Below are 272,996 nucleotides of genomic sequence, written 5' to 3'. Positions count from 1 at the left end.
TCACAAACTGTTCAGAAATCACAGCTAAAGACAATCATCCAGGTCTGCTGGATGACAAATTTTGGAGTTTTGTACTTGTTCCCATAAATACTTCTCTTGTTTCTGAAAAGTAGGTGAGAATCACATAAAACAAAGATTTCTGGGGAGAAGATCAGTGAGCTATGTGCTGTTTTCCTTTTTCAGATCCTGAGAGTCAGACCTTAAAGGAACATTTAATTGATGAATTGGACTATGTTTTGGTCCCAGCAGAGGCCTGGAATAAGTTACTAAACTGGTATGGCTGCGTAGAAGGCCAGCAGCCCATTGTCAGAAAAGTGAGTACCCAAATTGTCCCACCTGCTGGTCAGTGTCTGTGCGTGCTCCCTGACACCGACTGCTTTTGCTTTCCTGGGGTACAGACGTTCCTAAGCTGTTGACTGGAGGCCTCCAAACATCACATCTGCCCAGTGGCTTGGGATGTGTCCCGCAGTACAGTGAGCTCGCATTCTGGAAGCTTCTGTGAGGGAAAGTTCACTTGGGGGCATATGGACACACAGTAATGTGCTGCTTCTTGCTTAACTTAACTTTTCTGATACCACTCTTCCCCCTGTAGTTAGGAATCTCTGATCACATTGTTGAGTACCTCGGAAAACAGGTGTTAATAGCCAAGATAAGAACAATCTCTAAGGGAAGGCAGGCCCTGGGAGAGAAACCCAGCTTGTCGACCCCTTTGGTGGCTAGAACTCACAAGTATCCCACCACCCTGACTCCCACAGTTGTTTGCTTGTCCCATTAGAGGGGGACGTCTCCTCTGGTGGGGGAGTGGGCACTGGGTACGCTTCTCACTCTGCATGGTGTGCAGTTTCCCTTCTCAGCAGGGCAGGGAAGGGCTACAGTGCTGACGTCAAGTTCCTGAGTATCACTCTCCAGGGCCGGAATACCTTCTTTCTCCAGCCTGAAACCTGGGACTCCAAGAGGGGTTAGGAATCAAATGGTGAGGGGCAGGCCGGTTTTCAAGGTGTCCCCTAACGCCTACAGTCCTGCTGTGTGGTGAGCATGCTGCCGAAGGATTTAACTGTGTTCTCCCGGCCTCTTGATTCCACAGACCCTGCAAGGGAAAGTATCACGATCTCCACTTAGAGATGAACAGTGACTTTCCTGTTGTGACCACTTGTTGCTAGTTCTGGTTCCGTTACGATGCTCTTGGTTGGTCCTAATGAGTGGAAATAAGATTTTTTTTTTCCTTTGAGAGTTTATGTTTTATTTGGTGGAAATTTTTAGGACTTCAAGCCCCCAAGAGACAGTATCTCAAGTGACCCTGAGAGACTTGCTCTGAGGAGGTGAGGCTGGGGGAGTCAGGTTATGGAGAAGTTTTGCAACAAAGGGCAGGTAGTCTGAACATCAAAAGATTATTGTTAAGTAAAGGAAAACCACATATCTCAAGTGAAGGAATTTAGTGCTTTCCTATATGGGAATATGCAAGAATCTGGGCTCACTGAAAATATTTCTTCTTATGCCCCTCATCTATCTGGGGCCAGTGGAAATAAGATTTTTAAACTCCTGAGACACATGCCGGTGACTTTAAAGCTCACACTCATTGTCATATAGACTCTGCCTTTTGTCACTGATGAGGCATGTTGCTTCCCAGACTGTCCCAGTGTGGGACCAGTGCTACTTCACCCGCTCTCTCCTTCACAGGTGGTAGAACATGGCCTGTTTGTCAAGCACTGCAAGGTGGAGGTGTATTTGCTGGAACTGAAGCTCTGTGAGAACAGTGACCCCACCAACATGCTGAGCTGCCATTTCAGCAAGGCAGACACCATCGGTGAGCCCCCTGGCTGGCATTCCAGGAAGCTAGTGAGAGTGCAGGGCACGGTGGCTGATGAGTGGGGAGGTGGGGCACCCTCTTCAGACTTGTTGCCCAGATAGTCTTGGATTGTGGTTACCTGTCCTGACCTGGGCGCCTGCTTTCCAGGGCATTCTTGTGGACAGCTAAGCCTGGCAATCATATTATGTGAAGCACTGCGCATGTTCTCTGCTTACTTAACATATGGTAATAAAAGTGAAGAAATCTCAGTGAGAATGGCAGACCTAGTATTTGAAATCAAATTTGTCTTAGTTCCAGAGGTTCATTTTCTACTATGCCATGTTGCTTTTGTGTTGTAAACGGGGACCCACATCATCAAAGAATGAGAAGCCTAGGGGCAGTCTTTGGGTATTTGAATATAAAAGGACGCCCCATGCAAGATGTTTGGCCTTAGGAGTCACCAGGGGGCTGAGGTCAGTCAGAGCTTTTGATCCTGAGCATCCCATGACCGTCTGAAAAGGACGGAAGATGAGCCTCAGCTTGCTGTGGCTGTTGTTGTCCTTGCACCGGGAGAAAGCCCAGAGTGATGTGTCTGCCTGTCCCCAGCAACCATCGAGAAGGAGATGAGGAAGCTCTTCAACATCCCTGCAGAGCGCGAGACACGGCTGTGGAACAAATACATGAGCAACACCTACGAGCAGCTGAGCAAGTTAGACAACACTGTGCAGGATGCTGGGCTGTACCAGGGTCAGGTAGGAGGGCCCCGGCCGTGCCCCCGCAGACAACTCCGCCAGGATGTGTGGACAGATACCTGTTTGGTTTTGAGCATGGCAGCAAGTGAGATGGTTTGCACGTTCCTAATATGGTTTCCTCTTTTACTCAGGTGCTAGTAATTGAGCCCCAAAATGAAGATGGCACATGGCCAAGGCAGACCCAGCAATCAAAGTAAGTGAACTTGTTCTCTCTTGTGGCTGGGCACACGGGTATAAGAGAGACGCCAGAGAAAAACATTCTTTAAACCAGATGGAAAACATTTGCTTTTGTATCCAAAGTCTGTAATCCTGGTCTTTGGTAAGCAGCATGCTGGGCAGCCATCCCAGGGAAAGCTGTCAGACGTGTCAACCAGGCAGTGAGCCTCTGCTTTTGAAGAGGAGATGGGGAAGAGGAGGGGCTGGGATCTGGGGATGCTGTCCTGCCAAGATGTGGCTTTGTTTCTGTCAAGGGCATTGATTTTTTCCACCTATAGGCAAGGGCTTTGATGGAGGAAGAGAGGGCTCAGACATAGGGTCTTACCTACTTAAAGGTAATAGTTCATTCCATCCCACTCTTTACCCCAGGGAGTGTTTCTGATTGTTGCCCTTGTCACTTCCTGGGGGAATTACTCTAGTACTAACTGGGACTCCAGGCACCTCTGTCTTCAGGAGAGGTTCATGTGTGGTGTGGAGTTAACGCGTGTTCTGAGAAGGGAACAGAAAGGAGTGGTGGATTTTTCATACAGTATAAGATAGGGGAATCGTGTCTGTGTTCCACTAGTTCTTGGGAGAGTGCTGGTCTTCGCTCTCTTCCTCAGTCAGATCTTGGACAGTGAATGTTTTGTGGTAATGGACTCATAGCTCTTCTATGAAATTTACAAAAGCTACGAGCTCTCTCTTGAGAAACACAGGAAGATGCAGCATTTTGCCAACAATCTCAGGGGTTTTATAGACTCCTCCCAAAGCTTAGCCATGGACTTCAGTGTAAGAAACTCTGATCTCCAATTCCTGAAAAGACGACAGAATAGCTGTGTTATGCAGAATAATGATTGTGTTCCCGCCCCCTGACAAAGTCCATGTCCTAATCCTCGGAACCTGTGAATGTGTTAGGTTCCTGGCGGGAGGGACTTTGCAGATGTGATTAAGGATCTTGAGATGGGAGATAATCCTGGATTATCTGGGTAGGCCCAGCATAATCACAAGGTCCTTATAAACAACAGAGGGAGATAGAAGAGTCAGATGTGAAGGTGGAAGCAGACTCAGAGCAATGAAACTTCAGACAGAGTCGACTGGCCGAGAGCCAGGGAAGCTGGTATGCCTCTGGAAGTCCCTGGAGCCTTCACCAGGGAACATAGCTCTGCCCGCACCTTGAGTTAGCTCGGTGACAGTCATTTTGACCTTCGGACCTCCAAAACCATAAGATAATAAACTTGTGTTGTTTAAGCTACTAAGTTTGTGGTGATTTGTGACAGCAGCCTAAAAAACAGATAACAGTAGCCTGGCAGCCTTCTCACTCCCTTCTTGGAACTGGAAATGCCACAGAACTAAGAGAAAATAACATAAAAACTGAGACAACTTCCTTAGGAGACAGAGGGTGCTTGGATTCTGATCTCTGAGGTAGGGCTGACAGCTTGGAGTGAAAGAGCCCAGGTGTACAGGCCAAGGCAGACTGTTGGCAGTTGTGCCTTTTTCTCTTCCTCCTGTTGCTTCTCCCTACTCCTTCCAGAGCCTCAGACCTAAGAGATTCCAGTGAAGGGAAACCACTTTTGGAAAAGAGCACTGCCTCAGTGAGACACCCCAAACGTTAGAGTCTCCTGGTAGAGGGTGTCCAGTGCTGAATGAGCTCAGAGCAGAATTCCTAAGGCACAGCTCACCTTACTGCTCCCCCAGTAGTGCCAGACACTGTTCTAGGTGCCGTTCTTGCAGCAATAAACAGAACAAAATTTCCGTCCTCAAGGAGCAGAAAATAAGTTTAAGAAAGACACATGTCTGTAGAATTACAAGTACTCTAGGAAAAAATCAAGGAAGAAAACTCAGCAAGTGCTAAGGCTTTGGGCATAAATGGGATGATAGGGAGGCCCCGCTGAGGTGCCGTTTGAACAAGGTCATGAAGGAGGCAAGGGAATCAGCTGGGAGTGGGGTGCTTCGTGAGCAGGACAGTTTTGTGAGGTGGAGATGACAGCAGTTGCAGAAGAGCTGGGGCCGAGCAGGCCTGGTTGAAGAGCGGCCGGAGTTAGTTGTGGCTGGACTCAGAGGAGTGACAGGAGGACTGAGGTGAGCCATGTGGGACTCTGGATTCCATCTCTGCCTCTGGGAGCTCCTTGGAGGGGTGTGGTGAGTGAGAATGGGTGTGATCTCACCTGGCGAAAGGCTCACAGGGAACCACAGTGAGAAACTGACAGAGTCAGAGTAGAAGGAAAGTGATAGATTGACAGGCAGTGCTAGTTGGAGCAGAATTCATATCCCCAGCTGCTTAGGAGGACGCAGTCAACACTGAAAATCCTACGAAAAAGAGGAAATGGGTATATGAAACAGAAACAAGAAGAGAAATAACATGGGAACAAAGAATTCAGGGCGGGGTTGAGTTACAGAAGTTACTGAAGACTGAAGGTAGAAGTTGAAAGCTCAGGTTGAAGAATTCTAGGGGATAAGGAGGCAGAAGATAATAGAAAAGTGCTAGCACTACATTGTAAATCAATTAAACGTAAATTTAAAAAAAAAGCATACTATGGAGGCAGGGAGTAGAAATGCCCATGTCCAGATAATAGGAATTTCAGGAGCAGAGAGGAAATGATGGGCAAGGGAAAGAAAATGCTGGAAGGAGTGACCGTGAGTTTTTCAGTAATCACGGAAGAGGAAACATCTTCAATGTAAAGAGTGCTAAACACGACAGATAAAAGAAAGCCCACACCAAGACAGGTTTGATTGAAATTTAACAACAGAGATGTAGCAAAAATGTCATATCTGTTTGAAAGGGAAAGTCATGAGTGAGAAGCAGATTAATATAAAATTTCCCAGTGGTATCTGTGGACCTAAGGCATACTTTTTCAGATCAAAGTTGTTGTGGTTCAGACGCTCAGTCATGTCCGAATCTGTGACCCCATGGACTGCAGCACGCTAGCTTCCCTGTCCTTCACCATCTCCTGGAGCTTGCTCAAACTCATGTTTAAGTAGGATAACTTTAAAACTAGAATTTATAAGCTACTACAGTGTTATCTAAATGTGAGGATAAAGTAAATTTTTTCTCCGTCTTAAGATGATCTTAGAAGGTTTTCTACACAGAGGTCCTCTTGAAAACCTCTTGGGAGAAGTGGTATTAGGGAGCATGCAGTAAAATCCAGCATATAGCTCTACTAGCATACAGGTAGTAAAGTGTTCTCTGGCAAAGCAAGGACTTTGGGAGAAACAAAGATTTCTTAAACAGGACACAGCACCACAAACTGTAGAGGAGGAAATAAGAGTTGGAAGACTTTTAAGTTAAGAACTGTTCATCGTGGAGTAAAAAGGCAAGCCGCAGAGTGAGACAGGTATTTGCAGTATGTCTGACAGATTGTTTATACCTAGAATTTCAGAGAAACCCCTTTAGGTCAGTAAGAAAAAGTCAGACACCCCTTTTAGAAAAAGGGACAAGAAAACCTGTAACAGTGACTTGAGGAAAGAAGTTACCCCTGTGGCTAATGAGCATACGGAGCGATGTTCAGCCTCGGCAAGCATCCAGAAATGGTGAATTCAAGCCATAATGCAGTGCGTCTGCACATCCCCAGCACGGTTAAATGAAAAGTGGTAGCAAGTGTGGTTGAGGTGTTGGACCCTGCTGATGGGGCGTATAAAGAGGTATAGCGAGTTTAGAAGATGGAGCCACAAGCACTAAATAAAGAATTGTGTGCCTCTTCTACAGCCCCGCGAGCCTCTTCTAGGCTTGCAGCCAACAGAAATGCATCTCACATTCACTTAAAGATACATTCAAAGATGTTCATGACAGCACAGCTTGTCATAGTCACAAACTGGAGCTAACCCACATGGCCACCCAAAATAGAATGAATTCTGGTGTGTGCATACGATAGAATTCTCTCCAGCCATGACAGCCTTGAGGCTTATCGGCGATGTTGAGTGAGAGAGGCCAGACCCAAAACATGGCCTACTGTATGAGTCCCTGATACAAAGCTTAAGAACAGGCAAAACTGATCTGTGCGTCTCAAGGTCACCGTGGAGATTAGCTTTGGAAAGAACTGTGACTGCGGGAAGCATGAGGAGGACGCGTGGGAGGTAGTGCTGTCCTGCTTCTTGGTCTGGGGGACAGTGCGGTAGTGATTATGTAGGTGCAGGGCTTCCCTGGCGCCTCAGACAGTAAAGAATCTGCCTGCAGTGCAGGAGACCTGGCTTCAATCCCTGCGTCAGGAAGATCCCCTGGAAGAGGGCATGGCCACCCACTCCACTACGCTTGCCTGGAAAATTCCATGGACAGAGGAGCCTGGCAGGCTGTACAGTCCATGGGGCTGCGAAGAGTTGGACATGACTGAGTAATTAACATTTTCACCATCACTTGATAAGAATGTCTTTTGAATTTTTTTTTTTGCCATACTGCATGGCTTGTGAGATTTTCATTCCCCAGTCAGGGATCAGACTGGGCCTTGGCAGTGAAAGCACTAAGTCCTCACCACTGGACCACCAGGGAATTCCCAAGAAAGTCTTCACTTTTGTACTCTCATGATTTATATATTTCTGTATGTAATACTTCAATAAAAAGTTTAGTAATAGTTAAGACTACAGGTTTAAGAAAGCAGCCTGCATCAGTAACAGTCCAGAGGTAAATACCGAGTAATCCTGAGATGGAAGACAGGTGAGGAGAGGAGGCAGTAAAGAGATGAAAATGTCCTCAACTACTTCTCTCGCTGGGATATGTAGTCAGTAAGTTGGAGTAATTGATGGGGAAAGAGAAAAATAGTTAACAGATCCTAATAAGTTAATGGAATAACTATCAGAAGTCTTTTATTTAACATGTTGTATTGATTAGGAAAGGTTTGCTAGCAGTGAAGAAAGACCTGAAAATCAGTCTGTTAAGTAGGGCGTCTTTCCAGAAAGAATTTCGAAGAAGGACTGCTGCTGTTAGAAACCTGGCTGCTCTGTCCCGTGACTGCTTTGTGTGGGTTCAGCTTCCAAGGTGGTCACCTCAGTGTCCAGGGTGACTGCTTTAGTTGAACCGATCATATGTGTTTTCAGGTAGCTGAGGAGCAATCAGGAGAAAGGGCATGCCCCTTCCTTGTAAGGAAATTTCCCAGAAATCATATAAAAGATGGCCCTTTATATCTCTCTGGCCAATTCTGTGACCACACCTGGCTTCCAAGGAGGCTGGGAAATGCCTTTCAGCAGTTGCAAGGGGTCTAGCTAAAACTCGGGATTTGGAAACTAAAGAAGAATGGAAGAATAGCTATTGGGAGGTGAAAAAAAACCAACTTTAATCTGCTAGTACTTGTAACCACCCAATATGTGAGGGTTTTCCCTCATGCTAATCAATTCTCTGAAACCAGCTGGGTGTCCTGCAATTTAACTCAGTTCTGCCACTGTTCATCGGAGATAGCATCAAACCCCACAGGTTCAGGGCTCAGTCCCACAAGGTTGCCCCCCCTACAGATGCCACTCCCAAAGCCAGGGTGTTAACCTGTGCTTCTGATGGCCCACTGCTGCTGCTGCTGCTGCTGCTGCTAAGTCACTTCAGTCGTGTCCGACTCTGTGTGACCCCATAGACGGCAGCCCACCAGGCTCCCCCGTCCCTGGGATTCTCCAGGCAAGAACACTGGAGTGGGTTGCCATTTCCTTCACTGGCTGTATGTAAATCCGAAGTTCCCACAACCCTCTTCTTGGGCTTGATACTTTGCTATAACAGTTTATAGAACTCAGTTCGCTTGCTATTTGACCACTTTATTATGGAAGGGTATAACTCTGGAACAGTGAAAGGGTAGAGATGGATAGCCAAGGTATAGGAGAAAAGTGAGGTGCTTCTGTGCCTTCTCCAGGCAGTCACCCTTTTAGCTCCTCCATGTGTTCTCCAACCTGGAAGCTCAGCAAAACCCATACTTCAGGGGTTTTTGTGGACGCTTCAGTAAGCAGGCAGAATTGATAATCCACTTGGCCATTGGTGACAGAACTCAATCTCCAGCCCCTCTCCCCTCTCCAGAGGCGTGTGTGTGGGGGTAAGGGCAAAAGATCCAACCTTCTCATCACAAGGTTGATTCCCCTGGCCAGCAGCATGCCACCCCCAACCCCCACCAATCCTTTGGAACTTTCCAAAAGTCTCATACATAAATTGAGATGTGGTTGAAAGATCTGTGTTGGGAGGAACAACAGACACTTTTCACTTATCACTTTGAAGCTATTTCAGGAACCAAAGATAGAAGACCAAAATATAACCAAAGATGTTTCCATTACTCTCACCACTTTAAGACATTGTAACAGTTTTAGAAGCTGTGTACCAAGAACCTTGCACCAAACCAAAGCATGTATTCCCTGTTATAAATCACAGTGCTGTAGGATGCAGCTAGGAAACTGTCATACCTAAAAGGCAAATTGAGATGGAAGGCAAGAATGAGGGGAAAAAACAACTGAAAAGTATGGTAATTAAAAAACACAGGAGGCTGAATTAAGTCCAGCTATAACAGTAATTAGAATAACTAGAGTCGGACACGACTGAGTGACTTCACTTTCACTTTTCACTTTCATGCTTTGGAGAAGGAAATGGCAACCCACTCCAGTGTTCTTGCCTGGAGAATCTCAGGGACGGGGAGCCTGGTGGGCTTCCATCTATGGGGTCGCACAGAGTCGGACGTGACTGAAGCGACTTAGCAGCAGCAGCAGCAGAGATGCGTTCAACTTATTCAAAAGACAAACTCAAATCGGATTTTTTTTGAACCAGCCATGTTCAGTCACATGTTGTCTGTCAAAGAAGATGCAGGATGAAGTTGAGGGAATGTAAACAGTATGTTCAGCGAATATGTCATCCAGGGGAAGCCAGTGATTGGCTTAAGCCTTTTGTTAAAAAGAACCCACTCATAAAATCAATTTTCCATGTATCCTGGCAAGAGGAAAGCATAATGAAATTGTTTCCATTCAGACTTTTTTTCACCAGTGAGAGCCACCTGGTTAATTGTGAGCATCTGCAATGATTTTTTTTTTCCCTTTTCTGTGGATTACTCCAACCTCTGTTAGTTCTGCCAAGGTTTTCGGTAGATCTGGTCTCAATTTTTTTGTCTCTCTCTTAATTCTAATTTTACTTGCCTGATATCTGTAAGGCCTGGCTAGCTCTGTATTGGAGAAGGCAATGGCACCCTACTCCAGTACTCTTGCTTGGAAAATCCCATGGATGGAGGAGCCTGGTAGGCTGCAGTCCATAGGGACACAAAGAGTTGGACATGACTGAGTGACTTCACTTTCACTTTTCACTTTCATGCATTGGAGAAGGAAATGGCAACCCACTCGAGTGTTCTTGCCTGGAGAATCCCAGGGACAGAGGAGCCTGGTGGGCTGCCGTCTACGGGGTCGCACAGAGTCGGACATGGCTAAAGCGACTTAACAGCAGCAGCTCTGTACCACCATCACCTTTATTTATTTATTTTCCATCATCTTTATTTTTTTAAAATATTTTATTTATTGGAGGCTAATTACAATATTATATTGGTTGGTTTTGCCATACATTGACATGAATCTGCGCCATGTGTACATGTGTTTCTCTTCTTGAACCCCCCTCCCACCTCCCCTTATCCTCCCTCTGGGTCATCCCTGTGCACCAGCCCCGAGCATCCTGTATCATGCGTCAAACCTGGACTGGTGATTCATTTGATAATATACATGTTTCAATGCCATTCTCCCAAATCATCCCACCTTCACCCATCATCTCCTTTAAAGGCTGCTTGTCCAGAGCTGGAAGAGGCCAGTGTTCCTAAAATGGAGATTTGAGTTGCACTCAGATGAGGGTTAACAGTGTTGGTGTGTGTGGGGAAGATCACAGGCTAGCATGTTGTGAAGGCAGTGAGGGTTGTGGCTACTAGTTGATTGTTGTCTTAAGGATAATGCCAGATGCTGGGTTCTGATGTCAGAGGGTGGACTTAAAGAGTAGACTCCTCCTCAGCATAGCATTCAGCCTGGAGAACGCCTGAGAGGCAGACAGAGAGCAACGGAGCAAGGAGGGCAGGCGTGAGTATGTTACAGAACCGTTGGTCAGTGCTTGTTTTTGTTGTGGTGGTAACGACCTGGCATGCCTGGGATCAAGAGATACCTTAGGAGAAAGGTACCAGAAGACCAGAGGCTTGACCAGAGTATGTTTTGGGAGCAGAGGGACCATTATTTGGAGATGTAGCCTCTGTTTTCAGAATGTTTGTGGCATGAGACTTGGTCACAGTTGATAGTGAGGTCTTACCCCACGTCAGTTCCTTCGTACTGTTGCCTACTTCCCAGCTCGCAGTGCCCTTGGGTTGCCTGACAAGTGACAAATGCCCAAGCGTTTCCCAGGTACAGGTCAAGTCATTCTATACAGAGGTCTTACTTTTTGATTTGTCTGTCAAAGGTAGAGTTTAAAAAACAACAAAATGCACTTTGTATTATGTAAGTTTTCAAGCATATAAAATATGTCCTTAGATAGTCATCATTAGGTTTCTTTTTTTTTTTTTTAGTTTATTTACCTGTGGCTGTGTTGGATCTCAGCTGGGTCATTGTTCATTGCAGCGTGTGACCGCAAGGCGTATGAGATTTTAGTTCCCTGATCAGGGATTGAACCCGCATCCCCTGAATTGGAAGGCAGATTCTTAACCACCAGACCACCAGGGAAGTCCCTGGATTTCTTTTTGACTGAGTTTACTCTGAAAACTCCTGGCACTATTTTCTGAAACATTGTATATGAATATCAAATAAAATTTTTCTCATTTTATTTCAACCAGAAGGGTTGTCTGTGTAAGAAGTTGACAGATCTTGGATACTTGTAACAGTCTTATATGGACTTTTGCCCTTTTAAGTTCAGAGAATAAAAAATAAGTTACCAGTGAATGATGACTAAAAAAGGGAGTGTTAAGCCATGTGCCTTGAGGTTTGTATGTCAGAAATCGAATTTCAGTGTCTTGTAGTATCTGCAGACCTGAGGTAACAGTCTGCTGTATCAGCCCAGCCTTGGGTAGCGACTTGTCTGCATAGGAGGCTGGACATTCTGGCAGCACCCAGGACAGGCCTTAGATGTTTGTTGAAGTCCCCTGTGTGCCATTAGAGTGTGTCCCTTGGCTCTGCCAAGCCTCACTTAAGGAGTTGCCGTAGTTCTTGGACTTCTCTGCAGCATGATGAGGCTCAGTGAATCAAATGCTCTTCAGGATTAGAGAAGATGCATTTCTGTGGGTGGTTGAGAGCCTGGGGAGCCCTCTTTTCCTTTCCCTTGCTGTGACTTCAGAGTGTGAGGCAGAACTCAGTTCCTGACACCCATTGAGGCCCCTGAATAGTCCCTGACATCTGCCTACGGTGTGGGTACAGGGTCGCTCATCTTTATTGCCACACCTCGCTTTCTTCTCACAGGGAGCCCTGGTTGACATCAGATCCCAGGAGGCTGGGCACTCTGCAGGGACACCACAGCTTAATTATTTTCTCTATTTTAAAAATAACTCCCAATCTGGAAGGAAAATCATCATTGTACGTATTTGAAACATTGCAGACAACTCATTTCCTTCTACTTGTCTTATGTGGATTTTGGTAGAAAACTTGATAAAATTGTCAATTTAAGATTTGGGGCAATTAGCCCTTGAGTTAATTAGTCCAAAATTAGGAATAAATCTAAAATAAGACTGTGAAAAATACTGAAACAAAAGTTTGAAACAGATTCACTTTGGTAAATTTCAGGAAACAAAAGCAGTTGCCTGGAATAGCACAGTGACACTGAATTGCCATTTTCGTGTTCTGGTGTACTTACAGCCATCTGTTTAATTTGGGTCTAGTGTTTTGAGATAATTCATCTCTTATCACCATTTTTCTTTGTCTTTCACTGGTAACTCTTAAAATTCAGGGAAGCTGATGATTTATCAATCAAACCAGGATGCCCTGAAGGTCAGCCTTATGGTTTATCTCACTGAAAGATTCAGTGTATGACCATGTGCATGAATGAGACAGGAAGACCAGTTAATTTCTTCACTCTCACGTCAGTAAAAATTTACGTTGAAGTAGTGTGAAAACGGGCTATTTGCAATTAATTTTACATAACTGAATGTGGAGAACATGTGTTTCTTGAGAAGACACCTTCTCAAGCAAGTCTTAAGGAAGGCTTGCTTCTGTGCACAGAGTCAGTAGCATTGTTTCTGCTTCTCTCTCCCAGATCAACCACTGCGCCTAGCAGAAATTTTACTACCTCTCCAAAATCATCAACAAGTCCCTATTCCTCAGTGTCTGCCTCTCCCATTGCAAATGGTGATGGCACTAACACCTCGGGGATGCACGGCTCCGGTGTCAGCAGGGGGTAAGAGCAGGTCCTTTACTTTCCTTCCTTTCCCGCCGAGTCCTTTCCTGGGCCCTCCCTGACAGCTCCTCTGCTGCTGCCCTGAGCACATGCAGGACTCGGATTCCCCATGAGAACCTGCTGCACGTGGCTTCTTGTTCCATTTCCTCCCCCCAGTAAAGAGTGCTTCCTAGTTCTGGTGTATGTTGCTTGTCTTCCTACCAGCTGGTGTTTTCGCATCACTGCATTTGTCTGTGAAGGGATGGGCTGGCCGCCTGGCAGAATGGCTATCAGGGTGACTCTCAGCTGCAAGGGGGTTGGGCATGGACTGCCTGCTTCTCTGTGTGGCTATGATCCTTTCTGCCAGGTGTGCCAGAGCACCTGCCATAGAGCGCAGATAGAGTGCTAGAGGAAGGTGAGGCGAGAGAGAGCGTGCACGCACACTCAGGCACAGCCAAGGCCAGGTGTGGCTGGGTGGGTGGTGGCAGGTGCAGGCTTCCATCTTGGTAACCACAGTGCTCTTCCCCGAAGTCACCTGGCAATTAGCCCTCTGGAGGGATATAGAGGTAGCATTTGCCGAAGCCTTTGTGACCCCATGGACTGTAGCCCACTGGGCTCCTCTGTCCATGGGATTTTCAAAGCAAGAATACTGGAGTGGGTTGGCATTTTTTTATCCATAATAAAGCTAGAGAGCAGAGGATTCAAACAGTATCTCTTCCCCTTAAGGATGTGCTTACCACCTATTATCATGTCAAGTCAAGGCGGGGGTTGGGAGAGCTGGAGGGCTTGGGAGGGGAGTAAAGAGAACTTATATCATGGGGTCATTATCAAGTGAGAATTCTAGAGGCTGAGGTGAAGCCCAAGATGCATCCTGAGGGCATGTGAGCAGCACCCACTTGATTGCTGGTATGGGTTGTGTTTTCCAGTGGATCTGGCTTCTCTGCTTCGTATAATTGTCAGGAGTCCCCATTGACTCATGTCCAACCTGGGCTCTGTGGACTCGGAAACCTGGGGAACACCTGCTTCATGAACTCCGCTTTGCAGGTAGGCGGGGAGAGCTGCCATCTCAGTTAACACCGTGTCTCCACAGTACTTGAGGCTGGAGTGGGAATGGCCTCTGCGGTGTCGGGAGGATCCTCTCCAGGGTCCCTAATCACCCATAGTTAGTACTTCAGGAATCTCTGCCAGTGCATAGCCACTGGGTAGTACAGAACGGCCTCATCAGTGTTCCTGGCTTCAAGATGTCTTCTCAGTTTGATTTGGTTTTATAGTGAAAATACTTTGAGTTTTGTTGACCCTTAGAGAATGATCTCAAAAGGTACTGGAATACATGCCTGGTTGGTCTCTAATGGGATGAGATCTCAGAGCAGCTGGTACCATGCCACCGTATTCTTGCCTGAGGCTGATCATCTTCACCAATGAGCTGTCTCAGGTCATGCCCACTGAAACCTCATTTATTCATCCACCAGTGTCAGACTTTATTTTGGGGGGCTCCAAAATCACTGTGGATGCTGATTGCAGCCACGAAATTAAAAGACGCTTACTCCTTGGAAGGAAAGTTACGACCAACCTAGATAGCATATTAAAAAGCAGAGAAATTACTTTGCAAACCAAGGTCCGTCTAGTCAAGGCTACGGTTTTTCCAGTGGGCATGTATGGATGTGAGAGTTGGGACTGTGAAGAAAGCTGATCGCCGAAGAATTGATGCTTTTGAACTGTGGCGCTGGAGAAGACTCTTGAGAGTCCCTTGGACTGCAAGGAGATCCAGCCAGTCCATTTTAAAGGAGATCAGTCCTGGGTGTTCATTGAAAGGACTGATGCTAAAGCTGAAACTCCAATACTTTGGCCACCTCACGCGAAGAGTTGACTCACTGGAAAAGACTCTGATGCTGGAAGGGATTGGGGGCAGGAGGAGAAGGGGATTTCAGAGAATGAGATGGCTGGATGGCATCACAGACTTGATGGACATGAGTTTGAGTGAACTCCGGGAGTTGGTGATGGACAGGGAGGCCTGGTGTGCAAACAGTCGTGGGGTCGCAAAGAGTCGGACACGACTGAGTGACTGAACTGAACTGAAAGACAACCCTCAGTTTGTTAATTTGCTCAAACTCAGAGACTTCACTTGAAAGTAATTCTTCTAGTATATCATAGCGAAAGGATACAGATTACTGTATCTCACAACTATAGATGCAAGTAATGTAGATAAAATTTTGGCAGATCAAAATCAATGAGGTCTAAGTAAAAGTAACACATAACAAGCGGGTGGCGTTTGTGCTGGGGAAACCAGACAGGTTTAAACACCTGAAGAATTAAGCAGTGTCTTTAAATATAGTGACAGAATGAAGGAGTAAGCTGTGTGATCAGGCACTTGGGATCAATGGCCTCTGCCCTTAGCTTGTCTCAGAGATGGTTCTTAGGCTGTGAACTTGTGTCAAGACAGTGTTCCTGGAAGGTTCATCACTATGTGGCCACCAGCCTTGGCCTTTGAGAGATCATATATTTTAAAATTGTGCCTTCCTGTTGCGAGCCCTCCAGAGAATCTGAAGGGAGTGACCTTCATTTTGTTGGAGTGGCCTTCACTGTTGTTTAGAACCGAGTTTTTCCTGTGTGTCTGCGTGCTTTCCAGAAGGTGTGTGAGCTGTAATCATTTCTCTTGCAGTGCTTAAGCAACACGGCACCGTTGACTGACTACTTTCTCAAAGATGAATACGAAGCCGAAATCAACAGGGACAACCCCCTGGGAATGAAAGGGGAAATTGCAGAGGCCTACGCAGAGCTCATTAAGCAGATGTGGTCCGGCAGGGATGCTCATGTGGCACCTCGTATGTTCAAAGTAGGTTGATATATATCTTTCCTTTTTCCTATTTTTGGGAGAGTGGTTTAATGTTGTAATAGTTCCTTACTTGCACTTTGGCGTTAAGATGGGCTCTGAGATTGCATGGTCAGATCCTTTTCTGTTCGGTCGTTTAGCACATACTTATCTTAAGTGATTTAACCCTCACCTCTGGGATGCGGGTTCTTCAGATATCATTTGTATCGTAAGCTGCTTGCTCAGAATGCCATATTCTACAGTGAAAAAAACGAAAGTGAAAGTCGCTTAGTAGTGTCCAACTCTTTGGGGCCCCATGGTCTGTACAGTCCATGGAATTCTCCAGGCCAGAATACTGGAGTGGGTAACTGTTCGCTTCTCCAGGGGATCTTCCCAACCCAGGGACTGAACCCAGGTCTCCCACATTGCAGACAGTCTCTTTACTAGCTGAGCCACTTTAAATGGCTGGTACCCTAAGCCAGACCATTAAAATTCAACCTAATATCCAGTATTATCTGAGAGGTTCTTCCAGGTTCTCTGAGACTGGAACTTACGCCAACTGTGGTTTCAGTTGAGCCCCTTAAGTCATAAATGGGGTTGACTGTCTTGGAAGGTGGTGTGAGGGGCAGTTCTCACTTGGATCCGTCAGTTAGGAAGATGGGGAGGTGGGTGAACTGCAGTGGGCACTTGAAACAGTTCTTCCTTCCTTTGCTCTGAGTGTTTGTTCCTGCCGAGGGAAAAGTGGCTTGCCTCCATGTGGTGAAATCTGGGAATCCTATTTGGTTCAAGGAGACTTAATGAAGCATATCATTCACAGAGGGAAAAAAATAGTACCTAAGCTCAAGGAGAAAATTAAAACCTTACATTGTTTATTAAAATTGAAAACAAATTCTTTCCATCCTCTTGGTCACATTATTTCCTGGGCAATACATGTAAATGACTATTCCCAGAGTTTCTGTTTGCATAGGGCTGGGCTGGGGCCTGAGAACGTGCATTTCTGTCAAGTGCTCAGGTGTTGCTGATGCCACGGGTTGTACTGCATTCTGAGGATCAGTGATGTAGAACAATACAGGGCAGACATTTATGGCTAGGAGGGCTCTCTTTTTCTTTTTTTTAAATTAATCTTTTTATTTTGTATTGGAGTATAGCCGATTAACAGTGTTGTGATAGTTTCAGGTGGACAGCAAAGGGACTCAGCCATACCTAGACACGTATCCATTCTCCCCCAAGCTCCCCTCCCATCTAGGCTGCCACATAACATGGAACATGGTATATGTGCTGTACAGTACATCCTTGTTTGTTTTCCATTATAAATAGAGCAGTGTGTACGTGTCCCTCCCAAACTCCCTATCCCTTAGAAGGGCTCTTATGTACAGGAGGATTCCTCTGGCTGATGCAGGTACCATTTGTGCAGTTCTTAGGGAGACTGAACCAAAGGAGGAGGTTGGAGAGGGATTCATGTCTGTACTGAGGCGATGTAGTTAGGGAGGCAGTGTTCACTCTGCTTGTGGGGTGGTGGCTCAGGTTCCCAATCTGTATTCATCCTGATTTCAGATCTTAGCCCTCTTCTCTCCGGTGAGGACTACCTGCCTTTAGGCCCTTGCGAAGTTAATGGGACTACTAGACCAAGGGTTTTCTTCATTCTGGTCCTAGGTGACTGCAAAGTTATTTCTGATGACAGTTTCCCATCTGACTTCCCTGGTTCTTTATAACTGAAAACCTTTTAATGTGGTTGCTTTCATTGTAGACTCAGGTGGGACGTTTTGCCCCTCAGTTTTCTGGCTACCAACAACAAGACTCTCAGGAGCTCTTAGCCTTTCTTCTAGATGGATTGCATGAAGATCTGAACCGTGTGAAGAAAAAACCCTACCTGGAGCTGAAGGATGCCAATGGGCGGCCAGATGCGGTATGATACAGGAGACTTTTGGACAAAAGTATTCCACAGACGCCACCTCCAGGGGCCTTCTTCTGGTCTTGGAGTATTGGTGGCGGGGCCGTGGTTTTCTCTCACTGTTGTTGGTGATGTGGACATGCGGTCTCATAGAGAAATGTGTTGCAGATTACAGAGGTGCTAACTCTGGTTCCTTTGATGCTCCTTATTGGTATACCAGACCATCTGAGCTACCAGGGAAGCCCCTGAAAACCGTCAAGTGCCTGTAGTGTGGGCATTTGGGATTATTACTCCTCTCATTAAAATCCATCTATGATTGTTAAAGTATTTTGTTATTAATATTTTTTAGGGCCCTTTTTTTTTGCCTTGATCTTCAGATCTTTAAAGAGGGAATTTAGTATTTAAGTTATCCTATCACATTGGGATGATCAATATGCTTTAAATTTTTATTTAATTAATTTATTTAATTTTTGGCTGCACTCTGTAGCCTGTGGGATCTTAGTTCCCCAACCAGGGCAGGGCTCAAGGCTGTAGCCCCCCTGCAGTGGAAGTGTGGAGTCTTAACCACTGGGCCACCAGGGAAGTCCCCTCAGTGTGAATATTTTACAGTAGCATTCACATTTTAAAGGAAAAACCATGAGCTAGCTCATGAAGCAGCTTTTTTTTTTTTATTCAAGTGGTGTTTTTTTAATGTGAACTATTTTTTAAAAGTTCTTTTGAATGTGTTGCTTCTGTTTTTGGTTTTTCTTTTTTTTGTCCAGGAGGCATGTGGCATCTTAGCTCCCTGACCAGGGATTGAACCCGCACTCGCCTGCTTTGGAAGGCCAAGTCTTAACTCCAGGACCACCAGGGAAGTCCCTGAAGGGACTTTGCATTATTGGAAGCTTTACAGGAGACAGTCGCATCCCCCCTGCCCTCTCCCCCGTCAGGTCCATGTGTCCACAGTGCTGTCAGCTCGTCTGTGTCCCATAGATCCTGCGCTCGCACTTCGTTAAATGTGGGCCTGGGCCGGCGTCTGGTCTGCTAAGAGCGTCCTGGCTCTCACTGGCCTGGACCCAGTACCTGGCTACACAGACTGCCTCACAGTCCATCTCAGATTTTGCTGTGAATCATTCCGGATGCAGAGGTTAAGAACTGGGAGATGCTGACAATGTTTTATTTATCCCCTTTCCTTTCTTCCAGGTGGTGGCAAAGGAAGCCTGGGAGAATCATAGGTTGAGAAATGACTCTGTGATCGTGGACACGTTTCATGGCCTCTTCAAATCCACGTTGGTTTGCCCAGAATGTGCTAAGGTTTCTGTGACCTTTGACCCATTTTGCTATCTAACTCTCCCACTGCCCTTGAAGAAAGACCGAGTTATGGAGATCTTCCTAGTTCCTGCCGACCCTCGCTGCAGGCCTACCCAGGTAAGAGAGTCGGCACCCTCACATATCCCGGCACCCTCACGTATCCCTTGTTGTGAGAGGCCCGCAGACCCAGAGTGGAGCTGCTTCCATCTGTTACGACAGGAGCTCCATCAGCTGCCTCTGAAACCCCTTGGTGCTTGCCTTGAGCATGTGCCTGTGTCCTCCATCAGACCTCTGTGTAATCCCATGGCATTCCAGCACATCTTGGGGACTTCCAGGTGGTGATCCAGTGGTTAAGAGTTCGCCTTCCAGTATGTGGTTCCCAGGTTCAATCCCTGGTTGGGGAACTGTGATCTCAGATACCACAGGACCACTAAGCTCATGCACCACAACTAGAGAGGCTGTGTGCCGCAGCTAAGGCCGGGGACAGCCAAATGAATGAAGAATTTTTTTTTTTAATGTGTATTACGGAGGTCCTCTGGGCTCTGCCGTCACCTTTCCCCCCCATGCTTCATTCATTTGTCTAAAGGAACCCGGCTGATCTGCTACAAGATACTTAAACCTGAACATTAGGAAACTAGAAACAGTACTTTCCTTGGTCACGTTCACCCCTGAATCAACTGGGAGAGCCTGGCCAGAGCAAAAGGCTAGATGGAAAGGTGTCCAGCCCAGCTGATGGTTCACTGCATGCTGCTTCTAGTTTTATTTTCTTTTGTCTCTAAAGAAAGGTGATAAGGGCTGGTTGGCAATTTGTAGAATTTTAACATTTTTTAGAAGGAAGTAGTGAGCATCTCCAAAAAGTTAAGGAAAAAACGAAGCCATGTGTAGGAGAGAAAGGGATGGTCCTGCTTCTATGTGGTGCTGCCTGAGTAGAGAGACAGACATTGAGGCCAAAGGCGTGCCCGTTGGCTCTGCTGGCAGCTCATCTGGCCCTGTCCTCACCACAGGCACCTCTGCCCTCCGTGGTGCCTGCTCCTCCCAGCTCACTTGCCGCCCGCTCCAGAGCACCCTCATCACCCCTCCTCTCTCTCCTCTGCAGTACCGCGTGGTTGTGCCACTGATGGGGGCCGTGTCCGACCTGTGCGAGGCTCTCTCTCGACTGGCTGGCGTTGCTGCAGAAAACGTAAGGCAGGGTGTTTTGTGGTTCTCTGCCTGTTGGGAACACCTCGTAGTCCTTTAGAGTTAGTTTTCAGCCTTTTAGTCGCTTTTGGGGGTGGTTCTTATGGGCCAGCACATGTGATTATATCTGGATGCCTCTGCCATCCTGCTCCCCATTCACTGCACTCAGTGTGGCTGAGACTGTCCCTTCTGGCCCTGGGAACAGTCTTTCCATCATGGAGGACACCTGGCTGTGGTCAGAGGGCCAGGAATGGGACTCTGCTGTCACCTCACCTCCCCTTCCTACCTGACCTTGGCCTCATCTGTAATGTGAGAAGCTTCACGTTCTTTCCTGTCCCAAACTCTGCAAGTCTGTGAAGCGACTTGCTAGAAATCTTTATTTAAAAACAGTTGCTCATGCTGGCCCTTCTGCTGAGCCTGGCCCCATGTGGAGGTGGGGAAAGTGAAGACCTCTCCATGCATGAGGACGACTCCTGGAGACCCCCCAACCCCTCCCCTGTCCCAGCCCTGGTCAGTGCCCTTCTCCCCGCTCCCCTTGCACCTCCTGCTGTCGTCAGGTTGTAGGTCTTGGTGGTTGGGGTTTGCTCTTTTCCCATATGTGTGAGGATGGCTTGGGGACCTCCAGCCCCAGGGAATGCCGCAGAGCGCTCTGGATGACGCTTGGTCTCTGGTCCGCACCCACTTCCCACCATTCCCACCACTGGAGGGCAGATCTGTTACAAACCTTGGGACAGATGTTACCGGCATGTTTTCTGCTGGCGACCGCCTTGCTGCTCTCCCTTAGACCTTGACCCCTGAGCTCTGGGCCTGGTCGCATTGTAATCTCTCTGGAAGCAGCACCCCAGCAGCACATTTTTTTTCATCTGCACCTGAATATTAAGTACCCTATTCCTGTTGATTCTTAGATGGTGGTCACAGATGTGTATAATCACCGGTTCCACAAGATTTTCCAAATGGATGAAGGTTTAAACCACATCATGCCTCGGGATGACATTTTTGTGTGAGTACCCAGGGGTTTCTGCTGTGAGCTCAGCGGAAACATTCCAGAGGCTTTGCCTCGTTGGTGAAGATATGGCCGCTGGTGGATTTGCCTTGACCCCTGGGCGCATGAGATGGACATTCAGGGAATTGTGGGCAGCCACCAGTGCTAAGTGCCTACGGGCACTTCAGAGCTAGGCATTCTAGATACCTCTTCTTGGCGTGGGCAAGGCTCTCGTCAACAATTGCTCCTTGTTAAGAAGACCTGTTCAGTGGTCCTGCAGATGATCCTGCTGTCAGAAATGCTTTTCTCGAGAAGAGTCACAGCTTTGTGAGGGGTCATGGGAAGACAGGAGAAGGGACACAGTACAGGAAGGGGGTTTTTCTGTCTCCAAGCTGTAGGCAGTGGTTCTTCACACTGGTGCCATCTCAGAATAACAGGGAAAGTCGATTTAAGTAGCCTTTTTCAGCTCTAGCATTTGCAAGCTCCCAGATGTGATTTTCTCATCCCTGTGGGGACAGTGCACTCCAGCTGCAGCCCATCTCCTCAGCCCCTCCCAAGTCCTCTTGCCTCAGGGCTGCTCAGTGTGACTGTGTGTGTGTGTGTGTGTGTGTCCCTCCTCCAGGTGGGACAGGGTGGAGTGTAATCTTGCCTGTGCCCCCAGCAGCCACTTGTCAAGGCAGTTTGCGTGTGGACCACACCCACGCTCCGTATTCCTCAGTCCCTCTCACTCAGAAATTTGTCTCTGCTGAGAGAGGTTTTTAAGGTTTGGTTTTGGTTTTTGGTTTTGGCTGAGCAATGCAGTCCACAAGGGAGGCATTTCCTTCCCTTTATGTTTTTGGGGCCTGTAACTTCTGGTCACTCTAAAAGGAAATGTTCTTAACCACACCCAAGATTCTAATTCCGTTCACACAGGAGCACAGGCTGCTGCCCTGCTCCCAGACACCTTCCCTTACTTTTCAGATGGAGGGTGCCAGTGCTTGGACTGGGCCACAGAGCTGGGACTGTCCACTTCTGACCCCAAGTCCTCAACACGGTCTCCCTCAACTCCCGAGACTAATGTTCGAACATAGCTAAACTGAGAAGAACTGGGGCATCACCTTGTGGAAAGATTGGCGAAGCACCCACAGAGGATTTTTCCAAGGGCTTGAGGGCCAGTCATTATGAAAACAAGTTGTTATGATAAGTTGATAATGGTCTTACGAGAACACAGTTGGAGCACTTAATACTTCATGAGCATGTGAGGTACTGTGAGACTGAGTTACTTAGTTACTACCTCCACACTGTATGGTAGGTGATAGATCCTGTCGACCCTGGATAAACAGACTTAGACGTTTAGGCACTTGGCCTGGTCCCAGCAGCCAGCGAGTGGCAAGGTGGACTGGAACCCGAGCCAACCTCCCAGTTCAAGGCTTCGTTCTTGACCTTTATGCAGGACCCCAGGGTTCTTACCTTAGAGAACATCTTAGCCGTTTTTGAGAGTTTTTCTTTGAACTCCTGCACATATTGCAGTCAGGACTGTTTGTCAGGCATCTGGGGAGGGTTGTATGTGTGTGTGTTTAGTTTTCGAGAATTGAATCAGTAAGTTTGTGTCTCCCCCTATAGGAAGAGGGAAAGACTACAGTCGGTTGCCAGCAATTTTGGTAACATCTGTTCCAGGATAAAACATCTATAAATCTCCCATGTATTCGCTAAGTAAGACACATTTTTCAAAATCATTGGTTTGTCTTTAGCAGTTTTGTTGGTTATCTTGATTTTTGAAAAAATTAAATCTGAGTCTTTTACTTGAGTGTTCTTTGAACAAAGATGGCAAACAGATTTATAAATTTGCTTTCTCATTTGAAATGAGTCTTTGGCTTTATGTTCTAGGTATATGTCCTTGTACAGTATTTGGTTTGATCAAAGGGCAGGGCGCTAAGAATGCCTTTTTCTAAAAGTTGACCTCCTTGGTGGGTGACAGAAGATGAACTTGGTGGCTGGGCCCCCCATGTGCCTTTGTGTCTGAAGTGATGGTCTGGATGCCAGCTGCAGTCTGTGTTGAGTCCCAGTTGAAGGAGCACAGACTTTCAGGCCATGGTTGGGGGAAGGAGGATCACGTAAGCCCTAGATCCTCGGTGGTATAGGTTCCCATTGTGTTGACAGACAGTGACCCTCTTTTGAAATTCCTGACCCAGCCTCTTGCATCCTCTTGAAAATGGCCTTATTCACCTTTTGTACTGAAGAACGCTCTGTTCTAGTAACCCTAGTCCTGGCCACCATGTAGCTGTAGCTCAGACTGTCATCACTCACCAGGACCTGCCACTAAAGGTGCTCTCTTGTGTGATTGACACAGGTACGAAGTCTGCAGCACCTCCCCGGATGGCTCCGAGTGTGTCACACTTCCCGTGTACTTCAGGGAGAGGAAATCTAGACCGTCGAGCACTTCCACTGGGGCAGTGCTGTACGGGCAGCCACTGCTGGTTTCTGTCCCCAAGCACAAGCTCACCCTCGAGTCTTTGTACCAGGCAGTTTGTGAGCGTATCAGGTTGGTGAGGGAAATGCCATTTGCTGGTTATCCAAAATAAGAGAGGCCCAGTAGCAGTAGCGACTGCTCCCTGCAGAGTGCCCGAATAGCCCCGCTGTGTTCCCTTCTCTCGGAAATACGGTCATGCCGACCCTTGGGAGGGCTGGGGCAGGTGCTGCTGGGACAGGCCATGGGCACGCCTGAAGCACCATGACACCAAGCACCTCAGCCTCCTCTGGTCCCTGGAATCATGTCTTCACACTTGTCAGTCACCTGCTTGAGGAAGGCTGGTGCTTTGATGGTATTTTGTATTTGAGCACAGTTTCTGAAGCACTCCACTATCATTCTGAAGCTGATTGTTAACATTACTGGGAAATATTTTTTTTTATATGAGGGTGCCATGCAACAGTCATCAAAGATTAGGAACAGACTTTCTAAGAGTCTTCAGTGACCTGGTAGTTAGATATCTTAACTTGGGTTCCTCTCAATTTGTTGAAGTGTTAAACCATCCCATGATTTTTAAGGCCCTTTTATTTACATAAATTGTTTTGTGAATAGTTGAATATATAATATATAGCAATATATGATTCCCAAATTATAGGAACAACTTCTAGCTGAGGAGAGAAGAAAAATAGTAAATGGTTGCAACTAACAAACAATTTCTTTCTTCTTTTCAAGCCGCTATATAAAACAGCCTTTGCCTGATGAGTCAGGCAGCTTGCACTTGGAGCTGGGGGCCTGCAATGGCTCCAGGAGCGGCTGTGAAGGTGAGCGCTCGCCTCGGTGTGGGGCTGTGACTGACCAAACCCCTCCTGACCTCCCTCTTCTGAAGGTGCTGTACACATGGGAGAGGGAGGTTCTGGGCAGGCGGAAGGAGGCGGTGTTGGGGGCCGAGTCTAGAGAGCAGACCTGAAAGCCGTGTCTGCACCATTTTGCTCTGCCAGAGCCCATCATCTACCTTTGACACCTCGGGGAATTTAGACATGGAGGCTGGATCTCACCTCAGGGAGACACAATAAGCATTAAAAGGACCGAGTGACTTGCCCACGGTCACGAAGCAGAGCCAGGATTTGCTTCCGCTCTGTTGGGATTGCTGAGTACACACTCGGCTGCCTCCACAGCCCAACTCTGTCTGCAGAGCTGTTATCTGGCCCTTCCCCGTCACCGTGCTGCAGCCGCTGCCCCAGGCATCCTGCCCAACCTGTCAGAAGGCAGAGACAGGCTCTCTTGGGTGTTTCTTTCTACCCAGGAAACCATTGGTGGTGGCCAGCTCTGGAAAGCTCCTGCTGTGGGAGTAAAGAGCCACAGCTGGATGAGCAGTGGGGTAACCATACTGTAGGAGACCTGGAGCCCTCACTGCCATCCTCCTGTGGCCTTGTGCTCACAAGCTCATCTGAACAGTAAGCTGTGTCTGACCTGCATTGTGGCTGTCATCCTGCTTTTGGGGGCCTAGGTGACTGATTCGGTGGCTTTATTCCTGTAAAACTGGAAATGTCCTCCAATTCCTATGCTTTGCGAAGAGCTGAATATATAAATTCTCAGTTGCAAATGCCCACATTTCTGCACGACATACACGGTCCCGAAAAGTGAGAAATTGACATTAAAAAAGTAACAACCATAGACTTGGTCCTGGCAGAATGTTCCATATTGTCCTGGTGATTTATGTGTTTATTATAATCGTACTCCTATTCTTGCCCAGAATATCATGTTCTCGTCCCACTAGAGACGAACAGGAGTGTATTTTGTGCAGAAGTCACAAGCAGAGATTTTGGAGGGTAGTGGTATTCTCTTAGCAGACCTCCAGTGACTTGCAGGTTCTTGGTGCTCTGGAAGTTGTAGCACTGTGACTCCCAGCTTGAGGTGTGGGGGTGGACTTTAAGAAGTCATTTTATCCCTTTGAATCTTGGTTTATCCATCTGCAAAATGGGATGATGACAACAGCTTCACAGAGTTAAAGTTACAATGTAATGAAGTCGTGTGGTTAGAGTATCTGGCACATACTAGATGCTCAGTTAATAATAGCACCATGTAAGTATTTGCTGTTGTTACACACTTAGCCTAGTTTCTTAGACATTCCATCTGTCATTCTCCTAATTAGGAAGAATTACTGCCTTCTTTCAAATCCCAGCAGTGAGTCTTGGTGCGTAGGCTTCAAACTCTTGTTTAATGTTGAAATAATTCTGACTTCTTTACTGTCATGGCTGCTTGTTAGGTCCATGGTGGCTGTCCCCTGCTGAGCCTCTGAGTGTCCCTGACAGGGCTGGGTGTAAATGGCACAGTGCCACTGCTCCAGGAGTGAAGTGAGCTGGTTAGGGAAGGAATCTCTGAGAGCTGGGACTGGCAGTCTTGTGCACACTGGTTATTTCAGAGCGCTGTTCATGGGGACCTATGTCACACCCTCATCCATGGCTCTGCTGTTCCTGGGGCCTGGCAGGGAACTGTGTTGTGTTATCCTGGGCCCGACTTTTCCTTCCTCATGAACACTCCCAAGACACACTGTCCTTGAAAGTGAATTTTTATGGACAGTGTACATCTGAGCTCCTTTTGTCAGTTTCCATTTCTACTGCTATTTCCCTGAGTATATAAACTTCTTGTTTTGAATCTTTTCTTCCCCTGTTACTTTTACATCACCTTTTGGAGTTGTCCCCATCTTTGTTGAAATGACATACCTGATACTTTAGTTTTCCCCTTTGGCTATCCAACAGCAAAAAATATGATCATGGATCTTTTTATTGCAGCCATGTGTACCAGCCAGTTCTCTGGGAAAAATACTCATCAGTATATGTCTGTACAATGCCTCTTAAAGCTCTGTCTCTCTCTCTCTTTTTTTAATTCTCTCTCTCATTTTTGGTGGGGGAGAGCTGTGCAGTGCCACTTGGCTTACAGGATCTTACTTCCCTGATGAGGAATTCAACAGCAGCAAAGACACTGGGTCCTAATCACTGAAGCGCCAGGGAATCCCCCCTCTTAAAACTCCTGAAACTTGGCAATTCCAAAGGAATAAAGAGAAAAAAGGAGGGGAGGATCCTGTATGCCCTGTTACTGGGACCTGTCATGGCACCTGCACCTGGAAGACATTCAGGAAATACTTGTTGAGAGAGTCAGCAGGTTCCTTGTGGAGGAAATGAAGATTTTGACTTAATATTTGTGTTATCATGTTTAAAAATTTGCATTTAAATTGTTTCTTATCAGCCTTTCTTCCTGACTATTGACTATGTGTTTAATTTTGGTCTTTTGGGGACTTCCTTGGTGGTCCAGTGGTTAAGACTCTGTGCTTCCACTTCACGGGGCGAAGATTTGATGATCCCTGGTCAGGGAACTAGTATCCCGCATGCTGTGTGGCCAAAAAAATAAATACTTGGTCCTTTTCTCTCTGTTGGCCTAATGATCAAGTTGAAGAGTCAGACTATGTCAGGTGAAGCCCAGTAAAGTAACCAAGTGGTAAGGGGCCCAAATTTAGGACTGGCAGGATTGCTGACTCAGATTTATACCTTCACCTGATCCCTTGAACCTCTCTGGGCCCCTGTGTCCTCCTCGTGGAATAGCAGTGCCTTCTTGCCTGCTGACCAGGTTGTGAAGAGGGTCATGTGTGAATTTAAGTGCCTTGTAAATGCAGAGAAGTGTGTATAGTTTCATATGCACAGTACAGAACCTGGAAGGAAGCACCACAGGCTTGAAGTAAAAATTCCAGCATTGAAATAGTGGCCAATTGCGTACATTTTTTGTTTTTCCTTCTCATTTGTGTGCTAGGTGAAGATGAAGAAGAAATGGAGCATCAGGAAGAAGGCAGAGAGCAGCTCTCAGAAACGGAGGGCAGTGGGGACGATGAGCCAGGAAGTGACCACGGCGAGGCCACCCAGAAGAAGAGCAAAGGCCGGCCTTGCCCCAGAAGGCTTTTTACCTTCAGCCTTGTGAACTCTTATGGCACAGCCGACATAAATTCCCTTGCCACTGATGGGAAACTACTGAAACTCAACTGTAAGCACCTTCTCTGACTTTGCAAACTCGGCCTTGGGGGCTTAGGGTCTATTGAAAACCCTTTGTACTCAGCACTCACCGCGTTGATAGTGCTGTAGTGTCATCATGGGACTCCAGGGACAGACACGTCAATGATCCTTGGCTGGCAGCTCCCCAGAGACTGTTTCAGAGACAGGACCTGAAGGTCCTGTCTAGCCCTTCCTGCCGCCACTTCCTGGGCCTTCTTGTCAGGCTTTTCTCTTCAGTCCTTGATGACTTCAGAATGAAGCGCGCTGTCCCTTCAGTCCCACCACCCTTCACGACCTTTGCTCTCAGTGATAACACTTCTCGTGACCCTCCTTAGGTGGCAGCATTTCCCCGGACATAGGAGAAAAATGCAGATTTCTTTTGTTCCCTGAGAATGCTCGTGAGATGTGGCCCATCTAGAGGATGCTCATGGATTTCACAGGCTGTTCCTGGACCCTGTGGTTGTGATCTATAGACAAGAAGGGACATCCACATGGAGTGTGTTGTGTGTTGAAAGTGCATGTGGATGATGAAGGTGCCTACCCAGGGTCAGGAAGGGAGCTGCAAAAGCATCTCGTGTCTTTAACTTTCTTCATTGGAGAAGAGATTTGCTACATGTCCTCCAGCTAGCTACCTTGCTTTCTTCCCTTAAAAAAAAACCAAAAACTTAAAAATACGGAGTTTTTGAAACAGCATTATTGAGATCGTTTTGTATTTCTATATCTGTCAGTCTTTCTGTAGCTCCATGGTATATGGGCAGCTTCTTCTCTTTAGTGTGAAGTGAAAGTCGCTCAATCGTGTCCCAACTCTGCACAGTCCATGGAATTTTCTAGGCCAGAATACTGGAGTGGGCAGCCGTTCCCGTCTCTCGGGAATCTTCCCAATCCAGGGATCGAACCCAGGTCTCCCACAATTCAGGCAGATTCTTTACCAGCTGAGCCACTAGGGCAACCCAAGAATACTGGAGTGGGTAGCCTATCCCTTCTCCGGAGGATCTTCTGAACCCAGGAATCAAATCTCCTTCCTCCTTTGCTATGCTATGGCCTGGGAAATGCCTCCAGGCAGTAAGCTTGGGCCATGTGGGCATCACCTTATTTTCTGCCTTCTCTCAGGGATCTCACTGTTGCTCTGCCTAATATTCAGTGTCTGGAAGCAGTTGTATCGTCTGTCTTGTCAGGTTTTCTTGTGGTTTAAGAAGAGAGGAGAAACCTAGTCACTTACTCCGTCTCAGCCTGCGTCCTTTCAGAATTCTGTGTCGTTCCATGAGTCTAGAGCGTATCCACAGCCTTTAGAGCGTATGCGGAGGAAATCTTTGCCAGAGGATCTGGGGCCCAGGGGTTCCAGGTTGGCTGGCCCCAGGCAGAACGCCGCTTTTGGTGGTGGCTGCTGGTGGGTGGGCAGGTGTTAGAACACAGCCTGAGCGTGCTCCTCCTCCTTCCCGTCGCCTGTGGAGCCTCTCCTGTTGCTGCCCTTTCTGTAGTGAGTGAAACTTTGGTCCTCTTCCACAGCTCGGTCCACACTGGCCATCGACTGGGACAGTGAGACCCGGAGCCGTTACTACAATGAGCAGGAATCTGAGGTAGGTCACTCGGGACTCTCGGTCAGGGGATGTGCTGGTTTCTGCTCTGGGGAGGTCTCTCGCGCCAGTTCCGCAGCTGGCTTCACAGCTTATCTTTTAGAATGCAAAGCACCGAAAGATTTTGTTATTGCTCAGCAGCTCCAGAAAGTACGTTATGTCCCAGGCACGAGAACTCATGAGGTGGTGGCTCAGCCGGGTGAGGTTTTGTTTCCTCAGCCAGCTTGGCACTCTGTTCCTCACAGACGTACGAGAAGCATGTCAGCATGTTGCAACCTCAGAAGAAAAAGAAGACGGCGGTGGCCCTGAGGGACTGCATCGAGCTCTTCACTACCATGGAGACCCTTGGGGAGCATGACCCCTGGTAGGCAGCTCCCCATTCTGAGCAGGGGCCCCCAGGCACCCTGGGGCTCCGAGATCTGCTGGGGCCATCTGTGTAACACAAACCTTTTGTATTTGGATTTGTCACTTTTGTACATGGCTGACAGAAAAACACAGATGTTTCTGTGTGAATTGTGCTTTCCAGCCTCAAAAGGCCATCACCCTCTGTGGGAAGGTGGCTTAGAGACCTCGCTGCGCTGAAGCAGTCTGATATTTGCAAGAAAGGGTGTTGTGGGGTTGTCTCCATGCTTGCGTGCCCAGGTGGCCCTGGCTCGCTGCCTCCCCACTCAGCAGAGGTGGTTTTTTCAGGTACTGTCCCAACTGTAAGAAGCACCAACAGGCCACAAAGAAGTTTGACCTGTGGTCCTTGCCGAAGATCCTGGTGGTCCACCTCAAACGTTTCTCCTACAATAGATACTGGAGGGATAAGCTTGATACAGTCGTGGAGTTCCCAATCAGGTGGGTCCCTGGGCTGCAGTGGTGTTTGGGGAAAATTAAAAACCAGGCAGACCGTCTGGGCACTGATCAGCAGAGTGTTTTGCCACCAAAGACTTCTTTGCGTAAGGTGTGTGTGTTGCTGTTTCTGGGCAGTTAGGCTTTTAGGCTCACTCCCCCTCCTTGTCTGGGGAAGTCTGTCCGATAGAACCCCGTCCCCTCTTGAGTTCCTGTGCAGCTTGACTAACCTGGTCTTCTTACCTGTCCTCGATTCCTGGGAGCCCACACTCAGCAGGACAGCACACGAACATGCTGCACCACATTGATGCAGGGGTGCAAGGAACCAGAGAGGCATCTGCTGGGGAGAATTGGATTGTTGGGGGCCGCCCTCGGTGGTGCAGATCCGCCGCAGTCCTGTCCTTGGGGCAGGGGCTGGGACTGGCTGTCTGCTTGGGTCCTCTCAGGTCCCAGGGTACAGAGTGTAAGTGACACAGTTGGTCAGCAAGGTAGGAGTTCCCCACAACACACAGATTTAAAAATGCTTTTTTCAGGGGCAGGTGTCCAGGTAGGTAAATAGATGCAGTGTAGACAAATCAGTGGGAGGACCTGGATGGCAGTAAGTCAACAAATAGAGGTATTTGTTGTCAAATTCTTTTTTTCTGTATATTTAAATTTTAGAAATAAAACATTAGGGGGAAAAATGCTTTGAGGGGCCTGTTTTGGTATTTAGCTTACATGTTTATGGCACTAACTGTGATTCTGACAGTAACAGCCATTTCTACAAAGTTGCAACAGCCCTCATGTTGCCCAGAGCCCTTCCTTGCCATCTTGTCAGGGGTCGGAGTTCCCCAGAAGGCTTCCCTTCTCCAGCGTGACATGTCAGTGGTCAGAGCAAGACCCCAGGGCGCCTTCTGTCTGGACTCTTCATCCGTTCCTTCTGCAGTTAGTCTCTGAGGGCCTCCTGTGTTCTAGCCTGTTGCATAAAAGGGGTGGCTAGATCGCTCCAACTTCTCACAGTTTAACGTATTGAAGGGTTCTTTTTGTTTTCTGTGCTTAGAGGTCTGAACATGTCGGAGTTTGTCTGTGACCCGTCAGCGAGGCCGTATGTGTATGACCTCATCGCCGTGTCCAATCACTATGGAGCCATGGGGGTTGGCCACTGTGAGTACTGGCATCTGCTCCCCTCTGAGATGTTGAAACGCCTTTGGCCACTCATCTGTCTCCAGCCTTTCCCTGTGTGCCAGCCACTGCCCTAAGGACTTAACTTACACAGCTCTGCAGGCCTCAAGTTGCAGAATGCCCCTCAGTTGTTTTGATAGGGTGGTGGTTCATATCCTTTAATAATCCACTTCCAGTAAATCTATCCTTCTGAAATTACTTGACTTTGGGGAAAAGCTTCATGTACAAAGATATTTACCTATTTATACTGGTGGCTCAGACAGTAAAGCATCTGCCTACAATGTGGGAGATCTGGATTCGGTCCCTGGGTTGGGAAGACCCTCTGGAGAAGGAAATGGCCACCCACTCCAGTACTCTTGCCTAGAAAATTCCATGAATGGAGGAGCCTGGTGGGCTACAGTCCATGGGCTTGCAGAGTTGGACACAGCTGAGCGACTTCACTTCACTTCACTCGTGGAAAATTAGTAGCAGCATTGGTGAGCAGCAGCTGGCACTATCATCTGCTTGATGGAAGAGCACACAGCCGTTGCACAATAAAATTATTAATACCATGCGGAAATGCCCATGATGTGTTCGGGGAAACAGCTACACAAAATTGCATCATTATGGAAAGTAGTGTCACAACTATGTACATTGAAACAAAAGGCAAACTGTGGTAGGAGAGGGGACTACCTAGAAAGAGAGAGACCAAAAAGGTTTACTTTTTTTTTACTTTGTTCTACTTTATTTTCTGGAATTTCTGTAATGTGTAGGTTTACTTTCACATTTATACCTTTACTAGTCTGTTTGGTTGCTTATTTACGGAAAGGTGTTAGTGATGTTGAAGCGAGGAGCTGGGTCTCCCCGTGTCTCCTCTGTCGCATCTGCCCCATGACAGCTGCCACCACACCCAGTGGCAGGACTCCAAGGGATGACACCATGGGAGTGTCGGTTCCATCTACCCTCACGGTGGGTTATGAACTGCCCCAAACCCCGGTCTTCTCTTCTGTACTGGTGAGCTTTTTCTGTTGGCCCAAGTCTGTTCTCCTGCCTCTCTGTTCTTACCATATCACCTCCTGCCTTTGGATGGCTGCTCATTCTCCAGCCCTCGGGTCTACATTCCAGGCCATCCGAAGAAGGGGAAAAAAGGGCGTGACCTTCCCTTTTAAGCAGACTTCCCAGAAATCCCCCTCAACTCCTCTACATACATCTCATTGGTTATAACTTGGTCACAGGACTACCAACTAGCTGTAGGAACGGGTGGGAAAGAAAAATCGTGCCTGTCTAAAAATTGGGACTCTTCTAGAGTGGCTGCTTGCAATACCTGTGATCATACCACATATAGCACTAACTCTTCTCTAACTTTTTTTCCTCTGCAAATTAACTTTGATATCTGTATTCATGCATACTGGACACATGTATTCATTTTTAATTCTTTTAGCATACAAATGTACTGCTTGGACAGGTTACTTAGCTTCCATATGCTTCAGTTTCCTTATCCAGGTTAGGCTGGTTGTGTGCAGACCCACATTGGGTCCACAGTTGGAACACCGTGATTGAGAGCCATCACTGTTACTGTTCTCCCGAGCAGGGACAGGCTCTTGGCACCTTCTCTGTCACTTTGTCCTGTGTCCTTCACCACCTCTTGGTCCAGTGAGCACTGCAGTGAAGAATGGTTAAACAGCTTGCCAGAGCCACACGGCAGGTCAAGACCAGAAACCAGATCTCCATCAGATTCAGTTGTTTCTGAGAGTCTGAATGGAGCAGGAATCGGGTGTCATTGCTGGGAGTGTTGTAAACACATCTTGCTCGGAAAGTGTAAAATCAAACCCAGAAATGTTCACTCTGGAAAATACTTGGACCGGTGTGAGGAATTGTTACTGAGCCACAGATTCTTGACTCAGGAGTTTCAAAGACAGATAAATTTAAGTTTTCTTGTTCACATCCCAATTCTGCCAACCCAAGCCCCCAGTGAGTCTCTCACTGCGATAGCCCCACAGGCTCCAGAGGCAGTGAGAGACAATAGTAGACAGCCATTCCTGGATACAGTGGGGGTGTTTGACTTGGCATGTTTTTTACAACTATTGTTTTGCTTAAATCTTTAAAAGTATCAGCTCCTTTTATGGGTCCCCCAACTCTGAATTAGTGCTCATAGCTGTTTTCCCCAAAATTGCAGTTTAAAGCTTTAGTCCCCAGCAGCTCCAGTTTTACCCTTTTAGTGCCTTTTTGAGAAGGGAAGATCTTATTTTTTTTAAGGATGAGTTCTCATTCAGTTGTTAGGACACAAGCTGTAAATTACCTTTAATTTCAGACTCTTGATATGTGTCATGTTTTGGAGTTGTTGAGTGCCAGCCTACTGAGCTAGCCAGATCACCTCTCTTGATGACCAACTAGCATATTCTCTCGCTTTGGCAGACACTGCATATGCGAAGAACAAACTCAACGGGAAGTGGTATTACTTTGATGATAGCAATGTGTCCCTGGCCTGTGAGGATCAGATAGTGGTGAGTAGGCCCTCATACTTGGTTCCCACTCTTACCTTTAGGGGTTAGAGCTGGGAAGTCTCCCAGGCTAGTTGATTATTGAGTTATCCTGCTGGGACAGCGGGAGCTAAGTGCGGTGGAGAAAGAATTGACTACCATTCCTTTCAGGACCCTTCCTAAATGAGACGTTTGACTCTCCTGAGTCTGTCACAGGGCTCCTACCTTTCCTGACTCCCTGGGCATGGTCAACGTGAGCCAGCCTTAGGTGGTACGGTTTTCACCATCACTTCAGTGTGTGGATGCACAGGGCAAGACGGCAGATCCCTGAGGGTGGTGTGTTTTGAACAGAGAGCAAAGCTTGGGGGGAATGGGTGATTGTTCCAACCTGTGAATAGACGTTGTGCCTCTTGTGTTTTAGACGAAAGCAGCTTACGTGCTGTTTTATCACCGTCGAGACGATGAGTTTCATAAGACGCCTTCACTCAGTTTTCCTGGATCTTCTGATGGAGGTGCAAGACCAAGCAGCTCACAGCAGGGCACGGGGGATGACGAGACTTACAGCATGGACACCAACTGATCTGCCCCAGTGACCCTGCACCACAGCTCCAGTGTCATCCCCCAGGAGAACACCTTTGACAATGAAGACTGCTAGTGTTCCGTCATAAAAACCAGATGAGGAAATTTCCTTCTTTTATGAGCAGAAGGAAAAAAAAAAAAGACCCTGTTTGCTCAGAAGGGTTATGTCAAGAGGCTGAATTATTTTTTTTTTATACAGGTGGTAAAAATTTTCTGTAAAACGGGTAGAGCTGCAGAGTTGGGGTTGGTGGTGGGGAGCACACAGTGGAGAATGACGGATTCCAAAGAGTGGAGAGGAACACGCTGTCATTGAGTTTAGGGCTGCCATGAAGACCTGCCACAGGCTGCCCTACCCTCCTGGATTTCGGATTCTGGTGCTGGTTACTGGTCCTCCCAGTAGTCTACCCACAGTAAATCAACCTCAAGTAAACTTGATGTCGTCCCCTTTTCCCTTGCTGTGCACTGAGATGGGTTTATAATACCCTAAAAAGTAGCCACTGATGCCCCTTTCTGTTTCCCTTTGAGTCATCTTGGAATTTCCAACTTCCTTCTCCCTAATGAAATTTGGTGTTGGGGTTTCCTGCCCTTCAGTCTCCCGTGGAAACCTAGCAGTTGTGTTATGTTCTCCAGCATCCTTGATGAATTGAGACAGTTGGATACCGTGTGGCACTTGTATTAGATCTCACTTAAATATCAGGACACGACACTGCTGGGTACCAGGTCTCCTGCAGCCGTTTCTCTCCGTGTTGGCTTCAGAATAGGAACTTTGCTGGGCTTGGAAGGGCTCCCGTTCTGCCCGGGACTTTGGTTAGAAGTGAGATCCCCGCCCCTCGGCCACGGCCATGGTGGTCTGATTTCCCCACCCTTTCCCCAGGCCGTACCCTCCCGGCCATTGTCGCTGTCCCTTCCGTGCGTGCGTGGGCCCTCTGCTTCCCCGTCACGCCGCGTGGGGTCAAAGAATGAGGCCATCCTCGCGTCCCTTGTCTGACCTTTAACCCGAGCCTTGGGGGTTGGTCTCGCCAGTCGCAGACACGCGCGATCTGCTGATGAGAGCGCGCGACGACCGTTGGCGGGGTCGGCGGTGCGGTTTCTTCGGTTGATGGGTGAGGACGCGGCCATGGGTCTCCGCCCTGGGCGGCCGCGGGGTGGGGCCTGAGAGCGGAGCGGGGGTGGCCGGGAGCCGGGGAGGAGGGCCGGCTCGATCGATCGCCGGTTCCTCTTTCCCCAGTGGAGCAGTGGGGGCGCAGCTGTTCCCACGAGGAGAAAACCTCCCCGAGAGTGGGTTTCTCGGCTCTCTGACCTGTGGCGTGGCTCAAACTCAAAGAAACTGACGAATACCCCTTCGTGGGCGGTTTACAACCTCATCTGTAGCGCTATTCTCATATTGTTCTGTGCATTTCCAGTGTATTACATAACAAAGACACGGTCGCTTGTAGGGAAGATGTCTGAGAAACTGAGGAGATGCAGAAAGGAGCTGACTGCAGCCATCGACCGGGCCTTTGAAGGAGTCAGCCGTTCCCAGGAGTGCTCTGGCCGCCCGCGGGTGGAGCTAGACGCCGCCCCGCTTTCCTTCCCCCTCCCCGTGCACCGGCTCCTCTGCCGGAGGCACGCGCTGGTAACCTGCTCCTCTGCGGCTCCATTCTCTCCCGTCCCTGGCGCTCCAGAGAACGAGAACGCGGCCTTTGCACCAAACAATGCCCCCGTGAATGCAAAGCCCCAGGCGCTCTGCCCCAAAAGAAAACCTCTGAGCAGCAAGGAAAACATCCTGATGCGTTCTTCCATTTTGGCACCCGAAAGACAGTTTTGGCGAGCAGCAGGAGATGGGGAGAACTGGAGAAAAGACAGTCTAAGGTGATTCCAATCTCATGGGTTTAACAGCTACAATTGGGATCTCCTATCTGGGGGTGGGGGGGAATTGTTGAAAATCCTAAGTTGGGTCCATAACACTGATTTTCCCTCCCCGTGGGGGCTCTACTGAAGAAGGAAATGGCAACCCACTTAGGTATTCTTGCCTGGAAATTCCTATGGACAGAGGACCCTGGTAGGGTACAGTCCATGGGGTCGCAAAGAGTCGGGCACCACTGAGCGACTTTACTCACTGGGGGCTCTTAAGTCTTCCCTAGACCTTGTCTTCTCCCAGGTGGTTGCAAACTGCCTAGTCTTAGGTACCTTTTAAAGGCTTAATTAAATTTTAAGTTTATTTTTGCATCATCTCTTAGCAAGGAGGACCGTGTGGGCTGAAATTTCCAAGTCCTGTCATCTTGGCTGCCCTGGAAGCAGAGACTGAAGAAGCCATTTAATTGTTTCAGTATTGCAAATATCTGTGCTCTTACTCACAGACATTAATGGGCATTAGGATGCTTTTAGTCAACTTCACTGATAGTGGTTCCCACTTTTCGAGTCACAGCCTAAATGACAATTTAAAGGACTAGTGTTTGTCTTTGAGATTATCTGAGTTCACCTCTGATACTTTCTTGAAAGAGGATCTAATCCTCTGCCTTTTTCTTTTCTCCCGGGGGCTGCAGGAATGATACAGAGAACGATTTGAAAGTTGACACAAGCATCCCACTCAGTGGTTCCAGCCAAGAGGTCACAAAGGATCTGCTTGATATGATTGGTGAGTTCAGAGGGCTGCTCCATCCTCTCCCTGAAAGGATAGATCCTTCACCCAGGCCCCCAAGTCAGCAAGAGTCTTATAAAAAACACTTATGTCTCTTCCATTGGCTTGGTAGATTTGTTTGGTTCACAGCAGGCTCCATGCAGAGAGCCTTCCTGGAGCTGATAGCCTGGAGGAGTCACATCCATCAAGTCGTTTCATAAATGTACAGTTAGAGTGAATCCCCGGAGGCCACAGACCACAGCCGCTGTTGGTGGATGCGTTTATTTGTGAAGGAAGCAGGACATCGGCAGAGATGAAGAGAGGGGGAGTAGTCCAGCTCGGGTGGGTGGTAGCAACACAAGATTAAAAGAAAAGTTAGAAGCCCAGAGCTCCCCTTTAATTCTGCCATCCACCACAAAGGCAACCACTGTTCACACAGTGCGGTATATCCTGGCGCAGACACTTTGCTACACACACATCTGTACATTCTGTGTGTGAACTTCATGCGCCCTATTTTCACGCAATGCACAGTGGCCAGACAGCTCCTAATTAAGAGATGCATAGCCTTGGGAGCAGCCCAAAACTGTTGGCTCTGAAGGGTCACCGGGTTATGGGGCAGGAAAGGAGGAGGTCTCGTGAGGGGTGGTACGTGCCCTGGGTCACAAAGCAAGATCCCTGCCATTGCTTTAGTGACCTGAGTCTCCTCCCATGGTCCCGGTAGGTGAACAGAAGTCATCACTGCCTCTGCTTACCTCCTTCCATGGCCGCTGCCATCTACAGGAAGCATTTTTCTCCTCTTTTGGCTGTGGTGCATGGCTGTCTGTGCTCTGTGCTGTGCTCAGTCGCTTTGGTCATGTCCACCTCTTTGCCACCCCATATATTCTAGCCCGCCAGGCTCCTCTCTCCATGGGTTTCTCCAGGCAAGGATACTGAAGTGGATTGCCATGCTCTCCTCCAGGAGATATTCCTGACCCAGGGATCCAATCCACATGTCTTATCTCTCCCACATTGGTAGGTGGGTTATTTATCACCAGTGCCATCTGAACAGGTTAGATCTTAGTTCTCTGACCAGGGATCGAACCCACACCCCGTGCAGTGGAGGTGATGAAGTCCTAACCACTGGACCATCAGGGAAATCCAGTAGGCAGCATTTTACTTATTCAAAAGACCCCACACAGTGTCTTGTATCCTCAGGTCAAGGAATAGTTCCCCAAGAGCCAGAATAAGCACATGCATCTCTGGATCCTCCCACTTACACCCTCCTTGGAGACCAGTGGATGTTTGGGACTCAGTAAATACCTGCACTAGAAAGGGGGACACCAAGCCCACATTACAATGCAACAGCCTGCCAGCCCCGGGTCAGGCACACTGGCTTTGCACGCTCCCAGGAGACTGCCATCCATTTGTGGTTTTTAACTTCTGCCCGAAATGTCTTCAGAATTCTCCCACTGGAATTCTAATGCTGAATGTTCTTATTTTTAAGACCATACAAGCATCCGAACTATTGAAGAATTGGCTGGTAAACTAGAATTTGAAAATGAGTTGAACCGTGTGTGTGGCCACTGCGAAGATTCGCCTTTCAAGGAGGAAGCCTGGGCCCTGCTGGTGGACAACAGCCCTCAGAAGGCCCCGGACGCAGACTCTGGTGGCCTCAAGCAGGCTTTCGATGACCACAATATCGTGGAGACTGTTCTGGACTTGGAAGAGGACTACAATTTGATGACCTCTTTTAAATACCAAATTGAGTAAGGACAGTTGACTTCAGCTTTGATTCTTTACAGTAGGAGACTGATGTTAGGATGTCTGTGCAGGTTAGTCACAATCATCAGGGGCCACTTCAAAGGCTTAGCAGAATCTGAATTACCATGACTTTTTTAACTTCTAGTGGTGTCCCTTTTTCAGCTGACAGCCCAGTTTTTTGGTGGTGGTTGTTTTGTTTTTTAATTCTGTTGCTTTAAAGTGTTTCTTTTTTCACTTTTTTTTTCTAACATCTTGACTGTTTTTTGGATTGCTGTTCAATATACACAGTACCCAAGGCAGGTGCAGGTCGTGGGCCTCTGCTGTGTCTCCTGATGTTCTTTTCCATGGGCCCCTGAAAACATACAGGTTCCACAAGCAGTGTGGGCTTTCTGATCCCCTGGGCCCAGCCCATCCCAGGCCAGCTCAGTGGAGGAACTGGCCTCAAGAGGGACCTTGGCCCCAGGCCCTCTGCCACATTTGCATACGCCACACACACGGCTGCCTGTCCCCTGCATGGGCATCATGCCCTCCTCATGGCCAGACCCTCAGTCCCTCCATCCTTGCCCCTTCCCAGATCAGAGGCCTCCTACTTGTATCCAGGGAGCTGGCAGCATCCCTGGTCCCCTTCTGGCAGGACATTCCCATGAGGCCAGCCCACCGTACACCCACATCAGCCATCTGGGCCCTCAGCTGAGGGGGGAAAGGAAGGGATGAGCACAGGTCCTGCTCATTCACTTCATACCTGAACCTCATCCATCCCATTCCAGGACTGGACCCCCAGGAGGCCACAGGCGGTTCCCATAACAGTGACTCTGCTGGGATAAGATGGATGGGGGCAGGGAGGGGCTGAGCCACTGCTCTCTGAGGTCAGCATGGCAGCAGAAGCTCAGCAGGGCTGGCTGCAGCCCCACCACTTGAGAGAAAGGACACCATCAAGGATTATTTGGACCCATCTCTCAAAACCATGATGTTCTTTCAGGAAACCTAATAAACTGTTGAGCAAGGTATGATATCTCCCAGAAGCTGAGTATCAGGGAACTGCCCGCCCCCTTGGCTCATAGGGGAGGATGGGGGCGACAAGGCTGGTGCAGAGCTGTTTGTTATGACATAAAACTCAAAGAGCTGGAAAGGAAGGCCCGGGGGCTGATGACGCCCCATGAGGCTGTATTTTAGGCTAGTGACCCAGCATAAGGCAGGGCTGGCAACACCCCATCACCACCACAGGTCCAGAGATTCATCTGGGCCCCACAGGTGGAGACATTGCACCTAGTGCCTAGTGGTGAAAAGCCAGGCACCTGCCTGACCCTGAGAACTAGCCTCCAGCCACTTCAAGGAACAGGCCTCTGCTGCTGGGTGAAGGGCAGAGTGGCTAACCAGAGGATCCTCCCATGTCACCTGACAGTCCCTGCAGTGGATAATAAACACTCGCAGTTCACTTTTTAGTCCTCGAGCCGGAGGGACAGAAGCAGGTGAGAAGAAATGCTTACAGCCTCTTGGCTGCCACACTCGGGAGAAGGGGCTGTCCGGATGGAGATATGTCAGGCTACTTGATATTCAGAACACCAGGTCTCCCAACAGTGGGTTCCAAATACTATATATTGATGTGGATCCTCTCCCACAGAGGAGGTGAGGCATAATCCCCATCCTCCCCAGTCTGTGCCCATCACTACCCCTGGAGAGTGAGCTGGACTTAGTAACTGACTTTCAAGGGAGAGAGCAGACACCACTTAACCAAGTGACGAAGGTGCCTCCCACCCATGCTGTCCTGTGCCCGTCACCACCCCTGACAGGATGCAACGAGATGGGGGCTTCATTTTCAACCCAGATTGGGGGGTATTCTCCAGGATGCCTGGCCAGTACCCCAGATTGTCAATGTCAGGAATACAAGGAAAAACTCAAAATCTGTCACACAGCAGCAGACACTGAGGAGACACAGGACTAAACGCAGTGTGGTGTCCTGGATTGCGTCCTGGAATGGAGAGGGGATGTTCATGGAAAAAGGGATCAAATACAAGCTCAAGCTTAGTTCTTAATATATTTATGTTAGTTTCTTAGTTTTGACACGTACACCACAGTTACGCAAGATGTTAACTTTAAGAAAAGCTAAGAGAAGGATATATTTGAACTTACTATCTTTGTACCTTTCCTGTAAATCTGAATTTATTCCAAAATTTACAAAAAAATTTTTTAATGCGGTTGATCCCAAGTTTATGACATTGTTACCGAGGAAGACAAGGAGGGTTTTAGTCTTTTTTATCTGTGCTTTTCAGTTTATCTGCAGTGGACCTGAATCACATCTGCAGAAAGAAGAAATTAGAGTTGTTTTTTAAAAGCCTCACCTCCGGCAGCCAGCTGTGGGCATCCCTCACCAGATGCCGGCCCAGAGGTGACCTTCACAGCCTCTGGGCACTGCAGCAGGCCCAGGGCCGGCGCGGGGGGCTCAGCAGGACCCTCACTGGCGGCTCACCCTTCCCCGATGGTGCTGGACCCTCAGGGCCAGAAGCTCTCGGTCTCACAGAGCTGTTTCTCAGCACTTCGTTCTCTCTGGAGAGGCTTTGCAGAGGAGGTGGCTGCTGGGAGCAGAGATCCGGTGCTAACCCTACAAGACTGAAATGAGAGGACTTTTTTTCTGCCTGCAACATGGACTGTGTCACTTGGGAATGAGGGCGGAGCCCGGGTTAGGGGTGGGGCAGAAGGGAGGCTTTAGATTCTCCTGGCTGGATAGACAAGTATACCTCTAGCTTAGCAAAGCCTTTGTGTGAAAATTCAGATTTACCAAAGAACTAATCCAGCCTGGACTCCTTAAAGGAGGAATTTTTCCTCACTGTAGAAACACAGCTGTTGGGTAAAGTAGGTGAGCTCTGAGCCTCTGGCATGCCACTCCCAGAGTAGCTGGGATGGCCACATGGTCATTTCCCTGGTGACACCTCTTGTCTCGGGCTCCCCAAGGTGCCCAAGGGACACCTTCCTGCCTCTGTCATGTGCCTCAGGGCAGCAGGCAGAAGCGTGCTCATCTGCACAGAGGAGAGGTTTGGGGAGCCAGTCTCTAGGGATTGAGTTGGAGGAATAACAGGAGCCTAGATTTTTTTTTTTTTAATTCGCCTAGAACATTTATTTTAATAAAACTTGGGACCAAAGACTTCTTGGGGAGACATTGATATCTGAGAAACTAAAAATGTTTTACGTCATTTGGTTTTCTCCCCCGCAGTTCATCTTGGCAAGCCAAACAATCACTGGATTGTTTCCGTGGAAACACCAAACTGCAGTTTGGATTAGCAGAATCAAAATAGAAACAAGGCAGCTTCAAGAATAAATAGGAGCTTTGGAACCGGCTAGTCATCAACTGCAAGTTCAACTTACAGCACAAGGCATGTGAGAAGCTGGGCCCATCCAGTTCTGTAAGGGGTTTCCAGGTCCTCTGGCTGCATCCTGCCTGCCAGGTCAAGGCCAAAATCACTAGAAACCAGCTCTGTCAGTGTATTGGTAAACTTTGTAGCAATACTTAGGGCAGGAGGTGGTCTGCAGAAGGAAGGAGAGACTGGGAACTGGAGGAAGAGATGGGAGAAGAAGGGACAGGAAAGAGGAGAGATGAGTAAATGCCAAGTGAAGGTCCAGCAAGGAGCAGAGGCCACAGCTGAGGCTTGAGAGTAGAGCAGCAGTTCTTTCAAGAGGACGATTCAAGGGTGGCCAAGGGCTAGAAACAGTGATCCCGCCCTTAGCCCCTTCCAGATTTCAGTGTTTCCCCAAATTCCTGGACCTGGCTGTCTAGCCACAGAGATCTAGACTAGAGCCTGAACTCTTGCCAGGTAAGCTCTGGGGGCACTGATGGTCAGTAAGCGTCCGCCTCAGTGTGGCTCCAGCCAGCATAATCAGGCACACAAGCCTACCTTCTCATCTCTGAGTCTCAGGGCTGCCCGCTCCCTGCTCCCCTCACCAGGGGAGTGGGGGAGCCAACTCTTGGCTCACCTGCCCTGCCTCCTTAACATTCTGCTGGACCCTGCATTTCCAAGCCCAGGGAAGACTCCAAGGGGGTCAGGAGACCAGGAGGATGGAGACAGACCACCTGGGGGACCTGTGCCCCTCACCTTGGCATCCAGGAATGTGCTGGTAAGGCAGCACCATCCTGCCACAGGAGAAGCCGTGAGCTGTTAATGATCAAAGAAATTGATGAAAAGCATTCCCTCCTCCTGAATGACGGGCCAGGGGCTCACCCGCTACCAGAGGGAGCCTCCACTTAACCAAGGCACAAGATGTTTGATATGGCAGAGAAGGCCGGTGAACCAGAAAGGGGAACCGGGGAGGCCACCAAACCTGCTTGTGGGTCGTTATTGAAAAGGCTGTCATCCGGAGACAATCTGAGGCTCTGGTAATTTGCTTTCTCCCTGGAGTACGTGGGAGAACATTAATATTTTAGGTTCCTGCTAAATATTTATAAAGGGAACAAAGTTTTACTCAGGAAATCTACTGACAATGGATTGCAGCCCTAGTGGGGAAGGACTTTCTGTGCTAGGCCAGCTGGAAAATGCCTGATTTGATGAAGAGTTTTGGCCTAAGGCCGGGCATGAAAAATAATTTTAAAACCTGCTCAGCTCTTGTAGGAATCAGCTCTCTCTTTTGAGGGCAAAAAGGCTGTGGTTTTCTGGTACTTTGGGTGGAAACTGGCCTAGGAGAGAGGCATGGGCATCTTATAGGAGACCTGTCGTCAGGAGCCCTTTGGAGCATCTGAGACAAAGAAGGGAAGTTGCAGAGGGCTACTGGAGAGACCGAACTTTCAGGACAGGCTGCCAGGAGCTGTTTGATAAGCACGCTGTCCCTGCCCTCAGTAAATATTTGTCAGGTGTCTCCTAGTGACACACCACTCCTGGGTGCTGAGAATACAGTAGGGATGAGGTGGATGCTGTTCTTCTATTTTTTACAGCTGCTGTTCTTGCTTCCGGAGTTTATATTCCACTATGCAAGGTGGGCAAAAATACAGATTTAAAGTATCATTTCAGATGGAACTATCTGAGAGAAATGAAAACAGGGTAAGGGAATGGGCAATGAGGAGGGCAAGTGCCTTCAGAGACCTCTCTGTAGGTGATGTTTAAATTGATATTTGACTGTCAAGACAATTAGGTGCTGCAAGTGGCTCCTTTTCCATCCTCAGACTGTAGCTGGGGTTGTATAGAGGGAGGAACCCCTAGGTGGGCCCTGGGACAATAGACCTCCCACCGCATCTGCCCCTGTGTAGCTACATACATCTCTGTTGCTGCGAAGTCACTTCAGTCGTGTCCGACTCTGTGTGACCCCATAGATGGAAGCCCACCAGGCTCCCCCGTCCCTGGGATTCTCCAGGCAAGAACACTGGAGTGGGTTGCCATTTCCTTCTCCAATGTGTGAAAGTGAAAGTGAAGTCGCTCAGTCGTGTCCGACCCTTAGCGACCCCATGGACTGCAGCCTACCAGGCTCCTCCATCCATGGGATTTTCTAGGCAAGAGTACTGGAGTGGCGTGCCATTGCCTTCTCCGTACATCTCTATCAGCATCCAAAGAACCAAAAATGTTGTGTGCTTTAGGGATGTGCTGGGCTGTGTCATGCTCACCAAATTTGGCAGGAACACAATAGTTTGGTTTTTTTTTAAACCCTTAGGAATAAAATAAGAAATATAATATCCTTTCCGGATGATTACTAGAGACAGGCAGTGTAATTTTAATTAGCCCAGCCTTGTTAGGAGTTAAATGTACTGCTTATTCTACAAAAACACCCAGCTCCTGTAACACTGAGTCACTATGGCCTTCTGACTTTAAACAAAATGCTTCTGAAGAAATACAGGATTTCATAACACAGCAGAATTAAGGAATAGAGGGTCCGGCCTTGGCATTCTAAAGTTGGAAGGAAACTTCAATGAGAAGGCCACAGTCATAAATGTTGATGGAGTTTTCTCAACAGGGTCTCAGGTTTGAAGTAAAATAATTAAACTTTTCAACTTAGAGCAAAAAACCATTTCCAAATGCAGACTTCTCTGCTCAACAAGCCTCAGAGGAACTGCTGCACAGCGGTCTGTAGCCTGTTTGGGAACGGCTGGGTTCCATTTTCCCTTGCCACCTTGGCATAAGCAAAGAAAACCAGGGAAGGCAGTGGAGGCTAGCAGAGGGGTGAACAGATAGCCCCGAGACCCACAGAGGGCGCAGAGTCCAGGGCAGCCTGAAGCAGGGCCCAAGTCTCACTTTCTTGCCCTTACAGAGGGCTGCTGCCATTGCTCATGGCCACAGAACACAGGAGGCCGTTGGTCTGGAGATGAGACTGAAAGTGGCTTAGGTTGCCTGGTAGCTCTGCCAAAGGTATCACAGGCAAATTAAACTCTACCAAATTTCTGTGGGATACATACCCCTGAAAATAAAAACTATAAAAGAAATCAGGAGCTATTATGGTCCACCTAGAAGCCCCATTTTCAGGAATTCCCTGGCAGTCCAGTGGTTAGGACTTAGTGCTTTCACTGCAGTGGCCCAGGTTCAATCCCTGGTTGGGGAACTAAGATCCCCAAAAGCCACCTGGCACAGCACCCCTCCCCACCCCCGCAAAAAAATAAAAGCCCTATTTCAACCCTGTGCAGTTCAGTTCAGTCGCTCAGTCGTGTCTGACTCTCCGTGACCCCATGAATCACAGCACGCCAGGCCTCCCTGTCCATCACCAACTCCCGGAGTTCACTCAAACTCATGTCCACAGAGTTGGTGATGCCATCCAGCCATCTCATTCTCTGTCCCCTTCTCCTCCCGCCCCCAACCTTTCCCAGCATCAGAGTCTTTTCCAGTGAGTCAACTCGTCGCATGAGGTGGCCAAAGTATTGCAGTTTCAGCTTTAGCATCAGTCCTTCCAGTGAACACCCAGAACTGATCTCCTCTAGAATGGACTGGTTGGATCTCCTTGCAGTACAAGGGACTCTCAAGAGTCTTCTCCAACACCACAGTTCAAAAGCATCAATTCTTCGGCAATCAGCTTTCTTCACAGTCCAACTCTCACATCCATACGTGACCACGGGAAAAACCATAGCCTTGACTAGACGGACCTTGGTTGGCAAAGTAATGTCTCTGCTTTTTAATATACCATCAAGGTTGGTCATAACTTTCCTTCCAAGGAGCAAGCGTCTTTTAATTTCATGGCTGCAGTCAGCATCTGCAGTGATTTTGGAGCCAAAAAAAAATAAAGTCTGACACTGTTTCCACTGTTTTTCCATCTATTTCCCATGAAGTGATGGGACCAGATGCCATGATCTTTGTTTTCTGAATGTTGAGCTTCAAGCCAACCTTTTCATTCTCTTCTTTCACTTTCATCAAGAGGCTTTTTATTTCCTCTTCACTTTCTGCCATAAGGGTAGTGTCATCTGCATATCTGAGGTTATTGATATTTCTCCCAGCAATCTTGATTCCAGCTTGTGCTTCTTCCAGCCCAGCGTTCCTCATGATGTACTTTGCATATAAGTTAAATAAGCAAGGTGACAATATACAGCCTTGACGTACTCCTTTTCCTATTGGAACCAGTCTGTTGTTCCATGTACAGTTCTGACTGTTGCTTCCTGACCTGCATACAGGTTTCTCAAGAGGCAGGTCAGGTGGTCTGGTATTCCCATGTCTTTCAGAATGTTCCACAGTTTATTGTGATCCACACAGTCAAAGGCTTTGGCATAGTCAATGAAGCAGAAATAGATGTTTTTCTGGAACTCTCTTGCTTTCTCCATGATCCAGCGGATGTTGGCAATTTGACCTCTGGTTCCTCTGCCTTTTCTAAAACCAGCTTGAACATCTGGAAGTTCACGGTTCACATATTGCTGAAGCCTGGCTTGGAGAATTTTGAGCATGACTTTACTAGCGTGTGAGATGAGTGCAATTGTGCAGTAGTTTGAGCATTCTTTGGCATTGCCTTTCTTTGGGATTGGAATGAAGACTGACCTCTTCCAGTCCTGTGGCCGCTGCTGAGTTTTCCAAATTTGCTGGCATATTGAGTGCAGCACTTTCACAGCATCATCTTTCAAGATTTGAAATAGCTCAACTGGAATTCCATCACCTCCACTAGCTTTGTTTGTAGTGATGCTTTCTAAGGCCCACTTGACTTCACATTCCAAGATGTCTGGCTCTAGGTCAGTGATCACGTTATCGTGACTATCTTGGTCGTGAAGATCTTTTTTGTACAGTTCTTCTGTGTATTCCTGCCACCTCAACCCTGTACTGGCTTGAAAATGGGCAAATTCTGGAAGCTGTCCATCCATGAGGATTTTTAGTTTCATAACAATCAGTTTGAGTAGGGTGTGGTTTATTAAAACTTATGAGAAAGAATAAAAAGGTGGTATGCATCTTAATCTCAATGATCTCCTTAAGTGGAGATCAATAAACTTAATGAAAGAAACATACTCTTTAAAGTTTTATCTTTACTTGATCATTTTGAATTACAAAAGAAATACATACATGTTGCAAAAATTCAAAAACTTTAACAAGATACAAATGGAAAGCCAAAGTCTCATATAAGCCCACTGCTCTCCAGAAATGATGCAGGGCCTACAGCCACTCTCATTAGCTTTAAAAAGGGGTGGAAAACAGGGCAGGGGAAAACAGCTGGGGAGAAGAGTGGGACTTTGTGGCTGTGAAAAGTGCAGCTCCCAGCATGTAGTGTGAGTCACCTGTCCTTCCTTTGTGGCTTTAACACTGTTATTTCTCTGTTCACAAGAAGTCTGACCTAGTGTGTGTCCTGGAATACATCCACTGACCCAAAAAATGCACATGTTCACAGCAAAAACAGATACAAATTTTTTAAAAATCCTAAGGCCCAGAAAGATATTGGTCATGTGAAGGAAATGTTTTGAAGACCAAAAAGATGTGTTTGGGAGTCCTGCTGCCATAGCAACAGTTTTGTGAGAGCCCTTCTCCTGCTGGATGTTCCATATGGAGGGCAGTTCTCCTTGTACCAGACCCAGTACCCTCCTGCTGATGCCCCACTCCCGGGCTGCTGCCCCAGCTCTCCTCACACCCTCTTCACACATTTCATTCCCATGAATAAGGATGCACTTATCCCTTATGCTCTGTCATGGGGAGTGCCCGGTACCCAGAATGCCAGATCTGCTCCCCAGCCCTCCACTGATGCCCACCACCACCCCATCCAAGTCAAGCCTCTGACCCTGAAGGTTCCAGGCAGGCTTTGAGAACTCTGCCATCAGCCACCCCAAATGTTCTGTGATTTGTCTTTCCAACGAAACCAAAAACCATTAGCCAAAGTCATTATGGGCTGGTCAGAAGCCATCATCGCTGCTATCAAAACCCAGGTCATAGAGTATATTCTTCCCTGACTCCTGGGACTGAGGGAACTCTGTCCTGGGATTGAGGTCATTGAGATCACTGAACCAGCTTATCTGGTGGTCCCCCTGGGAACTGGGAGAACGCAGGCTGTTGTCTTGGGAGGAATGCCTGCTGCGCTGCACGAGGTTCCCTTGCTCTGCCCTCATGGTCTTACTGGGCATGACTGTTCCTCCCTGAGCAGAGCAGACTAGATGTGTGGGGCTCCCAGGGCCACAAAGTTGAAGGGGCTGAGCAAGAGTTTCCTGCTGCCCGCAGGGGGACCTTTGTGGGCTGGAAACTGGAGGCTGAGAATATTTAGAATTAGAAACACAGGTTTTGCTAGGCATTTGTTCTTGCTTCCTGCGTAGGGACCTACTTGTGGGGGCTTTCCTGGGCTGCTGCTGCTTGCCTTTTTTCCCTCTTTCTACAGTTACGCCTTTCTGTTCAGTCACCAACCTTTGTTCACAACGGTCACATGAAAATATGCCTTTAGCTTGCCGTTTTTGGCTGGTGTTCTTAATGCTGGTTGCATAGTTGTTTAAGTCCTTATATCCTCGAGATATAAGCTGTGAGTCTACTTGGGAAACTGGGTCCCTATCTTCAGGAACCTTGTGACCCAGGATGGCAGAGCAACAGTTCTCCGAGCCTGTTTTAGTAACAGAGTTCTGGCAGTTAGTCTGCACTGCCCTGTCCTTGATTTGCCTGTTTCTTTTGCCAGTTCCAACTGCCGGCTGCACAGCCTCTTCTTGGAGAGCATCCCTCTTTGATCCCTCACCCCAGACAACAAACTCCCTGGGCCTCGGGGAGCCCACACTAAGATTGCATGCAGCAGGGAGGGCCTGGGCCTGCCACATAACTGGCTTCTCAGAGGTATATTTATCCTGCCTGGTGAAACTGAGACTCTGCGCTAGAGGTGGTGAGGTCTGAGAGGTACTGTCTTTCACGTGTTTGGGTGTCAGAGCGATGGAGGTCAATCGCTTTAACTCTGCTAGAACACTGGGCATATTCAGCTGGCCTAGATGCTCACACAACTGCTGAAAGTCCTTACCCTGCTGGGTAACCAAAACTTCAAGGTGCTTCAGGTTGGACTTCATTTCTATAAACTCTGCTTGTCTCTAAAGAAAGGCAGTGAAAAAGTAAGGAGTTATGGACAGTGCAACTCAGAAGGCACAATAAAATGTGTGAACAAAACAAAGGATGGGCCAGCAGAACCAAACCTTGTGCCCTGCTGGGTACTATAAGCGGAAGCAAGGCAACACTCTGGAGCAGGGTCCCTAGGGTCCACATGCCAGAGAACCTTGAGAAAGGAAGTTGGGCTCTCCCCTGGCCTATTACCAAGGGGCCTGTGGTGGCCTCTGTTCTTGGATGAAAATTAGCAAATTTTAAAGATGTCTCTCTAGGTCTTAGTAACAAAGCCAGAAACACACACCTGAGGAGAGGGATCAGGGTCTAACACTCACAGCTTCGAGTCTCCTTTGCAGCTCAAGGATGGCCTGCTCCACGCTGCCTTTGTCCTGCACTGTTTCCAACAGCAGACCACTCTGAGCTTTTGCAGCCTCCTGCCCTAAATACAGAACAATGACAAGTCACCACATGAAGACTATGGTATGCTCCACCCTGCCTAGGCTGCCATGGGGGAGGAGGAACTGGAAGCTGGCGTGGGCCACTGGAGCCTGTTCTGCCAGCACCTGTCTGGACCAACCTTGCTGAGGAGAGAAAGCAAGAGCAGGGTGGCTCCCCCACTGTCTCTTCTTCCCTCCCTCCCTGAGCACATCCTGGCTAAAGCAGACTCAACCTCAGCACCTGCTGGGACTCTGAAACCGACTCCCCCGGTGATGGCACCAACTCATCTTTGGCCTGCTTTCTTGGCCCCACCAGAGTGATCTTTCTGGAATGTAGTTATGATCATGGTAAATTCCATGTGTCGACCAATTAGAAAAAGACTGTTTACTTGTATTCCAAGCACTGGATCCCTGCTCCTAAACTCAGTTAATGAAATATTTTTCCAGACATCTATGTTGATATTTGTAGTAGAAAGCAAATGTAATTATCCTATCCTAGATGAGTTCATGAATAGCAATGTTTCTTAGGAACAGTGAACATTACCAGCCACAAAAGCAGAATGAAGAAGGCAAGCAAAGTGTTCAATTCTAGATTCAGTAATCAGTAAGCATCAGTCTGTGATCCCACATATTCTTTGTCCTTAGGAAACACATTCAGGGTCTTCTCTTTTAAAGAGCTTTTGTATTGAGCACATTACTTCCAAAATCTATCCAATTTTTTTGTTTTAATAACTATCATAGCATAGGGACTTCCCTGATGGTCCAGTGGTTAAGAATCTGCCCTGCAATGCAGGGGACATGGGTTCAATCCCTACTTGGGGAACTAAGATCCCACATGCCTCGGAGCAACTAACCTCAGGCACCACAACTAGAGAGTCCATTCCGTGGCAAGGAAAGATCCCAAGTGTTGGCAACTAAGACCTGACACAGCTAATAAACATATATTAAAAATTATTAACAGTATAAAAACGCTTCCAATGAAAAATGATCAAATCTCTCCTGTGTAGACCTTGTTATCGCTTCCTGGATTTAGCATTATGAGCATTTTCTAGAGTTTTCTATTAATATATGTGCATACCTACATATAGGTTATAGATCCTGTGTGTGTGTGTCTTCCGGAGAAGAGGACTCATTTCATTTCTGCTTTAAACATATTTTTTAGCTTTTTAGAAAAATATGCCATTTAAAGTCCACTTCCATACTCTGGACAATCTCTTTTTCTTCAAAAAGTTTTCCTGTTTACACTTGGTCCAAGGCTTGGGAGAGGGCTCCAGGGTGGTTAAAAAGCTGCCTGTGGCTGCAGAGAGGGGCTTCAGGTAGAAGCCCAGAAGCCAGAGGGGCTCCTCAAAGGCCACTGTGCTTGGGAGACTTGAGGGTGAGCCTTCCAAAGAGATACTCACCCAGCCCTGCCTGGGGACCAGCCAGCCCACAGAGGTTAATCAGGTGGTCGCCATCTTCTTGATGAGCTTCATCTGCCTCTCCAGGAAGCAGCTCTCCTGGGAGCCACAGGCGGGTTCTGCGCTGGCAGAGCCCAGGGCACGCAGGTCGACACAGGCCTGGTTCCGGTTCTTCTCCATGAACATAGCTGCCTCCGTAAGCGTCATGGGCCTTACCCACTTCTCTTGAGATGGCTTTGGTGCGTCCTGGAAGAGGGAGTGGCCACCACACTGGTTTTGCATTTTCCAGAGACGCTAATGCCCTGGTGCTTCTGCTCAGCCAATATGCGGAAAAAAGTGGCCCACACCCTCTAGAGAGAGGTAGGAGACGGGGTCTGCAGATGCCTGTTGACCAGGCAGTTGACAGCGGCCTCCACCTTGACGGCATAATTGTGACAAATCTGGGAGCTCACATGTTTGATGAGTAATACGGAATTAATCTCAAAAAATGGTCTTGGCTGGGCCTGGTGGCCAAGGATAGCTGAGTGGCTGACTCGAAATCTGTGAGTGGAAAAAAGGTTGGAGGGTGGTCAGAGGCGAGAGCAAAGGGCATCCCTGGGTCTGTTCCGTCCAAACACTTTTGAAGGAAGAGAGATCCGCAGGACCCCTGAGTGCACTGCCAGTATACTGCCAATATTTCTATTTCCTTTAAATCTAATTTTATTTATTATTTAATTATTTGGGGGCTGTGCTAGGTCTTCCTTGCCTTGGAGGCCTTCTCTGGTTGCGACGAGCTGGGGGCTGCCCTCTGTGCTTCTCTTGTTGCAGAGCACAGGCTCTCAGTACATGGTGCACTGGCTTCAGCAGTTGTGCTGCACAGGTTTAGTTGCCCCTTGGCATGTGGAGTCTTCCCAGACCAGGGATTGAACCTGTGTCCTTTGCATTGGCAGGCGGATTGTTAACCACTGGACCACCAGGGAAGCCCTCTGTTTTCTTGTAAAGGTGATTCTGTGGGGTCTGAGGCGTCCCAGCACTGGAGTTTTCAGGCTGTTGGTGGGGCTGGGTCTTGGTACCAGGGACCCAGAATGTCTGCCTCCAGCCAGAGTTTGTGCAGGACCCTGCTAAGTCCCCCACCACTACCCTCACCCTCACCTCTCCAGGAAACCCTCCAAGACCAGCAGGTAGTCGCTGCTATGGAGTCACTGCTTTTGCCCTCCAAGCTTGGAGTCTCTGTTTCTCCCAGTCCTGAGGGGCTCCTGCAGTCAAGCCCCACTGCCCTTCAAAGCCAAATGTTCTGGCGGCTCTTCCTCCCCATGCCAGACTCCCAGGCTGGGGAGCCTGGCAGGGGGCTCAGAGCTCTCCTATGGGAGAACTTCTGCAATATAATTATTCTCCAGATTGTGGGTCGCCCACCTGGGTGGGATGGGATTTGATTATATTGTGAGTGTGCCATCCTACCATGCATGGTTTCTTCTTTATGTCTTTGAATTTGATCCCCCTCCTTTTTTGGTAGATTCCAGTCTTTTTTATTGATGGTTGTTCAGCAGTTGGTTGTGATTTTGGCATGCTTGTAAAAGGAGGTGAACTCAAGGTCCTTCTACTCCCCATCACCTTGTTGCCATCCTCAAAAAAGATTTTATTTCTATTTTAGAGATTCAACAAGGGCTCCATTGAGATGAGGTTGTACACTGATGCTTTTCCACTGATGGCCAGTGATTTCCCTTTATAGTTTTGCTCTCCCTGCTGTGCTAATGAAAGCCACCTGAGTAAAGGTCTGGAAGGCTCCATGTACAAGAGGAGTTTGCTCAGTCCTCCCTTTTTTTAGGGTTACCTTCCCAATTTTCACTGACTGATCTCTCTCCACCATAAGATGTGTCCTGGAGCAAGCCATGTGAACATAAGCACCTTACTATCTTCATTTATCAATTAATAAATGTTTCCATTCCAACATGGTTCATACAGATGGCTTTCATTCTTCTTAACTAAATGTGCCTTGCTCAGAAAGGCATTTCTCACTCTAAAATTATAAAAATGTTGCTCATGCTTCTTATAGTTCTATTTATGATTTAACCACCACACAGTATGTTGATTCCTCTGGAATGAATTTTGTTGTATGGAGTTACCTATTTTCCAAAAGAGGTATTTTCTGATTTTGATAGTGGCCTCTCCTTTTTATTCTCCTAATGACCATACATTTCAATAGAATTTATACATCTTAGGTGAAAGTACGCCACCTAAACCCAAGGTAAAGTGGATTGTGGATGGCCTTGGCAATTCATTCTATTCGTCTGGTTCTTGGTGTCCTCAACTGAAGAAGAAGGGGAGTTAGATTAGATGGCTCTGAGTGATCCTTCTGGATGAACAGGCATAGTGTGACTGGGGAAAGATTTTATGACTTCATTCTGTGAAGGCATGAATTACATAATAAACCAAGAGAGTGCTTTCACATTGTATCTTCCCCCTTCCAAGCATAGTGAGTGCCTACTGAAAGCCTGCAGAATGCACTAACTGGCAGGCTCAGTGCTCTAGGCTAGCTGGACTGGGCCTAGCCATTTGACAGAAGATTTACCTGGTTCCTCTCAGTGACTACCTACCAAGAAAGGGAATGGTTCTGGACAGGCTACTTGCGTGCCTATTTTTAAGAATGACCTGGCTTTTAATTAATGTAATGCCACAGTGTTCTACTGTTTGCCTGGTCAGTCTTAAGCTCTGAAAGTTAAGGAACTGTCAGGGGTGAAGAATCAGGATCCTTGTGCCTACCGAGGCATCCCCATGTCCCCCTTTGCAGACTCAGCTCTCCTCTGTCTGCCTTGACCCTGTGCTGTGGCCTTGAGCACTTCCATTCCCTGCTCTGGGCCTTAAATGCCACACCTCTGCTGCAGTCCTCCTTTTTGTATCAGTATTTCACCCAGTTTTAAATGTAAGGAGTAAAAAGAGTGCCTTCCTTTCGGCATTTACAACGAGCTATTTTATCATGGTAAACACTGGAAGCCGCCTTTTTCCTTCTGCTCTTTGTCTTGCATCTTCTTGTGAGGGTGACAGTCCTGGGCTTCCAGAACTGGTTTCTAAGCAAATGCACAGTGGCCCTGTGTGTGGGATACTCAGGTTGGAAGCCAGCATACAGTACAGTGCTTCTTTGCAGACAGATGGGGATTAATTTCAAAGTTACACAAAGGCATTAATTTTTGTAAATCATGAGCAATCCATCCCTTGGCATTTGAATAAGTTGACTTCAATTTGTTTAAAGTAAAAAAAATAAACACAGAGACAAATGCAAACAAGTGCAGATGCAGTCATCAGCTTGCTGTTGAGCTGAAAAGCTGTTGGTTCCACAGGAACTGTTCATCTAAGGAGACCTGTGTCATGGCTCCCTTCTGATGAATAAGGGCCTGAACCATGGTTTCACCTAAGCGTAAATCACTAATTGACCGAACAGAGGACTTAACAGACCACAGGCTGTAACTGAAATTGAGAAAAATGCTGTGATTCACTACAAAACAGCTGTCATTGAATTGAAGGCAGCAAGCAGAACAGTAGGTGACTGGAATATTTCTGACTCCTGAGGGAGTGGTGTCTTTATTTCTAAGTCCTAAGGGAGCAGGGGAGCCTTTATAGACAACACAGCCAGCAGTTCATTTGAGACTCAGGGGTGCCACTGATTCACTTCAGGTGGTGAGATTAGAAATCTGACAGAACCATCTGCTTTGAAGCAGCTGGGTTACTGGTTGGGGGATTGGTGCTTCAAAAAAGGCATAGAGGGACCAGGCATTCCCATACAGGCGTGGGGCCTGCTTCCCAGTTCAGCTCCACACCTCTTCAGGGCTCATCTTATGTACCCATTCTCTCATCTGGAACACTCTGTGGAACCTCACCACTGGCAGAAACCTGACCAGGGTCAGCAAGTTCACATTCACTGCTCACCAGTGCCCCCTGCCGATAACCTCAAACACGAGACACTCACATGTCTTGGCCACAGTTTCCAAAGAATCCAAAATAGACTGACTTCTGGAACTGAGATGTTCCTCAGACTCTTCCACTGATGTCTGTAACTAAGAAACCCCAAATTAGGAAATACTTCACAGACCGTTGCCACATTTTGCTAACTTGGCAATCTGTCACTTAATGATAAAAAGGGTACTTAATACTGCCATTTTACATGGACAAAAACCAATACAATGTAATTATTAAACTTCTTAAAATGTAAGATGTTCTAACACCTTGAAATGTGGCATACTTACCTTGTGAATGCTTTCTCTGATATGGGAAATGAAGTTGTATAAAGTCTCACTAAAATAGGAGAGAAAAAAGAAAGTGAACCTTTGCAAAATATTTAAACAGTAGGTAACAAAATTGATTCCATGAACATAGCAGTATTCTACCAGTGCTGCATCAAAACAGTGGTTGATCAGAGCTGAAGACTTAACCCTGAGAAATCTTAGTGCCCAGATTAGAAAAGGAGAACACTGACTTTTTGTGATCATTTCCAAAGTGATACAAAACTTTGTTTTTTAAAATTTACTCTATATGGATCTTAAATGAGGTTGAATTTTAGCAATTCAAGTCGTTTCTATAGTAGAACATACCAGCTTTCATTTTTATGGCAACATGGCCTTAGCGGATAGTGACTTCCTATGGATAGTCAAAAATTCCTGGACACATATTAGTCTAATGACTATTATTTTGTCTGTAAGAATGGAGATAATTCTGGGAATGATATTGATTTTTAATGAAAAATAAATTATCATTTTTGATGAAAAATAAAATATTTTTAATGAAAAATAAATTATCATAATTATTCCCACTTTTGAAAAAAATCAGACAAGGCTCATCATTAAAAATTTTTACAGATTTTTGTTTCTTTATACAATGCATATATCAATTTTTGAACTCCAATAGGATAGCTCTTCATGCCACAGTCTTATGGATGCTCCACAAGACTGACTTTAAAAGAGGAATTTGATAGAACCATTTCAGAGTCTTACAAACCATACAGTTTTATGAATAAGATTAAGACATGACCTGAAAACAATAAAAATATTAAAATGAAAAATTTAGTGAACTAAGGATAAGACCAGAATGATATCAAATTATAAAAGCAGATAATAAGAATAAGAAAAGGTACTTATAAATTAAAATAGCAGAAATTAAACAAATAGAATTCACCAGAAGATACAGTATGGATATGTGATAGAAAACACAAAAAAGACAGATGAAAAACAATAGTAAAAAAAAAAAAATTAGAGAATCAATGCAGGAGATTCAATGCTTGACCAAAATTGGAGATCCAGACAGTAAGAAGAGTGAAAATAGGAGGTTTTCCAAGGTATAATAAAAGAAAACTTCCCAGAACCAAAAGACACAAGTTTATAGGGCAAAAGGAATTCCTCCATGCCAAGGGCTTATGATAAGCCACATAAAACCAAAAGTGCTGTAAAATTTCAGAACTCTAAGGATGAGAAGGTCCTAAAAATTTGCAGAAATAAAAAAAGCAAGTGACATATACAGGCTCAGGAATCTGCATGGCAGCAGACCTCTTAAAAGCACCCAGAAATCTATAAGGTAGTGGAACAATGCTTTAGAAATTTTGAACAAAAAGAACTCCTAGTCTTGTACAATGACATAGCTGTGCCAGTTGCTTGTAGTCATCATCTCTTCTGAGTGGTCAGTACTCAGTTTTTTAAATTAGTTCATTGAGGTATGATTAACACACAAAAAGCTGTACATATTTATCATATACAAGTTTGGAGATAGTATACAACCATGAAACCACCTCCACAATCTATGCCATAAATATACCTACCACCTCAGAAAGCTTCCTTCTACCCTCTTTATTATTATTAATGATAAGAACACTTAACAAAGATCCACCCTCTAAAGAAATTTTAAAGTATAGAGTATTAACTATAGACACTATGCTGTATAGTAGCTCTCTATAATTTATTCATCTTGTAAAAACTGAAGTTTTGTACCCTTTGAGTAATAATTCCTGTTTCCCCCACACCTCCCCCACCAACAACCACCATTCGACTCTGCTTCTATGAATTTGACTATTTCACACTCCTCGTATAGGTGGTAGCATATAATTAGTATTATTCCTTCTATGTCTGGCTTATTTCATTTATCATAATGTCTTCCAGGTTCATTCATGTTGTTACAAGTGACAGGATTTCCTTCTTTTTTAAGGCTAAAAAATATTTCACTGTATTTACATACCATTTTTTCTTTCCCATTCATCCATTAACAGATATTTAGGTTAGTTCCATTCTTGGCTATTTTAAATAATGCTGTGATGAACAAGAGAGTGAAGATATCTCTTCAAGATCCTGATTTCAATTCCTTTGGGTATACACTTAGAAGTGGAATTGCTGGATCATGTGGTAGTTCTGTTTTTAATGTTTTGTGAAGCCTCTATACTGTTTTCTAAAGTGGCTGCACTAGGGAATTCCCTGGAGGTCCAGTGGTTAAGACTCTGAGCTTTCACTGCCGAGGGCGCAGGTTTGACCTCAAGGAACTGAAATCCCCCAAACCTTACGATGTGGCAAAAAAATTAAATAAAGTGGCTGCACCCATCAACAGTGTACAAGGGTTCCCTTTTCTCTATATTCTTGCCAGCAGTTGTTATTCTTTAAGTGTGAGATTATATCTAATTGTGGTTTTGATTAGCATTCTCCTGATAATTAGTGAAGCTGAGCGTCTTTTCATATAACTGATGGCCATTTGAATGTCTTCTTTGGAGAACTGTCCATTCAGTTCCTTTTCTCATCTTTTAATCAGGATATTTCGGGGTTATTTTGTTTGTTTTTGCGACTGGGTTGTAGGTATTCCTTTAATGTTTTATATTAACCCTTTATCAGATATATGGTTTGCGAGTATTTTCTATCCCATAGGTTGCCTTTTCACTGTGTTGATGATTTCATTTTCTGTGCAGAAACTTTTTACAGTTGACCCTTATACAACATAGGTTTGAAATGCATAGGTCCACTTATATGCTGATTTTTTATTCAATAAATAGAGTTAGCCCTTTACGTTCCAGGGTTTCACATCTGCAGATTCAGTCAAACATGAACAGAAATTTCCATCTTCAATCGGTTAAATCTGTGCATCCAAAATTGAAGATATACAGGGCCAACTATGGGACTTGAGCATCACTGGATTTTGGTATATGCAGGGACTCCTGAAACCAGTCTTCTGTGGATACTGAAGGATGCCTGTACTTGGATGTCATTTCATTTGTCTATTCTTGCTTTTGTTACCTGTGTAATATCTAAGACATCATTGCCAAGGCCAATGTCAAGAATGTTTTTCCCTATGTTTTCTTCTAGGTGTTCTATGGTTTCAAGTCTCACATTTACATCTTCAATCCATTTTGAGTTGATATTTGTGAATGGTATAAGATAAAGATCCTTTTCCACTGTTTTGCATAGGGATTCAGTTTTCCCATCATCATTTGTTGAACATTGCCTCACTGTATATTCTTGGCTTTTCTCATATGTATTAAACATTTAAAACCTAACCCTCTAAATGACCCATATAAAAGAGCACAGTGCAGCCACCAAAATGATTTTATAGATGAAACAGAAATATAACCATTCAATATTATTAAATTTAAAAACAGATTGAAAATAATCCGTAGGAAATAATTCCATTTTTATTTTTGAAAGTATACAAAAATAGAGCAGAGTTATATAAAACAGTGTTAATGGTGGTTCACAGAGTAAGCTGATTCAGAGGCAGACTTGAGAATCTGACAGACCCAAGATTTCTGCCCAAAACTCCTACTCAGTTTAGATGTGCTCCCTTGGATGGAGTTTTTCCTCACGCCCCCAGTCAGAGCTGGAAGCCTGTCCTCAGGGCTCCCAAAGCATTTGGATGAAACCTCTACTACAGCATTTACAAATTTGTACTTAGAGTGAAAAGTCTAGATTCTTTATTTTAGGTTGTTCTCCATCTGATCCTCTTTGCTGTTTGAGGAGTTCCTCAGATTAGGGATCTTGGGAAGAAGCAGAGTCCCTTTCCTCCTCTTGAGGCTGAGAGTTCCAGGGGCTTGCTTTCTGAGCTTTTCCTGAACTTGGGCTCTCCCTTCACATACATCTTGTCAGATTGGGAGTCAGGGTAAAAATACTGTGACCTCTTTCTCTGGTGGCTGTGGCTATCATAGTAGAAAGATGGAGCTCCATGGGACTGATGAAAGTGGACTACACTGACAACAATGGAGGGAACGGTCCAGTGCACTCTGGGCAGAGGCTAGTGGGCAGCAGAATCTGCACGGGACTGACTTTGAGACTTTAGAAAGTTGTCCATGGTAGGTAGTTGTTGGCAATTGTATGACTGCAGCAGAAACTTAAATTGGCCTCATTTTCTTCTTTGCAAACCGGATTCCTAGTCTCCACCTGCCACGCCCTGCCACCTAGGTAGATGACATTCCATCCTAGGGAATTCCTTGGCAATCCAGTGGTTATGACTCCATGCCTTCATTGCCGTTGGCCCAAGTTCAATCCCTGGTTGAGGAACTAAGATCTTGCAAGCTACATGGCATGACCAAGAAAAACAAAATCCTAAAGGGAACAGAAAATACCCTTCTTCCTTCCTTCATCCATCAACTGTCTAGAAATCTGATATAAAAGCTCCAAGCACTGTGAGGACTGAGAAGGATCATACTTTAGGGATCTGCTAGATTCACATTGCTAGGAGCCATGAGGTCCACAGAGCTACCATTCTAGCCCTGGACCACACACTTCAGGATGATTTTTTGCATTAAAGAAAAATAAGCATCTTTTAAATACTTCTATTATTATTATGAGAATACATATGGGAGTACATATGTCAATGCAGTTGAACATAATCCTAAAAAAATGAACCACTTAATATCTTTCAATAATCTTTAACACTTTAAAAAATTTAAGTTAACATAGGAAATTTATATATGTACACAGTCCTGTGAGTTTTATCACAAATTTATGATTTATGTAACCACCACCATAACCAGGATATAAGACAGTATCCCCCAAACAAATCCTTCAGGCTTTCTTTTTGTGGTAAAGACCAGCCCACACCCCTAAATCCCTGGTAATCACTGACCTAATACTGCATCCCTATAGTTTTGCTTTTCTCAGAATGTCATATAAATTGAATCATATAGTATATAGTCTTTGGGCTGGTTTCTTTCAGCATAGTGCCTTTGAAAGACTCTTGAGAGCACCTTGGACTTCTAGGAGATCAAAGCAATCAATCCTCAAGGAAATCAGTCCTGAATATTCATTGGAAGGACCAATGCTGAAGCTGAAGCTCCAACACTTTGGCCATGTGATACGAAGAACTGACTCCTTAGAAAAGACCTTGATGCTGGGAAAGATTGAAGGCGGGAGAAGGGGATGACAAAGGATGAGATGGCTGGATGGCATCACCGACTCAATGGACATGAGTTTGAGCAAACTCCGGGAGTTGGTGATAGACAGGGAAGCCTGGTGTGCTGCAGTCCATGGGATTACAAAGAGTCGGACACTACTGAGCAACTGAGCTGAACTGAACTGAGTGCCTTTAAGGTTCATCTGTGTTGTTGTGTAGCAATAGTTTATTCCTTTTCATTGTTGAGTAGTGTTCCATTGTATGGACATACCATAGTTTATCCATTCATACACTGAAGGACATTTGGGTTGTGCCCAATTCTTGGTGATTATAACAAGGCTACAATAAACTTTATTGTATAGACTTTTATGAAAATCATAAGTTTTCATTTATCTAGGATGTATACCTAGGAGTAGAACTGCAGAGGCAGACAGTAAATTGTTTAATTTTATAAGAAACTGACAAACTTTTCCAAAGGGGCTGTATCATTTTGCATATCCATCAGCAAAATTTAAGTTTGGTCTATATGCTTGCCCAGCGTTGTCAATTTTTGTCTGTTTTATTTTTAGTCACATTAATAGGCGAGTAGTAATATCATCTGCTCATATTAATAATGTCATTGTGATTTTAATTTGTATTTCCAAAATAGCTAATGGTGTTGAGAAAGTTTTCATGTATTTATTTGCCATCCATATGTTTTCTTTGATGAAGTGTCTGCTAAAATTTTTTCCCATTTTTTAATTCAGCTGCTTGTTTCTTACTGTTGAGTTTTAAGAGTTCTTGATATATCCTGGATACAATTCCTTTGTTGAAAATGTGGTTTGCAAATATTTTTTCCAGTCTGTAGCTTGTCTTTTCATTTTCTTAACAGTGTCTGTCACAGAACAACCATCTTACATTTTGGTTAAAAACAAAACCCCAGAAATCTTAAGGCTAGGCTATCATATTTCAAATTCAAGTTCCCTTCCTCAATCTACCTGCTACATTTATTTTTCAGAGTCCTCAGATGCTACATGCACACCATCAGGGCTTGGTTGCATTCAGTGGAAGCAATAGGATGTTGTATGCTTATTCTGTCTTACTCAGAACCAGAAGCCATTCCAATACCCTCTTAATAAATTCATTTTTCATTTAAATAGTTATTTCTGTTACTCACAACTATTAACTCTGGTTCACTTGTTAATTTATCCATCACATACCTGTTTCCTTAACAAGACTGAGAACTTCAAAGACAGGTACCATTATTCTTCCCCTTGGGATCCTCAGTGTGCCCTATTGAGCCTAGCACAGAATTTATTGAGTGAGTAAATGAACAAATTTCACTGTGGTGACCCCCAATCTTGAAAGAATATGGCTCATTTTATAATCTCCTTGTGGTCCTTAGGTTATTCATTAGTTATGAGACTAATCTATTTTCTCAAACATGACTGATTAAAAAATAATAATATGGGTAATGAACATCCATTATCTGGTATTCCCAGCATCCACCTCTAATGGAGAATTTTTCTTTTTGCATCCAATAAGTGATTATGATGAGAACTTCAAGTCACACCCCCTTCTTCACTCACCCCTCAATAACCAAATAAACAAATCCATCAGAAGCTTTCACTAGGATTTTCAAATTGTAACTAAGGGGTGAGAGTCTCTTTCTCTGTGTTAGTAGGAAGCTGGTCTCTAGTAGGAGAGAATGAAGCACAGATGGGGAGGAAAGCACAGAAAAGAGACAGATTCTGATTTCATTTCACTCCCTGTCCTTCCCAGATTGGTTAAAAGGGCTAATATATCCTCCTTTTTATCCAGGCTAGTTTATTTGCTATTAAAAGAGTTATAACAAATGCAATGTGAATGACTAAGGCTTCGAGATTTTTTTAACCTCATACACTCTTTCTACTCATTTGGGAAAACATGTACTTTCAAAACACAATATGTAAATACATGTTTTATTGATTAGCAGCATCTCTTATTGGAGAAGGCAATGGCAAGCCATTCCAGCACTCTTGCCTAGAAAATCGCATGGACAGAGGAGACTGGTGGGCTGTGGTCCATGGGGTCACTACTAGTCGGACACGACTGAGCGACTTCACTTTCACTTTTCACTTTCACACATTGGAGAAGGAAACGGCAACCCACTCCAGTGTTCTTGCCTGGAGAATCTCAGGGACGGCGAAGCCTGGTCGGCTGCCGTCTATGGGGTTGCAGAGTCAGACACGACTGAAGCGACTTAGCAGCAGCAGCATCTCTTATGTTAACTCTGTACCATGCCTTATCACTTTGCTGCTTCCAAATTTACAATGGTATACTTCCTCTCTCTCATTTAAACATTTCTCACTCTTCATCACATTTCTGACAAGCACTTATTGACAGAAAACAGCAATCTAAAATGGGGTGTTTTTTTGCCAGAATTTATGAAAATTATGATTTTCTGCTTAGTATTTAAATCAGTATCATAAACTTGAAATGTTTTTAATGTAAAAGATAACCTTCAGTGTCATTATCATCTATTTTTTCTATATAAATACTATATTTTTTTGCCATCTTGTAAATAATTGTTAACAGAAACTCATTTCTGGGAATTCCCTGGTGGTCCAGTAGTTACGTCTCCATGCTCTAAATGCTGAGGGCCTTGATTCAATCCCTGGTCTGGAAATTAACATCCCACAAGCCATGCAACCAAAAAAAAGGAAAAGAAAATAAATAAACTCATTTCACTAAAAAAAAGCAAAGGAAATGAAAAATGAAATAAAGAAATGAAGGGAGGGAGGGAAAGAGAGAGGGAAGAAGGAAATGTCAAGAACTTAATGTTTCCAAAAGTTTTTTTAGTTACAGAAATTGTGATCAAACAAAATAATATAATTCAAAAGTCCAGAGAACAAAAAACTTAAGACTAATTTATTTGAAGCAGTAAGATGAGGGGAGCCTGCTCATGTGTAGTACTGTACCATCGTTATGAATCCTAGAGCCTAGATTCCTAGAGGAAAGAAATCTGTCAACATCTGGGACGTGTTTACTTACCAACAGAATCAGACACTTCAAATAGAGTATTTTGCTTTTCTCACTAAAGGAATATAGGTATACAGTGGAGGATATACCTAGTCTTTTAAAGAATTCCTAATCTAGAACTCTTTAAGAAATTCTGGCTCCTAATGCTGGAGACATGGAGATATGAGTTTGATCCCTGGATTGGGAAGATCCCCTGGAGAAGGAAATGGCAACCCACTCAGTAATCTTGCCTGGAAAATCCCATGGACAGAAGAACCTTGTGGGCTACAGTCTGTGGGAACACAAAGAGTCAGACAAGACTGAGCAACTGAACAACAACAAAAACAACATGAAAGTATTAGTGGTGATGCTAAATGACACATCTTTACTGTTACAGAAATAATAAAGTATATATCTGCTTGGGTGTTATAATATCTATGATAACTAAGGATGTCCTGATAATAACTCACTATAGAGAAATGAACAAGTTAATTTCCTCAGTGACTGCAACTTATTTATTTACAAATTAATGTAGTGGTCCTAAATTTGCTTTATATATATTATATATATAAAACAAATAAGAATATGTATAAAATTTAGGCTATATCTTTAAAAATACCAACATTTCAAAGTGAGAAAATCAGCCTGAACTATGATTTAAGAATTCATGTGTTATACTCTTGACCCTGAAACAAATGTTAACTTCCTAAGTCTGATGATCTGAAAAAAAAGGACAGAATTTTAGGCAGAATAAACCTAACATTACTTGAATATTGCATTTCTCTAAGAAGTCCTCTAGCTTAATATTCAGAGACACCAAAACTATGGCAGCCTAAAAAATCAAATAAAGAGTCACTACTAGGTGAGCGTAAAAGTAAGAATGCTATCGTGCTGAAACTGAATTATTCAACTACTGACATTCCATTTGCTGTTTCACTCAGAAAAGAGAAGCTGTCTCATCTACTTGAAAGGTTTTTGTATACCTGTCACATTTGTCTTTTGCACTTTTCTTTTTCTCCTCAAACTGTTCCAAGAGGCCTTTCGGTTTTCCAAGAGACAAAGGAAGAGGAAACAAGCCTCCATCTTTTGTATCTCCTCCAAGCAGCTGGGGTTTTGTTTGGTACTTTGTGAAAATACTAGGTTCACTCTGTTCAGTGGAAAAGAAAATCATCATAGCATTTCACACATAAAAATATTTATAGCATTCACTATTTTCTATACAAAGCAGAGTTACACGTAAGTGCAAACTATAATACTAAAATCCAATGCAGCATGTAGTATTTCCTTTTTATTTCATATGCACCAGAAAATTATATTAAAGAAAAGCAACTCTTTTTACTAATATAATTTCTGCCTTATCAGCCCAGAGATATTTAAAATGTCAGCTAAAATGGCTTAAAATCAATTGTATAAGTTTAAAGGGAACAACAGAAAATTATCTCAACACAGCTTACCTCAGAGCATACCTTACTAAGTTACAGTAGTGACCTAATCTTATTAAGTCTATCTGATGCAGTTAAGTCTGTGTATAAAGTTAAATCTGGTTCTAGACCAAAGTTAATAAATAAAAAAAAATATTTCTGACTCACAAAAGAAAACAAGCTGATCTCCAAAAAATCAAGAGATTCTGGCCCTCGGGCTTCCCTTGTGGCTCAGCAGATAAAGAATCCACCTGCAATGCAGGAGACCTGGGTTCGATCCCCAGGTTGGGAAGATCCCCTGGAGAAGGGGATGGCTACCCACTCCAGTATTCTGGCCTGGAGAATTCCATGTACTGTATAGTCCATGGGGTTGCAAAGAGTCGGACATGACTGAGTGACTTTCACTTTCACACTTTCTTGCCCTTATTCATCAATTTAGGCCTCAGTATCCTCATCTCCTTTTTCAAGGAATTAATGTGTATAACATACTAAAATCCACAAAGCATCTGATGTTTCTTAGGAAAAAAATGTCTACATAGAATAATATTTATATTACTTTGTCCCTATTTTTCTAAAGTTCTTTTTTCTTATTGAATATTCGCAAACAATAATATGACAAACCTTAGAAAAGGTCATGTAATATTTGGCACTCCCTAGGAGTGGTCAGTGGCAAGCCACTCCAGTACTCTTGCCTAGAAAATCGCATGGACAGAGGAGCCTGGTGGGCTGCAGTCCATGGGGTTGCTACTAGTCAGACATGACTGAGCAACTTCACTTTCACTTTTCACTTTCACACATTGGAGAAGGAAATGGCAACCCACTCCAGTGTTCTTGCCTGGAGAATCCCAGGGACGGCAGAGCCTGGTCAGCTGCTGTCTATGGGGTCGCACAGAGTCGGACATGACTGAAGCGACTTAGCAGCAGCAGCAGGAGTGATCAAAGTACTGAAAATGTTCTGTGTTGCTTTAGTAATAGAAGTTGCAAACATAAATGTTTTCCATTTCAGACTACCAAGTCAAATGAATCACCAATCAAACACAAATCTATTTAGGGCAGTGATCCTTAGAGGTGTACAGTTCTAAAATATAATCCAGCAGAATAAGTCATCTTTACAGTTTATCTCCATAATGACTGTGAAACATGTACAGAGAAATTCTAGAATTCAAACTCACATCCAGAGAATTCTGTTGTGACTGTTTTGGATGTCTCAAATGGACTTCAGAGTCCAAGGGTGTTGACAGGGTCTGTGAACTTTCTGGACAGAACTGGGATCCAAAAAGGAACTGGGAATCACTGAGACTAGAGTAATCAGTCTGATTGTTATTCCAGTTAGATGACTTAGTGGCCCTGAAATTAAGCAAGAAGATAAAAGTATATCAAGTAGACAAACATCCTGAACAAATGAAAACCATAATTCAAAATTATTTCAGAATATTCTGGGCAGAATGATAGCTTCTTTTGACCTCCCAGTCCCCAGCACACTGCCAGTACTACCTGTAAATAAAGAAGGAAATTATGAATGCCAGACATTTTGATTACAACAACCTGGGAACAATCAGATGGAAATTCAAACATTAAGGACTAACACCATTATTTCTTGTACAACAAGATTATGGGCTTTAACACCATTTTGGAGATCAAAGTTCATAAAATCTTTAGGGATTAAGAGAACATTTTAAAAGGTTGGATTTGTTTATCAGTAAGGGAACAGATTAAAAATAAAATACAGTTTATGCATATAACTGATTCAGTAGTCAGAATTAATAAACTAGATTTACATATAACTACATGGATAAGTCTCAAAAACATAATTTTGAGTGAAGAAAAATAAAAATGTAATGAACTCTCTCATGTATTAACGTAATTTATAACCCTACATCATACATCTCAAACAAGTATGTAATTGAGTATTAAGAAAATTAATGGGAAAGATTAACTCCCCTAGAATGTGTGTCTATAGGGAAGGAAAGGGGCAGGACTGGAGGGAGAGAAGACGCTATAACACACAATCACAATATAGACCTAGATATGGACTGAATGTGTGTGTCCTCCCAAAATTTATATGTTGAAACCCTAATCTCTATTTTGATGAGTTTTGGAAATAGGGCCTTTAGGAAGTAATTAGGGTTAGATGAAGGCTCAGAGGTTAAAGCGTCTGCCTCCAATGCGGGAGACCCGGGTTCGATTCCTGGGTCGGGAAGACCCCCTGGAGAAGGAAACGGTAACCCACTCCAGTATTCTTGCCTGGAGAATCCCATGGACGGAGAAACCTGGTAGGCTACAGTCCACGGGGTCGCAAAGAGTCGGACACGACTGAGCGACGGAACGGAATGGATGGAAGTAAGGAGGATGGGACTCTCCTGATGAGATTAGTGTCCTGATAAGAAAAGACACCAAAGAGCTTACCCTCATTCTTTCTTCATCATGTGAGGACACAGAAAAAGGCAACTGTCTGCAAGCCAAGAAGGGAGTCTTCACCAAAAATCAATCATGCTGGCATAGGACTTTCAATTCTAAGACTTTTCAATCTCCAGAACTGTGAGAAAATAACTTTCTGTTGTTTAAAGCCATCCAGTTTATTGTACTTTGTTGTGGCAACCCAAGCAGACTAATATAGGTCTCATACAGACTGAAGAATGTGATCAACTCAGATTTGCACACAGAAAGATCCATTAAGCACTGTATTATTCCCTTTTACGGGCTTCCCTGGTGGCTCAGAGGTTAAAGCGTCTGCCTCCAATGCGGGAGACCCGGGTTCGATCCCTGGGTTGGGAAGATCCCCTGGAGAATGAAATGGAAACCCACTCCAGTATTCTTGCCTGGAGAATCCCATGGATGGAGAAGCCTGGTAGGCTACAGTCCACGGGGTCACAGAGAGTCGGACATGACTGAGCGACAGGACGGGACAGAACGGAACGGATTCCCTTTTACACTTTAGTGTCTTATTCTTGCTTGTTTTAAATACTAGCTGTGGACCCCCAACTTGCTTCCCATGGATACCTATGTCAGTCTAAATCTCACATTTGAAGGGGATAAGGAAAAACAAGAGACCTCTTCAAGAAAATTAGAGATTCCAAAGGAACATTTCATGCAAAGATGGGCTCGATAAAGGACAGAAATGGTATGGACCTAACAGAAGCAGAAGATATTAAGAAGAGGTGGCAAGAATACACAGAAGAACTGTACAAAAAAGATCTTCACGACCAAGATAGTCACGATAATGTGATCACTGACCTAGAGCCAGACATCTTGGAATGTGAAGTCAAGTGGGCCTTAGAAAGCATCACTACAAACAAAGCTAGTGGAGGTGATGGAATTCCAGTTGAGCTATTTCAAATCTTGAAAGATGATGCTGTGAAAGTGCTGCACTCAATATGCCAGCAGATTTGGAAAACTCAGCAGTGGCCACAGGACTGGAAGAGGTCAGTCTTCATTCCAATCCCAAAGAAAGGCAATGCCAAAGAATGCTCAAACTACCGGACAATTGCACTCATCTCACACGCTAGTAAAGTCATGCTCAAAATTCTCCAAGCCAGGCTTCAGCAGTATGTAAACCGTGAACTCCCAGATGTTCAAGCAGGTTTTAGAAAAGGCAGAGGCACCAGAGATCAAATTGCCAACATCCGCTGGATCATGGAGAAAGCAAGAGAGTTTCAGAAAAACATCTATTTCTGCCTCACTGACTATGCCAAAGCCTTTGACTGTGTCGATCACAATAAACTGTGGAACATTCTGAAAGAGATGGGAATCCCAGACCACCTGACCTGCCTCTTGAGAAACCTGTATGCAGGTCAGGAAGTAACTGTTAGAACTGGACATGGAACAACAGACTGGTTCCAAATAGGAAAAGGTGTACGTCAAGGTTGTATATTGTCACCTTGCTTATTTAACTTATATGCAGAGTACATCATGAGGAACGCTGGGCTGGAAGAAGCACAAGCTGGAATCAAGATTGCTGGGAGAAATATCAATAACCTCAGATATGCAGATGACACCACCCTTATGGCAGAAAGTGAAGAGGAACTCAAAAGCCTCTTGATGAAAGTGAAAGAGGAGAGTGAAAAGGTTGGCTTGAAGCTCAACATTCAGAAAACAAAGATCATGGCCTCTGGTCCCATCACTTCATGGGAAATAGATGGAAAAACAGTGGAAACAGTGTCAGACTTTGTTTTTTTGGGCTCCAAAATCACTGCAGATGCTGATTGCAGACATGAAATTAAAAGACGCTTGCTCCTTGGAAGGAAATATACCTTGATAGTATATTAAAAAGCAGAGACATCACTTTGCCAACCAAGGTCCGTCTAGTCAAGGCAATGGTTTTTCCCGTGGTCATGTATGGATGTGAGAGTTGGACTGTGAAGAAGGCTGATCGCCGAAGAATTGATGCTTTTGAACTGTGGTGTTGGAGAAGACTCTTGAGAGTCCCTTATACTACAAGGAGGTCCAACCAGTCCATTCTAAAGGAGATCAATCCTGGATGTTCATTGGAGGGACTGATGCTAAAGCTGAAACTGCAATACTTTGGCCACCTCATGCGACGAGTTGACTCACTGGAAAAGACTCTGATGCTGGGAAAGGTTGGGGGCGGGAGGAGAAGGGGACGACGGAGAATGAGATGGCTGGATGGCATCACCGACTCAATGGACATGAGTTTGAGTATACTCCGGGAGTTGGTGATGGACAGGGAGGCCTGGCGTGCTGTGATTCATGGGGTCGCGGAGAGTCGGACATGACTGAGCGACTGAACTGAACTGAATGATATTGATAATGATACAATCACAGTTGAATACAGTGTATTGAGTCTACACAGAGATAGCACATAAGTGGATAGACAAAACATATAGTCTTCAAGTTTTTACTTGAAAGACATCTCAATAACAGTTTATGTTACTTAATGCTGTTGTATAACCCAAGAAAACATCCTTTTCATTAAAGCACACAGGCAGATCATTCCTTTTCCAAATGTTAAATTTAAAATAGATAGCACATAAGTACATATTCTAAGCCAAAGGAATCATTATATATTAATACAAGAAAAAAAGAAACCCTACTTGTTCAGAACAGAGAAGAGAAATTATTTTGACTCATAGAATCATTTTCTAAGATTAGCTAAGGTAATGGGCTACACACATATATTATAATATGGTTTGCATAATCATTGCTCGAAATAGCTAAATAGCTCTCTGTGACTCCCTTCTTAGGTCAAAGAGAATAATTAGCTGGGCTGGAAAAGAAACAGCTCTGTGAGCCTCCAGAAGTCATGTAGGATTTGTATCTTCAAGCTACGATCTGGAATTAAACATATATTTTTTCCCCCTACTCCGTATCAACTGTAAGCCTTTTTTTTCTTTTCAAGGAAAAAAAAAAGAACAATGTTTTAGGTTTTTTGCTGTCTTTAGGAAGGTGTTAGGAGGAAAAGAAACTATTCAAAGATTAAAGAATGCCAAAAACAATTGGAAATCCCTCCATATATACCACTTCTGGGGCACACCCACCAAGCTAGCAATAGCAGGCCCTTCTGCATGGCTGCTGCTGCTGCTGCTTAGTCACTTCAGTCGTGTCCGACTCTGTGTGACCCCATAGACGGAAGCCCACCAGGCTCCCCCGTCCCTGGGATTCTCCAGGCAAGAACACTGGAGTGGGTTGCCATTTCCTTCTCCGAGGACACCAATCTAAATATTTCAGCGGAGTGGTAGAGGGAGCAATATTTCAATGAGCCCTGTTAGCAGTTGGAGTGGTTCTTAATTTCATGGTACCTACAAATTGTACGACACAGCTGAATGAATACATTGTCTTGAGTTTGCTCCTTGTTGTTTCAATAGCAATCGCTCCAAATGAGGTAAGAGTTTCTAGATGTTGGACCATGTCTAACTCTCAAGGCCTCATAGTCCCTAGGTCTGGTGCTGGACAGTCATTGTTCAATTAACACACATAGCTGAATTGATATTAACTTTATAATCAGAAAATAGGCAAAGGGAGAAGACAGTATGAGAGGGTTACAGTGGTGACAAGCGAGGGGAAGAGAAGGGGAAGAAGCTATACGGGGTAACTCTATTACTATAAACCGATACGAAGGGGAGCCTGTTTCCATGAAATCAATCCTCTCAAGTAGAAGAATACATAACCAGAAAACTTACCCAGAGCCTGAGGGAATACTGAGCATATCTTTGATATTCCAGACATTAAAATTCATGTCTTACGATTACTCCTTTTAAAAAGAGAGGAACATTCATTTAAAAGGTTAATACAGTACTTTTCCAAAGATTACTTTACAGTGACTGTTATATGTAGATGAGGGCATTTCAGCAGTTATATTCTCATCCAGTTGGTGAAAATTCCCATTACATATCTGCCAGAAATAGGTTTTGTGGGTTTTTTAAGTTAAATTGCATGCAAATTCCCCTCAATACCAGAGCCCAAACCCAGTCACCTGTAAAAAAGTTAATTTGCCTTCCATCCTTTGCTTTCTCGTTTCTTGTTCTGCCACCTCTACTAATAATCTGCTTTTAGAAAAAGACCAATAAACCCCTCTTTCATTGCCTGATACAATGAATGACTTAATCTATAACCTTTCCCGAAAAGACTAGTTCTTTTCAGTCCATAGGATATTGGAATGCCAAGAAAGCTGTGGATTTTGGGCAGTAAGAAGCTGGTTGAAGAGTCAGTGCTTTGGGCAAAAGTGTCTTCCCACACCTCTTACAGCAGTTTCCTACTCTGCTCACTGCCAATCTAACATATTACATAATACAGTTCATATGATGATCATAGAGCCTGGATTTTATGAAACAAGCCCAATTTTCAATTTTGTCTCCTTGATCCCACAGCACATTCATATGTATCAGATTGTATATTACCACTGAGAGCATCCGAAAATGATACCCACACATATGAGATCCCCAATATAGATCTAGATAAGATGAAGCATAAGTTCGGAACAAATACAGGTATTTTGGTATACACTTAATATAATTTAACCTTGTTTAGAGAAATTTATTACACTGAAGTTTTCTAACTTTCTAAAAAATTACATGTATTTGTGTGTTTATAAGCATTTGTTTTGCAAGAAATTTAAGTCAATAGACCACAGAATCAAGGGGCTAAAGGTAGTACTACTTTCACAGTATCTACTATGTGCTAGGCACAGTGCTAGACACATTGCAGAATATAAGCTTAATGATTTTGTGAGGCAGATTTTGTTATCACCATTTAAAAGCTTGTGAAGATTCAGATAAGCTAAATAATTAGCTCAAATTCTCTCTAATAATTCTTGATAAATAGGAAGCTGCAATACTTTGGCCACCTCATGCGACGAGTTGACTCACTGGAAAAGACTCTGATGCTGGGAAAGGTTGGGGGCGGGAGAAGAAGGGGACGACGGAGAATGAGATGGCTGGATGGCATCACCGACTCTGTGGACATGAGTTTGAGTGTACTCCGGGAGTTGGTGATGGACAGGAAGGCCTGGCGTGCTGTGATTCATGGGGTCGCGGAGAGTCGGACACGACTGAGCGACTGAACTGAACTGAACTGAACTGATGCTAGATCACTGAGATGAAAACTGAAGAAAATTCATTTTAAAAACTGGCAATATTGTCCAGATGGGTTCACAGGTAAATTCTACCAATTCATTTATAGAAGAAACCATACTAATTCTGTATAGCCTCACCCAAGAGGTAGCATAAAGGACACTTTCTAGCTCATTCTATGAGGCCAGCATTACGCTAATAATATAACCAAAGACATTACAAAAAAAGAAAACTACAGACCAGTGTCTCTCATGAGCATAGATGCAAAGTCCTCATCAAATTATTAGCAAGTTGAATCCAACAATGTATAGAAAGAATTATACACAACAGGAGATGCAAGCAAGGCTAGTTCAGCATCTGAAAATCAATTAATATAATCCATTAGGATTATAGGACTGATGTTGAAGCTGAAACTCTAATACTTTGGCCACCTGATGCGAAGAACTGACTCATTTGAAAAGACCCTGATGCTGGGAAAGATTGAAAGCAGGAGGAGAAGGGGATGACAGAGGATGAGATGGTTGGATGGCATCACCGGCTCAATGAACATGAGTGTGAATAAACTCCAGAAGCTGGTGATGGACAGGGAGGCCTGGCGTACTGCAGTCCGTGGGGTTGCAGAGTCAGACACGACTGAGCTACTGAACTGAACTGCTAATTCATTACATCAACAGGCTAAAGAAGAAAAAGTATACAACCATATTAATAGATACAAAAAAGTGTTTGATAAAATCGAACACCAATTCATGATAAAAACTCTCAGCATAGTAAAAAAACAGAAATTTCCTCAACTTGATAGAAAACATGTATCCCCAAACCCAAAGTTAACATCATACTTTAAAAAAAATTTTTCATTGGAGCATAGTTGATTTACAATATTGTGCTAACATTACAGTTAATGGTCAGAAACTAAAAACATTCCCACTAAAATCAGGACCAAGGCAAGATGTTTCCTCACATCTCATCACATAAATTGGCACAGGATTAGATAGATAAACCAGTAGAATAGAACAGAGCAATAAATCTTTCTGAAAATGGAAATGTATGTTTATGATAAAGGTAGTATCTCAAATTTGTTGGGGAGAGATAAACATTTTAAAGTAGAGTTGGGATAACTGAATAGATATATGAAAAAAGAATCAGATCTAGTCCTTTCACCATATGTTATAAAATATTACAAATGAATCAGAAATAAAATAAATATAAAACCACACAAGGGCTGGGGTAAAACTGGTAAATTTCTCTATAGCCTGGAAGTGGGGAAAACTTTGACTCAAAAAGTCCAGAAGAAAAAAAACTGACAAATCTGACTACATAATATTTTTAAAAAGAAAATTTTGTATCACACTACAAATTTTACAGAAAATGGTCAGGACACCTGAGCCAATGGTTCACAGTAAAAGAAACACAAAAGCACTTATATGGGAATTCCCTGGTTGTCCAATGGTTAGGACTCAGCTCCCACTGCAGGGAGGGGAGCACAGGTTCCATCCCTGGTCAGGGAACTAGGATCCTGCATGCCAAGTGGTGAGGCCCAAACCATCATCATCATCATTACTATGTCTTTTCCCTGCTTTTTCTCTACCCTATCATCCTAATACATTATATTTTATTAATTTATCATATTTTGTGTCTCAGCATGCACACCCGTGCCTATCAGAATGTAGTTTTAAGCTCTTTGAAGATAGGAATTTTTGTCTGTTTTGTTCACTGCTATACCCTCAGAATCTACAAATTGTGCCTAGCAAATAATAAGTGCTGGCAAATAATACAAAATATTATTAAATGAGTAAATGGGAACTAAGTTAGGACAATGGAGCAAAACTTTCCAAATATCCATAAAAACACATTGTTTTCAATTATTACATTTAAGTCCCTGGATCATCACAGACTTTATTATATATTTTAATAAAGGAGATAAAGTAAATATGGGATTCCTGCTCCTCGCGTTTGGGGCTTCTCTAGTGGCTCAGATGGTAAAGAATCTGCCTGCAATGCAGGAGAGACCTGGGTTGGATTCCCGGGTCGGGAAGATCTCCTGGAGGAGGAAATGGTAACCCACTCCAGTATTTTTGCCTGGAGAATTCCATGGACAGAGCAGCCTTGCAGTCTATAGTCTATGGGGTCTGTATGTCTGAGTATTTTTGATAGTCCAAGTTTTTTTCTTCCATCCATGCTAGCAGAATTTCCTCCATCTAAAGTGTAGATTTAGAATCTAGACACTTTTATACATATCACTACAAGGTCATTATTTAAGGTCATTATAACTATATATAGATGATAAATCCTCTATTGTTTTTCACTTCTGTTTATGCTGATAGAGTAATTTATATATATATATATATATATATATATATCACCTGTTGTTTGGGGTTTAGAATATCTACTCCCCAGGGTCCAGACCTAACTTACTCTTAAGAGGTTTCTTAAATATGGTTGAAGAAATTCCATGGTTATACCAATTGTGCTTAACAGCCACCTGGTGCTTGATGTGCCAAGAATCTGTTTACCTGTCCTCTGTGCAGTCACCTGTCACCATGCTTTTATGTTCTCAGAAGCTAGAAATTCCATCTACAAAAATCCCTCTCCTCACAGATACTAGTATAACACTAGTAATAAAGAGGTAGTCATTCTTAGTTGGACCTTAGCTATTTTAAGGTAAATGAAAATTGAAATGCATATATTAACAACTTATAAGGGCTGAGTTCCCTCCCTCTCTCATCCTCCAATCCCATTAAAGGAAGCAGAAAAGGAAGGGAAAGGTTTCAGTGCAAGTGACTATTTCCACAAAAAGGGCCTTGGCACAGTTATGTGCAGGGAGGAATATATGGGGCTGAAGAGGGTGTGTCCTGAGGGGTTCCAAGCCCTCCCATCTGACCCCATCTTCAACTAAGAGAATCCTGAGATCGCAGTGCAGGGTCGTCCAAGTGCCCCTACTTGGCCACAGGGAAACCTAGTCTCCACCAGGCCTGCCTCAACCTCGGTACAGTCGCTCTTTCTCATTTTCAGTCTCTTCTACCAGGAGACATGCTCTGGGATCGTAGACTAAATAAGTCATTCCTTGTCCTTTCCAGACCCCTCCAAGGGATTTCCCGTCATAATAATCAATGACCAATCCCAGTGGGTTTCCCTGGTTTCCGGTTCACCCTGACATCGGGGGACGGACTCTCTTCCTGGTCTCTGAGGCAGGCCGGGAGGCCTTCGCCCCCAAAGAATCTGATGAAAACAGCTCCCCAAGGAAGCTGAAGTCAAGTCTCTCGAAGAGCCAGGGTGGTCTTTCCTCATAGAAAGGGCTAAACCTAATCCTAACACCACCACCCCCCACCCCGTTTCCCGACTCCCCATCCCCCACCCACCACGCTCCAGCCTGCCCTGCCCAACCCCCTCCTGCCCCCACCTCTGAGGGCCTGCACGCGCCGGATCAAGAAGCCGCTTGCTCCCGAGGAGGCTGCCTAAACTGTGTGGCCACGCCCCTAGGGCGCGCTCTGACCAATGAGAGTTACTTCCCTTCCCCCGGGCCCACCCCTGCCACAGCCAGCGGCTAACGGTTTTAACGGTCCTAAAAAGGAAATGGTAACCCACTCCAGTATTCTTGCCTGGAGAATCCCATGGACGGAGAAGCTTGGTAGGCTACAGTCCACGGGGTCGCAAAGAGTCGGACACGACTGAGCGACTGAACGGAACGGAATGGTTTGAACTGTGAAGCCTTTAATCGTGGGCCAGGTCTGCTGACTTACATTTCACCGCATACTGCTGTGCAGCACCCAGCCCACACACACCTGACAAGATGGACCCTCACACCTGCATACTCACACCCTGCTGTCCACCACACCCTGCCCTGAATCCCCTCGCTGATGCAGGCACTCTCAGATGCCCTCAACTTAATGCACAATAGTTAGAGATGGCTGTCTAAGCCGTGAAGTGGCTTGAGATCACCAGTGAAGGAGTATGGATGGAAAACAGATTGTATTGAGTCCTAAGACACGCAAAGGTTAGAGGCTTCAATGAGGAAAAAGCAGCAAAGGAGTCAGAGTAGGAGTGGTCAGGGATAGGGGAGGAACACCAGCAGTGACTGAGGAGTTTTGGAAGCCTCCGGGACCATATGTCAAATAGGAAGTTAAGTGTCAAATGCTGCTGATGAATCAAGGAAAATGAGAATTAACTATTGGTGACCTTGACAGGAGCAGTTTTAGTGATGTAGTGGGGACAAAAACCTGATTGGTATGTGGTTTCAAAAGACTTAGCTGATAAAAGACTGGTGTCTAAAATGTATTTCAAAATACTCAGCAATAGGAAAAAACTTTGAAGATCAGAATACCTCTCTGAAGAAGATACACCGATGGCAAATAAACTGGAAAAATGTTCAACAGTGTATGTCATTAGAGAAACACAAAATAAAACAGATACCACTGTGCAACAGTTGTTCAAGTGCTAAGTCATGTCTGACTCTTTGTGACCCCCATGGACTGTAGCACACCAGGTTTCCCTGTCCTTCACTATCTCCTGGAGTTTGCTCAAACTCAGGTCCATTGAGTTGGTGATACCATCCAACCATCTCGTCCTCTATCACCCCCTTCTCCTCCTGCCCTCAATCTTTCCCAGCAACAAAAAGAATTGCCAAAACCCAGAAGCTGGCAACACAAAATGCTGGTGAGGACGTGGAGCAACAGGAACTCTCATCCATTGCTGATGGAAATGCTAAATGTATAGCCACTTTGGAGTGTGTTTTGACAGTTTCTTATAAAACTAAACTTACTCTTACCAGTGATCCAGCAATCATGCTCTTTGGTATTTACCCAAAAAAGTTGAAAATGTATACATGCACAAAAACCTGCACATAGATATTTATAACAAATTTATTCATAATTTCCAAAACTTGGAAGCAACTGAGATTTCATCTTTAGTAGGTGAATGAATAAATAAACTGTGGTACATCCAGACAATGAAATATTATTCAGGACTAAGAAAGAGATTATCCATTAAGCTATGAGAAGACATGGAGGAAACTTAAATACATTTCACTTACTAAATGAAAGAGGCCAAACTTGAAAAGGCTACCTACTGCAGGATTCCAACTGTATGACATTCTGGAAAAGGCAAAACTATGAAGATAGTAAAAAGATCACTAGTTGCCAGGGGTTAGAAGGGGCAGGAGGGTTGAATAAGTTGAGCACAGAGGATTTTTAGGGCAGTGAAACTATTGTGTAAGATACTATTAGGTTGGTGCAAATGTAACTGCCATTTTGGACTGTGAACTTTAATCTTAGCTAGGCTCAGGCACATCTTTATTAATCAAAATAGGAACCATTACAATCAACATAAGTTTGCCAATGAGAAATGTTTGTTTATTCCTATAGCATAAAAATCCATGCTTCAGGAATTGAGGAACTCTTGGAAAGCATTTTCTGCCTCCTGCTGGTTATGGAAGCATTTTCCCTGCAAAAAGTTGTCAAGATACTTGAAGAAGTGATAATCAGGTGAGTATGGCCAGTGAGGCAGAACTTCATAGGCCAATTTGTTCAGCTTTTGAAGCATTGGTTTTGTGACGTGCAGTCAGCTGTTGTGGAGAACTGGGCCCTTTCTGTTGACCATTGCTGGCCACAGGCATTGTAGGTTTTGGTGCGTCTCGTTGATTTGTTGAGAATACTTTTCAAATGTCATGGTTTCACTGGCATTCAGAAATCTGTAGTGAATCAAACCATCAGCATATCACCAAACAGGGACCATGACCTTTCTTTTGGTGCAAGTTTGGCTTTGAAAAGTGCTTTGGAGCTTCTTCTCGGTCCAGTCACTGAGGAGGTTGTCACCAGTTGTATAAAATCCTACTTTTTGTCTCATGTCACAAGCTGATTGAGAAATGGTTCGTGGTTGTTGCATAGCATAAGAGAGGATGACCCTTGAAAACTTTTTTTTTTAATTTTCAGTCAACTCACGAGGTACCCACTTATTCAGCTTTTTCACCTTTCCAATTTGCCAAATGCCAAATTGCCAAATGCCGAACGACCATAGATTAGCTGATGTTGAGTTCTTGGGCAACTTCTCATGTAGTTGTGAGAAGATCAGCTTTGATGATTGCTCTCAATTAGTAGTTACCAACTTCTGATGGCCAACCAGTGTGCTCCTCATCTTCAAGGCTCTTGTCTCTTTTGCAAAACTTCTTGAACCACCACTGCACTGTACGTTCATTAACAGTTCCTGGGCCAAATGCGTCATTGATGTTGTGAGTTGTGTCTGCTGCTTTACAAACCATTTTGAACTCAGAAAATTTTTCGAATTTGCTTTTTGTCTGACATCATTTCCCTGGTCTAAAATAATTATAAAATAAATGACAAGTAATAAATCATTAGCAAAAACATAAAGGAAGAAATACACATTAAAATGATGTATAACAACCACATTTATTTAAAATTGTATTCCAGTATCAAATGGCAACTTTCAGCAATGCAAAACTTCAATTACTTTTGCACCAACCTAATATAATGATGCATACATGTCATTATATACATTTGTCCAAATCCATAGAAGGTACATCACCAGAAGTGAACTCTAAGGTAATCTATGGACTTTGGGTGATAACGATGTTTTGATCTTGGATCAGCATTGATAATAAATGTACACATGTATGGGAGCAGAAAGTATATGAGAAATCTGTCGACCTTCTGCTCCATTTTTCAGTGAGCCTAAAATTACTCTAAAAGAGTAAACCTATTTAAAAAATAAATTATTACAAAAAAGAGCAAGAGGAGAGATTTGGCATATCCACAGAATGGAAAACTACTAAGCAATAAAAAGGAGTAAACAGCTGACAGGTACAATGACATGGATAGTTCTCAAAATAATTGTACTGAGTGAGAAGACAAATTCACAAAAGAACACATACTGAATGATTCCATTTACATAAAGTTCTAGAAAATGCAAATTAATCTATCATAATAGAAAGACAGCCTCAGCAGTTGTCTGAGGCCAATGAATGCCCTAGAGAAGGAATTCAGAGAGAAGGAATACCAATGGGCAAAAAGAAACTTGAGGGTGATAGATATGTTTGCTATCTTGATTGTGGTTGTGTTTCATAGGTATATACAGAAATCAAATTGTGTCAAATTATACAATTTTTTGTTTGTTTTTTGGCCATATCTCACCTTTTGCGGGATCTTAGTTCCCCTATAAAGGATTGAACCTGGGCCCTTGGCAGTGAAAGTGCCAACTCCTAACCACTGTACTGACAGGGAATTCCCTCTACAACTACTTGACTTACCATTTTTAAGATTTATCTCTATGGATTCAAGTATCTGTAGCCGATTTATAGCAACTTCAATATTTCATTGTGTAATTATAGGCCAATTTTCTCATTGTGCTCTAGATGACCATTCAGCCTTTTTATAGTTCTTCCCCTATACAGATATAGCAATGAACTTCCTGTAGTTGTGAATACATGTGGGAGGGGATCTCCAGAGTAACTATACTAATAGGGTGGACTTCCTGGCTAGTAGGGCTTGTGCTAATGACACAAGCCCTACTGAGTGTTTCCTGTTGTTGAACTTTTCACTGGCACATTTTTAGAGGCTCATCACCAGCTTCTTCATGTTAGAAAAAGGAGTGAACTGTTCACATGCCTATGTTATAAATGAGAGAGACAATGATCTGCCTAAGCTAGCTTGGAATGGAACCATGGTGTCAGATATTCTCATGCTGCTGCTTTTGCTCCACTGTTACGCTCTCTCCTCCTTCACTTGGGACCTTGTAACATTCACCTGCCAACAGTTAGTGTTCTCAGTTACCACAAACTCCTGAGAACTTGACGAAGCCTTATTCTGAAGCAGAAATTTTATCCTAAGAGCCACCAGTCGCTTTAGCATTTCTTCTGACTCTATGAAATGCATTCTAAATTTATATCCCTGGCAGTATGGTTACAGTTTTAAAAATACAGGATTTGCCTCTAAAATGTTCTTTGGTATTTCATTGACTGTGAGTTCATCATACTCCACTGTGAAGCCTTATATGTTTCTATATATAAGAACTCTCCCAAGCTGAGAGGCAGGTTTTAGTGCTGAGGGGCAGGTTTCTCTCAAAGAGAAGAACAGAGCAGAAAGCACAAAGAGGGTAGCAGGCTGGGCACTGCCTCAACAATCAGGAGCATTGTGTAGTCACAACCTCCCTTTGTCACTAAGCAACAAGAAATTGACCTGCTGAGATGCTCATTCTCAAGAAGTAGCCTTAAAAAGACAAAAGGAAACTCTACCTTTTCTGCTCGTTTCCGGAAAGATGCAAAGTGCTTTAGTAGGCTCCTGGGTAAGAATGCACTTTACAATTAATCCTAGACCCTGGCCCTGGGGTAGTACCTGAAATTTGAATGACTCATGGGAGTAAAGTGAGAAGGGTTTTATCTAGCCTCCAGGATAGAGGAGGACCCCCCAACTGCCCATTCCTGCTCTGCTATTCTGTGGTCCCCCTAGAGCTGACCTATTCTTCCTGACACCATGCCCCCTTCCTTGTGTCCTCGTTTCATGCCTGGATTAGGTGATCCTCTTAGTCCTCTTGCCACCCCATTTATTCCCAGTCTTTTGTTTGATCTTCCCAAACTTCTGTAGTGTGACTGCTCTCTAGACTGGGAACATCTTGAGGGTAAAGACTTTTCTCTTCTAGCCCTATGTCCCATGCCTGGAATACAGTCAAGGCCCAGTAAATACTGCTGAAATAAATTGAATAGAGAGGAAGGTCTGACAGTAGTAGAAGGATGGACAGACAAGTTGGATGACCCAAGCCCTCAGTGGGATGAAAAGATAAGAAGCCTATTTTGATGGCCAGAGGCCAACTCGGGACAGGTTCTTTCTGCTCACGGCTGTGATTGTGGAGTGGGCTAGACACACTATCCTCTCCAGGGAGCATTGAGAACTATGAGGTCGGGCCACAGGACTTCCGTGGCAGGACATGGTCAACCATGTTGTCAGCCTCATGACATCAGTACAGTGCAGCTTCTTATACCCGATAAGTGCTCATTTCTGTCTTCTGCCAGTCCTTGGCTCTGAAATTCTCTCCAAAATTATCCACTTTTGGTGAAGTACTTCCTTCGGAAAGTTCATCCCTTGTTCCAGTTTCAGATGGTGCACTATTCACCCCAGAATAGCAAAGTGTGTGACAAACAAGTGTTCATGACTTTGTCAATAGGTGCAGAATATGGATCAATTTAATCTTTGCTCTTCAGGGACCTTTGACCTTTATTAATGCAGGGAGGACAAGGAAGGGAACTTCTCAGATCCCCCGGAAAGGACCTCACCACTAGATAGTGTCCCTGTTCTCAAAACTCTGCTCAGTGCTTCCTAAGTCACCCCAACTCAGAACCTATCTGATTCCCTCCATTACTGAAGTCTTCCCTTGCTCTTCGAATCCATATTCCTAATCCAATCCAGGCCCTGTCCCTCCCTGACCACCTCACTTCTCTTCTACTTGCTCACAGTCTTTTAGTCAATAAGGCCTTTTTTTGTTGTTGTTTTTCTCCCTCTCTCTCTTTTTATTTTTTGGTTCTTCCAACACAAGTCTCTCTCTGTCTTCTGAATCTTTGCACTTGCAGTTCTCACACATAGGATGCTCTTTGACTGCTCCTTATGTGGCTGATTCCTCCTCACATTCAGGTACCAACCCCATTGTCATGAGATGCTGTCCCCTGCTGCCTGCCACTCTCGATCCAGTCATCAGGTTCTTTCTTTCCTGACTCTAGTCAGTCTTACTTCTTCCCTAGAAGAAAGGTTCACAGGAGCCAGTGTCTTCCTGTCTTTTCACTGCTGCAGGTTGCCAGCCCCATATTAGGATGCTCTGAAAAAAGAGAGAGACAGAGGAAGGAAGCTAGGAAGGAGAGGAAGGAGGGAAGGGAGACAGAGAGAGGAGGAGAGAGGGAGGTGAGAAGAAGGAAGGAAGGAATCCTTTGCTTACACACACAACCCTCCTAGGTTGCCCAGCACGGCTGAGGCCAACTATTCTAATGAAGGATGGAGACTTTCCTCTGTTGGCTCCTCTCCAGGGTGTCCCTCCTCCTCTCATTCTTTTTATTCTGTCAGGAAAGCCCAGGAAAGGCTTCTGGCCTGGGAGGTCTAAGACTTGGGAGGGGGCTTTGGGTGGGATTCACCCTCAAGCCTGCCTTGTTACAGCACAACAGTGGCTTCTATGGGCACTACAGAGGCCAATTCAGGAGTGACAGTGCTCGAGCATACCGCTTTGCAGCCAAGCCCCAGCCTCCAGCAGTGTTCCTGCAGCGCTGTCAGGTAGGAAGCCGTCCTGCAGGCAGCTGGGCCACATTCTGCTGCTCTCAGGCTGTAAGCCCAACCACAGCTGAACTGACACCCGAGGCCAGCCTATCCCCAGGACTTGCATGAGGCCTGGGCCCTTGTCCCTGAAATGTCAGATCTCCCCCGACAGATAGGGTGCATAAGAGCCGGTACTGGGCTGGACAGTGCTGCTCAATGCTCCTTCTAAATGGAGGAAGGATCAGGGCCAAGGTGGGATGGGTGATCATGGAGTGAGAGCCTCCAGAACCCAAGAAGTAAGCCTTGAGTTTTGCAGACAACTGTCCTTCAGCATGAATTCCTTGATGCCCTAAAACTCAGTGGCCTAGCTCACAGTCAGCCTCATAGTCCAGGGGCTCAGGAGTGAGAAGGAAGCCTCCTCTGGTCAGGAGAACAGCAGTATCCACCCCTGTGGGCTTCCTTAGTGGCTCCGATGGTAAAGAATCTGCTTACAAGGTGGAAGACCTAGGTTTAATCCCTGGGTAGAGAAAATTCCCTGGAAAAGGGCAGGGCAACCCACTCCAATATTCTTTCCTGGAGACTCCCATGGACAGAGGAGCCTAGCAGGCTGCAGTCCATAGGGTCACACAGAGTCAGATACGACTGAAGCAACTTAGTTAGCACACTCGCATGTACACGTTCACCTCCACGTGTGACCAAGGAGGACTGGAAGGGAGTGATGGCAGAAGTGGCCTAGAGTGGCTGGAAGAGGCTTCCAGATAACAGGAGAGGGATGCCGGACTCCTATGCCCTCCATGCTTCCAGGCCTAGAGACAAGGAGAGAGCACTGAGCATCAGTCAGTGTCCCAACAGCAAAAAGCCCACTCTAAATGGGAGCACTCAGGAGCGTATACATATAAAAAGGGGTAGGTGTGGGGGCTTCAGGGAAAGGCAGTCTCACAGGGTGGTAACAACCAAGTGCTCAGTACTGCTGGGTCTGAAGGAACAAGGGGAAGGCATGGCTTCTAGAACCCAGGAGAGGGTGGTGTGGAGAGGGCCATCCTGAGAGAAGTGGTAAGACACAGGCAGGTGAGGGCTGGCCTGAAAGGGAGCCCGGAGAAAAAAGACCTCCTCCCTCTCCTCCATCTCCTTTCCGGCTTCCTTTCAGGTCCAAGGGAAGTCAGCCTGGTGAGAACTGAGTTCATATCAGACTCCTGGGAAAGAGCAGGGTGGAGGCAGGACCTGGAGGTGTGCCTGGAACCTGCTCCGCCCACTGCAGCTTCTTGCTTCCCGGCCTCCAGCCAGGTCCTACTCACTCATCCATCTGGATTCGCTACAAATTGCTTTCCCAGGCCAGGAGCAGGGTCTTGGAATCTGCCATGCTGCAGAGCCTGAGCTTCCTCGCCTGCTCAGTTGGAAGGGCTGTCTGTCACTGTGTACGGAGCCAGGCCCAAATGCAACTCCAGACTGCTCATCTGAGGCCACCTCCCAGAGAGAATGATGAGCTCTGGGTCCCGCAGGGACAGAGGCAACCTGGGCACGTCCTGCTTGGTGTCTGTAGTAGTCCTCAGTGGTAGCTCCCATCCCAAAGACCTGAATGTCCTCTCAACCTGTCCCCCCAGGAACAGAGTAGGGGACATATTTGGGGACCTGTTTTGCTTAAAGTCAAGACTTGTTATATGTTGGCATTTTCATCAACCCCAAATAACATGATCTATGTGTCTTGGGCTTTAGGTTGTACAAATGCCAGGTTTCCTGACTCTAGGTCTAAAGCTGTTTTAATTAGTGGAACTGCTCTGGGAAGGTGCACATTTTTTCCCCCTTATTTGCTGAGAGATACCAGGTGTCAGCTAGCTGACTGCAGCTATTCTCGTTGAAAACCTTTCCAATATGTGGCATCCATTTACCTTTAGTTTGGGGCAGGTATGAATTTTGTCATTCAGATGCAAGAAAATTCTTTTTTCTTTTTACTCTTTTTTTCTTCTAAACCAGATTAATTTATTTCTCGCCTTCACCTGCCTGACTCTTGGGAAATGTAATCCTGGGCTTATTTGTTCTCTGGGTCAGTCCAGAATGCCAGGGGCTCATGGTTGGAGGCAGGTCCTGTGGTACCGTGATTGCTGTGTGTCCCTGTCTCTGCCCCATCCCCACCACACCTCAGTCTGCTACAGAGCCCCCTCCCAACTCAGTACCCCCCTAATTGCACACTGTTCAGCCTCCACGGGGCTCTTAGCCCTCCCACAGGCAAATACTGGCCCATCCAGGAAACCTGCTTCTCTCCCAAGGGCTCTTCAGCTTGCATCCGAGCCCAAGCCTGGCCTGCTCAGAGCCCATGGGCTTTACTACCTGAATGGAAAAGGAGCCCTCGGTGGCCTAGAAGCAAAGATGCAGGTGAAATTCTCCTTGGGGACAAGAATACTCTGAACTGCCTGGGCGGAGAGGAAATGACTGCACTTTTCACCAGGCTCCCACAGTTGTGGGAATAAAACTCAAGTCAGTGGGAGTTGATAGATTATCCTGTCACTGTAAGAATAGTGAGTTTCCAAAGTCAGAGCTGCCTTCAACAGCCGAGGCATCCACATTCTAGGGCTGTGTACAGTCTCATGGCTAAGGATAGAGATGCAGGAAGAATTGGGGGAGCAGTTGGAATATACCCCAGATCCCCAGATCTTTTAATTGAAATTTTTATTGAGATTACTGTAGATTCATAGGCAGTTGGAAGAAGTTGTAAAGAGAGATCCCTTTTATGATTTGCCCAATTTCCCTCAGTGGTAACATTTTGCAAATCTATATTAGACTATAACCACCAGGACATTGACATGGATGTAATCCACCTCTCTCATTCAGATTTCCCATTTGTGTGTGTATTAAGATCTATAAAATCTTGGAATTCCCTCGTGATCCAGTGGTTAGGACTTCATGCTGTCACTGCTGAGGGCCCGGGGTTCAATCTCTGGTTGGGGAGCTAAGACCCCACAAGCCATGTGGTGCATCAAAAAAAATCTATAAAATCTTTTATAAAAATAATTTTATTGGAGTATAGTTGATTTACAATGTTGTGTTTCTGCTGTACAGCAAGGTGAATCAGTTACACATATACATATATCCACTGTTCTTTACATTCTATTCCCATATAGGTCATTACAGAGTATTACTTATAGTTCCCTGTGCTATACAGTAGGTTATTTTTTAAAATAATATTATTCTTTAAAACCATTTATTTATTGGACTGTGCTGTGTCTTAGTTACAGCATGAAAGATCTTATTTAAAAAAAAAATCTTTGATCTTCACTGAAGCATGTGAAAGTGCAAGTCACTCAGTCGTGTCCAGCTCTTTGCAACTATACAGTCCATGGAATTCTCCAGGCCAGAATACTGGAGTGGGTAGCTGTTCCCTTCTCCAGGGGATCTTCCCAACCAAGGGATCGAACTTGGGTCTCCCACATTGCAGGTGGGTTCTTTACCAGCTGAGCCACCAGGGAAGCCCATGAATACTGGAGTGGGTAGCCTATCCCTTCTCCAGCAGATATTCCTGACCCAGGAATTGAACCAGGGTCTCCTGTGTTGCAGATGGATTCTTTACCAGCTGAGCTACCAGGGAAGACCCTCACTGCGGCATGTGGGATCTTTAATTGTGGCATGGGAACTCTTAGTTCCCATGTGAGATTTCATTCCCTGACCAGGGATTGAACCCAGGCCCCCTGCCTTTGGAGCTCAGAGTCTTAGCCACTGGACCACCAGGGAAGTCCCTGTCCTTGTTCATTGATTTAACAGCAAACATGTGTTGAGCACAGTGCCAAGCTCAGTGCTGGAGTTACAGATGTGAGTAAGACAGACCTTACCCATGAGGCACTTGTGTTCTAGTCAAGGGCATCAGATGATGAATAGCAGCATATATAGTCAAACAATATGTTAGAAAGTAAAAAATGCAGGGTTGGGGTGATGGAACTCTAGTGGTCAAGGAAGGCCTCCAAAGTAAAGGGTGAGAGGGAGTCATGGCCAGCCAGGAGAAGAGTCCAGGCAGAAGTAAGAGGTAGTTCAAAGGTCTGAGGTGGAAGTAGCTAGTGTGTTTGAGGAGCAGTGAGGATACAGTGTGGCTGGAGGTAGTGAAGAAATCAATATCATATGGGTCTCATGGACCACTGTGATGACTTTGACTTTTATAAACATGAGGAGCTACTGATTTTTGGCAGCCAGGAGTGTGATCTGACTTACACATTAAGAGTTATTCTACCTGCTAAGAGGACGGTTGGCTGGAGGGGCAAGGCTGGAGGCAGGGGCAGCAAGTGGGAAGCTCTTGCAGTATTCAGGCATCAGAAGAATGTGGCTTAGACCAGAGAAGGCGGTGGCCATGATGAGAAGCAGTCTGATCTGGGTACGTATTGAAGGAAGTATCAATAGGATTTCCTGGCACACTGGATTCAGGGTGTGAAAGAAAAGAATCAGGGGGCCTCTGGGGTGTTTGGCAAGGTCTAACTAGGGTCGCGGAGAGTCGGACATGACTGAGCGACTGAACTGAACTGAACTGAACTGCCATGACCTGAGCTGGGGGAGGCTGTAGGTGGGGTGGTTTTACGAAATGACCCAGAACCAAGACATGTGTTTGGAGATGTCCGTTAGACATTTACATGGAAATATGGAGCAGGCAGTTGGCTAATTAGTCTGAAGTTCAGAAGAGAGCTCAAGCTATAAAGAGAAATGTCAGTTTCCAGGTAGTATAATATTAAGGGCCAAGAGCCTGGGTCACTGATGAGAGAGTAAGGGGAGAGAGCTGGAGCCTAGTCATGAATGATCTAGGGTTAAAGGCCCAGTGTGAGACTTAAAGCACTGCCCCACTGATGAAGGATGTCCAGTAAGATGCCTCAGTCCCTCTCTCAATCAGAGACCCCAAAGGCTTCTGCTTTGGGGGCAAGTGCTGGGATGAGATGTTCCAGGAATAAGCTGTTGCTTTAATTTATATCTGCCCTTTCAGTGTGTTGGCAGTTTAGGGGTGGTGGCTCCTGGCAACTTCTCTCCATTATGGGACCTTCAGGTAGCATCTTAGGGACAGCTAAGCATCATTTTCCCCCATTCACCCTCTTTCTTTCTGTCTTTGAAGGAGGCACCACAGCAACACTTCTTCTCCAAGCATGACAACCGCACTTCCTTCGACAAGGTGAGTGCTGAAAGGAGGAAGGAGAATGGGCAGCCCTCCAGCCTAGGTTGAAATTGAGGTAGGGTGGAAGGGATAAGACATGGTGGGCAGAGCAGGCTCCTTTATCCAGAGTGTCTGTCTGGCAAACAGCCATTCCCCAAACAGAGGTCCCTCTTCTTTGGCTTCCTCCTCAAGTTTGCCTGACAATGTGCAAATATCCTAGGGGCCACTGACTTTCTGGGGCTCCATTCGCTCTGGAATGGAAGGCATGGCTGGGATATAGCTCAAAGAGGCTGGGGTACAGGCCAAAGAGGCTAGGCATCACCAGGCCCACTGGGGTATAGAAGGGGCCCAAGGAATCACCTGGTGCCAAGACTGTGGGCCAAAGGGCCCATACCGTTGAGAAGGGCCCCTACTGCCTGCTGCAGGGAATCGGAAGGCGGAAAGACTTGGAGCGCTTGTGGCAGCAGCATACCTTCCTGCGCTGGGCATCCTGTGAACTAGATTTGCGCCAGCCGCGGCCCCTCGAATCCTCCTACCAGACCGAATTCCGGTCAGGGCCAGGACTCACTGACCTCCCCCAGCGCCTTGTCCACTTTGTGCAGATCCAGCCTCTCCATGTCAACACCACCTACCAGCAGAATTTCTGCCATCCATCCCAGGGTGGCCACTGTGGCAGCGACAATGTGGGCCCCCAGACCCCAGTCACCAACACACTGCCTAACCTCCCGGGGATCCCCAGACCCAAGCTGCTGCAGCATTATCTTCACGCTGGAGTGTCTGAGTGTCTAAACTGGTCCAGAACATTAAACAAGGATGGCTGACCCAGAGGCCTGTCTGTGCTTGCAGCCCAAGAGGTCTCAGAGGCTGGAGAAAGTAAGCTGGGCCCTCCGCCTGCCTCCTCTGTTGCTTGTGCCGTGGCGCCTTATACTCATGGCCCAGGCTAACAGTCCATGAGGGTTACCTTGGACACAGCAGGTGGGTTCCAGGACACCAAATCCATTCTAGCCACAAACCCAACCGTGAACCTTCTGCAATCAGTATGGTTGCAGGGAAAGCAGTCAGCAGACCCTACTGGTAGGCAGCAAAGACTGGAGGAGGAGACCAGGGCTGGCAGCTTTGCTTTTTCTGGGAGGCTACTGCCTCTAGGGAGTCTGGTGAGTGGCCACACTGCCATGCCTAAGAGACAGCTTCCCCACAGCTGGGACAGAGGGACCCAACCCCGACTGGACCCCCACCCCCACCCCCACCATGGAGGTGAGCAGAGGCCTGGAGGAGATGCTGTGTGACGTAGATCTGGAGGTCATCTTAATTCTATGGTATTTGTTTTGTGAGCTCTAACACCCAAGGCAGTGGGAGAGGGTGGTCATCCAAATCACAGAAGAGGAGCGGAGCCTTCGGTGGGGCTGAGACACACACCAGAACCCTTTGAGGGCTGAGGCCAGATCCTAAAGGCTCCTCTAGACCCTCATCCCTGGGAAAACTAAGGTCCCCAGAAGAGAGCCAGGGACAGAGGGGTAACACAGGAGTCCACAGCAGAGGCCACAAGCCAGAGTTAGCAGCACTTTTACTTCCACATCTGAAGCCCCTGGGTCCTCACAACAGCCCTGTGAGGTAGGCAGGGCAGGAAGGCCCCCGAGGTCCCCATTTACAGATGAGGGTGCTGAGGCACAGAGAGGTGAAGCGACTGGCCTGAGGCCACACAGCCAGCCGTGTGAAGGGCCCAAGTCAATGTTCTTTCGGCTCTCTGGAGGTCCCCACATTGACGCCTACACCCCTCTGTGTTCCCACCCTCTCTGAACTCTTCTGGGTCCATGGGGGCCTGCGAGGCAGGCTAACAGCGAGGAGTTTTCAGGAATAGCCACTGGGGTGGGCCTGATCAACTCCAGGTAGGCACCGAGCCGTGGGGCAGGAGGCCAACTCTGCCCTCTCCCACTTCCCAGTTGGTCAGAGGGCCCAGCAGTTTCCAGAGCAAGGTGGAGCTGGGCATCATGGTCCACGAATGGATGGGAGCAAAGGTGGGTAGAAGGGTCTGTGTGTCCTGCGCTAAAGATGAAGGCCACCCCCGCACCCCAGGGGCAGTGTCTCAAGTGCCCCGCCCTGTGCCCTCCTCATCCCACAGAGCCACAGTGAGCTTTCTCAGCAGCAAAAGGAACCACAGACACCTGCTCCTGTGGACAGGTCCTATCAGGCATTCAGACCCCATCACGCAGACACAGTGCCTCCACAGCCTGACTGGGACCCTGGGACACACCCCCGATGGCAAACAGTCGAGGCCCAGCCTTCAGACTAGAACAGGAGCAGCGGGCTGTGGGCATAGCTGGCAGTGCCTCCCAGCGGCGCCGGGCCAGGCTGAAGCCCTCTACAGAGCCCAGGGGACACGGCTGGTTTCCTGCCAGAAGGAGACAAGAGTGTGTAAAGGGCCCGGGCTGCAAGGGCTGCAGCTCGTTTGCTCCCTGAGCCCACAGCATGGCCCAGCATGCGTTGCCCCAGGATGGGACACCAAAGGCCTTGCTACCCTTCCCCCCGTTTCATTATTCATTCACATTCCTACTTCTCCATCCATTCAGGGGTCATGTGTCCTGTTTCTATCTTCTGGGCCCCTGCTGCTATAGAACCCACAGTTAGGTGCTGAGAGACACCCCAAAGGCTGAGCCAGGTAGACTACCCACTGACTGGTTGGGAAAGGAAAACTCATCAAGTCCTGACCCCGGAGTACCTAGAGAAGGACAGGAGGTGGTGCTCATGCGGAGGGCTACTGCTTCCTGTCTCGGGCTCCCCTCCTATCCCAAGCCCCACAGGGACTTACCAAGACCCCCAATGGCCACAATGTGGTCCCCAAGCGAGCCAACCACAAAGTCAGCTCTCTTGTCCCTCATGCGCAGGCTGCGGGGCAGCTTGGTCCAGGAGCCTGCAGGAGAGGCGAGGAGGTGAGGGCGAGCCCCCTCACACACTTGCACCCCTCCATCCCATGGAGAGTGGGAGGGTAGCCCACACCAGCCACTGCTCACCATGCTCCAGGTCGAACATCTCCACAGTGTTGACAAAGTGTGGGCGGGAGTAGAAATTGTGGGGCCCGGGCTGCTGCAGGCCGCCCAGGCTAAAGACGCTGCCTTCGGCCATGGCACAGCCGGCAAAGGCCCGGCGGCTGGGCAGGCTTGGGTGTCGGGTCCAGGCACGGGCCTCCAGATCAAAGGCCTCAAAAGCAGTCACTGGGAGCTTGCCCTGGCGGCCCCCTGCCAATGGAATTGGGGCACCTGGGAGGCAGCCCTAGTGGGGGTGGGCCTGGCAGGCCCTTCTTTTACCAGGTTTCTGAGCCTTTACCACTGCCCACCCCAGCTACCCATACCCAGCTGTGTGCACACAAGACCATGGATCAACCCCAAAGACCCTAAGGCGCTGGGGTTTGGTTTTCCAGCCTCAGCAGGACCATCAAAAGAGCCTCAGAGCAACCTGGACTCAACCCAACAAAGTTGCTCTTGTCCCACCATCCCAGACTAACCTATAGGGATAAATTTGAAGCTTCTGGACTTGAAACCACTTTGGCACATCCCCAGGTCCTTACCCAGGACATAGATCTTGTTTCCATGCAGGAAAGTGGAGGCCCCGTAGCAGGGTGTGGGCATCGAGGGCAGCGACAGCCAGCAGTCCCGGCGGGGTTCATACACCCGAACCTGGGCCTGGGGGGCCGTGTCAGGGCCCATTCCCCCCAGTGCGTACACCATACCATCTGCAGAGAAAAGGGTAACACAGACTATCCCTGGGCCTGGCCACAGTCCTCCACCCCGACAATTGCCCTGGTCAGGCCTGGGGGGGGCTTGGGACACACCTATTTACGGTACCCCTCTCTAGCAGCAGAAACCCTCCTGCCTGCGTGGTGCTGGGGCTGGGAGAGCTAGGATCCCCACTCTGGCCAGGCCCCCTTCAAGTGAAGAGCAGGAGGCAGTTGATCTAATTATAATCCGTCTCCGTCTCCCTGGAGACACTATGGCAACCAAGTCTGGCATCCAAGCAGGACCGGTGGTCAGACCTGGAGGCCACAAGGTGGGAATTATCATGGGGGAAGGAGGGTGGGGGGGGGGTGTTTAAGCCAGGGGTGGGGGCCATTTGGAGATCTGTTCAACAGGGAGCTCAAACTGGGGAGGGGGCTCTGGGGATCAGCTGGGGGACTGGCCTGCAGGATGAGGGTGCTGTCCACGAGCCTCCTGCAAGCACTTTTGTACCCTGTCCTCTCACTGGAGAAGGTTCTTGCCCTGTGACACCCTCCGAGTCAGCTGGGGGCATGTCTGAGGGCCTTGGGGAGATGGCCAGTCAGCTAAGGGCTTCCATGGCAACTGCCTCCAGGCCAGCTTGGCTTTTGTCCATCTCCGTCTCCCAGGTTTGTTTGTGTGGCGCGAGGAATTTAAGCACTCACTGGGCTCTGAGCCAAGGCCCTGCTCCCTTCCTCCCCTCCCCGACTATTTATAACTATGGGAGCTATTAGGCCACCCCTTCTGGTCTCTCAGAGAGGAGGAATGAGGCAGGGAGGTGGCCTGGCCCTCCCATCATGCTGGCGGCTAGCCAGGGCTCTGAGTCCCACCTCACAGCTGGAAAACGCAGTTAAGGCTGCTGCTGGCCCAGCTCAAAGCTAGGTAGGGAAGGCTACAGCAGGCAAATCCATGTCCAGGGCACCTAGGCAAAATGTACAGCTCCCACCCAACCTCTGAAGGTAAAGGGACCAAGTCAGGAAAGAATGGAGGCTGCCGGGGCACCTGACGGACCTTCCCTGGGAGGCCACTCACCTCTTTCCACAGTCGCAACCCCCATGGCGGCCTGCGGGAGAGTGGCCCGACGCTCCCAACGGCCCTCGTCAGCCAGGAAGGCCTCCACAGCAGCTACTGGACTCTGGCCCTCATCCACACCGCCCACCACTAGCACCTGCTTGCCCAGTACCACAGCAGCCGCACCAGCCCGGGCAGTGGGCAGGGGTGCCAGTGCCACCCACGTGTGCGAGGCCATATCCAACGTCTCAGCAGTGTCCAGAGGCAGTCCAGCCCGGCCACAGCCCCCCAACACAAGCAGGTGTCCATCCTGGTGCGCCACTGTGCCATACACCCGGCAGGTGGGCATGGGTGGGAACACCTGCCAAGCAAAGGCCCGGCCTCCTCCTGTAGCCATGGTGTTCACCTACACTGGCAGGCCATGCTATCTGCTCAGGCTGCAGGCCTCAGTGAAGGGCATGATGGGGCCTCATCTTGACTCTATGGGGGCTATAAGGGAGTGTGGGGCCAGTCCAGGGACTTGGTCTTCACCTACAGAAGAGACGGAAAATGAAGAGTCAGAGCCACTGACCAGCCCCTCGGGATACTGATGAGCACCCAGTTTTCCCGAACTGCTGGTGGGAAAAGCAGAGGGAGGACCCACCCCCACTGGCTAGCCCACTGATGTGGATTCCCTCCCGGAGTGGGGAGAACGGCAGTCTCCCAGTTACCCGGGCAACTTCCCCACTTCCTCTGGGGCTTGAGGAGCTCTCCTCCCATACCGTGCCCTCGCCTAACTGCTCCCCACTTGAATTTAGGTCCAGGCGGGAGGTAAAGAGACTAGGATAGGACTTTCCATACTAACCCCGTTCCCTTCCCCTCAACAGTCCCCTAGTGCTCTGCGTTGGTGGAGTGAGACTGGACCCTCCCCCTTACTGGCTTCCAGGGTGCTCTGGACAGCCATTGGGGTCTCCCACCTACTGCCAAAGATCAGACTCCAGGGTATCCTTACATCCCGTTTGGGAATCATCCCATGGAGTCCATCCACTCCTCAGCAAAAGACCAAGATCAAGGTGCTGGAACCGGGAGGGGAGGGGCTGGAGGCCAGAGTCCCACATTTCGCCTCAAGGTCTATCCTCAGGGGTCTGCCCATGCCAGGTCCCCAGAGACCTGATGTCCAGAAAGGGGAGGAGGGTGATTTGAGGAACCTAGGAGCACTGGACTCTAGGTTCCCAGAGTCCAGGGCGTTGCCAGCAGGAATGGATAGCTGGACTTTACAGCAGATCCCCAAGTTCCCAGGCTTCTCCTTTCCCAAGGGGGGGCCATATTCCTAGGACCTCTGGCGACAGGGCCTCCTGGCCCCAAACTTCCAGCTCGGGTAACAGGGGTGGGGGGGTGGGGGGCGGGTCCTGACGAGCGTGCTTGGGGCTCTACACCCCGCGCCCCAAACTTCCCCTGAGCGCGGCTCCCGCGGGACTCACCGGCCCGGGCTCCGGCGCCGCCGGGCGCAGGGTCCACGGCTCTGGCTCCGCTGGTGCCGGCTCTGGCTGGGGCTGAGGCCCGGCTCCGGCGGGGCTCAGGCTCTGCTCCGGCGCGGGGCGGGGCTGGACGGGGTCCGCCCCTCGTCCCCCCTCCCGACTCGGGAAACCCTTCCCCCTGCTTTAACCCTGCACCTGCCGTGGTCGGAGCAGAGCGCGCCGACCTATGGTCACCGGCACACGGGTGAACAGACAGACGGACACGTGGACACTGGGCCTGCCCAGGATTTGGGGTCCGACCTCGGGCGGCGGGGAGAAAGGAAGCGGCGATGGGCCTCACGACACGTGTAGGATGCGGACGGTTCTGAGCGGGACCCAGCCTGGGAGCACCCTCGAAGGGCCGGACCAGGAGAACCTGGGGAATTAGGGAGCGGGCGCCCGCCCACCGTTACTGCGCTCACAAGAGCCCACGACAGGCTTCGCGGCGGCGCCCCCTTGAGGCCTCTTAGGGAAAGGCCTGGGCCTTTGGCGGGGGCAATGGTTGGGTCTCCCTTCCCCAAGCTCGGACAGGGCACAGAAGAGGTTGTGTGAAGCACATCGAGGCTAGCCGTGGGTGGAGAAGCGGAAGGTGCCAGCCTCAGTACTTGACAGGCCCTTCCACAGGTCTGGGTGGGGACAGTTTGTGTGGAGGAGTGTAACTGAGCAAAGGATGAAGAGTCAGAGGCCACGGACCTCCCAGGCAGGTCACTCTGGGCTTATCCCGTGGGGCCTAAGGCCTGGGCTACTCTGGGACCCAAGGCACTTTGTAACTGTCCATCCTCACGGCCCTGTGCCTGCCTCTAGCCAACTCGGGGGTCAGGCGAAAGCAAGTTGGTGTGACAGAGGCCGACCTACCTTAGACCCAGACCCTGGCTCATCCTATCTTCTCAGCATTAAGAGTACTGGCTGAGTCTGTGAGCTGAGGCCCATTTGTACAGGTCAGCAGTCACCTAAGAGCAGAGGTTCTCATGGATGGATGTGCTTGCTACCGTCCTGTCCCTATTTTACAGACAGTCTGCCTCATTTTCCCCAGAAGCACACCTGGAGACTGACACACAAGTGCATAGTTAATGTGGGAAGCATCAGCAGAGAAGTGGCAAGAAGACAGGGAAACCAGTCAATTAAGGGTGTGTCAAACAAGTTCCCACTGTGGGCAACAGGGACCAAATCCTGCTGGGGACTCACGGAGCCAGCGTAGAACATCGGCCTCACATTACTGTTCCAATCAGAGCAAGGGTTGCTAAGGTACTGATTCTCAAACCTCCATCAGAAATGGGCTGAGAGGAGCTCTGGGGCATGAATACCTTAGCCTGCCTTCTCCATGACCAGAGAGTCTTCAGTCCCTTTCAGGGCCTGGCAGATGGAGTTAGAGGGCCGGCAGGGAAATGGTGCCAAGGCTGGTTGCAGATCCTGGCTAGAAGGCTTCCATCCTCCCACTCCATTCTCTCAACATGCTCCTCACTCAAACCACTGGTACCTCCCTCCTTAGAGTATTCACACTGTCCTGTACACCCTCTCACATTTCTCACTATTCCCTTTCCAGGCCTCTTCCCCCTCTCCTTTCCAGCAATTAAGCACATAAACGCATCCTACCTTTAGCTACCTCCCAGCACCCGAAGTCCCTCCAGTGTCCCCTTCCTTCCAATCAAACTCTTGAAGTCATCTTCTCTTACATGTTCCACTGCCCTAATATCAACCTTCTTATATCTGCTACCACTGCTCCTCAAAACTTGGTCTTGCCAAAGTCACCATGCTGCTGCTACTGCTGCTAAGTCACTTCAGTTGTGTTCGACTCTGTGCGACCACATAGACGGCAGCCCACCAGGCTCCCCCGTCCCTGGGGTTCTCCAGGCAAGAGTACTGGAGTGGGTTGCCATTGCCTTCTCCAAAGTCACCATGGGACACCATAAAACATAGGGGAGGGGCGCTGTGATCTTTTTATTAACTGAAATTTTGCTGGCATCTTCAACGCTTCACCCTCGTGACCTTGGCTTTCTCCTGTTGCTTGTCCTGCCTCTCGGAGTCTTTTACAGGCCCTGCTTCCTCTCCCACCCTAGGAAGAGGCTCCTCAAGACCCAGCCTTAGATGTCCTCCTTGGCACATAGACTCCCTCCAGGGGCGATCCCTTCAAGACCACTGGCCTCCTTCACATCTAGATCTTCACCAGATCTCTGCTTTGGTGGGTATGGGTCTAGGGTCCATCACTCAAGGCTAGAAAAGATGCCAAATGGAGGGACTTCCCTCGTGGTCCAGTGGTTAAGAATCTGCCTTGCAAAGCAAGGAATACAGGTTCAATCACTGCTCAGGGTACTAAGATCTCACACACCTCAGAGCAACTAAGCCCATGGGCCATAACTAGAGAGAGAGTCCATGCGCCACAACAAAAGCATGACGCAATGAAGATCCTGTGTGCCTGACACAGAGCCAAGACCTGACACAGCCAAATAAATATTTAAAAGATGCCAAGTGGAAAGCAAGAGCTGGATCCTGGGATGACCCTGTGGTCTCTTCAACCTCATCTCATCTTATCCCAGTCAGCATCCACCAGAGTCTAGGTCAAGTTAGACTTGGTCCTGATGAATGATTCCAGAGAGTTCCATCCCAGATATATTGGGTGCCAAGAGACAGAAGGATCAGTCTCCCCTCGGAGAACTAGGTACCCCAGACCACTTTCCCTCAGTCATACCATTCCCCTAGTTCTAATGTCTGGAAGGGATACAGACAGAGAATGGACCAACCCTTTTTTGTCCTCCATTTTGCACGGACTTCTAGACTGGACATCACCAGAGATGTATCATCTTTTCCGGACACATCTAAGTCCATGCCATCCCTGGAGGCTGGGCTCTGCTTCTTCATGGAAGTGGATTCTGTTTACACAGGCCTGGCCCCACTTGCATACAGAGGGCAACACTGCTGGCTTTGGAGAAGCTGTGGAAGAGAACTTGGGCAGAAGGTGAGGCTGAGTTGGTCCTAAGAATGAACAATTAATTCTCAACCATGGATGGGGCAGAAATGGGCTCACCCACAGCTGGGGACTGAGACTGCTAAGGTGGGACTTCCTGATTGCACCCTCTGAGACCCTGGCCTTTGAGAGCCCACAATTCCCTTCTCTACCAACATAAGCGGACTAGAAGCATTGACTCCAGAGGAGCAGGAGAGTTTGAATTTCCTGCTGCATATCTTGTCTATGCTTAAAGGCACAAAGGACCCCAACCATCAGGGCTAAGGCCCTGAGGTGCCTAGGGGCACAAGGTTAGGCCTAGGGTGGAGTGTTTTTCTCTTTAGGGGTGCCCAGACCCCTCTGTATAGGCAGAGAAACATAGAGTAGTCAGAGGATCCTGGGGTTTTATGGGGAATGAGGAGGGCTATTAACCAGTGCCCAGATGAAGCATCCAGACACCCTCTGTGACTGCCCATAGGCTTTTAAAAGCACCTCTGCCCCTCACACTCCTGCACATGCTCCCAAAGGTTTAGAGTGGTCCCTGCTGCCACCTCCTCCAGGAAGTCGTCTCTGGTTCCTACTCGTCCAGCCCCTAGACTTTGGGGGAAACGGGGTCTCGGGGGGGTCAAGGGTCATTAGGGCGGGCCAGGTCCCGGAAGCGGAAGCGCGGTGACTTCCGGTGCGCAGCAGGCGGCCATGTTGGATCAGCGAAGGCGGCGCAGATTCGCGTCCTGGGTCCCCGCGGCGTCGCCGGTAGGTTGGGGCCGTGGGCCTAGCCACGCCGCGGAGGGGCCGTCCGCGAGGCGGCGGGGCGGTGGGCCGGGCGGCCGGCTCTTTTGGGACCAGCGCCCTCCGGTGGCCGGGATGAGACCCCCCCCCCAGGCCCCCCACCCCGTGCCCAGAGACCCCACCCTGGGGCTGTGCGACCCGGTCGGGCTCCCACTGCTTGCCGGTACATTTCGCTGCCTGCAAGGTCCCCCGCGTCAACTCTCGGCTTGGGCACCAGGAGCGCGAACTCCCAACCTGAGGGCCCTGATCTTCCCTACCCTGGTTCTGCTTGGATGGGGCTGCTCTCGTCCCGCGTTTTTCATCAGTTTCCCCTGCCGGTCCCGGGGGTAGATGAGAAGTCAGGGGTTGGGCTGCAGCCTCTGTTTTCCGGAGCTTCTTGGAAAGCCCAGAAGACCCCTCCCAAGGGCCCTGGCCAACCTGGGCGGAACAGCCCCAATTTACCCCCAACATCTGTACACGGAGGTGACAGTTCTCTCCTTATTGTACAGTTCACAGTTCTGGGAACTACAGCCCTTGGCGGGGGCGGGGGGGGCGGGGGTAATAAATGAACCAAAGTCATGTGCAAGGACTGTACTTGGAGAATGGCCTCCGGAGAGGGGAAGTGCCTGAGACACCTGAGGATCCAAGAGTATTTCCAAACAAAGGGCCCCAGGGCACTTCCTCCAGGGAGTTCTGAAAACTTCTGCTCCATTAGGGTGGAGGAGGAAACTGCACAGACGCACCTCCTGGCTTCAGGCACCTGCCTGATCCCAGCTGATCTTTTAATGCTCCTGTGCAGCTGCGGAGCTGCCTCTGGGACCCCTCAGTGCTGGATTGGGCTAGATATTAGTCCTGATTGACGGCCTGCAGCTTCTTCAGAGAAGGCTGGGACAACTTGGTTCTTGCTAGAAGCTCCAAATGGGCGGTATCGAATTTTGTACTTCTGAGCCTTAATTAGGACCGCTCAGATCTCTTGGGCCCACTTTATTAAGCATCTTACTTGGAGTCTTTGGCTCCCACTGTCAGACATTGGGCTCTTGGTCTGGCTGCCTGGCCCCAGGCTGCCTGATTGTCTAGTTGGCATTCAGTCAGTTAGTCGTGTCCAACTCTTTGAGACCCCATGGACTGCAGCACACCAGGCTTCCCTGTCCATCACACCAGGCTTGCCTGTCATTCTCCATCTTCAGAAGCTTACTCAAACTCAGGTCCATTGATTGTCTAGAGATAAGTTATTAGTATCTGCTACTCCGTCTTTTTCCTTTCTGTTGAAGGAGAGGCTGGCTCTTTCTCTGGGGTTGCTCTTCATGGCTCTAGTGTTAGGAATTGTACCTCTAAGTGGCTTGGCTGGGAACTCTGAAAGCCAGAAATGGTCATGAATTTGGGGTATAAGTCTGGGCCCTTAGGCTGGCATTTAGGCAGCATTCAAAGCTTGTACTGCACAGCTGTTCACTGGTTTTTCCAGCTGACCCTCCCAGCCCTGACCACAGATTCCAGTCATACCAAGTTTGCCCTACTCTTTTTCATTTCGGAGCCATTGCATTAGCTGTTCCCCCATTTGTACCATTTCCACGTGGTCCTTTCATGTTCATCACTCACATGCCACATGGGTATTCCTCTCGGGAATCCTTCCATTGGCAAGCTGAGCTGTATGCCAGCGTTCATCCCAAGAACCTTAAGGTTATCTCTATCTTGCCTTCTGTACAGGGCTTCCGGCAGACAGAGGTATTTACCTGTATTCCCAGTGTTGAGTTTAGTACTAGGATTTTGGCCAAATTGAGATCTTTCCAGGGGCCCAGCAGTAGGTTGGATGGCTCTGATTGTGGGCATGTATCCTGAAGAAACTGTCCGACTCATGCATTCACCACCTACCTCCCAGCACACACTCCACCTTGGTAGGTGGAGAAGCTTGAGGTTTTGCTCCATGGAGTGCTTGTCTCACTCTGGCCAGGCCCCTGTGTGTCCATAGATGTTATAAGGAATGCTGGCCCTGATGGACCTGTCTGCCTGTCCTGGCCGCTATCGTGGTGCCCTTCTTGACTCTCTTCCTCTTGCCTTGGAGGTGCCAGGTGCTGGTTTGTGGATCCCCAGGCAGACCTGCAGTGCCTAATGCCATGAGCGTGGTGGCGCAGCATGTGGAGGAGAAAGCTGTGCACTCCTGGTCACGGATCTCCACAGCGGGGAAGAAGGCCCTGGAGGAGGCGCTGCTTGTCTTCAACCCCATGAGCCAGGATCTCAGTGCGACTGAGGCCCAGCTTGTGGCCTTCCTGCAGGGCCTGCGGGATGATGGCTTCCAGCCTACCATCTTGCGCAGCGGCGATGTCTATGGCTATAGTTCATGTACCGCCAACCCCCCAAGCCAGACAAAACTTCAGGCTCGTGCCCCCACCCCAGCTGCCACGTCACCTCCAGCCAGTGCTCCCCAAACTGCCATGCGGCTGCCTGCGGGCCAGGCCACGCTGCTCCCCATGCCACTGTCTGGCAGGCTGGCCAAAGCGTCCACCCCAGCCCTCGCCAAGCATGCTACCACCAACCTGCTGCTGAGCTCCCTGAAGCAATCAAGTGCCGGCCGTGCCCAGGGCGCGGCGGTGGGCTTTCCCGCCCACCTCTATCCAGGTGTGTACCCTGCCATGCGACTCTCCGTTGTCCTTGAGGCCCTAGTTCCCCTTAAAACTCCCGTGGCCTGCTTGGGTGCCAAACACAAGGCGCAGTCACTGCAGCTGTCACTTGCGGACTCCCCCCTGAAGGTGCGGAAAGGTCCAGGGAAGAGGCTGGGGAATGCCCAACTCAAAGCTCCCAGAAAAGCCACAAGCAAGGGCTCCAAGTGTCTGGCTCGAAGAGGCCCCAGGTCTGGACCCCGGCAAGGCAGTGGGCCCCAGAGCAAGACCTGCAAAGTCGCTGGGTCTCTCGGTGGCCCACGAATGAAAGATGGCGGTGCTCTGAGCACCAAAGCAGCTCAGGCCAAAAAAGCTGCCCGTGCCCAGGCCAAGGTGGCTCAAACACAGGCCACAGCCACCCAGGCCCGAGCCAAAGCCAAGGCCATGCGGGCCAGGGCCAAGGCTAAGGCAGCTAGGATCAAGGCCAGAGTAGTGCGGTCCAGGGCCAAGGCCAAAGCAGTCCAGGCCAAGGCCAAGGCCGTGCAAGCCAAGGCCAAGGTGGCTCGGACCCAGCCCAGGGGCAGGGGCAGGCCAAAAGGGTCTATTCAGGGCAGGACTGCAAGGAGGAGCCGGAAAAGCTGTCCTGAAACTGTGGGGCAGAAGAGGGAAAGAGCTGAGGAAGCAAAGGATCTTCCTCCCCGGAAGAGAACACGGTTTGGGCCCCGATCCCCTAAGGTGCAGCTCGGACCTGGAGTGACAAGGCTGCTGAAGTTCAGGGGCATCAAGGTGGACAGACTGGCCTCAGACGACGAGGTGCGGCAGCAGGCTCAGCGGATCTTCCGTGTGAACCTTTCCCCTGTAGTACGACTCCAGCCGTTGCTGCCACGCTCAGCACCGTGACTCCCTCACACAGCGACGTTTGGGGAAACCAAGCCCTGTTGTGTGTGTGGCCAGCGACACAGTGTGCAATGCGCATGGATTCCACAAGCCTGAGGACTCCGGGTGCCTCTCCAGGGCCCTGAGGGCCACTGACCTCCTTTCAGAGACTGGAGGAAGTGGGGTGGGGTGGGCGGGCGGAAGGGGTGGTCTCATGGCGCAATGCACTGTGACTTGTTATTCTTCAAGTTGTATGTCTACTGTTGCATCTATCACGTTTTATACCTTTCCACCTTCCAGTCTCCCTGCCTGCCCTTTGTGGTCTTTTTTGCGTATGTGACTGCTGGGAGCCCAGCTTAAGCGTATATGAAAGGTAGCCCCAGGAACAAGGATGCCAGAGAGGAGCCTGGTAGCCTGGGGAATTGCACAGGTGTGAGTGAAATGGGGGCGGCTGAGCCACTCAGAAGTGGGACACTTCCCCTTCGGGCTGCCCTGGTGTGTTACCCAGATGGGCCCCTTGGAGGAGGACAGCAGGTGGCTCCGTGGGGCAGCTTGCTGCCGCAGGTTTTTAGGCCAGGGAAGGGGCAGTGCAGACAGCTGGCCTAGTCTACTGTGGCTGAAACCTTGGGGCTTTGTTGGGGCTTGTTTGGGGCAGGGCCAGGCCTAAATTGGCTGAAGTACTTCTGCCTGTTCTCTGTTCTGCTCCCTCCAGGAGAGGGTCTAGCTTGAATTTCTGCAGTTGGTGGCAAGGGGTTGGGGGTTGAATCAGAGGTCAAGGTGGCTCTGGGTTGTAGGGCCACAGAGTCTCCTCACTGACCAGGACACTCTTGGGTGGGTGGGGTGCTGCAATTGCTGAGCCTGGAGAGTTTGCACACGGCCTCTCCGTGCACTCTGCCTGGGTTCCAAGTGCTCCATTTCCAGGTCCAGCTTCAGCATGTTTTCCAACAGGGGCTTGTGTGTTTCAGACGTTATCAGTTCTGTCTGCTTTGGAGCGGGGGCAGGGCCCTGGGTCCTGGAGAAAACTAGCTCCCTGCCCATCTGCCAGCCCTTCACTGACTGCCCAGCCTGAAAGGCAGCGTCTAGGGTTGGCGGGGAGGGGGACACATTCCCCAGAGGCTCCTGGAGAACAGCCTTTCAGGGAAGCCTCATTTGAATGAGAATCAGGTCTTTTCTGTCTGTGCTGGTTAGTCTGAACCGTGGCCCCGCTAGCGCCAGCTGCATTGGATGGCGGAGAAGCTCTGTGTGCCTCTCGGTGCCCTCCTCCCCACCTTCCGTCTGCATCTGGTGGCTGCTATTAATATTTCAAAGCAGGAGGTGCTGCTCAAGATTTACTTCTTGGAGACCGCCTTCTTGGCCTTTGTAGCCTTGGGTTTGGCAGCTTTAGGTTTGGCTGCCTTGGGCTTGAGGGCTTTGGTCTTAGTCGGCTTCTTCGGTTTGGCTGCCTTCACCTTCTTCGGGCTCTTGGCTACTTTCTTAGTCCCAGCAGCCGCTGCCGGTTTCTTGACTTTCTTAGGGGTCTTCTTGGCAGCCTTCTTTGGAGTGGCGGCACTCGTGGCTTTCTTGGGCTTCTTAGCCGCCTCAGCAGCCTTCTTGGGCCGTCCCCAGCCATGGCCTGCCTTGGTTTCTTCGGCTCTGGGGACCTCCCTGCTCCTAGCTGCACCGTGGCCCCACCGTGCAAGCTCCCTGCATTCAGCTACCATGTGAGTATGGGGATGGGACTGAGGGCTGCACTCAGACCCTCGGGACGGCCCAGCTGGGGGCCCACTCTGCGTCCTCTTTCTCAGGCCTGATGCTGGCTCCCACTGCCCAGGAGCCCCAGCTGGGCTAGTCTCCTTTCTTTTAGCCCTGCTGCTGCTGCTGCCACCCATGGGTGAGAGATGGTCTTTTTCCCTGAGAGCCTTTTGGAGGGGGAGGAGAAATCACCAGGCCTCCTTGGGGATGGGGGGCGGGTACCCCTAGGATCTCTACTGGCTCCCAGAGCAAGTGCCCAGGAGGTACCAGACATGATGCCTCCGCCTGGCTGCTCAGGTGGCAACTGCCACCCACCTACTGGCAATCTGGTTATTGGCCGTGGCCAGAACCTTCGAACCTCATCCACCTGTGGCCTCCATGGCCCTGAACTCTACTGTGTTGTCAGTAAAGTACAGGTAGGGAAAAGAGTTTGGCCTCTGGAGGTGGTATCTTCGGGTTTTCTTGGGCAAGTTCAGCTCCTGCGGGAGTTCAGGTCATTGCTGTGAAGTTTTGGAGGAGGGTGGGGGCCAACCATGCACTTCCTGCCAAGTAACTCCTCGGGCGCTTCTCCAGGACTCTCAAAATTGCTGCTTTTGTGACTCTCGGGACGGGAAAAGCCATGGTATTGAGAATGTGGTTTCCTGGAGTGACCCTGGTGGCAAGCAGAAAGTGGTGAGGGTCCTCGTGTGCCCCTGTGTACAGGTCTGGGCTCTGGGGTCAAGGCCTGGCCACTGAGCAGCCCTTGTGCTTACAGGTGTTGAGAATGTCACCATCCAGTTGGACCTAGAAGGTGCCTTTTTCTTTACCTACCTCGTCATGACTTTCAAGGTAACCCAGTGCCCCACCCTGAAGGCTTATTCCCTGCCTCCTGATCCTGCCCCGATGGCCACCACTGACAGGTGCCCCTGGTGACCCAAGGACCCCCTCTTGTCCCCAGACACTCCGCCCTGCAGCTCTGCTCCTTGAGCGCTCAGTGGACCGCGGCCACTCCTGGCAGGTGTACCGCTACTTTGCCCACAACTGCTCAGGCCTCTTTCCTGGGATCCTTCCTGCCCCCGGCCGCAGAGTCAGCGACCTCGTCTGTGACCAGCGTTACTCAGACATCGAGCCTGCCACTGAGGAAGAGGTCAGGCCCAGAGGAAGGAGGGTGGGGCCCTGGCATGAAGCCAGAGGCTCAGGCTTGCTTCTTCCCAGGTAATTTTCCAAGTTCTGGACCCAAGCTTTCTGGCGGAGAACACGAACAACATGGAGATTCAGGGTAACTATCCTGCAGTCAGTCCTGGATTCCTTGTGTGTCAGGAAAACCAGAAACCTACCTGTGGGAGGAGAGGTCCTGCCTGTGTGTGCACCAGTGGGCAGGGCGGCAGGCAAAGCAGCTCAGCCCCCCAGTGAGCTTCCCAGCCCTGCCGCGTCCTGGTCCTCTGCTGTGGTCCCCGTTACGGCTCCCCGTCCACGTCCCGTTACTGCTCCCCATGTCTCTGCCCAGTGCATAGGGACCAGCATGAGTAGCAGTTTCCATTTCCGCCCCATCACTGAAGTCCTTTGTGAAGAGGCCCTGCTGTGGTCCCCGTCACTGCTGGCCCTGCCAGCCCAACCTTTACCCCCACCTCTACCCGTGTCACACGGTACCCCATCAACTCTGTGCTTTGAGAGCCACTGTCCCTGTTCCCATCACAGCCGGTTCGTGGTCCACTGTCTGCCCCCGACTCCGCCTTAGTTTACAGCATTCCTGAGGCTGCCACCAGGTGGAGCCAGCGCGCCTCTGGGTGTGACCTCCCTGTAAAGCAAATCTTGTTAAAGGACAAGAGAGACATGACATAATCCAGCAGGGCAGCCCAGAACCAGGCCAGGAGAGGGCCAGAACAGGAGGACAACCCCCAAAGTAGATCTTTCTCTATGTTCTACGATCTCCACCCACCTTGACTGACTTAAGTTATTCCCAGCTACTGCGCATGCGTGTGCACACACACACACCTCTCGCCCTTCTAAGGCCTAAGTGTGTTCCTCTGATCAGAAGAAAAGGGGCCTCTGGCAAAGAGATACAGAAGGTGGCCTTGGCTTGGTAACTGAGTTAAGCTGTGTAGAGAAAGGGGGGCTGTGGACCCGTGGAGCCCCACTGTGGGCCAGGCATATTCTGGGCATTGCTCAGTGGAGCAGATCAACAGGGTAACTGCCTTGGAGCTGACATAACAAATGAGAGGGGCAGTCAATAAGTACACATAGCTCATGTGGTTTGGCTGGGTGATGAGCTGATCTCTGAGTCTGGCGACAGGCTGAGGAGTGGGGTCCTTTACTGCACTGGGGAAGCAGGTTTCCCATATCTAGAGATACCGAAAAGGGGTGTCCAGGGAGCAGTGGGGTGTGCATGTCTCAGCCCCGGGATGATAGCAGATCTGACACAGCGCAGAGGTGGGATAATCAACACTGGGCTGTGGTCATCCTAAAACAGCATACTCGAGGGTAGGGATGGGAGAATTGCACAGCGCAGGTGCTGGAGGAGGTGGCTTCAGTGATGTAGAGAGGGGAGAAAGAAAGAAAAAGGAAGTTGCTCAGTCGTGTCTGACTTTGCGACCCCATGGACTATAGCCTACCAGGCTCCTCCATCCATGGGATTTTCCAAACAAGAATACTGGAGTGGATTGCCATTTCCTTCTCCAGGAGATCTTCCCAACCCAGGGATTGAACCCGGGCCTCCCGCATTGTAGGCAGATGCTTTACTGTCTGAGCCACCAGGGAAGTCCTGGGGAAGGGAGGGGAGAAACCCCCTGCAATTCCTCCTCCATCTTGGGCATAGAGGGATCACAACCTCTGTGCACCTGAGGGCTCTCCCTGTGTCTCCAGAACTCCTGCGTGTGACTAACCTCCGTGTGAACTTCTCCAAACTGCACACACTGGGTGACAGGCCCCTGGGGGGCCTCAAGGGCCACCCCTTCTACTATTATGCTGTCTATGAGCTAGTGATTGGAGGCAGCTGCCTGTGCCATGGCCATGCCTCTGAGTGCAGGCCTGCACCTGGCTCCCCACCCAGCATGGAAGGCATGGTGAGTACTCCCGGAGGGGCATCAGTGGCTGGTGGGAGGGTAAGCCAGGGGACCAGGGCCAACTCGTCTTGCCCTCCTCCCTGTCAGGTGCATGGCCATTGTGTCTGCCGCCACCACACTGCTGGTACCCACTGTGAACGCTGCCAGGGCCTGTACCAGGACCGCCTGTGGCAGGCAGCAGAGCCTGGGCACCCCCACGCCTGCCAGGGTAGGTGCCATGCCCTGCTGTCTCTGGCCATACCTGCCATGGGTCAACCCACTCCATACCCACCTTCTTTGCCCGGCTCCAGAATGTGAGTGCCATGGGCACGCCCGCAGTTGTCACTTTGACATGGCCCTGTATCTCGCATCTGGCAACGTGAGTGGAGGTGTGTGCGATTCATGTCAACACAACACAGCCGGGCGCCACTGTGAGCTCTGCCAGCCCTTCTTGCACCGGGACCCCCGGGAGGACCCCCACTCCCTTCACTCCTGCAAACGTGAGCCCTCCAATCCCAGTTGTGACCCTGATCCTTAAACTTCACATGACCTCTGACTTGACTCTGTCCCCACTTCTGACCCCTGATCTAGCCTAGGTGACTGCGACCCTGTGGGTGCCCTGGAAGGGGGTTTGTGTGATGCCTACACAGACGCCACCCTGGGCCTCCTCTCTGGGCAGTGTTGCTGCAAAGTTCACGTCTGGGGCCAGCGCTGTGACTCCTGCCGGCCAGGTCACTATGGCCTGAGCCTCAGCCAGTCAGAAGGCTGCCAGCGTGAGTGACTGTCAGTGTGACCCCCCATCCGCAGATCCTCCTTGCTCCATCCCCACTTACTACCCTAATAGCACCCTGGCCCCCGCAGCAGCCTCGTAGCACCCTGACAGCTGTGTGCCCTAGCCTGCAGGTGTGACGCCCGGGGCCGGGTCCCCGGCACTCATGCCTGTGATCCATCCAGCGGTGCCTGTCACTGCAAACGCTCTGTCTCTGGACAGGATTGCAGCCGCTGTCTGGTGAGGCTTGACCCCCCCCACCCCCTCCAGCTTCTGATCTGACCTTGAATTGGGGTGCTGAGCTTCTAGAAGCTGACAAGTACCAGGCTGTAATAAGTGTGACGGCAGACTGAGCCTTGAAGGTAGGTCGGTGCCACTTCCTGACCTGGTCACCAGAGTCAGCGCTGCCTTGGCTAGCTGAGCCAACACGGGGGAGCTTTGGTAACCGAAGGAAAAGCAGTTAAAAGGAGTGGTGGAAATATGGTGCGCTGAGTTTAAAGGTGTTTCACGGTTAAGAGTGGTTGAAGGGGCTTTCGGGGCATCCCTTCTTGCCTCTCCTTGAACATTACAAGTCCCTTAACTTTTATTTGACTCCTGATTGTGTCCTCATCTTCTTACCTCTCACCTCCCCTCTGGGGAACCGTGAAGGAGTCCACCAGGGGCCCCTCTAGTCTGCCCAGATGGACACAGAAGAACATTCAAGCCCTGAGCTCCCCCCGCCCACTTCTTCCTACGATTGGTCCCCATGTACTTTCAGCCCCAGGCTCCTGATGGTCCTCTCCTTCCTCCAGCCACCTTCCTCTCTTACAGCCTGAGTTCTGGGGTCTGAGCGGTGACTCTCTAGGCTGTCGGCCCTGTGACTGTGACTTTGGGGGTGCCTACAGCAACAGGTACAGGGCAGGCCCTGGGGGTCTGGGTCCAGCGGGGAGAGCTGGGAGTCGACTGTGTCCCGTTGCCATCCCCGCTCTGGCCCAGGTGTTCCGCAGGGCAGGGCCTCTGCCTCTGCCAACCCCGCCTTCATGGCCGCCGCTGCCAGGAACTCCAGTCTGGGCACTTCTGCGCCACCCTCGACCAGGCCACTGCCGAAGCAGAGCATGGCCAGAGCCTCCAGCCTGCTGACCCCCGGCTGCCTAGTGTCCAGCAGGGGCAGGGGCAAATCAAGGCTTGCACCTTGAGGCTCAGGGCAGGGAGAGCATGTCCAGAGAGAGCTAGTTGGAAGAAGAGTCCGGACAGGGTTAGGAAGGTGAGGCAGGTCCAGGTAGGGGTGGAATCAGCATGGTTGGAAGGTTGGTGACTTGAACAGAGTCCATATTCCCATGACAGGTTTTCCCTGGTGGTCCAGTGGTTAGAACTTTGAGCTCTCACTGCTGAGGGTCGTGGGTTCAATTCCTGCTTGGGGAAGCAAGATTCCACAAGTTGCAAGCTGTGGCCAAAAAAAAGAATTCCCCAGCCAGGACAGTGTGGAAGGACACTGACACTTGACTCGTCCCCAGGGAGCCCCCTGGCCTGCTCCCCCATACTGTACACCAGCCCCAGGGACCTCCTATGTTTGGCTCGGGCCCCGACTTTGGAGACAGCGTGACCCTCGCTGTGCCCTCCAACATGCCAGGCAAGGCCGGTACAGCCACTAGCTGCCCAGGGTAAGGACTCCGAGGGGCAGGATTGGGTCACAGGTCACTAGGTCTTAGTAGGGAGAGGCTCAAGCCCTGGGGCTGTGGGTCGCGGGGATCTTAGCAGAGTGGGAACCTAAATCCTGAGCGTCCTCCATCCTGGAATGGTCTGGGCCTGGGAGTCTGTGTCTCACATCCAGACCCCAGGGAAGCCCCAGCCCCTGCATTGGGGAGCTGGCTCTGCACTGGGGAGGGGCTCAGACTTTGCACGTGTGGTGGACGGAGCTGGCCTCTCTCTGCTGGCACCCACAGTGCCTCGCGCCCTGGACTATGACATCGTCCTCCGCTATGAGACCCAGGTCGGTGGCATGGTTGCCAGGCAGATGGGTGGGTGGTGCCAGGGGGTGGGTTGGGGCAGCTCCTTGACGGCTGGCTCCTGATCATAGGCACCTGAAGTGTGGCAGGCGTTAGTCCAGGTCCATGCCCAGTCGCAGCCCCACAGTACCCGCTGTGCCCATCCACTGCCCTCAGAGCAGCTGTTCCAGGCGACCTTGAGCCATATGTACAGGTAGGCTGAACCCTGTGACCCCCAAACCAAGACCCTATTATGCAGTCAGCACATTTGAAGCAATACCCAAAGTGGGAAACGCCCAACATGTTACATGTTTAGTTGATAAATCGTGTCTGACTCTTTTGCGACCCCATAGACTATAGCCTGCCAGGTTCCTCTGTCCATGGAATTCTCCAGGCAAGAATACTGGAGTGGGTTGCCATGCCCTCCTCCAGGAGATCATCCCAACCCAGGGATCAAACCCGTGTCGCCTGCATTGGCAGGCGGGTTCTTTACCACTGAGCCACCAGGGAAGCTAACATGTCATAGAACATTCAAAACAGGGCAGGGTTTAGCACCTTGGTCTTTCTTCACTGCTCGTATGATGAAACACCAGACCCATGTCTGCACAGTGGAAATGGAGCAGTCCTGGACTGCACGATCATGACCTCCTCAGTCCACCCTTGCTCCTCTCCCCGGTCCCTGCAGAGCCGTGGTTCTTTCCAGACCTTTCTGCTTTGAACCCGGAACATGCTACTCCGTGACCCTGCGGCTGTGGCGGACCAAGGAGGGGCGGAGACCCGAGGGGGGCACGATCCTCCTGGATTCAGTGAGATCCTAGGGGCTCCCCGCCACATCTGGGGGAGACACAAAATATAGCAGGACGGTGTGGGTGCAGTGGGCCCAGGGACGGGGGTCATGGAGGCCTAGAGTTGTACCAGGAGGACTGAGGAAGGTGGAGAGAGGAAGGAGGAGGACCCATGTGCCGAGGGTGGAAGGTGAGCCAGACAGGCACCAGGCCGCACTGGACCTTGTGGGCCAGAGGAGGGGCTTGTCCTGGGAAGTGGGAGCCCTGGAAGGGATTGGAGCAGGGAAGACACTGTTAAAGGGTGGCTGCTGCGGTGATTCGGAGTGAGGGTGGCATTGCCTAGATTGGTTTGGGGCCACTGATGTGTGTGTGTGAGTCTCTCAGTCATATTCACCTCTGCGACCCCATGGAATTCTCCAGGCAAGAATACTGGAGTGGGTAGCCGTGCCCTACTCCAAGGGATCTTCTTGACCTAGGGATTGAACCCCGACCTCCTGCATTGTGGGCGGATTCTTTGCTGTCTCATACCAGGGAATACCTGGGGCCACCGGAGAGTTAGGAGAAATAGGCTCAAAAGAGAAACAGGAAGGCAGCAGGAAGGGGCTGTGAAGGCCAGCGTGTGTACAAACAAATTGCAGCGCAGGTGTGAGTGAGCGGGGCGGGGCTTACTGCCCCCTGCTGTCCACCCTCCATCCTCCTACTAGGTCGTGCTCCTGCCACGGGTTGGAGAGTTGCCTGGACTGAGGTCCGTGGACCCTGGGGCCCCAGGGCGCTTGCAGGAGCTCCATGAGGCGGGCTGCCTGGAGGCAGCGAGGGTGAGCCCACCCCGAAGCATGCCTGAGGCCTGCGCCTGGCTCGCCTGCAGCATCTCAGCCCTGCTCCATGGAGGTGGCCTCGGTGAGCGTGTGGCCACGGCTGGAGGGAGACTGGAGGTCGGGGGTTGCAGTGGGCCCCGCAGGTTTCATCTGATCTTGCCATACTTCCTGCCAGCATGTGAGTGCCACCTGCAGGGCTCACTGAGCACCGAGTGTGCCCTACTGAGGGGGTAGCACCCCTGCTGCCCTAACATCACGGGTCGTACCTATGACCGCTGCCTGTCTGGGACATTTGGCCTTGGGCCCACCGGGTGCCATGGTGAGCCTTCAGGGCCCGTGGGTGTGGGGTCTGGGACCAGCATGTTGTTTCTCTATGTAGCTTGATCGCCCTGTCACTTCCCAGAGTGCCACTGCCACCCCTAGAGAGCTGCCAGTGCTATCTGTAACCCCACGAGCGGGCAGTGCACATGTTGGGCAGGCCGCGCCGGTCGCCGCTGTGACCACTGCCTCTCTGGACGGTGGGGCTTCCCACGCTGCCAGCCCTGTACCTGCAATGGACACGCTGAGTCGTGCCACCCACTCACAGGCGTCTGCCAGGACTGCCGTGGAGCCACCACGGGCCGGGCCGGCGCTGTGAGAGGTGAGGCTGCACTGGAAGGGTTGGAGAGGGGTCAGGATGAGGGGCTAGGCCCTGCTCCATGTGCCACTGCCCCCAGGTGCTTGGACGGCTACTATGGAGACCCCACCCTGGGCTCAGGCCAGCGGTGCCAGCCCTGCCCCTGTCCTGGGCACCCTGGCTCGGGCCTCTATCATGGGACTGCCTGCCGTGTGGATAGCACCAGTGGACGTGTCCTGTGCCTCTGTGCCCCCGGCTATGCAGGTGAGGCATGGTTGGCAGTGACCAACCCACGGCCCTGCTCACTTGTTCGCAGTCCTGTTAGGTCCACAAAGCAAATCTCTGCCAGTGCCGCCTGGGTGTTTGAGCTGCGGGCTGCGCTCCTCTCTTCAAGGAGTCCCATTCTTTTTTTCTGGCTGTGCTGGATCTTTATCATGGTGCACAGGCTCAGTAGGTGCAGTGAGTAGGCTTTTCTCGCTGTGGCGCGTGGGCTTAAAGTCTTGGGGCATATAGAATCTTAGTTCCCTGACCAGGGATCGAACCCACGTCCCCTGCATTGGAAGGTGAGAATCCTTTACCATTGGACCACCTGGAAAGTCCTGGGAGTTCCCATTCTTAATGAATTAGAGGTGTGGAACTTGTAAGCCAAGAAGATGGGCCACAAAGTGGCTATCCTATCCTCTGCCCTCCTGGCTGGACGGCAGACTCTTTGGCTGGTTAAGTGGGACCCAGAGGCCCCAAAGGTATAGGAAGGCGGCTAAAATAACCCCCTCTCACTTGGATCCACTCCAGGCCCCTGCTGTGACCGCTGCTCCCCCCGGCTACTTCGGGCGCCCCTGGCCTGGAGATGACCCCAGAAGGAGTCCGTGCCGGCCCTGCCAGTGCAACAACAATATTGATCCCCGTGACCCAGCTGCCTGCAACCCCCACAATGGTTGTTGCCAGTGCTGTCTGCACCACAGCCATGGTGCTGGCTGTGCCCACTGCCGGCCTGGCTTCCACGGCAGTGCCCTGCACCCAGGGGGCTGCTGGTGTGAGTGTGTGGGTGGGGTGGGTGAGGGAATCCAGAGGTGGGGGAGGGGCGGATTCGGGTTCCTCAGCCCCTGTCAAGCCCTTCCTGTCCCCAGGCTGTAGCTGTGACCCCCGAGGCACCAGCCCTGTGAGGTGCCCACCTGAGGCTGAAGCCTGCTTCTGTGACCCCATCAGCTGGCAGTGCCCCTGCCACCCCCACACACTGGGGCGGGACTGTAACCGCTGTGCCCCCCTCTTCTGGAACCTCGGGGGGCCCCGGGGCTGTGAGCCCTGCAGCTGCCACGCCCGACACACTTTGCAGGCGGGCTGTCACCCAGTGAGTCAGCCCGTGTTGCGTGTATCACGTAGCTGTGGCTGGGTGTGAGTGCATGTCCGTGCCTGTGACACGGTGTGATTTAGGGCCAGTGCGAGTGTTAATGCGACTGCCAGCAGAGGTGTGCAGGGCTGTGTGTCTGTGCTCTCGTGCGACATGAGCTGTGAGCAGACCTGAGACCACACGGGTCCAACCCCATTCATTTGGTGACGGAAGGAGACGAGGTCTGAAGTGTGTTCTCAGGTCCCTGGTGAGGACAGGGTGGAAGTCAGGGAGTCAGAGGGCGTGGAGACAGTGGGGCGCTCGACTCAGGACACACAGGGACCTGTCAGGCGTTGAGAACCCAGAGGGCCCGTCTGGGGCCGGTGGGAAAGTGGGGGCCGGCCTGGGGCTCAGGCCAGAGGCAGAAGGCGGGGAGAAGCCTTCAGTCAAGCGCAAGTGTGGGTACTGCCGGGGTGGGAACAGGGCTGCGGGGGGCACCAGTGTGCTGCTCTGAGCCCTTTTGCCCTTCTCCCTCCCTTCTGTTTCACTGACCGGCCACACTCTTTTCCCTCAGGTCACGGGTCAGTGCCCCTGCCGGGCAGGATTTGGGGGCCGCACGTGCTCCTGGTGTCCGGATGGGTACTGGGGTGACCCGGAGCGGGAGTGCAGAGGTAAGTAGGGCGCACTGGTTCACACGCTCCACCAAAACCAGGGGTGAGGCAGTCCTGACAGGGCCCTTGGGGTAGGGTCGCAGGGGCAGGGGAACCTTGGGCTTAACCTGAGGGAGTGCACAACATGTTCATGGTGGTTTCCTCCAAAACTTAAATTAATAGTCGTGGAAACAGCTACAGGGAGAGAGTGTAGGCAAGGCCGTGTCAGGGGATCTGTCTGCCAGTCTTGACCTGAGCTGACCCCAGCCTGGGCTGCAGAGCCCCTGGAGCCCCAGTCTGTCTTCCTGCCCAAAGGCGGCCATTCAGGATGGCCCCTCTGGCCGGGGTAGATGCCAGTACCGCAGGCCGTCCGAGCAGTGGCTTAGGTGAGACCACCATGCTCACACAGGGCGATTTTCCTCTTCCAGGCTTGGTGGAGGCAGGGCTGGGGTGAGCGCCACCTGCTCCCTGCCCTGACCCTGTCTCTCCCCACAGCCTGTGCCTGTGACCCCCAGGGCTCCATCTCGCCCAGCTGTGACCTGCACACAGGCAGCTGCCGCTGCCGAGAGGGCATCTCAGGGCCGAGGTGCCAGGCGTGTGCCCGTAGCTCCACAGGCAGCTTCCCACACTGTACATCCTGCCCTCCCTGCTTTGCCTCCTGGGACCAAGGCCTGGCTCCCCTCCAGCTGCATCTGAACACTGTGGCCCATGAGGTGGATGCCCTGCTGGGGTGCCGGGCGCCAGGGAGGACAGCTGTGGCCCCTGGAGGGTAAACTCCAGCAGGCCCAGACACTCCTGGAATCGCCTTCCCCCACCGGAGGGCCCCTGCAACAACTTACAGAGTGGATCACTGGACTCAGGCAAGGGGTCTGGGGTCATTAGGGGGAGGTCTTCATCTGGCCTCCCAGGGTCAGGGACTCAGATGGTCTCTCGCTGGCTATCTGAGTACTGGGTTCAGGAGTGAGGTGAGTCCCCTGGAGTGAGGAGTCAGGGGGAAAAGGGCATCTCTGGCCAGGCTGATATTCCATCTTCCCACAGGACAGAAAGAACCACATTGGCCCAGACACTGTGGGTCACAGCACAGGTTGTGGCAGAGAGAGAGTCATGGGTTAGGGGACAGTGTGAACGTCTGGAAGAATTATCCCGGGAATTAGACTGTGTCAAGGGCCTGGCCTGGCCCAGGAAGGCCACAGGAGCCCAAGGTGAGGCCAAGGTGGATGGGCCGCAGGTGAGGGTGGGGGCAAGGCTGGGCCAGGAGGAAGGGAATAGGTGCCTTTGCTTATGTATCTGGGGGGCCCAGGAGGCTGATGGACCCCACCTAAGCCAGTGGAGCCCCAAGCCACCCCTCTGTCATTCCCGTCCCCTACAGATGCCAAAGCCCAGGTCTCCTCAGCTGCCCTGCTTTCTCAAGAGGCCCTGCGTACAGTCCAGGACGTGGCCACACTTGGAGGACCAGACAGCCTCCTGGGACAGGCTCAGAAGGCCTGGCGGTGGACAGAGCAGCTGCTATGGGCAACGGGCTGGCCCAGAGGGCCAGCTGTGTTGCGGCTGAAATTGAAGGGGCTGGTCGACAGGGTCCAGAGGCTGAGCCCTCGGCTTCTGCGACTGCTAGACAAAGCTGGAGTGGTGGGTGGAAATATCGGTCACTGGGGGATGTTTTGCCAAAGAGAGGACTCTTTCCTGGGGCTAAACTGAATGTAGGGCCGTCCATGATCCAGGACACAAATTCCTCACTGGGACTCCAATCTTGTTGGCAGGGATGCAGGGGTCGGGGACCTGGGCTGGCCCGTGTTCCTGTGCCCTCTGGTGTTCCCTCTTGCCCTGGGACCCTGCCTACCTCCCAGTGGGCTCTCATTGCCTCCCGTAACTCCTCCCATAGCCTGGACGTGGCAGTCATCACCTTGGAGCAGTGCCAGCATCTGGTACAGCATTGTGGGGTCTGTGGAGGGGGGCCTGGGGGAGTCACAGGGTACAATGGCTTGGCCATGGGCTCGCAAGAGACACGTTCCATATATGGCCCACCCCTCCCAGCTACAGCAGACCCAGGCCACTGCAAGCTCCATGGGAATCCAGGCCTGGGAGATGTGGCGTTGTGCAAGGGGGCCCTGGGGCGTGGCCATCATGGCTCATGTGCAAGCAATTGTGCAGACCATCCAGCATTTCCTCTTGGGTACATGTCTGCTTGTTATATGTCTGTTCACTGCTGAGGGCATGGGCAGGTGGGTCTCCAGGACCCTGCTAGGATACTCCTAGGATGAGGAAAACTTGTCAGGGATGACCAGGGGTCCAGTGGGAACATTAGCGTGCTAGCGAATGTTGAACAGGTTAGTCCTAGGGGTCAGGAGGACTTGATTTGTAACGTTTGTCAATTTCCGTGGTATGAGTAATTCCCATCATGACTAATATCACCCTACCTGTTATTTAACACCTGGAGGAGAAAATGGCAACCCACTCCAGTATTCTTGCCTGGGGAATCCCATGGACAGAGGAGCCTGGTGGGCTACAGTCCATAGGGATCGCAAAGAGTTGGACACGACTGAGTGACTGAACACACACAAACACACATTATTTAACCAGTGCTTAATATAATTCCTGAAAATGTAACAGTTGACTCTTGGAAGCCTCTAGCATGAACTTTCCAGATGGCTCAGTGGTAAAGAATTCACCTGCCAGTGCAAGAGACATGGGTTCAGTCCCTGGGTGGGGAAGATCCCCTGGAGGAGGAAATGGCAACCCATTCCAGTATTCTTGCCTGGATAATCCCATGGACAGAGGAGCCTGGTGGGCTCCAGTCCATGGGGTCACAAAGAATTGGCCATGACTGAGCATGCACACAGCCTCTAGCACACAGTGTAGTCCTATCAGAGGCAGGGTCAGTGAGAGGTTAGGGTCCAGGCTCGTTGAGTCAGGGATCAGAGTTCACGTCCAGGATCCCTACCTCCATCCCCACAGCTGAAGCTGCGGATGCTGTGAGCATAGAGCTGGTGGCATGGCGTGGGCTGGTGGTGCCTGTCCCCCAAGACGGGGCAGCAGGCCTTGCCTTCCTGCTGGATCAGATTCAGGGTGCCCTCCTTGCACCAGAGGCCGTGGGTCAGGGACTGCCCAAAGCTGAAGGTGTCCTCCATTGGGCACAGCAGACCAGGTGAAGGGCCAGGAGGCTGGTGGTAGAGGTCAGAGGGTGGGGAGGAAGGGAATGCCAAACTGATTGCCTGCATCCTTCAGGGCGGATACAGCCAGAGCTCTTCACCAAGCGCTGGATTTGGAAGGAGTGCTGGCTGAGGCAGGAACTCATGCAAGGGCTGCAGATGGTGAAACAGAGACTTTGGGGTCTGGAGGCCAGTGCACAGGAGGTGATCTGCGTCCCACCCCCCAATACCCTTCAGCGCCCTCATGCCTCTTGTTCAGAGGCTACTATCTCTATCTTCCCCTGAGATCCTTGACCTATTCTGATAACATGGTGCTAAATACCCTGACAGTGTGAACACCCTGCCCTGCTGTGACCTCTTTGTGATCCCTTGATTTCTGCCTCAGGTAGCCAGCTACCTGGCCCATGTTGCACAGGCAGGGGAGGTGACCCCAGTCCTGGGACATCTGTCCAGTGGATCTGCGGCTCTCAGGACCCATTTGGCCCTGACTCAGCAGCAGGCCCAGGAGGCAGAAGAGCAAGCCACGCATGCCTTGGGTGTGGCCGGGAGCCTGGGCCAGGTGAGGTGGGAAAAGCAGATTTCAGGGTCTCAGGGACCCCTGTGAAGTAGCATGAATCGGAGTTTAGGTGGGACTGGCTACACTGGGCTGAGGCAGGGTCTCAGTTCTAAAGCCCCCCTTCCCCCCGGGAACTTCAGGGGGCAGTGTGTTTGGGACGATAGGGTCCAGGTGGGTGGGCTTTCAGAGCCAGCCCCACCCTAGGAGCTGCAGGTGGCCCAGTTGGGTGTGATGGAGTTGCAGGAGGGCATGGCGAGCCTTGGGGCCACGGTGCAGGATGCAGGAGAGCGGGCACAGCGGGCACGAGCTGAGGCCCAAGAGCTGCTAATGCTGGTACAGAACAGCTGGAGACGACTGGAGGGTATGTGGCGCTGCCATGGTTGGTGGGTGGGGGGGGGTTCGTCAGGGTCAGAGTTAGAGGGATGGTGTGGGAGGGTCAGGGCTGGATCCAGGTTGGGTCCATATTCATATGGGGATCAGGCTGGGGTCGAAGTCCAGAACAGAGGGGTCAAATGTTGATTAGGGTTAGAGCTTATTTGGGCTGGGGTCAAAGTCAGGGTCAGAGATTAGGGCCAGAGGTCAGAGCCTGGCTCAGAGGACCTTTATCCCCAGGGTTGGAACGCCGCCTGGCTCAGAACGAGGAGTCACTGGGCAAGAAAGTGGCCACCCTGTGGGCCCTCGAGCAGCGGGCAGCAGAGTTACTGGGCCACATGAGGCTGTGGGCCAGGGCACATGCCACCTGCTGACTTCGGTCTGTGGATGCCAGTGAGAGGGACTCGGACTATGTGGGTGACTCCAAGGGACCCCACAGTGACCCAGGAATCTCCTGACCTTGAGAGCCCAGAGACGCCAGAGTGCCTGCTGATCCTGAGTGATCCACGTGACACTGTGTTGTTAGCAGTCCTCTGACCTTGACAAATAGGAGGGGTCACGTTCAACTCCCTGAGGCCAGCTAGTGCCCCCACCCCGAGATCCTGATAGAGCCTTATCTCTGAGTGATCCATAATTCTGAGCACCTTCTAGTATCCCTGAGCCCCTTAGATTGACCACATGACCCCCCTGGTGTCTGGTGACCCCACTCCAGACAACTGGTGAACCTTGATGTTTCCCCTAAAGAGCCCCAGCTTTTTTCCCTGGGACTGCCGCTCCAGGGTACTCTCCACCTGACTCCAGACAGTGGGTGCGGATGTAACAAGCTCAAAGTTGCCCCGACAGGGCCCTACAGACCCCAGAGTCTGGTCCCTGCCGAGGTCCCAGGGGCCTGGGTGGGGCACGCGCTCTGGCAGCGCGCATTCCAAGCCCGGATCTGGGCGCTCCCGGTGGGCTGAAACATCCGGAGTGGATGAATAGCCAGAAGATCTGGATTCACTTGCTACCGCTCTGGTCTGTGGTCGGTGCCCAGCTCCCTTTTTCATACTAGGAAACTGAGTTCTTCTCATGCCTACTTGTTAGTGACTGGGGAAGGCAGAGACCCTGGGCAGGGGATGGCTTTTCTCCACCTCTCCCAAACCCTCATGTTGTCCTGTCCTTCCGGTCAGGCTGTCTTAAAGCTTCTCACAGTCCCTGAAGAGGGGAGCTTGGCACCCTGAGTGTGCCTTTCCACCCCCCACTGATGCTGGAGCCCTAGGACTGAAAAGCCTAATTGATGGAGACTCCCATAGCACCGACGACATGGGACAAAGGCTTGTCTCCATGGGCCCCTTGAGGTCTCCCAAGATCCCACTCCTGTCCTTGGCTTATGCCACAACCCCTGCTTGGTGTGTCCCTGAACTATAGTGGCCTAGGGCCCCAAACCCCAGTGTTCCCCTGGCTTTGTGCAGACCTGGGCCTCGGGGCACAATAAAGGTTTACAGGTGAGCCGGTCTGTGCCTAGTTTCTGGAGTGAGAGTTGTTCCCAGAGAGGTAGGGGTTTTCTGTACGATGCTGCGCTCCCGCCCAAGATCCACTCCATGCTTTACTTCCTGCCATACTTCCCAACTTTGCTCAAAGTCGCTGGACTCCGAGCTAGTGGAGGGACCGCTGGACCGACAGAGGACCGAGTGGAGAATCAGCCAAGGACCCACACAGGCAGAGTCAACACGGGACCCCAAAGGAGGGGATAGGAGGGCAAGGGCCCCAGACCTCTCATCCCCCCTCATCCTCTTCCTCTCCTCTTCAGGATGGAGTGGGTCGCAGCAGGGGGACAAGGGAGGGACCTGCCAGGACAGCCTGGGCCCTGGCAGCTTCAGCTGGGCCTGCTGCTGAGCGGTGAGAGGGCCTGGTGAAGGCCTGGCAGGGATGGGGTGTGATGGTGGGTCCTGGGGTAGCTGGATCAGGGGCTGCGGGGAGTGGGGTAGTGTAGCAGAACCAGCTGACCCCCTGTTTCCAGTGCTGGTCACCGCCCTGGCCCAGGCCCCAGCCCCGGATGTGCCAAGCTGTTCTCGGGGAAGCTGCTACCCTGCTACAGGTGACCTGCTGGTGGGCCGCGCTGACAGACTGACTGCCTCGTCCACCTGTGGGTTGCGTGGCCCCCAGCCCTACTGCATCGTCAGTCATCTGCAGGTGGGACTGGGGTGGAGGCAGGGGGGCCGAGTCAGGAGGGACTAGCAGCGGCTGAGACATTGACCCTGACCCGGATCCAACCCAGGATGAGAAGAAATGCTTTCTGTGTGACTCCCGGCGCCCCTTCTCTGCCAGAGACAACCCAAATAGCCATCGCATCCAGAATGTAGTTACCAGCTTTGCACCACAGCGCCGGGCAGCCTGGTGGCAGTCAGAGAATGGTGAGGCTGCAGGTGGGGTGTGGGGGGAGCAGGGGTGCCCACCAAGTAACCTGAAGGCCCTGACCTCTGACTCCTGCTCCAGGTGTCCCCGTGGTCACCATCCAGTTGGACTTGGAGGCTGAGTTCCATTTCACGCACCTCATTATGACCTTCAAGGTGCCCGCATGTCTGGGAGCCTGCTTGAAGCACCCTGCTTGGCTCCCCACTGCCCATGAACAGAGTCCCAAATCTCCAGTCCAGCCTCTCTGTACTCATACGCTGTGCCCTGGCTAGATGGGAGGCCCTTTCACCTCCCACAGCTCCTGTTGCCTCCCACCTCCAGGCCTGTGTACGCGCTGCCCCAATCCCAGGCTGGGTCAGGCGCTGTCTCTCTGGGTCCCCTGACTTCCCCACTTGGGGTGGCTTTCCTTCCTGATTCTTTCTTGGCTTCCTCTGGGCACCCCTACCTATCCATGAGCTTCTTGAGGACAGGCCCCAGCTGGACAGGGTTCTTGACCGGCCTGGGCTGGACGTGGGTCCCGGTGCCCACTGATGAGCTGTGCTCCCCATGCAGACATTTCGCCCCGCTGCCATGCTGGTGGAGCGCTCAGCTGACTTCGGACGCACCTGGCATGTGTACCGCTATTTCTCCTATGACTGCGCAGCAGACTTCCCTGGAGTCCCGCTAGCCCCACCGCGGCACTGGGACGATGTTGTCTGTGAGTCCCGCTACTCAGAGATTGAACCATCTACTGAAGGCGAGGTGAGGGCTGGCCTCTGGGTTTGGGGCAGAGAGGGGGCACGGTGGGCGTGCCCTTGGAGACAGGTCCAGTGTCTGCAATGCCTCCATGCCCTCCCAGGTCATCTATCGGGTGCTGGACCCTGCCATCCCCATTCCAGACCCCTACAGCCCACGGATCCAGAGTGAGTGCTCCCTTCTCTGAGCCTGGCACAGCCCCAGCGTCCGGCTGCTGACTATTTGGGGCCTCAGGAGCTATTTTGGGTGTTTCCTAGGGCAGGTGCCAAGTCCAGTCTAGCTCAATAAGCTAGAGACAGGAGGTCTCCCAAGGTGACCTTGGCAGCTTCAGACCCCCGGTTGGGTGTGGGCCAGCAAGAGTCAGCTGGGCCTGTGGGTTCCCAGTCTTCTTCCCTCTGCTTAGACCTGCTGAAGATCACCAACTTACGGGTAAACCTGACACGGCTGCACACGCTTGGGGACAACCTCCTTGACCCCCGGCGGGAGATCCGCGAGAAGTACTATTATGCCCTGTACGAGCTGGTCGTACGTGGCAACTGCTTCTGCTACGGACACGCCTCACAGTGTGCACCCGCCCCGGGGGCACCAGCCCACGCTGAGGGCATGGTGAGGGCCTTTGGCTGGCTGGAGCTGGGCTGTGGGCAGGGGCGGGCCCGGCTGGGCAGTGATGACCACTTGCCGGCCCACCCTCCTAGGTTCATGGGGCCTGTGTCTGCAAACACAACACTCGGGGCCTTAACTGTGAGCAGTGTCAGGATTTCTATCACGACTTGCCCTGGCACCCAGCTGAGGATCGCCACAGTCATGCCTGCAAGAGTGAGTGAGACCCCAGCCCCCACTGGCCCAAAACTCCATGGCCTGGCTGTGCCCCGGGTACAACCTAGAGCTGGTTGGTTAACTCCCTAACACCTACATTGCATCTGAAGGGTATCTGGAAGGAATTCCCTGGTGGCCCAGTGGTTAGGACTTAGCGCTTTCACCACTGGTGCCTGGGTTCAATCCCTGGTCAGGGAACTAAGATCCTACAAGCCATGAGGCGTGGCCAAAAAAAAAAAAGATTTGTGAAGGGGGCTTCCTTGGTGGCTCAGATGGTTAAAGAAACTGCCTGTGATGCAGGAGACCTGGGTTTGACCCTGGGTCAGGAAGATCCCTTAGAGAAGGAAATGGCAACCCACTGCTCTTTTCTTACCTGGAGAATTCCATGGGCAGGGGAGTCTGGTGGGTATGGTCCATGGGGTTGCAAAGAGTCAGAAACGACTGAGCAACTTACACTTTCACTTTTCATCCTGGTCTTGATGCCCCAGGGGACTCCTTCAACCCTTCTCAACAGTCTGCTCTGATGAGGGGCCCAGTAGAAAGCCGAACCCCCACCCACAAATTCTGGCTGGTGGCAGGGACCTAAGGTGGCACTGAGGGCCCCTAAGTCCCTTCCTCTCAGGGTACGGTCCCTCCAGTGACCTTTGCCCTCTCTTCCCTCCCCTCTCCCAAGAGTGCGAGTGCCACGGGCACGCCCACAGCTGTCACTTCGACATGGCTATATACCTGGCATCCGGCAATGTGAGCGGAGGCGTGTGTGACGGGTGTCAGCACAACACAGCCGGGCGCCAATGTGAGCTCTGCCGGCCCTTCTTCTACCGGGACCCGACCAAGGACCTGCGCGACCCTGCTGTATGCCGCTGTAAGGCGGGAACTGAACCTGGGAGTAGGAAAGCTGTCCCTGGGTTAGGAGTGGAGGATGTGCCAGACTATGGCCAAGTTACAGAGATGTGGGGTGGCGGGTGGGGGAGTGGTGGAGCCAGACTGGGAATCTAGGGTGGGACTTGAGACTTGACTGGCGCTGGGCTCATTGGCCTAGGGTAACCCTGCACTTCTTTGTGCCCCCAGCCTGTGACTGTGACCCCGTGGGTTCCCAAGACGGGGGCCGCTGTGATCCCCACGATGACCCTGCACTGGGGTTGGTCTCGGGCCAGTGTCGCTGCAAAGAACACGTGGTGGGCTCTCGCTGCCAGCAGTGCCGCGATGGCTTCTTTGGGCTCAGTGCCAGCAACCCCCTGGGCTGCCAACGTAAGTGCTTCCTGTCCTGACTCCAGTCCTGACCTTGACCCTGGACCTCTTACCCTTGACCCAGCTGGACACAAGCACTGCCCCAGCTCCCCACAGTGCTGACGTCTCCTTCCCTGCAGGATGTCAGTGTGACCCACGGGGCACAGTGCCAGGGGGCACCCCTTGTGACCACAACAGTGGAGCCTGTTTCTGCAAGCGTCTGGTGACCGGCCAGGGCTGCAACCGTTGCCTGGTGCGATTGGAGGGTGGCCGGAGTTCTGCGCTTGTCCTCAGAGCACAGGGCTGGGGGTGGTGTCCATGCCCTCCTGGGTGGGTGCCGAGGGCTTAGGGCCTGAACCTGGGTGAGAGGCCAAGGGTGGGAGCCAGTGGTCTGGGGGCCATGCTTTCCCTCAGGAGTGTAGAGGCTGAGAGTCATCATTGGACTCTCTGCTGGGCAGAGAGGGGAGTCTGTTTCAGGCCCTCAGCAACCTCTTGTCCCACAGCCTGGCCACTGGGGGCTGAGCCACGACCTGCTCGGCTGCCGTCCCTGTGACTGTGACATCGGTGGTGCCTTGGATCCCCAGTGAGTGCTGTGTAAGGGGCTCTGGCTGGGTGGGGAGAGGATCCTGGGCAGGATGGCGATCCCTCTGGCGTAACCACATGTTCCCCAGGTGCAACGAGGCCACGGGTCAGTGCCGCTGCCGCCAGCACATGGTGGGGCGGCGCTGCGAGCAGGTGCAGCCTGGTTACTTCCGGCCCTTCCTTGACCACTTGACTTGGGAGGCTGAGGAAACCCGGGGGCAGGTAGGGGGGATGGCACTATGGATGGAGAGGCTGGGTTCTGGGTGGCGCCTGGTGGAGGGAGGGTGCCTGCCTTGAGCAGGGCCTCCACTGGAGAGCTAGGGCCTGGGGACAGGCTATGGCAGAAAAGCCCCCCACCTCCAGCTGCATTGCCTCCCAGGTGCTTGATGTGGTGGAGCGTCTGGCGACCCCTGGGGGCACTCCATCTTGGACCGGCCTGGGCTTTGTTAGGCTGCGGGAAGGCCAGGTGCTGGAGTTTGTGGTGGCCTCTGTACCGAGAGCCATGGACTATGACGTGCTGCTGCGTTTGGAGCCCCAGGTCAGATCCTGCGACACCTAACCCAGAGCTCACCCTCTGCACGTGGGAGCACTCCTCCATCATCCCGTGCCCCCCCCAGGTGCCAGAGCAGTGGGCGGAGATGGAACTGACTGTGCAGCGTCCAGGGCCTGTGTCTGCCCGCAGCCCATGTGGGCATGTGCTGCCCCAAGATGACCACATCCCAGGGCCCCTGCGGCCAGGCACCAGGTGAGGACCCTAGTAGGAGCAGCTACGACTGTTCGGGGGGCGGGCTGTGGGTCAGCCCTCAGCTCCCTGCAGGGCACGTGGAAGACCCACTGCTTATTCATCTCTTCCTTCAAGTGCCTGCTCCTCCTGGGTGCTGTTTGCCGATGCTGCTGGGCATGGTGCAGGTCAGAGGAAGGAAGCAGAGAGAACCAGGCCTGCTCTTTCAGGGGTCCAAGTTCCAGAGGCCAAGGCAGGAATTAAGGGGAGTCCATTCAGTGTCAGGATGGGGGGTGCCTGTAGGGGCTTGGGAAGGTGTCAGAGTGCTCTGAGCAGGGATGTAACTGGCCTGATTGAGGTTTTTATTATATTGGGGGTTCGTATTTGTTTCATGGATCTTTTTTTAAAAATCACGTTCTTTTAAACTTTTTATCATGTAAAAATAGAACTACATAGAAGCAGAGAGAATAGCATAATGAGCCTGGCTGTACCCACTATAGACATTTTGCCAACTTTACATTTAACAAAGACTCCTCTAGTTTCCCAGTGGAGGATAGACCTAAAGGACCCAGGAGGAAGCTGGGAGCTCGTCTGCTGGAAGTTACTGAGTTAGCCGAGTGACAGCAGGCTGGACACAGGTGTAGCAGTTGAGGTGGCAAGGAGAGGAAGTTTCCATAGCGTTCTGGTGGCAGAGCTGATGGCTTAGACATGTAGGAAAGGGAGAAAATATGGAAAGGTGACTCCAGGTTTGGGGGCTTGGGCGTCTGGATGGCACAGGCTCTTTTCTGAGATGGAGACCTAGCAGGGAGCACTTCTGAGATGCTGAGACATGAGAGGACAAGGCCAGGGGTGGTTGGATTTGTGTGTCTGGAATTACTAGAAGGCTCCGTTGGAGATGTAAGACTTGTCTGTAAAGAGGTGGTTCTCAATTAAATGACCAGAAAAAGGAATCAAGCCTTGGGGTACTCTATAGTGTTAGAACCCAGTAGAGAGGGAGTGGCTGGGGGATGGTGGGAAGTCAGGAGTCTGGACAATGTCCCAGAAACTGAGAAGAGTGTCTGAGGAAGGAAGGCATACTGTTCTCACCACATGCTGCTGGACGCCTCAGCAGATAAGAATAGAGAAGTAGCCGCTGGATTTGGCTACACGGAGGTCACCGGTGACCTTGAGACAGGCCAACTGCATGGTGTGTTGGGGCACAAACTCCCCGGGAGTGGGAGGCTTAGAGAGTGGACGCAGTGACTACGGTTACATTTTAGGGCTGTATTGGGCAGAGAACAAAGACAGAGCAGCAGCTGAGGGAGACTTGAATCTTGAGTAAAGATTTTTTCAGGGAAGACCAAAGAACCCTAGGGTGGGTTTGGAAGCTGCTCGGAATGACCTGGGGCAGGGGGAGGTGATGCAGTCTTGGTGGAGAGGAGCCATGGTTGAAGGTTGGAGGTGGAGGCTGGAGGAAGCGCAAAAAGGACATGCAGGGAAAACTGGAAAGTATTAAGGACTGATGCTGAAGCTGAAACTCCAATACTTTGGCAACCTGATTCGAAGAACCGACTCACTGGAAAACAACCTGATGCTGGGAAAGATTGAAGGTGGGAAGAGAAGGAGACGACAGAGGACAAGATGGTTGGATGGCATCACCGACTCGATGGATATGAGTTTGAGCAAGCTCTGGGAGTTGGTGATGGACAGGGAAGCCTGGCGTGCTGCAGTCCTTGGGGTTGCAAAGAGTCAGGCACAACCAAGCGACTGAACTGAACTGAATATTTGTGCCAGGGAAATGCTGGGGGGTTGCAAGGCCACATGGAGTATTTTCAGCACAGGCGATGATCCCAGTGAAGGCATGTTTATGGGGCTCTTCTGTACAGATTCTCTGCCTGGCTGTCAGCTGTCTGTGGCCCAGTGCAGTCTGTTTCTTGGCCAGTGGTTTGCTTGCTGGCTGTGGCATGGGGAGGCCCAAGATGATGCATATGGGACCCCTGGGTGACCCCCATACCTGTCCTCCCCTACCCAAGGCACATGGTGTTTCCCAGACCTGTCTGCCTGGAGCCTGGCATCTCCTACAAGCTACATCTCAAGCTGGTGCGAACAGGAGGAAGTGCCCAGCCTGAGGCCCCCTATTCCGGACCCAGCCTACTCATTGACTCGGTGAACATCTCCCTCTTCCCACACCTACCAAGGTGGCGGGGCCTGTGGGCTTCGTCCTGTAGTGGTGGCTGGATAGACAGGGCCGGGGATGGAAGAGGCAGGTCTGGGGCGGCACCAAGCTTAGTGATTCCACGTGGTCCATGCTCTGAACCTCACTCTTCCATCCTCATCTCTCAAGCTGGTGCTGCTGCCCCGTGTCCTGGTGCTGGAGATGTTTAGTGGGGGTGACGCGGCCTCTCTGGAGCGCCGGGCCACCTTTGAACGCTACCGCTGCCACGAGGAGGGTCTGATGCCCAGCAAGCCCCTCCCTTCTGAGGCCTGTGCCCCGCTTCTCATCAGCCTGTCCACGCTGCTCTACAACGGGGCCCTGCGTGAGTGTGCGTGGTGTGGCTGGTGGGGCGGAGGTATGGGGGCTCAGCCTGACCCGCCCTGTTCCCTCTCCCCACAGCCTGTCAGTGCGACCCCCAGGGCTCCCTGAGCTCCGAGTGCAACCCCCATGGCGGTCAGTGCCGGTGCAAACCTGCAGTGGTGGGGCGCCGCTGTGACCTCTGTGCCCCTGGCTACTACGGCTTTGGCCCCACGGGTTGTCAAGGTATTCACCGGCCTCATCCCTCTGATTGTCCGAGCCCTGCGCCACTGCTGTCCTTCCTCCTCTTTCTGGCGCTACTTCTTCCTTCTCATTCTGGCTTCGGACCCCAAATCCTCAGCCCTGATCACTTGACCTTCTCTTGCATCCCCTGATCTTCCACTCTGACCTCACCCAGCTTCCTCTCAAAGCCCCTCCCTGGCTCAGTCTCCGCCTTGCCCCCAGCCTGCCAGTGCAGCCCCGAGGGGGCGCTCAGCGGCCTGTGTGACGCCACCAGTGGGCAGTGCCCCTGCCGAGCTGGTGCATTTGGGCTTCGCTGCGACCGCTGCCAACGGGGCCAGTGGGGGTTCCCGAGCTGCCGGCCCTGTGTCTGCCACGGGCATGCAGACGAGTGCGACCCCCACACTGGAGCTTGCCTGGGCTGCCGGGACCACACTGGGGGTGAACACTGTGAAAGGTGAGCCTGGAGCAGCCGTGGACGAGCGGGTGGGCAGGCATGCTGCTCAGGGAGGATGCAGTGTTTCCCTCTCCTCCCTGCAGGTGCATTGCTGGCTTCCATGGGGACCCCCGGCTGCCATACGGGAGCCAGTGCCGGCCCTGCCCATGCCCCGAAGGCCCCGGGAGCCGGCGGCACTTCGCTACTTCCTGCCACAGAGATGGGTACTCGCAGCAGGTCATGTGCCACTGCCGGGCAGGCTACACAGGTGAGTGGGGAGGTGCAGGCGCGGGTCCAGGGTGGAGCAGCTGGGCTGAGCACTCACGCCTTCCCCCCACCCCGACTGTGGGCAGGGCTGCGATGCGAAGCTTGTGCCCCTGGGCACTTTGGGGACCCATCAAGGCCAGGCGGCGCGTGCCAACCATGTGAGTGCAGTGGGAACATTGACCCCACGGACCCGGATGCCTGTGACCCCCGCTCGGGGCAATGCCTGCGCTGCTTACACCACACGGAGGGGCCGCGCTGTGCCCACTGCAAGTCTGGCTTCCATGGGCAGGCTGCCCGACAGAGCTGTCACCGTGAGTGTGGGGATGGGAGGGGACTGCTGGGCGGGGCTCCCCTTGACTGGTGCGCGCCCCTTGACTGGTGTCCCCATCTCCGGCTGGCACAGGCTGTACCTGCAACCTGCTGGGCACAGATCCCCGGCAGTGCCCGTCCACTGACCAATGCAACTGTGACCCAAGCAGTGGGCAGTGCCCATGCCTCCCCAACGTCCAGGGCCTGAGCTGTGACCGCTGTGCCCCTAACTTCTGGAACCTCACCAGTGGCCATGGCTGCCAGCCCTGTGCCTGCCACCCAACCCGAGCCCGAGGCCCCACCTGCAATGAGGTAGGGCACTTCCTGTGGATCCCTGGGTGGGCGGGGCCAGCTGCCTGCCTCCCGTCTCAAGGGCTCTGCCCCTGATTGACCTCTGCCTGTTCCCACTCTAGTTCACAGGACAGTGCCACTGCCGTGCTGGTTTCGGCGGGCGGACCTGTTCTGAGTGCCAGGAGCTCCACTGGGGAGACCCTGGGTTGCAGTGCCGAGGTGAGGGGGCTAGAGGGGCCAGAGCAGATGGGGGGTGCTTCCCAGGATGCTCCACTGGCACCATAACCCTGTGGTCTGTCCTCTGCCCACAGCCTGTGACTGTGACCCTCGTGGGATAAATACACCTCAGTGTCATCGTTCCACGGGTCACTGCAGCTGCCGCCCTGGCGTGTCTGGTGTGCGCTGCGACCAGTGCGCCCGTGGCTTCTCAGGAGTCTTTCCCGCCTGCCATCCCTGCCACGCGTGCTTCGGGGACTGGGACCGCGTGGTGCAGGATCTGGCAGCCCGCACACGGCGCCTGGAGCAGTGGACACAAGAGCTGCAGCAGACGGGCGTGCTGGGTGCCTTTGAGAGCAACTTCCGGCACCTGCAGGAGAAGCTGGGCACTGTTCAGGGCATCGTGGGTGCCCGAAACGCCTCTGCCGCCTCCACCGCACAGCTCGTGGAGGCCACAGAGGAGCTGCGGTGCGGATGAGCCCGAGGACAAGTGGTGGGATGGGGCAGGGGCCCCAATGTGCCAGGGCTGATGTCTATCACTTCACACAGGCGCGAAATCGGGGAGGCCACAGAGCACCTGACCCAGCTGGAGGCTGAGCTTACAGACGTGCAGGATGACAATTTCAACGCCAACCACGCACTGAGCAGTCTAGAGCGAGACGGGCTTGCGCTTAATCTCACGCTGCGGCAGCTTGACCAGCATCTGGACCTGCTCAAGCATTCAAACTTCCTGGGTGAGTTGGTGAGCCCCGAGGCACGTGGATCAGGGTGGATCTTCAGCTGACTGCCTGCCTCTGCCCAACTCAGGTGCCTACGACAGCATCCGCCAGGCCCACAGCCTGTCTGCAGAGGCAGAACACCGTGCCAACATGTCGGCCCTGACAGAGCCCAGCCCTGTGAGCAACTCAGCAGACACCCGGCACCGGACAGAGGCCCTGATGAGTGCCCGGAGGGAGGATTTCAACCGCAGGCACGTGGCCAACCAGCGGGCCCTGGGCGAGCTCTCTGCCCGTACCCACGCCCTGAGTCTGACAAGCATCAACGAACTAGTAAGGCTCAGTGTGGGGTGGGACATGTGGGTGTGGCTGTTCCTTCCCCCAGCCCTGACTTGTTCTGTGCCTCGCAGGTGTGTGGGTCCCCAGGAGACGCGCCCTGTGCTACGAGCCCCTGCGGGGGTGCCGGCTGCCGGGACGAGGAGGGGCAGCCCCGCTGTGGGGGCCTTGGCTGCAGTGGGGCAGTAGCCATGGCGGACCTGGCACTGGGTCGGGCCCGCCACACACAGGCAGAGCTGCAGCGGGCGTTGGCAGAAGGCGGTGGCATCCTCAACCAGGTAGCTGAAACCCGTCGACAGGCAGGCGAGGCCCAGCAGCGGGCCCAGGCAGCCCTGGACAAGGCTAATGCGTCCAGGGGCCAGGTGGAGCAGGCCAACCAGGAACTGCGGCAACTTATCCAGAATGTGAAGGACTTCCTCAGCCGTGAGCCTCCCTGTGGCCCAGGCCACGTGGTTTCCCCTGTGTCTGTGTTCATACTAGAGTCAGAGCCCACACGGTACCTGTGTTTGTGACTACCAGTGGGCAGGGACTCAGGATGCGTGGACCCCAAGCCCTGCCTTTATGTCATCCCAAAGCCCACGGCCCCAAATCTGTGTCCCATGTAGAGTCCTGTCCTGTGGTTACAGCCTTCTGCCTGCTAGCAAATCCATACCCTATGTGTGGTCTCTGAGTCCGTACCCCCAGATCCTGTCCCTGTGCCCATGCTCTGACTTTAAGCCCTTGCCTGTGTCCCCACAGAGGAGGGGGCTGACCCTGATAGCATTGAGGTGGTGGCCACCCGGGTGCTAGAACTCTCCATCCCAGCGTCGCCGGAGCAGATCCAGCAGCTGGCGAGTGAGATCGCAGAGCGGGTCCGGAGCTTGGCAGATGTGGACACGATCCTGGCGCGCACTGTGGGAGACGTGCGCCGGGCTGAGCAGCTCCTGAACGACGCGCGGCGGGCACGGTCTGATCCCCAACCTTGGACACCCCCCCCACCCCCCGCTGCCCCCTCCTTGACACCTGATCCTGATACTGGCAGGCTCTGACTCCCTCTCTTCCCCAGGAGCCGGGCTGAGGGTGAGAAACAGAAGGCAGAGACAGTCCAGGCGGCACTGGAGGAGGCCCAGAGGGCACAGGGTGCTGCTCAGGGTGCCATCCAGGGGGCAGTGGTTGACACACAGGACACAGAGCAGACCCTACACCAGGTGTGGCCTCCCTGGAAACCAGTGGGGCCAGGTTAGGAGCACACCACATAAACCCCTTTAATCCTGGGCCCACCCACGGCAGGTGCAGGAGAGGATGGCAGGTGCTGAGCAGGCACTGAGCTCCGCAGGTGAGCGGGCTCAGCAACTGGATGGTCTCCTGGAGGCTCTGAAACTGAAGCGAGCCGGGAATAGCCTGGCAGCCTCCAGTGCCGAAGAAACGGCTGGCAGTGCCCAGGATCGTGCCCGGGAAGCTGAACAGGTGGGTTGAGGCAGAGCCAGCTAGAAGGGCTGGGGATAGAGGCTGGGCCTCCACTGGGCCACCACCCAGCCCCCGGCCTCTACATCCACAGCTGCTGCAGGGCCCCCTGGGGGACCAGTACCAGACAGTGAGGGCCCTGGCTGAGCGCAAGGCGCAGGGTGTGCTGGCTGCGCAGGCGCGGGCAGAGCAACTGCGGGACGAGGCTCGGGGCTTGTTGCAGGCCGCTCAAGACAAGCTGCAGCGGCTGCAAGGTGAGGATGGGGGTGGCTGGGCCCCAGAAAGGCGGGGCTCTGGGAGAAGGACCCTTCATCTGAGACCAATCTCTGCCAGAGCTGGAAGGCACTTATGAGGAGAACGAGCGGGCGCTGGAGGGCAAAGCGGCTCAGCTGGACGGGCTGGAGGCCAGGATGCGCAGTGTGCTTCAGGCCATCAACTTGCAGGTCCAGATCTACAACACCTGCCAGTGACCCCTGCCTGAGGCGCCCCCCGGTCCCTCGCCTCACCCCGCACGCATGATCGCCTGTGCATGAACAGCCCTCAGCCTGGCAAGGCCCCCCAATAAACCAGTGCGAATCCCCGGGTGTGGTCTGGACTCTGATTTGGGGAGGGCGGGGTCTCTGGGAGGAGTCTGTAGAGGCGGCCTCCCGCCGGGCCCCAGCGAGGCCCAGGCACCGGAGCCCCGCCCCCTCCGCTCGGCCCGCCTCCGGAGCTGCCCGGCGCCGCGTGCCCGCTCCCGCCGGATGTGCGTCACCGGCCCTGCGTGCAGCCACCCGCGGCCGTAACTGGAAGTCGAAACAAAACAAGCAGCGGAGGCGGTGGCGGCGGCGCCGGGACGGGGGAGGGGCGCGCCGGAACCGGAACCGACCTGACGCCGGAACCGGAACCGAGAGCGGGTTGCCAAGGCCCGAAGAGGGCTGGCGGCGGCGGCGGCGGCCTCGCTCGGTGAGTGGGGCTGGCCGCTGCTCGCCTGTCGCGCCGGAGGGGTGAGGCCGCAACGCGGGCCCAGGGCGGCCTGTTCAAGGTCACGGGCCGTCCAGGCTCCCCCTCTCGAGTCCGGCGGCCTGCCGGGCCCACTGCTGCAGGCGGGGCCGTTACACTCAGCCTGTGGCCGGCCGGCCGTCTCCGAGAGGGCTGGCGGCGAGTGAGGGCGGCTTCCTGGAGGAGGTGGCGGTGGGCCTGGGGTTCGGAGGCTGGAACTGGGTCGCAGCCCGGCTGGGGCGCTGGTCTGTGGTCAGTAACCCGGCGCGGCCGGATTAGGCCACCTTGGGTCTCTAGGCAGCCCCTTTCCCTCCTCAGCGTCCTAAGAGGATAGGGGAGGGACGCGACCTTCAGCTGGGGCCTGGGAGCAAAGAGGCGGAGGATGTCTATCCCTTGACTCTGGATCTGTCGTCATTGGAGATCCAGCCCACCAGTCCCACATCTGACCCGTAGAAGAATCTCTTCCCGCCCTCGACATCCCCCCCACTCACACTGGGGGACGCACACTGGTCACTGTCTGTCCTGCCACTGCCTCTGGCCGGGCTGGGGGCTGCCAGGGATCCTGGATACGCGCCTCCTTCATCCCCACCCTCATCTTAGTTTTGAGAACTTTATTTTGGGTGGAGAAATAGCCCAGAATCCCCTTGTGGGTCTGTGGGAAACTGGGTAGAAAGTCTCTGGCTGAGAGCTGATAAGGGGGCGGACCTGGGAAGGAAGAGGATAACGTCTGTTTCAGTCTCTACCTCAGGGCGCCCTGAGGTGGGGATGTTGCTGAAAGGGAAGTGTGACACCTGAATACCCTTTTCACCTTAGCTTTTGCAAGACCCTCTCTGCATAGGACAGCAGCTGGAGAGAGGAATCTCTTTAGACGTAGGAAGAAAAGAACAAAAACCAAGCAGTGCATAGAACCAGGTTCAGAGAAGGGTGGAAACTGTCATGTGGCAGGTGGGGCACCTTAACCTGAAGACCGTGCCCGGGCAGTGGTAGCACCTGGGCCGGGCCTGTTTTCAGCTACAATGCCTGGTCCTCCTGCTGTTTAATAGTCTGTCTCCTCCTTTCCTGGCTTCCTCCTCCACCTCCTACTTCTCGGGTGGTGACTAAGCAGCCAGTGAGAGTGAAGGAAAAGTGAGCACCCTGCTCAGAGCGCCAGCCCTGTGGGCTGGAGCCATGGCTCGTCTCCAGATTGATGAAGGAGCCTGGTCCCGGGCCATAGCTGCCCTGACCTGGCTCGTCCTCAGTGAGGTTTCTCTCTTTGTGGGTCTGTGTGACAGCATCTAGGAGGCTCAGCCAGAAGTGGTTGCTCCTATGTGCATTATTTATTTCCCCTTAGGAATCATCTGAGAGTAGCCAGGGCTGCCTCAGGTTTAGAAGAGACACTGCTCTGTAGGGTTAGAAGTGTCCTAGGTTGCCAAGCCCTGGGTGTAACCAGGGAGCAAACTCCAGCCCTTGGTAGTGATCACTGGTCCGCTTCTCATTAGGCTGTCTGTTCCTTGCTGGAGAATTTGTCCACAAAGAGTTGCCAAGATAGCTGGGCCAGGAAGAAAGCGCCGTAGCCCTGACCCAGACGCCGTTGCCGACCCCGGGGCACTCTGGCTGTCGACCAAGCGGCTCAAGATGTCTGGTGGGGCCAGCGCCACAGGCCCAAGGAGAGGGCCCCCAGGACTGGAGGAGGCAACCAGTAAGAAAAAACAGAAGGATCGAGCAAACCAGGAGAGCAAGGACGGCGATCCTAGGAGAGGTGAGAGTGGCATTCCTGGGGCCCTTGTGGCCTTCTCTTCCCTTTCTTTTGAGCATACACATGGGGGATTGGGAGACAACTCTTTTTGTTCTTCCTTCCACTCTCGTCTGATGCTGAGAGATGGATCAGTGGCAGGCTGGGTACAGCATCAGCTTTGAAGTTTGCAGTAACTGGCCGAAGTCCTCAACATGGTGTTTGATGGGGTGTTCGAATCTCGGAGGCTGCCTGCCCATCTTCGTTTCCCTGTTCTTTCCTTTGTTGTCAGGGTCAGCATTCACTCCTCGGGAAGAGCAGACCAAAGAGGGTGAGTAAAGAATAGTCCTTTTGGATGCTAGAGTGCTTTGGTTAGTGGGAGAGGGGTGGTGGGCGCTGTGGGGGTATAGCCCTTGTCTAGAGCAGTTCCATTAGGGCTGGTGTCTGGTACCTGCTGATCCTCACCAGAAGCTCACCGAGACCCTCACAGTCTCTTGGTCACTCCCTGTATAGACTTAGGGCTCGATTGGAGGCAGAGTGCTGATGAGGTGATTGTCAAGCTGCGCGTGGGAACCGGTCCCGTGCGGCTGGAGGAAGTTGATGCTGCTTTCACAGACACGGACTGTGTGCTGCGGCTCCCAGGTACGTCTCTCTGCTCCGAGGCCAGCAGTGTATGTGAGCCCCTTGATATCCCCTGCCCCAGCTGACTGCTCCACTCTGTTGCCAGATGGTCGGCAGTGGGGTGGTGTTTTCTATGCCGAGATAGAGAGTTCTTGTACCAAAGTGCAGGCTCGCAAAGGTGGCCTCCTGCAGCTGTCACTACCCAAGAAGGTGCCTCTGCTTACGTGGCCCTCTCTGCTGGTAAGTCCCAGAGCGGTGGGAGGGGAGAGGCAGGGATCCTCAGTGTAGTTGACAGAGCCTGACTGCTATATCTCTGGCAGAAGAAACCTCTAGGGACCCAGGAGTTGGTGCCAGGGTTGCGGTGCCATGAGAATGGGCAGGAGCCATCTCCCATTGCCCTGGAGCCAGGCCCTGAGCCCCGGCGGGCTAAGCAGGAGGCCCGCAACCAGAAGCGGGCCCAGGGCCGTGGTGAGGTAGGCGCTGGGGCTGGTCCTGGGGCCCAGGCAGGGCCCAGCGCCAAGAGGGCCGTGCATCTCCGCAGAGGGCCGGAGGGGGAAGGGGCCAGAGATGGCCCTGGGCCTCAGGGTGATGCCCCCCCATTCCTGGCTGAGCCGGCCACCCAGGTGAGAGTGGGGTGCCTGCTTGGGGGTTGGGAGGTGAGGGGGAAGGGTGTGGACTCCGGTGGAGAGGGAGGTGCCCGCCAGACCCAAGGCTGATCCTACCCACGATCTCGCCACAAATAGGGTGAGGCTGAGGAACAGCTCCGTGTACCACCACTGACCCCCCAGACCTGCCTCCTGGGCTCAGAGGAGAATCTAGCACTTTTGACAGGAAAGAAGGCAGCAGCCCCCAGGAGCGACCCAGTGTCCCCTACCATGGCCCGGAGCAGAGACCCTGAGAAGGACGATCGTTCCAAGGAGGAGATGGCAGTTGCCACAGATGCTGCGGCCTTGGTGGATGGTAAAGGTGGGGCTGGGGTTGGGCAGGCCGAGCTCGAGCTGCGAGGTGGGTGGGTGAGTGGGTGGGGAGGGAGTAGAACAGGAGCAGGCTGGAACCTGTCCTGGGTGGCACTGAGCTGTGGTCTCAATGTAGAGCCCGAGTCTATGGTGAACCTGGCATTTGTCAAGAATGACTCGTACGAGAAGGGGCCGGACTCAGTGGTGGTGCACGTGTACGTGAAGGAAATCCGCAGGGACACCTCTCGTGTGCTCTTCCGTGAGCAGGACTTCACGCTTATCTTCCAGACCAGGTGGGTGGGTGGGCAGACCCGGGGCAGATAGTGTGCTTCAGGCAGGGCAGTGTGTCTCACGCTCTTTCTCTTGCCCTGCCCCTACAGGGACGGAAACTTCCTGAGACTGCACCTGGGCTGCGGGCCCCACACCATCTTCCGTTGGCAGGTGAAGCTCAGGTGGGTGGTGCCCAGCCCCACCCCTGTGCCTGTCCTGCTGCCCTGCACTCCATGCCCTGGGCTGTCTGGCCACCAGAGGCCCTGAGTACCGCCTTCCCCTGCAGGAACCTGATCGAGCCCGAGCAGTGTACCTTTTGCTTCACGGCCTCTCGCATTGACATCTGCCTCCGCAAGCGGCAGAGCCAACGCTGGGGGGGCCTGGAGGCCCCAGCTGCACGAGGTCTGCCCACGAGCTCCCTTCATTGCCTGGTCCTTGGGACCTGGACTCCCACCCCCTGCCACATGCTTCTAACCACCAGCCCCCCATTCCCCCTTTTTAAGGTGCAGTGGGTGGTGCAAAGGTCGCCGTGCCGACAGGTCCATCCCCCCTGGATTCAGCCCCACCGGGAGGTACACCCCATCCCTTGACGGGCCAGGAGGAAGCCCGGGCTGTGGAGAAGGAGAAACCCAAGGCTCGATCCGAGGACACAGGCCTTGATGGGGTGGCTGCCCGCACCCCCATGGAGCATGTAGCCCCAAAGTCAGAGCCACACCTGGCGTCGGTGAGAATCTTAGCGTGCAGTGGGCCAGGGCTGGAGGCTGGAGAGCTCAGAGCTGTTCTCTCATGCTTCTCTTGCTTCCACAGCCCAAGCCCACATGTATGGTGCCTCCAATGCCCCACAGCCCCGTGAGTGGAGACAGCGTGGAAGAAGAGGAGGAGGAAGAGAAGAAGGTGTGTTTGCCGGGCTTCACCGGCCTCGTCAACCTAGGCAACACCTGCTTCATGAATAGCGTCATTCAGTCTCTGTCCAACACGCGGGAGCTGCGGGACTTCTTCCATGGTGAGAACAGCACCTGGAGCCTGGGGGCAGAGATGCCTGCCCCCTGCTCACACCTCTGCTGGGCTGCTGTCCCTAGACCGCTCCTTCGAGGCCGAGATCAACTACAACAACCCGCTGGGGACTGGTGGGCGTCTGGCCATCGGCTTTGCTGTGCTGCTCCGGGCGCTGTGGAAGGGCACCCACCATGCCTTCCAACCCTCCAAGTTGAAGGTGATCTGTAGCCACCCCTCCCCTTGGCTGGAGAGGGTGGGGAGGGCCAGCCAGCTGGGAGCATGGTGGGTGCTGGGGCTCCGGGCTCACACCTTGCCCCTGTATCCAGGCCATCGTGGCAAGCAAGGCCAGCCAGTTCACAGGCTACGCCCAGCATGATGCCCAGGAGTTCATGGCTTTCCTGCTGGACGGGCTGCACGAGGACTTAAACCGCATTCAGAATAAGCCCTACACGGAGACCGTGGACTCGGATGGGCGGCCTGATGAGGTCAGAGTTGGGGGCAGAGGTGCGCCTATGTCCCGCCCGTCCCAGCCCCCAGGTCTCCCTGGCCCTCACCACTCTGCTCCTCAGGTGGTGGCTGAGGAAGCCTGGCAGCGGCACAAGATGAGGAACGACTCTTTCATCGTGGACCTGTTTCAGGGCCAGTACAAGTCGAAGCTGGTGTGCCCTGTGTGTGCAAAGGTGTGACGGGCTCCCTGGAAAGAAAAGCACCCCTTAGCTTGTCCTGGTTAGCCTACTTAGAATAGGCTCAGAGGCACAGGTACCTTTAGGTGTTGCACGGCACAATTTGGTCTAAGAAGCTCGGGGGAGGCCTGAGGCCCTGTGGGCTTCAGAGGTCAGGCTGCAAGGGCTTCCTGACAGGGGAAAGCGCTCTTTGGGTGACCTGAGATGGAGTGGGGTATGGGAAAGATTGGAAAGGCACCTGTGAGGGGCCCGGCGGAGCAGGCCCTCCAGTGTCAAACAGGGATCCTTCTCTCCTGCCGGTTCTCCTGGTCCATCCAGCATTCTGAGCCTGAGGCTGGGCGGTGAGGCCTGAGAGCCGTCCCTGGGCCTGAATCAGGCGCTCTGGGCACCAGAAGCCTGCCCCCCACTCCCTGTGTGGCCACCCAGTGGCACCTGTGCATTTGCAGGTCTCCATCACTTTTGACCCGTTCCTGTACCTGCCGGTGCCCTTGCCCCAGAAGCAAAAGGTTCTCCCTGTCTTCTATTTCGCCCGGGAGCCCCACAGCAAACCCATCAAGGTGAGAACTTGGCTCGTACTTCTGGGCTACGGCCGAGACCCTGACCTCCCTCCCCCACGGACTCTCTCCTCTTGTCACCACAGTTTCTGGTGAGCGTCAGCAAGGAGAACTCCAGTGCGAGCGAAGTGTTGGACTCCCTATCTCAGAGTGTCCATGTGAAGCCTGAGAACCTGCGTCTGGCCGAGGTGTGTCTGTCTTTGCCTGCCCCTTACGCACAGGGACGTGTGTCTGTGTTTGCAGCACGCAGATACGTGTGTGCAGTTGTTAGCACCTGTATGTGTCCGCGCAGACGTGAGTGTGACTGCACAGACAGGTAGGGTGCTGCGGGGTGAGGCATGGTTGAAACCAGGCACTTGGGCGATGCACCTGAGGTGCCCTCAGTCCCCCGGCACCATCTGAATATATTCCCCCTCCTGGTGGTGGCCCCCAGCTGCTCTCCTTCAGATAAGGAGCTTGGGCCACAGGACTAGCCATGCACCAGCTCTGGTTTTCTCCATCGTGCTTCTCCCTCCTGTTTTCCCCGAGCTGTGTGCTGCTGCCTGGCAGTGTCCTGTTCCTCAGCGGGGTAGAGGTTGGGGCACACTTCTTGGAAGGTGGTTCCTCCACAGGAACCATGTTGCAGTCTCCACAGGACAGCAGGGTTGAGGCCCTTGGTGTGGAGAGCTGGTACGGTTTATACCTGTCCCGATCCTGATCTTTGATCCTGTCTATGCCCCAGGCTCCTTACTTCATTGGGCACTGAGGCTGCTGCCAGTGGAGGCACATATTTCTTACCCCTGACAAGTCCCCACTGACCCAAGATCAAGGCCAGATCTTGTTGTGGTTTGGAGCAGGGCTAGGGGAAGCGCTCGACCTCACATCGGATCTGTGTGTTCTCTGTCCCAGGTGATTAAGAATCGCTTCCACCGTGTGTTCCCGCCCTCCCACTCACTGGACAACGTGTCCCCGTCTGACACACTCCTCTGCTTCGAGTTGCTGTCCCCAGAGTTGGCCAAGGAGCGGGTGGTGGTGCTAGAGGTACAACAGGTAAGTAGGAGCCACCCTGCTGACCCAGGGTTCTGGTGGGTGCGGGGACGGCCTTCCTGCCCCGCCTGCCCTCGCTGAGCCAGGCCACCCACCCTAGCGCCCCCAGGTGCCCAGCATCCCCATCTCCAAGTGTGCGGCCTGCCAGCGGAAGCAGCAGTCAGAGGACGAGAAGCTGAAGCGCTGCACCCGGTGCTACCGCGTGGGCTACTGCAACCAGTGAGGACCCCACGTTGCCCCGCCCCTGCTCCCCCTGCCCCCCTCCCTCCTCCACAGTGAGGACCCCGCGTTGCCCCGCCCCCGCCCCTGCTCCACCTGTCCCCTTCCCTCCCTCCTCCACAGTGAGCACCCCGTGTCGCCCCTGCCCCTGCTCCACCTGCCTCTCGCCCTCCTCTCCACATAAAGCCTGGGTGTCCTAAGTTCTCTGCCTGCCCCCATCTGCCGCCACTCTCTCAGACCCCTGGGGAAGCTGGGCTGACTCTGGTGTAGAGGTGGGGTTGAAGCCCCCTTCCCTCCACTTACCTTCCAGGCTTTGTCAGAAAACCCACTGGCCTGACCACAAGGGCCTCTGCCGCCCCGAGAACATCGGCTACCCTTTCCTGGTCAGTGTCCCTGCCTCACGCCTCACTTATGCCCGTCTCGCTCAGCTGTTAGAGGGCTATGCCCGGTAAGTGCCCAAGGGCTGGGTTAAGGTGGGGTGGAAGGCAGAGGCACCGGCCATGCTGGTCTGGATTCTTACTGGCTTTTGCGGCCTGTCGCCAGGTACTCTGTGAGTGTGTTCCAGCCGCCCTTCCAGCCCGGCCGCATGGCCTTGGAGTCCCAGGGCCCTGGCTGCACCACGCTACTCTCCACTAGCTCCCTGGAGGCCGGGGACAGTGACAGGGACCCCATTCAGCCACCAGAGCTCCAGTTGGTGACCCCTGTGGCTGAGGGGGACACTGGGGCCTCCCGGGCATGGGCATCCCCTGATCGGGGCCCTGTGCCCAGCACCAGCGGCATTTCTTCTGAGATGGTGGCCAGTGGGCCCGTTGAAGTTGGCGCCTTGACTGTTGGTGAGAGGGTGTCCCGGCCCGAAGGTAAAAGTCTGCTGAAAGGCTCTGGGGTAGGGAAGGTGGGGGAGAGCTGGGTCAGGCCCTGGTAGACAGGGGAGCTCCGATTATCATGTCCTTTCTCAGCTGCTGTGCCCGGGTACCAACACCCAAGTGAAGCCCTGAGTGCCCACACTCCCCAGTTCTTCATCTACAGAATTGACGCATCCAACCGAGAGCAGCGGCTAGAGGACAAAGGTGTCTGAGGTCGTCAGGCCGGGGAGCCCTGGCATGGGTTGGGCCAGCAGCTCTCCACAGTGGCGTGACTCCCCTCCCTGCCCGTTTCCAGGAGACGTCCCACTGGAGCTGGGGGACGACTGCAGCCTGGCCCTGGTCTGGCGCAACAATGAGCGCCTGCAGGAGTTCGTGTTGGTGGCCTCCAAGGAGCTGGAGTGCGCCGAGGACCCCGGGTCTGCCGGCGAGGCTGCCCGTGCTGGCCACTTCACGCTGGACCAGTGCCTCAACCTCTTCACGCGGCCGGAGGTGTTGGCGCCTGAGGAGGCTTGGTGAGGGCAGGGCGGCCTGCGGCGGGGGTGGCGCTGTGCGCTCTGCTGCCCCTGACCGGACCTGTCGCTGTAGGTACTGCCCGCAGTGCAAGCAGCACCGTGAGGCCTCCAAGCAGCTGTTGCTGTGGCGCCTGCCCAATGTGCTCATCGTGCAGCTCAAGCGCTTCTCCTTCCGCAGCTTCATCTGGCGCGACAAGATCAACGACCTGGTGGAGTTCCCTGTCCGGTGAGCCAGGGCCCTGCTGCCCGCAGTCAGGGCTGGTGGTGGCGGCGGTGGCGGGCAGGGGCACCTGCTGACCAGCTGACCGCTCTCGGGCTGGCCCCGCAGGAACCTGGACCTGGGCAAGTTCTGTATCGGTCAGAAAGAGGAGCAGCTGCCCAGCTACGACCTGTATGCCGTCATCAACCACTACGGGGGCATGATCGGCGGCCACTACACCGCCTGCGCGCGCCTGCCCAACGACCGCAGCAGCCAGCGCAGCGACGTGGGTGAGGGCACACGCGCCGACAGGACGGACGGGAGGAGTGGTGGCGCAGGCCCTTTTCACACTTTTCCTGCCTTGCCGCAGGCTGGCGTCTGTTCGACGACAGCACGGTGACCACGGTAGACGAGAGCCAGGTGGTGACGCGTTACGCCTACGTCCTCTTCTACCGCCGGCGGAACTCTCCTGTGGAGAGGCCCCCCCGGGCAGGCCACTCCGAGCACCGCCCAGACCTGGGCCCTGCAGCTGAGTCAGCTGCCAGCCAGGTGAGGCACAGGGAGGCTTTGCAGGCCAGGGGGGCCCAGCTCTCAGATGTGGGGGGTGGGCACGTAGAGCATAGCTGCTTCTCCTTCAGTCCCTGAAGCCTTGGGCTTTTTAAGCCACAAATGGGGTTCCCTTACACTGCAGCCTTAGCCAGAGCCATTACAGGCTGTAGGTAACACTTAACAGAGGTACATACACACCAATACGTGGCCACTGGCGTGTGCATCAAAAACAGGCCAGGAGCTGCTACAGACTTCACCGGGCTGGGAATGGACTGTACCTTACACTCCCAGCTTTCCCTCTGCTGCTCCCCACACGCTGGCCCACAGACCCTCCCTTATGACCGTCCCCAGGTTCTGACGTGCACTCAGGCCAGGGCTGTGCCAGCAGGCCATAGCCTTGTGTGGCCGCCCCCATCTCTGAGGTGGGCATCTGTTCCCTTTGGGCCTTCAGGATCTTCTGTCTCTCTTGCTGACGTGGGTCCCAGGCCTGGTTGGTGGGCACAGCCCCAATTCTTCCCTGGACTAGTCTCCTCCTGGCGCTCCTTTCCCTTGAGCCATCTACGTGCAGACTCTGCGACTGGGATTAGGATCTGCACGTGGGTGGGAGGGAGACAGGAGATGACTCTGGGGTTGGCAGTTATGTCCTCCGTGAGCCAGTCTCCTCTGTGGGGAGCCTGGGCTAAAAAACTGACCGGCTAACCCCCAACCCTAACTACATCTCAACGGGGAAGCTGCATGTCCCCCAGGAGGTGTCCTGAGGCCACAATGCTGTCAGGTTTCACCTGTCATGGTGCTCTCAGTCTCAACAACCTGGCGAGTGACCCACTTGGCTCCTGCCTGCCCTCTCTGCCGCCTGACCTGGGATGTAGGGGGTTAGCGCCAGTTACCTTGGGTGGGACTGTTGTGGCCAGGGGTCTTAGGGACACTGGGTCTCCCTCCCCCCTCCCCCCTGCCCTGGGTGCTGATGGCCGTTTCCGCACACCGTAGGCTTCCCGGATTTGGCAGGAGCTGGAGGCCGAGGAGGAGCCGGTACCCGAGGGGCCTGCGCCTCTGGGTCCCTGGGGGCCCCAAGACTGGGTGGGCCCCCCGCCACGTGGCCCTACCACACCAGACGAGGGCTGTCTCCGATACTTTGTTCTGGGCACCGTGGCAGCTTTGGTGGCCCTTGTGCTCAACGTGTTCTATCCTCTGGTGTCCCAGAGCCCCTGGAGATGAGCTCACCCGCAGGCAGCTGCTGTGAGCTGGTCCACCTCCCTTCTCCGCCAGGCCACGCCTGCCTCTGTGGTGGGGACTGACTTGGGGCTCCGTGGGTGCCTCTGAGGGGACAGGGTGGGGACTGTGGCTCTTGCAGGGGCAGAGCATCCCAGGGTGGGTATCCCGTCCAGCTGTCTGTCCGTTTGTCCTGCTGCTCCTACCCTTGACCTGGGGCTTAGCCCTACCCAAGCAGCTTCTTGTATTTAAAGTGTTAATAAAGCGAGACTGTTCAGGCCCGATCTCGTCTCTCTGTCTCAACGCCGCTGCTGTCTGCGCCTGCCTTGGGGCCCTCCCCTGGGTGCCAGGGCTCCAAGCCAGCACCCCTGGGATGCCAGGCGGCATACTGGGCAGCCCCCAACCCCTGTCCTCATATTCTGTTGCAGGGACTAGGCCCTGGCCAGGCCCCCGAGGTGGCCCCCACGCGGACAGCCCCTGAACGCTTCGCCCCCCCTGTGGACCGCCCAGCCCCCACCTACAGCAACATGGAGGAGGTCGATTAGCAGGTCCCTGGCTGGTGGGGGGACTGGGTTTGTGGGATCCCCCACAGAGGGCCAGCGCTTTGCCGCTTCTCCTTCTCTAACCTAGAGGACACTGGCTTCGTCAATGGGGAGTTGGGGGGGATGATTTGAGGGTGGAAGCCTCACAGGTTGGGACCTCTTGTCACCTTGACCGGCCCCCCCCCCCACCAGTGGACCTTGGCTTCTCCAGCCACCCCCAGTGCTGCGTGATTTGATTCTCAGTTGTACCTTCGGTTCTTTCTGACTCGCATTATAAACGTTATAATTTTATTCTAAAAAACTGTAATTTTTTTTTGCATTTTGGAAGTGATTGCTGCTGTTTAAATATATTTTAAAAATAAATGACAAATAAGCAGACTTAGTCACTGTGATACACCAGGTCCTGTGGCCACCTCCCCTTTGCATCATCTGCTGTGTGTGTGTAAGAGAGTGAGTGAGTGTGTTTCAAAGATCCTGTAAAGTACTCTGGTCTGAGGAAAGATGAGGTTCCAGTTCAGGCCCTTTGGGTCATAAAGCCAAGCCCCCAGTGCCAGCAGATGTTTGGGGCCTGACTTCTGCCCTTTGATTCCACTGATTCTGAGTCCTGCCTGGAGGCAGCAATGGTTGGCATCAGTACCTTAGACCCAAGGGGTGGATTGTATGCCATGAAACTCCAGAAGCTGACAGCATGGAGTAAAAGGTGTAGGCACTGGGGCTGACAACCAGAGAGCAGGGCAGGAGGACTTATTGGGGAACAGGAAGGATATGTGGGTGGAGGGAAGTCCCTCCTTTTCTCAGGTCTTTCTTTGCTGTAGTTTGCAAAACATCTGGATCTGTTGGGAGAATAGAGCAGGAAAAAAACTGGGTTGTGGGGAAGGAGACCCTGCTCCAAAAGGACAGGCAGAGAGGACCAGAGCTAATCTTAGCTGGCTTCCTGTGGAAGGGAGGGTGCAGGCCCCTGCCAGGCCATTTCCTCCCTTGATTCCCTGAGACTTTGGCTTCTGGCAGGTATCCCAGGCTGTTTGCCCACAGTCAGCAGGCTTGTCCCAGCACACTTGCCTTTGTGCACACATACTGCAAGGCAAGGGCAAGTCTCATGAGACTTCCGTCTCCAACTGCACAGGGTTAGGAGTGGGTATCTCCAGCTGGAGGGAGATGGGTAGCAACAAAGTAGTCATGAGGCAGGTGTTCAAGCAAGCCAGAAAGAGTGTAAGCCAGGGATGGGTGGGGCAGGGCCCTGCAACTGCAGTGGTCCATCCCTGCCCCCAAGCCTGAGGGGTCAGTGTTACGATAAGCTCCGCATGTGGGCCCTGCTAGTACCCCTCAGCCTTGCCTGGAGTTAGGGGTGGTAGAGAGCAGGAGCTCCCGGAGAAAGCTAACCCTGTGACCAGAGTTGGTTATTTTCTATTGGAATAATAGCACAAGGACCATGTGGGGTTACTGGTCATGGATAGGGGCCTAGAGAGCTGGGTGTGAGGCCCTGCAGTAATGGTGGAATTGCCAAGCTGGGTGTTGGTGTTGATACACTGCTGGAGGGAGGCTTTGCTAGGTGTGGGCTGCAACAGGATTGTCCTGGGCCTTCACTGGGTGCAGCCCCAAGTGTCTGGACCCTGGTGGTCTGCATGTGCTGGATGCACTGCTCAAGGGGTTCTGTCCACCTCTGACCATAGCCCTGCTGCTGCTGAGCCTGCCCCATGACCCTTCCCTGGGCCGGTCCTCCGCACAAGGCTTCTGTGAGCCTCTGCACTATGGCCACTGCTGCTTCTGCTTTATCAGCCTATGCCACAGAGACCTGTCTGTAGGCCTGGCTGCTGGATTGTGCCTCGTCCCATGCACAGCGAGGTCTTGCTGGCTGTTACCTGACTTTTCTCCTTGTTTCCTCCTCTGTCCCACCTTATCTCAGCTTTGATAAAACATCCTGTCCAACACCTAAATATGAATTTCAAGGTCTGATCTTGTGGTTCTCCTGATATGCATGCTTTGGTAAGGGTGCTAAGTATGACAGGTTTTTTTTTTTTTCGCCACATCGTATGGTTTGTGGGATCTTACTACCCCACCGGCGATGAAAACCCAGGCCTTCACCAGTGAGCTGCAGAGTTCTAACCACTGGATCATCCGGGAATTCCCAGAAAAGATTTTAAACTAAATCAGCACACAACTTTTTGAGGTCTCTCCTGGCCAGGTGTGTGCCCAGCTGGGTGCTCAAGAAGTGAAGTGCCAGACTATTGGGCCCATCAGTGGGCCATTTCAGACATTCTCTAGAGTCTTTGACAAGATTTCCCGGGCTTCATTTTGTTCAACTATTTCCGTGACAACTCCAAAGCTGTGACGTCAGAAAGATAGAACTGGGATGGTCCCGAGGGTTCCAGGGCTGAAAGGGAAAAGTCGAAGAGCAAAGGGCCATGTCTATGTTTGCTTCCTGATCTGCGGCAAAACACCTCCTAAAAGTCCGGTCGCCACTACCCCTTATGGGGACCCGCAGCATGAAGACGGAAGTGAAGCTCCCGGAAAGGCCGCCCTCTGCCCTTTAAATGGAGCTAATAAACCCTAGAGAGCCCCGCCCCCTCCCGCCAAGGAAGAACACTATTGGCTCTCCCTGACAGCATCGGTCTCTTATTGGTCCGTGGGCTAATGCTAACGTGCAGATTGGCTCCAAAGTTTTTTTTCGGTTTCCGGCGTCCCAGCAATGGCGGCTCTGGACTCTCTGTCGCTCTTCACTGGCCTCGGCCTGAGCGAGCACAAGGCCCGCGAAACGCTCAAGAACACGGTTCTGAGCGCGCAGCTACGCGAGGCCGCGACCCAGGTGCGAACCTAAGTGTCTGGCCCCGGCTACCGACTGTGCCCCAGCGCAGCGCCGGGCCGGGTCCCAGCCCCAACCAACCCACCTTGTCTTGCTCAGACTTTTCTTACTGGGCGTGGGGCTTATCTCTGACCCCTCTGACCCTAGGCGCAGCAGACTCTGGGCTCCTCCATCGACAAGGCTACCGGGACCCTGCTTTATGGCTTGGCCTCCCGACTCCGGGATCCCCGGCGCCTCTCTTTCCTCGTGAGCTACATAGCCAGTAGGAAAATTCACACTGAGACCCAGCTGAGCGGTGAGATCCCTCCCTGACCTGCGGTTCTACGTCAAACTTCTCTCAACCCAGACCCCTTTCTGTCCCTTCTGACAAGTCCCTTGGTGTCTCTCTAGATTACTAGTTCTGCCTTCCCCTCTAAATCCAGGCCCTGGCACTGACAGATGGAGAGGGCCACCTCCGGTGAGACTGACTTAGAGAAACCTAGGTCTGATGAGGAATTTCCCTCAGAACACATACTTCTTTACTGAGGCCTCAGAGCTTCTCTAGAGGGGCACGACTTAATTTCCCAGGAGCCAAATTTATTGGGGTTTCCTGGATGGATTAGGGTCCTGTCTTCCTATTTCTTGGAGCTGAGATGCCACAAATTCGTTTGCTCTTCATTTTCAGCTGCCCTTGAGTATGTGCGGAGTCATCCCTTGGATCCCATCAACACTGAGGACTTCGAGCAGGAATGTGGTGTGGGCGTTGTGGTGACCCCAGAACAGATTGAAGAGGCCGTGAGTCTTTCCCTAGCCATCAGTTGCCTCCTTAGGACTGACCCTGAACAGGAGTGGCTCAGCTTTTCCAATCAGGAAGACCCCAGGGTGAGGGTGTGGGTTCCCGGAGCATTTCTGAACCACATGGTTTGGCTTTCTGTAGGTGGAGGCTGCCATAAATCGCCACCGAGCCAAGCTCCTGGTAGAGCGTTACCATTTCAACATGGGGCTGCTGATGGGTGAGCAGGGCCTCGGACAAGGGACTATGTTCTTCTCACTGGACATGCCTTTTCTTCTGGGAATGAGTGAGAGGGAGGTGGGAGGAGGAATAGGAGCACTTTAGAAGTGGTCTTGCTCTGGTTTCTGAGGTCAGCCAGGCCCTTTTCTTGGGAAAGAGGATGGGAAATATCCTGCTTTGCCTTTCTGCATCTCCTTCTGTCCATGTTTCTAGGAGATGCTCGGGCTGCACTCAAGTGGGCAGATGGCAAAATGATCAAGCATGAAGTAGACATGCAGGTGGGTGCCTCTTTGAGCTGAAGCAGGCAAAGGCGCTGCCAGAATGTCGAGTCCACTGAGGGGTACACGGGAGTGGGAGGGGAAGAGAGCCTATTCCTGTTCTGTTGGTGGATGGTAGTGCCTAGGGTAGAGGGGGAAGCACCTGGCGGACAATCAAAGACTCGGGCCCCTGGGTTATGCCTAATGTGGGGTGAGTTGCTTTACTCTGAACCTCAGTTTCCTCATCTTGTAAATAGGGGTGATGTGGCCTTCATCTCAGGATGCTGGCAGAGAATCACAGGAGGGTGATGGCTGAGGTAGATGGCTTGCCTCGATGCTGGGCCCACAGTTCCTCTGTGTAAATGGCTGTTTCTGTTACCTGAGCCTAATATGGACCCTCAGGAGGGAAAGAGTATTTGAGGCCACAGAAACATGTGAAAAGCAGAGGTGGATTAGGCTAGGTAGGTTTTTCAAGGCGGTGCTGGTAGATAGGCCCAGGAGCCCTTTGGTGGGTGTGTGGGTGGGGTCAGTCATGGCGTCCTGTCCCAGCTCTGACTCTGGTCTCTGCTTAGGTCCTCCATCTCCTGGGTCCCAAGACGGAGACTGATCTGGAGAAGAAGCCCAAGGTGGGACTGAGCATGGTCTGGGGTCCCTGGGGATGAGGTAGGGTAAGGTGAAACTTCAGGTTGGAGAAGGGAGTATCTGAACCCCATAATCCTAAGACCTTGACCATCTTTTGAACTTCTCTCAGATGGCAAAGGCTCGGCCAGAAGAAACAGACCAAAGGACAGCAAAGGATGTGGTGGAGAACGGTGAGAGGCTTGAGGCTCCTGTCGCATTCAGCTCCCTGATTTTTGGGTTTTCCACCTGGTGGATCCTTACAGCCCAGTCTCCTCAGGCCGTCATTTACTCAATAGTCTGTCTTCTGCTGCAAGACTGGAATTTCTGGTGTTTCCTTCCTTTCCTTTACTCAGATACTAGCCAGAGGCGGCCTGAGGAATCTGGCTGTGTATCTCTTGTTTCTGGGGTTGGAGGAAGAGGGGACTGCTTGGTTCTGTTCTGGTTACAGGATATGGACACTATTGCCAGGCATCTCCTTGAGCTGGATGTGATAGCTGTATCCAAGTTTTCCTTGGTTCTTCTCTGCAGGTGAGGCTGTTGTTCAGACCCTGTCACTGATGGAGCAGCTCCGAGGCGAGGCACTTAAGTTTCACAAACCTGGTGAGCAGGCAAAACTCTGTGCAGGGCTGGATCTTGTTTTTCAATTTTATTGAAGTATAGTTGATTTATAATGTGTAATTTCTGCTGTACAAAAAAACTGACTCGGTTATATACTCTTTTTCACATTCTTTTCCATTATGGTTTTATTACCGGGGTTGAATGTAATTCCTTGTGCTATCCCATAGGACCTTGTTGTTTGGTCATCCTACATATTACACTTTACATTGCTGATCCCATACTCCTATGACTTCTTTCCTTTGCCCCTCCTCTCCTTTGGAAACCACGAGTCTGTTCTCTATGTCTAGATACGTTCGTTTGTGTCGTTATTTAGATTCCACAAGTAAGTGGTATCGCATGGTATTTGTTTTTCTGACTTCCTTCACTTAGTATGATATTCTCTTCAAGTCTGTCCATGTTGCTGCAAATGACATTATTTCATTCTTTCTGATAGCTGAGTAATATTTCACTGTATCTATGTACCATATCCTGGTGATCCATTCATCTGGCATGGACATCTAGGTTGTTTCCATGTCTTGGCTATTGAATGTAGCCAAGGTAAGCCTATTAAATGTAGCCAAGGCTATTGAATGCTTCGAGTGTAGTGGTGTGTGTATCTTTTCAAATAGTAGTTTTGTTTGGAAACATGCCCACGAGTGAGATTGTTGATTCATATGCAACTCTTTTTAGTTTTCTGAGGAACTGCCATACTATTTTCCATATGGCTTCACCAGTTGACATTCTCAATATTGTAAGAGGTTCTTTTTCTTGTGGAGGGCTGGATCTTAATAGCAATTCTTATAGTTGAGTCCCTGGGGTTGGAAGCCCTGGGCTGTAGCCTGGTGTCATTAGGCTTGTTCTGGCCCTGGCAGGTGAGAACTACAAGACCCCGGGCTATGTGACCACTCCTCATACCATGGATCTGCTGAAGCAGCACCTGGAGATCACTGGGGGACAGGTGTGTGGCAGTATTGACAGGCAAGCTATGCCATCATCACTTGCCTGCAGTTTGGGCTTTCTCCATGCTATTCCACCTCACCTGTCATGATGGCCTCCCCAGGAAGGGTCATCTTTTAGTGTAGTCTGACTTCTGACCTGCCTTCTCTGCTCCCATTCTCCTAATCTCAGGTTCGTACCCGGTTCCCGCCAGAACCCAATGGAATCCTGCACATTGGACATGCCAAAGCAATCAACTTCAATTTTGGGTATGCCAAGGTGAGTGTGTCTGGGGACCTGGCAAGCAGGGTGACCGCTTGCTGCTCCCATGAGCAGGTACCAGAGGGGTGTCTGTCCCCACTTCTCTTGCTGCTCCCATAAAGTGTCCCAGAGCAGACAGGCCTTGAAGGGGACACCTAGAAATGTGTGACAGAGACCTCAGAGTCCACCCAATTGGGCTCATTGAGAAAAATATCTTGGTGAGGCAGTAAGTTCAAATCTGGGGAAATTCCCAGTGCCACTTCTCAGACTTAGGATGAGACTATGTTGTATCTCACATTAGTATGAGATGCCTTGTGTAGGGCATTTAGATACAAGAAGGTGAGTGAAAGGTATTTTCAATTCTGACATGGGTGAGCTCTGAGTAGGTCCCAGTTTGATGAGCTGGATTGTAGAAGCTGATGATAATGGGAGCTCACAAATACTGCAATTCTCCTAGGCCAACAATGGGATTTGTTTCCTGCGCTTTGATGACACCAACCCTGAGAAAGAGGAAGCAAAGTTCTTCACTGCTATCTACGACATGGTGGCCTGGCTGGGTATGGGCTAGGGAGGGCCTGGGCCGAACTGATTATCCATGGGCCCCTCCCTGGGCCACAGCCTGCCATAGGGTGTTCCTGACACTGGTTGCTAATACTGTCCCATTGTCCGCCAGGTTACACCCCTTATAAGGTGACATATGCCTCCGATTATTTTGACCAGCTGTATGCCTGGGCTGTGGAACTTATCCGCAGGTGAGGCCACGGTATGGAGCCAGACAGGCTGACCAGGGTGCAGCCATGCCGGCCATTCACACCCCTTCCTCATAGGGGTCAGGCCTATGTGTGCCACCAGCGAGGAGAGGAGCTCAAAGGCCACAACCCACTGCCCTCACCCTGGAGAGACCGTCCCACAGAGGAGTCGCTGCTGCTCTTTGAGGTGGGGATCTGGGGGTGCAGTTGGGTCTGGGTGGGCTAGAATGCTGGGAATGAGATGCCGTCAGGCTGAGTTGCAGCCGAACCCTTGTTCCCGCTCAGGCAATGCGCAAGGGCAAGTTTGCCGAGGGTGAGGCCACATTGCGGATGAAGCTGGTGATGGAGGATGGCAAGATGGACCCCGTGGCCTACCGCGTCAAGTACACACCGCACCACCGCACAGGGGATACCTGGTGAGCGTGAGCTCGGGGTGGGCGTGCAGAGTTGTGGAGTGGCAGGGAGGGCCGTGGGTCGGGCAGAGTGGGGCTGGATGGTGGGGCCCACTGCCTGTGCCCTGCAGGTGCATCTACCCCACCTATGACTACACGCACTGCCTCTGTGACTCCATCGAGCACATCACTCACTCACTCTGCACCAAGGAATTCCAGGCCCGGTGAGGGAGCTGGGCCCGTGGGGAGGGGAGGGCCAGTGGGATGCCAGCAGCCCTTCCTGCAGTCTGTCCCCGGTTGGAGGTGGCCAGACTGTACCCTCCCATCCCAGACGCTCCTCCTACTTCTGGCTGTGCAATGCGCTGGATGTCTACTGTCCCGTGCAGTGGGAGTACGGCCGCCTCAATCTGCACTATGCTGTTGTCTCCAAGAGGAAGATTCTCCAGCTTGTGGCAGCTGGCGCTGTGCGGTACGTGTGGCTTTTTGGCTTATCGAAGGTTGGTGGTACTAGTAGCATGTGCTGCCAATGCCCTTCTCATCCCCTCCTTGCCCACAGGGATTGGGACGATCCCCGGCTCTTCACACTCACAGCCTTACGACGTCGGGGCTTTCCGCCTGAGGCCATCAACAACTTCTGTGCTCGGGTATAGCCCAGTGGTCTGGGTGGGCAACTGGGGGCTGAGCACAGCAGTGTGTGGTCATGGCTGCGACCGAAGCTGACCTTTCCTGCTAGGTGGGAGTGACAGTGGCACAGACCACAATGGAACCACATCTGCTAGAAGCCTGTGTGCGTGATGTGCTGAATGACACAGCCCCTCGGGCCATGGCTGTGCTGGAGCCGTTACAGGTGGTCATCACCAATTTTCCTGCCACCAAGGTAAGTCTCCTTTAAGGGGGGGTGTGTGTGTGTGAGGGTGCACCTGGATTAGGGTGTGGGAATCCCAGTGCCTAGTGTAACTCAGACACTTCTCCTGCTCCAGGCCTTGGACATCCAGGTGCCCAACTTCCCAGCTGATGAGACCAAGGGCTTCCATCAGGTTCCCTTTGGATCCACTGTTTTCATTGAAAGGACGGACTTCAAAGAGGTGAATTGGGGGCGGGGTGAAGGGTCTGGTTTGCTCCTGAGCCCAGTCCTGAGAGCCCATCATCCCTTCTTCTATCAGTCCATCTACTTCCTGCCTCAGTCAAACCAACCTCTGCCAGACATAGGGGTTTAAGAAGCCTCTTGAACCTGCCTAACCCTTGTAGCCTCTTGTGTTTCTCCACCTTCCTACCTCTAGGAGCCAGAGCCAGGCTATAAGCGCCTGGCATGGGGCCAGCCCGTGGGCCTGAGGCATACAGGCTACGTCATCGAGCTGCAGCATGTTGTCAAGGTGAGAGCCAGCTGCAGGCTTCCTGCTGCAGTGCCTGCTAGGGTGAGGATCTGGTGCAGCCTGCAGTCCTGGTAGTGGGGTTCGAGTCTGATCGCAGGCCCCATGACTTCCCAGGGCCCCAGTGGCTGTGTGGAAAGCCTCAAGGTGACCTGCAGGCGTGCGGATGCTGGTGAAAAGCCCAAGGCATTTATTCACTGGGTATCACAGCCTCTGACATGTGAGATCCGCCTCTATGAGCGACTGTGAGTGAACAGAGCTGGGGTTGGGGCAGGTTATGAGATGGGCATTGCTTGCTGTGGCTGCCCAGCGCAGTTTGACCTTCACTCTGGCTACAGATTTCAGCACAAGAACCCCGAGGATCCTGCTGAGGTGCCTGGTGGATTCTTAAGTGACCTGAACCCGGTACGCTCATGGGGTATGGGGTGAGGGTAGTGGGCCTTTCTGGCTCGATAGCCACCTGAGTTCTCTGCCCACAGGCCTCGCTACAAGTGGTGGAGGCTGCGTTAGTGGACTGTTCTGTGGCCCTGGCAAAGCCCTTCGACAAATTCCAGTTTGAGCGCCTTGGTTACTTTTCCGTGGATCCAGACAGCAACCAGGGACAGGTGCTTGAATTTACCTTTTCACCACAGTGCTGGTGGTAGCCACCATTCTCTATGCTAAGCACTGTGCTGACAGTTCCTTACTTAATCCTTCCCACCTGCGGTGGGATCCATGTTCCACTGAGGAGGAAATAGGCTCAGAGGTCAAGGCCATGCACAACATTTTCTATGAACCCTTCCTTATTTCTCAAGGTAGGAGGCTGGCATAGGGATTGTTATAATTCTTATAAAATGGAGACCCAGAGGCAGCCAGTCCTTTAACCAAAGTCAAAAAGTTATTGAGAACTAGAGTTCTTTGGCCCTCAGCTCCTCTGAGATGAAGTGAGGGTTGGAGTGGGGTGTCTGGTGAGACCCACCCAGGCCTCCTGGCCTGGTTCGGGCTTGGTGGTCATTCTTGCCTCCCTTCCTCCAGCTTGTCTTCAACCGAACCGTCACACTGAAGGAGGACCCAGGAAAAGTGTGAACTGCAAGTCCTGTGGACCGACCTCATCCTTTTGGAGGCTTGGGGTACCCAGACTTCATGTCAATAAAGAACAGCTAAATCCTCTGGAGTCTGTGTATTACCTCTCTGCTCTCCTAGCACCCGAGGGCCTTAGAGTCATGCCGTGGGGTGGAGGGAAGGTATACTGCACACAGAGCAGTACTGACAGCTTTGACGTCACCGATGCACTTGTTGGTGTTCCAGGGCAGAGGCCTAGGCCTGACTGGATACCTTCTGCACCTAGTCTGAGGGATGGTGGGTCCTGGATGCTGCTGCACTGTTAGAAGCCCAATGTCAGAGGAACCTAGAAGGTTTGTGTCTGTCTGCATGCCTAGGCAGATGGAGAAGTCTGGCTCCTAGTCCAGTCATCCAACACTGTTGAGCACCTGCTATGCGCCAGGCACAGTGGAATGAGGAAGACCTGTGTGGTGGCCTTCTAAGTCCACCATCTAGCTGGGGAGACGAGAGGGTGACCAGGCATTGTGCAGAAGACATGGCCCTGGGGCCTGTGTGAAGCTGGTCCGGGGTTCCTGATCCAGCCTGGGCCTCAGAAGACTATTCTTAGGAGGTGCCTCCTGAGGGGAACCCCAAAGAACTAGGGGTTTGCCAGGAAGGAGGAATAAGTGCAAAGGTCCAGAGGCCTTTTTAAGAAAGGGTATATGGCAGTCAGTTCCCCTCTGGGGCAGTGTGGGCTACTGGTGAGGCCCGCGTGTGCCTGCAGCTTTAACACCCTCCACATTTTCCCTGTATACAAACACCAGGCTACCCGAGGCCCGCTTTAAGGTGGACTGGACTGCGGAAGGTTCAGTTAGGTTGACAGCAGATGGAGGGTGAGGCGTGGGTCCCAGATGCTAGGGACTCCTGGAGGAGAGTGACCTGGGGCTTCCCAGGTGGGTTGCAGCTGGAGGCGCCGGGCCTAGGTCAGAGGTTGTGGGGGCCACCTTAAGCAAGAGGCCGCTCTCCGCACCGCGTGAGGCTGCGCTAAGGAGGCCCGGGCAGGCGGCAGAAGGGTCCTGAGACTGAGCTTCAAGCCCTAGCCCGCCCTGGCTCCAAGGCGAGGCCGATCTCCGGCCCTGGCCCCGCCCCACATGGAGGGGCGTCTGAGGGCGGGGCGCTCCGCCCTACACCCCAGGCTCTCGCCGCTACTGCAGCCCTAGCCTCGGCCTCTCTCCTCGTTAGAAGCGTTCCCTTTAAGTCTGGCCAGGAGGCAGCCTTAATTCTCGCGGGATTCGACGCACCAATTATCGCGAGAGAGGCTTTCGGCACTCATTGGCTGTGAGGGTTGAATGTAAGATGGCGCCCAGGGAGCTGTGAGGGGAAAATCCTGTCGGTCTTGGAGCGGCGACGGCAGAACCGGGGCCCCGAGCGGTGCGGCGGGGCCGGCGGGTAGAACGGCGGCGGTGGCGGCGGCGGCGACGTCGCCGGGTGAGGACTCCAGTGGGGGCAGGGATGCAGCGGGGTTGCGGGCCTGAGACAGCGGGCCCACCCCACACAACGGCGGGCGGGGGCGGGCGGGCCGCTGCCGCTGGGCCCAGGAGACCTCGGGGCGGCTCCGGAGCCGAGAACGTCCCTGGGCTCGCGCGCCCCCGCCCCTTGGGTGGGGGAGGGGCGGCTCGGGGATTCGGGTGGGCGCGGCGCGCGAATGCGCGCTGGTGGGCGCGCGCGGCCGGGCCTGTTTATACGCTCGGGAGCGCGCGCGCTGTGCGGCCCTCCCGGTGCGCGTGGCCGCTGACGTGCGCGTTCCCGGCCCGGATATCTCGGCTCCTGGAGCTGCAGCCCGTGGGCCAAAGCGGCTTCCTGGGGCGCGCGTCCCGAAGTCGAGGGTCGCGGGCAGGCGCGCTCCTTGCTGTTGGGTGGCGGCACCGGAGCTACGGCGCGCGAGACACCCCTGCTCCGGGGAGGGGCGGCGGGCGGGCGGGGGACTTGCAGTTTAAAGAAGGTTGTGGGTTGGACCCTTCCAGCTCAGGTGACGTCCCCGGACCGCCGGGGCCTAGGCCTGAGGAGAAACCAACCTGCTTTGCGGGCTAGCTTGCGGCTCCGCTCCTCGGCGAAGTGGGCGAGATTGCTGGTACTCTTCAGAATGCGGTGTCCCGAGGCCCATGTGCGGGGTGGGTGCTTGGGAGGGTGCTGCCCTGATTCTGAAACCGATCGCTGTTTGTCTGTGAGGGCAGCGAAACCCGTCGACTTTTCTCACCTTGTTTTGATGCTTTGTGTTGGAAAGGGAAGGCAAATCCTAGAAGGCCGGTCAGTGATAACTGTTTTCTTGTCATTAGAAAGTAATTCTTCATTAAAGCGCAATTCTTACACGTCACCTCTGTGCGCTCCGGAAGGGGATCCGCTTCTGTGGACGCTGTGAAACTCCCCGAGCTCTAAAATGCCGCTTTAAATCCTGAAATGCAGCCTTTTCCTCTGTGTGGTTGGGAGGGGCTTACTTGTAGTCTGTTAGGTTAAAGGGCCCGCTGTTGCTGAGCCAAAAAGTTGTCCAGAACAGAATGGAACAACCCGAGTCAGTGCTTTGCCTTCTTTCGTAATTCCAAAGATCCTCAGCAGAAATTCCTGAAATCTGCCTGGAAAAGTCGCTTTTGATTTCACTTTAGGATTTCAGTCCTTTTCAGTGTTGTTTTTTTTTTTTTTATAATCCCTGCATTGTGTTCTGGTTCCAGGGAAGATCTAGGTTTGTCCAGAGAAATAGACACTTCTTTTTTCTAAGTCAGATTATCTGCTAGTTTATGTTTTACAGTCTTGCTTCATTAAATTTAAGGGAAAAGAAGCTAAGAGAAAATTAGCAATCAAATTTGAAAATGATGGGGGGTAGTTTTTCCTAATATACAATATTAAGAACAAGTTAAAATTTAAAAAGAGGCTGAGGATGGAAGGACTTCTTTGTTCTGTCTTCAGAATGATACAAGTCTTAAGAACTCAGGACAAGCAGCAGAAATGTATGCACCATGGTGACTGGTGAGTTAAAATTATTCATATGCTGGAAATATGTGTGCAGTTTTTTTCCTGGTAATATTGAAACATTACAAATCCTGCCAATCATTCTGGGTGCTGTTTGCCAGAAACGACTCGGTGCTAGAAAATGGAGTATGTGGGAGAACTGCCTCTTTGAATCCAGCCAGTTTGCTGCTTGAACAGTTTTTTCCTCTTAAATTATGTCAGTGCAACTTTCAGGCTTTAGCATGACAAGGCATCACCTTTTCTAAGGATTGGAATGGTTCAAAGACAAGCAGCCAAGTTTATCTAGGATACACTTAAAATATTAATATACCATTTAAGCCTGCTTTTTCTGAAATTTTTAACCATTACGTTTGAGGTCTGCATTTTAAATTGGTGTCTGTAGATAATACTTTTCCATAAGCTCATTAGCTAAAATTTCCGCATTACAAGATGTCCTACTTCCACTCCTCTATGATGCATAATTCGTGTGTCTCTCCATGAACCTCTGCCTTTCCACAACCCCTGTTTACATATGTTGCTATTTTAAAGGAAAGATCAAAGAGTGATTGAAGTTTCATGTAAATTTGAATTGCTCCAAAAGGTAACCAAAGTTACCAAAGTTAGGGGTTTCAGGTGTGGCTGTCCTCCATCATGACAACTTCAGAATCAGTGATTTCTTCCTTCAGGCTTGCATGCCTTCTTTAAGTTGAATCAAATATTAGTGTCTTTGATGTGCCATGCATCCTGCTTGTATACTTTTTAAATGGCCAGCCTCTCTCTGTAATGGTCTTTTATTTCTTTGCTTCAGAATGAAATGTTAGGTGAACTCCTGTTGTTTTCAGTTTCTTTATGGGTAGCTGCCCTGAATTTTGTTGCAGATGTTTAAGTCCAGGCTTCACTTAAATGTTTAGCTAGTTTTTTCCTGTCACATTGCATTGTGATTTCTAATTGTGGGTGCATGAAGAAGTGATAGATTAACCCCTTGCTTTGCTGAAAAGGGGACAAGAAGAGTCCTTTGGTGTCACACTTTAGGCTAGTGCACAACCGTATGTAGAGCTGCTAGGCTGTGTCAGAAAGCTCTTTTTTTTGCATGTGTATGCGAAATATTTGTCTTTACATATTAACTCAGTTGGTCTGTGTACAATCTAGTGAAAAATTTTAAAGTGAACCACTGTGTAACTAGCACCTCTTCAAGAAATAGAATAATGCCGGCACTTCTGAACCCTTCATGAGTCCTTTGGTTATAGCGTCTCACTCCCTAGAGACAGTTCCTATTCTGACTTCTGTGATAATCATGTTCTTTGTTTTTCTTTTTACTACCTTTGTATCCCTCAACAACATTATTTAATTTTGAATTTTATGTAAATGGAATCATGCTGTTTTGTATCTTTCAGCATTGTGTGCAGCTGTAGTTCATTCATTCCCATTTCTGTGTAGTAGTTTGCTGTTTGAACAAACCATAATTTATTCATTCTATTATTGATAGACATGTAGATTCCCTCCAGTTTGGGGCTGTTAACAATGCTGTTGTGAACATTCTTGTTTATGTACCTTTGTATGGGTGTGTGTCATGTACATGTAGCGATAGAATTGCTGGGTCATATTTTCAGCTTCACTTAGATAATGCAAACAGTTGTGCCAATTTTCATCTCATCAGCCATTGGTAGGAATGTGAATTTAAGTTCCTGGTTGAAAGTGTGTTGTCCAAAACTAGATCCACAGTGAGAATACCCCTAAATGAGGAGTTTCTCTGTCTAGTGAAGGCATAGCAGATGAGTGTCCTAATGGGCTAATTTCTATCTCAAACCCTGTGGTGGATTGATATCTTTAAGAATAGAACAGTGTCTCCCAATTTCCTTCTTTGAAGTGATTCCTTAGTTGTTAATTAGGACAAATGTGACTGTGACTCGACTCCTTAAAATGGAAATTGATTTTTTTTTTCGTTTGGAATGTGTTCTTCAAACCAGAACTAAGCTATCAGGATCCATTGCTAGTAGATGTGAGCCTTGAGAGGGGGCCCAGAAGCATGACCATTGGGTAAATAGAAAGAGGCAGGGCTCTGAGGCAGCTCTGAGCGTCTTTTCATAGTTCATCACATATTCAAGACCCACTCTGCAGATCTGGGAAGAGCTATCAGATTTGAGGGCACTCAAGAAGGGGTGATTCCCCTTAGCACATAGGCCTTCCCGTGGTACCTAAATAGAAGAAAAAAATCAGCAAACAGAAATGTAGAATTGTTGCTTTGGAGTGACTTTTTCCTCTTGTGAACTAGAGGTAAAGTAATTGGAATAATGATAACTGTGGTATACTGAGGACCTGGTCTTAGTTCTTGTAGAAGGAAGTACAGGGGAAATAACCCATAAAAATATGTGCGGTTATAGGGAAAATTTCCTGGGTCTGTTGGTGGGGGGCTGGTTCATTTGTTTATTGTTTTGCAAAGCAGCTATACTTAAAGTATTCATTCAGAAGCAAATGCTTAGTTACAGACTGTACCCCAAAGAGCTGCAAAGTGTTTCCCCCTTCATTTCTGACTTCCAAAAATTGAGAGTACTCAACTATCCCTCCAGCTTCATGTTTTTCAGAAGTATTTTAATCAGTTTATTTATTGCTCCTCACTAAGTCTTTGCCTTGAAGCTAGTTAAGAATCTTGTTTCTTTGGGGGTTATAAATTGTAGTTTCATTAAGTTTATTCATTTTTCTTTCTCTGTTACCATGGCTCAGCCTTTTGTATCTTGTGAGCAACATCTTGAAACTAGCAGTCTTCATTCTTATGCAGACTTCTGTAGCTTGATGGTTTTGTTTTTCAGAGTTCCAGATTTTGAGGGGGGAGCAAAATCAAACTATGATCAACCAAAATTGTTTGTGTGTCTCTTACTGTGGTATAACCACTGTACAAAAAGGATTATTTTTTAACTGTTTTTTTGATTTAACACAAGTTGTGGAAAATGCAGGAGTGTATTAAACAGGAAGAAATTTAAGTCCTCTGTTATTCCACACCACCCAGGCATAACTGCTGTTATGCCAGTTTTTCTTCTTAGGTATATAATTAAGCCATACCAGGATATATAAATACAATTGTATTAGCCTTCTTTTTCACACATAATGTACTTTCTGTGTCATTAAATTTTTTTAGTTTGAAACCACACATTTTGGTTGTGGGAAAGTAGATCTTGTAGGTATTAACATGCTTTGAAAAAATTTTTTTTTAAGTTACTTTGTTACAGAAAGATCTGCTGAATCAACAAAAAGCTAGGAAACAAACAGACCTTCTTTATATGAATTTGGTGTATAATCAGAGTGGCATTTTAAATCACTGAGCAGAGAAATTTCAGTAATTCAGTAAATGATACAGGGACAAGTTGTTGGGTCTTTGGAAAAAATAAACTTAGAGTTTTACCTCAGATGATGCAAAAGAAATTCTAAATGAATCAAAGCATTTTATAAAATATGTACTATAAATTAAAAAATTGTAGGTGAATAAGTTTATGGTAAAGGTGGACTTTTTCTGAGCATAAAAACAAATATCACTACCATTGAGAGTTTCCTTAATTTATCTCAGTGTTGTTTTTAATCACTCTCTGGTCTCAAATATTTAAATGTATTTCTGAAGCCTTTTTCTCCACCCCCTTCTAAGCAGTACTTTTGTATCAGGTCAAATGCTGACTTAGTGTACTTTCATTATTGGGATGTGTTGGTCTGGTAGATAATGCCAAGTGAGCAGGTTAAAAGAACAAGAAATGAAGCCTTGTGTATAAATGAGCAGATTGAAATGTTGTTTCAAATTGGCCTTTTCCATTATATAATTTTTAAGTTCTGTATCGAATCCATTATTTGTTAATATTCTTTAGCTTCCTCTGATTTAGTGGTTCTCACATGATTCTGTGGGCTTATATAGTCAGTGAAGAACTTGCTGGGAGCTTAATGAAAGGAAAAAGCAATGGGAATTGGAAGTAATGGCTTCTGCTTAGAGCCAATGATAGACTCTAAGCTTGAAGCACTGCAGAGGGTTTTATACTTGAGAGTTTCAGCTACTTGAAATACATGGCTGGCTATAAACCAAAAGGTGATTTTGTCATAGGCTATTTCAAATATTTTCATAAGAACAGAGAAGAATATAATGAACTTGTGTATGAACCGTTATCAGCATTGTCTAAGTTTTATAGAATTTTGCCTAATTAAAACTGTTGGTGTTTTCTTTTTATTGATGGAAGCTTAAAGAATGACCTTTGAGACTTTATAGCAGATACTCTTCCAAGGTTTTATCCCATTCTTTCTGAGAGATGAGTATTTTATGTGCTGTCCTGCTCAGGACATAAATTTATGTTTGGACTGTTCTTGTAGTGAAACTGATCTTGACAAAAACTAAAATATGGCTGGCAGGGGTTAGTGAGAGGAAGATGTTTTAAATGCCCTAAACTTACCTTTCCTAGAGGATAGATTGGTGTTTAAAAGTCATAGATCAGGAAGCAGAGGTCATGGCATACTTAGCTGGTTTTACTTTTCATTTTATACCTTCCTATACTATTTGAGCAGTTTTCCTAAAAACAATAGGTGTGTTACTTTAACCCTCCCCGCTAAAGTGTCTGCCTGCAACACGGGAGACCAGGGTTCGATCCCTGGGTCGGAAAGATCCCCTGGAGAAGGAAATGGCAACCCCCTCTGATACCTTTGCCTGGAAAATCCCATGGATGGAGAAGCCTGGTGTGCTGCAATCCACGGGGTTGCAGAGAGTCAGACGGGACTGAGCGACTTCACTTTCACTTTCGAAAAAACAAAGACAAAAAATAGGAAATAAAACCAGGTGGAATTCTACACTGAAAACTGAAGAAAGCTTGATTCTGGGAAGAAGAGTTGGTATAATTCTGCTTGTGCTTAATGTCAGACTTCAGATGAGGTTTAAGCCGCCTTGATTACTGAAACTTAAAAGAGTGAAGGGAAACAAGGTCACTCAGAAGATTTTGTGGACTACCTTTACCAAGCAGTATTTGTGTGAAGGTTTTCCAATTCTGTAAAGTTAACTTGCTCTGTTTCTTTGTGCTTGTTCATACTTACCTTCTCCCAGATTTGAAGCAAGAAAAGTTTTTTTTTTTTGCATGATTCTCTATATACTTCTTAAAAAATTGCTTTGATACAATAGCTACCATTCCAGCACAGTCAGTCTTCACATTTCAAGCTATTTCTTAAGTATTTTACATGAATACAACTAATTACTGAAGAAAATGTATTTGGAGAAATGTAAATTTCGGTTGCCCCCTGCTGGTCTTCTGTAATGGAGGTGAAAAACTGAAATATGTACCAGCATAGTAAAGAACTGGTAAATGGTGGTTCACACAATTCTCTCCTTTATCCCCTTTTGAGCAGAAGGTTGTAGGTAATTGAGTATTAGGGTCACATACTGTGAACTTTGTAATGTTATTAGATCTATATTATGAGAAATGCTTCCTTAGGAAGGAAGTTTCAGTTATGATGCTCTTATCAGAGGGAAGCTTTGACACTGTCTGTGCCGAAGTGTTTAGTGACTGTGGGTCACCTATGCTGGAGTGGCTTGCTCTAAATATGAAGTACTTGGCCTTGAGTGCGTGCATGCCGTTGCTTTAGTTGTGTCTGATGCTCTGCCTTCCAGGCTCCTCTGTCCATGGGATACTCCAGGCAAAAATACTGGAATGGGTTGCCATGCCCTCCTCCACGGGATCTTCCCAACCCAGGGATCAAACCCATGTTTCTTAAGTCTCCTGCGTTGGCAGGCGGTTCTTTACCGCTGCATCACCTGGGAAATCCTGATGCTGCCCCTGTTTTATGTGCCGTGGATATTATTGATAGCTGAATCTTGAAGTCTCATAGCAGACCTCCTAATTTTCTGTTGTGGGGAAGGTAACTGAGAATCTCTGCATCAGAGAGAAGGGAGACCTGGGCAGGAGAGGTGGTTAGAAGAGATGAGAAAGGGACAAATAGGAGTTAAATTTCAAAAGACAAGAGGCCGTCAGCAGCAGCTTCACCTTTCACTCCCTTGACCTGTACTTGGCATTTTCTGTACTCTGTTGTGCTTGGGGTTTCCTGACTTCTGTTGTATGGAGGCTTCCCTGAGAGTAGTGGTCTAGGCATTTTAGACAGGATAAGGTATACATAGTATTCTTTATTTACAGAGAAATATATTTGCAATGTATTATGGGCCTCATAATAAAAGATTTGTTGCTGGGTCTGTTCTGTTTGAAAGTACCTGAATATAATTTGTATACTATACTTAAACAGCATCCCACAGAAGTATTACCAGTGTCAGGAAATTAGTAGCAGTATGGATCATATTTTTCCTTTGGTCTCTTGCCCTGGATATATAGTGTTTTTTTTTCCCTTCAAGGTATAGATTAACCATTTACTAGGGAAAAGCATGACATTTTATTGTTGTACATTATACATGTTATAGGAACAAAGAGTCATAATCCTTCTTGTTCCACATTGAATTCCAGATGCAACAGATAAGTACCTACATGTGTCAGTCATTCAGAGAGGACCAGGATACAGTCTTGTCTGCTAGAGTTTACAGCCAGGTGGAAGATAATAATGAGAGGATTACCCACCCACTTTGTATCTGTTAACAGAAGATAGCATCTGGGCAGTGAAAGACTGATATTTCTAGTCTGATGGCTCAAGGGAACAAATCACTTTTTTAGACATTAGAGATTGACTACGAGTCTTTTTGGGCAAAGAGACTCACTTGGTTTATGTTACTTTCGTATCCTTTCAGCTTTTGTTCTGAAGGTGGTAGTGGTCAAGAGAGAATGGTGTGAAAGCAGCAGTACAGAACACTCAGCATTCGTGGATAGATTGCATGGTTGTCCCCCAGATGCTTGAGGCACTCTGTCCCCTAAGATGAACACCCTGATGAAACCCTTGAGAATTGATTTCTGAGTTTTAGAAGTGACCTGGCTACCTAAGGTGCTATTCAACTTCCTTCTCCTCCTCATGTAAGTAGTGTTAGTTAATGTTTATATGGCACTGTCTATATGTCAGGTACTTGTGTAAGTGCATTACACATATTTAATCCTCGTGTCTGTGGTGTAAATATTATTTTAATCCCTGTGTTATAGACAAAACCAAAGTTAACTGACTTGTCCAGGATGACACAGCAAAGGAGAGTTTGAGCTGGGTTTTAAACCGAAGAAGTTTGGCTACAAAATCCATGCTCTTAACCAGTAAGCTATGCAACAAAAGAATGTGAGCAATTTATAGCAAAATGAGGTTTTGAGGTGTTTGGGAGAGTTGGGGAGATGAACACATCCCTCGTGTCTCGGGTCATGCCACAGCTAGGTGGCATACGTGTCCCTTCAGTGTAAAACATAGTTGGCAGTGGAACTAGAACATATTGATACGGATCCCAGCTCCTACCTTCCTTGGAGTCTTCTGATGGTTACAGAGTAGTATTTCCTGTGGCTTTCGTTGTCTAGTGCTTGGTTCTGCAGAGAAGATGGGATTGGCCTGGCCAAGTGCTGGGTGGACAGTGTGTTTTCAGCCCATTTCATCCAGTACTGTGACAAATGCTTTTATTTTTTGTTTTCAGTTTGATTTAAGAAATGTTAATGGAAACAAATTTCAGATTCCAGTAATTGAAAAAAAAAAAGGTTATTTAATAAAATTGTACTTCGGATTCCTCATGTATGCAGCTGCCCTGAATATTCCACTCCAATGCAAGAGTGGTTGCTCTGTGCATTTCAGTATGTTAAAACCATGGCATAGTTTTGACTTCTGTTCATTTGCTTTATTCCTAGGAACCCTAAGGACTCTGCAATATGAATAATTCTTTGGAGAACACCATCTCCTTTGAAGAGTACATCCGAGTGAAGGCGCGGTCTGTCCCGCAACACAGGATGAAGGAATTTCTGGACTCGCTAGCCTCTAAGGGGCCAGAAGCCCTTCAGGAGTTCCAGCAGACGGCCACCACTACCATGGTGTACCAGCAGGGTGGGAACTGCATTTACACAGACAGCACCGAAGTGGCCGGGTCTTTGCTTGAACTTGCCTGTCCAGTCACCACGAGTGTTCAGCCTCAGACCCAGCCAGAACAGCAGATCCAGGTTCAGCAGCCACAGCAGGTTCAGGTAAAGGGGAAATCACTGTTGAGGTGCATCCTGTTGAGTGGAATTTATCATTAGGGTTTTGGTTAGTAGAGCATCACATCTATATACAAATGTCAGAGGTTATTTTCACTAAGGAGAATATTCTGTTTTTTGAAACATTATTTTACATAAGGGCTTTCATTGTTAACACTAAAAATATTCGGCACTTCTGTAAACTGAACTTGCCATTTGCTTTGGAGAATTGAGCAGTATAGAAATGAAGAGGTCTTCTGGGAGTGGATTTGGATGTGTCCCAACGCTGTGTGACCAAAGCTTCCCTTCTTGTCTGTGTCACCCTGAGCAGATCAGGAATATAGGAGGGCTCATCTTAGCTCATTACTAAAAGTAGGATATTTGAAACTTTTTTTAAATGGAAAGCCTCTTACATTTCAGTGACCTTCATTTAGTTGTATAGTTCCATAACTCAGGTCACCTGTAGATTTCTAGGCCTGCATTTGATATAAACCTCAAGAAATAATGCTGATTGATAATAAGCTTACTGAAGAAGGAGAAACTTAATACATTTGCTGAGAAGATACAAGTTGTCTTCTTTAGGGAGTCCTTATGTGAACTGACTAAGTAACTAACACTTTCACATGTGAAACTGAAAGTCTCCTCCAGTTACAAATGCTGCTTTCTTGCTACTGTCTACTGTGGTTGCATATCACTTTGCCCTCGATGATTTCTGCCAAGAGAATAGGAAAGGAAGTGGAACATGATGGAGAGGCCCAGTGTGACGAGGTGTGTTTGATAAGATAGAAGACTGCTCCTTAGCAGTGTAAGTGGGTGTATTGGAAGGACCTGAGCTTTGGAGTTGCATTTCTGGGTTTAAATTTGACCTGACCTCTTTATTTGTTGATACGATCTTAATCTTCTTAGTTCTAGTTTTTTCATGTGTTGCTATGGATAATACCATTCAGTGAGACTGAATGAGGTACCAGGGAAACATCTGGCACGTGGAGGGATGAAGTTGTTAATTCTAATCTTTATGAGGGAGGAAGGGTACAGGAAAAGTAAAAAGAGAAGGCTGACTTCAGATTAAGAAATTATTCCATTTACAACTTGGCTCTTTTTCATAAGATTAAAATAGTTTGGAAGTTGACTTTAAAGTGTTTTTTGAGACTTTATATTCAAGATGGCTAATTGAGATCATCTATTAGCATCATCATTGTAACCCAAACCTCTTGTAAATGGACGAAGAAATACAATAATAAATCCATGAGATAGGTTCCAATATCATGGACTCAGATTTTCCCATTCTTAGTGACTAAAAAGATACTTAAAATTTTTTTTTCTATCATTGCTGGAAAAAACAAATGCCATCAAAAACCCCACTAAAACTTAACCTTTAGAAATTGTGAGTCACTATATTGTACACTTGTACCTTATAAAATTATATAGTAGCTATACTTCAGTAAAAATAATAGGGAATGATTTTTTTAAAAAAATCCACTGAATCTGAGAAATTGCCACAAGAGAGGAAGCAAACAGCATCAGGTGATAGAGGAATTCATGTAGGAGAGAAACTTTTACGAAAGACGGAGCAGTTCTTAGAGTCCCCTAATCTGAGAAGCTGGAACTTTAAAGCACATTTATGTGTCTATACATAATGAGTAGATACCAGGTATAGGATGAAAGTGATGCTGCTGATCAGTGAGGAAAAGATACATTTCATTAGTAGAGTAAGGCATCTACTCGTCTTTGGGAAATAAAGTTGGATATCTTTCAGAATACAAATTAGGTCCAGGTGGGTTAAAGAGTCAGCTAAAAAGAAAGCAATGAATTATGAAAAGGCAGTATAGAAAGTTTTTGTGATTTTTAGGTTGTGAAAGACCTTCCTAAGGAAGGCAGTAAACTCTAAAATAGCTTTTCTCACTCTTTTTTTTACCCTGAAAGAATCTTTGAACTAATTCTCAGGTCTCAGGGAACTCCTGCATAAAAATTAATTGTATATACAGCTCATGGAATGTTAGCTTGATCAGCAGTTGATATAATAATTGAGTAATAATTATCAATGCTCTTTTGGTAAGAATCTTTTTTTTTTTTTTTCTGTGTATCTATATTTTGGCCAGCTTGTTAGGCTGTTTTATGTGTGGTTCCCTTTCTCACACAGGTCATCAATTTTAATTCAAGTTATTTGTGTAGATAGAGTAAACCTCATTTTTTCCTTAAACAATTTTTTTTTTCTATTTGAAGTGTTTTTTGTTTTTTGCTTATTCAAGTAGTCCTAAAAAATTTTATTATAAATTTCTGCTGTGCAAGTTGCTGAGATATGGTTTTTGGTATATGATATGTGCAATAGCAGTGTTTCCTCTTATATTTAAAATTAAAAAATGACCTTTTAGGGAATTCCCTAGAGGTCCAGTGGTTAGGGACTCTGAACTTTCACTGCCAAGGGCCTGAGTTCAATCCCTGGTCAGGAAATTAAGATCCTACAAGCTATGCAGTGCAGCCAAAAAAAAACCCCTGAGTGTCTTAAGTGCAATAAAAACTTGTTTTTGTTTTTTTTAAAAAACTAAAGCAGATGATTTGCATAGATATATGACTAAAGATAACAACTTTATGTAAGACTGAAAAAACATTTTCTTTCTGAGTGACAGCAGGCTCAAATTAGTGCTTCTGCTACACAAGGAGCATGCAAAATAGAAAACAAATAATCTATTAGAAATAGGAACAAAGAATATAAACAGGTAGTTCATGGAGGAAGAAATGCAGATTGTACTAGTAAGCATATGAAGACACTTCATGCTTCTGGTGTCTATGGAAGTATAAGTTTTTAAAATGAAATATGTTTTATTCATTAGATAGGAAAACACTTATAAAGAGTTTACCAAGGGCAACAAGGGTATAAGAGGATAAATTAGTGGGATTTTCTTGAAAGTTAATTTGGTAATACTTCTCAAATGTTTTAAGTATGCATACCTTTGGCCTTATATCTGTGTTCACAGATAAATGTGTGTTTAAGGATATTCAGTGCTGCGTTCCTTAAAGTAGTGACACTGGGAACAAGTCACTTTCAGTAAGAGAAATGGGAAATAATGATACATCTGTAGTATATTGTCCTGTGTAGCCAGAAGAATGAGGTGGATCTGTGTATGTTGACACAGTGGGATGTTTAATAGACTGTAGGGTGTTAAGAGCAGTTTAGTATCACTGGCTTTTAACATATGTAGAGTGTGGTGGTCCTTAAATAGTAGTAATAAAGCCTCAAAGAGGAATTGAAGGGGTTGGAGACCAAGAAGTAGTTCTTGAATTATTTTGATTAAACGTGAACTTCTTTGTAATTTTGAAAAAAGAAAAAGGTGTTACTTGGGAATATTTTGCTTTGAACTTCTATAGGACAATGGTTTTTTAACCTTTTCTTCTCTTTCCTAGACACCTCCATGTATTTGTGTTTATGTGTAAAGACCTTTGCTAGATGCTTAGGGACAACATGGAGCAAGACCTTGTGGAACATATATTATAGCTGGGAGGGGTAAGATGATACGTAAGATTTTTAAAATCCTGCTGCTGCTGCTAAGTCACTTCAGTCGTGTCCGACTCTGTGTGACCCCATAGACGGAAGCCCACCAGGCTCCCCCGTCCCTGGGATTCTCCAGGCAAGAACACTGGAGTGGGTTGCCATTTCTTTCTCCAATGTGTGAAAGTGAAAAAGTGAAGTCGCTCAGTCGTGTCCGACCCATAACGACCCCATGGACTGCAGCCTACCAGGCTCCTCCATCCATGGGATTTTCTAGGCAAGAGTACTGGAGTGGCTTGCCATTGCCTTCTCCGAAAATCTTGTTACATAGTGATAAATGAAAAAGAGAAAAACAGAGCAGATGCAGGTGGCCAGGGTAAGACTTAATATGCTGGTGACATTTGAGTTAAGACCAAAGAGAGTTGGTGAATGAGCCATATGGTTATCTGAGGAAAGAGCATTCCAAATCAGAAAGCACTAAGGTGGGCGCCTGCTTGTTTGAAAAAACGGCAAAATGGCTGTAAGTAGAGTGCGCTGAGTGAAAGGATGAGACTAGAGAGGCGACGTGTTCACTGAAATATGGAGCTGAACAGACCTGCCTTCTCAGTTCAAATGTTAGGAGACTCTTTGCCCCATAATATTGTGTCTCAACCTAATCTTTTTGATAAGAATGTAAAGTTATGCCTATATTAACGTCGTTTGAAATTTCAAAACAATTTATTGCCTTGAGGGCAGAGGCAGTTTTCTAGATTACCTTAAAAAAAAAAGTGATAAAATTAGATTGCTTTTTTAAAACCATCTGTCACCATCCCAAAGAGTTTGTTCTGCCCCCATAAATTTCTCATCTTTCCAGTCTAGAAGCAGCCACATAATATTTGACAAAGTAATTATATCCCTAGAATAGTTCTAGTGAATTGATGAGAGACAAAGGAATGTATCAAAGGTTAATTAGAGTAGCTGTCAGAATAAAACTCACTGTGTCCATTTAGTCTCTGCTCCTACCACACTCAACATTTTTGGCCCCCAAATGTGTGTGTTTTCTTCCAGAATGACCAGTTCTCCACACCAGCTGGCTTGCATATAATTCAGTTCAGTTCTGACGCTATTTGCTTGGAGTTGGTGTCAGACCCCCACAAGATCACACAACTGCCCCCCCCCCGCCCCCGACTTCAGAGTCGCCAGTGCCAAATTATCTCAGCTGTACTTCTGACTAACTGGCTATAAATTGTGGTTCTTACTATCCCTCCTTGGGTTTGATGATTTGATGGAACAGCTCACAGAAGTCAGGGAAACACATTTACCAGTTTATTATGTAATTAAGAAAATGATACAGGATATGGATGAACAGCCAGATAAAGATACACACAGGGTGAAGTTCTGAAGGGTTGTGAACACAGGCACTTTTTTCGTCATGGAGGTGGGCTGTGCCACCCTCTCGGCACATGGATATATTCACCAACCCAGTAGCTCCCTAAACCTCTTACTTTGGGGATTTTTATGGAGGCTACATCATGTAGGTATGATCGATTAGTAACTCAATTTCTAGCCCCTCTTCCCTTTCCAGAGAAAGTGGGGTGGGGCTGAAAGTATCAAGTTTCTAGTCATAGCTTGTTATTTGAGGTGGTGAGCCCTCATCCAGGAATCCACCAAGAGTCACCTCATTGGAACATATTATGGTCCTAGCATTTATATTATCACTTCAGAAATTACAAAGGTCTTAGGAGCGCTGACGAGGAATCAAGAGCAAAGACCAAAAATTGTTATTTCTCATTATATCAAGTAGCATGTGTTTATTTAAGACAGGGAGGTACTATCTTAAGGCAGAAGGTAGAGCTCTCATGTAAATACCTTAACAGTTTGTACAATACTAGGAAAGGTTTAAGTTTCCTGTTGTGGATAGGTCTGCCTGAGCTAGGTGAAAATGGTTCATTTGGAACTTCACATTCAAGAGCCCTCTTGAGTTGGGTACTTCCTGAAGCGTCCACATGGAGTTAAATCTGTGTGCCAGAGAGAAGACCCTCTGGTGAATTCTAGGAGTCTGATTCTACTTAGCACCCACAGAACTGCTTGTTTCTTCCCTGCCCTTCTCCAGGGCAGGAACTGAGGCTTCAGATAAGGCTGGTTCAGTCTGGTCCTGCTCCATGAAGGATGCTTTGAGGAAGGGGATTTCTCAGCATTTGACTCTCTTGTTCAAAGTAAAGGCCTCAAGGTTCACAGATCACAGTGCAGCTCTTCCTCATTTGTCATCCCAACTTCTGTCCCCACTCTGCTGCTGTAGTCAGTCCCTAACCCCTCACCACCGCAGAGTTGCTGAGGGTGAGGAAGGAGGTAATTATGAGCCAGGCTTACTCTTAGACAAACATGAGTTTGATCCTCCTCTAACCCTTTAGATATGTGGTCACAGGCAGGTGATTTAACCTCTTTGAGTCCATTTCCCTATCTACATCATGGAAATAAAGTCATTTATGTTGTAGTTATTTTAAGGATTACATAAAATGCTACGTCTTAAGTCACCGCCTGGCACATAGTAAGCCTTCAATAAATAAATCATAGCTACTGTTGTTTTTTCTTCCTCCTCTCCTCCTCATTAGTTCCATTCCTACCTAGGGCCCTAGTTGCTTTTCAGACATTTGAAAAGTATCCAGACAAATATTTATAACAAGTATTCCTGCTGTGTTGGCAGTTTGCTTTTTTTTTAAAGACATAAAATATTACAGGTGCAGTTCAGATCTCTAGTACCGCTCTGAACATCCTCCTCTCCTAAGGTGAATACTGTTTTAAAGTTTCCAATTTGTTATATTTTCTGTATCCATCTGAGTTTTGATTTTTAGTTACAAGTATCAGGCAATAGTCCTCCACCTCCCTCCTGCTAGTTTACTCAGAAGAATTGGCTAAAGGGTAGTAGTTAGCTCAGAGAATTTATAGGAGGGTCAGAGAATGGGTTTTGGAGGCTGCACGGCCAGGAAAGGACTCAGGTCATATTGCTGGCTGACTTTGCCAAAGACGTGCAGCCACACCCTTGGGCACAGGTCCTTGTCCTACCATGGTCTCTCCTTGGGATTTATGCCATCCTGGTCCATTTCTGCCACAGTCCTCCGCCGCTCTCACTAGAAAATGGAGGTTGTGGTTCCTGCTGCCTCATGTTGCTCCTTTCTGAGTCCAAATTTCATGCAGTGTCTAAATTGGGAAGTCTTGGTCACAGGCCTGCACTCTAGCTGCAGGAGAGGTTGAAAGAGGGATTCCAGCTTCTGCCTGGGGGAGGCAGAAGTCAGAATGTGTATTCTGCAGCCAAAAATAGGACTAAAATCAGCTACTTTCTCACTGGCACTTTGTGAGCTGATTGAGATCCTGATCATCACTTCAGATTGGTGGACTGTTTATTGCTGCCTTTTCTGGCCCTTCATGTCCAGTCTTTTCTTTTTTAATTTTATTGAAGTATAGTTGATTTATGATGTTATGTAGTTTTTGTTATGCAGCAGAGTGACACAGTTACACACACACATACACACATATATGTGTTTTTTTATTCTCCATTATGGTTTATCACAGGACATTGAATATAGTTACCTGTGCTATCCAGTAGGACCTTGTTTATTCATCCTGTATATACTAGTTTACATCTTGCTCATTCCAAACTCCCAATACGTGCCTCTTCAACCCCTCCTCCCCCTTGGCAACCACAAGTCTGTTCTTTATATCTGTGAGTCTGTTTCTCTTTTGAAGATAAGTTCGTTTCTGTCGTATTTTTAGATTCCACATAGAAGTGATATATATATTTGTCTTTCTCTAACTTACTTCACTTAATATGGTAATCTCTAGGTCCATTCATGTTGCTGCAAATGGCATTATTTCATTCTTTGTAATGACTGAGTAATTCTGGTGTGTGTGTGTATGTATGTATATATATATTGCATCTTTGTCCGTTTATCTGTCAGTGGACATGTTTAGCCTTTTACCCATGTTTAAATCTCTTCCCTAACCATATGTATATTATTCATTTGTATAATAAGAGTTTGGTAAATGTTTGGTACTTGGATAAAGATTTTTACCACTTTCAGAAGAGCATTTTTTTGAACAGTGAAGTTCTGCCAAGGATTTGCGGACTAGTTGTTAAAAGGCACAGGTGTATTTGGATCCCAGGTGAGGTGATTCCTCACTTAGTGGGATCTTCTGTCACACTGAGCAATGTCCTCTCCTGAGTCCCTCCTCAGTGAGACTCAGAGGATGAAACTGAATGTAAGTCACATTTGTTATTCTAAAATTTTTAGTGTGTGTGTGTGTTAGTTGCTCAGTTGTATCTAACTCTTTTGCAACCCCGTGGACTGTAGCCTGCCAGGCTCCTCTGTCCATGGAATTCTTCAGGCAGGAATACTGGAGTGGGTTGCCATTTCCTTCTCCAAAATTTTTAGTAGCCTCTTTTATACAAAAGGGGAAAGATGTATATCAACTATATTTCAAGAAAAATTTTTTAAATGGAAAAAGAGGGAAGAATGAGGTGAAATTGACTTTTTAAAATCACGTTTAAAAAAATAAAATCACATTTAGTTTAATATGTTATTTCAGCGTTACTCAAGTTGTATATTGTTGATGAATTTTTTTACCATTTTTTTGGCACAAATCTTTGAAATCTTTTTGTGTTTTGAACTTGTGAGCACATTATAATTTGGACTAATCACATTTTAAGTGATTGCTAAAAATGTGTAACAAATGCAGCTTTAGGGAAATATGAGAGAAGAATTGTTTATTCTTTTTCTTGTGGAAATAAGAAAGTAATTTTTAAAATTGTTTATGAGCTGGAATTCTGAAATTGACCCAGCATACTCAGGCGGTTTATTCTTATATACATAAAATACTGGCTTTATACTCAAAGTAGCCAAAAACAGAACAAAAAATATTCAAAAATGGTGTTAGATAATGTACTGTTTTTAGCATCAGTGATTGGAAGAAAAGATTCCTAAGCAGGGTAATACATATATTACTTCATGGTTTCTCATCACTTTTCAGTTGGAGTACTTTGTTCTTATGTTGTGTTGAGCTCTGTATTACTTAGGTTCTGAATGACACTGAGGAAAAGGAAATAGATTATTCATCTGCAAACAGGTTAAGAACCTAAGCAAGTGAAACTTTTACTCTATTGGTTATCAAACTTCAGGGTACATTAGAGTCACCTGGAGGGTTTCTTAAAACGGAAATGGCCATCCTTCTCCCACTTCAAATTCAGCTGGTCTGGGGTCACTGCTGAGAATTTATATTCCCCCCACCCCCCGTTTTACTGAGATATAGTTGACATGCAGCAATGTATAAGTTCAAGGTGTACAGCTCAATTATTTCATTTACATATATTGTGAAATGGTAACCGCAATAAGTTTAGTTAACATCCATCATCTCATATACAGAATAAGAAAGAAACATTTTTACCTTTGCAATGAGAACTTAGGATTTACTCTCTTAGCTTTCACGGTCACTGTCCAGCAGTGTTAACTGTAACTATCACGTGGTACATTCTGTCCCTAGTACAGAACTTCTCTGGTGGTCCAGAGTGAAGATGTTGTACTTCCAGTTCAGGGTGCCTGGGTTCCATCCCTGGTCAGGGAACTAATCCTGCATGCTGCAACTAAGACTTGGTATAGCCTGCGAAATAAATAAATCCCTAGTACTTAGTTGTCTAGGAAGTTTGTACCTTTTGACCACCTTCATCCAGTTCCTCTTGTCTTTGCCCCTGCCTCAGTAGCCACAAATCTGATCTGTTTTTCTGAGTTTGGTTGGGGTTGTTTTTTTTGTTTTTTTAGGTTTTTATATATAAATGAGATCATGTGGTATTTGTCTTTCTGATTTATTTCACTTAGCATAATGCCCTCACCAATTCATCCATGTTGTCACAGATGACGGCATTTCCCCCCTTTTTATGGCTGAATAATATTAATTGTATTGATGGACAGTTAAGATTGTTTCCATGTCTTGGCCATTGTAAATAATGCTTCTGTGAATTTGGGAATGCAGATAGCTCTCCAGCAGTTTTTTCACTTCCAGAAAAATGTGCATTTCTGACAAATTCCAGGTTGGTGCTGATGCTGCTAATCTGAAGACCACATTCAAACATATCTGAAAAACTTAATATACTCAATCAAAAAAAGAATCTAGGAAAGAAGTTATGAGATGTTGCTATCTGGCAGAAACCAACAAAATTCTATAAAGCAATTATCCTTCAGTTAAAAAATAAATTAATTTTTTAAGAAGTCATGAGAATAAAAGAAACAGAACCAGCTCAGAATTGAAATCTAAATCTTAAGTCTGTACAGAAGACCTAGAATGCAGTCTGTCCAGGTTGAAATAGGAATTCAGAATTCTCAAGAAGAAAGTAAGTAGCGTTGTACATACTATGTCATCAAAAGCCCAGATGGATAATAAAGTGTATCTCTTCTGATCGACAGGGGGAAAGAAGAGCAATTGAAAAACCCTGGGAAAGGTGGGGGGGTTGCTGAATGAGAAGTATGGATTCAAATGTGAAGGGAACTGAAATATAGTGTGATTTATGAGGGATTGATAGAAGGTAAGAAACAGTGCTTTTTAAAACAATAAAACCAAATTCACCTTCTCCAGAAATGTCCTCCTCCCCCATCAATACATCACTTTCCTAGTACATGCATATCTTTGGGATGGTCTTTTTTCCTTTTTGTGTTTCTTTAGAATCACTTCAAATCTAGGCTTAAGTTTCAAACTGCCTTTTTTTCTCTTTAATTTTTTGTTAAGGTATCAGTCCATCAGTTTGTTTTCTGAGACAGTTTACCTAACTTGAAAATTAAACAGTTAATAAAGACAGTATCAACCTCTGAATGTCTGTCTTAGATTTTTGTCTTTTTTTTTTTAAGAGCAATCTTGTCGGAGATTCTTAGTGTGAAGAAATATTAAAAATTCAGCTATTCCTTCAGTTTTAATTTCATTTCCTCATAAGTTCAAGTAAAATTTAAAGAACTTTTTTTTACTTCACTGACTTTACAGATTTTCACTGTGACTCTGTTCAGTTCAGTCGCTCAGTCGTGTCCGACTCTTTGTGACCCCACAGACTGCAGCACTCCAGGCTTCCCTGTCCATCGCCAACTCCTGGAGTTTACTCAAACTCATATCCATTGAGTTGGTGATGCCATCCACATCTCATCCTCTGTCATCCCCTTCTCCTGCCTTCAATCTTTCCCAGCATCAGGGTCTTTTCAAATGAGTCAGTTCTTCACATCAGGTGGCCAAAGTATTGGAGTTTCAATTTTCAATTTCAGCATCAGTCCTTCCAATGAATATTTAGGACCAATTTCCTTTAGGATGGACTGGTTGGATCTCCTTGAAGTCCAGGGTACTCTCAAGAGTCTTCTCCAACACCACAGTTCAAAAGCATCGGTTCTTCGGCTCTCAGCTTTCTTTATAGTTCTACGCTCACATCCATACATGACTACTGGAAAAACCATAGCCTTGACTAGACGGACCTTTGTTGGCAAAGTAATGTCTCTGCTTTCTAATATGCTGTCTATGTTGGTCATAACTTTTCTTCCAAGGAGCAAGCGTCTTTTAATCTCATAGCTGCAGTCACCCTCTGCAGTGATTTTGCAGTGACTCTGTAGTAATTACCTAATCAGATAAAATGTTATGTTTTTATATAAATAAAGATATGAAAGGTATTACAAGTAATATTTAATTTTTTATTGACATGATTCTTAATGGGTAAAGGTTATAAACATATAATTGATAGCCTATACAATATGTTGACATTGGTAAGGAAATGTCAGAAAGTGCTTTAATTTTTACTCTTTTAATTTTAAATTCTAACTACTTAGGATATAAAGTAGCATCAGATTATTTTTACCTGTTTGTTCTGATTTGAGTAAATGCCTCATTTGGGTAAATGCCTTCAGTTCCGATTCCTTCAGTTCAGTTCAGTCGCTCAGTCGTGTCCGACTCTTTGCGACCCCATGAATCACAGCACGCCAGGCCTCCCTGTCCATCACCAACTCCCGGAGTTCACTCAAACTCATGTCCATCGAGTCAGTGATGCCATCCAGCCATCTCATTCTCTGTCGTCCCCGTCTCCTCCCACCCCCAATTCTTCCTAGCATCAGGCTTTTCCAGTGAGTTCAACTCAACGCATGAGGTGGCCAAAGTATTGGAGTTTCAGCTTCAGCATCAGTCCTTCCAATGAACACCCAGGATTGATCTTTAGAATGGACTGGTTGGATCTCCTTGCAGTCCAAGGGACTCTCAAGAGTCTTCTCCAGCACCACAGTTCAAAAGCATCAATTCTTCGGCGATCAGCTTTCTTCACAGTCCAACTCTCACATGACCACGGGAAAAACCATAGCCTTGACTAGACGGACCTTGGTTGGCAAAGTAAATGTCTCTGCTTTTGAATATGCTATCTAGGTTGTTCATAACTTTCCTTCCAAGGAGTAAGCGTCTTTTAATTTCCTGGCTGCAATCAGCATCTGCAGTGATTTTGGAGCCCAAAAAAATAAAGTCTGACACTGTTTCCACTGTTTCCCCATCTATTTCCCATGAAGTGATGGGACCAGATGCCATGATCTTTGTTTTCTGAATGTTGAGCTTCAAGCCAAACTTTTCACTCTCCTCTTTCACTTTCATCAAGAGGCTTTTGAGTTCCTCTCCGATTCCTTAGTACTTTGCTAACTTGTTTCTGTTGGAAGATTGAATATTGATAAATGCTTTCTAGGAAAAGTCATTGTAAAGAGAGAGAGTAAAATCATTAAGAATATGAACTACAATTCAATGATAATAACCAGATTTTTGAACTTTTGTTTCTAAGCCAGTAATAATATAGTTAAAAAACATACTGTGTATTTAACTCTACAGCAGTGATTCTTAAAGGGTAGTTCAGGGACTGGTAGTTCCCAGCACTCTGATATTTTAATTGCTCTTATAGTGTTAAGAGTGATTCCTTAAAGTTAAGGCTGTTATTATTATGATATGAAGATATTTCTTTGCCTTTTTCACTCTCATTCTCTCATGAGTGTACAATGGGGTTTTGCAGAGGCCATGTGTGACGTGTGCACAACAGATTGCAAAAGCAAATACAAAGAATCCAGCTGTCTTCAATTAAGTCAGCTATTAAAGAGATTTGCAAAATGTAAAATTTTATGCAACTCTTATTACAAATTTTTTGCTTTGGCAAATAAAGTTACTCTTCATAAGAATTTATGATTTATGTTGACATTTATATTGGTTTATATAGTAATTTTTAATGAATTAATATTTTTCTAAGTTTCCTGTTTTAATTTCTAATGTAGTAAATATTGCTGTCTATTCAAAAGCTCTTTGGGGTCCTCAATCATTTTTAAAAGGATCCTGAGACCAGAAAACTTGAAAGCAGCTCTTCTTTAGTAATTGGCTTCATACTTTCCTTTATGTCCTTGGTGTAAAGCACTGGTTCTCAAACTTGTGCATGCATCAGATTGCTGATCCCATTCCCTAGAGTTTCTGTTTTAATTGTTCCACCTAAAAGTTTATATTTCTGACAAGTTGCATGGGTGATGATGATGTTGGCTGGAAACTACATTTTGAGACTCACTGGTATAAAGAAATACTGTTTATGAGGAAGAAAACCAACTTTTTGAACACCTACTATATGTCAATAAACATTATTTCATGCTCATGACTGCTCTGAGAGGAGGTAAGCAGGTAGACCCTTTTATTGCTGGGAAAGGTTGGGGGCGGGAGGAGAAGGGGACGACGGAGAATGAGATGGCTGGATGGCATCACCGATTCTGTGGACATGAGTTTGAGTGAACTCCGGGAGTTGGTGATGGACAGGGAGGCCTGGCGTGCTGTGATTCATGGGGTCGCGGAGAGTCGGACACGACTGAGCGACTGAACTGAACTGAACTGAAGGAAACAAAGACTCGTAGCCAGGAAGGTACAGCAGCATTTCAAGTCAGCTCTCAAGGTCTATGTTCTTTCTATAACTGTCTCCTTGTCTATGATTTTTTTTTTACTTAGTCATGGCTTTCTTGATATATAATTCTCATAACAATATAGTCATTTCCATGTAAAGTGTACAACTTCATAGTTTTTAGTCTAGTCACAGAGTTGTACAACCATTATCACATCAATTTTAGAACATTCCTGTCATCCCAGAAAGAAAGCTTATAGCTTTAGCCATTACTTCATATTTCCCCCAATCCCTATCTCCTGGACAAGCACTAAGCTACTTTATTTCTGTAGATTTGCCTATTTTGGATATTTATATAAATGGAATTATACAATATGTAGTCTTTTGCGATTAACTTCATTTGGCATAATGTTTTCGGGGTTCATCTGTGTTGTAGCTTTTTATCAAAATTTTATTTTTTTCTTACTAGACAACATTCTATTTTCTGGAAGTCCTACATTTTATTTATCCATCAGTTGATGGGTATTTGGGTGGTTTCCACTTTTCACTTACTATAAATAATGCTGTTATGAACATTTATGTCCAAGTTTTTTGTGAGTATAGTTTTTATTTCTCTTGAGTATGTACCTAGGAATGCAATTGCTGGGTCATATGGTTTGTTTTTCATATCTTTGTCATAGGCTATGTTTAACGTTTTTATGATCTGCCAGACTTTTTTTCCAAAGCAGCTATACCAATTTTACCTTCCCACCAGCAGTGTGTGAAAATTACAATTTTTTTTTTGTATACGTGCCAACAGTATCTTTTATTCTTAAAAAGATTGTTTTTTTTTTTTTAATTTTATTTTTTGACCATGCCACACTGCATGTGGGATCCTAGTTCCTAGACCAGGGATGGAACCCATGCCCGCTTCATTGAAAGTCTTGACCACTGAACAGCCAGGGAAACCCCTGTTATCAGTTTTTTATTATAGTCGTCCTAGTGGGTTTAAATGGTATCTTCTTTTGCTTTGAATTTCCCTGACAGTTAATGATGTTTAACAACTTTTCCTGTGCTTGCCAGCTGTTTTCTTATCTTCTTGGGAGAACTGTCCGTTCGGACCCTCTCCCGTTTTCTGTGTGTGATGTGAGAGAGAGGGCCCGCTTCATGTTTTTTATGTGCACAGCCAGTTGTCCCAGCGCTGTCTCTGGTTATCTTTTGTGATGTATACAGTCACTGATCTACCTTCTTATTTTCTACCTTCCTGATTCCTGCATGCATTCAGAATAATTTAGATAAGTGTCTGATGGAAAAATACTGTCTGTTTTAAAATTACATACTACGTGTAGCATCTTTTCATGCTATTCTGTATGCTGAAGTACAGCAGTAAGACATGAGCTGCATTATCATCAGAAATGTGTGGTCTGGGATATAGTCACCTTAGTTAGATTAAACTATCAGGAATCGAGTGGCTTCTTCTATAAAATAAAGGTATTGTAAATAAGCACGCTAAAGAATCATTCATCTGTTCCTGCCTTTTAGCAGCAAAATAGGAGATGTCTCCTAAAGGGATTTCAAGCTTTTTGTCTCTACTGTGTTTTGTCTGTGGTGGGAGTAGTTTTGATCCTGAGTTGGGAGTTGAATGCCTGTGGAATGTACTTGTCTTTCTGACCCTTTAGAACAACGTCCCCACACTTTCACTCACTAACCACATTGATAAACTATTTTTTGAATATATACCTAAGTATATATTTATACATTGTATTCTTGTACTACTATACGAGTATGCAAAAACAAAAGGGGTGACTTTTCAAAGGAAGGTAAGAAATGAGCAACAGTTGTGATATTTCTCATGTGATAGACTTGCGTGCTCTCAGGTGGCTGTGTTGCTCTGAACGCAGCATATTCAAAGACTATGGCCTCCTCAGAAGGCTGGGATATGGCAGCCCCTCCTCCTCACAGTGCTCAGGGCTCCTGCCTGAGATCTCTGCCCTTCGGGACTGGGTTCTCCGTGTTGTCCAGTTCACTCACTGCCATGTCTTGTTGCTGCAGGTACAGGTACAGGTACAGCAGTCTCCGCAGCAGGTCTCGGCTCAGCAGCTCTCCCCACAGCTCACCGTTCACCAGCCTGCTGAGCAGCCCATCCACGTCCAGGTGCAGATCCAAGGCCAAGCAGCACAGCCGGCAGCCCCCTCCATCCAGACCCCATCTCTGCAGAGCCCCAGCCCTTCGCAGCTGCAGGCGGCCCAGATCCAGGTGCAGCACATGCAGGCGGCCCAGCAGATCCAGGCTCCAGAGATCCCGGAGGAGCACATCCCACACCAGCAGATCCAGGCTCAGCTGGTGGCTGGCCAGTCTCTTGCTGGGGGTCAGCAGATCCAGATCCAGACTGTGGGTGCCCTTTCCCCACCGCCGTCTCAGCAGGGCTCACCTCGGGAAGGGGAGCGGCGGGTTGGCACAGCCAGTGTCCTCCAGCCAGTGAAGAAGCGCAAAGTGGACATGCCCATCACTGTGTCCTACGCCATCTCAGGGCAGCCGGTGGCCACCGTACTGGCCATTCCACAGGGCCAGCAGCAGAGTTATGTGTCTTTGAGGCCCGACTTACTGACGGTAGACAGTGCCCACTTGTATAGTGCCACTGGGACCATTACTAGCCCTACAGGAGAAACTTGGACCATACCTGTTTACTCTGCCCAGCCCCGGGGGGACCCTCAGCAGCAGAGCATTACCCACATTGCCATTCCCCAGGAAGCCTACAACGCAGTTCACGTCAGTGGCTCACCCACAGCCCTGGCAGCTGTGAAGCTGGAGGATGACAAGGAGAAGATGGTGGGCACCACGTCTGTAGTGAAAAACTCCCATGAAGAGGTAGTGCAGACCCTTGCAAACTCTCTCTTTCCAGCACAGTTCATGAATGGCAACATCCACATTCCAGTGGCTGTGCAGGCCGTGGCAGGCACATACCAGAATACAGCTCAGACTGTCCATATATGGGACCCCCAGCAGCAGCCACAGCAACAGACCCCCCAGGAACAGACGCCGCCGCCGCCGCAGCAGCAGCAGCAGCAGCAGCTCCAGGTTACTTGTTCAGTAAGTGAGACTTACCTTAGGGCAGCCTGCCTCCCTGGGGCCCAGTGCCACACCGAACTTGCCTGGCAACCTCTGGCACCTCTGGCTTGTTTATTAGAGTGATGTTGGCCTTGCAGTAGTAATACAGTATTTAGCATTTTAATTGGGATTGGGGAGAGGGAATGGGGTGAGGCTGTGAAATAGGCAGGCATTCTCGCCTGGTGTCTGGAGGTAAATTAAATGACCAGAAACTGTTTAGGGGGTAAATGCTCAGAGTGCTTTTTTGTGATCTTTTTTTAGGAAAAGTAAAGTTTTAAGTTGAGACTAATGGGTCGCCCCAAGTGTTATTTTTGTCCTAAAAGCTGCTTTCTGCATCGCAAATGAACAGATCTAGTGGAACCTCTGTAGTTGGAACACACAGGCTGTAAACTCGTTACAGTGGAGAAGGTGTTAAATTGTTCCTTCTTGAGTTGTCATCTAAAGATGGACTACACTGGAGACAGTATAGGTGAATTAGGAGATCTAAAAGACTTCCTGGTGGGCCTGTTAAATGTGATCATCTTTGGGGAATTCCCTGGTAGTCCAGTGATTAGAACTCTGTGCTTCCACTGCAGATGGCATGGGTTTGATCCCTGATCAGAGAACTGAAATCCTCTACCCTTGTAGCATGGCCTAGAAAAAGAAAAAAGTGATCATCTTTGGAACTCTTAAATAAGCGACCTTTGCAAGTGGGACTTTCCAACGATATTTTTATGTTCCTTAAAAACACTAAGATAAGTCATGGTTAATGAGTTTTCTGTCATGGCACCTATGTTGAGCTAAGTTTTTAAATTTTTTCTTTCAAATTATTTTAGATAAGTTCTATAGAAAATAGAACTGTCGAAATTTTAATTTTAAAATTGCTTGACTCCTTTTGCTAATTGTTAGTCTTCTTGAGGCTGTCATAGATCCACCTTTTAAAACTATCAGTAAAGTTTCTGGTCCCTTGTCTAGCAGACATTTAGACTAGATGTAGAGCTTCTGGTCTCTTGAGACTGCTGAAGGTAATGTGCCTCAGCGCAGGTGCTCTGGGAATGCATGTGAGGGAGCTGGCACAAACAAAGCACTGTTAGACCAGGGACCACACTCAGAAATTCAAGCCGTAAATGATTGGATAAGCAAAAGCTGACCGAGTGGTTTCATAGAGGCAACAGTGTGTTAATCTTAGGTGACTTTATTAAGGACCTGTTAAAATCCAGCTGTCCGGCCGAGGATTGGAATAGGACAGAGTCTGCTTCAGGTGGGTGATTATCTGGCGGAAGTAAGAACGCATGGCTTCCGTTTCTTTATAAACTCTTTATAGAGCAACGTAACCAAGTGTGAATGTATACTATGCACACAGAAGTCAGGCTGGGAATCCAGAAATCGTTCTGGGGTTAAAACAGAAGCATCTTGGTGGAAAAACCGGCCTTTGCTCTCTTGTTTATAGCTTAGATTGTCAGAACGGAGCAGCATGAATGCAGAGCTAGGGGAGGACACAAGGGATATGCCTAGGTTAGCATGAGAGGAGGGAAAGCTGGGGGAGAGCAGTTAGTGGAGGGGCAAAGAGGCTGCCTTCCTAGAGTGAAGAGTTGGTATGGTCTGTGGTGGGAAGAATTTCCAGAATCCTGCCTGAGTGATGGTACTCAGAAGAATCAGATGGTGGTGTGTGGACTAGATGCATGTGCAGGAGAGACCACCCAGAGACTTGTCATGGTGCACTGTGCTGAACGTCTGCTCACAGGGATATAGCACCTCAGGCCTCTCTTCCACTCTCCTGGGCCTGAGGATCCAGTTTGCAGTTCAGGGTTCTTTTGTTGCTCAACAGGCTCTGCTAGTAATTTTTGCACATCTGGGCCCTTCAACTGGAAAATCTTTTCTAGAGTCCATTTAAGTAAGCCTGTGTTCTTATGTTCTTCAGAGGCTGTATTTCCTTTAGCAAAGGAGACACACATGTCCCTTTATAGGGACATATGTCAAGGATTATTGCCAGAAAAAGAAACATTGGGCAGAACGCCCATCCTCATTTACACCACAGATATCCCTCTGTTCCCCTTACCGAGCTCTGTTATAGGTTTGGGGGAACAGAGACGAATAAGACAGCCTCTGCCTTTGGAGCCCTCATAGCCCATGGGAAGATAATTGTGCTGTGATGTGAGTTGAACCCTAGGGAGAGCTGACGTGTTCCTTCACCTGGCATACCCTTTTTGAAAGTTTTTTTATATCTTGTCTTTAAAACTGGATTTGTGGCAAAACCTCCCTCCCTTGACCTCACACCCACCTCCATCTGTTCCCCTGTTTCTCCACTTTGCTTTATTCCCAGAGTTTTCACAAGCATTATCTGCAAAGGCTGTCTCCACTCGCTGACCAGTGTTCTCTGCCAACTCATGACCAGGTCTGCTCTTGTCAAGGTCATCGTTGACCTACCTCCCCGTGGCCAGATCCAGCAGGCATGTCTGTTTTTATCTCACTCACAGCAACACATAGCAGAGCAGACCAAGCCTGCCTTCTTGAAACTCTCCTCTGGACTTCCATGTTATTTCCTCTTACCCTACTGGTTATTTGTCCTTCTCAGGAGACTTTGCTAAAGTCTCCATCTCGTCTGTCTGAACCATACACGTTGATGTTTCTCAGAGCTCAGTACTAATGCTCTTTTCACCCCCAGGGGATTTCTGTCCATTGCCATGATTTTCAGAATCCTCTAGATGACTGCTGCAGAAGGTGATAAACACTGACCCCTCTGCCAGGCACTGTCCATAGTGATACATGTAATAAATCTTTTAATTCTCACACCAACCTTAAGAGGTGTGTACTACTACTATCTCCATTTTACAAAAGAAGAAACCGAGGTACAGAGATTAAAGTCTAACCTTTTAGCAAGTGGCAGAGTTGACATTCAGCCTTGGATAGGTGGGCTCCTGAGCCCATATCTTATATGTGGAGTCCATGTACTGCAGTGACACACAGCTCTTTATCCCTCGACTGTACCTTTCCCCTTCAGACCCTTACTATACGTTCAGAAGCCCAGTTATTGTTTACCTGTGTGTGTTAAAGATATCTCAGCTCTTCATTAGCATCTCCTCTACCACTATCAAAAAATATTCATCTCAGAAAATGATAACGTCATCTACCTAGTTATGTAAGCCAGAGACCCAGAGTCCTTGAGTCGGCGTTCCCTTCCTCCTCACAGTCAGTTCATCAACAAGCCACATTGGTTCTGCCACCAAACTTCTCAGAATCTTTTAAATCATTTCACTGCCACTATCCTGGTCTTGGCCACCAGCACCTACTTCCACTATTCCATTTTCTATAGATCAAGAATAATATTCTTAAAGTGTAGTATTATGTCACTTCCCAACTCTTTAAGGGCTGCATTGTAAATAGGAAAAACTCTACACCAGGGGTGCATTTGCATCAGTAGTTTTTAACCTGGGTGAAACTTCTATTAACCCTACCCATTGATAGACATTTGAATGTGTGTGGAAGAATTTTGGTTGTCAGGGTGGTTGGGAGTGTTACATTTAGTGAGTGGAGGCACACTGTGAAGGGGATCTGGCAGATAAGACAGTAGAGAATCACTGCTCCCACCTACTAATCCTGTCAGACTCCTAGATTTCTTACTTGGGGAGATGGTGTTGCCATTGAACAACAGGGAGGAAAGTCTGAGGAGAATACTTCTGGGTGGGCAAAGTGATGAATTCTCTCCCTAAATAGTAGTTTGAGGTGGCTTTGAGATGTTCAGTAGGAGATACACAGGTACCCATTGAGTATATTAAGGCGTGGTCTAGCTTAGAGGCACGTAGTTAGCAATCATTTCCACAAACATGGAGATCCTATCGGGGAAAGTGTTGGAGACTCACCAAGAAGAATGGTGGTTGAACTGAAAAGTGTGGAGGGGACCTCCAGGGTTGACGGACATTTAAGAGTCTGGCACTGGTATTTGCTTATGTCCTTGTTTAATAATGTATCTTGTATCGAAGCTAGTAGGATAGTTTTTATTTTTATTGATTGATAAGCAAATGTATGTGTCATATATTAATTGTTTAGCCTTCAAGTTGAATGATTTGGCATTTTTCAGCCCTTTAGGTAGGCCCTGGCAGAGAAAATTGTTTAAGGGAATTTGTTTTACAACGTAGACAGGTTTGTGAGACCCAGGAACCTGTGTTTTGTGTCTGTGTTGGTGTCTATCCTGCTTGATGGGGACTGTGATTGAGGGTCGTGGACATTCTTTGCCCTTTTGCCTGCAGTTTGGCTCTCAGACCATTGAGAATGGGACTGCTCTTGCTTCGGAGGCAGGAAGCTCAGACAGTGCTTCCTGTCTTCAGAAAATGTCCTTATGAGCCAAAGCAGTATTATTGAGAAGGAACATGATGATTCTCAACCATGACTGGACATTAGAATAACCCAGAGAGCTTTTAAAAATACCGATGGCAGACCGCCGCCTTAGACCAATTAAATCAGGATCCCTAGGGGCAAGGCCCAGGCATGGATATTTTTTAAAAGCAGCCCAGATGATTTTAAGGTGCAACTACGTTTAACAGTCTGGACACTTAGTACTGAAAGTGTAGTCTGAAGACTGGCTGCCTTCCTTGAGGGTTTCTTAGAAATGCAGAATGTCAGGTCCCACCTGAGATCTTTCTAATCAGAATCCATGTTTTAATAAAATTTATTTGCACATTGTAGTTGATGAGCAGTGTTTTGTGCCAGTAGCTCTGGGCAGTGACTAAACGTTAGAATTGCCTTTTTACATGAAGATTTTTAAAAGACTGATACCTCGTTAAAAAGAGATTCTGGGGTGGAGCTCAGGTATTGGTGTTTTAAAATAAGAGATTCAAAAGTACAGTCAAGATTAAGAAGCTTTGCACTAGCCTTTGCTGTCTCTGAAATAAGGAACAGGACTCCAAAGTTTAGGACAGCAAGCAGAAGAGCAGGTTTTAGTTAAAAGAGTTATAGCATTTTTCTGGCAGTTTTGTCAAAGGACCTATTGACACGTTTTGATGATTTCTCTCTCATAGGCTCAAACTGTCCAGGTTGCTGAAGTTGAACCACAGTCACAGCCACAGCCTTCCCCAGAACTTCTGCTTCCAAATTCTCTGAAGCCAGAAGAAGGGCTTGAAGTGTGGAAAAACTGGGCGCAGACCAAGAATGCTGAGCTTGAGAAGGATGCTCAGAACAGACTGGCACCCATTGGGAGTAAGTGTTCGGCAGGGCAGGGGGGTTGGACTCTGTGAAATGCAGTGGCACTGAAGCAGCAGGACGGATGGCAGGAAAGTGTATCCCTTGGCTCTGGGCACTTGGGCGCTCCATCTGAAATAGTGTGCTGAATCCAAGACAAGAGGCAGGCTGGACCTCCTATAAACAAGCAGGATTTGTGGGCTGTTCCAAGATCAGGCATTTTTGTACATATGGATTTCTGGGGCAGAGACTTCTGGAAGGAGATGGGAACTAGTGAGTGTTCTTAGTGCCCATCTTACTTAGCATTATCCTCATATACTTTCTCATATTAAGGAGGGTGGGTTTTGTGTTTTTGCTTTCATTTCTTGGCCCTGATAATTGGGGGATATGTGAGATGGGAAGGGAACCCTTTTAGTAATATGGCAAACAGGATTATTGTCTTTGTAGGCTAGTTTTTATCACAGATACAAGTGATTGTTTTCACCCCAGCGCCTTGATGGGTGGTGTCTGCTCTGTAACCTCCTTCCAGGGGTGTGGGAATCCAGTAAAGAAATTACTGTTGCCAGGACCCTCACTGACCTTTGGGACTTGTATTGCAGGGCGTCAGTTGCTGCGATTCCAGGAAGATCTCATCTCTTCTGCTGTGGCTGAGCTGAATTATGGACTCTGTCTGATGACACGGGAAGCTCGAAATGGAGAAGGCGAACCCTATGACCCAGATGTGCTGTACTATATTTTCCTGTGTATTCAAAAGGTAGGAAACAGAGCTTCATAGGAACCTGTTTGCCTTGTATTCCCATTGGGTATTTGCTGCGTAGTCAAATTAGTAATATGACAAAAGTGGTAACAATAAAGATACTCTCTTCCAACTATATAATGAGGTTTTAAATGTACATTTTTAAAAAATTTGAAATGTTTTAAATGTACATTTTTTTAAATTGGAAAAGATCTACATGTTCACTTTAGAAAATAATATAATAATCCCTCAATCTGGAGAAATGTTTGTTAAAATATATGATATATTACATTAGAGACTTTTAAAAAAAATCATGAAACATTTATGTAACGCTTTTTGTTAAAGTAAACATCTAGTTTGCAGAAAAGCAATTTTTCCAGAAGTCTGGTGCTGACATATAGTTCATTTTCTCATTGTTTCCTGCATTAATGCAAGATAATTATTTGAAAGAGTCTAGCTAGAATATACAACTGTAGTTAGGTTTTCAGGATAGCTAAGATGAAGATGAACAGGGAAATTCATTTTAGGACCAGCAGTTTCAGAGACCAGATGGGGATTTCCTAGTGTTTGAATGCTATTGTAGAGAAGCCCATGGTGTGATGGAAGAACACTTGCTGAATGGGACTCACCCTGTTGCTTAGGCCTGAGAAAAACGCATCTCCCATTTTGTTACTCTTTCTTAGCAGTCACTGGGAGCACTGGGTGAATTACTGCACATGCTTTGTCTCATCCCATGCTCTCTCACTCGTGCAAGGCAGGCATAGTCATCTCCATTTACAAACAAGGAAACTGAGCCCCCAAAGTTATAAGACTCACATGAGTTACATAACTTACACCATAGCTAATAGGAGACTGGCCCTGGAGCCTGCATCATGTTTTATTTGCTACCATAAGACAGTGCCTTGCTTGGGTGAAGTAGCATTCACAAAATCTGCTCCATTGACCAACTCTCAAGAGTGCTGTGAGAGTTAGTTCCCATACTGAAGTATGCTGTAGAAGTGCTGCACGCTGGGCAGTTTTGACTCAGTGTGTTGGGTTTGTTAATGGGGGAGGAATAGGTAGGGAGAGGTGAGGGTGCTGCTCGAAAATTGTTTGCTTCCCTCAACATCTTGGCAAGAGTCAACCAACAGCTTTTATTTATTATTTTTCTTTTAGTATCTTTTTGAGAACGGACGGGTTGATGACATTTTCTCCGATCTTTATTATGTTCGATTCACGGAGTGGCTGCATGAAGTTCTGAAGGACGTTCAGCCCCGAGTCACTCCACTTGGTAAGAATCTTCCTAGTCCTTGGATGTCTTTTGAACCTGGGTTTAAAAAAGATGAGCTGCTCGTGTGGCTTGCTGTGATAATAGCACGTGGGTGAGGAGGCTGTGAATCGCAGGCCCCAGCGTCGGTCTCTGTGCTGGTTGGCCCAGTGTGGAGGTGTGCGGCTCACCAAGGAACCTGGCTGGTGCAGTGTGGCAAGGACACAGGGGCATGCAGACTGTGGAGTGGTTACTCCATTTTTTTCTATTTAAATTTATTGATTAAAATTAGAATCCTTGCAAAAATTACAAATTATGAACTATCTGTAGATTAATTATATTACATGTAGGGCTTTTCTCTGCATATATAAAACATAATTTTTGCTTTACCCATGAATAAGCTAGGCAGCATATTGTGTTGGAAAGAACATGAGTTTCACAGGAGAATGTTTGAGCTGTTTATTATAATTTTTTTTAATAATCTATTCTTTAAGAGCAGTTTTAGGTTTACAGGAAAACTGAGTGGAATATACAAGGAATCCCATAAATCCTGTCACACTGTGTCTTCCCTGTTATTAGTATCTTGTATTAGTGTAGTATATTTGTTAACATCGAGGAGCCAACATTTGATACCTTATTGTTAACCGAAGTCCATAGCTTACATTAGAGTTCACACCCTTCTGTTGTATATTCTGTGGATTTTGACAGTGTATAATGACATGTACCTATAATTCAGTATCACATACAAGTTTTGCTGCCCTCAAATCCCCAGGGTTCCTCTTAATTTATCCCCCTGAATCTCTGGCAACCTCTGATCTGTTTTACTGTCTCCATAGTTTTGCCTTGATCAGAATGTCATATAGTTAGAATACTTTAGTATTAATCTATTTCACTTAGCAATATACATTTAATGTTCCTGTAAGTCTTTTCATGGCTTGATAGCTCATTTCTTTTTATTGCTGAGTAGTATTCCATTTTATGAATGTGCCACAGTTTATCTATTTACCAATTAAAGGACATACATGTTAGTTGCTTCCATGTTTTGGCAGTTATAAATAAAGCAGCTGTAAACATTGTGTGCAGGTCTTTGGTGAAAGAATAGACAGATCTATGGAACAGAATATAGAGTCCAGAAATAAAGCCACATGAATATAACCAATTTATCTTTGACTAAGGGGCAGAGGCAGTTAAGTGGAGAAAAGATAGTCCTTTTTTCTTTTTCTCTGTTTTTTGGTTTTACTTTGCAGCTCATGGGATCTTAGTTCCTTGACCAAGGATTCAACCCAGGCCATGTAGTGAAAGCGTCGAGTCTTAGCCTCTGAACCTCCAGGAAATTCCCAGGATGGTCTGAACTCCTGGAATAGCTGGACAACCACATTAAAAAAAAAAAAAGAATCATAGACCCAAATGTAAAACTATAAAACTCCTAGAAGGTAGAATAGGAGAACTAGGTGACATTAGGTCTGGTGGTAACTTTTTAGGTACAACATAAAAAGAATAATGTATGAAATGGAAAAAATTGGTAAGTTGGACTTTATTAAAAATTAAAAAGCAAAAACTTATGCTCTTGGAAAGGCATTATTAAGAGAATGAAAGACCAGCCACAAACTGGGAGGAAATCTTAACAAAATACATACCAGGTAAAGGGCTGATATCCAATATTTATAAAGAACTTTTAACAGTCAACAGTAACAAAACAAAGAACCCAGTTAAAAAATAGGTAAAGGATCTGAACAGATGCTTCACCAAAGAAGGTGGTGGACAAGTATATGAAAAGATACTTACCATATAGCATCAGTCAGTTGCAAATTAAAACAACAGTGATGTGAGTTCCCTGGTGGCCTGATGGTTAGATTTCGATGTTCACTGCTGTGGCCTGGGTTCAGTCTCTGGTTAGGGAACTGAGATTCAGCAAGCCACATGTGTGGCTTGCATCAATATTGATACATACGTGCATACATACATGGATACAGTGAGATATCATTATATACCTTTTAGAATGGCTGAATTCTCAAACATTATGTTACCTTAGCATCCACCAGTCATGCTTCTTATTATATACCCAGATGATGTAAACACTGATGTCCACACAAATATCTGAGTTTTAATCCTGGCTCTGCCATTTAATAAAATGTATACTGATTGTTTTAAGTTTTTAAAAATGAGATAAAATTGACATAGTAGTTTCAGGTGTACAACCGTGACTTGATATACTTTGTGTATACTGAGAAATGATTTAGTCTAGTTATCATCTGTCATCATAATTACTGCTTAACTGTTTAAAAAAATTATCATTTGAACAAATACCTTTTGAGTGCCTACTCTGTGCCAGGCAGTTCCAGGTGTGGATAATACAATTCAGTAGCGAAAAAATGAAGCTTGCAGTCTAATATGGGGAGACTGTATAAATAATCAAATTAATTTATGATAATTAAGTACTACCAAGGACAAAGCACAGGGAATGGAAAGTGTTAAGGGTGTTAGGAAGGAAGCCTCTCTAAGGAGATATCATTAGAACAGACACCTGAGGAAGTGAATTTCTGTACATGATTTTTGGATTTTCAGACCAAGTGTGGCTGTATAAAATTCGCTTTTTAAAAAGTTTTGTTAAGGAAATTTCAAGCACATATAAAAATAAGCAGAATAAAATAATGGCATTCCCATATACCCATGACAAATCTTGTTCCATTTATACATTATCTGTTTCTCCCTCCCGTATTATTTTGAAGTAAATCCCAGACACTTTATCCATAAATATTTTAGCATAAATGATGTACCACAATGCCATTATTTTACTTTTTTAGAAAAAGAATAGTCCACAATGTCATCAAAATCTGCCCTTTTTCACATTTCCAATTGTCACATAAATGTCCCTTTTTTTTGTTTGAGTCAGGTGCAAATAAGGTCCACACATTGAAATTGCATAGATAACTTTTAATGTTTAGTTTTAATCTTAATGAACTTTTAATTTCAAAAAGAAACTTATTTTTCTTGCAGTTTATTTATGGAAGAAATTAGCTTTTTAAATTATTACAGTCTAATTTTTGCTATTAATATCTCCATGCTGTAATTTAACATATTCTTCTGTCCCCTGTATTTGCAGTTTATTGATAGTTGCATATAAAGACTTGATAAATCAGGTTTTGGTTTTTCTGTGTGTTTTCTTCTTGGCAGGGTTACATCATAGGTGGGTGCCCATGATGTCTGGATTCATTAGTTCATTGGGAGTTGCAAGCATTGGTATTCTAATGTTATTACTTCTTCTTTATTAGCTGAAATACAAAGAGAAAATTTTCCTCATCAACTCTTTGAATTCCTAGCTGCTGCTGCTGCTAAGTCACTTCAGTCGTGTCTGACTCTGTGTGACCCCATAGACGGAAGCCTACCAGGCTCCCCCATCCCTGGGATTCTCCAGGCAAGAACACTGGAGTGGGTTGCCATTTCCTTCTCCAATGTGTGAAAGTGAAGTCGCTCAGTCGTATCCGACCCTTAGTGACCCCCACAGACTGCAGCCTACGAGGCTCCTCCATCCATGGGATTTTCTAGGCAAGAGTACTGGAATGGCTTGCCATTGCCTTCTCCTGAATTCCTAGCGGTAGAGATTATATAGAAGAAGCGGGATGGGGGCTTGTTTCTTCTCCTTTGTTTAGCAGTTTTGACAGTAATGAGTTGGTTTACCAGCTTCCTTCCGCTGGGATTTCTTTTGTTTGTTTGAAGAATCATTGTGAGCAAGTTAATTTAAACATATTTAATGATTTAATTCATTGCACTTGGTATCTTTAATGGTGTACAAATTGTTCTGTCTGGCCATTTGGAGCCTGTTTAAATCGGCTCTTAGGTAAGTCTGTTTGGCATGGCCCTACTTCCTTGATTTCTGGTTCACCAAAAATGTTCCGGGCTTCTCCTGGCCATTTTCTGTCTCCCAGTGTGGAATCAGCTCTCCATGGAGGCTCGTTCCTTTCGGTGTTAAATGGTATTTCATTACCACCATCTGGGTGGTAAGGGTGCTCATTGCTTCTTGGGTTGGTCATAGTTTCTAGGCAGAACTAAAAAAATAATAGAACATTTGATACTTTGCAGTTCAGATTCAGAACTATGAGGCTTTTATATGTTGTTTCTATCTGTATCTCCTGTTGCCCACACTAGGAGTTCTGATTTTCAGATACTGAAGTTCACTTTAAGTTGCGCTGTTAAGAAGTGATTAAAGGTAGGGAAGTGACAAGGTGGCAGAGAGAATCCGGGGAAAATAGAGCAGTCCTAAATGTCTGCCTGGACCATTCCTAGGGCTAGCCTTTCCGAGGAGAGCCTCTTCTGTCACTCATCCTGCTTAAGATTTGTCTGAGACTAAGGAAGATCCCCTGGAGAAGGAAATGGCAATCCTCTCCAGTATTCTTGCCTGGGAGATCCCATGGACAGAGGAACCTGGCGGGCTACAGTCCTTGGGGTTGCAGAGTCGGACACAACTTCACAACTAAACCGCAGCAGCAAGGAAGTTTATCTTATTGCCATTGGGCCACAGAATAGAAGAGTAGAGGCAGACAAGCCCTAAAGAGATGGAAGAGTACTAATGAAATCAGAGGGCCAGCTTTGTCAAGACCAGAGAAAAAGAATGTATTGGGCAGAACATGTTTTCCCCTGCTTCTAGAAAGTGCCACCCTTGCTGCTTGCCTGGAGAATCCTGAAACTCCTGTAGGAGAATGCTGGTGTTTGCTGCTATTTCACCATGTCCTCAGTGTCTGGTACACACACTCTTGGACATTGACTCTTTTATGAACACATGAAGGGGGCTTGGTGATCAACCTGTGTCATCTTTGGTATAGACCTGCGTGTCCAGAGCTCTTGATCAAACCACTGCCTTTGTCCCTGTCCAGCTTTCAGTTAGCTCATGAAAGTAAAACCTGCCCTGTGGGGGAAACCTATCAGGGATCTGAATATCATTCTCCCCTGTTTCCTGAGGGGATGAGAATGGATGACATAGAGGTTTAAGAAAGAGAAATAAGGGCATGTATACCAGTTCTTTGGGCACTGGTCTGGTCACCTTGGAAACTGTGATGAAAGCTCTGTTTGCTCTTTTCAGAGAAGATTGCATATACACAGAGGTTGATTTATACTTTGGGGTGTTACAAGCTCTCTGAGGGATGTCCTTTTACCTGATACTAACCTGGGATTAGAGGGAGAATTAACATCCAGTGAGAGCGATAATGGAGGGCCGGGGCTCTCAAAGTGTGGTGTTAGGAACTTGTTGAGAACACACACTTTTGGGTCCTCCCCCAGAAACTTTAGTTGGGACTCAGCTGTTTGTGCTTTAACAAGCTCTGCAGATGATTCTGCGTCCTCAGTGAAGCGTGTGCTCCTGTGGCGCTTGCTGCGCTGCGCCCTCCCATCCCGCCGCCCTCTTGCAGCAGTGCTCTGTTCCTCCTAGGCTATGTCCTGCCCAGCCACGTGACAGAGGAGATGCTGTGGGAGTGCAAGCAGCTCGGGGCCCACTCCCCCTCCACCCTGCTGACCACCCTCATGTTCTTTAATACCAAGTAAGTGTTCCAGAGGCTCCATGCTTAGCCACTGCTGGCATCTGCCCAGTGAAGAGGGCAGAGACTATCCAGATGGACTTCTGAGATCCTTTGACATACTTGAGAACCTTTGGGCTAGTGAAGCCCTCCACCCCATTTGGCTACATTTTGTGTGGCGACCAGTAAGGCAGACAGCCTTGCCAGGTCCCTCCCATCAGTCTTTATGAGACTCCTCCACTGGACAGTGTATTTGGGTGTGGGCCTGCCCAGATTCTGGGAGTGTGGGCAGCCCCTCTGAAGCACTGATGGTGGAGGCTAAGTCATGGTCTCCTCCTGGCACCCCTCCCTTTGCCTTGCTTTCGCTTGTGGTGCAGATACTTCCTGTTGAAGACAGTGGACCAGCACATGAAGCTGGCCTTCTCCAAGGTCTTACGACAGACAAAGAAGAACCCCTCTAATCCCAAGGATAAAAGCACGAGTATTCGGTACCTGAAGGCACTTGGGATACACCAGACTGGCCAGAAAGGTAGGGAAGGAGGCAGGGTTGGCAGAAACAGGTGCTACTAGTTCTGCCCAGCCCTTGTGCCTGGGGGGCTAGTGACGAGTACGAAGATGGGGATTTGCTGAATAGGAATGCTCCCTTCCCTTCTCCCCAACCACTGACTTCAGACTCTTCTAGAAGCACAGATGCCCCAGAAATGATAGCTGCCTTTTCCTTTCATATTCACCGCCCATGCCTCATACCCTTTTCGTTCCCAGTATTTCCTAGTTGGGATGCCTGAAAGCCTGAGGTTCCTAATCTGAGCCTTAAGGCAGTCTGATGCCATGTCTGTGGTGGGGGGTATGTTTTATAGTTACAGATGACATGTATGCAGAGCAGACGGAAAATCCAGAAAACCCACTGAGATGCCCAATCAAGCTCTACGATTTCTACCTCTTTAAATGGTGAGGAGGCTGAGTGTGACTGGGGGTGTGGGTGTGTGCACACGTGTGTGTATCTGTGTGTGTGTGCGTGCGCACGCATGCTCACAGAAGCATTCTCAATTCCCAGGCTAAGTAAAAGCAGATTTCCAAAAGGCTAAATATAGAAGCACACTTACTGGTTTTCCCAAAGCATGTGCCCAAGGCTGCTCTCTGATGGTCCACTTTGGTGGAGAGGGGATGAAGGTCAAGGGAGGAAGGTACAGAGAGGCCACCTCTGTCACATATTGAGCATATAGGCCTGTGTTTTCCTGGTCTTGACCTTTGGTCAGTACACCGCAGGTCTAGTAGGGGAGATCCTCTCCTTGGCTTTTGCTCTCTCTTGCTTCTGCAGTTGGGCATATCATCCTCACAACACTGCCAGCAGATCTTTCAACATGGTAGGTCTTTCTGTGTTACTTAGATGAAAACCTTCAGTGGTTTCTTTTTATTCTACAAAGAAAGACAGTAATCCTAATTATTGCCCTAATTACCAACAGGGCCTTTCATGCACGCTTCCTTGCTAACCTCTTGTCTTCATAGCTTTTAGCTCTCTAGTCACACTGCTTTTCTCTACTGAAGGGTATCTTGCTCTCCCTTCCTCAAGACCTCTGCACAGAATTTTTCCCTGTTGGGCTCACCATGCCACCCCCCGCCTGTTTGGTCAGATAGCTCCTATTCATCCTATCCATTCTTCCTAAAAGAACTTTATCAGAGAAGTATTTCCAGATTCCCTACCTGTTCCCTCTGGCTGTTTCTTCTGTAGCCCTTAACCACTGCTTGTTATTTTGTCTTTATGTAACTGTTTTGATTGCCTGTCTGTCTCCCCTCTTACCTGTAAGCTTCATTATATAGGGAGTCTTGGGTCTTATTCACTTGTTTTAATATCAGCACCTAGTGCAGGCCTGGCACACAGTAGCCCTTTGATAAACTTTGAATCAGTGGATGAATAACTGTTGGAGGATGGCATATGCTAAGTACTTAAGAAAAGTACAGCACAACATTGGGAGTGGGCTTGAGTCCAGGGAGAGGCCGCAGCATCACAGTCCTGAGAAGTCAGATCGGTGAAGTTGAGAAATTATCAATGGATGGGGTAGAGGAAACAGTGTAAGCAGAAACTTGGAGATGGATAGGTGACGAAACTGGTTCAGTGTGGGATATGGCTGGATTCAAGTAGCTGAGCCAGGGGAGGCCTAATCAGAGGACTCAGTGTGCGAGGTGGGGAGCAGAAAGTAGGGACATCTTAGAGGTAGTGTGCCCTGGCTGCATGGAGCTTAGGAGTTATGCCACCATTCTTTCCAGAACTTCCCATCTTTTGTAGATAGCATCTGTCCAGGAGGTTTAAGGTGGGAAGGTTGAGATTATGACGCTTTTACCGAGCTTTTTACCCATACATATATTCTCCAGCCCCCAGAGTGTGAAAGGCCGGAATGACACCTTTTACCTGACGCCCGAGCCGGTGGTGGCCCCCAACAGCCCGATCTGGTACTCAGTCCAGCCTATCAGCAGAGAGCAGATGGGGCAGATGCTGACTCGGATCCTGGTGATACGAGAAATTCAGGAGGCCATTGCGGTGGCCAGTGCCAGCACCATGCACTGAGAGACCCCTCAGCCATGGTGCATGGGAGACCATCCAGGAAAAAAACGGACAGACTTTCACACTAAAGAAGAGGCCTCCATTTTTTTCCTTTTCTTTTTTTATTGGTGTAGTTATGAAGCCTTTCAGACTGCTTCTGTTTCAAATGTAAAAGGAAACTTTGCCCCCTTGTGCACCTTCATAAACCTGCTGTGGGGACTCCTCAGCCCAAAGGGGCTCAGGGTTTCCTGAGAGCCAGATGTCCTGGAAAGTTGCTGGCTGACTTTTTTTTGTGTGGGGCCTGAGGAAAGGGCTTGGACTATTAGGAGAAATGTGGCCCCTTCCCTTCCTCCAGAAAGATGGAATTAATGATGGATGGACCCTCCAGGGAATCTCCCCAGCTGGCTTCCACTCTGACTGGCAGACTTCGCTGACCACGGGGGAGCCACGGTCTTTTCTTTCTTCATGCTCAGACACAAACCTAGCATCTTAATGGAAGGAAAATGAGGGGAACTTCAATTATGATTTATTAAAGACAATTTCTATTACACCCTCCTTTATGACAAGTGACATTTTAGATGTTAAAGTAAAAACTTTACCATGCCTTTTTTTTCCCCCCACCCCGGCCTAACACTGAGGCCTTAAACCTGAGGCTTCTGTGCCTGATGGAATTCTTGTAACATACACTTGTGTATCATATAAAGATACCACTCTGTTTCTCTTATGTATTCTTAATCTAGTTGTTTATTAAGAATGACAAGCACGTCTTTTCAACATGCTAGTGAACAACGCCTCTTTATTTGGGAGGAGTCTGGCGGGACAGTGGAAGCCAAGCCTTGTCTGTTAATTGCTCAGGGCAAGGTCCAGCGGGAGGGGTTTGAGACGGGAAACAAGTCGCACACTCCGGCGACTCGGTTAGGGCGTATTGTGCGCATGCGCTCCCCTGCCAGCCCCGCCCTAGAGGCCAATGGGCTCCGCCTTTGCGTGTTGCGTCTTGACGTAAGCGACGCGCATGGCGCAGTGACGATATCAGTGAGTTTATATTCGCGCGGCCCAGAAGACAGAGGCCTCTGCGGCGCCGTCCTCGGAGACACGCGGCTTTTCCCCGGGATAGCCATGGCCGACTACCTGATTAGCGGAGGCACGTCTTACGTGCCGGACGACGGGCTTACGGCACAGCAGCTGTTCAACTGCGGGGACGGCCTCACCTACAAGTGCGGGTCTCGCGGGCTCACCTGGGCCAGGAGAGGGGCGGCGCGCTTGGGAGGCCGGGTGGGGTCTTCATTGAACCCGTTTAGGTTGGGCGCGGGGGCGGATTTCAGAAATTCCCCACCGGTCTCTGAGGTTTGGTTTGACAGGTCTGAAGCGGGCGGGATGGAGAAGGCATCTTGGTAGCGTCTGGGATTTCCAGCCTAGGAACTCCGTTCTCTGGGCACATGGAGTTGTCAGTTTGCCAGGGATGCTGATGACAGCTGGTGGCAGAAAATGTCCCCTGTCTGCATCTCTACCTTGTTCTCTACCTCTGCCTTGCTTGTGATACTCGGTTTAGGTCATTGCCCTTTCTACTCAAATGCCTTCAGAGATGATGTGTGAGGATGGCATCTCAGGCTGCCATAAGCCTAACCCTTATTCCCAATTCCCCTGCCATAGTGACTTTCTGATTCTCCCCGGGTACATCGACTTCACTGCAGACCAAGTGGTGAGTATGGACAGGAACAGGATCCTGAGTGTTGGGGTTGGATAAGGTGCTGCTGTCCCCTCTCGGCTACCTCAGTAGATTGTGTTTGGGGGTGGATGCCTATGGAAGGGTTTTACTGGCATGCAGGGGATACAGAGCACCTGTTTTGTGGGGAACGTGGTACTGCCTTGAGGCATATGAAGTGCTTTTGCACATTAGTTGGTTTCATTTCTTTAGGACCTGACCTCTGCTCTGACTAAAAAGATCACTCTGAAGACCCCACTGGTTTCCTCACCCATGGACACAGTCACAGAGGCTGGGATGGCCATAGCAATGGCGGTGAGCACTATGGTGTGAGCGCAGAAGCAGGGCCACATCTATCTTTCCCGTCATGACAGTTTTTTTGGTCACTTTTTCCCGGTTTTCTGTGTATTCTACAGCTTACGGGTGGTATTGGCTTCATTCATCACAACTGTACACCAGAATTCCAGGCCAATGAAGTTCGGAAAGTGAAGGTCAGAAGGGCAAGGATCATGATCATGAGTTGCTGGGAATTTCACGGTGGTGGAGTGGGGTGGGGGTGGGTGATTTATTCTCACTTTTTTCCTCACTGTGGGGGTTCATTTCCTGAGAAGGAGCCTGAGACTGTGTCTTACAGACACAGAAGAGGACCATGTGGATAGTGCCTACAGTCCACTCATGTTTCCTAGCTCTTGGTTTGAAGTGTTTGTGTGATTATGATTTGATCCTGTGACACTGCCAAAGGGGGAGTTGGCACAGATCCAAGGCTTCAGACCAAGAGCTTGATGAAAATGGTTCAGAAGTACCTTTTTTCACCACCCCTTCCAGAAATATGAGCAGGGATTCATCACAGACCCTGTGGTCCTCAGTCCCAGGGATCGCGTGAGGGATGTCTTTGAAGCCAAGGCCCGGCATGGCTTCTGTGGTATCCCCATCACTGACACAGGCCGGATGGGAAGCCACCTGGTGGGCATCATCTCCTCAAGGGACATTGATTTTCTCAAGGAGGAGGAGCATGACCGGCTTTTGGGAGAGGTGGGTAACAGCACATCCAAACCCTGACAGCCCAAGCTAAAGATTAGAAGGCTTCTACTCTGTTGCCCAAATGGCATCTCTGAGGGCACTGGTGTTCAGGAAAGATGAATGCCCAAGTTTCTGACCCTTTAATAGGACTCCTACATACCTTCCCCACCAAAGGCTTTGAATCTGCCAACATGTTTGCAGGCATACCCCAGTTTTTTTCCACTCCCAGAGGGGGCCAGTGCTCAAGGACCAACTTAAGCCTCCTCTTGTCATTGCTTTGGTGTGGCTCTTTCTCCTTAATGTTTTCCATGTACCTGGTTTCGTTTCTACTAAATTCTCACTCTTGCCAATAGATATACTTGTGTTTACTTGAGGAGGGTAGGCTGTCTAAACATGGTGGTGTTTGAAACCTCACCCTTGAGTTAGGGCAAGGTCTGTTGGGAGACCTGATCTCTTATTGTCCCTCCTCACAACTCACCTCTCTCATAGATCATGACAAAGAGGGAAGACTTGGTGGTAGCCCCTGCAGGCATCACACTGAAGGAAGCAAATGAAATTCTGCAGCGTAGCAAGAAGGGTGAGTCCTCGAGGTAGGAAGGGTTCAGAATCAAAGACCAAGGTCCTGATTTATGTCTTGCCTACCCTCAGGAAAGTTACCCATTGTAAATGAAAATGATGAGCTGGTGGCCATCATTGCCCGGACAGACCTGAAGAAAAACCGAGATTACCCACTGGCCTCCAAAGATGCCAAGAAGCAGCTGCTGTGTGGAGCAGCCATTGGCACTCACGAGGATGACAAGTATCGGCTAGACTTGCTGTCCCAGGCCGGTGTGGACGTAGTGGTTTTGGTGAGCTGCGGTACAGGCAAGGTGGGGTGGTAGGAGCAGCTGCCGTACCACAGTCTCACCGGGGCTACATTCCCGTCCCACCCAGGACTCTTCCCAGGGAAACTCCATCTTCCAGATCAACATGATCAAGTACATCAAAGAGAAATACCCCAGTCTCCAAGTCATTGGTGGCAATGGTGAGACAAGAGGGGGCGCTGAAGTATGTGGGGTGAGTGGGGGAGCTCGGTCCCATGTAGGCCTTCACATGAGCCCATCCCTGTTCCTCCCTACAGTGGTCACGGCTGCTCAGGCCAAGAACCTCATTGATGCTGGGGTAGATGCCCTGCGGGTGGGAATGGGCAGCGGCTCCATCTGCATCACTCAGGAAGGTAAGAAAATGCTTTGGCAAGGGCCTCAGAGACCAGGCTTTAGCAGGGCCCTTAGCCCCACATGCCCCAGAGCCAAGTGCTCTTTCGGGAGCTACACGGAATCCTCCAGTAGGGGCAGCCCCGGGGCCACAGAGGCCCCTTGGATGGGTAACAGCAAGACGAGCTCTCGTCCTTCACCTGCCACTTCCCCCGCCTGGCCGCCCCGCTCCTGCTCCGTGCCCTCTCTAAACTCTGGTCTGTTTGTTTTATTTAGCGGCTCCCAAGATCCCTCCAGACATAAAGTCCCACAGCCCCAAATGCCCTTCTACTGTCACGGGCTGCTATAGTAAGTCCGGCCCGGCCCACTGGCCCGGCCCAGCTGCCCACTGCCCGGCTGCTTGGTTGACTGTAGCTGTAGCTCCCGGGGTTTGTGGTGCTGACGGGTGGGCAAGGCAAACTGAATGACAGACCATGGTTTTGGGAGCTGCTCAAGAACACAGCTCCCTTCTCTTCTGGGATGTTTGTAGGGCAGGCCCTTCTCCAGGTAGGCCCTGCTCTGCCCACATCTCCTGCAGTAGGCATAGCTTCAGGACCAACTCTGGGCTCCACTCTTCTTTCCACACGACCACTGCCCTGATCTTGCCTGAGCAGCCCACCATGCAGGGAGCAAGGGGTGGGTCTCTGGGTACTAACTGCACGGTGACCCCTACCCCATCTGATACCAGTTGGGTGGGGCTTTCCCGGCTGCTGACTGCACGTGCCTGAGGCTGCCCTGGGCCATGCACACATGCACGCGCACACGCCAAGGGTGAGTGGAGGCCATCACATCTATTTGTACTGTTTAAGGCAGATGGGGCAGCAGCCATCCCAGACAAGACTCTTCTCAACCAGGCTGGTGCAGGTGTAGCTGAGTTCCTGGATGCTGATTTGTGGCACCAGAGCCTCTTGCCTGTCCCCACTAACTCCAGCCCTCCATTTTTTCCTCCATGTCTCAACAGTGCTGGCCTGCGGGCGGCCCCAAGCAACAGCTGTTTACAAAGTGTCAGAATACGCTCGGCGTTTTGGCGTTCCTGTCATCGCTGACGGAGGAATCCAAAATGTGGGCCATATTGCCAAAGCTTTGGCCCTTGGAGCCTCCACAGGTGAGACCCAACTCTCAGGAAGCCTGGTGGGACTCCTTCCCTAATGCCATTCAGGGTCTTCCCCCAGCACTCCTTCTGTCCATAGTTATGATGGGCTCCCTCCTGGCTGCTACCACTGAGGCCCCTGGCGAGTACTTCTTCTCTGATGGAATCCGGCTAAAGAAGTACCGTGGTATGGGTTCTCTCGATGCCATGGACAAGCATCTCAGCAGCCAGAACCGATATTTCAGGTGGGACAGGCAGGTCAGTTACCCCATGCTAATCTTGCACCAGCATCATCATCTGTGTTTTGACTTTGCCCGTATTTCCCTGCCTCTCCCTGCAGTGAAGCAGACAAAATCAAGGTGGCCCAGGGGGTGTCTGGGGCTGTTCAGGATAAAGGATCCATCCACAAATTTGTTCCCTACCTGATTGCTGGCATCCAGCACTCCTGCCAGGATATTGGTGCCAAGAGTCTGACCCAAGTCCGGTAAGCTTAGGGAGTTGGGACCTTGGGTAGAGGGGCTGGCCCAGGGCCAGCTGTCCTCATCTGACATCTGCCCCTCTTTAGAGCCATGATGTATTCCGGGGAGCTCAAGTTTGAGAAGAGAACATCCTCAGCCCAGGTGGAAGGTGGTGTCCACAGCCTCCATTCGTAAGTGGCCAACCCTCTCTACTCCTCTGTCCTTAGGATAGAGGTCTCTCCCCTGCCTCCATCCTCCTGCCCTCATTTCACAGCTAGTTCTTCTGCCAACAGGTATGAGAAGCGTCTTTTCTGAAAAGGGATTATATACAGCACACCCCGTCGCTTTTTCAATAAAAGTTTGAAAAAAAGTGATGCCTGATCTTTGAGGTCAACAAGCAGGTGGGGCGCTCTGCAGCTGCTGCTGTCACAGACACACAAACACACAACACAGCCCTTCCAGAGAAAGCCTCTGGACTTGAGATGAGGATGCTCTAATGAGCTGGAAGTGGGGGCTGCTAACTAGATTCAAAAAGCTCCTCCTAGGGTAGCTCAAAAGGCAGTTCAGACCAGCTCTAGCCCCCAAGAGTTTGGTCTCACACTGAGAATCTGACTGTGGGTATTTACAAAGGGTCATGGAAAAGTCCACGGGGCTTTGGACTGGCATCCACAGGACCTCCTGCTTGCCCAAAGTTTGGCCACATGGGACCAGGTTTACCACGTATGTGTTCTCTGAACCTTCCCTGATGGCTTAGTTGGTAAAGAGTCTGCCTGCAGTGTGGAAGACCCAGGTTCTATCCCTGGATGGGGAAGATCCCCTGGAGAAGGAAATGACAACCCGCTCCAGTATTCTTGCCTGGAGAATTCCATGGACAGAGGAGCCTGGTGGGCTGCAGTCCATGGGGTCACAAAGAGTTGGACACAACTGAGTGACTAACATTTTCACTTTTCACTTATTCGCTAATGTAAATCTCTAAGGGACATCGTGGAGGAAGCACAGAAGTCCCCTCAAATCTGTATGTGAGCAAGTAGACAGACCTACAGTTTAGAACAGGTGCCTATATTGTCCCCTGGCCTCTCAGAGGCCAAGCCATGACCCCCTGGTTTGTTCACAACCCCCTCCAAGAACCCACTGAGCCAACAGCTCCTGGCCAGCAACATGCCTAGTACAAAATCAGACAAGTGGCTTAAATTATTAATTTGCGTCGTACAGTGCCAAAGAGGAGGGGCTAGTAAAAGCTCTGGGCACCCCTGCATTCTGCAGACGACAAGGCCCTCCCGGACAAGTCGGGTTAAGTTCTGGTGGTTCATTCTGCAGCTTGGGCCTGAGATGTGAGTGCAGTCCCTCCAGGTGGGGGAATGAGAGCAGCTCCTGTCACTCGGCCTTCGTGACAGAGGAAGTTGAAAGTGGCACAGGCATTGGGCTGCAAAGAGAAAGCTAGCGTCAGCTGGGCAGGGCTTGGCCTGGGCTCCCCTCCACGTCCCCCAGTCCCAGACATACTGTGTCCTGCACCTCCACCGCGATGCCCCTCTGCCTCATGGCTCGCAGCACGCGGGGCTGCAGCCGCTCAGTCCGGTCTCCAGTGCCCACCACAACAATCTCTAGGAAAGGATGGGCACCGCTAGTCTACCACCAGCTCGGTCGAGAGGGTGCCCTTCTGGGGCTCAGCACTTCACCCTCCCCTCCTCCAGTACCTATCCGGGGCTCCAGCATCCAAAAGAGAGAGAAGCTTTCCTCGGTGATGTCCTGGTAGGAACCTACCTGTGTGGGGAGGCAGCAAGTTAAATATAAGCCCACATAGGTTTTCCCAGAGACTCTCTACCTGCTCCAGAGCTGGATGAAAGAAAAGCCAGGTTTGCTAGGGACAGGCAGGCCCGTGACTCCGGCTCTCGGTTTCCTCACAGTAGGGAAGCGCTCACGTTCCACTGCACCACCGACTGCGGGAAGAGCGCGCAGGGTCCAAACACGCGATTCCCGTTGACCACGAAGCCGCGGCTGCTGTAGCTGTCGATGTACATGGCGAGCGGGGACTCGCGCTGCAGCAGTGAGATGCGTGTCCGCTGATACAGCTCGTCATCCGCCGGCGTGAGCCGATGCCCCCGCCGCGGGGCCCTGCGCAGAGGTACTAATCAGCGGGTCGGGAATGGTCGGCCGCGGGGCGGGTGGTCGGGGACACCGCGTCCGGGCTCACCATAGCAGCTCCGCGGGCGGACTGCGAAGCGCGGGTCGCGCGCGGAACAGGTTCCGAAGGATAAACGCTGTGGCCATGGCGGACCGGCGCGCAGGGAGGCTGGCGCAGGGTCAACGGGGTCGCGGCGTCCCTCAGCCCAGCGCGGCTGCAGCGCCCCCAGCGGCGCGGAGGACACCGCGCGGCTCGGCCGGCCCAGCGCGGGAGAAGGGAGGGAGAGGGCCAGGGGCCTCGGTCCCAGGAGGCCCCGTCCCCCAGCGCGGCTCGGGTGTCAGCACCTGCCGTCCGCCCCGCCCCGGGTGCCCGCAGGCCGCCATGTGGGAGCCGGACACCCGGAGGCGCGGCCGGCCGCAGGGCACTGCCTGGTCGCCAGCTCTCAGCCACTACGCCGGGCTCCCGGGGCCGGGGGAGGGTGGCCGAGCACCTGCTGGAGTCGCGCACACCTGGCCTGGGCGTGGCGCCCGCCCACGCCCCCCGCCTCTAATCCCGGCGTTAGCGCTTCGGGTTCCAAGGGCGGGCCAGGCAGCTCAGGTTTCCGTCGCTCGCCCCCCGAGCCCCGCCCCTCCCTAACCGTCACCCGCGCGACCGTTGGCGTCGCGGCCGCGAGTCGCGCGGGGCGTGGCTGCGCCTGGATTGGCCTCTCCGGAGCCCGAGGGGGCGTGGCTGGGGGCTTCGCCTTAAAATGGCTCCAACTCTGCGGCCGGAGCAAGCGGAAGGGGATGCGTTGGTCGGGAACTTAAACCTGCTCGTTCCCACTACCGGGCCAGACCGGACCAGACGGTGAAGTAGACAGCGGCTGGAGCCTCGCTCTGTTGTCGCGCATTTCGCTCGCGCTTCGAGAATCCCGTGCGCCGCGTCTTGAGCGGAATCAGAAGGCCTACTGGCGTGAGAATCGCTGGCGCCCCGCAGGTTCCGGCATCTCCGCGCGCCCACCTTGTGCTGGCCTCAGGGGCACGTTGCCGCGTCTCCTACCGGCTGGGCCGGGCTGGAGGGAGGCTCGGCACAACCGAGGACGGTCGCAATAGGTTTCCGGGAGTCCCGTCGCTGCAGTGCGGGCCTCTAGCGCTCCGGGTACTGGCAGCGTCACCGGACAAAGGGCCCTGGGTGCAGGGGAGTCCCCGAGGAGGTTTACTTCCTCTCTGACCACGGGCGCGCTTCCCTCTTGGCTGATTCCGAAGCCCGCCCCACCGCCGTCACTACAGTGGCCCTGACTGCATGGGACCAACAGGGCTAATTCTACCCTGCGGGTCTAATCCGAATCGAGACCTGGTCCCAGGGAAGGCCCCCCAACCATACCTGTTGTTTGGGGGCCTAGGTGAGCGGCTTTTTCCCACTTGTCTTGGTTTCATCGTCTACTCCTGGATCCGCCTCCTGGGATAGGAATGGGGGGGGGGTTTGATTTCCCTAGGGAGAAGGATAATCCTTTCAAACCGCCCTCCCGCCCTCCCCGCCCCGCCATGGCTGGACAGCGGGCAACGGAATCCCAAAAGCAGCTGTTGTCTCCAGAGCATTCCAGCTGCGCTTGGATTTCGTTCCCTGCTCTCCTGCCTGAGCAGCGTCCTGACCCAGGCTAGCCCCTGACCCCCAGACATACTTTATTGGGTCGCTCTGGTTTCCATCTCTTTCTCAGGTTTGCCCTCAGGCTGGAAGTGACAGACGTAGACGTCAGAGAACCGAGGCGGTGGCCACCTTTGGAGCCTGAGATAGCACTGGCGAGGGAGGGAGGACCCAGGGCCTCCGGATAGGGCTGCAATGGCGGTGAGTCCCACAAGGCCGCCTCAACCCGCAGCTCGCTAAAGATAGCCCTTCACTTCCTGGGGTAAAACCGCCCCCAACCGTCTTAATGTACTTAGAGTAGCTGAAGTCCCCAGCTTGGCCTCCAGACCCCAATCCTGTTAGCAGACATCCCCTGGTCACGCTCGTGAGGCATGGAAAGCGCTTTGGAATGACACGATCACTCCCGTTGAGTGGGCACCCAAGAAGCCATCGGGAATGTCGTGTCCGCCCAGTGCTCTTTCGGAGCTTCCCAGTGGGGCCTTGCAGCCCTAGCCCAGAAGGGGGTCTTGCCAAGTTTTTCCTGCCCCTAGGTTCCTCTATATTATGAGCTCTGTTTACACACTGCTCCAGGGCAGAGATCAGGGGGCTGTCAGTGCTCTGCTGTACAGTGCTCTATTGCCTCACGTTCCATCCCTATTAAGAAAAGAGAGAGCAGGGGTTAAGTGAAGACATTGACCAGCCCTGATGGGAAGGATTGGACGCTCAGAGAACTGTTCTTAAGCTGGGTCTTCTCAGGTAACATTGTTTATTTGACCCACAATGGCTGGTAGTCTAAACCAGGAAGTGGGACGGTCCTTGTAACAGTACAGCAGGTTAAAGGAGAAGCATTAAAACTTCCTTAAACTGTTATAATGGTTCTAATTATTCAAGATTGAAGAGAAGAAAAACTCAATTCTATCAGAGTGGACACACTAGGAGTAAAAGACAACCCCTATCTCAAAGGAGGGAATGCTTGCAAATAACCTGAAACTGAAGAACACAAATTCCCTTTAAAAATGTGACTGTTTTCAGTAGGTCATGACCGTGGCTTTTGTGCTACCTGCCCTATTTCAGAATCCACTTCTAACTTAAGGCGTTTTGATCATGTGTGCTTAGTCACTAGTTGTGTCCGACTCTTTGTGACCCCATGGACTGTGGCCCGCCAGCTCCGCTGTGCATGGGGATTCTCCAGGCAAGAAAACTGGGCTAAAACCACCAGTTTTTTCCTTCTCTATTGATCATGTGTACATGGAGGAAGTGAAACTTTATACAAATACATAAATGGAAGAGAGACAACCCTGCCCAGGCCTCACTGGATTGCGTGGATTCTTTCCCTTGTTGCTGCTGTGGGCAACAGCGAGTGCTCTAAGTCCGGAGTAGACCCCGAGATTTCTTACCCTAGTCCGGACTAGTCAGGTGGACCAGGCGGCGGTAGGGCTGGGGCCACGGAGCCAGCGCAACTGTCCACTGTCCACTTGGGAGTCTATGCCAGTTCCCCGCCCCAACCAATTGGCCTTCCCGGAAATCCCGCCTCGACGTTTTGCTTCCGGTCCCGCCTGCCCCTTCCGGTAGCCATGCGCCTCGGGGTGGAGGAGACGCTGGGAGCTCTGAACTCAGCCTTGGGGCCTGGTGGCCCAGTGTGGTTCAAGGAGACGCACGCCCGCCACCTGCGTGCCCGAGACTTCTTGGCGCCGCGCCGCGCACTGCAGGCGCGCTTTGGGGACGACCAGGTAGGCGCGCGCATGGCGGGGAAGTGGGCCGGAGACACAGGTGGCAGCGCAGCGGCCCGCTCAGCTGCCTGGCTCCCCGCAGGTGCCCGAGAGCGTGGTTCACGCCATCGTCGGCCTACAGGGCCCCGGCGTGGCCCCGGTGCTGCGCTGCGCGCCGACCCCCGCGGGGCTGGCGCTTCAGCTGCAGCGGTCCGCGGTCTTCGAGCGCGTGCTCTGTTCCGTCGCCGCCTATGCCGCGCCCGCCGCCCCCAGCGCTCCTACCCCGCGCGTCGTCCTGCACTGTCCGGCGCTGCGCGGCAGCCCCAGCGCCCTCCGCCTGAGCCAGCTCCGTGCCGTGCTCGTGGCGGACCACCTGGCGCGAGTTCTGCAAGCTCACAGGTGAGTGAGGGCGCGGGCCCAGAACGAAGGTGCGCGACGGCTTCCCGCCGCGAGTGGGAAGTCGGGGCGAGCTGAGCCAGGTGCTCAGGCTGAGGCGGCCGCCTCGCTTCGCAGGGTGAGTGTGCGCCGAGTCCCTTCTGTGCTGGACCCGCACATGACGACCTTCCTGCAGCAACTGCGGGTGGACTGGCCCGAGGTCTCAGAGAAAGCCACGACCGAAACCCTGAGGAACAGCGCGATTGCAGAGCTCTCCCCTGCCCGTGATGCCGGAGCCCTGCCTCCTGGCACCCTGGGTCGAGTGTGCCTGAAGGAACTGATGGAGGAACGCGGACGCACAGCTGGCTATGACCCCAGTGTGGACAGCTGTCTGGGTAGGCCCGGGATCCTAGCGGGGCCAGAAAGTCGGGGCGCCACCCCCGCACTACCCGGCCCGCCTCAGCCCTGTGTTCTCTTCCCAGTGACGGAAGATCTGCTCTCTCTGCTGGCCGAGCTGCAGGAGGCTGTGCAGGCTGGGGCCGAGGACAGCTCCCTAGGCTTGGTTAGTGACTTGATGCCCCCACCCTGGTATGCTTCTGGCAAGGTGTAGTGTGTCCCCCACAATGACTGTCCTACCTCACAGGCTGCAGCCCCAGATGCTGGTGCAGATAGCTACGTGGTCCTACATGTAGTGAGCTCTGAGGAGGAGTTCCAGCAACAAAAGTTGGACCTGCTTTGGTGGAAGTTGGATCATCAGGCTCCTCTCAGACAGGTAGGTTAGTGATGGTAACCTCCCCATAGCAACCTCAGAGGACTCCTTGAAACCCACTTGTTAGCTGATGGGGCTGGAAAGTGACACCTGACCTTGAGGGGGACCTTAGGCAGATGCAGCAGGCGCCAGGAGAGGGCCCTGGACTTGAGACAGAGGGCTTAAGGTCAGAGCTGGGGGGTCCAGGAAAACATTGAGGTTCTTGGAGGGTGTCATCAGAGGCTGACCCCTGCTATCTTCCTGACAGAAGCACCTGGTCTGTGGCCCAGTGAAAGTAGCTGGTGCGCCCAGCGTCCTGACTGCCCCCGAGTACTACGAGTGAGTGAGGCTGGAAGTCAGGCCACCACGCCAGGGCAGTGGAGGCGGGGGACTCTGTCCACCAGGCCTCCTCTGAGTCTCTTCTCAATGTAGGCTCCGGCACGCCCAGGTGTGCAAGGCATCATCACTCAAGTATGGCAAGGACCTGGAACAAGGTGCACCTGGGAGACCCTGCTTTTGCTTCCGGTAGGGGGAGGTCATTTGTACACATGCCCCTTCCTGCAGAGACTGACTGATCCGTACTCCCTCAGATCCAGCCTGGACGGAAATCTTCAGGGTTCTCTCTGTGGCAACGATGAAATTTGAGATGCTCAGCACAGCCCCCCAGAGTCAGGTGAGCCTGGGCATCCTGCTGGACCAGGGCTGGGGGTTGGAGCTGGGGGACAGGGTGTGCGGTGGCGGTCCTCCCTGTGCAGCTGTGCCTCTGTTCCTCAGCTTCTCCTGGCCCTGGCTGACAGCAGCATTTCCACCAAGGGCAGCAAAAGTGGCACCTTTGTCATGTATAACTGTGCGCGTCTCGCCACCCTCTTTGAGGGTTACAAGGGCAGCGTGGAGCGAGGTCTGTACCCCACCTTCCCACCTGTGAGCAGTCTAGACTTCTCCCTGCTGCGTGACGAGGTGAGTGCCCCTCCCAGGTAGCCAGCACGTGCAGGAAGCTCAGGTCTTTTTCCCTCCCAGCACGCTTCTCCCCCACAGGGTGAGTGGTTGCTACTCTTCAACAGCATCCTCCCCTTCCCAGACCTGCTGAGGCAGACGGCAGCCCCGACCCTGACCTGCACCGGCCCAGGGCTTCGCGTCACTGCACGCACAGAGACGGTGAGGACACGAGGGCAGGACGCACCACACACACTATTCTTTATTCTGGTCGGGGGCACAAAGGGATGGGTGGGTAGTGACTCGATTTGGTCTCTGTTTCTAGGTATGCAAGTTCCTGGTACAGCTCAGCATGGACTTCAGCTCGTACTATAACCGGGTACACATCCTAGGGGTGAGTGCACAGCAAAAGGGCAGATGGGGAAGGGTGGTGCAGGGAAAGCAAAGCATGAGACCAGCAGCCTCCTTCTCTCCTCCAGGAGCCTCGGCTACACTTGTTTGGTCAGATGTTTGCCCGTCTGCAGCTTCTGCGGGCCGTGCGAGAAGTGCTCCACACTGGGCTGGCCATGCTGGGTCTCCCTCCGCTGAGTCACATTTAAGGCCACAGAGGCCTTAGGATCCAGGAATGTCCACAAAGTCAGCAACTGAAAAGGGGGGAAAAAAAAAAAAAATCTGGATTTTTTTTTTTTTTTAGCGATCTGGAGCCCAAATAAATTGTTTGTATGACAAGGTTTTGTCCCGTGGGGGGGAGCGGGGCATATTCTTGCTCTGTTCAGGTGGCATCCTACTCACCTTCAGCTCCTGCTCTGAAGTCAGGAACCCGCGGCTGCCTCTTCCTCCCCTCTGGGCACACCAGGCATGGGCACAGACAGTCACTGTCTGAGAGCAGGCCCCATGCCCAGTGTGCCGGCCACCGCGGGATGTCTTAGTCGTACCAGTTGTAGACCTCAAGGCCCTGGCCCCCCAGAGCACAACGGTGGCCAAACTCTGGGCTCACGGGCCAGCAGTCCATGTCGGCCACATCTGCTACGTGGTACACTGTGCTGTTCATAAAGGTGGGTTCACCGTGCCCCAAACGCCAGAAGGTCAGCCGTTGGTCGATGGAGGCCGAGACCATGAGGCTGGGGCTTAAGATCTTGAGGCCTGTCACGTGGGCAGCATGCGCACAGGGAACAGAGTACTCCTCCAGCACTTGCAGCTGGGGCAGCAGCTCGGCACCCCCCACAGCCTCCTCCAGCTCCGGCATCGCCACAGCAAGCACAAAAACGTGGAGGGAGCCGTCCTCGCTGCCACTGGCCACAAGGTGGCCCTCACGGGTGGGCAGGGTGTGCAGGCTGTTGACCCCACAGCTGTGAGCCTGCACAGTCAGGCAAGGGCTGCCCAGCTCTGGAGGAAGAGGACAGTTGTCAAGACCCAGCCTGACACATGGCTGAGTCCATGCGGGGCGGGGCGGCAGCCACAGTGGCAGTGTAGCTACTCACCGAAGGGCAGCCCGGGGTCCGTTGCAGCCTCCAGGGCAGGGGAGCCTTGGTCCAGCAAGGTGGTGAGGTCCCAGAAGGCCAAGCTGCCGTCGGTGGCTGCACTGCACAGGAACAGCCTCCTGGAAACCAGAGCAGCTGGGTGAGGGGGATGGAAAGCAACAAGAGCCCCACCAGCCCATGTGGGACCGCCACGCAGGCCCTCACCGCCGCTGACTGGGTGCCTCGTGTGTGAAGGCGTGCACCTTGAGGACACAGCGCTTGTGGTGGAAGGTTTCAGCCAGCAGCTGCAGTCGCCGCCCAGAGTCCTGCAAGAGAAAGAGCCTGGGGGCGGGGGGTAGCTCAGAACCCACTCTGAATATCTACACCCTTTCCTTTCCTCCAGGCTCCTTGGGTCGTATGCATTAAGAAGCCCCAGCCCAGCATTGGTTTGTGACCTGTTAGGAACCAGACCAGGAAGCAGGAGGTGAACAGCAGGCAAAACCAGAACTATCTCATCCCCGTCCATTGCCCCCACCCACTGTGGAAAAATGAACTGGCTCCTGGTGCCAAAAAGGTTGGGGACCTGCGCCTTACACTTACCTCACTGCCCCATCACTACAGGCGGCAGCCACAAGTGGGCCAAGGCCAGGCTGGTCGAGCTCACACACAGCTAGGCACATATACCTGCAGGGACAAAAGACGGACGTCACTCGGAGCCTGGCCGCAGCGGCACAGGGCTGCCTCGCGTGCCCAGCCCTCGCTGCTGTCTGGCAGCACACCTCACCTGGTCTCAGGGTCCACCTTGATCATCCGGTGCCGGTGGCGCTGCCGGTCCCAGTACTCGTCCAGCCGGTGGGATGAAAGGTGCATGACGCGGCAGGCCAGACGGCTTGGGGGGCTGGGGTCTGGGGTGACCATGATGGTGAAGCAGTGCATCTCAGCCCTGCCCCCCGCAGACACCACATGGGCGGTCAGGCCTGGCTGAGGAGCCTGAGGGCCACCTGGGGTGCCAACACCCCACACAGCCACGGCACGCACCGAGGAGATGTGGTTGCAGACTGCGGTAAGCGCGTGGGCTGAGCCCGTGGCTGTGGGGAGCGCCAGGACACAGACGGTGGCGTCCTCGCTGCAGGTGATCACAATGTCGATCAGGCCAGGGCCCTCACTACCGGGCTCGACAGGCTCGCCGGGCTCCGGGTGGTCAGGCTGCAGGAAGCTGGGTACCCCAGACTCAGGCCCCAGGGTGATGCTACCCACACGCCTTACACAAGTGATCTCCCGGCCATGCAGGCTCTCCCGGAGAATCACATGTGGCCGCGTGCAGCCACCCAGAGCCCGGTAGAGCATCACGTCACCATCCTTGAGGTAGGCGAAGGCCATCGCTGCCTCGGTGTCGGAGAAGGCCCAGGAGCGGTGCCCTCCGCCACAATTGATGATGTGCAGCTTCTCATGCGACCTGGGGCTCCACACCACGAACTCATTGGCATGGAAACCCAGGATGACCATGCTCCCGTCGGCCACCATACGGACTCCAGCCACCCAGTTCATACCCCGACAGGGCTTTTGCCTTAGCACTGGCTGGAGCTGCCCGGCTCGCACAAAAAGCTGGTAGTAGGAACCGTCACGTCCTGTGGTGTACACGTAGCCACCGTGGCAGCTGACTGAGGTCACACCCTGTTTCCCGTGCAGAGAAGGTAGGGTGGACACAGGGCCCCACTCAGCCAACGAGGGCTCCCCCTCACCACTGCCTGCTCCAGGCGCTGAGGTAATCGCCCCAACCTTGCTTGTCACCCCAAGATCCTTGAGCAGATCTGGGCGGGAGGGGTAGAGCAACACAGAGCCCCGGCGGTCCCCACACACCAGGAAGTCGCCTGGGGGGAGAAAGGCACTGCATGTGTGCCACCTCTGCTTGCTTGGAGGCAGGAGATAGCGGCAACGTTCCTTGACAAAGATGGCCTTGCCAGAGGGCGCTGCAGAGATCTCCAGGCAAGCCACCACGCCACCAGGGCCCGATGCCAGCAACAGAAGCTCCTCATAGCCTCGCAAGGCCCAGCTCAGGCTGTGCACCTTCCCTGGGAACAGGGTCAGGTCCACAGCTGCAGTCGGAGTGTTGATGGGGACAACCTTGACGCGCCCTTCCCCGTTGGCCAGGGCACACAGTCCGAAGCCCTCGGGACCAGGGGCTGCCTCCAGGAGGCAGTAGGACTGGAAGCGCTTGTCCTCCAGCAGCTGCTCCCAGCACTTGACCTCGAGGTCATAGAGGTACAGGGCCCCTGCGTCAGTCACGGCCAGTACTCGCCACGAGCCAGCCAGCGTCACAGCCTTGAGGACACCTGGCCTGCTGCGGGACTTGAAGGAGAGTGCGGAGACCCCCGAACCCGGGTGCCCGCGCCCTACCAGGTGCCACAGCCGGATGCCTGAGTCATCGCCCCCAGTGATCACCCAGGCCTGCCTCTCATGGGCCGCTAGGGCTCGGATCCCACGGCCTTGGTGGCCCCGAAACGCCTGGAGGATCTCGCCTTCATGGCTCCACACCAAGCAGACACAGTCTTCTCCTGCGCTGATAAGGTAATTCTCGAGGAGTTTGACCTGCCAGACACGGGCGCTGTGCCCAAAGCAGTGACCAATATTCTGGACCCGGCCCCCGGGAACGCGCAGGTCACCCACCTTCCAGATGCGAACGCTTCGGTCCTCGGAAGCTGTGGCCAGTAGGCCCTTGCTTTCTAGGTAAGACATGCTGAAGATGACCCCCACGTGCCCACTGACCCGTCGGTCAGGGGCTACGGGCTGATCGTCTTTTAGAGCTGCTGCTGGGTACCAGACCAGGAGCTGGTTGGAAACAGCGCCAGCAACTACAGTCAGCTCCTTCCAGGTGTCTCCGATCAGACAGGCCGAGGAGAGGGTGCACCTATCTGTGCAGGGCACGTCCTGCAGGCTGCACCCTACCACAGGGTCATACAGCATCACCGAGTTGTGCCCCAGGGCCAAGGCAATGTTCCCCTCGAGCCAACGGGCATCCCAGATCCAATCAGACATGTTCCACAGGCCAGAGCGCCACAGCTCCCGGAAGCGGCCCTGTCCCCAGCTAACTTTCACAACTCGGAGGCCTTTGCTGCCAAACGCCGCCACCATGACCTCCGAGTCAAGGTCTCCGCTGGGCTCTGGTCGCACTCGGAAGCCATGGATAAGGTAGTGGCCAAGCAGGTTCTGCACTCGCCTCATCATCCGCAGATGTCCACCAAAATCCAAGCTGTAGACCAGGACATCTGGTCCCTCACCTGGACAGAGGCGGAGAGCCACATCAGAACCCCTCCTCTAATTCTCATGGGCCAGTAAGAGACAGGGAGCAAGAGACTTCTTGCTCAGCAGGTAGCTTATGAATGTATTAGGTCACTTAATCCTGCAGGCTTGAGCTTGCTCTCAGCTTCAGCTGTATTCTCAGAGCTCTCTCTGAGTCCCTTGTCAGTTACCCATGACACTCAGCTCAACCATGAATTCATCAAACTCCCATCTCCTTCTCATCCCACCGAACTTCTCATGCTTGACAGGAATCCTCAGCTTTAGTCCCCAAATCCTTAGCCTCACTGACCTTGTTCACACTAACTCCTCCCCCACGGAACAGGCACAACTGATAAGTCAAGCATTCCACCTTCAGGCCACAGCAGAACCCCTCCTGATTTCCAGGAGCTTCTCTGAACCTCAGAAGATGTGAGCACGTTCAGTAACAGTGGGGAGAGGCAGCCCGCACTTTGGAAGCAGACACTCCTGTGAGCGTCGGCTGCCACCTGGCTGCCCTGCAGACACATCCATCTGCTAGCTCATCCTCAAGTTCGCTCCATACTCCTCACCCCAATGACCTAACATTACCCCAGCCCCAATCTGGGAAGCCCATTCCTCTTAACTGCCCACCTCTTATCTCCAAGTTCTGGAGATTTCACTTCCTAAAGAGCTTGCAAATCCAATCGACCACAGTGACTTCGGTCCAGGATATCACCTCTTAACTAGAGATGACACCTCATGCTAGTCCCAGCCTGCAATCTCAATCTTTTGACATTCAATAAACACTTATTTCAGAGTTTCCTGGCATTCCAGTGGTTAGGACTTGGAGCTTTCACTGCTGGGGCCTGGGTTTGATCCCTCACTGGGGAACTAAGATCTCGCAAGCAGTGTGGTCCACCCAAAAAAAAAAAAATTTTTTTTTTTTTTTAATTTAACACTGATTATAAACCAGACAATGAATGATATGCTGGAGTAGTGAATAAAACCCTGCTTCTGCGGATTAGGCAGATGTTAAACACTATCACACAACAGATAGCCAAAAAAAAAGAAAAACCCCACATGAAAAGAAGCTCAACTTCACTATCAGAGAAATGCAAATCAAAACTACAACGAAGGACCACTGCACCAGTCAGAACAGTCATCATCAAAAAGTTTCACAAACAGGGGATTCCCTGGCAATCCAGCAGTTATGACTCCGTGCTCTCAATGCCGAGGGCCTGAGTTCAGTCTCTGGTCTGGGCACTAAGATCCCACATGCCATAGGGTGCAATCAAAAAGTGTTTTAGGATACAAATGAACTTATTTACAAAACTGAAACAGACTGACAAATTCCAGAAACCAATTTATGGATACTGAAGGGGAAACATGGTAGTTACTGAAGGGGAAATGTGGTAGGCAAGGGATAAATTAGGAGTCTGGCATTAACATATACACACTACTATATAAAAAAGAGGTAACCGACAAAGACCTGCTGTATAGCACAGTCTAAGACTTGACACAGCCAAATAAATATTTAAGCTCTAGAACAGTATCACACAAGTACACTACATAGTTATCATTTTGATAAGTTCCAGGAAAGAACTATACAGGTTGCTTTGAGAATGTAAAACGAGGGAGGGACTTCCCAGTGTTTCAGTGGCTAAGACTCTGCGCTCCCCATGCAGGGGGGTTCTATCCCTGGTCAGGGAACTAGATCCCACAAGCTGTAATGAAGATCAAACACTCTGTGTGCTGCAGCCAAATTAAAAAAAAAAAAAAAAATGGGAAAGTCTACTCTAGTGGTTCTCAACAGAGGGACACTTTCCCTCCAGAAGACACGTGGCAATGTCTGAGGACATTTCAGGCTGTTACAACTGGGAGCTGTGAGTGCTACTGGCATCTAGCGGAGGCTAAGGAGGCAGTTACATCCTACAGTGTAGACAGCCCTTCACACAAAGCATGGTATGATCCAACAAATCCACAGCGCTGAGACCGGGAAACCCTGGTCTAATCTAACCAGACTGGGAGACTGCCAGGGGAGGCCGACTTGAGAACCTAACATCTAGGTGCAGCAATCAAGGATCAGCAGTTGTTAGTCAAAGGAAGAGCAGGAAGGAGGGAGAGGGCTTGACCCTTTCTTGCCAGAGGAAACATCCATTCTGAGGCCCCTGAGATGAGCGCGAGCTTTGGGGGACATGGATAGAACTGGAAACAAAAGGTTCAAGGATGAGCTAGAGAGAATGCTACTGAGGGCGCTGGGGAGGCACAGCTGCATGGCCTCCAATGATGGCAGTAAAGGTAGAAAAAGACAGAAACACGCTACATGTATGAAGTGCAGTATCAACCATACTGGCTTGGGGAGTGAGAGGGGCAGAGTCTCGGGCCTGGGCACCTGAGTGGCTGATGTTCCCCCGCCTGAGCTCGAACATCAGCAGGAGTGTTCCAATTTGTAGGCCCCTGTGCACTTGAGCCTAGCACTCACATGAGAACAGGGCTGGGAATTCAAGCTATAGGTTCACAGGGGTGGGATTTGAGAACTGTCAATAGAAAAGTCACTTTGGAAATAATGGGAGTAGGTGAATTCACTTTAAAAGCTTACTAACCTAAATTTCACAAGCCATTCCTCTGCTTAAAACTTCTCAGTGGGCCTTCACCAATGGGACTTTATGCCCCTAGAGATAAGTCAGATCGAAGCCTGAAATGGACTGGGCTCTGCTCATTTCTTCAGCCTCTTCACCTAGACAAGCCCTTCCGCTCTGCCTGCTGAATCCTCACAAGAATTGTCTCTTTTCCACAAGTGGCAAATTCTGTCTTAACCCCTGTCTTCCCCGAGTTTACTCTTGTGGTTCTTCAGTTTTCTGCCTACCTACTCCCTCCTCCAGGAGCCTTAGGAGTTTAGCTCATGGTAGGAACCTTGGGCTCCCAGAGCTCTCACAGCAAATCAAAACTGGGTCATCGCCCGCCCTCATCTCCCACCCCTATACATCCACTCCTCTTAAGACTGGGAGCAGCTCAATCAAGGCTTGCCAGCCAGTGCCCTGCCTTGCGACCCTTATTAAACTCAGCAGCTCTAACATAAGTCACTAGCAGTAGCTTCCCGTCGGACTCCACCGCTCCACGGGGCTCTGTCGCCTGGGGTCCCTGTCCTCTGCTACTCGAGCCGACCCTCCTCAGAAGAGGCACTGACATGGGATTTCCTGGACCCCAACCATCTCGGGAGGGGCCTCAGCCTCCGCCTCCGCGAGCACTGGCCTACTCAGGTCTCATCCTCGGGTTTCCCGCGACTCCACGCTGGTCAGAGGCTCTTCATCCCCACCATCTAAGGAAGAGCATCACCCGCCCCTCTCGCACGTTAGAGGCCACACCCCCTTCTGGGTTTGGCCCACCCCCGAAAGGCCACGCCCCGGGCTCTGGACCCGCCCACGGGAGGCTTCATCACGGAGCTCCCCCCGCATCCTCGCCGGAACGACGAAGTCCCCGCCCGACTCGTCCACAAACGTCTCTTATTCCCTTCCCCGCACCCCCGCCGACCGCGCTTCCCTGCACCTTTCTGCCGCCCCCAGCCGCCCTCTCCGCATCAGCTGCAGTTTCTGAAAGGCCTAGGGAAACAATTCAGCTCTTTGTTTCCTGGGCTCCTCAGGCTACGCTCCAGCCCCGCCAGGCCGTGGGTTCCCGCCCGCCGCCCGTCCTCCTCCTCGGGGCATCCCTTTGTTCTTAAGGCCCCTCCCCAGGCGAGCGTTCGGTTTCTTCTCCGCTAGCGCGCGCCTCCAACCACAACTCACCCGCCAACAGCCGCTCCCCCACGCACTCCAGACCCGTGACCGGGAGGAGTATGAGTTCTGAGGTTGCCCGCGGCCAAACGTAGTCCTCGTGAGCGTCCATGGCGGTCCCCCGAGCCGCTGCAGCTGCGACGGCCAAGAAAGGAGCAGAGCTCTCGCGAGACGAGCCTTCCCGCGTGCTGCTGCGCCGCAGCTCTACGGCGCCCGTAGCAACAGGTGGCAGAGGCAGGGGCGGCCGCCGCCTAGGTCCAATGACGACCGCCCTCCGCCCCACGCCGTCCGGCTGGGATTGGCCGGGCCGAATCGCCCCCGTCACGTGACGTACAGCAAGCCCCACCCCCGGCGCCCCGCCCCGCCCACTGCACCTACAGCCTACTCCGACTCTCTGGGCCCTGCAGCTCCAACGCCGCGTAGTTTTATTTGTCCGGGTAGCACGGGTCTGTACACAATAAATAACACGGATGTAGGGACTGTGTCCTAATCGCGGCAGGAGGCGGGGGTAGGGCTAGACATCGGCCAGGCCTTCAGCCTGCAGCTGGACAGGGGGACTGCAGGGCCCCCGACTTAGGGTGACCTGCGGCTGGAGACTGGGATGGTCACCCCTCAGAGTTCCACGCGCGTGTCGCGGTAGGCCCTGTCCAGGGCCCACTCCGGTTGCCAGTCGGCGCCGCCCTCGCGGGCCAGGCGCGCCATCTCCTGCTGGAACAGCGCCTGCCGCGCCCGGCTGGGGTCCACGTTGATCCAGTTGTTGGCGATCCACTTAGTGCCGCGCGTGACCAGGCAGCCCCCGTGCAGCGAGTAGTCGTCCACGTCGCCCACCCAACCTAGGAGAGGAGGATGGTGTGAGGACGGGAGAGGACCAGAGGGAATCTAGGCTGGGCTGGCTGGCCTGAGCTTGGCCTCCTATTGCCCAAGTGCGTGGCAAGGGCAGGCCCAGCTGTGCACACCTTCTGTGGCAAACATCTGGCCCCAAGGCTTCCTTGGCGGCTCAGCATCTCTCTCCAATGAATGCCTTATCAACACCGCTGCCCTCTGAAATCAGCTTTCTTGCTGCAGGGCCTGTCCACAGCCCTTCCCAGTCTGGGCTACTAAGGGGCATGTGTCCTCAGTCCCAGTGAGTTGAAAGGCTGGGGCATCAAAGAATCACAGGGTTCCAGATAACTCAGGAGGCTGCATGGGTGCAGCCTGCTGAAGTCACTGAGGATGGTCTTTGAGAGGCAGTAGGGGCAAAAAAAAAAAGAAAAAATATGGAGGGGTGGGGGATTGCCAGAACCACCTCACCAGGGTAGCAATCAGAGCTGGGTAAAGGAAGGCAACTCCCTCCAGGTAGCCCTGGCCTGGCCAAGGTCCTCACCTTGCCCATCAGGCAGGTAGTTGTACCAGAAGACAGCTGTGCCCTGGCGGGGCTTGACACGTAGGTTCCCCTTGTCACAGTGCCGCCGAGTGTCACGGAGGTCAACATCATCTTGAATCAGACTCTGTGGGCGGCAGAGTGGTGGGGTTTTCAAGCCACCTGAACTGTAGGGCCAGGAGCCCAAGGCCAGGCAGCCAATGGTGGCTCAAGGGAAACCAGTCGGATGTGCCCAGGGGATAGTTAAGTCCTCATCCCAGGTCTGGCAGCATGTGTACTATTTTTGTTTGCCCAAGACCCTGCCATCCCACCAGAGGAACAGCCCCGTTGGCCCTTACCATTTCATCATAGGTTCTGTTGTCTGCTACAGGGAAGACAGTCTCACCCCCACCGGTGACGTTGTTCAAATAAAACAGCACTGTCATGTAGCTGTAAGGCAGGGGGGCTGTTGAGCAGGTCCCCGGCTGTGGATGCTCCCAGGGGCTTACCTGTGGGCAGGATAAGCTGCCCAGGTTCCCAGGGGCCGGAGGGGCAGGCTGGGATCACTGACAACAGGGCAGGTCTGTACCAAATGTCCCTAGCCCATACTTCTCACAGACCCAGTTTCTTTTTGTGTGTCACAGTTTTTTGGTGTGGCCAAGGTCACAGGTGCGTGCACTTAGCTAAACTATATAACCATGCCTGAGGGCCTGCTGGGAAAGTTGAGCTAGCAGAAGCAGCAGAATCATGCAGATGGCTGGCTGCGACTAGGAGGGGCTGAGCCAGAGCATGAAGAGGGAGGACTTGCCACATGCCTTGGCAGGGGAGGGGGACACAGCTTCAAGGGGAGAAGCTGAGGTCTCCCGCAGTACAGGCAGGATTAACAACCTGGGGAGGGGGTGGCGGAAAGAATCAGGGGTCCAGCCTTGCCCCTTCCTGAGGACGCTGCGGGTGAGTTACAGTATCTGTGGGTACCTTGGTCTGGCCGCTGAGACCAGACAACCACCCCTTTTGGGCCCCTTGGTAAACAGCCTGGGGGGAGACATGTGGTGGGGTGAATTCTCAAGCAGGATGTCCAGCATTCTCCTGGGCCCATACCAAGGTGCGCGCCCACAGGGCAGGGCTGTGCTGGTGTTAGGGGGATGCCAGGTCTGGGAGCCACCCCCAGGTGGGAGTACTTGCCGGCAGGAGGTCTCGAAGGGTACAGATTCATTGGCCACCAGCTTGGTGTGGGAGCAGATGGTCTCTGGGTACACAGGCCCACTGTCCACATGGGCATGGTAGTGGCCTCCCTCGCCATACCGCACGACCTGAAGCGGCTCACTGAGCTCCACGATCTCGGGAGACAGGCGGGTGAGGCGCAGCACCCTGGTGGGCAGCAGGCATTCAGCTGGGCGGCCCCGTGCCAGGGGTGACACCCTGAAGGAGCTGGCCAGGTGAGTGGAGAGCCCGCCCTGAGTGCTGCCCCTATTTCCCCAGGGAGCTCCTTAAGCCACCCTGGACTGGCCCTGTAAGAGCAGGAAGGGGTGGCTCCTGATGAACCAGAGACATCCACTGGCTGGGAAAGATGAGATTTCCATTAAGCTTGGGAGCGGGGAGGAAGACACTTCCTCCAAGAAGGGTGCTGTTTATCTAAAACCCCTGGCTGCTCATAGGCAGGGGGGTCCTGTGGACAGAGTTAAGAGATCATTTCTCTAGTTAGCAGAAAACAAACATTCAATCTAGTACCAATCGCACATGTATATTGTTTGCCCACCATTAGGGCTAATTTGCCTTTGTTAATTGCCTGTTTCCTGATGAGTTCCAGTCCTGAGTTGGCCGCTCAGCTCTGTTCTCTTGGTCCCAACTGAGGACCTCTGTGGGGGCTTGTGTGGTATCCTCCCTGCACCAGGGAGGCCAGGCTCGGGTGCTCACCTCTGGCGGATGGCGCGCATGACGTGGTGGGCGCCTTCGCCCTGGTAGAGCCATGTGTGGTGGCTGTTCCGCACCAGCTGGCTGGACTCTGCCTTGTGGCTCCTCATGTACTTGTGGAAGTCGCGAAAGTCCATGTTGGAGAACTCCTGCAGGCTCAGCACTCCTGCACAGGGCACCCCCCCACCCCGCACCATCAATGCCCACCACACCCATGTCGGGAGGGCAGAGTGGGGAGGCTGCACCTTCCTACCTACCCCTGGCCTCAGGCACTGGGGGGCCATGTGCACCTGTCCCCCAACCTGGACTTGGGTCAGATGAAGTTGGCTTCTGTCACATCAGGCCCTACAGGAAGACCCAGAGAGGTTTGTGTCCTCAGTTTAAGCCCTGATTTGGCTCCAAAAGGATGAAGCCCAACCCCCTTCAGATTGGCCAGAGCAGGCTCTCCATAGGAAGCTTAGGCCACATGGCCAAGACCCCAGGCCAAGGACTGCCCTCGGCCCTCCAGCCTGGCTCTGTAGAGCGTGGTGGCCACCCTCCAGTCCTGTAGAGGGTGAAGAAAGAGAGCGTTCAGTGCTGGGTTTTGCCCCGGGCTTCCACACTGGAGGATGTAAGCTGGAACCGGTCCCCACAAGTTCTCTCATGACCTCAGGTCTCATCCTGGGTGGAATACCCTGGGCTATTCCTGCCTGCTGTCCAGTCTCCCTCAGCAGAGACAACCAGGCCACTCTCCCCAATGAGAACACTCTCCCCTGTTCCTGCTCAACCCGCAAAGCTGGGCTCTACCCTCTCAGGGTTCCGGAAGAGTGGCTTGGTGTCTTTGCTACTGGTTGACCCGTGACACACTCCTATGCTTTGGCTGGGACCTCTCTGAGGGTGGGGGCACTCGAGGGCTGTGAGTGTGTCACTATCTCTGCACACATGGGCGGAAAGCAGCCTGCTCCCTCTCCAGGCATGAGTCAGGGCCAGATTCTTCACTCGGGGTTCACCAACCGTAAGGTCATCCTTCCAAGTCCTATTTCCTCAACTGGTGCAGAACTTGGGCATGAGGGAAATGACTATGCCTGAGACACTTCCTGGGGGTTATTACCAAAGGGGAGGGCACTTCCAGGACAGCTCTCCTGCCCATACCCACCCCCGGCAGTTAGAGGACTCCAGGTAGGCAAGAGGCAGGCAAGGGGGACCCTGGTTAGACCAGTCAGCTGGCGGGGACTGTGTGCCTGGCTGGATAGGCAGATGCCAAGCTGACCTCACTGTTCCTTAGGTCCCGTCCCACCGCTCTGCCCTCTGCCAGCCAGCAGCCATACCTCCTGTACCCCACACACTGCCCGATGCGGCCAAGAGGGTGCCTTCTGGACTGCCACCGAGGGGGAGCGGGCGGGTCCAGCTCCTGCCTCTTTACAGGGTAAGGGCGTGACTGGCCCCTGGCCTCCTCACCTCTGGATACTCTAGAAGCTGGGCCTAGGGGCCACCTGGCCGGGGGGGCAGGAGGAGGCTCTGGGACACACGGTGACGAGATAGGAGCTCACCATCCCCGTCAGGGTCAGCCTTGATGGCAGAGTACATCTCCTGAATGTTCTCTGGGGTCATCCACCGTCCATTCCCCAGACGGTTCTGGGCCAGGACCTACACAGCACAAGATGGGGCCTCAGGAGGTTGGCTCCAGTGACAGAGAGTTGCCAGGGCATACATGGCTGCCCTGTTCTTTCTGGAGGGCTGAGGGTTCAGGTGGCAGGACGTGGGTGAGGACGAAGGCCAGGGCCTGGGCTCCCAGTCCAGACACCTGAGGGCCACGAGCATCTTCCGCCCTGAGGGAGCTGTGGCTCCACCCGGAGCAATGTTGGCTTACCGGAGGCAAAGGGAAGGCCAGGCTGGCATCCCACCCACACATTACAGGGGAGGTGGGTGAGGCCAGGGCCTGGTACGAAGAGGGAAGAGGCATGGTGGGGAGACGACTGTCCACCAGGCCCCTTAGGAAGATTGGGCTCCGTGAGACGCCCTGTATAGGCAAGGGAGCCCACACCCCACCAAGACCTCTCTCAAAAGCCTGGGTGTGAGGGGCACACAGATGTCTGGCTTCCTCGGAGCTGCCACCCCATCAACCGTGAATCTTGTGGGGCTCCCAGCAATGGCAGCAAGGAAACCAGATCACAGACAGCATGGCACCCCGAGCACTGTGGCAATGAGTGCCATCACCCCCAGCAGACGCCCCTGCCGTCCTCCGGGGTTCCCAGGGCAGTATGCGGCCCTCTGGGAAGGAAGGAGGACCCTGGCCCTGCTCTTGCCCAAGGTGAGGTGGCATCAGGCTCCTGTGGCCAGGGAGGAGCAGCATGTGTGACCGGGCCACCAGAAAGACAAGTCGGGGGCACTCCCACCCTGGGGCGGGGGGCTCCTCCAGGCCCCCCACCTCACGCAGCTGCAGGAGGCCGTCGTGGTTCTGATCCAGCAGCTGGAAGAGGTCCAGCGGGCTGATCTGCATTGTGCCCATTGCTTCCTCGTACTCCTCGGTGGGCAGGATCTGGCTGCGCTGCAGCCCCTTCATCTGTGCCAGGTGGATGACGAGCCGACACTCCTCGTCGCTCAGGAAGCCGGGGATCTCTGCCAGGAGAGGAGGGGGTGAGGCCAACGGCCTTCCGGTCTGCAGGGTGCCCGGGCTGGGTCCCGTCCCCTGCCAGTCACCCAGCCAGGAGGACCTCACACACCCCTTTATATCTGCTCTGGACTTGGAGCCCAAGGTCGAGTTGTCCTGCAAAGGCTGGCCAGCGTGGGGACACAGGACCTCTGTCTTGGACGCTGAGAGCGCACGTGTTCCAGGGGAGTCCTGGGAGGGGAACCAGAGCTACGCTGGGGGTGGGCCAACCCACCTTGGGGTGGGACCAAAGGCTCCAGGGTGGACCTGAGGGCCGGTGGGCTGACCTCCACTCCTTAAGCAGGGGAGAGGATGTTGGCAAGTTTGTTCTTTCACTGTTGCTTTTCAGCAGTGTTCAAAGTGAATACGGCTCAGCCCTGCTACCCTTCCACCCCACCCCACATTCCTGCACAAGGGGGTGCTGGTCATCCGCCCAGTGCTGGGAGGTCAGTGGGAGCCACTCAGGTTTTTGGCAGATGCTCTGAGAAGATGCCCCGGTGTTCTCTGCTTTGGGAACAAATGTGTACTGAACTCCGCCTTCCATGCCTGTAAGCCCGAGTAAAGGCCACTCAGGCCAGGGCCCTGGCTCCAGTGTCTGGATGCCCCCACCCCAGCAGCACAAGCTGCCCAGTGGTGCCTGGATCGCAAACCTCACACCTGGCAAGCCCACATGCCAGCACTTCCAGGGGCTGGAGCCTGGGCCCCGTTTCATTCTCTTGTTCCTGGGAGAGACGCCTTCCTTGGACAGGTCACAAGAGGCCCACCCAGGAACTAACCAGAGTAAGAACCAGGCTGCCACTGCGACCCCCGAGAACTCCTGCCCCTCCTCTGGCTTTGCTCTCAGCAGGAAGTTCCAGTTGTTGCCAAGGGGATGGAAAACAGCCACTCAGCCAGGACTGGAGCCGTTTTTAATAGTAATCAAGGCAGATCACACTCAGGGAGCACAGCCTCTGTATCCTGTCCTAAACACGTCATCAACTCTGTAATCTGTATCCTCATCCTAGAAAACCAGGCCCCACGAATTCACCCTTCCCCAGAGAAGCCCCAAGCACAGAGACATTGGCAACTTGGCCAGGGCAACATAGGCTGCTGTCCTGCAAAACCCAGGCTCACAGACCGATTCTGCTTCCACGGGTAGAGGACCCAGATCCAACGACACCGAGGACAGGATACAAGCCCTCGCTCTTGGCTGGCTTGATCCCCTCAACCTGGCAAACCTGGAAAGCATGTGAGCCACGCACTGAGGGGGAAGTGCTGCGGGACAATGGGTTAGACCAAACTGCTAATCCGCAGAGCCACCTCCGGATGGCTTTGAAACATAAACGAACAAGTGAACCAGAGAAAGAAAACACAAGCCCAGGTCTCTTCAGTTTATTAGGTGCCAGTAACTCGCAGGCCCAAAGGACACGCCACTCTCCACAGTCCCCTGCCACGTGCTAATCAAATCAAACAGCTCAGGCCAACACATGTGGCCTAACCAGGAGGGTCTAAGCTCATGGGAGGTGCGCAAACACTGGCTCCTGGGGGGTGGGTATAGCACTATGAAGTTCCCAACCTCAGTCCACCGAGACCAAGGCAGAGAAAGCAGGTGACGGATCGAGGGCTGTGGCTGCCGGTGGCACTGGCTCCCTGGGGCCCTGCAGAGTGCATGCCCATTCCTCAAGCCGTGGTGCTGTGCCAGGGCACTGGCTACACAGAGATGTGGGTACCCAGCTTGCTGGACCATGACACGGTGGCCGAGGCTGTCCAGCAGTCAGCCAGCTAGTTGCCCCTGCTGGCTGGGGGAGGGGTGCCACCCTGACACGTGCCTTTTCCTGCCTCATCTTTGCCCCACTTTGCCTCAACAGGTGGGGCAGGGGCTTCCAGGTAAGGGTGGGGGGCATCTCCCCAGCAGGGGCCACCTCTGCTAGTAGAAGTAGCTCTTCACTACTCACTGCCGTGTGCCTACCAGTGCCGGGGGCAGAGAGGGAGAAAAAGGACTGTTTGGTCAGGGTGTTGCCGGCAGAGAAGGAGCAGAGGCCCAGGGGACAGAGAAGACATGGGCAGGGGACTATCCCTGGTGAGCACCCTTGGTCTGGACCCACAAATCAACAAGGGCTCTTGAATGTTGAGGCCGGGCCAGTGAGCAGGCTGCTTCAGGCTGTGGGGCTGACCACCCTCTCCAGGGAGGTGTGCAAACTCTGCCCCCAGGATCCTGAGATGGAGTCATGGCTCATGTGGTGGTTTTTCCTCTGGCAGAGTCCCAAGACTGCAGGACTGACTCCGCCTCCCCAGCCTCACCTATCCTGGGAACAGCAGCCCCCTCAGTTTCTTCTCTGCAGAGCAGGCCCCTGCCTAGAGCCTCCAGGTGCAGCCTCAGCAGAAGAATGGGCTCTTTCAGAACCTGAGGATGGGGCCCCTCTGCTCTTTGCCAACCCTAGTCCTGGCTGGAACCTGCGGGGTCCTGCAGGCCTTTCAGGATGAGAGGGAGGGCCCTGCTTTCTCCCTCCAAGGTGAGGAGTGAAGGCCCAGAGTGCTGGTCCCCCACCCCCCTCACCCCTGTCCCAGGCACTTGGCATCCACTGGAGTTGGAGGTGGGGGTGCACTGGAAAGGGGAAAAGCAGCTTGGGCGAGGGGAGGGGTGAGGCTGGGAGGGGAGATACAGGGCTGAGGGCTAAGACTTCAGCAAGCAAAGGAGCAAGGCCAGCTGCAGGGCTGTTGCTAGGTAACCATGGTGTCGTTGCTCAGCAACCATGGAGTGTCTGGCTGGGCCTCCAGCCAGGAGCACCCAGAGGCCTTAGCCTGGAATCCAGGAACCGGGCCCTGAGTACACACTGCTCCTGCCCCGCAGGTTCATGTACCTGTGCCGCAGCCAGCTGCATGCCCATCACAGCCTGCCACGGCCACCCCCGGTCAGCCATCCTGCCCTGCAGACGCTTGCCCACCAGCCACAGCCTCTGTGCCTGCCATCTCCAACAGCTCCCTCCCAAGTCTCTGCATTGCTTTTCTTGGCTGGTCTCACCCTTGCTCGGCCCCAGGGGCTACAATCCACCCTTTCAGATCACAACTCCCCGGGATCAGGTAAACGGGTCTCTGGTGGGAAGAAGGGAGGACAGTGAGAGGAACCTATGCTGAGGGCTCCCCTCCTCCAGCCTCACTCAACCCTTCCCCCCAGTGTCACGCGCCGGCTGCAGGGACTGCGGGTTGCAGGACACCAGCTGGTCCAAGGAGGTCCTAGACAGACTCTACACTAGCAATTTTGGTGAGCCCCTGGCATCCAGCACGCCTTCTAGCCCCTTTCAAGTGCGTTCGTTACAGTGCCTGGCTGGGCACTGAGGCAAAAGAGACAGGGCATGCCCGAACGTTGTGTCTGCTTAGAGCGAAGAAGCTGGTTCTCTCTTCCTAAGTACGGGGCATTGCAAACACAATCACATCCACGAGGACAGGCGTTCGCCAGAACCCCGACCCCAAGAGCAGAGCATCCGACAAAAGGGGGCAGTTCACCAGGTGGAGGGGAGGACGGGGTACTCAGAGATGCCAGGCTCATCGCATGGCCCCTCTGATCCCTCCAGCTGTGAAGGTCAGCCTCTCCCAGAGCAACGGGTGGTCCCCAAGACCCTCAGATTCCCAGCAAGAGGTGTTGAGGGTGGGCCTGCTGCCCACCCTGCCCTGGGGAGCTGGCGCCTGGTCTGCGATGCTGGCTGCACCCGGATGCCACGTGTGCACAGCCTCCTGCACGCAAGGCATGCTGGGACCTATGTGCTGAGCGGGGAGGTGCAGGGTCACCGCCGGTCAGTCACTGTGGCCTGTGCTTGGAGCGGGGCCACCGCAATCTACGGCTGGCTGTGTGCTGGAGGCAGCATAGTCAGTGCCCAGAACAGAGGCAACCCAGAACCCAGGTGGGGAGAGCCTGGGATGTGACAGCTAGAGCCTGTGCAGGGGCCCCACAAATCATGTGCTCCCACGGACACACAGACCCCCTCTTGCTGCTGCCCTCTGGGGATATGTGCAGACCAGGGTCCAGAGACACTCTAAGCTTGCCCAGACCAGCAGGAGCACGGCAGAAGTCCACTTCCTGAACCAGCAGTGCTCTGCCTGGCAAAAGGAAGTCAACTGCGTGTGCCGGGCCGGTACAACTAGCTTTCTGCATCCCCCAGCCCTGTGATGCCAGCCTGGCTGATGCCTGCTACTGCCACCAGCACCCCACGCTGAGCCTGAGGGCAGGCGCAAAGCCCTGGGTGACGCTCACCCAGGCACGATGCTGCTTGTCAAGCCCCAGATAGACTCGGTTATATCTTCCTGACCTTTACCGAGTCCACAGTTCCGCCAAGCAACAGGCCTGTGGAACAGCAGAGGTGGGGGGTCCATGCAGAAAACTGTGTTTAGCTGCTCACGGACCTGAACTCATACACATACACTAAAATTCTTTCTCTAATTCTGCGCTTCCAGTGTTTTGTCAAGAGAGCACAGTGATCTTAGGTAGCTGCTGAATTGTTTTTTTAAGCTGAAAAAAGGATGTCTGGAAACCCTACAATAAAGAGGCCATGGTTTTAAAGCGCAGTGCTTTGTGGGAGGCTGTCAATGACTTGTTTACCTTAGATGGTTAAGAAAGTGGAGTAAAACTCTGGCTGGCCCACTGAAGTGCCCCCTGCTGCTCTCGAAGAGGGTGTTAAATCAGGAGGCCCCTCCCCAGGGTAGTGGTGGCGGCCACTCTGTGCAGAGAGACTGAGGGTACCCAGTGAAGCCCTCCAACTGACACACAGCAAATCCAATCAGGCCCCCCACGCGTATAGCTCACCTTTAGGGGCGAACACAATTGCCAAATAAATACAGAAGACCAAGCAGGCTGATGCAACAGAGAGACTGGAAACCTCTTAAGGCCAGTCTGACGTGGAGAGAGGTCCCTGAGGAGGGGAGGCCTGAGCAGAGACCTGATAGGTGTGAAGGCACCCTCCATGAGAACCAAGTCTGAGCCTTCCGGGGGCAGGAACAGCGCATACAAGGGTGCCAAGGCAGCAGTGAGCTCAGAGTCTGCGAATCAACAAAGTGAGGGAAAGAGGGGTGGCAGATGAGAGGTGAGGGCCTCACGGAGGACTTTAAGGAAGGGAGCATATCTGATCTGCTGCTGAAATACAGCAGAGGGAGAAGTAAACCACGTGAGAGAAAGCAGAGAGGTCGATGGTGACTCGGAACTGGAACGCCTCCCAACAGGACAACGGTCTGAACCCTTGGGAAATGCCTACCACAGTCAAGCAGGCATCTGCCAGGAACTCAGAGTGGGCCTTCTGTGGCCCAGGTCCCATTTGCCAAATGGAACAGAGGTGGGAAACAGGAAATGTTCCACAGAGGTGGAGGCACCCTGGGGTAAAACCCAGTCCCCCGGCCCCTGTTTACACCCTGAACACCTACCCCTTGAGCCCGAGCGTCTTGGGTCCCTGATGGTGGGTCACAGCAGGACACAGGTGCAGAAGCCATAGCAGGCCCATTCTCCTTGGGCCCTGCCTGCCTCTTTAGGGCGAAAGCAAGCGGACAGACAGGCCCAGAAAACGGATACTGTGCCTTCTTAGGGTGAGGCTTCCTTCTTTGGGTTCATCCAACACTGCGTTCAGGTACCGCCTCTCCTTGGACACCCTCTCCCCTGTGGCTGGCCTGTCTCACAACTGGACTTCTTATAATCACGGATCACATATCTCTTCTTCATTCTTCTCACCTCGTTTCACCAAGCAGAAAGCCCCCAGACTTTCTGGGTAAAATGTGGGGCATCTTTCACCAAGACTAAGAGGTAGGGTAGGAGATTCGGAGGACAAGAGGACCAGAAGCAGGAAGGTCTTGCTGCAACTGCCCGATTCTCCTAATTGTGCCCTATGTAATGTGTCTGCAGCATCATTTGATGGCTTAACCAGAATCAGTTTGCTGCTGCTGCTGCTGCTAAGTCACTTCAGTCGTGTCCAACTCTTAGCGACCCCATGGACTGCAGCCCACCAGGCTCCTCCGTCCATGGGATTTTCCAGGCAAGAGTACTGGAGTGGGGTGCCACTGCCTTCTCCGAGAATCAGTTTACCTTTGGTCAAATCTCTTTTGCTTCCTGTTATGTACCCTTGGTGATTTCAAGTCTGGGCTTCTCACTCTCAGCTTTGTAGGACTTGGATGCAACTTTGTTAGGGGGTTAGGGGTTATGTCTCATGGCTCACTTAACCTAACGTATGTCTGAATTAAGCATATACGGGTCCAATAAAGGCGGATGAGAGAAGAAAGCACGCCCACCTCATTGTGTCTGTCTCACATCAGTGTAGTGGTAATGGGGAGAGTTGTTCCCTTTGCCTGGATCACTTGTTCCTTGACAACTTCGCCTCACAGCTCCTGCGGGTCTTTGCTCAAATATCTTTCTCAGGAAGGCCCACCCTGGACACCATACTGAGACTTTCAACCCCAGCTGAAATTCTGACTTACTTGTCTGTGCTCACTTATCACCATCTGCCACACACCAAGTGTGTTTGTTTAGTCTGTCTCCTCACTGGAACGTCAGGTGTTCTTTTTGTTTTCCTATTGTGTCCAATGCTGTGTTCCCAGCAGCTCAACAGTGCTTTGCACAGACTTCAGCGTTGCGCAGTAACAGTGTGCAAAGGGGCTCTGTCTTTGAGAGCCCCTCCCACCAGAGGACTCATATCCCAGCCTACTTCCCCTCCAACAGTGTGCGTATCTCACAGGTCTGGGATAATCCCCAACCAGGGCCTTCTGCCCCAGGGCTAACAGCAGTGCTCAGATGCTCTGCTTCACTCCCCAGTTCCCTTCCGACAGCCCCTTACCCACTCCATTCCCCAGGAGCCAGGAACACCTCAGGTCTGCAGGTAAGTGTGTCCCTGAGGCTGGGTACCCAGGACGGGGGCTGGGAAAACCTATCCTGGGCAAGGTCATAGGTCCGGGGACCCCCATCTTGTTGATACTACTAGACTCTGAAGGACTTCAGAGTCTTCATAACTAGCACGCTGGCTCGACAGTGCAGACACTAGGGGAAGCCTGCCTTCTTTGAATCCCAGCTTTACCCTGATCTGGCTGTGTGAGCCTGCCAAGTAATTGGGGCTCGCTGTGCCTCACTTTCACCCCCACTAGCCTGACAGTGGGATCTCCTCCCACCTCACAGTGGGGTTGTGAGAATTAAGCCCAAAGATCATATGAAGTCCAGCACATAACAAGAGCTCAGAAAATGTGAGCTATGGAGCCAGTTCCCAGTGAGGTCACCCTGGAAGGCTCTGCCTACTGTAATGGCCAAAAACGCCATCCTAAGAAGAATCCCAGAGCACAGAAAGCAGAGGCTGGTTTTGGGGGTACCAGTTTATCCACATTTGGACAGCCTGCTTCTTATCAGACCAGAGGGCCCATTATGGGAGTGGAATCCCCCCTTCTATCAGCGAGGACCTGGTTATCAGTATCTCCAACCCTTCCCCCATTCCAGAGTGTGACAGAATTAACCAACTCAGAGAGGGTCCAAGACAGTTTCAATGAAAGGTTGATAGGCACTAGCTTCTAGGTCACATGGCCCAGCCCTGTGATGGAAGGATTAGCTGCAGAAAGTGGAAGTCACAGAAGGGAGTGTGGAAAGGTCACCCTGTCACCCTATTTTGGAGGTGGGTGCGGGGACCTCACTTGCGGGCAACCTCTGGGTGGAAAACACAGGGCTACTTTGAAGCAGCCATTTTCAAAACAGAAGTCACGTGGTCAAAGGAGCCTGAAGGCAGCCACCGAATCGCAGCCCCTGGCCCTTCCCGGGGGACGCCCGGCGAACTTACCGAAGAGCAGCGGTTTGAGGCTGAGGGTTCGGATGAAGTGATCCCTGTCGGCGACCAGCTGGATCTTGCGCTCATGCCCCACCTAAGGGAAAGCGGCATAGCGGGCAGCTAGGGAGGAGGAGGGAAGAGGCGCCCGGGCCCAGGGCGCGGCGGCGGGCGAGTGAGGGGGTGCGCGCGGCAGGTCGCGGGCAGCGCACGGAGCAGCCCCCGGCAAGAGCGCCAGCCGCTTCGGGCTTGGTGGTGCAGGGCCTCACCTTGATGCCCTCCAGCCGGGTGAGGGGAGCCAAGGCGGGCGCGGGCCCGGGGCCCTGGGCGCGGCGCTGGAGCCCGGGGTCGCTGCTCTCGTCGCCGTTGCTGTAGTGCACGAAGAGCAGCAGCGCCAGCACGTTGCCCAGGTACAGGTGCACGAACACCATCAGCACCAGGAAGTAGGCGCGCGAGCAGATGCCGCGGGGCTTGCACAGCGGCCGGACCGGTGCGTCCTCGCAGTCGCCCAGCCCCGCCGCAGCCTCGGCCGCGTCGTGACGCCGTGGCGGCCACTGCGGACTCGCCGCTTCAGGCCGCGGGCCTGCCGCCGCCGCCGCCATGGCGCCCAGGCTGCGCGCGCACCCAGGGGAGGAGCCGCGGGTCGCACGCGCCGCGCCGTCGCCAGGACAACGGCCGCGGAGCCAGCGCGCGCCGCGGTCACCTGGAGAGGGTGCCGGGGGACGCCGCGCCCGCGCTGCACTCGAGATCTCCCGGCCCTGGACCCCGACCCACACTGACGTGTCTCTTTCCTGAGGTGGGTTATTGTCAGGCAGAGATGCACACTCCCCAGGGCAGAAGCCGCGCCCCGCACAAACGTAGATGCACAGGTACTGGTAACCCCAGTGGTAGTTTTCTCCTTTTTAAGACTCACTTCCCTTATCCCAGAAAAGTATGGTCTGCATTTTGTCGCTCCCGGAGTCGGGTGGCAACAAGGAGGCTGGGCCAAAATATGACTCAGTACTGCAGCGGGTTGGGGCGCCTTGGAGGCCGATGACTGAGCAAGTGATGGTGTGGGACCCATGGCGACACTGACGCTCGCCACTGCAGGTCAGGAGCGCCTTAAAGGTCTATTCTGCGGTGGGTGTGAACCTCGCAGGGAGGTCAGCAGGAGTCAGGTAGCAACTGCCTGATGTACGGGGTCCCATAGACTAGGGGACCCGGTCTGGAGCGGCCACAGAGGGCTTCCTGGAAGAACCCTTGGCACCGTTAACAGTAACCTGCAGGAGCGCAGCAGGCGCATAGGGAACCCTCCTTGCCTCACTGCTGCCACATTCGAAAAGGGAGAAAGGGACTTCTCCCTAAATGCGTCTTAAACGTCTTGGAAGCAAGTTAAACAGCTTATGCCCAAATATGGAGGTGAGAGGACATACCAAAGCTTGGTCTTTTTTTTTTTTCGTGCTCTGCTCCACACCACCCTACCACCCCGGAGATATGCAGACAAGGGCAACATCATTCATGGGGTCCCCACAGGCGGTTTCTCCTTACCCTGTTAAGGCTCCCCTCCCCCTCCAACTTCCTCTCAGAAAAGTGAAGTGTACCTTTTCTGGTCTTCTCAGTGGGACCTTCTCTTGAAGGTGCTATACACAATGACAGGCTTCATCAGTATGCCGTACATGGCTTCATCCAGTCAGTCAGTCAAGTCACCCCTAGGGACTATGTTATCAATCTCCTTAGGATACTAGAGAAACCACTGTCCAACAAAATAAGTTCTAGATGCCACACACACTTTTATAATCAGAAACTTTCAGTTTATTTTGACTAAACCACTCAACTTTGAGCAGATGACATTGCCTCAACTTTTTCTTTGACGAAAACAAAGATATATGGTAAATTTGTGAAAACACTGTGCCTTTCTTTGCAGGGCAGAAACATTCTGCCTGAACTTTTCCATGTTCCTGATGATGTTAGGCACGGAAGGAAGTTCTCCACAGGTCAAGGGCTGCAGGCTGCGGTCTGGGCACAGAACCTCTTGCAGCTCCAGAGGGTGGGGGTCACAGCCGGCTGCAAGTGCACTGTGTGGTAGTTATACAGGCCAAACAATGCACAGGATGGGACCTAAGGTACAGAGCTGCAACTCTGTGCAACTCTGCAACACCGCCTACTGCTGCCATGGCGGTGACCCTCAAAGGACGCAACGGAGAGGTGAACATTCCAGACACTAGGATCTTCCATGTGCCCACAAAGCAGTCGTGCCCCACCTCTAGGTGGACACTCTCCTTTGTTTGTCTCAGCGCTGTCCCATTCTGGATTTGTCTGTTACACTAACTTGTCCTCTCATTCCACCCCATGGTCCCTTCCTTGCAGGTGATGACAGGAAGAGGCAAAATATGACTGGGGAGAAAGGGGGCCTGCAGCCAACCATGGACCCCGTGACCCCAAGAGTTACAACTGTCCTCTGTCTTCCGAGAGCGATTCAGTTTGCAACTAACCTGGTACCTGGGGGAATTACTGACTGAGGTGAAAATGTTGGAATATCAAAGAATTTCCAACACAATATTCACAGATTTCCAAGCAACTCTTCCAGGAGGTCAAGGAGGCCCTGAACAAGAGCCACAGGAACCCCAGGAATCAGATGCAACTTCTGAAAGGCCCACAGGACCAGGTTCAGGACAAGCAGGATACCATGCAAACCGTTTGTTCCTTTGCACTGTGAAAAGACTGGCCTTTTCCCTGGCCAGCCTCCTGGTATAGGAGCGGGGACCACAAATTAGGAACCCCACCCACCAGCCTCAGACTCCAGACCCCAGAGGTGTTGCCCTTCAACACTGGAAACCAGGCAAAGGGGAGCACACCCCACCCCCAGAGCAGGTCATGGAGACATACACTCCCAGTTAACATGAAAACAATTTGTGCAGACACAGCCCCTGAGCCAGGCAGACCAGAGCCCTAGGGAGGGCTCTGCTTAACTCTGACCTTGACATTCACCAGAGGAGCGCACAGCAGGCCAGCATCAGGTATGGCTGTGTGTGAACCTGGTTGGAGTCCCTCCACGGGAACACTGGCATGAAAGAAGAGGCCGAGGTAAAACAAGTCTTTGGGGGAATGACTCCCTTTGAAAGTGGATCTCTCTCTTCAAGAAACAAAACTGTGCTGAACTCTCGTCCCCTGGGCTGGAGGACCACAGCTCACCTATGCGCTCTGCTGTGGGCTCTGGCCTAAGTGGCCAGGCCCAGGTAAAGCTCACTTTCAAGATAAATGAGTCCACAGACACGCAAGTGCCGTTGGACATGATGATACCAGGGGCAAGATTCTGTTCCGTATTGTCTCTAACTGCCAAGGTGAGGCAGCAAGCACCCTGATCAGAGAAGGGTCTACAAGGACCAGGCAGGAGGCATGGCGTGATTCTCTGCACACCGTGGTGTTCCACAGGCCAACCCCATTTTCTACCATCTGCCACCCATGCTCTTCCCTTGGGGCTCCAGCTGTGGCCAAAGGCGTGTGAATCTGGAAAGCAAGTACCACCCGTGGCCCTTGTGCAGCAAACATCCTGAGGCAAGGGGGGCGGACAGCATACATTCTAAGTAAAATAGCTAGAGGGTAAAACACTCCAAGGCCAGTTTATTTTTAAAAAGGGTTCTGTGTCATTCTATGGTTTGGTTTGCCCCCTGGTTTTGTTTTTTTTGTATAATTGTACAACCTTTGAAAATTACATAAGTTGTAATGATCTAATACTATTAATAGTCATTCAGAAAAACTTTCCTTCCCTCCCAGCAACTATCCAGGGGGAATTAACGGTCCTGAGAAGAGGCCAATTCAACGGGGCCTCTACCCTGGTGGAAACAAAAAGCAAAACGAGGAGGGAAAAAAAAAAACAACAACCAGAAATCGACTAAGAGGTGAGTGGCCAGTGTCTCTCAGGAGTGGGGGCCTGGCTGTCGCCTGGGGTCGTGAGAGGCAGGGAGCCTGCAGCATGCAGCACGGCAGCCGGGAGGCCTCGCAGCCACATCGTCCTCATGCCAGCACGCCTGAGTCCCAGCCTAGGTGTCGTGGAAGTCCTTCAGCAGCGTCCTCCTCCGCTGCTCTGCTATGTGCATCTGGTTCTCTAAGTCCTGCACCAGGGAAGCAAGATGCCGGCTTGCATGGCCCAGCCCCGTGATGACGCGCTAGCTGAAGCCGCCTCTGCCCGGGCTCCGAGGCGTCAAAAGCACAGCCCTCCCCACACTTCTCAGTGGCAGCCTCCAGCCCCCAGCCACCATGGGACTGATCAGGACACCAGTTCTCCCTTGCCTGCCAGAGGGTCCCAGAGGACAGTGGTCACTTACCCCTCTGTCATAGCTGTCCGCCCGCTCGACCTTCCATGACAGGTTTTCGATCTCAGCCTCCAGCTGAGCCTGCTGGTATTCAAACTGTATGGGTAGAGCAGGAGGGTCAGAAGGAGAGGGGACGGTAGCCAGGGCAGGGCCTGCAGACGGGAGGGGCAGAGGCAGCACCTCAGGCTCGCAGGAGCTCTAGACAGCCCGGGTGCTGTCCTCAGAGGGCAGTGCTACTTCCTGTATCCAGAGCCAGAGGCCGATCCAATGGCTGCCAACGGAGGACAGCCATGTGGCCAGGCTGCGCTCGCCCTCCACCCCCAAAGAAAGGGGAAGGACTTAAGCCATGGAGGAGAATGCTCCTGACATACGGGGAAATGGCTGCTGCAAAAACAAGCCAAAGTGGACATTCACAGACACTGTGCTCGCTGAATACTTCGTTTTTTTCAGCCTTTCTGAAAATCAAGAGTCTTCAAAAATTTCAGATCATTTGACTTAGTAAGTATATGCCTCTTTCACAAAGAGGTTTCCCAATGTCTTATTTGTGATAGTGAAAAACAGAAAGAATAAACACCCCAAATGATGGTATGACCATATTATGGGACATCTATGCAATTATTAAAAAATGGCATTTTTCAGCTGCAAAAACTGTTGTAACAAAATATATCATATATATAACCATGATTATAGAAACAGTACTAATTTTCAAAGGCTGGAAAATGCTAACAGTGCTCATTTCTTTCTGGGCAGATGATGGATGATGTAAATGTTTTCCTAATTTTTTCAACATTTGAACAATCAGTGTGAATCACCTTATTAATTGGAGAGGAAACAACCCCTATCTAAGATGAAAATTACACAAAGATGCAAATGAACTCCACAGTATTTAGGAACACGCATGCTGGGTATCCTCCCAAAACATAAGCACTGGTTCCCAAGTGGTCATGGATATTTTCAGCCACCACCCTAAAAAATATAGCTGTTAATGGCTTCAGTACACCTGCCTTCCTATTACACAAAATGGCAGCAGCTGAGATCTCCTTTGGACATGCCCACTCGGGGCCCAGGGAACAAACTTTTCCAGGGGCCAGTTGTTTTGATTTTGTATTCCCGGCCGCCAGGGTCTGGTCCCTGCCCGCCTGCAAGATGCGGGAGGAGGGACGGCGCCCTTACCAGCTTCTTCCTGGGCCCGGACTCCATGTAGTAGGCATACGGGTACGTGTACTGCAGGGTGTATCGGCACTGCAACAGAGGACAGGGGGCTGAGCCCATGGCCAGCCCGCAGGCCACCCGGAGCCAACACAGGCCTCACCCACCACGCAAAGCAGCCTGGCTCTACGGGCATGGGCCTGAGAGAGATGAGGCCCAGGCAACGAAAAGATGAACTGGGGACAACACGGCAAAAATGCAAACAGAAACAGTCACAGAACCCCCACGGCTCCTCTCCACACTGGGATTTATTACCAGCAGCTGCCTCAATGGCTCTTCCCTCAGAGTCCACACACCTATCTCAACACTTATCCAAAGACAATCTCTTATTCTCCTCTGAGTGATGCATGGATGGGACAAAGGAGAGAAGGGCTCTCGTTTTCCCTGTGGTTCTGTCCCCGCAGGCAGAGTCACTGGGATGCTGAGTGCCCTGGATGTCCAGGGAGGGCAGGTCCTCAGTGGGCACAGCCCAGGAAGATGTGGACCCATGAGCAGGCACATGCAGGACCTCACAGGGGGTGAGCCCTGCCCCTGACAGTGCCTCCCACCCTCAGAGGTCTGGGCCTCACAGAGAACCAGGGATAGGAAGACTGAGGGGGGACAAACCTTGGCCAAGAGCTTGGCAGCGTTCTGGAGGTACTGCCAGTCGATCCAGGTCCCCAGGTTATTCATGACCCTCTCCTGGATCTTCTCGTGAATCCGCTGGTATGTCTGTGCCTCCAGCTGCAAGCTCTTGTTGTGGTTTTCCCACTGTGGGGTCAGAGGAGAGAGAAAGCTGCAGGCATCCCGGAAGGTGCAGGGATTCCAAAGCCATTCAGAATGGTCACAGCCTCATCTAGCTGATGGCGACTGTGTGTCCTTGGGAGCGCACGAGGGGGGCTTCCTCAGTCCACACTACCAATCCTGTCTAGAGCCGCTATCTGCCTGCCAGATCACTCTACCCGCTTAGAGCAACAGGACTCTAGCCCTGAGGACAAAGCAAAGCTAGGTACTCCCAGGTCTCTTGTGCTTAGAAACCAAAGGTCCCATGCTCTGTGGGCTTCTGGGAAAAACTGCCCTCTGAATCTGACTATTAAGACGGCACTGGATTGGGGGCTGTGGCAAGATGGGGCCTGGGGGCTGAGAGATACAAACTACTGTGTGTAAAATAAATAAGCTACAAGGATACCCTGAACTGCACAGGGAATGTAACCAGTATTTTATAATGATGATAAATGGAGTATAACCCTTAAAAATTCTAAATCACTACGTAATACATCTGAAAGTTACAGAACATTGTAAGCCAGTTATACCCCAATTAAAGACAAACAACAAACGTGGCGCTGGATGGATAAAGACCACCTGATGGTCCTTCCTTAAGTTTCACAATTCAGCATCAGACAAGGTCGGCAGGTCCTTCCCTGTTGGCTGTGCCCGGGGAGCCCGAGAGCCGCACCTGGAGGCAGCACTTGGGCCGGCCGGCGCTCCACACCCTGACTCTGATGTGCACGTGCCGCTGCGGCCACCGGTCACTGGGAGTTTCGCCCAGCAGGGCCAAGTGGAAGAAGCCTACCCTCGAGAAGCAGGTGCAGGAGGGGACGCCTACCCTCTCAAAGTAGAACAAGTACTTCTTGAGGGCCTCCCTGGCCTGGGCTTGCTGGCTCTGGTTGACGATGTCAGGGTTCTCCTTGTACCGGCTGCACTCATAGTACTCACTGCCGTGGGTCTTCCAATCTCCTAGACACATCCAGCAGAAGTCTGCGGGGACAGAGAACGCAGCACTGACACACACAATGCAAGCCCACCTTCCCCCACAGGCACAGGCGGAGCAGGAGGCTGCACAGAGCCGGCTCCGGGGGATCACTGACCAGAACTCTCCCCAGCCACCTCTTTACAGAGGGCATGGACACGTCTCATGCCTGTCACGGCCCACGGGCCCGGCAGCCAGTCCTTGCCGATCTGAACGACAGCCTACAGGTGGTCTCCGTTTCAAGAACACATAACGCTTAGTGCCTTTTTAATCCAACATAGGCAGACGCTGACCGTACAAAGGCCACTGGTCTGTTATGTCAGTGCCTCCTGAGCAACGGAACGTGTCCGACTGAGGCCCACCTGGCCATTCAGAAAACACCTCTGCCCTCCTGTCGACCTCCCACTCTCAACACCTGTCCTAGGTGTTGCACATGAAACTGGGGATGAAGACTTTCCCCCCTTTTGCTTCTTTCTTGAAAAGCACATTTTTATGAGACTTCCCCAGTGATCCAGTGGTCAAGACTCAGTGCTTTTACTGCCAGGGCCCAGGTTTAATCCCTGGTCGGGGAGCTAAGATCCTGCAAGCCACTGTGACCAAAAAGAAAAAAACCAAACAAAAAAAAAAATAAAAGAGAAAAAGCACATTTTTATCAAACCCACTGCTACCCTATAGTTCATGCCCAGAATTATGACTGTTCCCACACTGAAGAAGTCAAGAGGGAAAAACAGAGATCCCCTATGGATGCCACCTATCTGAACAATTACTGTGCCTTAATGGACAGGGACCAACCACGTTTGTGTGTTCTGACTCTGCCAGAGACCCAGACAACAGTAAACACTGTTTCCCATGATTCACTCTCATAAGCTGGCTCACTGACTTCCCCACAGTGACTTGTATAAAACTGGGGGAAGCTAGAGCCAAAGCGAGAGACCCAGAGGTCACTCACTTCTCTTCTCCTGGAAGGCTTCACGGAAGAGTGCACATGGCTTTCGCCTCAGTCAGCTAGGCTGTGGTTGCTACTGTCTTAAATACTGCTACATTGCTTAGGGTTGCCCATCCACAGGGTAAAACTATTCAGCAACGCGAGGGCTGGTGGTTAACTCTGGGCAGTAAAGGATGGGGAGAGGACACACCGAGGACTCTTCAGGACCAGGACTGTGTTGGGCACTGGGGTGTGCACCCGGGCATTTCTCTTTAAACTGGACGCATGTCTTACACACTGTTCTAAGTGATCATGCATGTCCCTCTCATTCAAACACATGCAGAGAAAACGGGGTGGAATTTCACTGAGAAAATACACCACTACTCTTGGCCTATCTTCATTCTACACTTCGGTGTCACCATTCCCATCTAAAACCTCGCCTTGACTACTCTGATTACAGTGTGATCCTGGGAGGACCCAGGGACAGCAGTGGCAAGGCTCTTACAAAGAGAGACTCTCAGGGCCAGCGGGGCAGCATGTCAGCAGCTGTGGAAGAGGTCTATCTGGACATATATTCTACTTGAAGGAGTTTTATTTCTTTACTTGATCTGGCAGGAAGGAAAGCAAAACCAACAGTTCTGTGGAACTTATACCGGCCAGATGAAGGAGGCCAGAAACCCTCTCTGAAAACTTTTATAAAACCTCAAAGGCAAACTAGGATCTGACTGCTTCCAGGAGAACCATGGGCAGCCTGCTGTAAAAGGTGTCCGTCAAGCAGTACAGAAAAGCCCCATGCTACTTACCTGCCTTTTCAAAAATCAAAAGAACACACTAGAACTTTCCTCTTGGATGACTGAGGATTTGTGAGGGTGTAAGAGCCACCGCAAAGTTGGCAGCGGGATTATTTAAGGAACCAAGAAATAGTAAATCAGCAAATCCAGAGCTGCTGTACTCTGGTCCTCATGACTGTAAGTGATGGAAGCCACCCTGTTTCATCACTGTATCATAAAAGCAGTGGAAAAAAAAAAAAGCAGTGGAGACCCGTGCACAAGAGACAGAGATTGTGCCGCTGGGCCTGGTGCACCACGCTTGGGACTCACCGTGTTTACACTTGGAGCATTGCTGTCGGAGGGAAACAGAAGAGAACATGTTAAGGGCACGCTGACCAAAGGCTTCAGGTCACACAAGCAAAACGTACAGGCCTCTGCTCACCATGTGATTGCAGCCGCCGTTCTTCTCAATGCAGATGTTGCACTTGGGACACTGAGGAGACAGAAGGGCGCCGTTAGGCTCACGCACCATCAGGCCGGTTCTAAGACAAATTACACAAAGCTCCTGGCACCCGTGCCCAGCAGCTCATCGTGCGAGCACTTCTGGGGAGGAGCCTCTCACTTAAATGTGGCGGGTCGCTGAGGCTGGAACAGCAATTCAAGGAAATGAGGTCAGCAGGTTTGGCCCTGAAACACTCCAAGCTGAGCCCCGCTAAGTCTGCCACCATCTGTCCCTGGCAGGAGGCCGCTCAGATTAAGCTCAAGCTGACTCAGTAAAAAACTGGCTGGCTTGGGAGGAACGCCAGCACAGCCTACGAGCTGCCACCCTGGACTGGGGCCCGCTCAGCCTGCCTGAACTTCGGTTTCCAGAAGAGGGCATGTAAATCACCTCTAAAGCTCGTTCCCGTCTGAGAGACGTCAGCAGCCCCAGACAGAGTGGGGACCAGTTTGACGCCAGGTGCTTCATGGCCATGAAGAGGACCTTACTTCATGATGTCATGGTCACAGCTGCGCTGCAGGATGCCTCGCTTCAGCGTGTGACTGGTACCAGCTAGGGCCCCGAGTGCTGAGTCATGCACAACTCTAGGGGCTGCGGGCTGTGCTTTCCCGTGGGACGTTTCCAGAATGAGAATTGGGCAGGCCTGGGCTTGCATTAGTTTTTCTACTTATTTGATGTGGCCGTCAACCACCTCCCTCCCAGGGCTGTTAATGTTGGGGAGGCATTCAGTAAAACCTAATTTGTCTCTAATGAGTTTTCCTGAGGGTCAAACTTCTACAAGCACTTCAGCATTTCATTAAAAGGAAGGCACCTGGTGCACGCTAAGATAAACTGCTGCAAGCTCTGCCACGCTGGGGCAAGGGTCTGCCACCTCCATGACGAGCCCCGCGGCCCTGGGTGGCACTAGGGAGGGCAGACCCATGACAGGTAAGATACAGTCCTTACGTCTTTAGTGTGGGCACTAATGTAGTTGGCTGTTTCAGAGTCGTCTGCACACTTCGTGAGCCATTTCCGGATTGTGGCGCAGTCTGTGGGGGCGTGATACATCTGACGACACTTGAAACTTAAAACCAGAAAAGATAACCATTAGGTCAGATCCTGTGTTTTTCCTTTTCCTTCTGTCCAAGCCAACAGATCTGGAATTAGAGCTTTTCCAAAAGGTAAAAAGTCACCTCTCATGGCATCCGAGACCTTGACTTACCCAGGATTATTCTGAAGTCCTGGGGGGCTTCTTTCAATAAACCCAATTGAGACATTTGTTTTAAATATCTTAGATGATGTCAATCCTTCCTAACAGGATACCAAATTCAGAACTCAGCTTTTCAAAGGGCTTGGGGGTGTATTCCGAGAAAAGGACTCAACTCCAACCCAAGGCAGGAATGAGATCCAGGCCTGGGAGCCCTGGCTTATCTGAGTCCGAGGTACCCACCGGATGCACACTGTTGGCACTTGTGCAGTCTGTGAGGGGCACGTTACTTCTGATGATGCCCGAAACTTAGAAAAGAAAAACTCTGACACTCATCAGGCCAGGTTCCTGTGTTTTTAATTCCCCTTCTGTCCAAGCCAACATGACTTTCTGGATAAAGGCTCTCAGGCAGGTAGCCTACCATATGTCCCCGGGAAAGAAGGCCCTAATGTGGGACACAAAGGGTGGACAGCAACCACATTAGTGGTTCTTAACGTTTGGTGAGTCACAGACTCCCTCGACCATGCCTTCAAAGGCAGGCACATATGCACCTGGACCCCATTTTCTCCCTACCTTCCCTGAAGCCCCACTGTGACTCTTCCAGTGAGGTGCGAATAGGGCGCAGGTCTGGACCTAAATGAAGGCTCTGCCATTATCTGCACCTCGCCTTCCTCACCTATAAGTAAGGGGAACAGCAGTACCAATCACATGCAGTCGCTGTGACAATGAAGGGAAAGTGGTCAGCAGAGAGCGGCTCCTCTGGTAAGCCTTTAGTATGCTTCAGCTAGTTCCATCATGTTTACTGAATAGAGTAAACCCCAGATAGATGTAAACCACGTTAATGAACTGCATTGATATAAAATTAGCAGAATGGCCAACAGAGAGAAAGATTAAAGTGCTGGTGACTGGGCTTTCATATACAGCAAAATGTGAATTATCTGTGCAGAATGATCTACATCCACACAGACACGCAGTCTCTGGGCCCTGAGTCTTAGTAGCATAAACCCCAGCACATTCTCCAAGAGTCTGTGTCTCCTTCTTGTCTCCAGACTGAGTATCATCAAACATCTGCCCACGTGGAACAGTGCTGCTCTTCTGGCCCAAAGGCCCTGCCTCTCCCAGCCCCGCCCTCACAAGAGCCACAGCAGTGATGCTTGAGAGGAGGAGAAGGCACCAGCCAGGGCTGCTTGGCACCCACACTCACTCTTACCAGAAGACCTCGTTGCACCGATTGCACTGTACTCGGCGAGCTCTGGGCTCCTGTACCCGGATAACCATGGGGCAGTCTGCACCAGGGCATAGCTGGAGCTGGTAGTGACTCTGTGAACACACCAAGGGGGGAACAATGAGGACATCCCCTAGTTGGTGCCTCCAAATTAGACCTCCCTGAGTACCCAAATGCCTCCTGTTCTTTCATAAAGGGGCTACAGGAATTCATGATGGATGTCATGAAGACCAGACATTAGGCAGGTCCTGAAAATGCCCTTTGAATGTTTAGCTTAAACCAGGGAGCAACTGACCGGAATGACCTAAGCTTAGATGACAGAACGGAATACAGAATCTTGTCTCTGAGATGAAAGTGCATAGGGACTAGGGCTGGAAAGGAACACGGCCCAGTCAGTTGTGTATGAGACTCTGAGGGGCTCAACTACCCTCAGGTATCTACCAAAGGCAGCAAACAGCACCCGGAACAAGGCCTTTTGTTTTTCCTGCAGCCTGTTCATGAGACGACCCAGACCATCAGTCAATCCAATAAGCTTAGGAATAAAAGGCAAAGATCAAAATTATGCTGCATGGAACCAGCAAGCCTGAACAGGTAGCCAACAGAGGAGAAGGACTCCAAAACTGACCACTCTGAGAACTCGAACAAGTTGCCAAATCGCCCAAGAAGCAACACCCCTTCTTTGGGCCGAATCACAAGGTGAAGGGAATACAAAAGCAACTCCTGAGATATGCCTGACTTATGTTTATCCCCTGACATACAATAGCTTGTTTTAAGTAACTCTGCGTAAGGTGGGAGGGCACGGCTTCCCTTGTGGCTCAGCTGGTAAAGAATCTGCCTGCAATGCTGGAGACCTGGTTTGATCCCTGGGTTGGAAAGATCCCCTGGAGAAGGGAAAGGCTACCCACTCCAGTATTCTGGCCTGGAGAATTCCATGGACTGTACAGAGTTGCAAAGAGTCGGACAAGACTGAGCGACTTTCACTTTCACAAAGTCGGTGTGCCTGACCATTCTACACAAGAAAGAAACCAAGGCTCAGAGAAGGAATATACGGGGTCAAAGGATACAGAGTGAGGAAGAAACAGACTTGGGATTTACTGGTACTCTAGAGTTTTCAAACTTTTTAAAAGCTGTGCAGCTCTTTCTTCAGATCGAAAACATCTACTGGCAGCCTCCTCTGTACAGTAACTGGTGAGCATCTGAGGCTCAGGAAGACCAGGCACAACAGCAGGTGGGCATACCTCCACATAGTCCCTGAAGAGGTAGCGCCTGTATTTCTCTCTCAGTTCTTCATTGGGCAGCAATGGAAACACGAAGTCCTCTGGTGTTCGAAGTGGGCAGTCCTGAGCCATGCAAGAGACACCTGTTGAACAAAGACAACCGGATGGACAACTGTATCACAGAAGACACACCCATAATGTATTTGCTGAGTTCACCCAACAAATTCACATTTCACACACGGAACCCCGGAAACATCAGAATTTATTCAAAGAAGAGAGAAATCAATATATTTACATAGTGATGCAACTAAAATATTATTACAAATTTTAAAATGACAGGGAATTCCCTGATGGTCCACTGGTCACTTGGCACTCTAACTGCCAGAGCCCTGGGTCAGGGAACTAAGATCCTGTAAGTTACATAGAACAACAACAACAACAAAAAACCAAACAAACCTACAAAAACCAAAACTAACCAAACAACAAAAACAAGACCAATTAAATAGTATATATCACAAACAGCACCAATTAAAAAAAAACTGCTTAAAAAATCGCAGAGGGTTCTTGACTTACAATTTAGTTTTGTGATGTTTACTATTCTGTGCATGTGATTACACAGTGAGCTTTTACAGATATAATTAATATAATGCTAATTTTAATATTGTGAAGTCATAATTTAACCAAGACTTCTTTAACTCATCACCAAGTTTGATTTGTGCTTACCTAAATCACAGTAAACCCTCTAGGAGTTTCTGAGGTACGGCTGCCACTTTGAGAAGCAAGATAGACAGGATAGGCAGCTTAAAGGACAGTTCTCCCAAAAGGCAAGAGAAGGTAGCCTTGCCGTCACACCATCATTTACATAAATGCCCAAACATTAGCCTTAATTCTTGCATCTTGCTCAGGACTAGGGTAAACTTTGCCATTGTTCAGACTGACATGTTTGGAAACCAATGGTTCCGATTTTGAAAACTTCGGTTAGGCTCACAAGAAAACCTGAGTACCAGAAGGGGCAGGGCTGAAGCTAAACAGTTCCCACCAGCCTGCTATGAACCCTATGGCGGACTCACCCACACCCACACCGTCCTTGACGAGCACGGAGCAGTGCTGCTCCCAGCAGCTGCGGCAGAACTGGTGCTGACAGGCCAGAGAGAGGAGGTTTTCCTTCCGCACAAACTGCATACACACTGCGCAGTGGTGAGGGGAGTGGGCCGGGGGCACCTGGAGGGAGGTACAGTGACGTGAGCCAGCCTGCAACAGGGTCAGAACTCAACTGCCATGTGTGGGCTCTGCAAGTGCCAGTTCTGAGTGAAAAAAAAAATTATCAGGAAGGCTTCCCGAAGGAGGTGGTAGCAGAGTTAGGCTTGGTAAACCCCTAGATTTAGAGAGGCAGAGAGAAGATGGAAATGAGATCTTACAGTAGTTTATAAGGTCAGGCTGAAAAGACCAGGATTTCGGAACTGTCAAGGTCCCAAGAGGTCATTCAGTGGAGGCTCTTGGGTTTCTTTTCAAAACTGCCCTCATTTAGCATGGCACAGAGTTGCTTCTCAACAAGTACTATAAACCTAGCCAATAGGTTCTTAGGGGCTGAAGTGTGAGCCTCTAATAGCTCCAGAACCCATACTCTGCTACACAAACTGGCAAAGACAGTCTGGCGACACCAGCCAAAACCACAAACCAGTGAAAACCCAACATGAGGTTCTTGTTAGTTCACTGGGAATACCAAAAATAATTTGAGGAAAAGGACCATACTCTGTGTCTAGTATGCTCCTGGAAATTTTCTAAGAGGCTGCATAAGTTATGTGGTGATCTGAGCCCTAATTCTCCCCCATTCATTTGACAAATGCTGACTGAACTCTCAGCAACAGGAAATTGCTATACACTGTAGGATATGATTCCTAAACTTAAAAAGCACTTACAGTCTACTATGGGAGCTAAAAAGATATGAGTGAATCACTGCAATGTACATATAAAAGCTGAAAGATATAATTGAAGGAGTCTGGTGGGAAGTGTTCCCAAGAGACAGGTTTTGTGAGAGATGGCTTGGATTCGGGTCTTTAAAGGTGAATTCCATTCTCACGAGCAAAGATGGGGAAAGGATCTGGTCATTCCTGGCCAAGGCAGGCACCAGCAAAGTTAAAGAGGTATGCGGTGAACGGGCACCCCAAGAACACAGCAGGAACAGAGTACAGGCTATATGTAAATGCAGGAGACGGGTGAGGCTGGAGAGGGCAGGCAGTGATTCACTCCTCGTCTATGAGGAAAATTTCCAAATGATATCAGAAATGGAAGATTTAGGCCTATATTGGAACAAGTATCTTGGGCATGCTGCACTATAAACAAAGTAAGATGGTTCTCAATAACCGTGTGAGCCACAGCAAGAGCCTATGTATCAGGAAGGGACACTCACATGTTTTGATGGATTGGGCTGAACTCGAGCCTCAACGAGCAGCTGAGCAGAATTAGACTTGTATCTGCAAAACAAAAAGCATAAAGGGAATCAGAGCTCCAGTTCTGGAGGTATGGTGGTAAATGAGCTGACCTTTCTCTCTGAAGGTAGCACTATGTCATGATGTATTTATTCCACTTGATGTGTCTGAAAGAAATAACTGGAGATATTGCCAAGTGTTATCTAGAAGGGCACTGATTTAACATTAATGAGGGCATAAAAACTCTGACCTAACTTCTGTTCAACAACAGGGGTTTGGAATAGGGTGGAACATCAATATGGTAAATACTGTACCTCTATTAAAACTGGGGGTACAGAAAGAATATGCTGAAAACATTGGAAAATGTTCACCATATACTGAGAGAAAAAAGGCTATACAATATGACCCAGTGTTTTAAAAAAATAATCTGCACACTGTAAGGATATTCTCCATAACACAGACAATTATTACCACTGGGTGGGCAGGCAGAGAGGTTACAGACAATACCGTCTCTTCCTCCCCCAAAACACCTTACCTGTCCAGTATCTCTGCAACTTGCCAGTGGAAATTAACTAATATAAGTTTAGCGACTGAATGAGAGACCTGGAAAGGAGAAAGAAAGAAAGCAAATTACACTGCAGTGTGCTTTTCAGAGCGCTCTCACAGTTTGAGAAATGCATACATTCCTCTCTACTGCAGGTCCAGGCTTGATTTCTAACATCTTCCTCTTGGTTCTGTTTTATCTTTTACGTTCAGACTCTTAGAGTCTTAAGCAATTTCCTGGATCTCTCGATTTTTCAACCTTTGTTTTCATTAGCAACCCTTCAAAGAAATTAGTTTGATTTCAAACTTACACAAAACCATCCTATCTACAGTAAATAAGGACCTAGAATCCAAAGGAAGCAAAAGAGCTGTAGGTTCCCTAATGTGATTTATGTTTGCTGAAGCTGCTGTAGGAGGCCATACACGAGCACCTCCAGTTAGGTGTGTTACTTGCAGAAGCTCTCCAGGCTTGGACTTCTTATATAAACCCAGAAAAACAAAACAAAACAAACAAAAAACACCCTGGTTAAAACCTCTGACTCTGTAACAAAACTATTCACCCACAAAGACTATTATCACAGAATGAAAAAAAGACAAAGTATTTGGTACAAATGTTAAAATTTGCTTAAGACTAGCTTTTGGCTACAACTATATTTTTACAACCTGAAAATTATATTGTTTTATTTTATTTATTTTTGGCTGCAGTGCGCTGCTTGTGGGAGCTTACTTCCCTGCAGTGGAAGAGTGGGGTCCTAACCAATGGACCGCCAGGAATTCCCAAAATGAAATTTCTTGACCTTCCCAAAGAAATAGAACTTCAACACCATACCTGGTCTGATCCCTTGATCTCAACAGCACTAGCAACAGCAACAAAGCCTCAGAATTAGCATACCAGGTGCAGCCCCTCCATGTATGGAAAACGACACAGGCCTCCGCTGAAACTGAAAATTTTACTGATGACTACAAGTCCACTAATGAATGACCAACTCAGAATATTCCAGCAGAGTTCTGGTAAGAACTGATAATGTGAAGAGAGGATGTGTCTCAGTTCAGTTCAGTTGCTCAGTCGTGCCCAACTCTTTGTGACCCCATGGGCTGTAGTACACCAGGCTTCCCTGTCCATCACCAACTCCTGGAGCTTACTCAAACTCATGTCCATCAAGTCAGTGATGCATCTAGCACTTTATAAAAGTGAACAGATGTCCATCTATTCTTTCAAAGCCAACTGTTGAGGATATATCAATATACACAACATTGTAGGCACATGCACCTCCCACCAGTCTTCAACAGGAGGCACTGTGATTACCCACAGTATGGCCACTGTGTATCATAGACTGTCAGGGACTCAGTTTCCCCCAATTAATCCATTATGAATGTGAAGGAATTTTGAGGCCATTAATTAAAGCAAAATGTAGAATGACGGCACCTTGCCCAGTAATGGACCCCAAGGAAGATCTACAGGGAAGTCAGGATACAAAGGGCCCTCTGAGCAAAAAGCAGCACAGGGTTAAGGAAGAGTACCTAAAAGAATTTATGCTAACAGGTAGTCTCCAAAGAGAGGCCACCTCCTCCCTGATTTGGGTCACAAGAGAGAACTGAATTCACCACCCACTGTCACCCACAGCGGTCTCCCAGAGGAAGAGATGTCAGGTGACGTTGGGGGGAGGGAGGCACTACTTAAGTTACCTTTAGCAAGAGGGCCAAGACAAATATATGGCATTAAAACATTACAGATAAAAATCTGTCATTCTCAAAGTGCAGACAGCTGAGCTCAGGAAAGAACTAGCCAAGTATTCACACCATTTTACTGTGTAATGCTCAAAGAGCTTGGCAATCCATTCTGAATCTATTAAAGTTGGCACTTTGTAACTGAGGAAAGTCTTCCACTCTTCTTATGTGTTCAACTGTGACACACAAAAGTCTTCCAGAACCAAGACAAACTATTGCTGGACTGTTTTGATCAAGCAACTAATAGCCTGTGAGTAGTCGGGATTATGTATCACCAAGAAGGACTTATAAGTGCCTATGTATGTACGGATGTATGCATTATCAAGGAGGACTTGCAGCAGTCATTCATTCATTCATTTTTGGCTGTGCCACGAAGCTTGTGAGATCTCAGTTCCCTGAACCTGGGCCATGTTTGAAAGCCCAGAATTCTAACCACTAGGCAACCAGGGAAACCCCCCAGAAGAACCTATAATGAGGTCAAACCCCTTCCAAAAAGGGTGATAAACAACCACTGATAGCCAAAATAGACTAATGACTTGGGAAGGTCACATGACCACGTCACATTCAAGACAAATTTGCAGTTCTATAAGATCAACGTGTAATAAGGAAATTAAAAGTCTTATTTATGTATAAGGCTTTTTTCCATTTCTGAATACACTTTCAGAAACGAGAGCAGGAAAGAATACTTCTTCCAAATTCACTTTATGAAGCTAACATAACCCTGATAAAAGGCTGATTTAACATGTGAAAATGCCTAAGGCAATTCACTGAATTAACAAAGTAAAAGCAGAAAAAAACCCAAATGATCATTTCAGTAGATACAAGAAATCTCGTTTGACAAAATCTAGTAATTACTCAGGATAAAAATTCTCAGCAAATTAGGAAGAAAAACAGAACTGCCTAAATCTAATACAGGGTATCTAAGGAAAACATTATACTCCATAACAGCACAGTGAATGCTAAGATCAGGGACATGACAGAGAAGACCACTCTCATCATTTCATTTAACACTGTACTAATAAGGCATGTGGGAAAAAAAAAACGACACACAAAGACATAAAACTACCAGTAGAACTAATAAGTTTAGTAAGGTTAAAAAGATAGAATGCCAATATATAAAAATCACAAATGTGTTTCTACATAGCGGCAAATAAAAATTAAAATTTACTGATAAAACTAAAATGTATTGATAAATATATTTTATTTAACTCAATATATCTAAAATATTTCAACATGTTAATGCACTGAAAATTATTAATGAACTACATTTTACATCTTTTTTTTCCATCTAATTGTTCAAAGTCCATTGTATTCAGAATTATAGCACATACCAAACCAAACTGGCCACATTTCAAATGCCCACTGGCTACATGTGATCACAGCTACCACAATGGACAACGCAGCTAGAGAAAGAACACAGCAATCAAAATTAATCAAAATCAAAGCAGGGGTTAGGATATAAATTAATAGTTGATCCTAAAATGTATGGAGAGGACCCTGAATATCCAAAGCAACCTTGAAAGAGCAAAGTTGGAAGAGATTTACACCACCTGACTTTAAGACTTACTATAAAGCTACAGTAATCAAGACAGTGGGGTACTGGCTTAAGGACAAACATATATATAGATCAATGTAACAGAATAGTAAACTCATACACTTATGATTAATTTTCTACTAAGGTACCCATGTAATTCAATAGATGATAAAACAGTCTTTTCAACAAATGGTTTCAGAATAACTGAACATCATGATACAAAACACAGAACTTAAATGTTTAGTTCATGTCACACAAAAATTACCTCAAGATAGTTCAGTGTTAAAAGGAACTGAAAACTATAAAACTTTCAGAAGAAAATCTTTGCAATCTTGGTTTTTAGGTAAAGATTTCTTAGCTATGACACTGAAAGCACAATCCTTAAAAGAAAAAATATGATATATTGGAGCTCATCAAAATTAAATTTCATTTTTCAAAAGACATTATTAAGAAAATGGAACAGAAAAGCCACAAAATATACAATTTGCAACAGAAAAAATAATTGCAAATCATATATCTGATAAAGAACTTAATTCAGAACATGTAAAGAACTCACACAACTCAAAAAGCTCAACATTATTAGTCATTCATTCAGTCAGTCAGTTCATAGGGAAATGCAAATTAGAACTACAAGATACTACTTCACACTCACTAGAATGATACAGAAGACTGACAATACCTAACTGCTAGCAAGCAGGTGGAGAACCTGTAACACTTCTATAATGCTGGCAGGAATGTAAGATAGCAGAGTTCCCCAGAAAACAGTTTGGCAGTTTCTTAAAATACTAAACGCAGTCCCACTGCTAGATATTTATCCAAGAGAAATGAAAACATATCCATGCAAAACCCTGTTGTACAAACCATCACAGCAGCATATTTCGTAAGAGCCAAGAACTGGAATCAACCCAGATGTTCATCAACTGATGAATGAATGAATGAACAAAATGTGGCATACATGCATCAAATGGAAAATCCTCACTGGGCAGTAAAAGGAAAGCATTACCGACACGTGATACAGCACGGATGAACCTTGAAAACAGCCAAGTGAAAGGAGTCGAACACAAAAGACGAGTATTGTAAGATTCAATTCATATGAAATTTCTAGGAAAGGCAAATCTATGCAGACAGTAAGATGATCAGTAGTTTCCTGGAACTGGGAGTGGGGACTAACTATAAATGGATATAAGGGAACGTTTTGGCTGATGAAAATGTTCTATAACTTGGACTGTGGTGATGGCTGTACGTTTGTTTACATTTACTACAACTCTTCTACTGGTACACTCTAAAATGGATGAGTTTAATGGAATGTAAGTAATACTTCAATAAATGATAAAAATAAAACTGATTGATGGACAGATACATGATAAAGTAAATGCAGGTAAAAGTTAGCACCTGTATAATCTAGATGGTAGATAAACGGATATCTACTGTACAATTCTTTAAAAGTCTTTGTATATTTTAAATTTTTCATGAAGTTGGAGGGAAAGTTTGCCAACTTTAACTCAATGGCAATCTTCTGAATAAATAAATGTCACAAGAAACAGAGAGTTGACCCTTACACCATTGCATCAGAATAGTTCATCTTTTACGTACTCCTCAGAATGAAAACATCCCCTTCAGAGTTTTGAACACACATAGTTCTGACCAAAGATGAACTGACTAGACAATGTGAATTTTAGTGTAACTAGGTCTGTAATGCCAGTAACTTCACAACACTCTGGCTCCCTCTAAACCTCCCACACCAAGCCCTCAAGGGAGGGAGGGAAAGTAGTGGTATATAGTTCATCAAACACTGAAGGATCCTGAAGTCCCTGGGTGGTCCAGAGAAGGCTTTCAGAGTCAAAGATGGAGTCAGAACACAGTCAAGTGTAGCTCATCTTCCTTGTCTTTCCCTCTCCATTCCCTGTGCCTTCAAACCTGACCCATGATGGGTCAGAAGGCTCTGAAGAGCATTCCGTGAAGCTTGAAAGGACCGTGGGCTCACCTCTGTCATCGTCTAGCCTGGACTCTGCTCTGTATTGCCCATCCAATCTGGCCTGGCTTTGCCATGACATTTACAATCTCAACACCCTCAGATGGTTTTCAGATCTTGATTTCAGGAAGCACTTGGCTACATGAATGTCAAAAAGGACTTGGCTGCTGGACATCACTATTTAGCAGAGATTGCAGGAAAACTTCTGTCATCCTCCGTAATTTGTATTTGGGAGAGACCTTTAAAAAGCTACTTCCCAGATACAGGCCCTCAAAACATGTTCAGTAGTTGCCACCTGTGCAGACACCTAAAGGTGCAGACGACTGCTGGGGAGTCAAGTTCTCCTTTCTGTTTTTAATAAAGAATATATAAAGTGTCCATACAATTCTATCCCGGCTTCACAAGCAGGGTATGGGGGGTGGGGTGGGGAGGAGGTACACCTGAGGGGGAAACCCTGGAGAGCAGCCAATGAAGCTAAGATTTTCTCACAGAGATGCAGTGACATGTACATGAGGATTTTAACTGCTGTTATCAGCAAGCCATTCCTGACATGGCTAATAGCACACAAGTCCACAACTTCAGCATTTCAGGAGATATTCTGGATGCACTTTCTTCTGTGATCTAAGGGCTTCAGAGACTAGAGAAGTGAAACAGTGTAAATAGCAAATAGGGCCTGTCAACTTGGAATGGAGACTATCTTGATAAGATAAAACTTCTGAATCTATGCGGCCTCTGACCCACTCATTACAAGGAGACAGATGCAGGATTCCAGGAGCTTAGAAAACGCAATTCCAGCAGCAATTTGGTTACTGGCTTACATTTTAGCCTTCCTATGACTTGCTGCCCCACTCTATGCTTCAATTTTCTTGTATGTATTTTCTCTGTTAGGTCTCCAAGCAGAAAACAGACTGTGGTGAATCTGTTTTTCAAATCACAGGACCCGAGTCCACCTAAAGTTCATTAGTACATAAGAGCCTCAAATTTCTTTTCTGATTTCCACCAAACTCTTTCCCCAGAAAAATTCTGAGTATCAGAATTTTATAAATTAATCACTGGAACAAACTTTTTTGATTCCCTGACCACAAAGCACTTAAAATACCAGAGGGAGATAAATCCTGCCATGGAAGGAGACGCTCAGTACATACAACATTCTGGATCCTTTCTAATACACAGCCAACATCTATCTTTGGGGAAAACATATTCAGGAGTTCAGGAAATTTAACCATTCTTACTTGACATCCCACAACACTTGGATTGTATACGTTTATTATTCAAATAATGCATAGGATATGCTAGTTTGATATAAGGATCAAGGCACATACTAAATAGCCTCTATTCCTGACAACAGCTCCCCAGGAAAACCCTGAGCATGGTTAGTTGCTTCTTCATCTTTTTCGTCTCCTATAGTTGGTTCAAGCCGTCCAGTCCTTGGGGACGAGTTAACAGCACAGCTTGCAAATAGATTTTTCCCCCAGAAAACAGAAATTCAGCAGCCCACCAGAACTGTCACCAGCCCTTCCCACACTTACCAGTGCCATAGGGAGGATGCAGCCGATGGCAGAGAGCATCAACGGCCTGAAAAAATACAGGTGGTAGTTTCAATTTTTATTTAGAATTCTTACTTGCCAACTGCCTGAAATCTTTTGAGGCTACCCGAATAGGGCTCCATGCCTCAGCCTGTTGTTAAGCCACTTCATGGTCCAATCACATTTGTTAACAAACACTAGTGGTCATTCACTAAAAGGCAGAGAGGAAGGAAAGGAGTGAACTGTTGGCCAGCTTCTGGGTCTAGGGTAGGAAGGGATGTAATATGGGAAAACTAACCTAAGGAGATCAAGACGGATGGATTCAAGTCTTGGAGGGCAGAAGGTGAGGTGAGAAAGTACTGAAGGAATAAGAGAAAGAAGTCAGGTTAAAGCACAGAGACAAAAGAGAAGGTGAACATCAGGCCAGAATGGGGCAAACTCAGCGGCGGTGGTGGTAGTGGCCAGACCCAGCCCTCAAGTCTTTTCAGTGGTGGGCCTTCACCTCTCCCATACTTCACACTTCCATACTCTCAGGCTCCAAAAGGTCAGCTCTCTGGCGCCTTATTCTAACTTTGCTTCCCTGCATTTTCTCTCCATGGAGGGAGAGCTGACTGGTAATCGAGGCACCCACATGTTATAAATGCTCTACAAAATCTAATTAATGAACATTAATTTGAAAATTTCTCTGTCTAACCTTAGTTTAGTTCTGTTTTGGTCTCTGATCATTAAAATCAATGCCAAAAACATCTAAAGACCTGACTAACTACAGTTACTTATGAAAAATACAATAAAATAAAAATACAAAAGTCATCCCTTCCTTGACCTTGAGGGTACTGTACTTTATTATGAAAAACTCTGGGCATCTACATAAGTGAAGAGTATGATGAAACCCATGTAACCATCACCTAGTTCCGACATCAACTCAGAACCAGGCTATACCTTACCTACCCCACTACCCTCGAGATTATTGCAAGGTAAATCTCAGCCAGCATATCTTTTCTGGTTTGCATTTCAAGGAAAATCTTCTGGGAAATACTTCGTACAAAAGGCAGATTACAGCCCCTTCTAGAATTCCATATGGTTTTCCAGGGAGGAGCCATATACAGGTAGGATGACTACTACTTTAGTGAACCAAAGTCTTATCTATTAATCACAACCAAAAGAAATGCAGATAGGAGCTCACATCCAGTGAATAACACACAGCAGGACTAAAAGCCAAGTCTACCATATTTCTGTTGCTGCAAGCCCATCTTGTCTATAGGTGATTTCAAATGATGCACTGTCTCTTCCAGCTACGGCGACTGTGAGGAGGGCAAAGGAGAGGGAATACCGGACACTTGCAGGGAGTTCCAGCTAGGTCACCTCTCTTCTCCAGAGGGCACCTCAGAGCCTAGCATATCTTAGTGACAAAGCCACAAACTCCAACAGCATGCTTCAAAGACAGAGCCACTGACTGCTGCTGCTAACTATGCTCAAAACGCATCACATTTCTATACACCTATGCTGCTGCTGCTGCTAAGTCACTTCAGTCGTGTCCGACTCTGTGTGACCCCATAGATGGAAGCCCACCAGGCTCCCCCATCCCTGGGATTCTCCAGGCAAGAACACTGGAGTGGGTTGCCATTTATGTAAATAAACCCCCATCGGAATGAAGTTCTTTTCTGGGGGAAGAGGTTTTTCACACCACTTCTCTTCTCTGTCATACCTAAGCACCTAGAACAATGCCTGTGCCATTGCTAGGTCCCATATGCTAACTTCCCTCTGCCTGTCTCCTGTGGTCTCATCTGAAATCACTGCCTATCCACAGCCTCCTCCAGAGCCCGGGAAGGCAGGCAGGCAGGCAGGCATCAAAGCCTTCCAAGCCCTCAGGGGGTGCACAATCAAGCAGGAGAGGCCAGATACAGATCTAGAAAGGAAGGCTTAAAGGGGAAAAAAAAAGAATGGTGAACCGAGAAGTCTTTTAATGTGACAGGAATGGCAGAGATGCTGACAGGAGGAGCCAAAAATCAAACGTTAGGGAGCGGAGCAGAGCAGGAAAGAGTTCACTTCAAGTTTCTCAGCAGAGCAAGATAAAATGGTGTTTTCAGTGGCTGTGTCAGAAAATATGGAATAGAAGCAGAAAAGGTTTTATTTATGCATACCTGCTTTCTGTCTTATCATCCTAAAAAAGGAGGAGGCAGAAAGTAAAGGCCAAGAGACCTCTAAGTTATTTTATGGTAGAGGTTAAATTGTTTTTTCCCCATCTTTCTTAGCATCTATCTAAAAGTTAAAACAACAGAAGATACTCAGAAACACTTGTTTTATTGAGCATCAACAAATTCTCAACCTATCCCAATTACAGCAAATTCTTAACCTACTCCAATTATCACTGAACAAAAAATAAAATGGTTCATAAAAAGCATTTTGATGAAAAGGAACAATATCTGCCACTGCATCCCACCCCATCCTGATCCTCTCCCAGGCTTCCTAGCCAGGACAAATCTCTCCCAGTCACTTGTCTGGGTTCTTCTGGTTGTTACCAACATGGCTGAGCGTGCCCATAATTCTCTACCAGACCTAGCTTACTTATGCCATTCCCTACCCACTCCCATCCCAGCCCCAAGTTCTGAATATTTAAATCACTATTTTCAGTTCCTCTATCTGTAGCCTTTGTAATTTTAAGACATTGTTTGCAGGACCAGAGTTGCATTTTCACCCCTGAGTTCCCAATGGCCCACTCAAGAATGTTTGTACATCTGGCATAAATACATTATCATTGTTAGTAGCTGCCAATCACGCATACTCGTGCCACATGGTGTGTTTGCTTTGTATTTATTTGGCTTGTGGTTTCTGTGTGTAGTTTTTCTGCTTTGCATGGGAATTCTAATTCCCTTCCCCCTTACGAAGAGTTCTATGGTTTCTCACCACATCCCAACCATCTTCCAACTTCTTATTCTATCTATTGCTAGGAATCCACTTCACTCCTATTCCAGAAGAAACTTTTCTTGGATTCCACCAAGTTTCTGTTCCAATCTGGGCTGACCATTTTCCAGGCCTGCTACAAGCAGAACATGGGATTTTTCACTGGACCGCTAGGTTAATTATTTCTTGAATTATTATTTTTCTTTTTTGATCTTCATCTTGAATTACTTCAGCAAAGGTACAGGAGAATTAAATTTTTGGAGCCCTTGCTCATCTGAAAATGAGTTTATTTTTGCAATGACAGAATTGTAGATTAAAAACTCTTTTCCCTCAGGACTTGGAAGACCGTTGCACCACTGTCTTCTGCTTGTCAATGTTGGAGACTAGAGACATGATTCCCATGTCTTTTAGAAGACCTGGTGTATCTTTATGGAAACCTTTAAGGTTTTCTGTTCTTGTTCTTCTGAAATTTCATAGGGACAATTCTGGCAATGACTTTTACCCTTCTGGGCAACAGACAGACACTTTCAATACGAAAACCGTTCCTCCCTCTGGCTCTTGGAAATCTTCTTTTACTTTTTTAATCTTTTCTTTGATTTTTTTTTGTTCTCACTTGCCACAAATTCTGGTAAATCCTGGGTATCTGGATTGAATCTCCATGTCTCTGTTTTTTCACACACACAGCCTGTATTGTGGCTTTATGTTGAGAGATTTTCTTGGTTTTATCTTCTGATCTATCTATGGTATATTGTTTAACTTGGCAAACCCATAATTCATCTCCACAGGTTCTTTTCTGCTTTGATTTTCTTCCTGACGGCATCTCTGATTGTTTTATAGAAGCCACATCTTCTTGAGTATCTTGGCAAATATTAAATAGTGCTAATATAATAAATATTAAATACTTTTAGTGCTAATATACTAAATACTTTAAAAAACAAGCAAAATTACTTATTGATCTACATCAGCTAGTCAATTTCTCTGTTTTCTCTTTCATTATGCATGCTTTCCTCAAATGTCTGGTGATTCTTGGTTAGAATCACCATTCACAATAAACAAAATGAAGGGCAACAAGGGGGATGAAGTACTGATATAGGCTACAACTTGGAAGAACCTCAAAAGCTTATGCTAAGAGAGCCACCAGACACACAAGGTCACATATTCATGATTCCATTTCGATAACATATATAGGTAAATCCAGAGATACAGAAAGCAGATTTGTTGCCAGAGACACAGGGAGTGGAGAGTATACATGCTTACTGGGTACCAAGTTTCCGTTTTGGGGGTGGTGAAAATGTTTTGGAACTAGATGAAGAAGATGATTGCCCAACACCATGAGTGTATTAACATGCCACGGAACTGTACACTTTCAAATGGTGAATTTTATGTGGATGTTACAATTTGTAAAAAAGGAGTCTCAGAAAATGAACCCTAACTCTGTGCACAAGTACAGAATCACGCAACTGCCAGGCTTCTCTTTAGGGTGACTGATCAAAAGCGGCTATTATTCAAGACTCAAGGGCTCCCAAAATGACAAATAAAGATAGCTCAATCTGACCTTCTCTAAGTGCCTGATTTCCCTAAGATTATCCAGATTATTATGCCAAGAGAGAGACCAAGTGGAGACGGGGCTGACTGTTTCACATAGAGACCTTTAATTAATCCTCCCATCTGCAACACATTTATCTTTTCCGGTCTAAGTCAGACCAAAGCCCACAACCTCTTCAAAGACATGCTGGACAAACCGGCTCCCATGTGCAATGATGTCCCATATGCTTCCCCTACATGTTCTCTTTGTTATTCTGTGTTTGTAACATATATTTGCCTTTATCTTCATTTTCATGGTATTTAAAAATGGAGAAGCACTTCCATATTTACCTCATGCTCTTTAATAATCTTTCTGCCCTCCTCAGCTCACCGGGCAATCATTATTTTCCTTTACAACAGATAAGTTTGCATTTTCTAGCATTTTATATAATTGAAATCATAAATTGCTTATTCCCTGAGTCCCCTCATGCAGCATATTCTGAGATTTATCAATGGTACTTGTATGCGCGGGCCACTCTTTTTATATTGATGAGAGCATGCTGTTCTATGGGTATGCCACTATTTGTTCATTCATCTGTTTGTAGATATTTGGGTTGTTTCCAGTTTTTGGCTATTGCAAATAAAACTGCTATAGACAGCCAAATACCAAACAAACAAAGACAAATGAAGAAGGGACAAACGTATGTGAGGGCAGCCAACCAACTTGACGCAAAGACTTGAGGTGTTCTACTAGAGTGTTATGAAATAAAAACCCTTTAAAGTATTCACATTGTATTTATGATTGCAGATACTATTAGTCATTTTCACAGCTACTCATTATTGACGTGGACAGAAGAACCCACTTTTATTTTGATAAGAAAATATGAAGTTATGTTTAGATATCAGAAATATTACAGGAATCCTATCCAATTTGTGAGTACAGGTGGGCAGTTTACATCCTACTCCCATTCTGGTTACAAAACCAGTACACTCTAAATGTTCAGTTCAGTTCAGTTCAGTCGCTCAGTCGTGTCCGACACCAAATGCTGGATGTATCTTTTCAGCAGCCATAAAGAGGATGTACTGCTCACTCCTCATTTCAGTAACCTGGATCGTTTCACAATTGTTTTTGTATTTCCACAGGAATATAATGTCAAATACCTCATCTCACCTCTGAAGATTCTTTTTTATTACATCTGCACAAAGTTCAGTCTTCTATATGAGAACTGCCAAAGCTAAATCTGACATGCACACCATGCTAGGAACCACAAATCCACCATGTATATACTATCTATATTTGAAAGTCAGCTGGCTTCATGGAAGACCTTAAACAAGCATATCGTCTACTTACAAATGAAAACATATAGAAGTAGAGCCTTGGGGTTAGATGCTCAGCTTTTATTGGCCTGGGCTTATTTAGACAGTCATATCAACAACAAGCAACACTTACTGAGATCAAAACATAACCAGGCATTTTTGCTCCATGCTGACCTTTATCTCAAAGAGTTCAATTCCTGGCATACAAACAACTAGCTCAGTATATATGAAGAACATACAAAAAGGGAGGCAGAGTTAAGTGTCTGAATCTGCCTGGAGATCAGAGAGGGCTTCACAGGAGAAGGGAGCCAAGGGTAAGTCCTCAGTTTCCAGCGTGGTGGATGGTGGTATCACCGATGAAGATAGAAAGTCCAGAAAGCCAGGCTGGATGGCCCTGGAATATTGTAAAAGGCAGCAAGACTGGAAAATGATGGTGAGCGCACTGAAGAGACCAGTAAAAGTCTACAACAAGGGAAAAAGGAAATGCGTGGGTAGAGCATGTACTGGGAAGGGAAAAAACTGCTAGTCAAAGAGAGCAGCATTCCCAGATAGAGACCACTCTTTGTTCACGATTATAAGAACAGCTCTGTTGTCCTGTTAAACTCTCCAAACAAACATCTCGCTCTTCCTGCCTGTTCTTTCCTCTATTTATGATTGATTACTTGTGGTTATCACAGCAAAACCATTTCATGGTTATAAAGGGTTATGATAATTTCGAGAAAAGAGAACAACACAAGCTTCGAATTCTGAAATTCATGTCAGTTTAAGTAATCAAGCCACAGCAGGACACATTTCAAGTTAAGCAGGATGCAAAGCTTCCTGCTGTCTCAGTCTGTACCTCTTCTCAAATCTTTGCTCTAACTCTTCCTTCTTTAAGACAGAGAAATCAAATCCTTTACTTTTTCTGAGGGCAGTAGGGGAGCGAAACTGGGGCAGAGCAAAAGTTAAAGTACTTGGGAGGTGTTTGGGAATTCCCTGGTGGTCCAGCGGTTAGGGCTCTGTGCTTCCACTGCAGGGGCCACAGGTTTGATCCCTGGCTGGGGAACTAAAGATCCCACATAGTGTGTGGCAAGGCAGAAAAAAAAAAAGTAAGGAGGCATCTTAAAAAACAGGATCCCTAGTAAAGGATCTCATAATTAACTAAGCCAAGCAAGCTAAGCACTTTAGTAACAGGCACGAGACCAAACACCGCAGTTAGCTAGAAATGCAGAAACAAAAGACAAGACCATATTCCCCTATAACCTCTTCCTGATCCCAATTCAAAATTCAATTTGTGTTATTTTTACTTTTCTTATCATAGGCCCCATGAGAAGGACATCAGAGTATTTGGATGAAGGCAAGAGAGCCCAAAGTCCATGATTCAAGTACCACATGCATACTCAGAACCTTCTGCAATTTGGTTCCTACCCTGTGACTCAAAACACACAATCCTGAGAATGTGTCCCGAGGAACCACAGCACACGTGTGACAGCAATATCCTCGTTATTAAACTCTTGCCCTGCTTCAACCATGACCATGTTTAAACACTCATGTGCCAGGCACTTTACGTGCATTATCTCACTTAATGCTGTGAAGAAGGTATTAATTATCATTATTTTATAGATGAGGAAACTGAAGCTTATAGATGTTGAGAAACTTGCCCATGGTCATGTTATATTAAATGGCAGAAAAGGAAGCAGAACTCAGGCTAGCCTGACCACTAGTAGTGCAGACTCAACACACGGGCCACGTCCATGAAAATGTTCATAGCAATATAACCAGTCCCTGTAACTGTAACTCACAAGCACTCACCTAAATGCCTAACGGGGAAAGCCAGAGCAAATTATGGTTCAAAAACAAGACAATGTGTTACACAGAAAACAACATATGGGGAAGTATTTGAAATTCACATTTTTCAAGACAGAATATATAAATACATGCACATAATGAATACTAGAATGTACTGTCACCCAGAGTAGAGATTTTCCATTTTGTTCACAGCTATTTTTCCAGTGTCTAACACATAGCAGATTCTCAATAAATACTAGCTGAATGAATGAATTGCGGAACAGTAACATATCTATGAATACGGACAAGACCTGTGGGATAATGAGCAAGGAAGAAAGCTTTTATTTCAGGGTAACGAAATTATGAACGGTATTCTTTAGTGGAATTAGAATCACCCCCTTGATCACACAGTTCCTAAGGCAGTGTGCAAGTACAACAAAAGGCCAAATGAAAGCTGGCCTTGAATCTCATGGAGAGCTTCTTTTCCAAAAGGCAGGGAGCATGTGGTATGTGGTGCCACGTACACAGTGAGGGCACAAAGTCAATGATAACAATAACCTTTCTAAGCTGGCCAGACAGGGATAACTCTAGCGCTAGTTGCTCTTAGGCAATTCTCAATGTCACTCTGGACATTTCTCATCTCCCTTTAAAAAATACACTTATACACCAGTAAAACACTTACCAGACTTCCAGACTAAAAAGCATGGTGAAGTATGTCAACACATCCACTAATGACCAACTATTTGAAACACAGGAATTTAATCTAGATTCTAGTGCGATAGAGGCACGCAAAGAAACCTGACATCAGATCATAAAAATAGAAAGCAGACGGCCGCTCAGCACACAAACATTCAGTGTTACTGGGCCTAGCTTAAAGACACTTGCCTATGAGTAGTAACATGAAAACAACTGTTACTTGGTTAATTAATGAATGTATAAACAAAAGTAAAATGTTCTTATATTCAGCTATACCAGGATACAAGAAAGTTAATTTAATAAATACAATTAGTCTTTTCCAGATGTTAAATAAAAACTCAGTGCTACTTGAGAGAAAGGATAAATATAAGGTAATTCATGATTCACCCACAAAAGGGAAAAATGACCCACAGAAGAACTTGGAGAGATTTTCCAGCCACAATTTGCTGAATAGCAAGCACTAGATCTTAAATTCAAGCAAGAGGGTGGTAGAATAGTCTTCTGGGGAACATTCTCCCAGCTCTACTGCAGTTAATACAACAATTTGTGAGGCAAGAACTCTAGTAAAAATACTCACAATAATCAGTTTATATCTCTAAACTTATTTGAGGAAAACCAGGCTTGAGAAAAGTGAGCAGCACAGTTCAGCACTGAAGTTAAAAAAATCTAATTCTTTCCTTCAACAGTAAAGACACTTTAGGTGGCATTTATTCTATCTTACTCCTTTTTACCTATGCATCTCAGTCTCCACTCCAGCCAGAAGGTAACTTCCTGCCGCCATGCCTAACTGGCCCATGGAACTGTTACTCCCACTCCTGTCACAGCCCATCCTGAGGTTCTCTCATCAGCACAAAGCTAACAGAGCTCACGGCAGCTCCACGGACCAGATCTAGACCAAGTGGACTCTTTCTTCTCCTTTCTGAAGCCTAGGCGGGGCTCTGAGCAATAACACCTCTCCTTTCCTGCCCATAGCCCTAACAAGCCGCTGAGAGAAGGAGCACACAACCCGGGAGGCACCTCCAGCCCATCACCAGTCAAAGCCAGCCTGGGCTCTGTCTGGGGCTGGACCATGGCTGAGCCCCTTCTTGAGCCGCCTGACAGCAAATGCCCCGAGATTCAAGGAACAAGTACCAACAGGATTCACTGAATGACAAAACTCTTCTAAGTTAACTATACCACATTTTGTAATAAAAAGGGCCTGTTATTACTAGAGAAGGTCTCCCAAATCTATTGCAGCAACAATACTTTTTTGTGTAAGTTTCATATAAAGAACAGCATGCAAAGAAGGTAACTTTGCTCATTTTTTAAAGACTCGGATATCACTAAAATATTCGTCAGAGATTCCCCCCTCTTACACCACGATCCACCTCTTTTGGCAATCATTTCATCTTTCACAACTATTTCACTCGTGTAGGATGATAGCTCGTCCTCTAAACAAGGCTTCTGTTTTGCCATTACTTGAACATCAGCAGTTCTCCCTCTACCCCAAAACAGGTAAGCATTTTCTCCTTTGTCTATTCTCAGCCCTGCATTTGATTTTTCTGGGCACTTTCTTTTCTCAATTAATGATCTTACTTGAGGACTGGTCACAGAATACATAACAGGAAGTTATCCTCTGATAGCAAGGGCCCTCATTAGACCAAAAGCCCAGTGTCCCAGACAGCTGGGAATTTTCTGCCTAAGAGACTTGAAATCCCAAAAGGTAACAGATGGCTTAACTTTACGTTAGTCTATGGCTCATCCATAGGCAACTGCCAGAACACAACAGAATGAATAACAGATCAGTGGCTAACTGATGCCACTTCTCAAATTCAGCTTTTGCTCATGGACAGCTAGCTGTTCATGAGGCTCTAATTTGAAACTACATACACATCACATTTCCTATTAGCCAAATAACACCTAAACTGTATGAAAGATATATTTCAGTAAGTCACGAGTGTGCAAACAGCTTGTGATCGGTGAGGGAAATCAGTAGTGACCTGGGTGATGACTACTGAGCTCCTTTCTCACAGACACATGCAACAGGAGTGAGAGTAGCCGAAGCACCTGTGAACACCATTCTGTAAACTCAACACTTCAATGACTTCCTCTTATCTCAAAAAATTTTCAAATACCAAGTAAAACCAATGCAACGTTTTAGCCAGCCTGAAAGAGGAAGACTGTGTGTGATTCCTTCTTCCTGTACTCTTGACCAAGCCGTTTCTGCCTGTCCTCCTTGGTCAAATTCCTGAACCTCTTAGAATACCACGGAGCCCCCTTACGTGCAGCCAAGCCACCAGAAGAGCCAGGACCTTGGCTGCCCAGGCCTAGAATGGAAATGGTGTTAACACACTCCTCAGTGAGGGAGGGGGAAAAAAAATCCAGCTTCCTTTTCTACCATCATCTAGAATTTCATGGATTATTTTCCTCTCTGCTTTATTTTCCCTTTAACCCTTTCCTGGGGTTTCAACCTCCTTCCTTCTCTCTTTATTCCTTCATCTCTGTTCCCAGTTCTCTTTGTCCTATTTTTCCTGATCTTGCGGGCAAGAATAATGCCCTTTTACAAAAGCAGAGGATGGACAGCACAGACTAGGGAATCAAGCTCATACCAATAAAATCAGCGACATCAACAGTTGACAAAATCCACAGTGCCCCCAAATTATTCAATGCCTGCTATGGATGAACACTTTGATAGGAACGATGGGGGAAACAAGATAAAAAAGTAGTTTCTGCCCTCTGTGAAGTGACAAGCAGTGAAGAGAACATCCAAAAATATGTGAAAATGTAAAAACAACATCAAGCAGTCAGAAGACTGCATTATATGAGTTAATAAACTTGCGTTGTAACATTTCGGCCCTGGGACCAAAACAGGAGCCAACCACTGTGTTCTAGAAGGTTGCGAGGAGGCTCACTCAGGGAGGGCACAAGGTAGGCCTGAAAGAGCCGTGAGGGTCCGAAAAAGGAAAGGAGTAAAATGGTATATTTTATGGATTTTACTACAATTAAAAAAAAAGAGAGAAGGAAAGGGCCTGTGTCCCTCAGCTGTCTCCATCAGAATAAGAAAGTTGGCACAGGGGCTTAACAAACTGAGAGTTCCTATGCATAGGTGGAAACATCCTGATGAACTTTGCCAACTGATACTGTCCAGAACCACATGCCCGACAATTCCTTCGCTAATTTTATTTTTATTTATTTATTTTTATTTATTTTTTTTTCTTCGCTAATTTTAAACACCAACACCATGTAAAATATGGTTAAAGAAAAAGAAACTAGTTGATCAGAGAGGGAGAGGTGAGAATAATGACGAAGGAAGAGATCTGAGATCTCTTTTCTACCAGGGAAATGCCCCAGCAACTCTGCTATTGTTACGAGCAGAAATCCCAAACCCAGAGGTTCCAATGGGTCTTCATTCTTCGAGTTTTCTGCTGAGCGCGAGAGAAGAAACCTGCCCATTTCTAGAAGTGAGTTGCACAAAATCTTTAGCTTTCAGCTTCTAGCTAGCTGCTAATAAAGCCCTGAGTATCTAAATCCAAGGTATTAGTTAACATTTGCCGATCACCTGGAAGAAGAAAAAAAAAAATTCCTGGACTAGTAGGATAAAGCAACTTTTACAGTACGGCACACCTTCATTATTTCCATTTCAATACCAAAATGAAAATTATTTGGTTGAAATCATGCCAATGTGCTCTTGATCTTCAGTTTTAGTGAACAACAAAATCCATGCAACAGCTCCTGAAAGGAAGGTCAGTGAAAACAGTAAAGTAGGAGAAATGTTCCCAATTTCACATAATGGTCTGCATGAAAGGAGAAACATGCTAGGACACTGTCTAAACAACTATAATAATACTCACAGTAAATGGTGTTCTATGTGATTTACTCTGTACTAGTTCGATATTATGTAATACAAAATGTCCACTGTGAGGATAATACCTGGCCTAAGGTACAAGACATTGAAAACTATGCTAGTTTAAGTGTTAAAAATAAGCAGCTTGCTAGAATAATCAATTCTGTTACTTACAATTTTAATTTCACACCCCCTAAAATCAATGAAATACAAGCTATGAGAACTTACTTTCTTAGTTACTGCTAAAATTTCTTTCAACATCAGACATTAGTCACCAGTATATGAAACAAATGAACTCATTAGCCTAGAAGCACCGATTATTCACAGCAAACCAGGAGATCTAGGAACTTCTCTTAAGAGATTTATCAGTCACCCACACACTGTTGGGTGATTCTGATGCTTATCCTGTGTTACCTCATAAAATTTCCTAAGACTTTCTGAAACAAGGGTTAATCTACACAGCTCTGCTGCTGTGTATTTCTGGTCTATTTCCCCTGAATCCACTCCACCCCACCTTTCTAATTCCTAGTAGTCTGAGAAGCTGAGGTCCTCTGATATGCACCTAGTAGTAGACAAAGCAAATACATTAGATGTGTCCTGAGGATGCAACACATAATTCAGTTTGGTTTCAAGCTACAGGCCATTTAACCAGTCCGGAGGAGACTTTAGCAACAGCTTGTGTTTAGGTTTAATTTCAGGGATTACACATGGGAGCTGACAACACGGCTCACCTTTAGAACAGAAGCTAAGCTGGCCATGTGCTCGTTGAGGGCCCCCTCAGACTCCTTGTAGGTCAGGCAGGTGAACTGGTACTCCTCAGGGTCGAAGGAGTCGGCGCCCTGCTGCTCCACGTCGCTGGCCACGCCCACGTAATAATCCTCGATGTCCCCGGGGTCCTCGTCCTCCTCCTCCTCACAGTTTGGGTCATAGTCCTCCTCATTGCTGTCAGACCCCTGGCTATTCATGTCCACAGACATCTTAACATCCAGTCAGGCTGCAGATCAGGAAAGCAGTTTGTTTCCCTCCCCCCAAACTTCACCACTTTCTCAAACTCATTAGTGTTTTTGTCTTCTAAGGGAGGAAAAGAAAAAAATTTGTGTTAGTTACTTCCACTGTGAAAAGCTGTAACAGAAACCATTCAAGAACCAAAATGGCACAGCCCTGGTCCTACCCCTACTATGGCCTATTCCAACTCTCTTCATCCAGGGAACCTCACCATCATTTCCCTGCCCAGGCTTTTCAAAGGGAAACCCTTTTCTGGAGGGGCAGAAGCAGTTAACAATGGTAACTTCACATGAAGGGTCTGGCATGAAAGAGTAAGGCTGTCTGCTTCATGTCAAGGAGTCAAATTCCCATAGAGTTGTCCTTCCTGCCAGGGTCCTTAAGAGAGAAGCACATTCCCATGGCTGATTGCCCAGAGTGGAAGTATCCTAAAGGTTGAAGAGCCAGCATTTAAATTTTCTCAGCCAATCGTGCCCTACTGAGTGGTGACACAAACAGAACATAAGTAGGGCCACAGTTCCATCCCACTACAATTTCTAGGGAAATAATACCAGTGTTTTACAGACATCGCTCTCAGATATATGGGGAAAAAGGTGCATAGTAAAGAAAAAATAAAAACCACACTGCTCTTCAACATCAACATCCTCCTCTTGTCTGCAAAGGTAATTGATTTTTCCACTTTAAAGGCTTCTACTAATCCTCTAAAAGAGGTACTTAGAGGCAAAGAAACTGACCCAATAGTGAAGGAAAACTACAGATCGAGCCTAGGAGAAAACAGAATCTACCTATGGTAAAGAAATAAGATCAAATGGTACCAGCTACTGAAAAATCCTCATAGATCAAAATGTCACTCAATTACATATAAATGAAAAGAAAATACCAGTTGAAAAAGTAAAATAGTCAAATATCTTAACTCTTAAGAGACGATTTTGGCAAATACCCATTAACTTCTCTACACAAGAACTATTTCAAGTGACCGTTTCTAAGGAACAGTATCAAACAGTGATTTAAATCTAAAACTAAGAGGACCTTAAAATGCAAGAGCATGTGGACTGAATGGAATGAAATCATTTATATAAACAAATCTGGATTAAATACTAAAGTATTTATCTATTTGAAGTAGATAATCTCTCCAAAAAATTAATAATGAAAAAAAGACTAAAATGAATGTCTACTGAATGTGTAACCAGTCTAAAGGACTACAGAGTCACATTTTAATGATATTTTACCTATAAATGCTTAAATTTAAAAAAAAGTCACACTAATGAGAGGGCAATAATATATTTGCAGTTTGACTTGTAACAAATTACGTTATATGCTAGAACCACCTAATCACAACTGAACTTAACTATGGTATTTTTCCTTTAGGAGAAAGAATTAATCTTTAAATTAAAAATACCTGTAATTCTTGAAGATCTTGCAGGAAGATGTCACCTAAATAGTCATTCATATAATTTCATTCATATAATTTCCATCTAAAATGAAAAAAGATAATTCTATTTATACACTGTAAAATTGGTACCCCGTGTTCACAAATTTTAAAAATAAAGACATTTAGAAGAATATGCAGCAAAGGACCAGAAATTATTTTCTTATAAGTCCCACAGAAATCCACTTCATAATTATATATTGACAAGAGTTACATGGCCTTCTAAAAAAAGAAAGTATTTAAAGTAAACAGCTAATAATAATTTAACCTCGGGTACCTAGTTCCCTCTCATTCGTTACCTCAGTTTGAAAGTCCACCACTTCACTTTTTTTTTCTTTAATTTTTATTGGAGTATAGTTGATTTACAGTGCTGTGTACCACCTCACTTGTATTGTTCAGATTTCCTAAATTAACTACTATAATTTCAATCTTAAATGTTACATAGAGATTGACAAAGCAAATTTTAACTGACTTGAACTGGGCTTTTACCATACAGTCATCTCCACTGCTGTACTCTAACACCTAAAAAATACTCTCAATATTTCAGCTCTCACTTTATTCATGAAAAATTATTTTCAAATAAAAAAAGTCCACGAGAGAAAATAAAACAAAAATTTAAAAAAATAACAAAAAAAATATAACAAAAAACGGGGGGAGGGTGCAATTTCCTACTGGTCTAGTGGTTAGGGTTTAAAATAAAAAATGTTCCTAGTACAATGCCCACTAGGCAATATTAACACCTCTTTTGTACCTCTCTTCTGACAAGCTTAAGGGCTACTTGACTTTCTCAGAGCTACAGATCCCACTATCAAAGGATAAATAAGTACCATCCACTTACTTAATCAGAAATTTTAGGTCCATGTTTTTATCCTTTTAAATTTCTTGGAAAACCAGCGATAACTTTCAAAGAAATACTTCTAACACAGACAGGCAAATACAAACTAAATGAAAATCAAAGTCCAAACAATGATTGTGGAAGGTGATTTCCAAAATAGTAGAGGAACAATTGATTTTTTAAGCCTGTGTTCTTTTATCTGCATTTTTATGTAAGATACTGCTTATTAGGCATATAAGCATAAATAGCATTACAAATACTACTCCCATCTATAAAATAATCACTACCAAGAACAGCTTTCATTTAATGAGAGCCAATTTCAGGTCAGACTCAACTCATTCTCATTAAATGTTTATAAACCTACAAAGTGGCGATCATCCTCTTCTTACACATCAGCAAACTACAGTTCAAAAAGATTAAGCAACTTGCCCAGGACCACAGTGCTGACAACCAGTAGAATCCAGCATCATACTTTTCACCAGATCTATGATCTATGAGGACTCACAATGCCCCATTCACCCTCCCACAGAGCCGAATACTATCCAAAGCTACCTACAACCACAACAAAAAAAGCAGTTTTCACTTTCTCTGGATTTCTTGCCAGGATTGGGGCTTCTCACCAGCTAAATATTCAAGAAGCAGGGGAAAACTTCAGGCTCCCTTCCAAAAAAGGGTAAATCACTTCATACTTACTGGGTGCTCTAGGTCCAGATTTAAATAAAATCTTAATTACTAATCTTTTCAAAGTTAAATATCCCTATTCTGTTTGAAACAGTGCTGACACTGTTTCAAGGGGCCGGTATGTTATTGCTTCATTAACACAACAGATGATAGATAACGCTTTGATTTCCTTCGGATGTTAAACATTAGCTTTAAGTCCCAAACAGGCAAGGAGTAACAGAAATTACTGCGCTCCCCGCCCCCCCCCCAGCCCCGCATCAAAGTCACGTGTTCATAAGAGCTGCCAACCATCCCGGGCTAAGGAATTCAAACGGAAGAATTCTCAGTATAAAGCTGACAAGAACAAGACAACAGACTTTTTGGTATCAATGTTTACTTCAGATATATTTATCACTGAATCGTCATTTACTAAATCCACATTTCCGAAGAAAACTTGTTGGTACAAAAATATGAAACCTGTCTAATGGGGTAGCTACTAACCACATGTGGTCTTTTACATTTAACTTAAAGATTAAATAAAACCTGACACTTGGATTTTCAGTCTCACTAGCCATAAGTCAATGACCACGTGTAGCAGTTAGTTGCTATCCTGCTGAACAGCAAAGGTACAGAATTGGACCAGTGTGGCAGAAAGTTCTACGGGACAGTGTAACAATGAGGTGAGTACTGAGATGAAGTCATCCGAGAACCCGATCGCCTCGCCGGCGGCTACCACAAGCGGCGTTCGGTGAGGCAGCAACGCAGCTCCAGGGCCGCCTGTCCCAGTCCCAGGCGCCGGGATATATCCGCGAGGACACGGAGCCACGCGCTGGGGGCCCCTTATCGGCAGGCGTTAACTAACCGCGCGGAGAGGGGGACACTGCGAGAGCTCCCGATGATGACCCGAGTGGGGAGCCCCCGGAGGCGCCGCGTTTCCCCGGCACGCCCGGTGGGGAGGGCCTACATGCGCCCGGCGCCAGTCGGTCAGAGGCGCTGGCCTGCGACCTCTCGGCGAACTGCAGGCGGCGGGAGGCGGAAAGACCGAGAGACATCAGGCGCCGGTGCGCCCTGGCCTCGGCCACCCGCAGCTCATCAGTGGGATGGCGGAGGGCCCGGAGACCTAGTACGAGGTGCCGGGGGCGCCGGGACCTCGCGGGCAGCGACGAAGGCGGAGCCCCGGCGGGGCTAGGGAGGCGCGCGGAGAGCCCACCCCCTCCCCCGGCCCGCCGGGGTAAACAAGGCCGCGACTCGCGCCGCGCACTTACCGGGAGCCGCGGCCCCGCGGCCGCTGAGCCCGGGCGGGCCAGACCGGGTCGGGCCAGGCCAGAAGAACCGGACCCAGGCGCGGCGGCGGCGGAGGCGGCGGGCCAACGCTGGTCAAGGCCCGCGCTGCTTCCTCCGGCAGAGCCGTCGCCGCAGCTCCGGAAGTGCTCGGAGCGGTTGCGTCACTTCCCGCCCGGGGTCGCCCCGCGGTCGCCGGGGTCGCGACGGGCGCTGGGTAATAACGGCTCTCCGCGGACACTTCACTCCAGCCCAGCGCAGCGACCGGAGTACGCCGCGCACGTCTGGCGCCGACGGCTAGCAAAGGCGAGGCTTCTTGGAGAGCGGGCACGGCATCGCTGCGGGCTTTCGCCTACCAGCGTCCCCGGCCCGTATCCTTTCAACCAGGGTTTTTGTTGGTTTTTTTTGACGGACTCTCACTTCACTGTACTCGGTGTACGGCGCGGAGAAGACCTTCAGTCGTTCGTGGAGTGGATAAAGGACTGATGTTTCATGGCCTCTGTTTGATCGAAGGAGAACTGGGTCTTCGTGTCAGCACCAGTGCCTGGAATTTCTACCTAGGCCGATTCGTAGAACCACGCCAGGCTTCCGCTTCCCTCTCCGTGGCCTAGTTCGCTGCCTAATTTCTTTGGCTTCCCAACCACCCGAGATTGAATCGTAATTACCTTGCTGCACAGTTTATTCACAAAGTATAGGAAGTGCCATTATGACTTTCAGTACCTTCTGGGGCCTTTGTCGAGTGTTATGGATCGAACATGAAGCCTCACTTGTGCTGCACAACGTGGAAATGCCGGAGTGAAGCCAGTGATGTTAGGGAGCTTCCTCGCTGTGCAAGTCCGTAGATAACCCAAACCATTTCCACCCATGCATGAATCGTGTATGTGCTAATATTCAGGATACTGATGTGTAATGGACTCTCTTCAGTTCTTGCATGTATTTGTATACATGATTTTCAGCTTCCTGTTTAATTAGGAGCATAATACCCAAATCAGGTGCATTCAAATACTAGAAAACCACCCCCCCACCTTAATTTGGAGTGAAGACTAATAGTAATGAGTGACATGTTGTAAGGTTGTTAATTTTATATATTAGCAACGTAAAACTCTGTCAATAAGTTGCTCAGTCGTGTGCCACTCTTTGCGACCCCATGAACAAGAATATTTTCCAGGCAAGAACATTGGGAGGAATCTTCCCAAGCCAGAGATCTAACCCGGGTCTCCTGCATTGCAGGAACACTCTTTACCGTCTGAGCCGCAAGGGAAGCCTGTAATTCCATGTACTTATTTGTTATAACAAAATATAGCCCTTTACATCATGACACTAGTGAAGGAACCAAACTATATTTTCTGCTAATGAAATCTCTTTAATTAGACACATTCCTTCTGGGTTACTGGTAATAAATCCTCCCCAGTAAATAAAAGGGAACAGTTTTTCTGTATAATTACTGCATTTGCAAAATAGTGAATGAGGACATTCACATATCAAGCATACAAATGTACAATATATTGGAATCACAAGTACTATCCTTATTTGTTCTCCTGTCTCTCCCCTGCTGAAGGTGAGTTTCTTTTCTTTTTAAAAAATATTTATTTGGCTGCACTGGGTCTTAGGTGCAGCACACAGGATCTGTAGTTGCAGCATGTGGGATATAGTTCCCTGACTAGAAATCGAACCTGGCCCCCCTGGATTGGGAGCACAGAGTCTTAGCCACTGGACTACCAAGAAAGTCCCAAGGTGAGTTTCTTCAGGTCGCAGATCCATCCTTGTTTTCAACATTACTCTATTAAATAGATGTTTATTAAGATGCTGCTAATACCTTTTTTTTTTTTAGTTTATTTTTGGCTGTGCTTGGGTGTCTGGGATATACTCTTCAAAAAAAAATTTTTTTTTAATTTTTGGTGGCACTGGGCCTTCATTGCTGTGCTTGGGCTTTCTCTAGTTGCAGGGAGTGGGAACTACTCTCATTTTGGTGCTTGGGTTTCTCTTTGCGTGGCTTCTCTTGTGGAGCAAAAGTCTAGGTGCATGGGCTTCAGTAGTTACAGCTTACAGGCTTAGTTGCTCGCAGAATGTGGAGTCTTCCCGAACCAGGATGGAATCTGTGTCCCTTACATTGGCAGGCAGATTCTTAGCCACTCTACCAGCAGGGAAGTCCTGTAATATACTCTGAAGTGATAAAAATAGGATATGAAATGATACATGTAGTATTCTGTCTTCAAAATAAATTTGCATATAGGATATGTAAACAAAATACAATGTCTCTCAGTTTCTGTGTCACAGAATCATTCCCTATAGTGGGAATGATTGGTCTTAGCTCCTTGAAGTCTGGGGCCTCATCTGGAAGACTCATATTTCTTCCCCAATATCATACAACTTTTCTTCTGTATAAATCTTAGATTCAGATTGACGTGTTTTCATTTTTGAAAATCCACTGGAGAGTATTTAATTTCTAAGAATAATTTAAAGGGTAGCACTGATAGCCTCATTATTGAGTCTTTGCATCCAAGGAATATACTATTTCTTTATACTTCTTTTGTTTGCCTTTTGTGTATTTGAATTTATATAGCTTTATTCACATGGATTTTTGGTTTAGTCCTGCATACATTGTGGGGTTTGCTGTTATTCTGAATAGGATTGATTCTTCCAGTTTGTGATCTGTTATTGTTAACATTGTCAACAAAGGTCCGTCTAGTCAAGGCTATGGTTTTCCCAGTGGTCATGTATGGATGTGAGAGTTGGACTATAAAAAAAGCTGAGCGCCGAAGAATTGATGCTTTTGAACTGTAGTGTTGGAAAAGACTCTTGAGAGTCCCTTGGACTGCAAGGAGATCCAACCAGTCCATCCTAAAGGAGATCAGTCCTGGGTGTTCATTGGTAGGACTGATGTTAAAATTGAAACTCCAATACTTTGGCCACCTGATGCGAAGAGCTGACTCATTTGAAAAGACCCTGATGCTGGGAAAGATTGAGGACAGAAGGAGAAGGGGACGATAGAGGATGAGATGGTTGGATGGCATCACCGGCTCAATGGACATGGGTTTGGATGGACTCCGGGAGTTGGTGATGGACAGGGAGGCCTGGCACGCTGCGGTTCATGGGGTCGCAAAGAGTCGGACACGACTGAGCAACTGAACTGATCAAAAAGTGATTGCTTTCTGCTATTGTTCTTGTATCTGTCTCCTTACTTAGATTTGCTCATTAGTTTTCAGCTGATTCTCTTGAATTTTCAAAGTAAACATTTGGATCACTTGAAAATAGGAATATTTTGGACTCTTTTATTTTTTTTGTTTGACCAGAGATCAAACCCACACCCACTGTGGTGGAAAAACAGAGTCTTAACCACTGGACTGCCAGGGAAGTTCTAAGGATGCTTACTTTTTATTTCTTTCCTTCCTTTTCTTTTCTCCCTCTTTTT

The 272,996-nt window shown here is 49.4% G+C and overlaps 18 protein-coding genes across 57 annotated transcripts in view; 12 read left to right on the top strand and 6 right to left on the bottom strand.

The window, feature by feature from the left end:
- The window catches only part of USP4 (ubiquitin specific peptidase 4), a 40,597-nt gene extending 5,932 nt beyond the window's left edge, over positions 1–34,665 (top strand). Inside the window, exons 3-22 of one of the 2 annotated variants that reach the window (XM_055413819.2) lie at positions 184–314; positions 1,678–1,804; positions 2,393–2,538; positions 2,670–2,731; positions 12,875–13,015; positions 13,921–14,038; positions 15,654–15,827; positions 17,551–17,709; positions 18,877–19,101; positions 20,081–20,164; positions 21,066–21,160; positions 23,472–23,663; positions 24,321–24,409; positions 27,393–27,620; positions 29,135–29,205; positions 29,448–29,566; positions 29,893–30,042; positions 31,076–31,179; positions 33,592–33,680; positions 34,078–34,665. In XM_055413819.2, coding sequence (XP_055269794.2) covers positions 184–314; positions 1,678–1,804; positions 2,393–2,538; positions 2,670–2,731; positions 12,875–13,015; positions 13,921–14,038; positions 15,654–15,827; positions 17,551–17,709; positions 18,877–19,101; positions 20,081–20,164; positions 21,066–21,160; positions 23,472–23,663; positions 24,321–24,409; positions 27,393–27,620; positions 29,135–29,205; positions 29,448–29,566; positions 29,893–30,042; positions 31,076–31,179; positions 33,592–33,680; positions 34,078–34,236 — 2,663 coding nt within the window. In that variant the 3' untranslated portion in view covers positions 34,237–34,665. The remainder of the gene's footprint in view (positions 1–183; positions 315–1,677; positions 1,805–2,392; positions 2,539–2,669; positions 2,732–12,874; positions 13,016–13,920; positions 14,039–15,653; positions 15,828–17,550; positions 17,710–18,876; positions 19,102–20,080; positions 20,165–21,065; positions 21,161–23,471; positions 23,664–24,320; positions 24,410–27,392; positions 27,621–29,134; positions 29,206–29,447; positions 29,567–29,892; positions 30,043–31,075; positions 31,180–33,591; positions 33,681–34,077) is intronic. The other variant, XM_055413820.2, reaches the window with a different exon arrangement.
- Positions 34,666–35,408: 743 nt separating this feature from the next.
- Positions 35,409–41,936, top strand: C24H3orf62 (chromosome 24 C3orf62 homolog). 6 transcript variants are annotated; one of them, XR_008684148.2, is made up of 5 exons: positions 35,540–36,086; positions 36,761–36,852; positions 38,318–38,579; positions 39,342–39,578; positions 41,783–41,936. XR_008684148.2 is itself a non-coding variant. In XM_055413826.2 (4 exons), exons 1-4 carry the CDS (start codon positions 35,677–35,679, stop codon positions 41,862–41,864), a joined length of 846 nt encoding a protein of 281 aa, XP_055269801.2. In that variant the 5' UTR covers positions 35,409–35,676; the 3' UTR covers positions 41,865–41,936. The 6 variants fall into 6 exon arrangements, 4 of the variants coding, with proteins under 4 accessions (XP_055269801.2, XP_088687872.1, XP_088687873.1 ...); XR_016036173.1 differs by lacking the exon at positions 41,783–41,936 and adding an exon at positions 40,845–41,744; XM_055413826.2 differs by lacking the exon at positions 39,342–39,578 and having other exon boundaries at positions 35,409–36,086.
- A 3,634-nt stretch (positions 41,937–45,570) lies between these two features.
- Positions 45,571–75,537, bottom strand: IHO1 (interactor of HORMAD1 1). Its single transcript, XM_055413822.2, has 8 exons — positions 75,483–75,537; positions 70,697–70,767; positions 65,732–65,906; positions 64,122–64,285; positions 55,053–55,101; positions 54,776–54,863; positions 49,337–49,440; positions 45,571–48,991 (listed from the first exon to the last, which is right to left on the bottom strand). The coding sequence occupies exons 2-8, from the start codon at positions 70,750–70,752 to the stop codon at positions 47,831–47,833; spliced, it is 1,797 nt and encodes a 598-aa protein (XP_055269797.2). The 5' UTR covers positions 70,753–70,767; positions 75,483–75,537; the 3' UTR covers positions 45,571–47,830.
- Positions 75,538–81,013: 5,476 nt separating this feature from the next.
- CIMIP7 (ciliary microtubule inner protein 7) lies at positions 81,014–88,260 on the top strand. The gene is made up of 4 exons (XM_088831674.1): positions 81,014–81,046; positions 82,138–82,341; positions 87,401–87,457; positions 87,844–88,260. Exons 1-4 carry the CDS (start codon positions 81,014–81,016, stop codon positions 88,258–88,260), a joined length of 711 nt encoding a protein of 236 aa, XP_088687800.1.
- Positions 88,261–88,986: 726 nt separating this feature from the next.
- KLHDC8B (kelch domain containing 8B) lies at positions 88,987–94,103 on the bottom strand. 2 transcript variants are annotated; one of them, XM_055413818.2, is made up of 7 exons: positions 93,657–94,103; positions 93,188–93,345; positions 92,218–92,727; positions 91,002–91,166; positions 90,448–90,672; positions 90,246–90,347; positions 88,987–89,828 (listed from the first exon to the last, which is right to left on the bottom strand). In XM_055413818.2, the coding sequence occupies exons 3-7, from the start codon at positions 92,591–92,593 to the stop codon at positions 89,632–89,634; spliced, it is 1,065 nt and encodes a 354-aa protein (XP_055269793.1). In that variant the 5' UTR covers positions 92,594–92,727; positions 93,188–93,345; positions 93,657–94,103; the 3' UTR covers positions 88,987–89,631. The 2 variants fall into 2 exon arrangements, with proteins under 2 accessions (XP_055269793.1, XP_055269792.1); XM_055413817.2 differs by lacking the exon at positions 93,188–93,345.
- A 3,161-nt stretch (positions 94,104–97,264) lies between these two features.
- CCDC71 (coiled-coil domain containing 71) lies at positions 97,265–103,403 on the top strand. Of its 2 annotated transcripts, XM_088831758.1 has the most exons (3): positions 97,327–97,386; positions 99,468–103,274; positions 103,357–103,403. In XM_088831758.1, exons 1-2 carry the CDS (start codon positions 97,330–97,332, stop codon positions 100,893–100,895), a joined length of 1,485 nt encoding a protein of 494 aa, XP_088687884.1. In that variant the 5' UTR covers positions 97,327–97,329; the 3' UTR covers positions 100,896–103,274; positions 103,357–103,403. The 2 variants fall into 2 exon arrangements, with proteins under 2 accessions (XP_088687885.1, XP_088687884.1); XM_088831759.1 differs by lacking the exon at positions 103,357–103,403 and having other exon boundaries at positions 97,265–97,386; positions 99,461–101,628.
- A 2,759-nt stretch (positions 103,404–106,162) lies between these two features.
- Positions 106,163–113,265, top strand: LOC129547527 (uncharacterized). Of its 8 annotated transcripts, none has more exons than XR_016036182.1 (8): positions 106,163–108,360; positions 108,448–108,569; positions 109,041–109,161; positions 109,845–109,885; positions 110,006–110,595; positions 111,364–111,604; positions 112,473–112,569; positions 113,044–113,076. XR_016036182.1 is itself a non-coding variant. In XM_088831761.1 (6 exons), the coding sequence occupies exons 2-6, from the start codon at positions 110,689–110,691 to the stop codon at positions 113,242–113,244; spliced, it is 828 nt and encodes a 275-aa protein (XP_088687887.1). In that variant the 5' UTR covers positions 106,163–108,360; positions 108,448–110,688; the 3' UTR covers positions 113,245–113,265. The 8 variants fall into 8 exon arrangements, 2 of the variants coding, with proteins under 2 accessions (XP_088687887.1, XP_088687888.1); XR_016036183.1 differs by having other exon boundaries at positions 109,845–110,037; positions 110,359–110,595; XR_016036184.1 differs by having other exon boundaries at positions 109,845–110,037; positions 110,335–110,595.
- LOC148773987 (uncharacterized) lies at positions 113,266–118,153 on the top strand. The gene is made up of 9 exons (XM_088831760.1): positions 113,266–113,408; positions 113,587–113,750; positions 113,918–114,174; positions 114,306–114,470; positions 114,580–114,718; positions 115,771–115,898; positions 116,080–116,253; positions 116,455–116,611; positions 116,863–118,153. The coding sequence occupies exons 1-9, from the start codon at positions 113,266–113,268 to the stop codon at positions 116,994–116,996; spliced, it is 1,461 nt and encodes a 486-aa protein (XP_088687886.1). The 3' UTR covers positions 116,997–118,153.
- A 31-nt stretch (positions 118,154–118,184) lies between these two features.
- On the top strand, positions 118,185–130,420 carry LOC129547827 (laminin subunit beta-2). Its single transcript, XM_055413799.2, has 33 exons — positions 118,185–118,317; positions 118,409–118,497; positions 118,619–118,791; positions 118,877–119,012; positions 119,095–119,168; positions 119,566–119,754; positions 119,852–119,915; positions 120,152–120,354; positions 120,444–120,564; positions 121,238–121,426; positions 121,633–121,812; positions 121,932–122,044; positions 122,295–122,374; positions 122,463–122,595; positions 122,753–122,911; positions 122,991–123,118; positions 125,107–125,239; positions 125,418–125,610; positions 125,688–125,831; positions 126,051–126,282; positions 126,366–126,529; positions 126,615–126,839; positions 126,932–127,149; positions 127,251–127,347; positions 127,440–127,812; positions 127,894–128,078; positions 128,152–128,393; positions 128,471–128,819; positions 129,135–129,342; positions 129,442–129,583; positions 129,666–129,842; positions 129,934–130,093; positions 130,173–130,420. The coding sequence occupies exons 2-33, from the start codon at positions 118,410–118,412 to the stop codon at positions 130,307–130,309; spliced, it is 5,409 nt and encodes a 1,802-aa protein (XP_055269774.2). The 5' UTR covers positions 118,185–118,317; position 118,409; the 3' UTR covers positions 130,310–130,420.
- A 183-nt stretch (positions 130,421–130,603) lies between these two features.
- Positions 130,604–142,105, top strand: USP19 (ubiquitin specific peptidase 19). Of its 14 annotated transcripts, none has more exons than XM_055413801.2 (27): positions 130,604–130,784; positions 132,299–132,558; positions 132,824–132,862; positions 133,045–133,173; positions 133,259–133,392; positions 133,473–133,775; positions 133,896–134,118; positions 134,245–134,401; positions 134,489–134,560; positions 134,665–134,780; positions 134,882–135,102; positions 135,186–135,381; positions 135,458–135,591; positions 135,701–135,859; positions 135,944–136,054; positions 136,504–136,614; positions 136,698–136,799; positions 137,500–137,640; positions 137,738–137,856; positions 138,167–138,304; positions 138,400–138,713; positions 138,813–138,923; positions 139,015–139,231; positions 139,305–139,457; positions 139,560–139,720; positions 139,801–139,979; positions 140,967–141,579. In XM_055413801.2, the coding sequence occupies exons 2-27, from the start codon at positions 132,435–132,437 to the stop codon at positions 141,192–141,194; spliced, it is 4,092 nt and encodes a 1,363-aa protein (XP_055269776.1). In that variant the 5' UTR covers positions 130,604–130,784; positions 132,299–132,434; the 3' UTR covers positions 141,195–141,579. The 14 variants fall into 14 exon arrangements, with proteins under 14 accessions (XP_055269776.1, XP_055269782.1, XP_055269790.1 ...); XM_055413807.2 differs by lacking the exon at positions 140,967–141,579 and adding an exon at positions 141,617–142,104 and having other exon boundaries at positions 130,607–130,784; positions 133,896–134,112; XM_055413815.2 differs by lacking the exons at positions 130,604–130,784; positions 140,967–141,579 and adding an exon at positions 141,617–142,105 and having other exon boundaries at positions 132,301–132,558; positions 133,476–133,775; positions 133,896–134,112; positions 134,888–135,102.
- Positions 142,106–144,379: 2,274 nt separating this feature from the next.
- Positions 144,380–151,857, top strand: QARS1 (glutaminyl-tRNA synthetase 1). The gene is made up of 24 exons (XM_055413788.2): positions 144,380–144,533; positions 144,678–144,825; positions 145,195–145,304; positions 145,447–145,522; positions 145,735–145,799; positions 146,351–146,404; positions 146,530–146,590; positions 146,928–146,999; positions 147,869–147,954; positions 148,125–148,211; positions 148,651–148,750; positions 148,867–148,945; positions 149,021–149,129; positions 149,228–149,358; positions 149,466–149,558; positions 149,666–149,803; positions 149,891–149,978; positions 150,068–150,211; positions 150,315–150,419; positions 150,615–150,707; positions 150,822–150,949; positions 151,043–151,109; positions 151,184–151,309; positions 151,719–151,857. The coding sequence occupies exons 1-24, from the start codon at positions 144,417–144,419 to the stop codon at positions 151,767–151,769; spliced, it is 2,328 nt and encodes a 775-aa protein (XP_055269763.2). The 5' UTR covers positions 144,380–144,416; the 3' UTR covers positions 151,770–151,857.
- Positions 151,858–153,074: 1,217 nt separating this feature from the next.
- On the top strand, positions 153,075–195,230 carry QRICH1 (glutamine rich 1). Of its 5 annotated transcripts, XM_055413783.2 has the most exons (11): positions 153,869–154,745; positions 161,470–161,689; positions 162,491–162,820; positions 178,219–179,256; positions 184,269–184,446; positions 185,028–185,182; positions 186,320–186,434; positions 191,833–191,941; positions 192,295–192,446; positions 192,775–192,865; positions 194,288–195,230. In XM_055413783.2, exons 3-11 carry the CDS (start codon positions 162,512–162,514, stop codon positions 194,478–194,480), a joined length of 2,340 nt encoding a protein of 779 aa, XP_055269758.1. In that variant the 5' UTR covers positions 153,869–154,745; positions 161,470–161,689; positions 162,491–162,511; the 3' UTR covers positions 194,481–195,230. The 5 variants fall into 5 exon arrangements, with proteins under 5 accessions (XP_055269755.1, XP_055269762.1, XP_055269760.1 ...); XM_055413780.2 differs by lacking the exons at positions 153,869–154,745; positions 161,470–161,689 and adding an exon at positions 153,075–153,212; XM_055413787.2 differs by lacking the exons at positions 153,869–154,745; positions 161,470–161,689 and adding an exon at positions 153,582–153,855.
- Positions 195,231–195,478: 248 nt separating this feature from the next.
- IMPDH2 (inosine monophosphate dehydrogenase 2) lies at positions 195,479–200,330 on the top strand. 2 transcript variants are annotated; one of them, XM_055413793.2, is made up of 15 exons: positions 195,482–195,670; positions 196,107–196,155; positions 196,372–196,473; positions 196,575–196,649; positions 196,984–197,190; positions 197,668–197,755; positions 197,827–198,026; positions 198,112–198,202; positions 198,299–198,394; positions 198,648–198,719; positions 199,372–199,515; positions 199,601–199,745; positions 199,841–199,984; positions 200,066–200,149; positions 200,252–200,330. In XM_055413793.2, the coding sequence occupies exons 1-15, from the start codon at positions 195,573–195,575 to the stop codon at positions 200,271–200,273; spliced, it is 1,617 nt and encodes a 538-aa protein (XP_055269768.2). In that variant the 5' UTR covers positions 195,482–195,572; the 3' UTR covers positions 200,274–200,330. The 2 variants fall into 2 exon arrangements, with proteins under 2 accessions (XP_055269769.2, XP_055269768.2); XM_055413794.2 differs by lacking the exon at positions 198,648–198,719 and having other exon boundaries at positions 195,479–195,670; positions 200,252–200,329.
- Positions 200,331–201,131: 801 nt separating this feature from the next.
- Positions 201,132–203,892, bottom strand: NDUFAF3 (NADH:ubiquinone oxidoreductase complex assembly factor 3). Of its 2 annotated transcripts, XM_055413797.2 has the most exons (7): positions 203,741–203,892; positions 203,443–203,517; positions 202,150–203,246; positions 201,878–202,070; positions 201,653–201,719; positions 201,459–201,559; positions 201,132–201,381 (listed from the first exon to the last, which is right to left on the bottom strand). In XM_055413797.2, the coding sequence occupies exons 3-7, from the start codon at positions 202,224–202,226 to the stop codon at positions 201,265–201,267; spliced, it is 555 nt and encodes a 184-aa protein (XP_055269772.1). In that variant the 5' UTR covers positions 202,227–203,246; positions 203,443–203,517; positions 203,741–203,892; the 3' UTR covers positions 201,132–201,264. The 2 variants fall into 2 exon arrangements, with proteins under 2 accessions (XP_055269772.1, XP_088687921.1); XM_088831795.1 differs by lacking the exons at positions 203,443–203,517; positions 203,741–203,892 and having other exon boundaries at positions 202,150–203,257.
- A 1,221-nt stretch (positions 203,893–205,113) lies between these two features.
- DALRD3 (DALR anticodon binding domain containing 3) lies at positions 205,114–208,098 on the top strand. Of its 4 annotated transcripts, none has more exons than XM_055413792.2 (12): positions 205,114–205,412; positions 205,495–205,790; positions 205,905–206,161; positions 206,249–206,328; positions 206,410–206,538; positions 206,783–206,853; positions 206,947–207,008; positions 207,105–207,187; positions 207,289–207,471; positions 207,576–207,669; positions 207,773–207,841; positions 207,927–208,098. In XM_055413792.2, the coding sequence occupies exons 1-11, from the start codon at positions 205,257–205,259 to the stop codon at positions 207,820–207,822; spliced, it is 1,461 nt and encodes a 486-aa protein (XP_055269767.2). In that variant the 5' UTR covers positions 205,114–205,256; the 3' UTR covers positions 207,823–207,841; positions 207,927–208,098. The 4 variants fall into 4 exon arrangements, 3 of the variants coding, with proteins under 3 accessions (XP_055269767.2, XP_055269765.2, XP_055269764.2); XM_055413790.2 differs by having other exon boundaries at positions 207,550–207,669; XR_008684147.2 differs by lacking the exon at positions 207,927–208,098 and having other exon boundaries at positions 207,593–207,669; positions 207,773–207,844.
- WDR6 (WD repeat domain 6) lies at positions 207,684–216,218 on the bottom strand. The gene is made up of 7 exons (XM_055413779.2): positions 215,948–216,218; positions 209,692–212,185; positions 209,508–209,591; positions 209,133–209,249; positions 208,929–209,047; positions 208,240–208,833; positions 207,684–208,091 (listed from the first exon to the last, which is right to left on the bottom strand). Exons 1-6 carry the CDS (start codon positions 216,045–216,047, stop codon positions 208,373–208,375), a joined length of 3,375 nt encoding a protein of 1,124 aa, XP_055269754.1. The 5' UTR covers positions 216,048–216,218; the 3' UTR covers positions 207,684–208,091; positions 208,240–208,372.
- A 97-nt stretch (positions 216,219–216,315) lies between these two features.
- Positions 216,316–230,200, bottom strand: P4HTM (prolyl 4-hydroxylase, transmembrane). Its single transcript, XM_055413795.2, has 9 exons — positions 229,835–230,200; positions 229,581–229,662; positions 221,593–221,783; positions 220,715–220,811; positions 219,189–219,351; positions 218,457–218,642; positions 217,634–217,724; positions 217,299–217,422; positions 216,316–216,768 (listed from the first exon to the last, which is right to left on the bottom strand). Exons 1-9 carry the CDS (start codon positions 230,165–230,167, stop codon positions 216,548–216,550), a joined length of 1,488 nt encoding a protein of 495 aa, XP_055269770.2. The 5' UTR covers positions 230,168–230,200; the 3' UTR covers positions 216,316–216,547.
- A 2,940-nt stretch (positions 230,201–233,140) lies between these two features.
- On the bottom strand, positions 233,141–270,082 carry ARIH2 (ariadne RBR E3 ubiquitin protein ligase 2). 3 transcript variants are annotated; one of them, XM_055413775.2, is made up of 16 exons: positions 269,569–270,082; positions 266,779–266,854; positions 265,109–265,448; positions 245,582–245,649; positions 245,028–245,091; positions 243,688–243,838; positions 242,639–242,760; positions 241,386–241,495; positions 239,935–240,052; positions 238,933–238,983; positions 238,821–238,842; positions 236,652–236,803; positions 235,673–235,816; positions 235,031–235,099; positions 233,870–234,009; positions 233,141–233,656 (listed from the first exon to the last, which is right to left on the bottom strand). In XM_055413775.2, the coding sequence occupies exons 3-16, from the start codon at positions 265,352–265,354 to the stop codon at positions 233,650–233,652; spliced, it is 1,464 nt and encodes a 487-aa protein (XP_055269750.2). In that variant the 5' UTR covers positions 265,355–265,448; positions 266,779–266,854; positions 269,569–270,082; the 3' UTR covers positions 233,141–233,649. The 3 variants fall into 3 exon arrangements, with proteins under 3 accessions (XP_055269750.2, XP_055269749.2, XP_055269751.2); XM_055413774.2 differs by having other exon boundaries at positions 233,870–233,953; positions 269,569–270,079; XM_055413776.2 differs by lacking the exons at positions 266,779–266,854; positions 269,569–270,082 and adding an exon at positions 252,353–252,398 and having other exon boundaries at positions 233,870–233,953; positions 265,109–265,247.
- Between the last annotated feature and the right edge of the window lie 2,914 nt (positions 270,083–272,996).

This window comes from Moschus berezovskii, chromosome 24 (assembly GCF_049115385.1).
Source record: "Moschus berezovskii isolate FMDL1 chromosome 24, NW_MosBer_1.0, whole genome shotgun sequence".
Classification (NCBI taxonomy): domain Eukaryota; kingdom Metazoa; phylum Chordata; class Mammalia; order Artiodactyla; family Moschidae; genus Moschus; species Moschus berezovskii.
This window is presented reverse-complemented; position numbering and strand designations above follow the sequence as displayed.

Coding starts and splice junctions, on each gene's coding strand:
- C24H3orf62 (XM_088831746.1), top strand. CDS start 35,677: ATGTCTGAGAAACTGAGGAGATGCAGAAAGGAGCTGACTGCAGCCATC. Junction 36,087..36,760: donor TGGAGAAAAGACAGTCTAAG/GTGATTCCAATC, acceptor CGGGGGCTGCAG/GAATGATACAGAGAACGATT. Junction 38,580..40,844: donor TCTTTTAAATACCAAATTGA/GTAAGGACAGTT, acceptor TGTGCTTTTCAG/TTTATCTGCAGTGGACCTGA.
- IHO1 (XM_055413822.2), bottom strand. CDS start 70,752: ATGAATTTTAATGTCTGGAATATCAAAGATATGCTCAGTATTCCCTCA. Junction 65,907..70,696: donor AGTATTCCCTCAGGCTCTGG/GTAAGTTTTCTG, acceptor GCTTAATTTCAG/GGCCACTAAGTCATCTAACT. Junction 49,441..54,775: donor GGAAACTGTGGCCAAGACAT/GTGAGTGTCTCG, acceptor TTCTGTATTTAG/GGCAGGAGGCTGCAAAAGCT.
- CIMIP7 (XM_088831674.1), top strand. CDS start 81,014: ATGGTCAACCATGTTGTCAGCCTCATGACATCA. Junction 81,047..82,137: donor TTGTCAGCCTCATGACATCA/GTACAGTGCAGC, acceptor TTATTCTGTCAG/GAAAGCCCAGGAAAGGCTTC. Junction 82,342..87,400: donor TGTTCCTGCAGCGCTGTCAG/GTAGGAAGCCGT, acceptor CTGTCTTTGAAG/GAGGCACCACAGCAACACTT.
- KLHDC8B (XM_055413818.2), bottom strand. CDS start 92,593: ATGGCTACAGGAGGAGGCCGGGCCTTTGCTTGGCAGGTGTTCCCACCC. Junction 90,348..90,447: donor GATGTTCGACCTGGAGCATG/GTGAGCAGTGGC, acceptor CCTCTCCTGCAG/GCTCCTGGACCAAGCTGCCC. Junction 89,829..90,245: donor TGTGGCCATTGGGGGTCTTG/GTAAGTCCCTGT, acceptor TCCTTCTGGCAG/GAAACCAGCCGTGTCCCCTG.
- CCDC71 (XM_088831758.1), top strand. CDS start 97,330: ATGTTGGATCAGCGAAGGCGGCGCAGATTCGCGTCCTGGGTCCCCGCG. Junction 97,387..99,467: donor GGGTCCCCGCGGCGTCGCCG/GTAGGTTGGGGC, acceptor TGGAGGTGCCAG/GTGCTGGTTTGTGGATCCCC.
- LOC129547527 (XM_088831761.1), top strand. CDS start 110,689: ATGGAGACCCCACCCTGGGCTCAGGCCAGCGGTGCCAGCCCTGCCCCT. Junction 110,836..111,363: donor CTGTGCCCCCGGCTATGCAG/GTGAGGCATGGT, acceptor GATCCACTCCAG/GCCCCTGCTGTGACCGCTGC. Junction 111,605..111,777: donor GCACCCAGGGGGCTGCTGGT/GTGAGTGTGTGG, acceptor TGACCCCATCAG/CTGGCAGTGCCCCTGCCACC.
- LOC148773987 (XM_088831760.1), top strand. CDS start 113,266: ATGCCCTGCTGGGGTGCCGGGCGCCAGGGAGGACAGCTGTGGCCCCTG. Junction 114,175..114,305: donor TGCTAGACAAAGCTGGAGTG/GTGGGTGGAAAT, acceptor TCTTGTTGGCAG/GGATGCAGGGGTCGGGGACC. Junction 115,899..116,079: donor TGGAGGCCAGTGCACAGGAG/GTGATCTGCGTC, acceptor TTTCTGCCTCAG/GTAGCCAGCTACCTGGCCCA.
- LOC129547827 (XM_055413799.2), top strand. CDS start 118,410: ATGGAGTGGGTCGCAGCAGGGGGACAAGGGAGGGACCTGCCAGGACAG. Junction 118,792..118,876: donor GCATCGTCAGTCATCTGCAG/GTGGGACTGGGG, acceptor GATCCAACCCAG/GATGAGAAGAAATGCTTTCT. Junction 130,094..130,172: donor CAAGCTGCAGCGGCTGCAAG/GTGAGGATGGGG, acceptor AATCTCTGCCAG/AGCTGGAAGGCACTTATGAG.
- USP19 (XM_055413801.2), top strand. CDS start 132,435: ATGTCTGGTGGGGCCAGCGCCACAGGCCCAAGGAGAGGGCCCCCAGGA. Junction 133,776..133,895: donor TGGCTGAGCCGGCCACCCAG/GTGAGAGTGGGG, acceptor CGCCACAAATAG/GGTGAGGCTGAGGAACAGCT. Junction 139,232..139,304: donor TTGGCGCCTGAGGAGGCTTG/GTGAGGGCAGGG, acceptor CTGTCGCTGTAG/GTACTGCCCGCAGTGCAAGC.
- QARS1 (XM_055413788.2), top strand. CDS start 144,417: ATGGCGGCTCTGGACTCTCTGTCGCTCTTCACTGGCCTCGGCCTGAGC. Junction 146,405..146,529: donor ATCTGGAGAAGAAGCCCAAG/GTGGGACTGAGC, acceptor AACTTCTCTCAG/ATGGCAAAGGCTCGGCCAGA. Junction 147,000..147,868: donor ACTTAAGTTTCACAAACCTG/GTGAGCAGGCAA, acceptor TGGCCCTGGCAG/GTGAGAACTACAAGACCCCG.
- QRICH1 (XM_055413780.2), top strand. CDS start 162,512: ATGAATAATTCTTTGGAGAACACCATCTCCTTTGAAGAGTACATCCGA. Junction 179,257..184,268: donor AGCTCCAGGTTACTTGTTCA/GTAAGTGAGACT, acceptor TCTCTCTCATAG/GCTCAAACTGTCCAGGTTGC. Junction 184,447..185,027: donor CAGACTGGCACCCATTGGGA/GTAAGTGTTCGG, acceptor CTTGTATTGCAG/GGCGTCAGTTGCTGCGATTC.
- IMPDH2 (XM_055413793.2), top strand. CDS start 195,573: ATGGCCGACTACCTGATTAGCGGAGGCACGTCTTACGTGCCGGACGAC. Junction 198,203..198,298: donor CCAAGTCATTGGTGGCAATG/GTGAGACAAGAG, acceptor TCCTCCCTACAG/TGGTCACGGCTGCTCAGGCC. Junction 199,516..199,600: donor GGCCCTTGGAGCCTCCACAG/GTGAGACCCAAC, acceptor TTCTGTCCATAG/TTATGATGGGCTCCCTCCTG.
- NDUFAF3 (XM_055413797.2), bottom strand. CDS start 202,226: ATGGCCACAGCGTTTATCCTTCGGAACCTGTTCCGCGCGCGACCCGCG. Junction 201,720..201,877: donor AGTCGGTGGTGCAGTGGAAC/GTGAGCGCTTCC, acceptor CTCCCCACACAG/GTAGGTTCCTACCAGGACAT. Junction 201,560..201,652: donor GATGCTGGAGCCCCGGATAG/GTACTGGAGGAG, acceptor ATCCTTTCCTAG/AGATTGTTGTGGTGGGCACT.
- DALRD3 (XM_055413789.2), top strand. CDS start 205,257: ATGCGCCTCGGGGTGGAGGAGACGCTGGGAGCTCTGAACTCAGCCTTG. Junction 207,009..207,104: donor TGGCAAGGACCTGGAACAAG/GTGCACCTGGGA, acceptor GTACTCCCTCAG/ATCCAGCCTGGACGGAAATC. Junction 207,472..207,549: donor TCTCCCTGCTGCGTGACGAG/GTGAGTGCCCCT, acceptor TCTCCCCCACAG/GGTGAGTGGTTGCTACTCTT.
- WDR6 (XM_055413779.2), bottom strand. CDS start 216,047: ATGGACGCTCACGAGGACTACGTTTGGCCGCGGGCAACCTCAGAACTC. Junction 212,186..215,947: donor GGGGGAGCGGCTGTTGGCGG/GTGAGTTGTGGT, acceptor GCCTCTGTCCAG/GTGAGGGACCAGATGTCCTG. Junction 209,048..209,132: donor GAGGCACCCAGTCAGCGGCG/GTGAGGGCCTGC, acceptor TCTGGTTTCCAG/GAGGCTGTTCCTGTGCAGTG.
- P4HTM (XM_055413795.2), bottom strand. CDS start 230,167: ATGGCGGCGGCGGCGGCAGGCCCGCGGCCTGAAGCGGCGAGTCCGCAG. Junction 221,784..229,580: donor CCTCAAACCGCTGCTCTTCG/GTAAGTTCGCCG, acceptor CTCTCCTGGCAG/AGATCCCCGGCTTCCTGAGC. Junction 218,643..219,188: donor ATGCGCGCCATCCGCCAGAG/GTGAGCACCCGA, acceptor GCTGCCCACCAG/GGTGCTGCGCCTCACCCGCC.
- ARIH2 (XM_055413774.2), bottom strand. CDS start 265,354: ATGTCTGTGGACATGAATAGCCAGGGGTCTGACAGCAATGAGGAGGAC. Junction 245,092..245,581: donor GTTGCAGAGATACTGGACAG/GTAAGGTGTTTT, acceptor TTTGTTTTGCAG/ATACAAGTCTAATTCTGCTC. Junction 233,954..235,030: donor CCGGGCCCAGGAAGAAGCTG/GTAAGGGCGCCG, acceptor CTACCCATACAG/TTTGAATACCAGCAGGCTCA.